This window comes from Leptinotarsa decemlineata, unplaced genomic scaffold (assembly GCF_025532065.1).
Source record: "Leptinotarsa decemlineata unplaced genomic scaffold, Ldec_3_MD MMD2_P_RNA_scaffold_2, whole genome shotgun sequence".
In the NCBI taxonomy this organism is placed as follows: Eukaryota; Metazoa; Arthropoda; class Insecta; order Coleoptera; family Chrysomelidae; genus Leptinotarsa; species Leptinotarsa decemlineata.
Genome location: NW_027412529.1, coordinates 21,878,835 through 22,122,983, shown reverse-complemented (window position 1 = coordinate 22,122,983; position 244,149 = coordinate 21,878,835). Strand labels below are relative to the sequence as shown.

The following is a 244,149-nucleotide window of genomic DNA, read 5'->3' as shown; positions in this document are numbered from 1 at the left end:
AGTTATAGCTTTTATTGAGGCATACCAACTAAAATCAAATCTATGGGATTCTAAAACCAAAAACTATAAGAACAGAAATTTGACACATGATGCCCTTATGGATATTGCTAAATAATTTAACGTCAAGAAACAAGCGGTAGAACAAAAAATTAGAAATCTTCAAAGTTAATTGGCAAGAGAAGTAAAGAAAATGAAGGACACCAAGAAATCTGGCTCTGGTACGGAGGATGTGTATGAAAGTAAATGGTTTGCTTTTGTAACCATGAATTTTTTTTAGACAAAAATAAGCCCAGGGAGATATTGGATTCAGAGGTACGTATATACTGCAAGAACTTTATTTTGTTATTTATCGTATCATATATGCATACAAATAACAAAAGGTTGTAAAGCAGATAATTTGGAAGTGAAACAAAGGATAAAATTCGTCATATTTTAAAAATTCAATTTGATTATTGTTAAAAATACTCGGAAAATCTACGACTTTTGGTGATATATACAATATATAGTTTTACGTGTAGTGTTAATAAGGGTTACGAAAAACTTTGATATTTTTTACTGCTTTATTGCGAACACTTTTTCTACAACTTGAGTTTGTGAAAGGTTTTTAATAATAAACGTTGAACAATTGCATGACAACTGAAAAGACTCATGAAATCGCAAAAAACAAAACTACTCCTCTTAACGAGTTATTTCTAAATCATGTTGTCAAACGATAAATTTCAACATATTTGGTATTGCCAAGAAACTTCTCCTTCAAGTGTCATAAAATAATTTCTTAATGTGTTTCTCATTTGTTGGGTCTGCACTGCACTTTTTCTAGGTATTCTGGGTAAATCTGTCAAGCCAGGCGGAGTTCCATTATCATTTCTCCAAGCTCCTGGAATAACGTCCCTTGAATCAGAGTAGTCAGAATCAAATGTTCCAGGGAGATTATAAATGTTCTCAGATGCACTTTTTCTAAGATACTTGTGCAAGTAACATCCTACTAACGTTACTTTGCAGGCGGTTTGAGGTCCCAATAGCAATGGTTTGCGGAATTTTCGAAATACGTTAGATATTGAGCCAAAGACATTTTCTGATATTCTTCGAGCCCTGCTGAGGCAATAGTTGAATACTCTTTCACTAGAAACTTTACTGTGATTTCCTGCATATGGTTTCATTATGTTTGTTGACAAAGGAAATGCGTCGTCTGCAACAAAAACATAGTTCACTATTTGGGAGTTGATTTTCTTCATGTAAATGCAATGTATTGTCCTGTAGAAGCTTATTAAATGTAGTTCTACGAAAAACGCCACCATCTGAAATGCGCCCTTGGCATCCCACATTAGCATAAATAAAATTGTAATTTGCGTCAACTACGGCGAATGAAACAATACTAAAAAAACCTTCGTAATTGGAAAATTCACTGCCGCTGTTTATCGGAGCCTGCAACGATATGTACCTATGTGTTTTCCATCCATAGCTCCGACGCAGTTTGGAAAGTTCCAACGATAATAGTCTTCGGCAACGGCTTTCCATTCTGCTTCGTTTTTAGGCATCTGAAATAAAGAAAGTTTTTTATTTTATTTTTGTAAAGGTCAAACTAGCAACAGTACCAGCAGAAGTGAAATGAAAAATCTTTATATTACAGATTTCACCGGTGGTGGATGCAGTGGAAGCTGCCAACTATATCGATAATATTGCTGATATGCAGGAGAATACTCAAGATGTCATTTTAAATAATGAAGAAGGTAACTCGCAACTCTACGAGGAGCCATGTGATTGCCAGTAATGTTGAAAAAGCAAAGGAAAATGTAACTACAAAAAAACAGTTCAAGTCGCCAACTCGTGGACACGTACCATCAAGGAAAAGGAGATGCGATGACTCATTGGCCAATGAAGCCTACGAGGCAATGACGCAAACATTAGCGACAAAAAGACAAAAGGATGTGTTTACCATATTTGGTGAAGAAGTGGCTGTTACATAGCGAAATTTGTCCACTACGTATGCTTAAGCTACGGTGCAACACAAAATAAGCACGCTTCTGTTTGAAACAAAATTGGGAAATTACAATTATCCCGTAGCACAACAACCACAGCAGCAGTATTTTTCTCATGCTCATCAAAAACACTATTATCATCATTCTCAGTAAAGGCAATATTTTCCCAGTCGAGCAAATTCTGATCGCTCACTAACAATTTTACCGGTGCAACAGTCCCTGGGATCACATTCCTCACGCTCTTCTTTTAGCAATACATTTAGATACATTAGTGAGTGGTACGAATCTTCAGTTGATAAAAATCGTAACGTTACAGCAAGACGCTCCGTTATGGGAATGACAGGTCTACAATTGGTGTCTTCTTTACAAATTGTTGGCCCGATTTTTTGTAATAAATATTCAAATTCACCTTCCGACATCCAAAAAAATCTAAAACCACCGTTAGACCTGTATTCAATGCTCAATATGTTGACGTCATCTTTTTATAAATCTTCTATCAAATTACTGGCGTTGTATCTAGTTCTACTTTGAAAGCATGGTCGAATCCAAAATCTTCTTTCTGTGGGTGCAATTTTTTTTTAGTCGCGATAATAAAATATGCGACACAAGCAACTATTACATCATCTTTGTCAGACATGTTGATTTCGACTGATCGACAAACATTTGGGTCGACTCTGTCGACTCAGTGAGGACGCAGCTTTATATCACGAGGTCACAGCAACAACTGACAGTTTTGATTTGCATCAATTCAACTGAATGATTTTTTTATTTATAGATATTTTACTAATTGAATATATCGACTAGATTTGTTTTGTATCCTCATTCTCAGAAATTGTGGCTTAGTTTGGAATTGTTATTATTTTTTAATATTAGATAACGTTCATATTCCCAAAACATCTGAATTGAAAATCTGATGAACTGAATGAAATTTTGAAAATCAATTCGCTCGTATGTATCTTATTGATTTGAAAGGGTTTCTCATTCGTAATGTTTTATTGTTGTCGAAATATCTGTAGATTATAAATATATTTATGGAGTTGTTTATTTTTTGTACTAACATAAAGATCAATCACTATTGTAAAATGATCAAATGAGAATCCTTTCATCTCATTTAATACTAGTACATAACTCTAACTCAATAATGCATCGAACTCTTTTCCTCAAAAGTTAGTTGAAGAGTAGATTCAACGGATACTTTTTTCCGTCAGCAGTACTGTATATTTGTGAACAAGTATTTTCTGTAGTTTATTTGATATTGATGAATAAATACGATTATCAATATTTTACAGAAAGTTACGCTGGTCGGGCCCTGTCCCCGAAACCTCGATACATTCGGGAAGGTGCACCAGTATCATAAAAAAATGACCACTACCCACACCGTGGGGTGAGTGATCAAAACGTTCGATAATCATCTTTCTTAAACAAATGCAATGAGACAAGAATGACAGCCTTCTGAATGTGTCCAGTCAAGATTTTTGCCTCAGTGCGGCAAGCCGGCATGACCTTGAAATTTGAGAGTAAGGAGTGTATCATTCCACCTAAGATTCCAATAATCAGACCAACCATCTCAACAGAGTGGCTTGGAAAAAATATGTGAGATTTATTATTACTAGATTTGAAAGGATTATATTTTTAGGAGTGATTAATTTTTTGGGAAAGAAAGTTTTTGGCTTTTTACTACTCCATCTTAAATCAAATAGGTGAATGAATGTCATTACGATGTCATCGATGACATAAGCAGATCAAGCTTATTCCGTGACATTCAAAATCGTAATTCATGAATGGAGTGTGTGTATTTTCTATAATGTTATCCAATTTGGTACTGAAGAGCCTTAAGGCAAGTATCTTAAGACGAAACACGTGTATACCAGTTAGGGTGACAGTGTTCCATGTGAGTACAATTTATTACCATTCATTCAAAGTAGAACTCATGGGAATGATATCTGATTCTTATTCCTTCACGAATGTTCGATATACAAACTGAATAGAGAAAAGTATCTTCTGTATAATTCAGTGTTCATATAGAAGTATTTGTTTCGAAAGAATTTTTTCTTTCGTGTAATTCAATGTTTATATGAAAGTAGCTGTTTCAGGAGGACTTTCTTTCAGTTTGTGTCTGAAAGTTACTTCTTTGCATGATCTACACATCCATGTATAGAGTTACTTATTTTCAAATTGATTAATCCTTCCTTTCTTTGGAAGATTCTCTCATCCATTTTTTTTGTATCAGATGGAGTAGTAGAAAGCCAAAAACTTTCTTCCCCAAAAAATTATTATTACTACTATTCTCCAACGAATGATAAGTTGGTCGGGCCCTATCCCCGAAGCTCCAACATATTCAGTGGAGCATACCGTCATTATTGACTAATGAATACTACCCACACCATGGGATGAGTGATCATTTTGTTCAAAAATCATGTGCGCTAAGTAGAAATAATGAGCCAAGAATAATAGACTTCTGCATCTTTTCGGCCAAGATTTGTGCCCTGATGCAACAAGCCAGCCTGATATTCAGATTGGAGTGTAGAAAAGGCACCACTCCAGGAAGAACTCCAATAATCAGAACAATCATCTTAACCGAATGGTCTGGTTAGAGTCTGTGGTATTTGAAGAGAAAATCTTAATAATTCATCTGTTTTCTACCTCTTTTTGTATGATATTCGTTTCACTGGAAGCCGAAAACCCCACGACAAATATTGTCAGGCTCTAATGGTCGAGAAGAATTACATCTTGTAGTTCTTTTCCACCATCTTGTATGAGGGTGGAAAATGAATAGTTCCAGTACATTCGGCACTTCTCATTTTCCACAACATATTTGATATCCCCGGGATCGTAGAGCAACACCGGTGTCTTGTCAATACCGTAAAAGTGACGTAGATGGTAATAAAGCACTTTCAGAACCGCGTAATTTTGATGGATATAGCCTGAGACCGCACATAGTGGACATGTTACCAGCAGGTGCAATAGGGTCTCGGGCTCCTCGCTACGGTTCCGATGACCAGGTCTCTCGGAGTCTGTACTGATACTTACTGCTGAGAGGGTTCTTCACTGCTGTTACGTTGTTCCACACCGAGGTAAATATACGCCTCTCTTTTACTACCAGATGATGGAGATGATCTTTTCAGATGGACCGTAGCACATTCGTCCATCCCTAATTTCATTTCGATAGCATGCGTGAACTCTGTCACTACCTTTGAGGACTGATGGAGGTCGTTTTTTCTGGAGGCAAGAAGTTCAAGATCACCCATATTGAACAAATATGAGTGATCTTTATACCTTTGATTTCCGGGGTTGCCACTGGTATAACTTTTAATATTTTGAACACAACTAATAATGAGAATAGTAAGATGCATAAAAGAAAGGGAAATTTGTCGGGTACCTCAAGGTATCTGAGCAAATGCAAGATGAGCTCTTGCGATGTTGTATCAATGCCTTGCGACAATCCATCCCGGCCATATATCTGTTCAAATACTCGGCTAACTGCGGTGAGTATTCATCTGTATAATATACTTGTAAACAACTCATCATACGAACTTGATAATGTTATTGGTTTGTTTTTCTTAGAAATCGACAACTATCTGGGTTAAGGAATGAGAATGGTCCGCCCCTCCACAAACCAATTTGGAATATGCTGCCATGAGTTGACAGTAAGTGTTTGATAATTTTTTCCACCAATAAGTGGAATGCCATCCGGAGTTATCAAAAGGTGCCGTTCATTGGTTTGGAATGAGCGAGAAGGTTTTTCGTGGAATTTAATATTTCCGTGTCAGTTTCCGCTCGCCTCACCAGTGACATTTCAGCGGTCACCAGAGCTGTTTGCTGTTTAGCAGAAAACCTTGACTCAAAGTGTGATGAATACGTCTCATTTTGGCGATTATTCGCCGCACTGCGGGCGTGAAAGGCCTGTTGACCGCTCTATTATCCATCACACATTATAAACGAAGCTCATGTTGCCTCGCCAAATTGATCTCAGCCTTCATCTTGTGTACCCGCCGTTCAATCTTCCCAACCGTCAGACCGGAATTCCTTTCTTCCTACATGGAAAGTGATTGAACGGCTGTATACACGACGGTGTTAATTTTCCAGTTCTTGTGGCTTCAGAGTCCTAATTTGGTACAGTGCCCTGTGTGTATTGACTCCACTGGTGTCATTCATTACCCAGCCTGTGGTTAATGGGACTCATAGCACCGTTGTTTCACCGTAAAAGTGCCTCAGGTAGTAATGAAACATTCTTAGGTCTGGGTTATATTAGTTGAGTCTGCATATGCTGGATATGCCGACAGCAAGTGTTTTGAAATCTCAGATACCTCGCTACATGCCCTACAACTGTTGTCAAGCACCTCTACATCCAACATGCGACTACAATAGAATAAGGCGTTGAAAACAATGTGTATCTTGACATGTGAACTCTTCAGTTTCCGACCTCAGCTTACTTGAACTGAGAAAAGCGAAGGTGTTTTTATGAAACGAAGATTTCAATGTTGCTGAAGAAGACCCCATGTATTGGATCATCCTTGTACAAACTTGAACGGACGATTCGGGATGCAAACTCCTACATCCTTCAGTTATTAGTTTCAAAGGTCAACTTATTACTGAACTTACAACTGAAATTACAAAATGCGAGCGGTCGAACATATGAAATACAGACTCATATTATTGACGGTGCCTACAGCACACCGTCTTGTCATTGGAAATCTCTAGCAACAAACAATCAGTTTTTATAGAACACAAGCAGTTGAAAATGTGATCACTGAAATTGCATCTTTGCTTCAACACATCAATTGGTTCTTCGCAATATGTTCCAGAACATTAATTTAAACAAAACTTCACTTCGTGACCATAATTGTGGTTGTGACAAAATGAATATAAAACAATAAGCGTTACTTTCGGTCGGTAGCTGGTCGGATCGGCGTGGGTGCTTTGTTCACTCACTCAAATCGACCGCCGTGTTGGTCGGTGTTTCAACGATCGATTTTCACTTGCTATCGTCCAACCCGTGTTAGGAATCACACGTTAAAAGGTAAGATCTCCTTAGTCCTTAGCTCGCATAAGTTTCGACTTATGAGAGTTGTCGTTCGTAGGAGTGCGACAGCTGGTTAACGAAAAAACAGATTTTATACAGATTTTTATATTTTTGTAACTGAGTGATTTTTTTCACTATTTCGAAATGAAAACAGGATATTGATTATTTCAAGTTTATTTACAAAAATGCATTATAATAATGTGACCCAAACGTAAATCCTAGTAACGTTTTTACAGTGGTATTTACATTGAAACACGAAATATATTTACAGGAAAGCAATACTCTTGTGAAGAGTATTAAGCCAATGCTAGCACCAGTCATCATCATCTGAATCAGAATGCCTTGATCCACTTGGTCTAGGCTTGAATCTGCAATAAATTGAGTAAGGTTAGTTTTGAGAATAGAAACCAAATATATTTTTATGTGTGGGATATGTCCATAGGAACACTATGGGAAAATCGAAAAATGTGAAAATCAAAATTGAACAGTATAGTCTATAGGAAGTCAATCAGAACAGCTAAATAAAAGACTAACGTACCGGGACTAACAAATTTACTAGTTAATACCATATAAACAACCCCACATAAAAATAAAGATTGGTGCATTAGAGTATTACACCACTGCCAACGTTCGGTAACTATTTACTTGTTATGCCATTCGAATTGACTTCTTATGAATATTATACTTATATGTAGTGAAATAAAAAATCAAAACTACGAACAATTTTTCTGTTCAAGTCGAACACGTAACAAATTGAATAATTGAGTTTTTCATAAAACAAAGTAATTATAATATATGATTTGGAAAAGGAATAGATCTGAGTATATTCCGAATATAACCAACTCACCCGTTTGGTACGGGGCTTGGTAAAATTCTTCCTCCTCTCCCCAGAGCTACACCTTGTTCGAAGCTCAGAGGGGTTTCGGTTGAGTCACGAGTTCCAGGATTAATATTAATGTTGTTTATATTTGCAGTTACAGTGGGAGTTATTTCCCTCAGAGGCTCCCTATCTCTTGGAAAACTATGCGGATGAGTCTGCGGTGTAGCATGAGCTGAATGCGATTGCAGCTGTTGCTGTAAAATGATTATCAAGTTAGAAACACGATATTCAAGATTGAAAAAAAATGAATATTTCGTAATATGTGAAAGAAATTATTTATATAAATACATTGACCTGCATTGGAACTAGCGAATGTGTCACAAGGCCTTTGAGGAAAATCAAGTAATGAAAAACTGAAAAGTAGAAATGAAACTTCTGGTTTCGAATGAATTCAGCTGTAGCAAAGAAATAGCATATTGATGGAAACATCTATTTGAAATCTAATCCTATCTAGTTTATATCTAGTAATATCTAGTAATGTAATTCCAGCTGTATAAGATTTTTAAAAGAGGAAGCGACCAAGAACCGACTTATCCACACATTTTGTGACTATTGTCGCCTTTTATGCAATACTTCCAGAAAGCAATAAGATTGATAGAAAACTTGTATTTTGAAACAACATAAAAATATAATAATTAGATTGAAACTCAAATTATTTTGGATATTTCTCCGAAATGTATTCAGGAAAACCATATAATTACTTTCAAGTATTATTGTTTATAATAACCTTTCCTATCTGTATTTGGTTGGGTTTTATATCACTTGCGAATATTATTAAAAGCAGCTGCATTCTGTTGAGTTGAGTCTCATTAATATTTGAAAATGTAACTGGTCGATCTTAATGATCTCCAAAAAAATAATAATGTTCAGTGTTTTTGTTAATTTACTCCAAAAATATTTTTGTTTGATCACGAGTATAACTTGACGTGAATTTTTCAGTATATAACCTAGAAAAGTCTATTACGTAATTCTCAAGAATGTAATGCTCTTCATTCATTTCAAATGAATAATAATAAAGGCTTCTCCTTCACCAAATGACCAAACGTCACTTCGTGACTAGTCGAAACAAAGGTTATGTTCTGTCGTAATTATAAGCATTTGAACTGGATGAAAAGTCATAGTGTAATAATAATAATAATAATAATCAAATAGAGAATAGATGTCTTTGTGAGTGGGATGAGTAATTCCGTTGAATTTGAACAGATAATCATCCCAAACATAGTGATTTGTGAATATGTTGCAAGAGTGACAGAGATGAAAGTTGTTGTTTTCATAACCCATATAGCACCAGAAATAAAATGGTCATTGAAATTACTGACTATAGTATAACAATTTTCAATTGAAGATAACTCATATACTAACTGAACTGAGAGCTAACGGCAACAATGTTAAATATTAGAACTAAATTCTTACCGGGGTCATTTTTATTGCCTATGTTGTTTTACAAAATACCTTATCATATATTTTTATCACATTCACACTTTATTGTAAGATAATTAGTTAACGTATTCCAAAAACACTTTATTGTGAGATTTTCACTAAATTGTTTTACAAAAACGCAACACGTGTTTCGCCATACAATGGCTTCATCTGGAGTTGAAAGACACGCCAGATGAAGCCATTGTATGGCGAAACACGTGTTGCGTTTTTGTAAAACAATTTAGTGAAAATCTCACAATAAAGTGTTTTTGGAATACGTTAGTTATGGATTTTCATCAAGTATCGGCCGATTCCATCATATAGATAATTAGTTGACTTAGTCATGAAACTCAGGTATAAATGTTCGTTAAACTCAGGTATAACTGTCATTAATTAGTTCCTAGAATATTATTAGTTTCTAGGTAAATAGTAATATTTCTGGAAGTATATATAAATCTCAAAAAAAACGGGGGATTATCACGAAGACATGGACTCCCAACGCTTTGAAGGGTGGTTTGAATCCCTTCTTTCACAAGTCGAGCCAAATTCGGTAATAGTAATAGATAACGCTCCTTATCACAGCCGATTAGTAGAACAACTGCCAGCTATGACCACCAGAAAAGTAGACATGCAGAGTTGGTTAGAACAAAAAAGAATTCTATTTTCCGAGGACATGGTTAAGGCCGAGCTTATGAGTGTCATTAAACAGCATCGTGACAGATATCCACAGCATGTGGTAGATACAATAGGTCGTGCTGAAGGCATCACCATTTTGAGACTTCCTCCTCACTATTGCGAGTTAAACCCGATAGAATCAATCTGGGCTCAACTTAAGCGTTACATAGCTCGTGAAAACGTGACATATAACATTTCTGATGTCCAACGTTTATTAGAACTCGCAATGGAACAGATACGGAAAGAAGATTGGGCCATCTGTATCTGTAGAGTAGGGAGGGTGGGTGTAAGCCCACGCACTTAGGCCACATGTGACCCATTGTGCATCCTCCCGAGGAGTTGTCCTCCTAGGTCATCGTCCATCCTGTCCTTTACATAAAGGTGGACAGGTCGCTGGGAGACATCTCCTTTATATCGGCAGGTGTAGGCCAAGACTCGCCGAACACACACTCTCTTATTGACGATAACTCCGGGCACTCGCACAGGACATACCTGACAGTCTCATCTTCCTGTTCACACATCCTGCTTAGAGGTGTGTTCACTAACCCCATATTATGTAGGTGTTTCCTTAGCTGACAGTGGCCAGTCAGAAATCCTACTGTAAGGCGTAGATTTTTTCTGGTCAAAGCCAGATATTTCTTCGGCGCCAGCTTCCCAGGGTCGCCCAAGGTGATCCTGGCAAGGTTACATCCTTTGATTTCATCCCATCTCTTTAAGGATTGAGCATGGGTGTAATATTTGACTAGTTCCGCAATAGTCGAAGTCATCAAGCCGTGGGTGCCACTGGTTCCCAAAATTCTTAATCCAGCCGCTTCCTTGGCTAAAGAGTCGGCAATGCGATTATCTTTACTCCTGTCGTGTCCTTTGGTCCACCTCAGGATAATGTTATTATCTACCGAGGCTTTGGCTAAATCTTGGTGGCACTCTAGTGCTAGCCCTGAAGTAACACGCTGTCTGTTCAAGGCTAATAGTGCTTGTCTGCTATCAGTGCAGATTGTTATTGTTATGTTATCGTGCAAATAAAAATGATATTTCCTATTATGGTACCACTTTATTGTATCTCCAATAACGGTAAGTACTCGACTGCGTTTTTAGAGCAAGTCTACATGAAAAACATTCGTGTACAAAAAGATCTTAATATACAGGACTGGAAACTAACAACTATGTTTTATCATTAATATATGACACCCCTTTACCTAAGTTGAAACATTACACTATACAGTAATAATTTGCAATAACTAACAAACAATAGGCTACCCAGGATTAATTTGCCATAATTAATCGCTCAGGTGCCCTAATTTTATCACGGGGTCTTAGAGATCTACCACTATTAGTTTCATCACCTTCCATATTACCATTTTTCGTATTCACTAACTGTTCACTACTGTGAATCCCCGTTTTTCCCTTCCAATCTACAATATTTTCTTTCAAAGCTGATCGTGGAGTGAAAGAAACATTATTTGTTTTAGATATTGTATTTGAATATTCTTTGTCTGAATAATCTTTTTTTAATTGATTCATATGTTTTTTCCATTTCAATCCACAATCGGTTTCTACCAGGAAAGTTTTTCTGCCCAATATTTCTTTAATTTTACCATGACACCACTTTTGAACATTTTCACGATAATCTCCTGCATATACCAAATCATTTATCTCATAGTTCACATATTTTTTATGTCCATAATATTTTGTTTGATAATTTTGTGTAGATTTCACTACGGCTTCCACAGAAGGTAACAGTAAATCAAATTTAGTTCTTGAACTTCTATCAAAAAGCAATTTAGAAGGTGTTTCTCCCATGGTCGAGTATGGGGTGTAACGATATTGAAATAAAAATCTATTGATTATTAAATGGGTGTCTAACCTTGGATCCTCAGTTTTACTTTTAATAATAGCATTTTTGATAATTTTCACCGCACTTTCTGCTTGTCCATTTGTAGATGGGTGGTAAGGTGCCCCTGTATGATGTTTGATACCGCTTTGCTTTAAAAAACGTTGGAATTCAAAACTTGTGAATGTTTTTGCATTATCCGTACAAATTTCTTTTGGTAATCCATATCTCGCAAATAATTCTCGAAACACCTTTATAGTATTCAAAGATGTGATATTTGACATTTCGAAGCCCTTGATTCACTTAGATGTAGCGTCTTCGCTGATTAAAAATTTTTTATTGAAACATGGCCCAAAAAAATCCGCATATAGCCTGGTCCACGGATTAGTTGGCCATTTCCATACAGACAAAGGTGTTTTTGTAACAGTAGGAGCTAATCTACAGCAAATTTCACAAGACTGGGCCATACTTTCAATTTGACTGTTCATCAAAGGCCACCACATATAAGCCCGAGCTAAAAGTTTCATCTTAACAATACCCATATGTGCAACGTGTGACTCATTTAGTATTGAATTCCAATATTTTTTTGGTACTATTATGCGATAACCCCACATGAGGCAATTCTGTTCTATTGTTATTTCATTTTTCTTTATAAAAAATGGTTTATAATTTTCCCCAGGACATTTTCTGGGCCAACCATTCCTGACAAATAACATTACTTTACTGAGGACTGGATCCACCGCTGTTTCTTTTCGAATTTTATTTACATCTATCGGCAATTCGGATTGCTCTACGTAATTTATATAAGAAAATTCGGTTACCTGTTTTGAATCAAATGGAAATTCTACCTGTGCACTCGTGATGGGTAACCTGGACAAACAATCGGCATAATTTTGATTTGAAGTAACAAATTTTATTTCATAATCAAAAGCTGAAAGAATATAGGCCCAACGTTGAAGGTGGCTAGCAGCAAACATCGGTAATCCCCGCTTGTCCCCAAAAATCGCTAGTAATGGTTTATGATCGGTGACAAGTAAAAATCGTTTACCAAACAAGTATCGATAAAATTTTTTAGGCCAAAAATTATGGCGTCAGCTTCTTTCTCGATTTGAGAATATTTTGTCTCTGCCAAACTCAATAGACGAGAGGCAAAAGCAATTGGTTTTTCAATATTGTTTTTATCAATATGAGAGATAGTTGCTCCTAACGCATATTGTGATGCATCTACCATGAGCTTAACTTTCTTTTCAGGGTCGAAATGGCTAAGAACCGAATTTTAAATTAATAATTTTTTTGAATTTTCGAAACTTATTTTACATTCTTGTGACCAGAACCATTTTGTTTCTTTTCTTAATAATTTGTACAATGGCTGCAAAACTTCTGACAGATTCGGTAAAAATTTACAATAAAAATTTATCATTCCCAAAAAAGATTTGAGTTCTGTCACTGTTTTTGGTACCGCCACTTCCGTTATTGCCTGAATTCTATCTTTTGATGTATGTAACCCTTCTTTATCTATAACATGTCCTAGGTACTTTATAGAATCTTTAAAAAATGAACATTTTTCCTTCTTAACCTTTAACCCATAAGTTTTTAAAATTTGAAAAGCCTTTTCTAGTTTTTTCAAATGTTCCTCATCATTTTTACCCGTTATTAATATGTCATCTAAAAAAACACACGATACCAGTACCTTGAAACATTTGTTCCATTATATTCTGGAATATCGCCGGAGCACATGTAATTCCGTATGGAAGGCGAGTGTAAGCAAATAACCCTTTATGGGTGGCAATAGTTAACATCTTTTGTGGCTCTTTTGTTAAAACTACCTGCTGATAAGCTTCCGAGAGGTCAATTTTAGAAAATTTTTGCCCCCCCCTGAAGTTGACTAAAAAGATACTCTATTCTAGGAAGCGGAAAGTGTTGAATTTCAAGATGGGGGCTAAGGGTAACTTTAAAGTCACCACAAAGCCTAATACCACCGTTAGGTTTTAGTATTGGGACAATGGGTGTGGCCCACTCTGAAAATTCTACTGGAATTAAAACTTTATTTTCAACCAATCTTTGTAACTCTGCTTCTATTTTCGGTTTAATTGCAAATGGTACTGGTCGGGGTTTACAAAATTTTGGCTTGGCATTTTCTTTCAATTTTAATGAAATATTGAATTTATTAAAAGTTCCTAATTTGTCTTCAAATATTTCTTTATATCTACGAACCAAAAAAGAAACTTGGTCAGAAAAACCTTCCTGACTCACATCGACTCGTTGACTAAAATTAATTTTGCAAATTCCGATTTTAAATAGTTTCATTTCGTTTCTTCCAATTAGCGGGGGCCCTCCATTTTGAATAACGTACAACTTCAAGGAGTACGTTTTATTCTCTAAAATGGCATTTAATATTAAATAACCCTTTGGTTGGAAACTTATACCTACATAATCTCGAAGATATAAATCGTTTTCATATAAATTGTAATTCATAAAATGTTTTTTGAATAACTTTTCTGAAATCGCTGAGTGTGCTAATCCTGAATCTATTTCGAAATTTACAGGTATATTCTCTACAGTCAATTCGATATAAGTAGGTTTCACATTATTAAATGAATCCATATTTCCTATATCTAGCTTAAAAATATCAAAATTTTTCGGTACTTGTTCATTTTCATTATTATCATCACGAATACAAAAAATTGAATTATCGGTTAGTGCATCACTAGAGACATCATCAGTTATGTAATGGTGCCCCCGACGTTGACACTGAGAGGCTAAGTGCCCTTTAATACCACATTTGTGGCATATGCACTCCTTATATGAACATTCCTTAGGTAAATGATTGAAGCGCCCACATACTGTGCACTTACTTGATTGGTTAGGATGGCTTACCCCTTGACGATAGTTCTTGTTCTGTTCTTTGGGTAGAACTGTGGCTCCCCAATTGGAATTCTCCTTGGTATAGGTTTTGTGAACTGAGTTCGATGGATTTTTCGGATTATATCGATGTCTATTAAAGTTGACTTCCACTTCTTGTTTTATTTCCTTCGCATCTTCCTCAAACAATCTATCCCTAATTTTTTCTTTATTGATGCCGATGACAAAAATATCACGCATAACTATTTGCAATTCGGATCCGAAACCACATTTTGAGGCCATATTTTTCACCCTGGCTTCCCACTCCGCGACACTTTCGTTTAAAACTCGTCGGGCTGAATAGAATTTCATACGTTGTGCAAAAAACGATTTCACTGGGGAGAAATGATTCTCAAGCAAAATTAACAAATCATCGTAGTTTTTAGAATTTGGTAAATCGGGAACACATAAGTTTCTCAGTAAAACATAACACTGTTCTGATAAAGAATTCAGAAGAATAGCCTTTTTTTGTCCTTCATCGTTCACTTTATTTGCAATGAAAAATTGACTCAATCTTTCACTAAATACTGTGAAGTCTGAATTGTTAGGATCAAAAGTGTTTATTGTTCCTAATAAACCCGAGCCTGATGCCATTTTACACTAACTTCGACACTTTCACTAGATTTTGCGCGGATTGCGAAATGTCCTCGTCGCCAATTATTATGTTATCGTGCAAATAAAAATGATATTTCCTATATGGTACCACTTTATTGTATCTCCAACAACGGTAAGTACTCGACTGCGTTTTTAGAGCAAGTCTACATGAAAAACATTCGTGTACAAAAAGATCTTAATATACAGGACTGGAAACTAACAACTATGTTTTATTATTAATATATGACAGTTATGTTTTTGTCAGAAATTCTTTTCTTGGTTATTTCTTTTGTGGCGATTGAGATACCAGCCAGTTCTGTTTGGACCACGCTGGTATTTCTTTAAATTCCCCACTTAATCCTTAGGCTTAAGAAGATTGGACTAATGCTGTAGCTCATGTGATCAAGGAAGAAGAAAAAATGTGGAGATTGGACGGGATGGTAGACACTGTTTTCGACCAAATAATAGATATAAGTGTGACTGTCAATGGAGTCAATGGATTCTGAAACTTCATAAGCATAACATAGGTAATTATTTCTTTGCTTTGATGTTATCTTTTTATATAAAATGAACATAATAATTATTTTGTGAATTTTTCTGTTTTTTTGAAGTAGTGTATTAGGCATAATAAGAAAATGTAATCAGTTTCACCATTGACACCAAGTGACGCCACTTACTATAACAATTTTTACGTAATTACCTATGTGTTTAAATAAATAAAAATATTATTTTGGTACGCCTCTGCAGAGTTGGTAAGAGGATTATCCGTTGGTCACTTCAAGTGCGACGTTGCTTCAATTGAAAATTGTTATAGTATATCATGTTAGTGGACTTGTCCAATTTTGTCGCTACTACTTGAAAATGATTAACCACATATCGATATATCTCATTGACGTTTCAACTCTGGTTTTCATTTCCTTCAACAGACATTTTAATGTCGATTGTCGAACCAGTACAATCACATATCACTCTGTATCCATCAAGAATCATGCATATACTATATCAAGACCATCCGAGTACACATTGAAATTTCTTTAAAAATGAGAAACATTCTTCTATGTTCATTGACTCAACATGTTGTACAAAAACTGTGGAACGATATCATCTACAGAAATATTTTGGAAATATTGTGAAGCTACATTATTAGTGAGTAAGATACGCTGTATTTGATTTTGAAGAAATCCAATATCCTTCTAGGAGTTGCAGTAATGTAACCCAGAATGAACATGAAATAATAGTTTTTATTTTTATTTTAATATCAAACCATAGAGGTTACTTTATTCGATGAATAATGAACTCAAATATATACGATACAATGGTGTAAATTAAAGTCGTTTTCATGTCGTAAAAAAACATATAACTTCACTTGATTATACAAAAAATGCATACTATCAAAACAAATTAATGAAACTTGATATAATTTGTAAAATATCAGTTTTTCGCATAGTATACCTTTGATAAAAAATGTAGTGAAATGTTGGAAACATTTCATACAAATGAAAAAATACAGGGTGTTCTGTTTGAAAAAGTTGAATTATGCACCCTACATATTATTCCCGAAAGTTGAGATTCCCGAAATTATCACAGTGATGTTGACTAACTATTCCTAAAAAATTGTCCTAATTGCTGTAGATACGCGAGTGGTGAATTAAAAAAAATATTGTCTGCAAAATCGGTTTTTCTGGAATAACTTGGCAATGCCGCAATGGAAATTCGAGAAAAAAAATTCTTTAGGGAGCTAAAAAATATGCAATTGAAAGAAGAATTCATATACTGAGTGTTTTAATAAAAAAAATATAGCTTTGGTTGGTCACGCTCGGCTGAATCACCCAGAATGCGAGAAAACAATTTTGAAAGATAGTATTTATCGATATGACTTCAAAATGAATTGAGCAGTTCAAAAAATTGTTTCCTCTGATAGCAATGGACCGATTAATTCTTGTTGACTCCCCCTGAATGCACTCAGAAAAACATAAAATCAGAGAGCATCACTCTGAATGTTATCAGATGGACCTTCACGGGTCGATTCTGGGTCCGCTTATTTTTTTTATTCATAAATGATCTACCTGACCATTATTTCATATCTTGTTGTTTTTTATGCAGATGACACTACATTGGCAATTGATTCAGATAGTTCTGAAAATTTATAAAAAAACGGAATAATTTAGCAGAGTAGTTTACGAATTGATGTGAAATACATTTCTTGATTGTGAATGCAGAGAAAATTGTATGCATTCCCATTTCAGGTGGAGATGGGTAACTGGTATGCAAGTGGTTGTCAGAAAATGTACAATTAATATGACTGAAGTACCGAAATATGATGGAATCGGCTGATACCTGATGAAAATCCATAACTAACGTATTAGTGAAAATCTCACAATAAAGTGTTTTTGGAATACGTGAAGTAACGAAATTTCTTGGAACGTATATAGATTGCAGATATTACTTTCACTACCCAATATCAAAAACTTTCAATCTATAATGATGTCGAACTTTTCACTGTCTTTTCATAACAATTATATGAAAAATTCATTTGGATTTACATTCAGAAAGATAATGGATTACGCATTCATCATTAAACATAAATATGCACATTTTAGGCCCGATAAAACATTCTAGTGAAAAATATTGGAGTGAAACATCGATTAGGGCATGCAGATATTGTATAAAATGTTTCTGGATTCAGAAAACACGTTCAATATTTTCATAACTTGAGGACAAACAATTTAATATTTTAATAATTTGATAATAAAATTTTTACTTGTGAATAGATGTTTTAAATATGTTTGACTCACGTGAGTGGGAGATGCATTCACTTTGGGAAAATTGATTGATCCCGGTCTCAGCTGCAGTGTTGATGGTTTACAAGGAGTGGGGGGCAATCTTCTACCTTGACCCTTCCTCCCTCCCAAGGATGGATGGCTATGCTGCATGTTACTCTGATGTACCGCCGATTGATGAACTGGAATACCAACTACAGCTCCAGCTGTTGTACCATAAAAAATAATTTGAAAACAAATATATTGAAATTTCTCATGAACTCATGATGTACTTACTGAGCTCTTATCTTGGTGAGTAACAGATCACAATACAGGCATTTCAATGTCTAGGTGAAAGTTACTCATTCAAGATAATTGAAATTTATTAATTATGTATGTCATACAACAAATTGTATATTAACATGGAATAAATAAATTTGAAATTTGAAAAAAATTCAATATCCTTTATGTATTCGGGCAGACTGTTGTAAATTGTTATTGCAGTATAGCATAATGAATTTTTACCAATCTTTATATTTATTTGGATAGTTTTGAATGGTTTGATTTTTTTTTGTGAAGTGGTTATGACAATAGGAATTGATAGTCTAAGACATGGGTTCCCAATTTTACTTGGCCATGGAACCCTAATACATCTTTTCTACTAAAATTGGGCTTTATGTCCGACAGTTGGATGCGAAAAACCGAATAAAAATCCAGTCTTGCATTGGTGAGTCGTCACAAATGGAAGCAGAACTGAAATAGCTCTTTCAACAATTGCAGGATATTTAGATCTCCGACAAAGCGTGCGGAACACCCGTGACCCTTCTACGGAACCCCAGGGTTCCGCGGACCACCATTTAGGAATACAGGGTATAAGAGATATTCGAATGTTCGTATTTAAAACTTGTCAAATGAATATTCCTATTTTTATAAGAAAATAAATATTCCGAAGTGAAACCTCGGCTGATAACACGCTTGACGTTGAATTATATCTGACAGACATTTGTGAAAGATATCTCACAGAGGTCACCTAATTCAACCTTATTGTAGATTTTTGTCCAAATAGACGTGCTCACGGATAATTATCTACGTCAAAATTTCTACCGGTTTGTCCCGTACGTATATACTGCAGAGCATTCCCCACACTCTATTCTATATATACCTGAATTAGTATTACTTATAAAAGCTGTTGTTATTTTGTATTTAGAAAAGTAATTTCGAATATTTTCTGAGAGTTTACCTGTGTGATGAATGCTAGTATGTTTACATGTATTGGGTTTTCTGATAGTTGGGTATAATTCTCTTATAAGCGTTTCATGAGTTTTATCCGATTTCATTTCTTTCTATTGAAGAAACTGGTACCTGATTGTTTACCGCAATTTATTCAATTATTTTTAATTCGTCCTGGAAGTTCTTTTCAGATAAAAAAATAGCGAAAGCTCTAAAGGCGGATAATTTATGTGAGATTGGACTGAAAGAATCAAATTGGACAGTCTTTGAAGGTGTTTTTCCGGTGGATATTAAATTGAAAACCATTGTTAACCTTTGAAATATTCAAATCTAAGAAGTTAAGCCCCTGGTTTTGTTCGATTTTTACTGTGAATTTTATTTTGTTATGCAGCCTATTGAGGACAAAAGACAAAAGTGTTTCCATCCTGATGAAAAGAGAAATGAAAATTTCTATGTTTTTTCTCAAACTAATACAATAGTTTATTGTATTACAAACTAATACAATAAACTATTGTATTAGTTTGAGAATGTCCATATAGGACGAAACTGCTGTAACCTTAGTTACAATTAAAAGTGGTAAAAAACATAGAAATTTTCATTTCTCTTTTCATTATGATCTCCTACCATGTAGTAACAGCTACATCCATCAATTTATTGTTTTCATCCATTTCATTAAAGTAACCCTAATTCAACCTTAATCACGATCTATTCATTTTGCTAGGTTGAATAGCATTTTTGATATAGAAACCCCATAAATTGATAACAATAATGGAATTGTGAAGAGGACGACTGCATTCTTATTCACCCCCTATGAACTGAAAATCCACGAGTTATACATATAACCATTAGTAGTTGGGCCGTGCTGATCGTACAAATAGAGTACCTACCTTCATTCCAGGCTTCATTCTATCATTTGAAACAGTGTACTAGGATTACACTTCAATTTTTATAAACTGAGGCGATTTTAAATCGCACCGATCTAAAGCAAAACTTTTTACAGGATTTGATCTAAAATTTTGCAACTCAGTTGCACCTACGTACTACAGTATGATTCAAGAGTTGTATAATAATGAAAAATATATGCAATGCAGAACCTGAAGAGAACAAAATTCCAGTAGATTTGCTGATGTCAGTGAACCTGAAGCAAGGGTTTTTTCCGAAAGTAGAGACTATCTAGAATTTCGAATTATGATTTTTATACAAAGGGTTTATTAATCGATCGAGAAGTTAAGCTGAGTAGGCGAATATTTTTCACCTTGGTGGTGATCCTTTAACTATAACTAGCTTTAAAATTATACTAGCGGTCCGCCCCAGCTCCGCACGGGTGCAATGCTGATAAATATACATAATATAAACGCGTGCAATCGATGCCAATCATGAATTGCTATAGAGCAAAGCGTGGTCTTCGAAGCGCTATTAATAGACATGCACCGCCGCCCCCGGCCGGTACCGCAACCGCTATGTCCGTACATATTAAATCTGTAATATCTTCATGAATATTCATTTGAATCACATGCTCTAAAGAGCCATATTGATCTATATGAAATGCTCAATGCATTGAAGGTATTTATTTGGATATGGATTAATGCTGTATTGCTTAAAATTGCTTTGTTAATGAGCGATTATTTCTTGAGGATGAAAACTAGTTATTGTGTGTTATACGTAGGAGATAGACATATACCATCGTAGACTGTTTTGTAGATCTTTTTAAGGTGTACAATATTGTGGTACATTGTTTCATCTATCTCGTAGGGTTCAGCCAGCGTTTTCAATGTGAGAGCAAAAAAAGTATTTATTTTCGACATCACATTAGAAACCTCTACCATTATCAGTGTTTCTCTACTATATTATGCATGTTTTATACATATAAACCGTTCTCTTGAATCACTTTAACTATCGAAAGTACCTGCATCAAAATCCGTTGCGTAGTTTTAAAGATCTAAGCATACATAGGGACAGACAGCTGGAAGCGACTATGTAGTGATAATGGACATATATTTGAATATTTCTGGAAATATATTGTGTGATAATTAATCCAAATGAGTTGATAATTAGCGCTATATAATGAGCGAATTAACGTATTGATGCGTGATCAAATCGAAAAAAAGCCACATAACATCAACTTTGCAAATACATCTATAAACAATTAACCTGATCACCCTGTTTAGTTATGTGCAATATAGAAGAGAAAATAAATGTATTGTAAATATTAACTGAGGTACATATCGATATCATGACGATGATTGTTTATACGAAATGAAGTTATAGATAATTTATTTCAACCAGAAATACCGACAGATATCTGACTTTGATACGTCGTTAAGGAAGCTGGAGAAATTGTGGACATATTTTTTATTCAAGATTTATTTTCAAATATATCCCTTTTGGAAGATGTATCATTTAACTTACAAAACTGTGAATATTTTTTGAACAGCAGAAGTCATATCCACTTTCATTTGGTTCATTCCGAATATAGGTACTTTCTCATTTCGGATTACCGTATGTGTTTGAAATAAATGAAATAAATACATGATGAATTTGAATCCCACTTCTACAGGCTGATTCACGGTGGATGGCACATTAGACGTTTCTGGTGAACCAGACAACGGATCACTTTGAAAATTTAATGGAGAGCATATTCGGACATTCTCTAGCCAACTAAAATATTTTCGACAATGCGGTGTTGCCGCTTCTATTAGAAAGCAGTAGCAACTTTGATTTTTCAAATAGAACACTCTGTATATAATATTATTTTTGGAATCTCCAAAAATTGCCCGACAACTTTCCTTGATATTTCCCTATACCTATCTGTTACCGTTTTCGAAATAAAAATTAATTTCAATTTTTTTTCTTCGAAAATCATGACTTCTAAAAATGCCGATATCTTTTAGTTAAGAAGTACTATGATATCGAAATTTGGTTTGGAGTTAGGTGATACTTGGACACTTCCCACAAGTCAGCCTAATCTCCGTTACTTCAATACAGGGTGGTAAAAAAATACAGTTTTTTCGTTTGCTTGAAAAAGTTGCTGAAATTTAATTATTTCAAATGGAACACCCTGTATATTATTGAAAATTCGGAAAGCTGCTGAAATTTGCTTTCTTTCTATGCATATCATACCTATACCTAACTAGTCAAGTTTCGGACTTATGAACATTTATTTGTGAAAATGTCCCTTCAGAATGGTATTTCCATTCGGTATTTGGTAAGCAGGCCATGATTACTATTTGATAGTAGCGTTGTGACATTCTCCTAATAATATCGACATTTTCGTCACTTCAGAAGTTGCAAATACCTTCAAAACGATGGAACAAAACTATTCAAACGAAGTTCTTATGAATTTGTTTATTATTTTTGGACAGTGTGACAAAATTATCAGCAGAACATGTAGAAAGTTCAATGAAATGTATCCGAATCTACCGCCAATGAACCTCAAGAAATTTATACGAATTCAGAACAATTTCAATACATTTGGATCAACTTTAAAAGCACCAAGAAACTTGCCTCGACCCGTAACTTTCGAAGACAACCAGATTAATGTCTTAGCATATTTTCACGCATTTCCCGAGTCATCGATAAGAAGTGCTGAAGAAGATTTGGGTATAAAATATTCATCGGTTCAAAGAATCTTGCGAAGACATAAAATGCATGATTATAAATTCACCAAAATTCAAGCAATGAAGCCTCAAGATCCTCAACAGAGAGAGTAGAATTTTGTGAAATGTTGTTGACACGCATTCAAGAAGATCCACTTTTTTTAAATAAAATTATTTGGACTGATGAATCGAAATTTTCGAGAGAAGGGATTTTCAATAGAAAAAATCGTCATTATTGGTTCAGTGAAAATCCTCAGGTCACAAAAGAAGCCGGATTTCAAGAAAAATTTAGTTTTAATGTCTTCTGCATGTTGATGGACAACAAATTGAGGTACGTGATATACGAGGAGTCATTAATATCCAGAAGCTACCTGAATATTTTGGAGAATACTGTAGACAGTTTTGTGGATAATCTGCCACTCGAAGATTATCGAAACTGATGGTACCAACTAGACGGAGCTCCTGCACATTGCACAAGAGAAGTGAGCGCAGAACTGGATAGACTATTTGACGATCGGTGGATGATGCGCTTGGGACCATGGAATTGGCCAGCGAGATCACCCGATCTTAATCCATTAGATTTTTATTTGTGGGGAATGTTTGTCACCTCACAAACCACAAGAGGGGACTAAATCATCTGTCGGTAACAAATAAGACAGATGGGTATCCGCGGCTAAGCTAAACAGTGGAGACGGGAGTGGGTTAAACAACTTAGCACATTTCAAATAGATCTTAATGGGCGCCAGGTAAATTTAATCCTCCAGATACCCTAAGTAACTCACAATATCAATAACTTACCAATTAATATTGGAAATAAAAGATAAAAATCCCCAATATGATTTATTCAGTAATCCTAACTTACATGGATTAACCAACAACGCTTCTAAGACAACAATGCAATATTCACACTACTACGCGATGTTCAAATGTCCATACAAGAGCGCGGTGTATCTAACCACGAATTCAATCAGCCATGAATTACGGTAGTAACGACGCTCAAAAAAAACTACAATACGTCGAGTAAAACTACCACGAAAATTGAGTAGGTGAAATCGTAAATACTAGTATCGGATGGTAAGACAAACTCGTTTGCGTCGCGTGAGCTCAGGCGTAGGCGCATCGGTGTCAATCAGCAATCGTGAAAGGAAGAATATACCTCAATTTCCGTTTCACAAATATCTATGTCAATCAGGTATCAATAACAAACTCTTAATCAATAAACGATAAACAAACACTATATCAACAGGTATCAATAAACATAAGGGCAACAATTATTCAAATATCTCAGTATATCACAAATATTCAATTAAATCAATTATAACTTGCGTGCTCCTTTTGGGCCACCCGGTATATGGTGTTAGGCTACCCTGTAGTATGGCGGAGATGGATCACCCTGTAGCACCGGAGATGGATCACCCTGTAGCACCACCAAGATAGATCACCCTGTAGCACCGGTGGATCACCCTGTAGTACGGCGGAGATGGATCACCCTGTAGCACCACCAAGATAGATCACCCTGTAGGGCACGACAAGCTGGACCAGTAATGGATCACCAAATAAGATCCAGAAAGAAAATAAAGGAAAACAGGAACCCTTGACGAAGACAAAAAAAAAGCAGGAAGAAAAGCAGGAAGAAAAACAGGAAGAAAAGCAGGAAGAAAAGCAGGAAGAAAAGCAGGAAGAAAAGCAGGAAGAAAAACAGGAAGAAAAGCAGGAAGAAAAGCAGGAAGAAAAGCAGGAAGAAAAGCAGGAAGAAAAACCCTACGGAAGAAAATTCTCAATCAGAATCAGATAAAAACAAGGTGAGATTCAACCCCCATTCAATAGGACTATTTGACTAATCAATACCCCTGGTATATTTTCATTTAAGCAAAGTAGCAAGATAACAAGAGTATATTTTTGGGTGCCCTGTATAACCATATGACCCGTAAAAATCAAGAAAATTGAATGAGTGTTGAAACCTCTCTTCAAAACTAATATTCACTTGAATGACAACGATGGAATCAGAAATTACTAAAATCATTTTAAACACATTTAATGGTAAAATTCTTACCCTGGCCAAGGGGTTTTCTATACGTTTCTTCGTGTGCGGTACTCTGCACGGAAGTCCTACTGGGACTTGATGAGTGACTGAGGGCCTTCTGTTTCTTATGAATCTAGAGACGAGAAACGAAGGTTGTAGAATTGAAGAAGTGATATCATAGCTAAGATCACATGAGAGATGCGACAGTGATTCAGACATACCTAATTTCGGAAATCCTTCCACCTGGCACGAGTTCGGTAACCACCACAAATCCTCAAAAGAGCTTAAGTTTCAGACTGCAAATATCCACACCAAAATGACCAATCAGTCTTCCACTATACAATCCTGACTTGTAGAAATAATCCCCGTGAAGGATGGCACAAATACAACCAAATATATCCTACAATCAGTCTGATGGTACCCTCTGAACTCCGAACCAAGCTCACCGAAGGCTAACTTCCAAATACTAAGACACTGCCACATCTGACAGCTAACCAGTTGTTGTCACAGTGCATCCAATCTACACTACAAGCACCAAGGGGGCGCTGTGCACAACATCATAAATCTATCAATTCCTCCACAGCCACTTGAGACAATATCAACAAGTCCATGACCCATCAAAACTCCTTCTCAAAGCAATGCAACCCTAAAACAACCCTTGACAACTTGAGTAACCGATAAATCCTCCACCCGTGAACAACTGTAGAACTAGTTCGGTGTAAGTCGACGGAACGACACTACGAAAGTTCGGCAGATGTCAACCAACAGCTGTCTTTTAACCTTGTTTACGAATATTTACAAAATATATTGTTCCAACCTATTTTCAACTATTTACCAATCCTTATTCATGCGATGGAATAGAAACATATAAGGTAAGTCGCCATAACCTTCCCTTTCAGTACAAATATTAGAGCATTCATATTATGCAGAATATTTACCGAAAATATCAAACAGTATTCAGAAACCCAGAGGTAACTAATATTGTTTTTCAGGCGATATGGCTCTAATATGTCAGTAAACCTTCTGGAAGTGATGAATAACAATCTATGCAAGAAATATTCTCGGAAAGGTATAGGGAATAAGGCAGACAACGGCTGAAAAAAATGATAGGTGAAGAAAACTGAGAAACAAACAATAACAACTATTTCAACCTAGCGAGGAATTTCGGATCTCCAACGTCGATTGGCAATAGGAGAATGCGTAAGTACTGGTCAAAGCAGTTAGTCAGGGAGCATACATTTATTCTTGTACATTTCAGGTATGGTTTTCTATGGAACGGAAGATTCCCATTACTATGATGTTAAATGAATAAAATGAACTTGTAACTGAATTACATTGTTAATATCCTCTGAATAAAGATCTTAAAAGGTAAGGTAGTGTTTTTGAAAGGTCACATAAGAGCAGTCTGTGACGAAAAGTTCGCCATCAATAAATGACAATTCTGTCGATTCCATAGTAAATAAACGAACAATATCTACAATATTTACAAGTAAATTTAGACCGTTACATGTTCAAAGAAAAAGTTTACAAAATACCCGTGCGTTCGAGAGATGAATTGTTAGAAAGGATTGCCCAAACATTTGAAGATTTGGATCCCAATGAAATCAGATCTGCCACCACGAAAGCAGTCAACACCCGCATTTTAAAGTGCTTGGAAGTGAACGGCCAGCGATTCGAACATATTTTGAAGTATTCCACATGATTGTTTTACTTTTTTATAATTATTCATATCAATATTTCCAATTTCAAGTTTCTTGGTGCTTTTTTAAAGTTTATCCAAACATATTGAAATTGTTCTGAATTCGTATAAATTTCTTGAGGTTCATTGGCGGTAGATTCGGATACATTTCATTGAACTTTCTACATGTTCTGCTGATAATTTTGTCACACTGTCCAAAAATAATAAACAAATTCATAAGAACTTCGTTTGAATAGTTTTGTTCCATCGTTTTGAAGGTATTTGCAACTTCTGAAGTGACGAAAATGTCGATATTATTAGGAGAATGTCACAACGCTACTGTCAAATAGTAATCATGGCCTGATTACCAAATACCGAATGGAAATACCATTCTGAAGGGACATTTTCACAAATAAATGTTCATAAGTCCGAAACTTGACTAGTTAGGTATAGGTATGATATACATAGAAAGAAAGAAAATTTCAGCGGCTTTCCGAATTTTCAATAATATACAGGGTGTTCCATTTAAAATAATCAAATTTCAGCAACTTTTTCAAGCAAACGAAAAAACTGTATTTTTTTACCACCCTGTATTGAAGTAACGGGGATTAGGCTGACGTGTGGAAAGTGTCCAAGTATCACCTAACTCCAAACCAAATTTCGATATCATAGTACTTCTTAACTGAAAGATATCGGCATTTTTAGAAGTCATGATTTTCGAAGAAAAAAAATTGAAATTAATTTTTATTTCGAAAACGGTAACAGATAGGTATAGGGAAATATCAAGGAAAGTTGTCGGGCAATTGTTGGAGATTCCAAAAATAATATTATATACAGAGTATTCCATTTGAAAAATCAAAGTTGCTACTGCTTTCTAATAGAAGCGGCAACACCGCATTGTCCAAAATATTTTAGTTGGCTAGAGAATGTCCGAATATGCCCTCCATTACATTTTCAAAGTGATCCGTTGTCTGATTCACCAGAAACGTCTAATGTGCCATCCACCGTGAATCAGCCTGTATATTTGTTGGAATAGAACATGGATAACTTTAAGTTCTGAAGATCAGCGGTATATGCTGAATATTATCCAAATCATTGATGATAATGATATAAGATATTTATATAATATAAATATGAATGGGTCAATTTTATTTTTCCCGATATGGAGGACAAGACCGCGAAAAGGAGAGAGAATTTTCGTCATATCTCACCTATCAAAGGTGGTCCTTGTTGATGTGGCACTGATTGATGTGTTGGACTGGGGGACCTCGATCTCTGACACAAGCTGGTTGTTCCATGATCCACTTTTCTGGAAGTAATTACAGAGCCGTACTTGGGAATATGACGTCCACCTGTAGGTGAAGGTGATCGTGCAGGGCTTGTTGAAGCAGACCAAGAACCTGTAGCGCAGAAAATATTTGTCACAGATATCAATATCATTTTGAACAAAACAATTCTTTTTCGGAGAATTTCCATTCCGTGAATTGGTTGGAGGAAACTGAGAAATTTCTCTTGAAATGAAGTTTTTCCAACATATCTGTCCTGAATATTTCGACCAATTCTGAAATATCAACCATTTAGAAACAGAGTAAGTAACTAGGTACATCAGTCATGGTTTATGTACAAAAAATACGAACAAAACTTGTAAGCTGTTTCAGTTTCAAGTTACTTGATTTTCTAGTGACGTCAATATGAGTAGGATGTTCAAAAATAACAGTGGTTCGGAATTGAAGATTTAAGCTCCATAAACATGACAAAACATGTTTTGTCAATCGTGTCTGCGGTTTGCATTTTTCAGAAATTTCTACATGAAGGTGGTGTTGAAAGGTGGTTGACAATGTTTAATAATGAATTTTATCAGTTTGGACTTCCTTTGTCTGATGTGATACGAAATGATTTGAAATCCCTGATAGAACCAATACAATTGAAAATTAGTTTAGTCATCAGCCGACGACGATTGTAGATACTAACAATTGAAACGTCGTTTGAATTTTTTCTTGTATTTAAGTTCATTGTTATTTCATTTCAAGGTTTTTTTTGCTTTCAGCTATTCATTTCAATTTTCACTAGTAAGTATTGTTTTTTTTTAAGGAATTTAAAATAATTTTATATCATATTAGACAATGGAAGTCCGAACTGAAACATGAAACATTATCAACCACCTTCAAACAAACGTTGAACACCCGGTATGGAATCAGCGACTTATTCCGAGGATATGAGAGGACTATGGTCAAGCTTACCAAGGAAAAAACTCACCTCAGTTTCTCGTGCAGAGCGAGACACAACAACATCATCCCCATAGATTTTGCTGGAATAACCATTTTGAGAGCCGAACGCATATTGGAATGCGCCAGCCGAGCACTGATAAGGTCTCAGATTAACTTCTACCGTTGGGAGAGGTTAACTTTGATGCAGGATGCCACAGAACGATTTAAAAAAAGAAGATAAAGCTTGCCAAGATTGAAGGCGCGTGCTTGAAAATCCGCCAAGACATGGTGAATACTCACAACAGGAAGTAGGGAAAATTGGCGAGGAAACAATGCCCACATTCAGACCAAAAACAGGACAACTATGAAGCCCCCAATGACTCTACGAACAGGAAATGGAAGAGGTTCTTCAGAAGGGACAATACACGAAGATCATAAGGGACCCTACTGCATAAATTGAAAAGAAGTTGTACCAGACTTTAACACCAAGTCTATTTTTCGGAAGATGAGAATTCATCGCTACTACGGAACCACAGTAGGACGAATTTTTTACGCAAGATCAGGGACTGCAAATCGGATGGCAACTTTCACCAGTTATAGCCAACATATATATGGTTCCATACTATGGAACCATGGGAATACAGAATTGGACGCCTTCCTGGGGCACATCAACAGCGCAAGACCGTCCATCACTTTCATAATGAAGAAGGAAGTCCACAACGAATTGTCATTCTTAGACATACTGGTGAAGAGGACCGACACTATAAGTGGAAAACATCTTTATACCGAAAACCCACTCATACGGAACAGTCCCTAAACCATGAATCCAACCACCATCAATCGACTAAAAGAGGAATCATCAATACTTCAGTAGACTGTGATTTCGGGCTCTGTAATACGAAGGAAAGTATTGAGAAGGAACTAGGCGTCATTAAAAAGATCTTAAACAAAATGGTGTTACCCAAACCAGAGAATTATCGGAGAGGACAAGAAGAATTGGGTTCAAGTACAATATCACAACTGGCTTCAGATCTGGAAACAATATCCGTAACAGCCTCAGGAAAACCAGGCCACCAAACGCGAACTGCCGATTCCAAGAATTGCATTTACCGGATACCCTGTGAGTGAGGCATTGAAAGTTCGCTTTGCCGAGAATAAGAAACACACACAGCAAAGAGAAACCAACAAATCGGGACTCACCAACATAACATCATGTGATCCCAAGCTGAGATTATCCACAGGGAGAAACCCTGTTTTAGAAATTTCAAACGAATACAAATTCGTTTGAAAATGTCCTTATAGGAGGAAAATGCAGTAACTTTAGTTATAAATACAAGTGGTATAAAAACGAAAGAAGTTTTATATCTCAATTTTCATGAGTTATTGAAACTCAAGAATTCCGATAGTCGGAATATGACAGTAAAATATTGAAATTCATTCAAAAGGGTACATTTCATAGAGAGTTTCAAAATACAAATAATAAAATTATGAAACAACAACAAAAATTAATTGGTGCTCCGGGGCGACTTCATTGATTCCAGTGGCGCATTTGCTTTTTCAGCTGCAAGAAAACCCGGAAAAACCTGCAGCACCACATCATCTGAAGATCTTGATTTGCCAATGTCCTCTCCCTCATAAAACAAAATGTAGGGTGTCTCTAGAGGCTCTAATAAATTCAATACATCGCCAGAACACTTAGATAATGGTATAATTTGATTGATATATTTTTCACTTCTAGAAATTTTTCATAGAAAAGTTCGAAAATTCGATAATGACCTTCTGCAGGTTAATGGAATCTCTTCAAAAATGTCCAAAGCCAGAATGAACATATTTCAATTATAAAAGGGGCTGATTCGGTTACTTCAAACGATTCATCATTCGAGTAGAATAGTACGAAACAAAATGTGAAAGTCATGAAAATTAATGGAAAGTTGAAGGTGTTGTAATCAACCACATGATTTCAATACTTATTGTATGAAATTAAATTGGAATATATGAGAATAGAACATATTTCAGTAGTATCAGAATTTCTTGAAAGTAGAATTGAAGATATGACAGACTTCATTGGGAATATACATACATAATTTGATAAACCTTGTGATTCAGAATATCGAAAATGGTAACTGAAGGTTAAACAGATATATTCGACAATTGAATTATCAAATGACATGTAAACATTGAATTTGTTGTTGTGTTGTTGAGGATGGTGAAGAAAAATTAGGACGTGACAGAACAGCATAAGATCTTACATTGCTCATGTTTGATTATCGAAATATAATAACAATGTTTTCAGAAATCAAAATTTAGTATTTCAGGGAGAGATACAATTGTTCCAAGTAAATAATTATTCCAAAATAGGATTTTCAACGTTCACCTCTTCCAACTTTCTCATAATGTATAGGATCTGGTCATTTCAGCGAGGACCTGCTATCTGTAGGGTAATTTGCATGAATGTCTGTCAGATATAATTCAATGTCCATAATAGTTATAACCGATGTAGTAGTTGTTTTCCGGTAGTAATTCACCAGATCATACACTGTAGAAACGATGGGAGACAAGACTGTCAAGGATTTCATTCAAAAAAATAATATGTTTTTTTAATACGTTTATATCCCTTCTCCACACAATTATCATATTAATGATGAGGTGCTTTTATCCTGCTTGAAACTTGGTTCATGAGTTGGAGGTGTTATTAGTTGACAAATTTTCCTTCATATGAAGGTGTATGCTGTTAAGGTCCGGATATTTCCTATTTTCTATACTGACGGGGGATAATACTCCGAAACCGGTCTGTAGACGATCTACTCGATTGATTTAAGCATGCTGTTGGACGAACGAGAAGCATCTGCAGCATCTGTAAGGTAATTTTTTCAAATGTCTATCGGACATAATTCAATGGTATTAGTCTGGAAAGCAGTTGTTTTCAGGCAGGCATTCACCAGTTCCTATAGTCTAGGAGTATTGTGAAAATTGAATTTTTCGGAATTCATTTCGGAATACTTATTTTCCCATTAACGTTTTCTTCATTTCATTCATACTGTCTTTTTCAGAATTTCATGTGAAAAGTGAAAACATTAAAAAATTCGTCAATGATTTTATGTTGGCCTTTTGAGTATACGGAGATCTTGATTGACTTAACCATATTTCAAAAACTCTATATAGCATATACTCTATTTTTTTATTGTATATTCTAATTATATGAACTCAACGGAACTCACCCCTAGGAAATCTATTTCTTTGTGATGCCCTCTGATGTTCATGTTTCACTATCTCAACAACATTTGATACAGTATCAGAAAATCCTATATCGTGGTGAAGTTGCTGTGGAGGGAATCGTCTTCGAGGAGAAGGACTTCTATGGAGCGATGGAGAATTTTGTCTGGAAAAAAAATTCATTCATAAATACTCATCCACCTGTAAATGAGAATGTAAAAATTTTGTGTACGTGATACTGGTAACCTTCCTGAATTATTGTCATGATATGAGGAAAACAAATATTTTTTGTTTTTTCAAATTTTCATTAGTACGTAACATTTAAACTTGTTTATATTTCACCTAATTCTCACACATATCATCTGTAGGGTACTTTAGTACAGGCATCGCTTTTAGAGTGCCTCAATGGTTTTCTTGTAGTGCTTGTATTCTGTCCTTTTTGATTCTACATTTTTTTCACTCAAAGTATAACTCACTCCGTTCATGATTCTTTTGCAACAAATTGAGAATTCATGAAAAGACATCTAATATTTCCTAACGTATAACTCAACTGTCAAATTTCATTGTCTGAATATTTCAAGGTTAACACTGGCTCATATTCTTGCCTAAATATTGAATGTTCAAAGTATTTTGTATAATTTTATTGGAGACATTTTTTCATCATCACTGACATGTTTTGAATCATTTATTATGGAACTTCTAACAAGGCAAACCTCAACGACAGAAAACTACTCAGTTACTAGTTGTTGAGACTTCAAGACAGTAGTTTAGTCCTCGCTTTCACTATTCAAGATGTATGCTGCAGTATTAGATAAAACTTCTGGTACTACATTTTTTTCGACCAAATGTAACAATTGTAATAATAGTAATGAAAAGTCAAGACAATATGTATCGTTGACTTTTCAGCTCTGGGTGTTGTAGATCAAGAGAGAGACCGGCAAATGTGATACTAAATGACTTTTATCTAAGGGTTCCAACTTAAAACATCAGTAGCAAGTATGAACTCGTCGTTGAATAATGTTTCGACTACCGATTATTCAATATTTCTCCTCAATATAATGATAACATATAGAAATCTATTATTGTACCATTTACACATCATTATAATAAAATGAATTTGTCCACATGTCCAATTGGAAATTTCAGAGGGATGAAATATTTATTCCTTGATTAGGTTAAATATTACATTTGAATATTTTTGTTAACCGAACTAACTACTTTTTATGGTGTATTCAAGTAATACTTCATTGCAAAATTTTCAAGCAAAATATGAACAAAGGAATGTAAGAGCTTCTACTCTTATTCCATACCTGCCATCAGTTTACACACCGAACGAGTCTGTGTTAAAACATATGAGCAAAAGCATTTGCTTTTGTTTTATTAATGAGAATCTTTGACTAAAAAGTTCACAAAAGCGCGTCACGTGTTTTACTATACAATAGCTTTTTCAGGTGTGTTCTCACTAAACTCAGTATGAAGAAGTTATTGTATAGTAAAACACGTATTAGGGTTTTGTTGAATGTTTGATGAAAATCTGAAAACGTTTGTTTGAAAGTGGTTCTGCTAGTTCGGACTTCTATTGTCTGATATGATTCCAATATAATTCGAAATCTATGGAAGAACAAATAACATTAGAATGAATATCAATTATGTATAGGCATTAAAACGTGACATTGAAATACAATGAAATGAATAAAGATAAAATAATCAAGATAAAAGATGAAAATAATCACAGAGTAAAGATACATTGAAAAAAATTTGAAATTCAAAAGCAAGCAAAAAATCAAAAAAATATATGAAAAAATTATGTAAAAACATATATAATTTTTTCTAAGATTTCAAACTGAGTTACTTCACGAAGTTTTTGATTGTGAGTATCCACAATCGTCTTCGAGTGATGACTAAACTATTCAATGACGTCTTCTTGATTTCAATCAGGCCAGCTCCCTTACCCTTTTGGCTGAGTATTGTCAAAGAAGGACAAATGTGTTCATGACTGAGAGGATGCCGGTATGAAGTCCTCAGACATCAGTACCGCCCTTCACGGGATACCCCTACCTGGCTGGGGAGGGATGGATGAAAAAGCTATTCATCCGTTAACGGGGGACATGAGGGCCTCATTCGACAGAGTGTCGGGGCCTTCTATATCGGGAGGGGTCGTCTACAGCATAATCTATAGCTTCCCTAACTAACGGATTTTCGTGAGTTTCCGCACCTTCAAAAACTCGCCGGTTCCTCGACTGAATGGACTGCCGAATGGAGGGCAGCTGCAAATCTCTCTTATTCCGCACGAACCAAGGAGCATTTACAATCATTCTCATTAATTTGTTTTGCAATACCTCCAGAATGGTGATATTGTATTTCGCCGCTTGTCCCCAGACGCCTGAAGCATACATGATGACAGACTTGAACATCGTATTGTAGATGGTAATTCAATTTTTCAAGCTCATTTTGGACTTTCTGTTTATCAGAGGGTACAGTCTGACTATTCGACCCTCGATCTTTGACTTGACGTTCATGATGTGCGGGTTCCAAGTGAGCCTACGGTGTATTAGAAGACCGAGGTACTTCACCCGCGCTTGCCATTCAATCTCCCTTTCAGAAATTCTCACTTTTCTGGCCGGAGAAGATTTTAGTCTTCCCTTGGTTATCGCCTGAGTCTTGTCTGGGTTCACTCGGATCTTCCAGTCAAGGTACCAGCGCTCGAGGTTGTCCAATGCACGTTGCATGTAGACGACGCCGAGCTCCCGACCCATGGAAGATGAGAGGAGAGCCGAGTCGTCGGCGTACAGGAATATTTTCACACGCTCGGGCCTTGGAAGGACGCTGGTGTAAAGGGAGTAAAACGTCGGAGAGAGCACGGCCCCCTGTGGCACTTCAGCTAGGATCTCTCTGTTGTCAGACAGAAAGCCCTCTACTCTAACCTGAAATGTCCTGTCTTTCAGGAAAGACCCAATCCACTGGATGAGGCCTCGAGGTAGGTCGAGCGCGTTTAATTTGTGCAGAAGGCCTTTGTGCCAGACACAGTCGAAGGCCTTCGAGATATCTAATAGCACAATATGTACTTTTTTGTTTGCGTTAAGCTCGCAGATGGTGTTTTGACCAGCCTTTGAGCCTGTAACTCAGTGGAGTGTTCTCTTCTGAAGCCAAATTGTTCATCAGGCAGAACATTTCGGTCCCCAACTTCTTCGTTGAGCCTTTGGAGAACAACTCTTTCAGCCAGCTTAGTCGCCGACGAGAGTAGACTGATCGGGCGATAGTTCTGTGGGAACAGCGGATTCTGACCCTGTTTTGGGATCATGACGACGATCGCATGTTTCCACCTTTTGGGGAAGTGTTTGACGGCCAACGAATTGTTGATTATATTCAAAAGAGATTCGACGCAGTTTTCCGGGAGCATCTTCAACAACTTGTTGGTTATTGAATCGACTCCCGGAGCTTTCTTGGGCTTTGCGGCCTTGATGTAACCCTTCAGTTCTTCCACAGAAGCTGGACGGATGTCGTCGTCGTCGTCATCTTCCTTGAGGAATCGGTGAACCCGGTCTTCCAACAGCATATCGCGGTCGATGTCGTCATCGTCGTCAACGTTAAGTTGAAACTGACGTTCCATCGTGTCTGCAAAGGGTAACGCATTTTCGGCGGGGGAGTAGTACACTCCGCGCTCTCTGTGAATGGGTGAGAGAGCAGTCCTCTTTCCCTTGAGCCTGCGAGTGACTCGTCACTCCCAGGTTCGAAGGATTCCAAAAGCTCTTCCCACCTTTCGTTTCGATGATCAATGATGGCCTGCTTGACTCGGTTGGCCATTCTGTTTGCCGCTGTTTTGTCCCCTGAGAGAAGGGTTCATTGATAGAGCCTTCTCAAGCGATTTCTCTCTCATATCAAGGCTTTGATACGAGGGGGAAACTCGTTATAGCTCTTCGGCAGACACTCCTTCCTGGAGGTGGCTGCTCGAAACGCATCATTCACAGACAGCTCGAAACATTCAACTGCCGCGTCGAGTTCGTCGGGAGAGTCAAGTACGTCAGGAGGGGCGCGCATCTCCTCGAGCTGGGCTGTGAAGACATATCAGTCCGTCTTGGATCTCATGCGATAATCAGGGGAAGGAAGATCATCGCCCAATACCAGGATTACTGGATTACGATCGGAATCCAGTTCCGACAGAACGTAAATTTCGCTTGTCAGAGGGACGTTTCTGAGAAGCGCGATGTCTAGTACATCAGGCCTAGTCTGCCCGCGATAGTACGTAGGCTCATCTGGTCTCAGCACTAGATATTCATGTCTGTCAACATGCGCATGGAGCGCTTGGCTGTTTAGATTCGTGGCTCTGCTCCAAGGTCTGTGCTTGGCATTGAAGTCGCCAGCAGCAATTGTCGGAATGTTGCTTCCCATCAGCAGTTCATCCAGAGATTCTGGGAGTAAACGATTGTTCGGAGGGTTGTGAACCGAGATTATTCTGTGACAACCCCTTCTCAGTTGAATTTCGACCCCCACGGCCTCAGTGCCGTGAAATCGATCACTGTCAATGCCGTACTGGACGTACTGTAGGGATCGTTCGACAAAAATACCAACTCCTCCTGCAGTACGTCCACCACGTTCTCTATGATAGAATATGTAATTTGGAATGACAATGGTTTCGTTCTTGGGATGTGTCCCTTGGACAAGTCCAATATTTTTGATAGAATGCCGTTGGCATCCCAAAAAACTATCTTCAGAGATCCAGGCAATGTTGGTTGTCTAGATATTGGCAGTTCCGGTTATCACGTTGATATTCACCGTGAACATTTTCTGAAGCACGGGGAATTTGACGAACAGCTTTTTCATCTGGTCCAGTGCGGCACAGATGTCTGAAACCCTCTGAGTCTGAGGTGAGGGTTCAGGTTGAGGGGAGGTGGGCTTTGCCGTACTGCTTGCACCCTTGGATGCAGCTCTAGCAAAGCTGACCCCCTCCTGGAAGCGTCCAGACCCCGCAGGTCTCCCTGAAGTGGCTGGCGTTTTAGGAGTTATCTGCCCTTCACGCTGTACTTTGGGGTACGCAGGGCAGCCGCGGTAATTAGCGGTATGGACCCCTTCACAGTTGTTTCACTTCTGGTGGTCAGTCCTGGCCTTTTTGCAGCTACTAGTTAGGTGCCTGCCAGCGCACTTGACGCAGATGGGCACTGCTAGACAATTGCGCTGGCAGTGACCAAAACGCTGACAACGGTGGCACTGACCCACTAAAGTTTTTGCGTGTTGGGGCTCGACATGAAACTTCACAATCAGGAGGTCTTTGACCTCAAATATATGCTTCTGGTTCCTGTTTATCAAAACAAGGATCAGAGGCATAGACTTGCCAGCGCGGTCAAAACCCTTTGCTTCGAGCTCCAAACGCACATCGTCGACTGCCAGGTGCTCTGGCACTCCCCTGAAAACGGCTTGAATTTGCCGTTCCTTGGGGAGCTAGTATGTATGGCCGTATTTGACCATGTGTTGCGTATCTCTACGCTAGCTTTGCTGAATGCTTTTTCGAACTTCTCCTTCGAATGATCTCAGCTTGGTATCACTTGATGTTATGTTGATGAGTTCAAACATGCTCTGCCACTTCCGATTTGCTGGTTTCTATTCGCTGTGTGTTTCTCTTTGGTGGCCTAATTTTTACGAGAATGGTACGAATGGTGTTTCCAAATCTGATGTTGTACTTGGAACCAATTCTTTTAATCCTTTCCAATCCTCTTGTACTGGTATAGCAAATAATGTGGAACAATAACAAATTGAGAAATAAACAATATTCTAATTAGAACACCTAATACGTGCCAGGACAGCTCTTTTCGATGTATGCCGATCTTATGTTATTAAAACATTATGTAACATTGAGATAGGGAAGGATTACGACGAGGATCATGTAATTGAAACAAGGTAGATCAATTTGAGTTATTCTGAATAGAGGAAGTTTTTCTACGAAGTCGTTTCATTCCGTTCCTTATAAATGAACCTGAAGTGAGTTTATTACATGGCGATCCTGCCAGGATGATTCCAGGATTACCACGTATGTTATTAACGGGTAGATACTGAGAAATAGAGACGAGTTGCATTTGACATCTTCCAACATGGGATCCACAGAGAGTAAAGAAGAAGTAATCATAAGCCAAGCCGGGAACAGTGGTGGAGTTTCAGCTAGCAATGGGTTCTCCGTTTCCGAAGTACTAGGCATAGTAGCTTTCGCCTGTTTTATTTTGGCACTCGGCGCATTTCTAATAAAGAGGTGCCAGAAATCATTAGAAAAGAAGATAAGAAGAGAGATAACGAGGAGTCAGGAGTTGGTATAGGCGTAAGGAGTGAGAAGAAAACGAATTTCATGGGTGGTTCACGCATTCCAAAGTGAAAACCAACAACAAGTAGAGTGGAAATTGGATGACACATGGAAAGACATTTTAAGGTCGTATTTATTTAGTATAAGTTTGTGTATCAATATATCGATTTATTTTCGTCTTTAGCGTAGCAAATGAGCATCATAGACTTATTTAGATACTCGTTTGAAGAACTCAAAGTTTTTAATAGGAATTTAAATAAAGATAGCAAAGAGAGGCGAGTCGATCTAAAAGCTATAAATCGCAAGTTTGAAGAATTAAATAGGATTGAATCAGAGTTAAATGAAGTGAAAAATAAATTCAATGCGGGCCCTAAAGATGCAGATATAATTCAAAAAGTTAAGTTATATGTTGAATCTTCAAACAAATTATTAGTCGATATTCGAAATACCTTAGAGACTAGATTAGCTAATATTACAGAAATTACTAGAAGTTTTACAATAATGGGTGAAAAATTTGATCTCAGAATAGCGTCAAGCTTATTGCCTATAACCGACAATTCGGAGGAATCTGTAAAACAGTTAATAGATGCCATTGAATTATACGATAGTCTTTTAGACGATAATGGAAAAATAACACTAACAAACTATGTCCTTAAAACTAGATTGTCACAAAGTGCAAAGATGAGATTAGAGTCGTCATATCCGTCTAATACTGATTTAATTAAAGACATCAAAACACACTTGTTGACAAAGCATTCTGCCGCAAGTTTATCAGTTGAATTACATAACGCAAAACAAAAACATAAATCAGTGAATGAATTTGGTAAATCAATCGAGGAATTACTGGTCGATTTGACAATAGCGCAAGCCGATGGAAATGTCGAGGCAATGAAAATTCTTAAAGTTGCGAACGAAAAACTGGCAATTCATGCTTTCGCGAACGGACTGCGAAGTCACGATCTGGGAACTGTCATAAAAGCTAGGAACTATAGCGCTTTGAAAGATGCTATAACGGGAGCTGTAGATGAGGAATGTACGGGAGGTGCAACCTCTTCTTCGCAGGTGTTTCACATGCGAGGGAACTCAAAACTTAATAATTTCAACCGTACGAGTCGAGGATTTCAGCAGAATTATAGGGGAAGACCAAATTTCAGTACCGGACAATTCAATAACTCACAATCGAATAAGATCAGAGGAAGTAGTTTGCATAGTAAAAATAATTTTAGGGGTCGAAACCAGGGACATTTTCGCGGAAATTTTAGAGGGCGTTGGAATAATCACAACAACCAAACTTTCAGTCCATCTCGAAGAGGGTTTTTTATGGAAAACGCTCAGGATGCTGAATTAAACAACCCTTCCCCGCAAGCTAATCAGTTTTTTCGGTCGAGTCAGTGAGAATGTAGGTGATTATAAGGTTTTAAGTATGAATGGTCTTAATTATGTATGTATGAAAAACGGAAAAAGTGAGTTGAAATTTTTATTGGATACGGGTGCTTCGGTAAGCGTAATTTTTACATCATGTATAAATAAAAATCAGTTTGTTGATACGACAAATAGAATCAAAATAAACGGCATAGCGGGTTTTGTCTTCACGCAAGGCTCGGCTAATATTACATTAGAACTATCTGACGTTAAGATAGGTCACGAATTTCATGTGGTGAATGACTTTGGTAGTGATATGAATGGTGTTATTGGGTCAGATTTCTTTGTCAAGCACTCTGCAATATTAAACTACGAATTATGCACATTCTCTATATATATAAACAATCGGAAACTGTCGATTCCACTGCAATCCAAGTATGAAAATTATATAACGATTCCACCAAGGTGCGAAATTATTAAATATTTGCAAGTACATAACTCAGATGATTGTATTATCATACCAGAAGAAATTTCAGAAGGTGTTTATACTGCGGGAATTATCGCAAAGCCTCACAACCACATTATACCTGTTAAAATTCTGAATATTACGGATAAAGAGGTACACTTGAAAAATTTTAGGCCCAAAACTGAAAATATTTCAGAATTTGATGTTCATACTTTTGGAAACACACACTTTTCAGTTGAGCGTATAGATAAGTTACTCAACTCCATAAATACCAAAGGTCTTAATAAGCAGGAAAAAATAGCTATTGATAAAATCTGTGCAAAATATGCGGACGTATTTCGCTTTGAAAATGACCCACTGACGGTGACAAATGTCTGTAAACAGACCATACATTTAAAAAAGGATGCCATTCCGGTATACGTAAAACCATACCGGTTACCGCATTCGCAGAAAGCGGAAATAAATAAACAAATTGACAACATGCTGTCAGAAGGAATTATAGAGGAAACAAGGTCCGAATGGTCGGCACCATTGTTAATAGTACCGAAAAAAGAGGATAGTAAGGGTAATAAACAATGGAGGATAGTTATCGATTACCGTCTGTTGAATAAACGCATTGAGGATGACAAATTTCCATTACCTTGCATAGATGAAATTTTAGACTCACTCTCCGGAGCGATGTACTTCTCACATCTTGACTTATCTCAGGGCTATTATCAGGTTGAATTGGATGCAACATCTAGAGCTTACACAAGTTTCACAACCGATAAAGGTCAGTATCAAATGACGAGATTACCGATGGGGTTGAAACTGAGTCCAAGTGCTTTCTCTCGAGCGATGACCATAGCAATGTCAGGGTTAAATTATGAGAGATGTTTCATTTATTTGGACGATTTGATAGTTTTCGGGAATAATTTGGAAGTTCATAATCGGAATTTGGTAAAAACTTTGCAGCGATTGAGACAGGTCAATTTAAAACTAAATCCTTACAAATGCGAATTCTTGAAAAAACAGATATTGTATCTGGGTCACGTGATTTCATCTGAAGGAATATCTCCAGATTTTGAAAAAATACGTGTTATACAGCAATTTCCGGTTCCAAAAGACTCGAATGAAACTAAACGGTTTGTAGCATTTGCGAACTATTATAGGAAGTTCATTCAGAATTTCGCGGATATCGCAGCACCGCTTAACAGATTGTCAAAAAAGGGTGTAGTATTCGCTTGGAGCGAAGAATGTCAAAAAGCATTCGAAACGCTAAAGCAGGCGCTGGTACAACCACCAATTCTCGCATATCCTGATTTTTCGGAATCAAACGTTTTTAAATTACGTACCGATGCCTCAAATTTGGCTATCGGAGCAGTTCTGTCAAATTCAGATGATAAGCCGGTGGCGTTCGCCAGCAGATCGCTGAATAAAGCTGAAGTCAACTATTGTGTGATAGAGAAAGAATTACTTGCTATTTGTTGGAGTGTGAAAAAATTTCGTCCTTATCTTTACGGGAAAAAGTTCATTATCCTTACAGACCATAAACCATTATTATATCTTTTCGGTATGACGAATCCTTCAAGTAGACTAACGAAATTTAGGTTAACACTAGAAGAATATGATTTTACAATAAGTTATGTTAAAGGAAAAGATAATGTAACGGCTGATGCATTAAGTCGTATAAAAATTGACTCCGACGAACTGAAAGAAATGTCAGTTAATTCCTGTCAAGTCATGAATGTCGTGACAAGGGCACAAACGAAGAAATTGGGCAACAATTCACGGGAAAAGTCCAATATCTCTTTCGATAACAGGCCTGATCATCCTGGTGTCGTAGAATTATTGAAACCACCTAAAGAATTTGTTCAGTTGTATCCTTTGTCGAAAGTTGAGTTTCAAAGAAAAAAACGTTCTGAGTGTAAAATAAAAGGGAATATATTATATGATGAAAAGGCAAATACTATTTATATGAATCAGGATGAATCTCGATCAGCGACTGCATTCGGTGCATCGTTGAGAGACCTGAAGGAAATTTGCCAAGAATATGGAATTCCAGAATTAGTTATAGTAAAAGAAGATAGATGCGCATCGTTATTAAAAAACATTTTGGAAATTCCCAATGAAATTCGAAAGGCAGGTATAAAAATAAATATAATAAAAGCTCAGCAACACATAACTAGGAAGGAAACCCAGCAATTAATTTTGAACGATTACCACATGTTACCAACGGGAGGGCATGCTGGAATTAATCGCATGTATAACAATATTAGAAAACTTTACTTTTGGTCTGGTCTCCGAAAGGATATCGAAAATTTTGTAAAACGTTGTGATGACTGTCAGAGATATAAGTACTCAAGACCGCATCGGCAACCAATGAAAATAACCACAACGGCTACCTCAGCGTTTCAGAAAGTTTTTCTTGACTTGGTGGGCCCTTTAGACCAAGACAGGGAAAATAACCGATACATTTTGACGTTGCAATGTGAGTTAACAAAATTCGTAGAAGGGTATCCATTAGAAAATAAAGAGGCAGTAACAGTCGCGAAATCATTCGTAGAAAATTTTATTTTACGATTTGGTATTCCAGAACAAGTTGTGACAGACAGAGGCACTGAATTTCTAGCGTCGACCTTCAAAGAGTCGTGCAAACTGCTAAAAATCGAACAGCTGAATTCAACGGCGTATCATCACGAAACCATTGGAGCATTGGAAAACACACATAAAAATCTAGGTGATTATTTACGCATACATGCATCAGAGCATCCAGACACCTGGAGCTCATGGATACCATATTGGTGTTTTGCATATAATAATACAGTGCATACGGAAACTCGGTATAGTCCATACGAATTGGTTTTCGGCAAAATGAGTCGAGTACCATCGAGCATTGCTACACAAGTCGACCCTGTATATAATTTCGATGATTACCCAATTCAGTTAAAATTTAGATTGCAAACAGCTTGGAATGACGCGAGAAATAATTTAATGGTATCAAAATCGTTACGAAAACAAAAACTAGATATTAAAATTAATCCTGTTAATGTTAGGATAGGTGATAAGATATTAGTAAGGAACACATCTTCAAATAAGTATGATCCTATCTTCAAAGGTCCTTATATTATAGTAGAAGATAAAGATCCAAATGTTGTAGTTAGAATAGATAATAAGCTGGTAGAAATACACAAAAATAGGACAAAATTGTTTATTGAATGAAAAAAAAATATTGTTTAAAATTTTTTTTTTCGTCATCGGGGGGAGATGTACTGGTATAGCAAATAATGTGGAACAATAACAAATTGAGAAATAAACAATATTCTAATTAGAACACCTAATACGTGCCAGGACAGCTCTTTTCGATGTATGCCGATCTTATGTTATTAAAACATTATGTAACATTGAGATAGGGAAGGATTACGACGAGGATCATGTAATTGAAACAAGGTAGATCAATTTGAGTTATTCTGAATAGAGGAAGTTTTTCTACGAAGTCGTTTCATTCCGTTCCTTATAAATGAACCTGAAGTGAGTTTATTACACTCTGAGACGTAGGGCCGGACTAATTGTGACGGCTTCTCTTCCTGCCTTCCAGCCAAAGTCTGTTCCACCATCCCTTTGGAGTAACCATTCCGTTGAAAATATTTTTTGGTGATGACTAGTTTCTTCTCCAAACCTTCTTTCATATTACAGGACTAGCAAGTACGATCCTATTTTGGTAGATTGATGGTGGTTGGATTCGTGATTCAGATACTGTCCCTTGTGACTGGGTTTTCGGTATACAGATGTTTTCCACTTAGTGTCGGTCCTCTTAAAGAATACGTATGAGAACGGCAATTTGTTGTGGACTTCTTTCTCCATTATGAAGGTGATGAAAGGTTTAACGCTGTTGATGTGCTTAAGAAAAGTATCTAGTTCTGTATTCCCATGGTTTCATGAAGGTATCGTCACGCATCTCAACCAGACTTGGAGCTTCTTGTGGGCTTCTTCAATGGCCAGAGTTTCAAACCACTCCATATATATGTTTGCTATAACTGATGAAAGTGGCGATCCCAATGGCAGTCCCTTATCTTGCGTAAAGATTTAGTCCTTCATTTGGAAATTGCAATTTCGTACACATTATCCTAGTAATTCCATGATTACTTCTATAGGTAAGTTTTTTTATCTTGCAGGTCCTCGACTTCGGATAGCTTTCTTTATATGATTTGCAGTGCTTTCTGGACAGGAACGTTGGTGTGAAGGTTTTCCACGTCGAAATTGATTAATTGATTTTGCCCTGTGACTTCGATTGCCTCTAGTAATTCGACAAAATGCCTTGAATTCTTCACAAAAGATGAAGTTTTTCTTTGTAGTAGTTGCATAATGGAAACTAGAAACCTGGACAAATTTTGAGTAGCTGAATCTCTGGAACTGATGTTCGGTCTGAGCGGAACCAACTTTTTGTGGATTTTGGGTAGTCTATGAAGGTGAGGGGGCTTACAGTGGTGCGGTGTTAACCAAGATCCCTCCTTTTCTGAAAAAAATTTTGGTGTTTTTTCAAAGTCAGGTACAACTTCCTTTCAATTGATACAGTGGGGTCCCGTACAATCTTCGTGTGTTATCCCTTCTGAAGAACATCTTTGATCTTTTGTTCGTAGAAATCAGTATCCATCACGATAGTAGCGTTTCCCTTATTTGCAGGTAGGATCTGCGATTTCGAGAATTGCATTCAGCGGATACTCTGTGAGTGCGTCAATTCATATATCAGTGAAAGTAAGAGGTCCATTGAAAGTCCGCATTGCCAAGCCCAAGAGAAACACACAGCGAGGGGAAACCAGCAAATCGACAATAGCAGACCATGTTTGGACTCATCAATATAACATCAAGTGAACCCAAGCTGAGATCATTCACAGGAATCAACACTGGTTCAAAAGAAAGTTCAAAGAAGCTGCACATATGCAAACCTGTAATCAAGCAAAAAACAGTCAACTTTTGCTGAACCGGTGAAACGGAGAGAGGTATGAGGGAATAGGTGAAAGCGTTCGAATGACCAATGGATAGTCATCTCTCGGAGGAATAGTCCAGTCACCACCCGAAGACGATTATGGATACTGACAGTCGAAATGTTCTGAAGTAACTTGTTTTAAAATCTTTATAGTTTCAGTATTTTTTTGACATATTTTCTATATTTTTTTTATTTTTTATGTTTTTTCAAAACTTTTGTTTGTTTTTTATTTTATTTTTTGCATACATCTTTACTCTGATTATTTTATTTTTTATCTTGATTATTTCATTTTCATTCATTTTGTTGCATTTTCATATCACGTTTTATTGCTTACACATAAGTGTAAGCTATACCACTCATCAGGTATAGGCCAATTCCATCACATAATTTTGATGAGTTCAATTTTGTTACTTGAAAAATATTTCTATATATACATACACTGTATTCAACTTAAATTAACACGTGGGCTGTAAAGTTCTGGGCCTAAGGAAAAACTCGTTTTTTTTTTGTTCATTCATCAACATAATCTCCATCAAGAACTACACAATCATTAAAACGCCGATCTAATATTTCAATACCACTTTTGTTATATTGAAATGTTAGATCGGCGCTTTAATTCGAGCAAAATTTCTTACCGGTGAGCATTATTTTGAGGTCTGCGAACAGCCAGTAGTTGCCGAATACAGTGAATGTGGGAGCAATTCGACGTTCATGGATCCATGTTTCATCCATTGTCACATATTAACGCACAAATTCCGGTTTTTAATGTTTAAACATGGCCAAACACTGCTCAGAATCGACAAGGCGTTCTTGTTTTTGAACAACAGTGAGCTCGCGCGGCATCCACTTTGAACAGAGCTTCCTCATAGTCAAATGCTCATGCAATATAAAGTCAACACGTTCTTTTGATATTTCACGTCACTTCACTTCTCGATCATTCAAAACGATTCTGTGGATTTTTTTATATTTTCTGGTGTTACTGCCTCATTTGGACGTCCACTGCATTCTGCATCGTCGATGTGTTTACGACCATGTTTGAAGTCAGCAAATCAACATTTACTTAATTGCTGTTTTTGATGAAGTGCAATCCTTATATCCTTATAACATTTTCAAGCCATTGCTTCGCTTGAACGGTATTTTTTTCCATCAAGAAGTAGTATAAAATCAAAACACTGAGTTGTTTTTGATTTATTGTTTTGAAAATAACGAAAGTAGTATCACTCTTAGCACAATAACTCACAAACTTTTGTGTTGAATACCATAAAATTTCAACCGCTTTCTTTTGAGGGTTAGTGCTAACTGTAAAATCGTTGTATGCAATAAGACTAGCGCCATCTATATGTTAGACCCGACACTTTTCAGCTCAGGGAGTATATGATAACATATAAAATGATATAGATAATTGATACTTGTTTTCGCACTCACCAACGTAGTTGAAAAAAAATGATCTATTTCAACCCAATTTGTCAAAAGTGGCACTACTCAAAAAATCACTATCCAAAGATTCGAATTATGTGCTGCAGTTTTATTAGCAGAATTACTTTCCTTCACTCTAAATATTTCAGTAGAAAATATCGACTTTGTGAAGATATGTATTTCGTCTGACTCGCAAATAGTCTTAAACTGTTAAAGGGCATGACAGGAGTGAAGGTAATCGCATTGCTGACTCTTTAGCCAAGGAAGCGGCTGGACTAAGAATTTCAGGATACAGTGGTACCTACGGCCTAATGACTTCGACAATTGCGAAACTAGCCAAATGTTACACCCATGCTCGATCCCTAAAGAGATGGGATGGAATCAAAGGATGCAATCTTGCCAGGATCACCTTGGGTGACCCTGGGAAGCTGGCGCCAAAGAAATATCTGGCGATGACCAGGAAAAATCTACGCCTTACAGTAGGATTTCTGACTGGCCACTGTCAGCTAAGGAAACACCTACATAATATGGGGCTAGTGGACACACCTCTATGCAGGATGTGTGAACAGGAAGATGAGACTGTCAGACATGTCCTTTACGGAGTTATCGTCAATAAGAGAGTGTGTGTTCGGCGAGTCTTGGCCTACACCTGTTGATATAAAGGAGATGTCTCCCAATGACCTGTCCACCTTCTTGGAAAGGACATGATGGACAATGGCCTAGGAGGAAAAGTTCTCGGGAAAACGTACAATGGGTCACATGTGGCCTAAGTGCTGTGGGCTTACACTCACCCTCCCTACTCTACAGGTACAGATACACATAGTCTTAAACTGGATAAAAAGTTTTCCACATTATCTGAAGGTATTTGTTGCAAATTGAATAGCCTAATATATCCCGACTCATTGTATTATGTTGAGTCTAGATACAATCTCGCAGATGTAGCTTCTCGCAGTATTTTACCATCTGATTTTTCCTCAACCCCCGATTGGTTTCGTGGTTCATATATACACCAGAAATTTGAAACTCTGTATCTTAATGTTCAAGATTCCTCTTTTTGTACCCCTACATCTCAAGAAGAAAAGCGAAAACTCGAATTTATAGTATTTCATCAGTTCGGACTTCCATTGTCTAATACAATATAAATTGTCAACACCTTGTCACACCACCTTCAAACAAACGTCGAATTTATAGCTCATACTGATGATTAATCTCTAGTTTACATTTCATGTAGAAAATGCTCATCTAATCGATTTTCCGAACCTTGGCAAATATTGCATGTTTTTATTGATTCAAAGTATCTACTTCCTCTTCGTCTCCTGATCCTATATTAATACCATGAAGGAGTTTTTCAATAAATTTCATATGAAGTGAAAGATTGATAATATAAAAAAATTATTTATTTCAGTTTGGCATTTTTATATATGTGCTATAGGCTACTCCGACCTCCGAGAAAAATGATCTAACAATGTTTCCATTGTCGCAGCAGAATCTCCTGATCCTATATTGATATCATGAAGGAGTTTTTCAATAAATTTCATATGAAGTGAAAGATTGATAATATAAAAAAATTATTTATTTCAGTTTGGCATTTTTATATATGTGCTATAGGCTACTCCGACTTCCGAGAAAAAAAATCTAACAATGTTTTCACTGTCGCAGCAAAATCTCCTGATCCTATATTGATACCATGAAGGAGTTTTTCAATAAATTTCATAGGAAGTGAAATATTGATAATATAAAAAAATTATTTATTTCAGTTTGGCATTTTTATATATGTGCTATAGGCTACTCCGACTTCCGAGAAAAAAAATCTAACAATGTTTTCACTGTCGCAGCAAAATCTCCTGATCCTATATTGATACCATGAAGGAGTTTTTCAATAAATTTCATATGAAGTGAAATATTGATAATATAAAAAAATTATTTATTTCAGTTTGGCATTTTTATATATGTGCTATAGGCTACTCCGACCTCCGAGAAAAATGATCTAACAATGTTTCCATTGCCGCAGCAAAATTTTCATGGAAAATAAAGTAATTGATTTCGTCACGACTTACCCATGAGTGGGGCTGCAGTGGCGATTGATGAAACCTACAGGCCTCAAGAGGCTTTGATCTCCTATACTATCACAAGATCCTCGACGAGATCCAATAATATCCTGTATATCCATCACCTAAAATGGGCCGTAAGAATATAAGGTCTGACGTAAATATAACTGAGAAATGATAATCATTTATTTTTCGAATATATTTTTTGTGAATTGTGCAGAATGTAAAAAACGTAAGTCATGCATAAATCATGCACTAGAAAAGCTAAAGTACTTCAATTCACTTCTAAACATTCTCCTACTTTTCGTTTGCAAATGTTTGAATCCTAGGTTCGATTCACACCATTTTTGTGATTGGATCAATTCCAATTCTCAATATACAAAGAGATTTTATCCCATATTTGTAACAGAAGTTATCTAATTTGTCGGTGTTAGTAAATCTAGTATTTTAAGAACTCCTTGCGAACTAGTTCATAATTACAGCATATAAAAAGATCTATTTGAAACAATAAAACGAAATTCACTATGAATTCCACAAAAAACTTCACAACTATTCTAAATACACCTTAGAAATTTCTAAGCTATGATATATTTCGGTATCTGTGAATATTCAGATAATTTTATAACTAAACTCTTCCATCTATATTCCAACACCCAGAAGACTATTTCTAAAATTATTATATTACCACCGAATTCAATTTTCATCACCTTTCTGCTCCTGAAACAAAAAAAAATATACTTGAATTTTTACCAGTAAGCATCAAGATCTGTTTTTGGATTAAAAAAAAATTAAAAGGTCTGATACACCTCTCAAACCAAGTTCTTTGCTTTGATTTTTTGTCCTCGTCAGACATGTTTCTATTTTTGTGAAGATAAATATTTCAATTTGGATTTTTAGGTTAGGTACAAAATTTCCAAATATCCGAAAACAATTGACTCTATCCCAAAAAGGAAAATCATACTATCCTAAAGAATTTATGAAATGTCTAAAATGTTGATGTTCAGTTATAGCTTACCTGAATGACCGGTTTCTTTTCGTGCTCCTTCTAGCCAAAGAAAAAAGGGACCCCTCTTCTGGTAAATTCAATAGTGCCTCATGTTCGCATTCTCCCATCAATGGAGCACCTTCTAAGCTCAGGGACCCCGCTCTACTTCCTCCAAGGTGACCAGCCATATCCATTAGGCAGTCAAAAAATGATGCTTTCTGTTTTATGGAAATAACTTAAACTTAAACATTTTCGAAAAAAAATATCTTCAAATGTAATCGAAAAGATTCCATTACTTTTCCGGGCAAAGTTATAAGCGGCTAACTCAGGAAATATCTTCATTTTATTCAATATTTTTTCAGAAACCCATCTCAAAACATAAATTGTATATGAAAGGATTCAAATATCCAAATTACATTTCCATGCAGTCACAAAATGATGAATATTCTAATTTCTACTCTACCTGATTTGCAACTTCTAGTGTATTTTTGCATGCTGTCCTCTAGAAATAGAATTTTCAATTGGTGATTGCTATTCAAAAAGATATTTACCCCAATTTGAATAATTCATATTTTTCGTGAGCGTGGAATATACAGGCTGATTGACAGCCTGTATATTCATTATATATGTATGTCATTTTAAAAATTAAAAAAAAATCAAGTATCTTCTTAACACTTGAATGAATCGAGTCCCGTAGAAAAAAACGTTTTATCACCATTTTTTAAGAAGTTATTCAATTGTTAACCAACAAATTTTTTCCCAATCTACGTTGACATAAATAATGGGATAATAGGTATAAATAATTGGCCTATAAATTTTAAACTTCGTGGAGCCCTTTTGATATATACACTTCATACAATCCTGCGATAAAAGTTCATAAAAATTTATTAAATTGTTAATTATGATTTTTTATAACTATTGCAAAATATCTAAAAATTTTTTTTCAATTGATATTCAGCTATGTCTGTTTTCACATTAAACAATGGCAGTTATTAACATAGTATATGCATTTTTTACGCAATTTGTTTATTTAATTGTCTTAAACAAATAGAGAAATATTTTTGGAAATTTTTTTTTGCTATTTTGTTGTCTAGAGATAATTATGGATTTTTTTTTTCTTAATTATAATTTTCAAATATCAAAAATCGATTTTTTTATATTTCGATGGTTTGAATGATTAGTAAAAAATAATTTTGCTTTTAAAAATCATAATTTACACTTTCAAATGGTTTGGCAAAAGAATTTTTTGAAATTTTTCATTCAATTGTTTATTAGTGTAACAAATATTGACCAATGTTATATTTTTGTCTGAAGCAGAAAAAAATTATAAAAACATAATAGATATTGGAAAGTATTATAATCAATAAAAAAATATGGCACTTTTTTATATATAGCTGTTTTCATAATTTTTTTCTGCTTCAGAAAAAAATTATGAAACAAATATTGACGTTGGTCAATATTTGTTTACAACAAATTGTTAAACTAATAAACAATTAAATAATGATTAAAAATTTTTTTCACCAAACTATTTAAAAGTGTAAATTATGATTTTTCAAAGCAAAATTATTTCTTAACTAATTATTTAAACAATCGAAATATAAAAAAATTGATTTTAAACAATTAAAAATTAAAATTAGAAAAAAACATTTTTTAATCATAATTATCTCTTGACAACAAACTAGCAAAAAAAAATTCAAAAATATTGAATTTCTCTATTTGTTTGAAACAATTTAATGAACAAATCACGTAATAAATTCATATCCTATGTTAATAACTGCCATTGTTCAATATGAAAACAGACATAGCTAAATATCAATTGAAAAAAAAATTTTATCAACAATTTTTAGATATTTCATTCTGCAATCATAATGAACAAAAATGAATTTTTATGAACTTTTATCGCAGGATCGTATGAAGTATATATATCAAAAGGGCTCCACGAAGTTTAAAATTTATAGGCCAATTATTTATTCCCTTTATCCCATTATTTATGCCAACGGAGATTGGGAAAAAATTTATTAGTTAATAATTGAATAACTTTTTGAAAAATGGTGATACGCGACTTCTACGGGACTCGATTCATTCAAGTGTTAAGAAGATACTAGATTTTCATCAAATTTTTAAAATGACATTTTATGTTATAAAAAAATTATTACTTTTGATAAACTCTCTTTAGCGGCAGCGCGCGCATGCCGTAACAGCCGCGCCGAACCCAATTTTCATCGTCAAATTAAAATTATAAATAATGGAGATAGAGTTTCGGGAGTCGGGACTTTTTTATCGGACATTTCCTCCTCTTGAGGAGCTTTTTTAAAAATTGCTTAAATATTGATCTTATTTTGTTAATAACAATTGCAATTTTTTACCTGTACCAGAATCCTTCAAAAACAATTTTCTAGAGGTGATACCGAATCGAATGAGCTACCGCTCATATTTTTAGGACCTTTATCTCTATTCTTCATTTTTTTGAACTTGTTGATTAGACTTTATGGATAGAAATGGACTTTGTTAAAATACACTGTTTCTTATGAGCTTACGCAGATTATTGAATACGCTCGCGTTCGAACCTTTGTCTTTGCTTATAAGAGACGATGTATTTCAACAACGTCTGTCTCAAAGCATTATTTGTGGCACGTTGTCTTAGAAGGTGGTGAGTATATCATCATCAATAATTAGGTAACAGTGTGCAGTGGAACACGTTTTTTGCAAACTGTTATTTGAACATTTCATTAATTCTGTATCATATCAGCTCAAAAATCTGAAATAATGGTTATGAAAGAACATCGATAGGTATTTGACAAATTCATATCGGTTCTACGCTGCATTTCGTTCTAAGAGTTACTACAACCGAATGGAAACGAATTTGAATGCATGGATAATCATTTAACATTCGATCGATATATTACACATATCCTTATTCTAGTTTGAAATGTTGGAGGATCGTCTGTCACTTCGAGGTAACTGAAATGAGGCGGGTCATTTTTATGTTGAAAACTGTCATTCGATCAATAAGAATTGACGTACTTTAGGATTTTCGTTGAAAATTAATCATGACACAATAACAATGATTCATTTGTTACTTTTAGACCGTGCATTGTATATACAATTTGATCCAAATTAAGTGCGCACCACTGGAACCTCTGTTCATCGTTGCTAATAGATATACAGCGCTATTCATGATGAGCGTTAATTAGCCGTTTCTGGCAAACTATTCAACGGATCAACCTGAAAATTCCACAGTATGCATAAGTCAATATGACCTACATGCCTAAAATTTGTCAACAAATTCGTATACTGTTTTCCTATAACCTATCTATTACCGTTTAGAAGATATAAATTAATTTCGACATTTTTTTACCAAACATGAACTTTTAAAAATTCTGATAATCTTGAACTCACTTTCACTAAAACGATCAAATTTGAAATGGAGTGGAGTGATACTATGAGGATCTTCACTCCGAGTCATATTTTAATTTGCCTCATACAGGGTCTTCAAAAAATGCAAATACTTTGATATCATGAAAAAATGAGTGGAACTCAATTTTTTCAAATGGAACACCCTGTATATTTCAACATTTTTGAGCTCTACATCCAATTTTAGATTAACTTTGTTCAGATAATACTATTTCTATTTTGAACCGTTTTCGAGATGAACTGTTTCAAACGGAAATTGACATGCATGATTTCCTTGTTCATCACTAATTTTTGTAAAACATATTTCGTTTGATGTTTCTCAATTAGTCACAGATAATACAATGAAAAGATAATTATTAAAATACTCTCCAACCATCGAATGAAACTTCTCTTCAAACAATAGTTTTATTAACGCTGAAACACGAACTGAAAATAATAAACCCATAAATTAATGAGTTAATTTAATCGTCAGTGTATTTCAGAATATGTTCAAACACATCTCCACCTCTACTTAAACAAACATGTAATCTCTTCAAAAGATTGTCATGTGTAGCGCTTCTGATCAAGTCTGGAGTAAAACTATTAAAAGCAGATAGTAATTCTCGATTTAATATCTTCCATTGTTGTTATGGGAATAGAGTAAACCATATTTTTAATGAAACCCCACACGAAATAATATAATGGATTGCCATCTGGGGTTCTAGGAGGCCAACGAAAAGGTCCATTATTACCAATCCATCTGTCTTCGAAGATTTCGGATAAAGCTTCGCAGACTGAATGAGAATTATGGGGTGGAGAACCATCCATTTGGTACCATACACGTTCTCTTCCTGGTCTATTATTTAAAATCATTTGAATTCCATTCCTCAGTAAATCTTCATATTTTGATGCATTCAAATTATCATCATAAAACTCGATATAAAAAATTGACTCATTCTTTATGGCACAAAATACATTGAATTGCCATCTTTCTTGAAAACCCCTTTGGCGGACAACATGAGGATTTTCTGGCGCCCAATAATGACTATTGTGTCTATCGAAAACTCCATTTTTTGTTAACTGGGCCTCATTTGTCCATATGATATTTTCAAGGAAATGTTCATCCACTTGAGTCTTGACAAGTAACCATTCAAAGAATTCCACTCTACGAGGTAAATCAGTCTCTTTCAAATGTTGGACACAGTAGAACTTATAGGGATGCCATTTATGATTATTAAGAATTCGACAAATTGTCACGTAGGGTATACCTATCTCCCTTTCAGCCTCGTGCAGAGAAGCATTTGAAAATGCATGAAAGTATCCCAAAACTGTTATACCATTGTCATCATCATCCACTTTAGTCTTCTTACGAATGATTTTTGGACGGAAGGTTCCATTCAACCTAAAGTTTTTCAGTAGTCGATTTATCACATTATTATTCGGCTTCGGAAGTTGTCGATATCTTTCAAGAAATACTCGGCATGTTCTACTTGCACTCACCATAAAGTATAATTAAATTCTAGAAATCTTCATTACTGTAACCTAATCTTGACATTATTCTATCATAATTGGTAGCTAACACAATCAGTCAAAACCACCAACGAAAGTCTGACGTTAAATAATTGGTTTATTTATTTTTCCAAAGCACACTATCAAAAAATATTAATGTGTACTGTTGTACGTTAGAGACCAATACCTCAATGTATACAAATTGTAACTTTTTCTAAGGTAGGTACATACCAATTTCGAATTGACTGATCTGAGTTTCTAGAAATTCTAGAAATCTTCATTACTGTAACCTAATCTTGACATTATTCTATTATAATTGGTAGCTAACACAATCAGTCAAAACCACCAACGAAAGTCTGACGTTAAATAATTGGTTTATTTATTTTTCCAAAGCACACTATTAAAAAATATTAATGTGTACTGTTGTACGTTAGAGACCAATACCTCAATGTATACAAATTGTAACTTTTTCTAAGGTAGGTACATACCAATTTCGAATTGACTGATCTGAGACAGTTGAAAAACTAGATCAAAAAGAAATATTACTAAGTATAAAAAAAATGTTGAATATCCAAAATAAGTGATGAATTCAAAAAAACGAGCAAGAAAACCACGTCAGTTTCCGTTTGAAACAGTTTATCTCGAAAACGGTTCAAAATAGAAATAGTATTATCTGAACAAAGTTAATCTAAAATTGGATGTAGAGCTTAAAAATGTTGAAATATACAGGGTGTTCCATTTGAAAAAATTGAGTTCCACTCATTTTTTGCATCTGCATTTTTTGAAGACCCTGTATGAGGCAAATGAAAATATGACTCGGAGTGAAGATCCTCATAGTATCACTCCACTCTATTTCAAATTTGATCGTTTTAGTGCAAGAGAGTTCAAGATTATCAGCATTTATAAAAGTTCATGTTTGGTAAAAAAAATATTGAAATTAATTCATATCTTCTGAACGTTAATAGATAGGAATAGGAAAATAGTATATGAATTTGTTGACAAAGGGATAATGAATCATAATATGATATTATCTACGGGGTGTTCCATTTGAAAAATCAAAGAAGCCGCTACTTTATAGTAAAAGCGACAACGCCGCTTCGTCTAAAATATTTTAGGCGTGTAGGTCATATTGATTTATGCATACTGTGAAATTTTCTGGTCGATCCGTTAAATAGTTTGTCAGAAACGGCTAATTAACGCTCATCATGAAAAGCCCTGTATACTTCAAAAAGCTCTATAGAAATGTCCAGAAGATTGGTGTCGGAAAACATAAAAGACCATGCATTCCTATGAATTTATAATTACAGTGGGTTATAGATATCAATTTGATTATTTTCTAACATCTTCCAATAGAAAGGAACGAAGAAGTGGCATTATATCGATGACAGGACCTACTGATAAGTATTGAAGCAGTTCGAAAATGGATCTGAAATGTATTGGCGTATCTTCCAACACCTTCCGAAAATACAATATTCAGAATATTGAAGGGAAAATTTTCTATTATATCAAAAATAATTTTTCCAGACCAGAAAATAATTCTGTCTTTGACGCATGTTTCGCTAACCAAGTTAACATCATCAGAAGATGACTGAAATATATCAGTTAACTTATGATGACGATAACTTGGTTAGCGAAACGCGCGTGTGTGAGTGTGAGTGTGATAAAAGTTATTCGTCCGTTTGTAGAAATCTTCACAAATATAATTATCGATCAAGCAAGTACCAACTATATCAACATCTTTACGATAACGATCACAACCGAAGAATGACTTATTGCAACTGGTTTTTGACTAAATACAGAGAAGATGTACATTTTCCATTTGAAATTATGTATTTAGATGAAACCGAATTCACCAACTATGTTCAATAGGAATAATAAAAGGTACTGATCTCAAACAAATTTACATCTGACGCAAGAAAGAAATTTTCAAGAGCGCTTTGGTTTCAATTGCTGGATGGGAATTTTCGGAGGAAAACTTTTGGGGCCAATAATTTTCGACGGACAACTGACTGCGGAAAGATATCTACAGTTCCTAAAAAATAAAATTAATGATCTTATTGAAGATTTGCCACTGTCTAACCAAGTTGATATCTAATTTCAACGAGATAGAGCGCCACCTCACAATTCTCAAGTCGTAACAGAACATCTGAATGACACCTTCCCAGAAAAGTGGAATGACACTTGTGGACTTATTCAGTGGCCTGCGAGGTACATTCTTGAGTTGTCATATTTTTACATAAATATATTATTTCTTTTTCATATTCTAAATCACCAGATCTAGATCTTACTCCGCTAGATTTTTTTCCTCTAGGGAACAATTAAAAATCAGGTTTTCAATACAACATCAGCTACTCTTGGAGAACTAGAGCATAAAGTAAGGGTGACATTCCGGAACATCACTGAGGAACAGCTATAATCAATGTGATGCGCGCAACAATTAAAAAACTTGAACTTTGCCGTGATCAAGGAGAAGGTCAGTTAGAAAATGTATAACCTTAATGGACTAATTTGCGGCTTACTTGCTATTATTCAGAAAAATAGAAAAATGAAGTGGAAGTGTGTGGCATCAAATTATTTGTAAGAAAATGATCTTTCACAAAAAGCCACAAGCCACCCGCTTTCCTTTTGAAAAAACCAAATTAACTGGAAAAATTCAAATTTGGGACTCTGAAATAATTCTTAAAACGACTGTGAAGTCACAAGCCTCAAAGTCGTAGTTTGTCCGTGTTACTTGATCAAGAATGAAGCAATTTACATGATCCATGGCATTCTGTATCAAAAAAATTGAAATAAAAATGATTTTATTTGTCAAATATCGACTAGTGAAGTATTGTTGGATTTAGAATGTCATTCTCGATCGAATTAAGTAAAAATATATAGGATGTTTTATTTAAAAATTGAAAGTTGTGGTCATTTCCGGCCAAACCGGAAGTGCGACGAAGCAAGTCAATATGTCAAAAAATGTAAATGGAACTATAATATATAATTCCCAAATTTCGTTTTTCTATCTCCATTAATAAACAAGTTATAGGGGTGAGCCACCGTAGAGAATCACCCGGTATATATTCACCATTTTAACTGTTTAGTAGGTTTAGTTTGTTGATGAGAGGCATACAATTCAGAAGTATTTTGGGTGTTTGGCGATCATCTGCTAAAAAAAATTGATCGCATCAAATTTTGTGTAAGAAATGGAATTGAGTGCTCAAAACACTCGAAATATTGACAGTAGCATACGGTCGACGAATCACTATCAGAGAAGTTGCTGAAGATGTCGGCATATCGGTTGGCTCATGACATGCAATTTTTTGGTAAATTTTAGGCATGGAACGTATGGCAGTGAAGTTCGCTTCAAACTTGCTGAACTTTGTTCAGAAAAACCGGCGCTTGAGCACTGCTGCTCAGAAATTGTTGAATGACGTCAATGGCAATCCAGGTGTGCTTAAATGGATCATAACTTGTGACGAATCATAGGTATATATGGTTATGACATCGATACCAAAGTACAATCATCCCAATGGAAGAGCCCAGGAAAGCCAAGACGCAAAATAGCACGCCAAGTTCGATCAAATGTCAGGGATTTGCTAACTGTTTTCTTCGATTAGCGTGGCGTAGTGTATCAGGAGTGTTCGCCATTTGGTCGTACGGTCAAACAGGAGTAAGTAGTATCTTATGTGCCGCTTGCGAGAAGCAATACGGAAAAAACATCCGGTATTGTGGAAAAATATTTCAATAATAATGTACCTACCCATTCATCCCTGCTTGTTCGTAATTTTTTGATCAGTCACCGTAATCACCAAATTTGAGACCCTGCGACTTTTTCGCAGGGGGTCAAACATTTGGCGTTCACAAGATTCAAGTGATCCATGAACGGACGGCGTTTTACGACGATTGATGAGATAAAAACGAAAATTGTATGTGAAGGGGACTGCTTTGAAAGAAACAATAGACATTGATGAATAAATAAATATTTTTTGAGAAAAATGAAAATTCGCCTTATTTTTTTAACAGTCCTCGTATATATCGATCAACAGGTTACTTAACTATTCGAACTCAGATTGTAATCTATTAGTTGTCTACCGACTACTATTCGGCTATCTATGGCGTTAACCTAGTTCGTTAATTCGACATGGAAGTAATACTTTCGTGCTAGGTATTTAGTAGAATATTACATTCAGAAAATTGCATTAAATAAGTTACATGCTTTTTATAGAAAGAGGACATGCAATGCAATGAGAAAAACTTTAAAGTTAGGTGGAACTCGTTTAAACACACGTCCAGCTCAAACGTATTCTGAGTTGAACGATGATTCGAAGCTAGTTAAAGCAAAAACTACGAATTGAAAACGGGAAATTATCACAGTGTTATTCGTTATAGTTTATATTCCAGTGTGGATATCAGAACAAATTCTTATTCTTGAAAATTCGTTATATTCCTCAAAACTTCTCTTTTGAATAGATATGACTGAATTTCAGCTATTTATATTTTGATGTAATATAGCTGTTTGCTTATCCCTGATTCTCGTATATCCAAACTGTAATATCAGAAAAAAATGTAGGGTAAAAAATACGAGTTTTAGTCTAATCTACATTCAGATCTGAAGTATATAAAAAATTGAATGGAATTTGTATGCAATGAATCTCAAAACGTGAGGAGTATTATGAAAAAATGATATACTACCGCGATATTGGCTGAAGGACTGTTTCCAAATCCCTGAAAATAATGTACAAAAAATTATTCATCTACTTTTTATTGCGTATTATTGTATGGATCCGTTTGAATAATCAAAATATTGAACAAATAGCTGAAATCATGATGGAAGTAGATGTATTCACGAAGAAAAACTTCCTGATAAACTTCCTGAATTCAGTAACTCAGGTATATATTTTTTTCAACTCATCTTGAGCTCCTTGAACGTTCCTAGAATCAAAAACTAGCTGAGAGGACTTTCTGTAACTTTCAGAAAAGTGAAAATATGAAAACAAATTACCTGTAAGAATGTTGCCATGAAAAATAATATTCGAAACAGGTCTTTGAGTATTTCTTTAAGAAGGAAAACCATTTTACTTATCCAGTACGTAAGACTGGAATATGCAATAAAAAGTTATCGACAGATTGATTTTGTGAAAATCAACAAATCACCATTTTCATCGGTGCTTTTAAAAAGTTCGTTAATGAAGTAAAGAAATTCAGGAAAAACGTTATGCTGAAAGCAACAAATTTTTTTTGGAAATTATCGCCTTTTGAACTTAGTATGATCTATCGTGAAAATTAAATCGATGATTCTTTTTGTTTATCTATATCATATAGTTGAAACATACAAATGATGTTCCTGAAGTTCATTCCTTCTCATTTTTTTCTCAACAATCCGGTGTCAAATTGAGTATTTCATGGAGAAACTGTCATACAAATATTTTGTTAAAAATAGACATACAGGGTGAGTCAACAATATTCCCTCGGTCCATTGCTATAAGAGGAAACCATTTTTCGAACTGCTCAATTTTTTTGCAGTCACATCGATAAATACGATCTTTGAAAATTATATTCCCGCATACTGGGTGATTCAATAGAGCGTGACCAATCAAAGTTATATTTTTTTTAAATAAAACACCCAGTACATGAATACGTCATTCGTTTCCATTTTTTTTTTCTCTCTGAGAAATTTTTGTTTTCGAATTTCCATTGCGGCATTGCCAACTCATTTCAGAAAAACCTATTTTGCAGACAATAATGTTTTAATTCACCATCCGCATATCAACAGCAATTAAGTGGATTTTTTCAGGAATAGTTAATCCACATCACAGATGATTTTTGGAACTTCAACTTTCGGAAACAATATATAGGATGCAGGGTAAAACCGGTCAAGTTTCATTCATTTTCAAACAGACATAATTCAACTTTTTCGAATGGACCACCCCGTATTTTTTCATTTGTATGAAATGTTTCAACATTTCACTACATTTTTTAACAGAGATATGCTATACGAAAAACTGATATCTCACAAATTATACAAAGTTTTAGTAATTGTTGTAACGACAAAAAAATATTTTTTTTACGTTCACTTACTCAAATTTGTTTTTCGAATGTTCAAGCTAATCGCTAGTATATGAGCATTTTTCATACCGTTTAGTGCTAGTGATATATAGTTATCAACGGTTTCAACGGAAGAATATTTATACTGCATTTTTCTTTAAAAACCCAGTCAATGACTGACATCAAAAAATGAATCTGGGAATTTGTCAATAACGCCAAGTGTTAAAAGTTCCTTTCGCATGTAGATTGAATCATGGTCTATGCTTTGGGGAAAAGTGACGGAAACTGCCTCCTTGCATCTATAATTTACAGATGGAAGAGCATTTCAGGTTCTAAAAATAAAATTTGAAAGAACTGGTAATGTCAATCACGAGAAGTTTGAATGTGTATGCCATGTAACAAATGAAAAAAATACATTTCAAATCGCTGAAACATTGTTGAAAATGCCCATGTGAGTACCCGAGACATGAGTAGGGAATTAGGATTTTCTCAAAACAGCATGTGTCGAATGATACGAGCAAGCAAATTTTATTCTTACCACAGCAATTGATGCAAGAGATTTTGAAAAACGTTTTCAATTTTGCTGATAGGGCTTACAAAAGATCAATCAGGAAAATGATGATGATTTTCGTAAAAAGAGTTACCGGTCCGTATTTTTTGGATGGGTATCTCATCTGGAAGATAATATGTAAGATTTCTTCACCATAAGTTTTAGACTTTCTTGGACGGGGTTCCGTATGGAACAAGACTTAGAATGTGGCTATAACAAGACGAGGCACTACCACATTGTGAAACTGAGATACGGGAATACCTCAACGATCATTTCAATCAAACATGGATAGGTAGGGGTGGGCCTATGACGTGGCCACCTAGATCACCTGACCTGACCAGAATGAATGGTTTATGAGGATATATCAAATGAATTGTCTATCAAACTCCTCCAACATCTATAGAAGACATGAAACGAAGAATCATTAGAGCTTTCGAGTAAATCTCAGAGGATATGCTGAAACGTGTACAGAATTCGTTTGAAAAAAGACTGACATTATGTGTTGCAGAAAATAGTCGCCATTTTGAACATTTTTTGGACTCCTACATTCAATAATAAATGTAGGCGTTATTTTTCATATTGAAAACATTTTGAGTCAGTGAACGTAAATAAATGAATTTTTTGTGGTTACAACAATTAATAAAACTGGGTATAATTTGTAAAATATCTGTTTTTCGTATGATATATCTTTGATAAAAAATGTAGTAAAATGTTTGAAAATTTCATACAAATGAAAAAATACAGGGTGTTCGATTTGAAAAAGGTGAATTATGTCTCTTTGAAAATAAATTTATGAAACCAAGCACCGTATATATTGTTTCCGGAAGTTGAGATTTCCAAAATTATCATAATTGCTGTAGACATGCGGGTGGTGAATTGAAAAACTATTATCTGCATAATAGGTCTTTCTGGAATAACTTGGCGAAGCCGCAATGAAAATTAAAAAAAAAACCTTAGAGAGCTAAGAAAATATGGAAACGAATGACGTATTCATATACTGGGTGTTTTATTTGAAAAAATATAACTTTGTTTGGCCACGCTCGGCTGAACCACCCAGTATGTGAGGAAATAATTTCAAGATAGTATTTATCGATATGACTGCGGAAAAAATTGAACAATTCGGAAAATTGTTTTCCTTGAATGCAATGGACCGAAGGAATTTTGTTGACTCACCCTGTATTATGTATTTCTGAGAAAACGCAATCAAGCTTGAATCAGTTGACTAAATTTAATTCATCTTTCTGAATTCCGTGTATTCATGAAATGAACTGAATAATTCATAGAGATGAGTCAAAAGGAATTAATCAATGAATCTAATAGGATACTGAATATCGAAGTCATCAATTATCTTGTCAGTGGGAAATCAGTCAAGTACTGAATATTACTGGAGAGTTTTTCCGACAGCAAACCGTTATTTTAATACTTCGACACGTGTTTCGATCACCAAGTGATCATCTTTAAGACTAATATCAGATTGATCTTCTTTTTGAAGATGATCACTTGGTGATCGAAACACGTAACATGATGTTGATATAACGGTTTGCTGTTGGGAAAAAACCCCAGTACCACAGCAAAGGTTCCAAACAGTGCATCACAAGTAGTTGAATACAAACCAAACAAACTCACAGATAAGTCCATAGGGAGATATTGAATACATTCTTGCAAATCCAATCATGATTCGTCAATTCAACTGAACCAGGTACGTTATCTGCCGGTCACAAAAATACTTTCAAGTGGAAATCTCACATTGAAGTGTGTTCTTTGAATACGTCATGTGAAAAATAATGATAATTTCAAAACTTCACTCTACACATCTTTTTATAGAAATATTTTGAAATTGATTGCTTCCTTCCTCTCTTTGGAAGACTACCAGATTTTTATATCAAGATGTAGTAGAAGGCCAAAAACTTTCTTTTCCATAATAATTAAAATTTATAACACTTACAAAATACAAATCATGAAATTATAAAACATCAACAAAAATTTATTGGCGTTCCGGGGCGACTTCATTGATTCCAGTGACGCATTTGCTTTTTCAGCTGCAGGAAAACCCGGAAAAACCTGCAGCACCACATCATCTGAAGATCTTGATATGTGGTTCATCAGTTGAGTACTGTCGCGAGTTTTCATCCAAATAGAAAAATACTGAGGTGCCTGATAGTAAAATTAATCCATTGATGAATACAGCACGCGGATCAGCTACAGAGTGGACAATAATTGAAGAGGGAACTTGAAGTAAATATGTAGGTTTGAAAGAGCATTCAAAGAGAAATTCTAGGGGTTGATGAGCAAGAATTTGTTTCCAGAAATAAATCCCAAGAAAGTGGAGAGAGTAGGCCTCCCTATCATTTTCTCAATTGTGTGATTCAGTCAGACTATTTGATGGAAAAAATACCGAATGGAAAGTTGGTGTAGATGATACCAAAACATTTTTCGATGAAAATACAGCTGAGTATTATTACACAAGTGTTGAAAAAGATTAAAGAGGTTGTTTGAAATTCATCTGAGGAAACTTGACGACACGTGACGAGTACAGGATGATTCAAAGGAAGGAAGTGGTAGAGATAATATGGGTGCCAGAATTAAAAATAATAGATTTTATATCAGGTGAGATGTTTTGAGATAGTAATGATAACAGTAATAATGCTGAAAAATGTATGAAGAAATAAGGGAAACGTACATGGAATTACTGCATTTTTGATTTCCCATCGAACTATTCGCACAGATTCGGAGTAGGAGGAGAGAGAGGGGGTGAAAATTCAGTAGAAAAATCAACTGCTATCGAAAAAACGATGGAGGAATACAAACTTGAGGGTGGAGGTGACATTTCAGCAATATCGCAAGACTGTTTTTATTGAATACCTAAGCATGTAGAAAATATTCCAATATCACCTGTAGATAATTTCAAATTTCAAAGAATACAACGACTAGTACTGTTGCGTTAGGAAGAGTCATTCGCGAAAGAGCGTGCTTGGTTTGCCAGGGTTGAACGATATCATTATTTTAGGTGTCGATTGGATTAAAAAGGTAAGGGCAAAACTGGACTTTGACTAGATGGTTCTGAATTTCGAAATTGTTGGTGGCAAATATCAAATTCAATTTTCTTGTAAAAAAACGGTTGTAGTTGTAGAAATGAGTCAGTTGAAGGTTTCAAAAAAGGGTATATTGCATGATCTTCTGAAAATTGAAAGACAGTAATTAATTTTGTTGTTCATCTTAGCCAGTTCCTTTTATATATAGGAAATAAGTACGAAGACAGATGAAAATAATGATGGATTGGATTATGATATCGTAAAACCAGCGCAAACTGAATTTACTTTTCCATTGTGAAGCAAGAGTCGATTAGAATTTGTCTCGATGCGACGTATTTGACCAACCATATGGACAACGATTTTGGAGTCGCATTTTGTACGGAATATTGGCATTCATCAATAGTTGGGGAACATCAGAATTCTTGTGGTATGTGAAGGGCCGTTAGAGATCATACGTCAGGCAGATCCCAACTCTTATATTGTAGGTAATGAGAAAGCGAAGGCAGTTTCAAAACAGAATGTTATAAATTCAAAGTGTTATAAGGAGTTCCACATTTCAGAAGTTTCAAACCGAATCCTTGAGTTATGTCATTTGTTTCCAGTGAAGAGTTCCAGTTTTTCTGTGCCTAAGTCGCCGTTTCCTTGTAATCTAATTGAAGTAGGCCAAGTAGGAGGTTGATAGGACGGAACGCTCGTGTGTCGAAAAATGAAACGTGGTAGCAGAGTGAGAGAACTACCGGGTATACTGAGTACTTCAAGAGAGAACGGACCTATTGCCGTATCGAAAAGTGGTATGTGACCAGTTGTATTCATCATAAATATCCTTGAGTCAGAACTATTTTGTAAATGAATACCAGTGAAGTATTGCTGGTGATTCACTGAACTCTGAGAATAAAAAAAGTTTCATCGCATTAGTTTTGACAAGTTTGTATGTATGTATGTGTGAAAAAGTACAAAAGTATCGATATATTCAAACAGTCTTAAGAAATTGCTCTGAAAGTCTACATATATCCCAAAATTACCCCAACTGTTCATCATCCATCATCTATTATTCTTTGAGTCTATTCACTTTCTGGGTAAAATATTATATTCATGATAACATTTTCATCGTAGAGTCTAATTACTTCAACACACACTCGCATGATTATTTAAATCGAATCAATTTAACTGAATATCTACGGAAAGCACAATGATCAACATCATGAGCATTATAATCTTAATCATCATCCAGCTCCGTTCAATTACTTTGAGCTGCTTACATTTCTTCTCTAAAATAATTTTCAATATTTCAGTTCTAAAAGGAATAATTGAAAAATGAACGTTTCAATTTGATCATTTTTTATAACTCTTATTAACACTGGAATACTTTTCGAAAAATCATGAAAATAAATTTCAAACTTTCAGTCACATAACTATGAAAAGAGGTATATTCTCATGAGAAACACATTACTCTTTCAATTCGAAATAAGACTCAAAAAATGTTTTTAGAGGGTAACATTTTGAAAAATACCCAAACGAAGCTTGCAGCAAACCTCCCGACCAAAAGATGAGTAACATTTGACATTCAGCTGATGGTGCAGTAGTTCTTCATCTCAATCTGATCAACTATTCATAAATCAATGAAGTATATGAAAATCGGCATACACATTTCATGGAATGAATTGATATGAACTACGGATTACTACAGAGAACTAGAGCTACCACTGATCACAACAAGAAACATTGACACGTACAACTTGCCCAATTTCACTTTAGGTGTTCATTTAAGGTGTTCATTAGATTATCATCTATTGTGAAAAGGGAGCTCACTAGTAAGTAAAATTACAATCGAAGGAAGTTTGTATATTATGATATTCAAACTAATAGTTTTACATGAATGAGAAGCAATTTTATTTCCTGACTTGTGTATGTCGCGACTAAAGTGAAATCTTTGCGAATTGTACCAGCATACTTAGAATACATAATATATGTGTGTATGGAATCAATTGGCTGTTGACTGAATGATGAATTGAAATTTCATAAATTTCATCTTTTCTTATCATGGAGAAGGATATATTTTTTGTATATTTTGTGGGTATTATAATCTTTCATATTTTCAAAATAAAATATAAATTAAAAGTTACTCAAGAGGTAGACTACTGAAAAGTTGACACACCGATACGTAAGGTTCCTTCTGAAAAGAAAACAACACATACCTAGACATCAACTGTTACATCAAATCTGCCTTCTAAATCAAAGAGTTATTACTTTGAACTGTTTTCTTTTCTACTTGCACAAATTTTCATTATTTTTCCACCATTTCTACTATTGTATTCTATGTTACATGATAGTGATTTTCCGGCGAAATTAAATCAAAGTGTATGACGTCCGAATGTTATGAGAAAAATTGAAAATGATTCAAAGGTATTCAGATGGAGTAGTAGAAAGCCAAAAAATTTATTTTAAAAAAAAGTTGAAAGACTTGTGTTAATGTACTAAAGAGTTGAACTTTCTGCCGTGTCATTGAAATCTTCAACATTAGAGCAATCTGAGGCTTGGATATCGTTTACGATGTCGGGATCACGAACAATCTCTATTCCTTCAGCATGAAGATTCCACGATATCGTTGCAGTTACATGCCTTAAAGGAAGATATGTTCGGCTTTTCGGATGGTTTCATCTTATGGCGCATGACAATGCACATACGATTTTGTCAGTGTTGTCTTATTTCATAGTTCTATATTTTATTTTATGCCCGATTGCTTCCTGTATCACTTAATTTATTGTCAACAGAAGCAATAACGTGACAATAAGAATTAGTGACGTGACGTTAAGAATTAGGTATCATTAGTAGGTATTATTGGTTGAAAAGCGTTTTGTTGATAGATTTGCTTGATGAGCAAATTCGTGTGCGCAAGCAATATTCTGTCGAATGCTTCTCAAGGAATACTCCAATCAAAGCGAATTATGGAAACTTTTGTGTCGTTCACCAACAAGTGCGAAGAATGTAACTGATCTGGATGAAGTACCCTCGGAGAGAAGCCTACAACGGGGCTAATGTTATCAGGTTCTTCCACATTCGCGAGAAAGTGTGAGAACTGAAAACATCTGCTTATATACGTTTGAAAGGCAATAAGTGTATGAGTAACTTTTAGACTATTGAAAATGACATTTGAACATTCGATTTTTTGACGTTCGTCAGAGGAAATAAGTATTTTTCTAAAAGAGGCGTTTTTCATAAAAACATTCAAAAAAAAGTTAATTAATTAATTTTTATATCGAATTTAATCATTTCATTTATGGGAAAGTTACTGACTATTTGGTATTTTCAAACGTTTGTAATGAGTAGAAACTTTTCAGAGGAAACTTTTCAATTTGCCCTCCATTATACTTGAAAACCGATTCTCTGTTAAATTATATTCATTCATTTTTTCAGATTGTGGACAGCCAAAAACCTAAAATACATCAAGGAATATAAAATATCAAATAATATAATAATTTTTTTGGTCATGCTTTTATTCGTTAATATATTCAATTCATCGAACAGTAACAAGCCAACACGAAAATTTGAGTTTTTGTTAAAGCTTCAGTTCATATTGAGGGTGCAGTCTCAAAAACTTTCAGAAAGATCCAGAAGATAGTAATTTAAGATGACCGAAGTACTTACTGGTAACCCTGTTGGCATCATTTGACCAAATCTAGTACTACGCCAGCTCTCCAAAATCAGAAGTCCACCATATATTTTTCCAACAGTAAGTTTGCCACTGTTGAGTAGCTCATTTGGTGGAACAAGAAGATCTACCATATTTTTGGCTTGAAGAGGCCAAATATTTCTGATCGTCACTTTCAGTTCTTCATCAGCTTGATCCATTTCTTCAGCTGAAATTTGATAAAAATAGTTATTTATAATTGGAAGTGAGTTATAAAAACCCATCCATCCCATTTCATGGTTGCCTCATCGACTAATAGTAGTTTTTTATTCGAGTATTGAAAATCTTCAGTATATGAAGCTCTTTTTCATGAGTACTCTTTCAATTATATCAGTTTCTTGTGATGAACTGTTTTAACTCATCATCATAAAAACCAAATGTCAAAAGGTAATCCAATATATTTGAAAACATGGAGTGTATTGAAGTGTTTGAAGCTTTTTACTGTTCCATCACAAACCAGTCAATAATTCAATCTCTAGTTGATATCAATAGTATTGAATCATTAAGATTCAACGATGACACCTATTGAAACTATCGGATGAATAAATTTCCATAGGTATACATAGAAAATGGGTGTCGATTGAAAACTGAATCGTCTGCTGACAAGTGTCTATATTGTGAAAATTCAAACCTCTACCAATCGACAAGAAATATTATCGACCATTTCGGAACCAATTATAAAGGTTTAGTGGTTTCTATTGTTTCTTGCTCCTCATAATGTATGTTGTAGAAAGTACTAAAATATTCAGAATAACATTAAGATTTTGACATCCGTTTTTAAAATCGCCGCCATTATCATCACGACTATATCAGATTTGCTATTAAATAGTGTAAAAATATGTAGGTAGGAGATAGGTACGGTGTGTGTGTGTGTGTTGTGTGCATTGCATTCCTTTCTACGACAGCCGTTCACCAGAATTCACGTTAGTTTTGTATAATTTGTATTCGGCATACCTGAAGTAGAAGTTATTGTTACGAACATACAATTTTAATTGGTTTTGTGGAAAATGCCATCTGTAAGTGTAAGTGTTCATAAGAAACACCTACAGCCTACAGTTGAATAAATCGACTACAATCCTTGTGAAACCTAGTATTGCTACTCGACGCTAGATGGCCACCCCCTTAGTCATAAGCTGGCGACACCCTTGTGACGAGCAACAATTTGTGTTCATTATCTGTATATGTATTTTTATCACAGTGTTACTTATTCTTATACTTAGGTATATTTCTTACGTTCGTAAATTTGAACCAAGTAACTAACTGATTCTTTACAAATTGTATTTGACAAAAAATTGAACAGAGTATCATTATTATTATTTTTATTATTTTTCATTTCAGCTCTGCAATTAACTGTCAATAGTCTATGCTTTGGGGAGTTTATAGCGGTTTCCATTTTGCTCATCTAACCATTACAACAATAAAGTGATAATATTCAAATTCTCAGTGGGTTTAGGTAACATATGATGAATTATGATAAACATATTGAAAATGTTTCATTGAGAAATTTTTATGGAGATAATTCACCAAACCGCAACAAGTATTTCTTTACAATGGCTCCTTCATGCATGACTATTATACTGCAGAGTGTCATTGACACCTGGAGAAGATTTTGCTGAAACAATTGTTACAGATTTTGAAATCATCTGTGTGATGATTTCACAATGAAATATTTTTGAAATGGATTTTTAAAGTTTGTTGGTTTGATCCTTCGTGTCCGATATACAGTGATCAAACAAATTATCCTGATACCTATCAGAAAACAACTACTCCCCTGGCTAATACCACGAAGGGCGTTGGATTATATCCAACAGGTGTCAGTGCAGGATTCTGCACTGAAATTATTCCTGCGTATGGTGTTTGGCAATACAACTGCCGAAATCGATTTTCAATTATTGGAACACACTTGCAGACCGGCTTCGTGCTGTTTAGCCACTCGTTAGTGCGAGGTACCGTCTATCATCAACATGAAGTCGATGATTTCCTATAACTGAAAATCGAATTTCTTTCAGAGAATCATTCCTCGAACTAGGCTGAAGCAAACGACAAACAACATGTTTATCAACGCCCCATCTGCCCATGAACGGGGTAACCAACTGCAAAACTGTGATCAAAAGTGATCAAAACTGAAGTACGGTTTCACGGGAGTAAATGCGAACTGAAACTTTTGAAATATTCTGATTTATGTGTCACGATCTTGAACTGAAATGTTAGCGTTGGTCACCGCGTATGAGCCCTTAAACACACCATTTGTAGTTTAGGTATTGATGATCCTATCAACTCAATTCGAATTCAAATTGGGTTTTGTCCATTCGAATGAACATTGCTTCACAAACAAAAAACTTTTTCGTAGTGCACTTGATATGGGTCAGTAAAACATACCTGCTCTCATTTTGATACTGAGATTTTCTCGAACGAGGGCAAAAAATGTTGTTGTAAAATTGACTCGTCCATCATCATCTACTGGCATATTCATTCTGATCAATTTTTTATAAGCCAGTCTATTAGGACACTTATTTCCAAACCCCAAAGGAGGATCCATATTTTTCAGCATGTCATACATTTCTGTGTAGTGAATCTTTCCTCTGAAACATAAATATTTTTGTCTAATGAGTGATAATGAAGGACAGTAATTATGATAACTTTTAACTGCCAAAGTGTTTTACCTTCATGACAATAAAAAAATTGACTAACAGTTTCGAATGTTCTCAGTTAACGGATAGATATATATTTTTATCGGCCCTTTGTGATCATGAAGTTGCATAAAATAGATCACAAAAATGTAAATCAGATAATCAAACAAATAAGTTTAACTTACCATAATACAGTATGAAATATAAATAATGAAATGGTCAGAATATATAAAATAAATAGGAAGAATGGAAAAATGGTAATCATATGCTGTTATTTTTTAAATTGATATACCTACTCGCTGAGTGATTTCGTGATTTTTTAGTTCTGTCATTGGTTTAGGTATCACGTTGAAAAATGCATACAACATTGTTGTTCACCACTAATTCTGATTTCATATTTTTTATGTCGTTACCATTGAAAAATTTATTGATATGAGATGGGTATTATAAAAATGAGTTTACATAAGATGCAAGTAATTACAATATTCGTTATTAAGATATTCCAACAGGATTCTGTTTGAGTAAACTTAAGCCAGTCTGCCAGGAAAAATACCGAAGGTTAAAAAACAGAGTCAGACGAGCACTGCGAAAGATTATATTTGTGTTATGTTGGATAATATACGTTGAACTAATGTCTACTCAGGAAACATTTTGCCAATCGAAAAAAAAATTGCAACACCGAAATAAATGTTATGTCATAAGGAAAAAGTATAACTCAGCAAATAGCTAGAGTTTAGGTTATTTCAGTTACTCGTTAAATTAATGTCTAAAATAATTTCTAAAGATACAGATAACAGTTGCTTATTTATTTTCACTGTCAACTAGATAATATTGTTAAAATATCTTTTATTAACTCTCAGACCAGTTCTCATTGCTTTTGTTGTTGTTTCTAGTATAATTGATATTCCTTATAGTTTTGTTATTCCTGTAGTTTCTGCTGTATTTTCATTCTCATTGCTTTCTTATTCATGTGTTCCAATTGTTTTTCGTTCGTGAGTTCCTGTTCATATTTGTATATTTCTGTAGTTCCCATGTTAACTGATGTCAGCTTATTTTGATTAGCAAAGTTCAACATGATCTCCAAATGTTTTTTGGCACTATATCAAGCGAAAACTGGATTTACGAAATACATTAAGATGGACTATACATCGCGAAATGAACAAATTGAGTACCTATGCATTGCAGAATAATCTTGACAGTTCTATTTTGTAAATGATGCAATATGGATGATGCGGAATGTTGTCGAATTTTAAAAAGAGTGGTCAAATTGTATCATTGAGGTTTTGTCATCAAATAATTTTAAACATACTGAAAGGGTAAAAATATGTCTTTTTTCAACGGAAAAGGAGATCCAATGCTATTGTTGTTAGGATCAAAGGAATGTACCTCATGTATAATTATTATAAAATGATGAAAAATGTGTACAACTATCAGTTAGATAAGAAAAATGATTTTCCAAAGGAAAGTATTTCAGTACGTGGTACTCAGCACCTCTCTGAATGGAATACTGAAATTTATAGGATTTCTTTATTATTTCCTCATCAAAAGTGCCGTAGGTCGAGAGTTTAAAAAAAAATATTTTACATGGGGAAGGATTCTGGATTCAAATTATACGAGTTTCGAATAGTAGAAAACCAGAAAACGAATCAATTTCAAATATAGTTTTTTGTATGAAAATTGTTGACTATTGAACTGAAAAATAATGATAAAGGTTCAATGAAAAGTGGATGTGATGCAATGTGTTTTTCTATATTTTTCATCGGTGGAGACGAGGCTGAAAAGTTGCAATTTTTTGGAACTCTAGAAGGCTATAACCCTCCTACACGGCAAAATTCGTAAGAAGATCCAAATTTTTTTCAATGAGCAACAGCAATCAATAAAATTGTCCTCCTCTTTTCCGAATGTCAAACTGCATTTGTAAATTTATTTCATATCAATCATTTGTAAAAAAAATAATAAACCTTCGGGGTAGGTACACATTAGAATACACTTGTAACATTGATTTTAATATTTCAACAATTTTTATTGTTATCACCAGGGATACTACAATAATGATACAATGTTAACATGTTTAATTTTGAAAATGTCTTCTATAGTATCCATGAGATCCGCAAAATAATGAAGTGAGAAAGGTGAAAATTTTTGTATCATCAGTATCAGAAAGCTACAGAATTAGTACTGAACAGTTTTGCAAACACAGTCGCAATAAACTGAAATCACAAAAATCGCCAGTTGTTTCAATACAAGTCAGAAATCAATTTCACAGAACATGATGTCCAAATGATACCAGTTGGAAAGTTTTATGTATAGTTCATGTAAATTTACATATACTTACGTTGCGTTCGGATCGTATTCCGCCCAAATTCTGACAAACTCATCCAAATGATGTGCACCTAAGATGGAAGAATCTCTCGTAAGGTAATCGAAATTGTCCATTATAACAGCAACAAACAAATTCAGCATCTGTAAAGTTCAAAATTTCAAAATTCAATTGAATATTCGAAATTTCACTGACCAAAAAACTACTTTCGATTGAATATTATTCGTTGGTGGTGATGAATTTTCATGAATTTTATTAATTTCAATTTATTGAATTTAGAAAAAATCGAACTACTTCTCCGTATTTTTTGCTATTTTTTACGATTCAAAAACGGATTCATAGCATTCCTAATGCAATCTTAAATGAAACTAAAAACATCGAAAGTCCTATGAATTATCGCTTTCGAATAACAACTCAACTCTTTCATAAACTATGCATTTATGATGATCACATTTTCAATACATAACAACATTCTAAGACAAACTGTAAAATATGACAAAATTAATTCTTAAATGTAAACCTAAAAAATTGAAAACAAGAAAGAAACTGAAATGCCATAAGAAGTTACCATGAGAGTCTGAAATTTGATATGTTCAGAAAAAAAAATACTTCCAGATATATTCACGACAGATATCACCATTGTCCACAATAAAGGTAGCTTTTATATAGACTTGTTACTCTTTCCTTAAGCAAACAAAAAAAGCATGATCCAGAACATGCAGCTTAAGCACAGGATATCTGTCTGTTGATTAATAAAGGAGAATATAGAGTTCCAGTGATCAGAATAGTAATAATTGAAAAATTAAAAAATCTAATACATAATATGAAGTCGCAAAATCGTGTTAGTTTCATCACTCATATCAAGATTAGCATGACTGATTTTCATGATTTGTATTTAGTTAAGTTTGTTTCCACCTGAAATAGCAGAATAACTATAGAAAATATTCAACGAAAGTCATTTTTTGTGTAGGAAAAAATCAGTTTTTCATCGACCTTTTTTTGGGTAATTGTTACCTTCCACAATCTGAAAAAATATAAAAATTATAATGGAGAACTTTATACAAGTGTAGAAGGGCAAACTTTTAGTTTACCCCGATAAGTTACTGCGTAAAAATCAAAGTATTTTTCGCAAAGAAAAATCTTCTATTTATCAGTAACTTGTCGTCACAATTTTGCCTATCAAAAAAATTATTAAGAAATTATACTTATCTTTTACGTTTCGGAGGCCAAAATCTGCCTCCGTCTTCAGAAATGGATAAAAATTCGAATATATACGCAGTTATTCCTTTTTTGAGAGCTTATTTCTTTACTTCTTTGACAGATGTCAAAGAAGGATTCTTTTAGCTTACGTCTCTTAGAATGAGGCTCATTGGTAATCTTTCTTGTCCTATTCCATTCCACCCGATGTTCACCGTCTGATTTTAAAATGTGTTCTGATAATTTATACACTTGTATAAAGTTCTCCATTATAATTTTTATATTTTTTCAGATTGCGGAAGGTAACAATTACCAAAAAAAGGTCGATAAAAAACTATAGAAACATTTGAAAAATGTGAAGGTCGAAAAAGTGGACGATTTTTGGTTTCTTATGTCATGACAGTTGTCTTGGTGCGCATCTGTGTTATTTACAATGTCGCGAACGCGAAGATTGAAACTATCACAAAGTAGACCTAACCCAATTAGACCAATTTAATAACTGGATGGTGAGAACCATGCAACATACGTCTTACTGTTTTTTGTATCAATATATTATTTTCTGACACAAAATGTACTACTGAGCATGAAAATGGACTTCTAACACTGGTCGTGTTGGTATGGCTTGACTTCGTGAATAGGGTGCTGAACCTTCCCCCACCTGTCGACTTTGACTTTGAATGACGTCACGGGACCTTGGGCGAGGTGCACGACATATGACCTTGAACGATTATACACTACCTTGACCTGTTCGCGTGCCAAAAGACTTTGATGTATATCTGAATATATCTGAATGAAATCACGTAGCTTCACCAAACTCTTATGGGAAGTGAGGTGTGAATATTTCAGCCATTTCAAATTCTCCTCATAATCGTCTGATACTATGAACAAGATAGATGAATACGTGTAGTGAATGTGGAGAGAGAATGCATTCATTTCATGAAAGAATATATCTCCTTATACTGTGAGAAAAGCGTTAGCAAATTTGTTTCTGAAATAACATCAGAGACGAATTTTTCATTCGGAGAATAAATGTCAGGCTGATTGAAGTGTCAGACAAATGAGTATTGTCAGATGATATTCATACCATTTAAGTTATTCGTCCGCTATATAATTGTAAAAAAATACCATTTGTCTAAACATTGTGTGTTTTCGAAAAGGTGTTTTCAATTTCAGAAGCAACATAATCTTCAGAACGGCATGATCTATACCCACTAATATCAATATACTAAAAACTCACCAGAAAAGAACAGAAGAAAATGAAAGACACAAAGTAGGCGTATGCAATATTGTGCCCGCATTGTTTTCCAGATTTCCCGGAATTTGGATCACAGTATCTTCCTTTGATGCATGACAACATTATGCTTGGCCAATTTTCGCCGGTAGCACACCTGTAATTGAAAAAGTATTTTTCATTCCATTATATTATTTCACCGCGAATCATGCTATGTATCAAATAATATGTGATTTTACCTTCATTCATGAAGCTAAGATTGTTCTGTTCACCTTCATTATACAAGGAATGTGAAACACGTTCAGAGGAAGGATGAAAAAAAAAACTTCATACAAAAACTCATACGAAAATGATCGAAACATGTCTACGTAGCCTCTGGTCCTGATGAAAACCCTATCTAGTTTTGGAAAAGTCCCACTACTACGAGTAGAAGACCTAGAGTTAAGCCCATACCCAAAATAGAGAAAAATAGTAAAATACTGTCAAAAAGAGAATTGAAACTTTCTATGATTTCACCACTTTTACTTGTAACTAACGTTACTGCAGTTTCATCTTATAATGCGGACATCCCGTATTGCCGACACCCAGTATTTCTATTACGACTCATCGGTGAACGTGAAGATGAGTAACGCAAGACAAAAACCTTATCGTCTTTTTAAGTTGGAATGTAAAATACGATAATGCGTATTATTCATTATTCGGAAATATATTGTATTGAGTGGACGTGGAGAGTTTTAATTATAAAATACCCTGCAGTCTACATCAGAAGTGGTTAAGAACGTATAGTTGTGTTTTGTGCCAGTGCCACTGAAGTTGGATTCTCAAATATGGGACGACACCGAAAGAAACCTCGTCATCGGCCACCATCGTCATCGTCTTCAGAGGATAGTTCGACATCAAGTGATGATGAGTATTATAGACGTAAAACCAATAGGAAATCGAAAATCCACCGAGAAAATGTAAGTTATACCCCACCAATTTACCAACCAAGAATGGAGGCATCTTCAGTACAAACAGGTACAAGTTTTAATATTTTCTCAATGATACCAGAGTTTGATCCAAAAACAACGGACATCAATGATTGGATAGAGATCATTCAATATAATGCTAACTTGTACAAGTGGCCAGATAATTTGATGATTTTTCAAGCTTTAAATAAACTAAAAGGTAATGCCAAGCTGTGGTTGGATAACTATATAGAAAGCGAGTTGGGTTGGTCACAGTTTACTTGGGAAAATTGGAAAAATATTTTCATATCAACTTTTCAGCCTAGCCGAAATGCATTCAAGCTATTAATGGACTTAGTAAATCATAGGCCAACTGAGGGTTGTTCGTTATATGATTTTTAATTTGAACATATAGCTAAAATCGACAAATTAAAAGTGAAATTTTCTGACGCTGATAAAGTTTCTTTGATTTGTGGAGCTATCAATGATAGTAATATAACGGCAGCTATTGAAGCTTCCAACATGGTAGATCCTAACATGCTGGGAGCATATTTGAAAAATAAAATTCACACTTTGCCAAATGCCCCGTCTATCTTTCAACAATTTATGAATGAAATATTCTCACCTTCACGTAATTATAATGTTATACCTTACCTTGATGACTTACTCATACCTCCAAAAACTATTTCAGATGGTCTAAATATTTTACAAATGGTTTTAGAAATAATAAAAGAATACGGTTTGACAATAAAACTAAACAAATCATCATTTATGCTGAAAAAAATTAAATATCTAGGTTATGAAATATCTTTGAATAAAATATCACCCTCTAGTTCAAAAATAGAGGCTGTCGAAAATTTTCCATACCCAAAGAATCAACATCAATTGCGCCAATTTTTGGGTTTAGTTGGCTACTTCCGGAAATTCATTAAAAATTTTGCTCGACTGTCTGCACCACTAACAAAACTTTTGAAAAAAGACTCTAGCTGGGAATGGAATGAAAACCATACAAAAATAATAGACTCTTTAAAAGTGAAAATATGTTCCAAACCAATACTGGCAATTTTCAACCCGAAATTGCCTGTACTTGTTTATACTGATGCTAGCCGTGATGGTTTTGCTGGAATTTTGACTCAAAAACAAGACAATTTAGAAAAACCTATTGCCTACTTCAGTAAACAAACTACTGGACCTGAAAAAAAATTATCATTCATTTGAGTTAGAATTGCTTGCAATTGTAAAAACCCTCGACAGATTCCGTTATTATTTGCTGGGACATATGTTTACTATTTTCACAGACTGCAATGCAGTGAAAAATGCGTGGAATAAGCAGACACTTGTTCCCCGCGTTGCTCGCTGGATTCTTTTTTTACAAGATTTCACGTTTCAACTCGAGCATAGGGCAGGTCATCAAATGCAGCACGTTGATGCATTAAGTCGAAATTTTCGTGACCTTGATCCCGAAAAAATGCAAATATCCGTAATAAGTGAAAACGATTATTTAAGAGAGGCTCAAAGCTTAGATGAACAAATCAATCAAATTAAAGAGATTTTATTAAGCGGCAATAGTATCGAACACAAATTCATTTTCAATGATTACGATCTTCGCGGAAATAAGGTTTATCGAATTACGCAACAAGGTAGAAGACTGTTTGTTCCAAAATTGTGTAGGTGGCAAATCACTAAAGCAAACCATGATGATATTGGTCATTTTGGTTACGACAAAACAATCGATAGGATAAAACGAGCCTACTGGTTTCCTAAAATGAACCGGTTCGTAAAAAAATATATTAATTCGTGTCTTTATTGCTTATATTACAAAGAACATGGTGGCAAAAAGCCTGGTTATTTGCATTCTATTCCCAAGTACGCTAGACCACACCATACGCTGCATGTGGACCATCTTAGGCATTAGAGATCGCCATCTTAGGCACTAAACTGATCGCCATCTTAGGCATTAGAGATCGCCATCTTAGGCACTAGAGATCGCCATCTTAGGCACTAAACTGATCGCCATCTTAGGCATTAGAGATCGCCATCTTAGGCACTAAACTGATCGCCATCTTAGGCATTAGAGATCGCCATCTTAGGCACTAGAGATCGCCATCTTAGGCACTGAAATGATCGCCATCTTAGGCATTAGAGATCGCCATCTTAGGCACTAAACTGATCGCCACCTTAGGCATTAGAGATCGCCATCTTAGGCACTAGAGATCGCCATCTTAGGCACTAGAGATCGCCATCTTAGGCACTAGAGATCGCCATCTTAGGCATTAGAGTTCGCCATCTCAGGCACTAAACTGATCGCCATCTTAGGCATTAGAGATTGCCATCTTGGGCATTAGAGATCGCCATCTTAGGCACTAGAGATCGCCATATTAGGCACCAAACCGATCGCCATCTTTGGCACTAGAGATCGCTATCTTGGCACTAATTGATCGCCATCATAGGGACTTCAATGATTGCCACCCGAGGCACCACATTATGGTAGAATAAAACATAATAAAAATCTCAATTGTTTCTTTTGTTTCAGACTATCCTTTCGAGGACGAAAGATTCACAGGATGGCCGTGCGGACATCCCGTATTGCCGACACCCAGTATTTCTATTACGACTCATCGGTGAACGCGAAGATGAGTAACGCAAGACAAAAACCTTATCGTCTTTTCAAGTTGGAATGTAAAATACGATAATGCGTATTATTCATTATTCGGAAATATATTGTATTGAGTGGACGTGGAGAGTTTTAATTATAAAATACCCTGCAGTCTACAATAAGGACATTTTCAAACTACATCCATCAATTTATCACAATACTGTCAGATACTTCACTATATTACTAAAAACTTCGACGTTTCAACATGGTGAAGAAAGAAGTACTTATGACTTTTTGGCTTTTTCAAAAATTTTTCCTCATGAATGGCCATCCATGGTTTTCTCTAATACCTTTACCATTAACACTGGAATGCCTAAGGAATCCACATACTTTGTCTATTGTACATCAACGACCCATTGAAAAAAAAAAAACAGAAACCCTCTATTGATTTATCGACAACATTACAGTTTCTATTTAATTTCAGATGATACTAGCGATTCGTCACGGCTCTGTGCAGGGGCAATGCTGATCTAAATAAACATATGAACGCGTGCGACTGCTGTTATAGGGTGCTGCATGAAGTATTATAGGGTAAAGCGCAGCCTTCGATGCGCTATTTATAGGCAAATGCCACCGGCCTTGCGGCCGGTATCACCACAACCGCTATGACCCTGCATTTTAAATCGTGGAAAATGTTCATTTGGATCACATGCTGTGAAGGGTCGTATTGATCTATATTGAATGCACGATGAATTTAAGGTGTGTTTATTCACGACATCACATTAGGAACCTGTAAATTTATCAGTGTTTCTCTACTATATTATGCATGTTATATACATGAATCACTCTTATCTATTAAAAAACCCGCATCAAAATCCGTTGAGTAGATCTAAGCATACATAGGGATAGACAGCGGGAAGCGACTTTGTTTTATACTATGTAGTGATTTCTATCGACACCAAAATAGAGACCAAAATAGACTTTTGTTGGGATATTGTCCGCATAAATTATCTACTATAGTTCGTTCAGTATTGTCTGAGAGTAAAAGAATTTCAAGAATGCAAACATGTCGCTACATCAAAGAAAGCAACTTAGTTGTCTCAAGCAAATAGCACTGCAATTCACCCACAAAATCAGTGAGATATGTCTACCCTCTACATTCCTTGAGGACGCCACTAACGAGCCATTAAAATAGGGATATGCGGCAAAGAACGCGAAAACACCGACAAAGAAATACCGACAAAAGAACTGCTCGATGTTTTTTCTGATATAATGTTTGAGATAATATTAATAGGCGTCGGACTGGGGGTATTAATATAAATTTTCCATTGATATATTCTATATGATGAGAAGATAATTAAAATATAGTGAAAACTAATTTTGTTTAAATATTTTATTTTGGGAAGGAAAATATATATTTGAAATAGTTTTTTATTATTTAGAATTGTTAACTTCTACAGATCTAAAAAAAAACAGAATATTAAATTTACAAATAAATACAAATGTAGAAAGGGCCAAAAGTTACTGCATTTGATAAATTAGCTTTTTGGAAAAAAAATTAAATTTGTCATTAACTTGAATTTAAAAAATTCTGCATATTAAAAGAAATATGTATCATCTGGTGACGTTTTAAGGACTCTATCCATTTTCTTTATCCAACCTATTTGAATCAGAGCATTATAATTTGTAGTTATGATTCGTCTATTGATGTAAATAAATTTGATATTATTATTATTATCATTGACACTGATAATATCAAATTAATCGTCGGTATGATAATGGAGATGGATAAACTATTCGAAACATCATCAGATAAGTATACAAATAGAATAGATTTTCGCGGTTAGAAATTTGAACATCTGATTTCGAGTTGAACCGCGTTGAAAATTTTGCGTTGTTCGACGTTTCGGCTTCGACTTTGACATTTTCAGGAAGTAGAGAAGTGTGGCTGCACTGAGAGATACACTTTATATATTCTTGGTGGTTTGGAAATGAAGATTCATATTCCTTATTGGATTTTATAGTCGATTCAGGAACAATTTTATAGATTTATTGAGAATACTCACTTCGAATAAGACATTGCGATAATTTTAATCTGAAAAAAGTCTACAAGGATTCGTTGAGTGATTCTGCACTGGATGAATCAGTTTCATCAGGATTGATGACAACTGGAATAATTTTTTCTGATAATGAGTCTATGCAATCATACAGATCCCACATATCTGCTTCGATTCTGATTATTTTGTGGACACATTTTTCCCAAGCTTTTTGGTCGACTGTTTCCAGAGCACTGTATAGGTATTTTTTTACTTCACACAGCTTGAAGGTCTTATTATTCCTTGGGATGAATCCTTCAACTTGAGCCCAAACCAACTCTATTGGATTCAATTCACAGTGATAAGGCGGCAACCGAAGAACCGACATTCCTTTAGTCTTCGCCATCTCATCGATGACATACCTGAAGAATTTTGACTTATGACGTTTAGCCAAGTTGAGGAGTTCCGCTTTTAACATGGTCGATTCAAAAGGAATAGCTTTCATTTGTAAGCATTCAGTAATATCTGCTTTCTTTCAACACGACGTCGGCAGCTTCTCGACTCGTCTACTGTGGTAACTTGCGTTATCCATTACTATTACGGATCCCTGCGGAAGTTTTACAAGTATGTTTTTGAACCATTCTTCGAATACTGTGGGATCCATTTCTTGATGATAATGCCCATTTTTTTTCGATTCAAACCCCATCAATCCATCTTTCACGAATCCTTCACTGTTGCCTATGTGAGTGATGATAAGACGACGACCTTTTCCAACTGGAATTTTCAAACCAGTGGACCAGCCTACCATAAAGGCTTGTCTTCCACTTTTGATGTTCTGATTTTGCCAAACCTTCGAGACGGTATGACCCTCATTGACCCATGTTTCATCCAAATAAAAAATAGATCTACCTAGTGCTCTGGCTTTTTTTATTTCTCTTGAATAGTTTTTTCTCCATTCTACAATCTCTGATTTTTCTATTAACATGCTCTTTCTATCTTGTTTTCCAAAAGTGAAATTCAGCTCATGTAATATCTTCCATGATCGAGTTCTTCTTATATCAGGAAAAAACTGTCTTTACGAATAACTGACAAAACTTTATTTATTGTAGGTATTTGGTTTTTTACGTAAAAAGAGTGTACTGTTCTCCTAATAGAATTCTTGACTTCTTCGTCGATAACCAAACACCAGTGGATACTTTCGGCTCGAAAGAGTTGTTGTTTTCCTTGAGTTCCTTGAGAATTCTAAAAATTGTCGATCTATTGACACCAGTCATACTCGCGCATTTTTGCACTACTTCCTCCTTACTTTTTATTTCGGTCGAATATTATATTCTTAAAGAATTATATACATTCATAACAATTGTTTTTTCATTTATATTCAATGTTGACTATTTAGGACGCTTCATGATTCCCGAACAACTAGCTTTCATTTTGTATAACTGTTTATTCAACGCGCTCTCGAAGTAAACTGAAGAATAACACGAATAACCCCGCTAAAATGCCAAATCGGTCTTATTGATAGGTGCGATGTGTCTGTTGACAGTATAATTCGAAGGAATATCTATTTATACCGCCTTCAAAAAAACAATGTTTTTTCAATCCCCTTCAACAAAATACCTATTTGTTAGAGAATGTCTTGGTTATTACTGGACATATTTTAACATTTGTCATAGTAGATTTGTTATTTTATTTGTTATGAATGATATTTTTCAAGAATAAATATTGTATTTTCCTCGTATAAATTCATTTATTCAATTCGTTGACAGTAAAAAATTTAAATGCAGTACGCCTAATATATATATATATATATATATATATATATATATATATATATATATATATATATATATATATATATAAAACGTTGCCCGTCACTTTGAATTTCAACTCGATATTCCAAGAAGAACTCAGTTGCCCTCCTAAAATAAACGTTCAGAGAACATTACCAAATGAATATAACCTTCAACGATTCAAATTGAATGTCGTGTCACCACTCAGAGCGTCTTGAAGATTTTCTTCAATTCATTGGAATATTGTTTCGGGAGCAAAAATCTACCTTTTGAAGCATTGAGAGAATTAAAAAATCATAGTAGTACAATGCCCTATATAATTTCTTCAGTCATATAATATCTACCTTTGCCTAAAATTTACGAGAAACAGAAACAGGACCTCATTTGGATTATTTTTAAAATATTGTTTTTTTCTTTTTGATGTTAGCTCATATCAATTTTTATTTTCATACTATTTATTGAGGAAATTGTGACATCATTTTCCCACAAAGCGAATCAGACATCGCTTTCGTTCAAATGTCCCCTGTGTGTATATGAGTAGTGTCGATTTCTGGAAATATCTAAAATATCAAATGAAAACCAAACCAAGTAAATATCTGCTATCGTTTTATAATTGAATATTATTCTTATATAACGTTACACTCACCTGAATAATAACATCAATCCCTGTATGAAATTTCGAAAATTATTGTGTCTGTCAATGGATTCGTTCGGTGCTTCCGCAATGTTTCCAAATACCTGTGAAGAGATGCAGAATTGGGTTCATGAATCAGTGAAATGATTTGTTTCTCAAATTAAATCGCTAATTGCAATTAATTATTTGATTGTTTCATCAATATCTCAAATGTCCCACCTATCCACCTATTCCGGCACAAAATAAAATTATAAAACAAGTTTTGGTACTTTGTTCAGTTTCACAAACATAACAGTTCAAGGTTTACAATTCTTGAGCCTTCGTCCATTGAAATTTTTCCTAACGTTTCGCCCGGGTGGCTGGAATTTCAGAGGTTTATGTTATTCAGTCCAGGGTTGGGGGTACACACTTTCGAAACGATAACATAGACCTAAGATGCCAGTCATCTGTACCGAGGAAAGACTAAGATAAAAATCCAACTGACGATATCCTAAACATCTGAAACCTCAAACAGTTTTGAAAAATAACCCAAGTTTTCATATTCGCGAATCAATCTAAAAGAGGTCATATCCGAATAAAAAGTTAATATAACGTAAGGTTCCGATTCCTTAAAGTATTTGAGCGATTTTGATTTCAATAAAAATATGTGTGTTTTTGGAAAAAACAAAAATTATTGTGAAAAAGTCGATGACATTTTAGCACACTTCTATTTGAAAGGGATTTCCTGATTTCCGATTTACCTGAATCCTGAAACGTAATTTTATTCTTTTATTTTTACGTTCATATTAACTATGACCCAAACCTGAAATATTACAGTATACAGATGAATTTCTCTTGGGGAAAACTACTACATTTTGTGATGATTCAGGTGAAACCTTATTCAATCAAATATTCGCACTAGTTCAGTATCTGTTCATTAAAATTTATTTTCATGCCCGAATTTGAAAAAAAATGGCAATATATAAGTTTCTCAATTCTCTCTTCATGAAAAAAAAAACCCCATAGGTATGTTAAAATTGTGTATGACTGCTAAACCTGTCATGATCTGATCTCAATTGGAGTTGAAAAACACAAAAAACTGAGAACCAACCCCTGGGCCTAACACCCCACTATATTTGTAATGCCTCGATCATATTCTAGCGTGTTGAGGATAGCCTCTTATGTGAAAACTGAAAAATGTAATATTTTTTAAATTTTTATCATTTTTATTATGAATAATTAATAATCAATGAAAAGTTAAACTTTTAAGAATTTTTCTAATAGTACGTCAAAGAAGATTTGAGTTTATAGTCCTCCACATCTTGTTCAAATATTTGCTATTTATTAAAATTTGTTTTTATCCCCGATATTGGGAAAAATTGCCAGAATATCAGTATTTTCAGTATCATCAGAATATGATTTAATTTTCATTACAATTATAGTGTTCGTTTCGGATGTTATTATTGCACATATAATATATTTTTGATTCAGATATGTTTCAAATAATCATGAAAGGTTTTCTTATTCGAAGTTCATTGTAGAAAACGCTCAGAGCAATGGAAAAATATGAATAGGTACCTAAAAATTAAAAAAAACTCTCGAAAAACTCTACGATACATAGGGAGACGTGAAAGTTGCTATTATGTTTTTATTCAACTCAAACAACCAATTTCTAGGGCCGTAATTTAAAAGGGAATAATTCACACAATTATAATCGAATATTACCGAGACTTCCCGAAATATAAAATTGAATTTAATTCCTCAGTATGAAGTGAACGTCTACGATCCAAAAAATACAACAAAAAATACAAGCCGTATTTAAAAATTCAAAGATGGGGGTGGCTCAAGTCAGATGACACCCTGTATAAAAGATTCATGGATATATTCTGAGTGCCCACATCAAGTGCCAATAGCAAAATGTGGACAGATTTTCAATTGAATAAAGAAGATGTAGGCAAAAAAATAATTTGGGATTTTTTTGTTTTTCCTGTATATCTCCAGAACCAAAAGAGCTATACTCGATTTCTTCACATCATTGAATAAGTCTCTAAAATACACAACTTTGCCATCATTCAACCGACACTATATCTCTTATGGTTTACAAGATCCCCATGTACAGAAACAAATTTGAATAGCCCTGTATATACAGAACTTTAGCCAAGTACAAAAACAAAACGTACTCGACTGATTTTCCACTATAATGAACCTCTATATTTTCATGGTTCACAAATAATACAAAACAAAATTGTCCTCTGACACCAATTGTCAGTTCAATCGGATCTCCTTGTCAAAAACTTGCGAAATATCTTTTACAAATTTTGAAACCTTTGTCTTCAAATAGAAACAGTTTCATGAAGAATACTTCAGATTTCATTGCAAAACTCAATGAACTACAAATCAGAAACAGAGATCTCGTGAGTTTCGATGTTGTGAGTTTGTTCACCAATGTTCCGGTTGATAAAACCCTAAGATGTTAAGATTTAAATCAGAAAATGAAAGTCCTCTGAAAAATAGAACAAAATTGCATGTAGAAGCTATTTTGGAGCTTCTGAAATTACGTATCGATAAAAAAAAATTCCAATTCAACGATGATTATCATCAATAATAATTTGAAATGGCAGTGGGCTCATCTTTGTCACCGATTCTGAGTAACATTTCCGTGAGGCATTTTGAGGAAACCTACTTCGAAACTGACCAGAATGGTCCAAAGATTTGCTGAAGATATGTTGATGAAGTATTCGTTATCTGGGTCAATACCCCAGATGTTATCAACGTTTTCTTAAATGATTTGAACTCAAGAGAACCCACGATAAAATCGATATAAAAAAAGTCTGTTTAAAAATATGTTTTGTCGATAACCAGCTGTCGCACCCCTACGAAGGACAACTCTCAGGAGTCTAAACGTGTGGGAGCTATGGATTAACGAGGTCTTACCTTTCAACGTGTGAAAGGGTTTCATGATCAACTTCCATTTCTCGATGTTATGATAAAAAAATCGATGATTAATCTTGATGAGAGTGTTTATCAAAGGAAAACTCATACTAATAGGTACCTCCACTATAAATCTAATCATCACACTAGCGTCAAAAAAAGTATAGTTATATATTTGTATGATAAGTCAAAGACAGTTTGCAATTCAGTTCGTAATAAGAACGAGGAAATAACTATCAGTGTAACAGTTTTGGAGCGAAACGCATATTTGGAGTAGTTTCTGGAAAGAGGTCTCAATGAAGTTGGTAAAAGCAATACACAACATATATACAGGTTCCACAATCATCACAAATCTAACAATAATACACATACCTCACAACCAACGTCATACCCCATGTTCCGGTTATAGGTATAATGTGAGAACAACTTTTAGAACTACCACCACATTGAGATCTGTTTCAACACATACTGAACCCTAAAATACGGTCGCAAAACGAAATATTGTATTTACAAAATACCTTGTTTCTGCGAAAGAAGTTATATAGGTGGAACCTCAAAATCTCTAGATGTGTGAGAGAAAAAATAAACTAAAAGAATACACATATTCTCTTTTAGCAGGAGTTATTTTGAATAACTCTGTGAAAATGAATCGTACCTGTTCGCCATTACCAAGAAGCAAGGTTGAAATCGAAAATATGAACCTTAACTGAATTCTCAAAAAAAATCCAGTTCATGTATTCATGTAGACTATTGCATATGAGATCTGGACATTTCATTATTTTGACGTACGTCAAAAGAATTAGAGCTATCATAATCTGAGATGAAGGTTTTATAGTAAGTTTCAGGTTTTGAAAACGAAAAAAGATTGTTTTCCAAAACGTCGACCACTGAAGAAAGTATGAAAATTAAAATTTTTTCAATTGATTTTTTCGAATTGTAGGCAAAATTCATGAATACGACAAGTGACTGGCTTATTAGAACCTTCAGTGGTTTATATAACCCAGTAATTATTACATAATACATAATATTACATATATTGGTATCACTGGCTGTATTGGTATTGGCGTCTGATGAAATTTCTTTCGAAGTTTTTTTTGTTTGGCTTGGACATTCATTCATTCAGTCAGTCGCTTAGTTGATACCAGTTAACATTAAAATAAAAATGGATAGATTGAATTGGTAATTAGCAATGTTGCAGTTCCGACGATGATAAAAGTATTGTGTTTGTTATAACAACCTGAGAGAGTATAATGAGGACATTTTTTAATGGTCGTGGATCATTTCATAGGTCTTTGATCATATTTCAGATTTTTGTTATCGTTTTGTATTATTCTTTGGTTATCCATACTGCCCAATCAAGCAGGTTATGAACTTTAAATATTAAATTTGATTCGCCAGTGCTTGCACATATGCAAATGGTAGATATGGTAGTGACGAAATACTTGCCTTCTCAAACTGCTCGTAACTGTTGTTCTGTGTATACCAGTATTTAGTGCTAAACTTTGTATTTTAGGTGAAGGATCTTCTCAAATCTGGTCAAAATCATGAATTTCAGGTCTTCCTGGGATGGTTCAATCTATTTGAGTGTGACGAAAACTATAGTTGAAGTGTATTTCTGCATACTTCAGCTGAATATGAGGCATTTCGATATTCTGAGAAACAACTCTCAACAAATCTCAAAAGGTAAACTGAACTTATCACCTGCATTTAATAACTTTCAATACCTTTACTAACAATAAGTTTGATATTTCTAGTTGTTGTTCTTTATGGTCGATCACAAACTAATACGAAGCAATTTCAATAGAATTTGCGGTTTTATCATTTAGCAGAAATTAAAGTAATGAACTGAAGTAATGCGAATTTTTTAACAAATGAGAACTTGCCTCAATCGGCATAAAATGTTTTAGTTTCCACCAGAAAGTATCATTTTTTTCATTGTACTGTTTGAAAATCGAGCATTTCAGTAAAGAAACTATTTCGGAAAGTAAAAATCAAGCTTCAAATTTCAGCTTTTGCACTTACTACTACTCTATTTTGAAAAAAGTTGCCGAGATCACCTCGATGTTTCCACAATAATTTTTGCTTTTTCCCAAAATACAGATTTTTGTAAAAATGTAAATTACTCGAAACTCGTGAAAATGTGAAACCTGGGGTTTTTTCTGAATTCTCTGTGAGACTCATTTTCGTAGATACGTGACATCTTACCTGCATCCCAATGATAGCGTAGATGAAAAAAAGCATGGCAATGAGTCCGCAAACATATGGAAGAGCTTTGAAACTTTGAACGAACGTCCATAGAAGGATCCGTATGGTATATCCTTGACGAAGTAATTTTATCAATCGAGCTGCTCGAAATAATCTCAGAAAACCAACGTTGATAAAATTCTCCTGAAAATTGAAGGCATATCAATTCACTATTGATTTTAAGGAAGACATTTTTGAGCATGAAAATAACGGAAAAAAAACTACGATTACTATTTACTTATGGCAACTAAGCTATTATTTCAGAGAAACACATAATTTTGATATTTTAATATGAAAGTAAGGAAACAAGTACGCATCATAGAACAATGTGTTCCATCATGCGTATACATATATGGAAATAACAGAAATGGGTTCGTGATCACTCGGTCTGAAGAAATTGAGGTTAAAGTACTTATTTAGTGCCACGGAATGAAATTATGCATTTCTCTAAGAAAGCCCTGTAATCTACAGCCTCTAACCTATAAACTTAGTTTGAATGATAAAATTAAATGAATAAAAATATATATTATATCATATTTATGACATTCTGAAGTCCGGATTGTACCGCGTATGGCATTTTTAGTTGTTCGACGTTTTGGATTCGACTTTGAAACCATTTTCAAGTAGCTATGACTACACTGAGGTCTCAATCTGCCGACTCCTCAGGTAGTGTCACACTGCAAGGGTTTTGTGACTGAAGGGTTTTATGACTTATCTACCTACTCTCTGCCTACTCTCAAGTGTCGACTATGGGTCCACAGGTTTTGGCCTAGTATTTATGTCCCTGGGCGAGTGGAGAGAAGGCCAGTAGTGGAAGCGATGGTGGAGTTGGTGGTGGAACAGGGTTGTGATTTGCAGAAGCGAGAAATGGAATATTGTGAAGTGTATGGCGTGACAGTAATTTATTTATAAAAAATCTAGTGGCGATGGTGTTTTCGAAATTTGTTGTGTGTCCTGTTTCACGATGATGTTTGAAAAGATGTGGGGCTGGATCTGATTTACGAACAGCAAGCTCATGTTCATAAGCTTTGTTGAAAATTCTTCTGTTGAAACAGGTGGAACATGGTATTTTGTATAGGAGATGTGCCTCATTAAGTATTGTGTGGTATTAGGTGTTAGCAGGAAAATGGAAATTTGATTATTGGCTGTGAATACTGTTCTTATATCGTGCCTCTTCAGAATTCGGCTGACTTTGTCGGCAACTTCATGAATTTAAGAAAGAAAAGTTTTTGAACGTCTGTTCATAGGGCTGTTTGAGAAACACATACTGTGGAGTACGGGTTCGCTGAAGTTGAACGGATCTTCGTATCTAAGATTCAGAATAGTCGTTTTGGCGAAGGGAGGAATTGGGTTCATCTAGTTCCTTGGATCTATTGTGTCTGTCAGTGAGTCTGATAGACCTGTGTATGAGAAAATTAAAAACGGAATTCAGTTGGGTAGGATGATGATAGGACTTAGCATTGACGTAGCAGTTTGTATGAGTTGGTTTTGGGTAAACAGTGTGTGAAAAGGAATTATTGGATTTTGTGATGAGAACGTTCAGGAACATCACAAATTCGTTTTCTGGGTATTCTGGTCGAAGTTATTCTTGCAATTCTTTTTATATACGTGAGTCTACTTGTATTCTTTCATCACGAATTATCTCACATAAATTAACTGTAGACTTGATAAAAGTCATGTGGATTTGAAGAGCATGTTATTTTGCAGCGTCGCGTAATGGAATATGATAATACAAAAAATGTTGGTTAATATAACATTAAAAGATTGTTGCTTGAAATGGTACATATCAGTAAAACACAAAATAGTTCGAATACAAAATTAAAGCAAATTTAACAGTTAGATTTCAATTTTTGAATAACTTGTCAAAAACGAAATTGGAATAAAAGAATAATTGATTAAAAGAATTAAAACGTAATATTCCTTCGATCATTATAAAATGTATACATATAAAACAACAATCAGAATCAGAAAGCTCGATTCATTTTCTCTGGTGATGTGATAAATCATTCTACTTTAGATTTTTTTTGGCATATTTCATTGGTCAGAATTTATGTTTTTATGTAAATTATTTTTCTATCTTTACTGAGTTTCTTTTGAAATTTTATTCATTCATAGTTTGCTTCCATTTTTATTGTTGTGGATATTCTTGAAAAATAAAATAAAATATTCAGAAACCTTGAATAACAAAAAATAGGGTTTCATATTCAGCCCTTGAGAAATTCTTCGACTACAATACCTAAGAAACGTAAAAACATATACAGGGTGTTCCTTAAACACATGCTAATATTTAAGGACGTAATTTTTAAACCCATTTTAAGAAAAAAACTTCCTATGAACGTATGTCCTAAACGCCTTAACTTTTGAGATACAGGGTGGCAAAGTTTTCAAAAATAATCAGTTTTTTAATAATAACTGAGATAATTTTGTAGACATATTTGGCATATTTGGTACACATGTTCCATGCCTCAAGGCGCATTTTCTGATGTACACAAATTTGTATGTTTTCAAACAGTGGCATCCCTACGGGTTCTCATTGAATATTTTTGGGGAAGAAGTACTACGCCAATGCTTTCTTTTCAAAATATAATCATTTTTTTTTCATTCAAAAAAATAAAAATCGACAAAAAGCAAATTAAGAAATTAGATCAATTCTAAAATGAATGAGAATCTAAAAATTGCTTCATAACGCATTACCAATTCCCTAATAATATTTGAAAACATAATCTGCAAAAAAATAAATTTTTCACAAAAACGAGTTTTATTTTATTTTGTGACAGTAAGTTAAACGAATAGCACAAATTTGTTAATTAGTAATAATACCAAAACTGATTATAAAAATTGTTGGAAGTGGCCACCTGCACTTAGTATGCATGCTTCCACCCTTTACGCATGGAATTACGCACCCGTTCAAATATTCCCGGCGTATTTCGTATAGTTTCACACGAAGCAACTATTCGCTCTCTTAAATCTTCTGAAGTATTAACGGGAGTTTTATACACAAGAGTTTTAAGGTGACCCCATAAAAAAAATCTAAACTGTTGAGATCGGGGGATCTTGATGGCCATTGCTGAGGTCCTCCGCGACCTATCCAACGATTAGTATAAAATGTATTTAAATGGTTTTGGACAATTACACTGAAATGAGCATGTACCATATTCGATTCCTTAACGCAAGTGGCACATCTTCCAATAACCCAGGTAAGTCTTCTTCGAGAAAGTGTAAATAAGAACGACCATCAAGGCGTCCTGGTAGAAAAAATGGGTGATCACCTATAATTCCTGCCCATACATTAACCGAAAATTGGTGTTGGAAATGGGTTTCGGTTATTGCATGGGGATTTTCTTCAGCCCACACATGATTGTTATGGAAATTTTGAATGGCATTCCGAGAAAAATTTGCTTCGTCTGTGAACAAAATTTGTGTCTCAAACTGCGGATTTAGTGCAATACTTTGTAGATACCACTGACTGAAGTTCACACGCTGTGGAAAATCTCTGGAGAGTAATGCCTGCACTCTTGAAATATGGTATGGGTATAACAAAAAATCAACCAAAATACGCCAAACAATTTGATGACAAATATCCAGAGTTCTAGCGATCTTCCTCGTACTCGTCTCAGGATGTTCCTCAATTTCTTGCAGCACCGCTTCCTCAATTTCAAGAGTTCTTACTACACGAGGTCTACCTTCCGGAGTCCCTTTCTTGAAACTACCAGTTTCCCCAAGTCGACGATGAATATTTGAAAAGGTTCGGCTATCTGGTAAGGCACGATTAGGATATCTTTCCTGATAAATGCGCCTGGCTTCTGTTGCATTACCATCGGCAAGGCCATATACGTAATGCATTTGCGCCATTTCCGCATTCGTATAATTTACCATATTTACTGATATTCAGAAAAACAGCGGACTACCAAAATAACTTCAATAACACTTCAAAATCAATCAAAACGCGCTGTGACAGTTTTTAACACCAACACCTTACTTTAAACCAACATCAATATTAGCTACTGACGTTTGTACATACAGAGAATTCGTTTTTTATTGTTATGGTGGGTACGCTGTTTGTTCTGCTTTTAATCTTTGAAAGAAATCACATATCGACAAACTCCATATTTCCAATAGGTGCAGTAAATAAATTCTGCTACACGTCATTTATTCCAGGATAACTAAATTTATGTTTTCAAAAATTATTAAGCGGTGCTGCGTTATGACGTAATTTTAATTGAGAACAGTGCATCTGACAACAAACAAATACCTTTTAGATCCTCAATTATTTTGCAACAAATCTGATCTCTTAGTTTGCTTTCAGTCGATGCACGATACCGCATCAGATTTTTAAGAAATTTATCCTTAAGTAAAGCGAGTATTAATTTTTTGAGCAAAAACCATGCGTCAGACAAAGAAAACCCAGCAAATCAAATGTGCTCAAAAATGTATGGAGATTTTAAAAATAATTTTAAATTCAAGATAAAGCAGTGGAGTAGTATTTTTTTCGCCAAAAATATACATTTCAAAACTCGTACATACGCCACTGGCAGTGAAAATTAAGAAAATTGTACAATAGAAAATGCGCCTTGAGGCATGGAACATATGTACCAAATATGCCAAAGATGTCTACAAAATTATCTCAGTTATTAAAAAACTGATTATTTTTGAAAACTTTGCCACCCTGTATCTCAAAAGTTAAGGCTTTTAGGACATACGTCCATAGGACGTTTTTTCCTTAAAATGGGTCTAAGAATTACCTCCTTGAATATTAGCATGTGTTCAAAAAACACCCTGTATATGTATACAGGGCGTTTTTCTAGCTGATTCCACTATTGCTATCCCGGAAACGGTAAGACCTAGAAGGTCATTCAAACTGAACAAAAATTTTCTATTTTGGGGAACTGAAATAGTGTCTTTTCTTATATATTTCGAAAAATTCGCCAAAAATTAGAATTGTCGAATTTCATTTCTTTACTTTACTGCCTCCATTTCGAATGATGTGAAGAGAGCGAAGGAACTTCAAATACTGTTTCATATTTGTTATAATCTGATATAAACCAATTTTCAAAGCGATTTTTTTTCATTAGATTTAATCATCAATTTTATTTTTTTAAATATGGACTCGTATTTTTTATCGATTTTTCTAGCCACTTCAATAACAAATTCAGCTATGAATAACAATTCATGTGTTTCAGGACGTTTGTCTCCAAAAAACATCATCAGTATTTGTGTAGTCTTCTACACAAATACTTTTCATTAGTCGTGGATAAAGTATAGTATTCTACTCGCATATAATGGCTATTATTGTATCGGTGATTTAGGCCACTCGCTTGCGGCTCGAGGCCGTAAACTTCACCTCGTGAATAATAGCCATCATTATACCCTCGTTAAATAATATACTATCAATGATTTAATAGAATATGTCGAATGCACTGCTAAGTACGTGAATAATCATTCGATTCGTGTAAATTTGTGAGGGGAAAACAATGAATTGTTCTAATGACATGAAAATTGATTCGTATACGCAAGATGTTCGAGAAATGCTACTGGATGTCTAGTTTTGTATGGGGAATTGTACAATAAGAGACTTCAGCCATCCAAAAGATATTTTCAACGCATTGAGAGGAGTTTACAGAATTATGGTTCATACAGTTAGCAATACTGGGATCAACAGAATAAAACGGCCTGTATATATATATATATATATATATATATATATATATATATCTACATCTATCTCTATCTATTTTGGTACCGAAGATGTACAGGAAGACTCAAAAATTTCGATTAATTTTATGGGAGGAAGCTTACACCTCACTTTTTTGTCAGAGTTCCAGTTTTGTCTGTCTTGGATTAGCACAGAGTTGGATAGGACTTCGTTGTCAGGCATCAGACAAAAACTCGTATGGAGGTCAATAGGATTCATTTAACATGTAACATTTTGCAATTTGAGCATGTCGATATTTCATTATCAAACTTCCATAATATATTTTCTGAATTATAGTATCAGCTATCATCTTTTTATGAAAATAAATGAATTTTCATCCACTGATAATATGAAACTAGATATTCACAACTTTCACACTTTCTCAATAATATTGACAATTATTTATTGAATGTTGGACTGAGTTTGATATTGAGGCACTTTGAATTATCTAAATTTGGAGTGTGAATGAGAAACCACCCTTCTACTTTGCTATTTCAGATGAATGTTAATATATGTAAATACTTGAACTTGGGAGATATAACCTCAATTCTTTCCTCTTGTCGCATGTCTTCCTCTCAAGTTCTCAGGTTCACCTAATTGAAAACCATATTGAAAGACTTGGTGGCGCTCTTTTCATTTGTCAAATTTGGTTCTGCCTTTGACTTAAATGCTTCCGAAGAACACCTGTCATTAGCTATGTAACGAAAGAAAAATATATTACAACATAAAGAGAGTAAAAATTGCTTCCATTGGAGAAATTATTGGAGACGTGAGGAAAAAACAGATTTGTTTGTTGACTATCGAACTACCGATATTCATAGAAACATCGAAAAATCTTCAATTCAATCCTATTATATAAATATAACAGATGAGAGTGCCTCAAGTCTTACGACACCCTCTACCAAATTCTATGATCATATCGATTCGATTCGATGAGAAAGTGTGAAGAAAATTTCACTATCTCTGCAAATGAAGAAATCTTTAGTTTTTCCCATTCATCTCTGGAACCAGAGTCAATTTTTCGTTATCATTCAACAGTACACAAAAATGAAAAGCTTGGCCAGAATTCAACCGACTCCCTGTCTCTGACCGTTCATGAAGTGTATATGGAATTGAAATAGTCCTGTATAATATATTATTATATTATACATATACTTCAGAGAGAGAGAGAGAGAGAGAGAGAGAGAGAGAGAGAGAGAGAGAGAGAGAGAGATACATAAAATTTCAAATTTCAAATAAAAACCCTTGCTTCCCATGTCAGACCTTCGATTTTGTAGGTATGTGTGGCAGATACTCGATGAAAAAACAACAACAAACCCAGCTAATGATGCGCAGAGTGTTGAAGTAAAACATCGTACACCTTTGCAACGTATTTTCTTTGGAAGATCCGTTGCAAGAGACCGGTTTCGGAGTAATAGCTCCTCGAGAGTGACGGGTTAGTCATTTTGCACGGAATGAACTGTCTGAGTATTCCGAATAAACAAAATTCATTTCAACAGTCAGAAGTACCGCTTATAGTTGATTCGGTAGGATGACCACCGCGTCTCCTGCAGACAAAGTCTGGAATCAACTCCACGAACACCTACTCCGGGATTGGAGTATGTGTTTGTGTTATTTTCATATGAAAATCGTCAAACTGATTAGAACACCGTATGTCAAACATGAAATGATGAAAATAGTATTGAAACGAGAATTTGCTAATTTAGAAATAACAATATCTCAAATCATAAAGGTGACTCATGACTGAGATGGTAAGTGGAAAAACTTGATCAGTCGTGGGTTTGAGAAAAAATATCTTCACTGACGAAAAAGTCCACTCTATCCAAAACAACTGTCATTATTTTGAACCACAGAATATCAAGTGTACTTGCTCTCTTACTCTGTTATTGGTCACATTAGTAACTTTCTTATGGAATGAATGAATATGATTTTTACATGAAGCTGTTTACTTTATCGCAAGAGGTATTTATTATTCATTACTAAGAATCAGGAAATGTGTGCTTCATTAATTTAGTGATCTTTTTCTGAATATATCAATAACAGAAGCAAAAGTTTAGAAAACGTCTCTCAAACCTAAACACATGAAAAGTATTTTGAAATTGAAGGTGACGAAACTATTTTCAAAGCTATGGAGTGATTATTAAAGCTTTCACAGGGATGTTTTTGTTTTTTCGTGAATCCATAATTAACGAAAATCCCTTCTGCAAACTCGATGAGGGATCACAATGTTTGTGTTAGATCACTATAGTTATCATCAATATAATAACAATCAAGATCAAGATATTAAAAATTAAATTTAAACTAAAACTATCACAGGGTTATAACATATTACCCGAAGTGATTCATTCCGCGTCCTTCCATATTTCGGAAAGTCACTTTTATATTATAAAAATTATGTGTGTTTGTGTATTGTGTTTTTTGTGTATGCTGTGTATTTTTCTACTCACCATTTACTCACCAAAGGTATATTTAAAAAAACTAATAATTAACTACTGTAAACATGCATATTATCTCTACTAATGTATTTTCAGATTTTTGAAAATTTATTGTCTACTGTTGAGCTGGAGAACAAATAATTTTGCTGATTTCACCCTCATTCATCGTTATATAATATCACTTTCTCTAATCACTTTCTCTCACATTTTCATCCATATAATTTACTGCAGCAACTACCACTTATTCGATTACAGCTCATTGAAAATCGATTGGTAAAAATTGAAATTGTCTCCAACATATTTTCGAAAATCTGAAAATACATACCTGCATCCACTTTCCAATGAGCGCAGGCAAATCAAGTTCCTTCATCTACAACAATATTATATATTAAGAATATGAAAATCTAGACAGTTGACAACTAAGTACATACATGCCAACTAACCTTGAATATACTATTTTGAGCTTACTGATTCTCCTGGCAAGTTTACTATACTAGGAAGATTTCTGTCGAAACTAATAGGTATAAAAAGATGTCCTATTTGTGAACATTTAGAAATATTTCTAGACTAAACGTAGAATGGACTATTGCAAGACGAATTGAAGGTTCTATTGATATTTACTATAATAACATATTTACTTCTAGTTAACTTTTTTCTAAAACTAGCTCTTATCAGGTGACGATGTTAAAAATAAAACGAAAAAAATTGATATCTTACCCGTTCCTTTGTCATTTGGGCAGCTCTCTCCTTGAATAAAATCAGATTTCAATTAAAATTTCAACATTCTCAGATGACAATAGTGCAAATAATTAAAATTTTCTATGTGCTCAAGAAACGTGCGATATACTCATTCCTATACCTTTTATATGGGACGTCGAAATCTATATAAAAGTGTGTTTAAGTGGTGAATATGTTTGAGGACAATGGAGATGACCTTCTTTTGAATATACTTACTCCAAACTCCACAACCATTGCATCCACTATGCTCCCTATGACCGTGACAAAGTCAAAGGTATTCCATGGATCCTTGAAGAAATTCTGTGAAAATTGAAATAATCAATGAGTAAGCACGCAGCAGTTTTTCGAAAGTTAGTTACTCGATTTTTCATTCTTTTGGTATAATACCTACTGAACTTCATTTGAATTGATGACATACTTCTGGTTATTATTAGTTTGGCAACCATTATTCGAATTCGACACCCATATTTGATAATGTTAGTTTCACACATACTATGAACCAATATTCTATATTAAAAACATTCTGAATCATTTTTACGCAATATCAATAGCCTGTTGGATGAGTTGAATACTTATTAAACTCTGTATGAGTATAATATACCGTTGTTCCGGGAAAACCGCAATCTTCTTATTTTTATGAACACTATGACCTACACATATGCAAATATAACAGTTTAGTATTCAACGGCACGCAAATGAGGAAAAATTATATTTTATAAAGGATCGTGTTTGTGAATATTCATTACGAAATAATATATCAGTTCCATTTTCGGTAGTGGTAGAAACAAATACGAGTACGAACATTATAACTGATGATAAACCACTGGAATCTACAAGTGTATATGATAAGGCTCATCTGAAAGCAGCAATGATTGAGGCATCGGGTGCTTGGCTGAATGCTTTACCTGTTACATCTCTTGAAACACTGTTAGACGATGAATCTTTCAGAATAGCAGTAGGACTTAGGATGGGTTCATCTATTTGTGTGCCTCATACTTGTGTTTGTGTTGATGAGAAAAGTACAAATGGTTTGAGTTGCAGGAGAAGTGCAGGGCGTACATCTCGACATCACCAGTTGAACGACATATTGAAACGAGCTATGTTGTCTGTTCTGGAACCCTTAGGTACCAGTCGAGATGATGGTAAAAGACCAGATGGTATGTCTCTCATACCATGGAAATACGGTAAACCTGTGGTATGGGACTTCACTAGCGTTGACACGGTCACGGCTTCCCATCTAGCCGAAAGTTCGAAGTCTGCTGGGACCGCAGCATTGTCTGGCGAAAAATTGAAACGAAAAAAAATACCAAAATCTTAGTAACAAATATCTGTTACATCCAGTAACGGTTGAAACGTTTGGTGTTTATGGCCCGGAGTCTCTGTTATTCGTTCATGAATTCGGAAGGAGAATAGGCCAAGCAACGAAAGATTACCGTTCTACCTCTTTTTTGATAGGAAGAATTAGTATTACTATTCAACGTGGTAATGCTGCTTCGGTCCTTGGAACTATTCCACCTTCACATAATTTTGATGAGATCATGCATTGCCCTCATTTCAGTACGGAACTAAAATCTCTTCGAAACAAGCCGAAATATGTGGATATTCATCAGTCTCCTATCAAGGTTAATTCGAAAGTCATTGATCCACCTTCTTCTGGTTCTGGTTCCCTTTCAGTGAAAGAGCTTCATGAAGCAAGAGCTCAATCGATCCCTCTACGTTACCCTTCATCTCTTGTAAGGATCGATCACAGCCTGAGAAATGGTTCTTATGTAAATTATATCAAACATGTTCTTCCTTACGAATTAGTAAGGAAGAACAAGAAAATCTTAAGAAGAAGATTGGATTAGATAATTTAGGAAACACGAGATTTTAATGATGAACGAGAACGAGAATGTTCCCTACTTATTCATCAAACTCAAACACCTGCTCATGCAGCTGCAGTTTCGTAAGAATGTTATCATCTTTCCCTCCAACCAATTTCCTGGAGTCTTTAAAGTCCACTAGATACTCGTTAGGACAACAGGAGGATTGTTTCGAATACTTGGAGTACTTGTTGAATACTCTTCGTGTGCAAAACAATAGCAGAATCAGTACTCCTGACCGCTCTGGATTGAATGATTCCGTTCAGTCTTGTGTTTATGAATCTTTTGCTGGAAAAATCCTCGCTTGTTTACTTTGTAGAAAATGTTCAAGAAGTACCGAAAACTTATGTGAATTTCTGGAACTTCAACTAGAGCTTCCTAATATGACTAATAACCAGTCCGTGCAAAGCTTATTGTTGAATAATCTGAAAATGTAACTGTCAACAAGTGATGGTCAACTGTATTGCCAAACATGCGCCAAACTAACTGACTATTATAAGAAAACAAGTATAGCTGAGGCACCAGTCAATCTAATAATACTGATCTTCAAACATGACTCAAACTCTGACGGAAGTACCAAACTCTTACGAAGTTTCGAAATAGATGAACACTTCAATCTAGCTGACCACTACTATAATATTCATGCAGTCATTGTTCACTGTAGTTCTGGCGTTGAATTTGGTCATTATTACGCCTTGGTCACAGACAAAACAAACTGGTTTAAGTTTGACGATAGTCGTGTCACTAAGTATTCTGGCGATGTAGTGAATTTATTGGAGTCTCTGGAGACACCCTACATTTTGTTTTATAAGATAGAAGACATTGGCAGATCAAGATCTTCAGATGATGTGGTGCTGTAGGTTTTTTTGGGTTCTCCTACAGCTGAAAAAGCTGCATGTTTCGCTTTGTCGTAGTAAATAATGTACTATAAGTTAATTATTAACTCTAATTTTCAATAATCACCAGTTAGATCTACCTACACAGGTACTTACTCGATGAAAATTACCTAAAGCATCTACTCAACTCTCGTATACCTAAAGCACATCCTCAATTACGAAAACCTTTAGGTTTAGCACATTATATCAATTCTACATCTTCTATACGAAGACTAGAATAACATCGGTTCATAAGAAAATAAATTCAGTAACGGTGATCTATTTATATACAGTTGGTCATTCAGTCAAATATTTGAATTTTTGAACTTACTAATTTTCATTGCTTTCAAATGATTCGGCTTCAAACCTAAATTTCTCTGTTAAAAATATGATTTTTTTCTAGAAGATAATTTGAATATGTTGAACTTGTTTTCTTATTTATATACCACATATGATGTTTCTGGGTGCGGTTCCTAAATGTCCTTAGGAAAAGTTTCACTATTGAATTTGTATAGGAACGATTCCTCGAATTTGGATGTTTTGAATATATTATTTTTAATTAACTTTGCCAGCATATTACCTGATCTATATGCAAATTTAATATTTTGTTTATTAAAAAATGATGCCACTTTTTCTGTTGTTCGTCCAAAATATGTTGAACCACTATAATTTTGGTTTCGATTATCTATCTTATCAATAATAAAAACGTCCAGAATCACATTTTTTGCTTGGACTTTTTTGTAAAGTAAGTTGTCTATGAATTCAGCTTTAAATCCATTTTTACTGCAATTTGTTCACTGAATTAGTGGTTTTTATGTATTTATTACATCCTGCCGATGATCATACGCTTGGGAGAGTTAAAAAACGCTGAGATGAGGTTTTTGTGACTAGCGTTGCTGACGCGAAGGATTGGGAGTTTTTTTGGGAGAGACACAAAAAAATTCAGTCACCGGAGTCCGTTGAGACGAGATCGGGGGTCTCTTCCCTCAGCGTTCGAAGCTGAGGGAGGTGGCCTAAATAGGGGAGTTATTCTGTTTGTAAGCGCGTGGTGCGAAATTTAAGAAAAATCGATACCTAGTGAAATCATAAACCAGTAATGGGTACAGGGGAGTTTAAAATAAAAGTGTTGGTGTTGAAGACACCCCGGGTCAACGGAACCTATGGTTGACCATGAACCACCCAAAGAGTTGTTGTGTGAGTGTTTGTTTTTTTTTACTAACCAGTTGATATTGAGAGAGAGTTCACATATTATTTTGTCAGAGTCTACTTCCTATTTGCAAAGAGGTTATATATTGTTGGGTTCCTTGTGCTGATTGTTCAGCTAGAGTCATATTACAATTACAAAAAAGGACGAAAATATAAAGTTATACACCACTCTCCCTAAAGAAAAGTAGAAACTGAAAGTATTTCATACCGAGTTGGTGCTTTTGTAGTTATTCAACAGGTTGAATGAATAACAAATAGCATGGTAAAATTGGCGGCATTTTCTTTGTTCTATTTTCTTTTATTTTATAGAATTCAATATTTTCCTTTTTGATATAAGATTTTACATGTTGCTTTTTTATTATTTTGTCCATGGAGTCGTTTCTCTACTAATAATACTTTATATTTGAAATCTTAGACTGAGAAAAACACCATCCTCGTAGAGTAAGATGAAGTCGAGAGAGCAAAAACAAATAAGAGATTTTTTGTCAATCTATCGAGAAGAGAATAGCGAATGAAAAGCATTTTGATTATATGAGATTAAAATTCAGTTTTGGAACCACATAATGAGAGAAAATATAAGTAGGTATACAAAAATAGAGACCTTCGTGCGATCGGCACGAACCCTACAGCCTTTTCGGCATTGCCTGTCATTCAAATTTTGATGTGGATAAATCTACATCTGGTGACAGCAATTACCAAATTTTATTTAAATAAAACAAACACGGCAATAGCGAGAGGTTCACCAAGGATTGATAGATAGTTAAGTATTATTTCACTGGTGATAAATATATATAAAAACCCTTAGATGTTACACTGTTGACAGAATAGGATCTACCGTAGTTATTACACTGCTGACAGCTGAGTGAGATTACACGGGTAATTCTCGGTAAAGAAATCTAATAATTCCACCAATCAGACCTTTTTAATTGTTGTACGTTATTACACTGTCGAAAGAAGAGGATAATACCGTAGTTATAAAAATCTATGGAAAGAGGAACATTGACTAATGTATGAATTACGCTATTATAAGATGCTGTTTTGTGTTGATACGGGTGGGTATAGAATCGTAATGAATAGTAATATCCGTATGGGAAGGTTTGTAACAAATTGAAAAATCATGTTTGTTGTTCATTCTACTGATTGTCGAGTCCAAGAAATCTTGTGTTTGAATTATCCGCTTCTACTTTTATTCTGAATGTAATGTTTTCATTACCTTTGTTAATATCCCTATGAAAAATAGCTAATTGTCTCTTAGTACCTGTGAAACATGGCTGTCCTTGTTCATCTTTCACTGCCTGAACCACTATGCATGCTGTTTGGCTTGGGATTGGGTTGGGATGTGGGGGTTGAGCAAACCGGCCATCGGATGCCTGCTTCCAACTAGCCCCGCTGGATACGGGAATGACAGAATCACTTGTGATTCTGTTATCCCTTAACTGAATGGCATCCCAACGATGGCTTTAAAGGTGTGTGTATCCGTGCTGAGAGGATGAATGACACTGAGCCTATCAGCTGTCTCTACGAAACCTTCGAGATACCGGGCGCCCTCTAGTCGTAGCCACGGTAATGCGGAGCTCTGAGTATATAGGGGAGATGAAGACCTCCCTGTATATTTAATTCAGGAGCGAGTCTCCAGAGGAGATGGATGTCGAGTTTACGACTCCAACTGATCTCCTGTAAATTTAGTTCAAGAGCGAGTATACAGAGGAGATGGATGTCGAGTTTACAACTCCAACGGACCTCTCTGTAAATTTAGTTCAGGAGCATGTCTACAGAGGAGATGGATGTCGAGTATACGACTCCAACTGATCTCCCTGCAAATTTAGTTCAGGAGCAAGTCTACAGAGGAGATGGATGTCGAGTTTACGACTCCAACGGACCTCCCTGTGAATTTAGTTCAGGAGCGAGTCTACAGAGGAGATGGATGTCGAGTTTACGACTCCAACTGATCTCCCTGTAAATTTAGTTCAGGAGCGAGTCTACAGAGGAGATGGATGTCGAGTTGACTACTCCAACTGACCTCCCCGTTAATTTAGTTCAGGAGCAAGAGCGGCGGCGTACGCAGAATCTGTCTCAGGTGGGGAAACAAACCCTCCATAAGCAGATTAGCAAACGTTTGCGCTCAAGTGATGATTCAACAAAACCAGAGGCGAAAAGGCCTTGCACAGCTAAATCTAAGGCATCGTCAGGTGTAGCTGACGTGCAAAAACCCTCATATGGTAAAGTTGTCGTGGGTATGAAGGTGGAAATCTTGCAACTTGACTATCCGACCACCTTATTAACAGAGCATATACTTTGTGCCTGCCCCGCTGGGGACCGAATCAGGTCTTTAGAGTTCGGCAGAGCCGTTCTCTTATCATCTGACCTGAAAGACCACTCACCATTCAAATTATTCGAATTCGTTAAGAAACTGGGTTTATTTGGCCGAGTGTGAATAGGTGTGAGCCACAATAAACCCTTGCGGATTGCGGTGGAAGGTCGAATAGACCCACTCACTTTGGACCTAACCTAACCTAACCTAACCTGTGAAACATACCGAAACGTCATACACATATCAATGCCAATACAACAAATACCCAGTGAAGGGATGCTTAAGAATCGACTTCTCTAGATTATCCATGAAAACTTTCGCAAGTAAGGGACTCAGCGGATATCTTATAATTAAACGTTTTGAAGAGGAACAAATATTGTTGTTGAATTTAAAATAACTTTGTTCGAGACATAACGACAAAAGGTCAATGTTTTGTTTTAACTGGGTTCACTCGATTTTCATTTAATAATTCTATAACTGAAGTAATAGTATGCTGGGAAAGAGATTCTGCACATCGAAAGATATTGGTTTTGCCTTGTCTGGAAGATTTATGTCCTGTATTTCATTTATTAAGTCATATGAATTCCGTGGACTGAATTAAAGTTGAAATTCACTATAGCTTTCTAATTTTGCTGATGGTGCAGTACTAAGAGACAATTAGATATTTTTCATAGGGATATTAACAAAATTAATGGAAACATTAAATTCACTATTGACGTAGAAGCAGACAATTCAAACACAATCGATTTCTTGGACTTGAAAGTCAGTAAAATGAACAACAAAAATTATTTTTCAATTCGTCACAAACCTTCCCATACGGATATTACTATTCATTACGATTCTATACCCACCCGTATCAACACAAAATAGCATCTTATGACAGCGTGATTCATAGATTAGTCAATGTATCTCATTCAATAGATTATTTCAATAAATCAGTGACCAAATTTCAGTAAACAAAACGGAATACAAGCTGAATTAATATGCAAAATACTTCCCAAAAAAGTCCACGCAAATGAGATTCGAGACGTGTTTCCTATTGATAAGATAGATATACAAACCAAAATCATAGAGCTTCAACATATTTTGGATAAACAACAGAAAAAGTAGCTTCATTTTTTAATAAACAACAAATTAAAATTGCATCAATATGGAACACGTAATACGTTGGGAAACTCAGTTAGAAATGATAAAGACTAAACATCGAGAAATCAGGAGTAAGTGAATTGAATTGTTGGTCAAACTGGTAAAACATTCAGAAATTGCGTCCAAGAACATCATATGAGCTATGTATATATAAGAAAACAAATTCAATATATTGAAATCATCTTCCAGAAGCAAATCATATCTATTACGGAGATTTCGAAATTTTACATATAAAAAATAAAAGTTTCAACCTGAATCATTTGAAAGCAATGAAAATTAATAAACTTAAATTTGATTGAATCAATATGTCATCAATCGAACAAGTTATGCAAATCACCTTGAATAATTCATAAACCTAACAACGAAGCTCTCTCTTTCTCACTCTTATATACACGAGAAGGGCGCTGGCAAGTATTGAAGAAAAAGGAGAAACAAACCTGTCAGGGTGACTTTAAAACTATTTCAGTCTCTTCATCAGTAAATAATACAATAGAATGGCATGTTTGAATACAATTCAATCAGATCATTGTTCAATATCAGCGCAAGTTATAAAAATAACTGGTTGCCCTCAGATTTCATGTAATGTTTCTGAGAATCTCATTCCAGAAGTATGTCATCTTACAAATTTATTCCACGGAGGGAAAGAAAGAAAACGACCATCAAAATCTAAAGAGTGTTAACGAGTGGATTGAAATTGATTGCGTACAGATTTTTGTCAATTTACGATTTGAAAGTACAGCACTGTATGCTTTCGATTCATGATGATTAATCAATGAATTTTTGAAATCGACAAAGCAACACATCCATGACTTTGTGACCATGAATAAATCAATTCTTTGATTACAAATAACTTTCGTAAGGAATACAAAACCTCAATATGTTTAATTTTCAAAATGAATTTCTCAAAATGAACTATGATCAGAAATTTTTGGCAGAAATATTGATGGTTGTGTATTCCGTTAACTAGAGATATACTAATCACTATGAAAACTCTTCAACTAGTGGAGTTAGTAGGTAGTTGAATAGTGTCCAAATATATCACCAGTATTATTTATTTCTTAAATCTAATGTACAGTTGAAGAACTTGCATTTTTCAGTAGACATATCACCACGAAAATTAAAAATAAGAAACATGTGCGGACAAATATGGTAGGTATGTAATAGTTTTACCTTGATACCATAAGCGATTAGCTTCAAAACAGTCTCACATAGGAAGAGAAATGTAAAAAGTATGTTCATAACGGCGAGGATGTCGGACAACAAAGGTGGCGAGTCGTGGTACTACAAACAACTCAAAGATGTAACTTAGTTTCAAAGACATAAAACAAATAATATTGATTTCTGGAAAAGTCGGCAGTACCAGTGTTTGATGAAGATTACCGTTTCAGTGCATAAGTACTTTCGATTATCGAAAATAACAAAAATTAACATTTGCTGTTGTTTCTGAAGTCGTCTCACATGGTCTGAATAAATAGAATATAATAATGGAGAGATTATAGTCCATTCTTGCAGAAAATCTTGTTTCAATCATCATTTTCAAGCATCATGAGTGTTAATACATATTCATTAAGCGACATGCAAATTCTAGCTATTGAAAACGAAAATGCTACAGGAATATGTACATGCAATGTTAATTGATATTGGGGAAGTAAATATGGGTTTATATATGTGCTGTTCAGAAAGTGTAATTACGACATCTGATGGCTTCACGAGTATGATGAGAATCGTTTTTTATGGGATATAACGTAAAAAAGAAACATGTCATTATTTTCCTGATCAGTATTTTATGTAAAGCTTCTTATGTGCAACACTTTACTGAGTGCACCCACATGCGAGATCTGAAGAAGTAAAATAATAATCATTATAATTATCGATTCGTAAATGTGTTCAAAATGATTTATTATCCGTTAACCAGATGCATGCCGAACGGCAATTCTGGAAAGTTGAAATTTGTGCAAGATAAAGATTAGAATGATATCATTTTCTGCAGAAGATAATTGTGGTACAGGTGAAAATTAAATCTATTATACCGTTAATTCAAATTGGCAGACATACGGAGTAACATTAGCGCAGTCCGTAACTGAAGGTTAAATTATTTTCTACGTAATTTGTGATTTTTAAGTGAAACCCTGAAATTTGTCAATTTTCAATTATGAAATATTGTTTTTGAAACATAATTTATAGTTAATTTGAAAGGAATTCCTTTATATATATATATACGGTTTTTCAATTCGTATATTCTCCATAAGATATATCACAATCAGATATATCATAAACTTTGCCTATGTGCCAGATATCTGACTTTTCGCAGACTTTCCGCAGACAATGATTTTTTATTACCTAGATAAAATCATATGTTTTATTTTTTTATCCACTGCACATTTCCAAAAATAAGATTATAGTTATTTGGAGTTGATTGTTCAGTTAATTATAATTTGAACATAATGTGGCGATAAAACATGATTGCAGAACAGATATTCCTTAATCAGGTAAGAAATGCATTTACTAGATGAAAATATTTTGTTATTTGGATAAAGTGTTATATATCCAATGTAATTCACGATTTGAAACCGAAAATGAAGAGAAACGTAGGTATTGTGTCTACTGAAGAACGGAAAATACCATTCATATACAATTATTTGATTCAAATACTTGACGACGATGCCCTGTATGCGGCCAGAAATTTTGAAAAACCAACATTTGTTTCAATGGAACAGTCAACAAACAGAACTGTATATGAGAGTACAGAAAATCTACATTGAATGATGTAGGTCAATACTTAATGTCAGCGAAATTGATATACTCGTAAATGATTGATATCAATGGGGCAGAGCTTCACCACATTTTGCATCGAAAATAAAAAAACAATTGAGTGCATGTACGAACATGGATTCAATTGTTTTTTATTTGCTCCACCATTTCATGAGTTTGTCTAATATCTGAATATCTGAAATCTACTGAAACAGATCGAATAACATAGAATTAGGCTAGAGCTCAATCGAATCACACTAGAAATGAAAGAAATTCAGCAACACTTTCATTATTTCCAAGTGAGAAATTTCAACCAGTTTGCATTTTTTTTGGATTCAAGATGTTTCATGTTTTTTTTTCACTAAATATCGGACTAGCGAATATAAAAATGTAAAAGAGTCATCAGGAGATAACTAGAATTGAGTCATCTCCTTATGATGCTAACTTGGTTAGCGAAACGTGCTTCGAGATAAAGCATTTTTGTTTCAGCGAGGAAGAAGTGTAAATTCATCTTGTCTAGAAAAAAAATGTACAAACCACATTGAGACGTGAGAAAATAATTGAAAAATCAGTTATTGAGTTTCCATAAACAGATAACAACAAGATAAAACATATTGGATGGGAAGGATTCATTGTAACGATATTTGAATTTTCAGTAAAGTCCAAGATATATAATACCCAATATTTTGTGAATGGATTTTTTTCGAATAATTTTTTGATTGTTCATTGAACATATTCAAATTCGAAAATGACTGATTTGCAGCTAATAGTCTGAAATATTCTAAACCATTCGTTCCTCAACAGCACATATCCTAAGTTCTAGAAGAAAAAAGTATAAACTTTTGTAACAATGACTAGAGAAGCTGTAATTTAATAAAAATTGAAAATGAAAATCTGTATATCGTACGATTGACAGATTTCCATAACGATATTCACAAGTATGTCAAGTGTGGATTACTCAAACTGTCCAAATATTCAACTGACTTTGTGTAGTTACTCTACTATTCGAGATTACTACGAAATAGTATTCTAACATGAAAAATAAAAAAATTACAGATTCTCAATTCAGCGTTGAATAACTATCGCTAGACTAATAATAATCCTACAATGACACTCAATTATTTAGTTCGTGGTAGTCTATTACTATCATTAGCTAGTTCTCACTACATTACATTGAAACAGAGCTCGACTTCTTTCATGGATAAAAAAACCGATTATTATTTATAGTTGAATGGTCGCATCATGTGAGAAGTTTTTGGTGATGGCTGCGAAGGTGACAGCGCTGTAGAAGTCATCAAATCCTTTTCTTTATTGGTATTTTTTTCTCCACAGATATGGGTAGTTGTGTATCATTTACAACTCAGTGATGACCGTTAAAAATGGGCTTGACATCTTCTGAGATTATATGAGTCATTTATTTCATTACTTTAATACTTCCCTGGTCAAAATTCCAATACATTCATGTGAATTTGATAAAAATTCACACTGAATTTGATTATATTTGTCTGTGAAATTCTGAAAAATCAAAGCAAATGAAACAAATCCCTTCAAAAAGTATCGATTTCATATTTATTATCAACATTGTCAAGCATCAGTGGAATAATTCTCAAAACTGTAATGCAGCAAATTGTATTGAAATTTGACATTGATGTCTATGATTAACACAATGACTATGAATATGATTTGAATAATCAAGTTCATTATGAAAACTTAACGAAACATTATTATTCCCAGTGCAAATAATTCCATGGATATGAGCACTGCATGAAATAGTAGTAGTAGTGAAATACTGAAAAAGTAAGAGGTGACAATAACAATATCCTTCACGAGAACATCAACTTTGGATTCGTCAGAAATCTCAAACCAAATATATCAAATAAAATCATAGGTGTAAAAAGGCCAGTCATTCTAAATAAAACTTTTTTTGGTATGAATGCATTGAAATTTCAAACTACCATCAGAAGAAAAAGAATATTAAAACGATACTTAGGTTGATTTTGCAACTAAATGTTCGATACTGTGAGTACTGAAAATCGAAAATTAAGAAATGTTGAGTGGAAGAACAAGCCTGTTCTGTCAATAGAAACGGTTATTATTATTAACAATTGCCACAAAAAATGTTCTGCAAACTGTAGAATTTGATAGAGATATATAGAAATCTACAATGAATTTCCACTGATGTACATGAAATAAAAATTTTCATTTTTCGAAAAATCGTAAAATCACAAAAAGAAATCCGAAAATTTGGCAATCTTGAAAAATAAATGACCCAAGGAAATGCTTTATTTCAAAACTTCTTGCATCAAAACTTATTCTCTTCTCAACATACGTTTCAAGTTCAAGAAAATTACAAAAGTTTTTTTATCATCAACTAAGGAAATTGATATTCTCATTCAGGTGCATTTTTACCGTAGACTGAATCGGAAAAATCTTAGGGAAGTATTAAATAAAAACAGTGTTCAAGTCCACCAGGAAAATACAACAAAGCTTTATATCTGCGAAAGGCAAAAGAGATTCATTATTAGCTGCGGGGTATGCCGTATACTATGCACCTGCGGAAATGTTTATAATAAGTCAGTTTGTACGGGAAGTCATAGAAATCCATAAACTACAACAGAAAAGAGGAGGTGGTAACACTTAACCGGATTTCGAATTCCATACTGAAAGATGCTAAAGTGGCAACAGCGCAATGCAATGTTACGTCATTATCATACATAAACTACAACAGAAAAGAGGAGGTGGTAACACTTAACCGGATTTCGAATTCCATACTGAAAGATGCTAAAGTGGCAACAGCGCAATGCAATGTTACGTCATTAACAGGTAATAACTTTTTGGCCAATAGCAATGCATACAAGGGAGGCGGACTATCTGAGTCAACATAAATCCAATTTAAAAACTAGAAATCACCAGAAAAGGTTAGGACTGACCCCCCGAAATGCAATAACTGCAAGGGGGCCCACACCGCCAACTACCGTGGCTGCTCGGCATATCCGAAGGTACAGCAGAAAGGGAAATCTTCCGCCAGGAAGTCAACCCCTTCAGGAAGACCTGTGGGATCTGGACGCGTCCAGGAGGGGGTCAGCTCTGCTAAGGCTGTATCCAAGGGTGCCAGCAGTACTGCAAAGCACACCTCTTCTCAACCTGAGCCCCCACCTCAGACGCAGGGGTTTCAGACATCTGTGCCGCATTGGACCAGATGAAAAAATTGTTCGTACAATTCTCCATGCTACAGAAAATGTTCACGGTGAATACCGACGTGATAACTGGAACTGCTAATGTCTAGACAACCAACATTGCCTAGATCTCTGAAGATAGTCTTTTGGAATGCTAATGGAATTCTTTCCATTATAACATCGATGTGGCTCTCGTTCAAGAGACGCATCTGAGAAACGAATCCATTATCATTCCAAATTACAGATTCTACCACAGAATTGTGGTAGAATCTGTTCAGACAGACTAGGCCTGACGTACTAGACATCGCGCTTCTCAGAAATATCTCTCTGTCTAGCAAAATTTACGTTGTGTCGGAAATGGATTCCGATCATAATCCTTCTCCTGATTACCGCATGATATCTAAAATATCTTCACAACCCAGCTCGGAGAAATGCGCGCCCTTCCTGAGGCACTTTGCTCTCCCAGCGAACTCGACGTGGAAGTTGAACGTTTCGAGCTTTCGAGAGGCCACCTCCAGGGAGAAGTGTCCGCTGAGGAGCTACAATGAGTTTCCCCCTCGTATCAAAACCATGATACGAGAGAGAAATCACCTGAGAAGGCTTTATCAGCGAACCCTCTTCCCAGGAGATAAAATTGCAGCAAGTAGGATGGCCAACTAAGTTAAACAGGCCATCATTGATCACCGAAACGAAAGGTGGGAGGAGCTCTTGGAATCCTTTGAACCTGGGAGTGACGAGCTTTGGCGAGTCATCCGTAGACTCAAGGGGAAGAAAACTGCTTTCTCACCCATTCACGGAGAGCGCGGAGTGTGCTACTCCCCCGCCGACAAAGCGTTGGCCTTTGCTGACACGATGGAACGTCAGTTTCAACTTAACGTTGACGACAATGACGACATCGATCGCCATATTCTGCTGAAAGATCGGGTTCACCGTATCCTCAGGAAAGATGACGATGATAACATCCGCCCGGCTCCTGTGGAGGAACTGAAGCGTTACATCAGGGCCGCAAAGGCCAAGAAAGCTCCGGGGGTCGAGTCAATAACCAACAAGTTGTTGAAGAGGCTTCCGGAAAATTGCGTTGAAAACCTGCTGTACATCATCAACAGCTCGTTGACCCTCAGATACTTCTCCAGAAGGTGGAAGCATGCGATCGTCGTCATGATCCCAAAACAGGGCCAGAACACCCTGTTCCCGCAGAACTATCGCCCGATCAGTCTGATCTCGTCGGCGGCTAAGCTGGCTGAAAGAGTTGTTCTCCAAAGGCTTAACGAAGAAGTTGAGGACCGAAATGTTCTGCCTGATGAACAATTTGGAGAACACTCCACTGAGTTACAGGCTCTAAGGCTGGTCGAAAACACCATTCACGAGTTAAACACTAATAAAAAAGTGCACTTTATACTATTAGACATCTCGAATGCTTTCGACCGTGTATGGCACGAAGGCCTGATCCGGTGGATTGGGTCTTTTCTGAAAGACAGAAAATTTCAGGTTAGAGTAGAGGGATCTCTGTCTGACAACAGAGAGACCCTCGTTGGAGTGCCACAGGGAGCCGTGCTCTACCCGACGCTGTATTCACTTTACACCAGTGACCTTCCGAGGACTGAGCGTATAAAGATATCACTATACGCCGATGACACAGCTTTTCTAACATCTTCCATGGGTCGAGTGCCCGGTTTCGTCTATATGCAACGTGCATTAGACGACTTCGAGCGCTGGTACCTCGATTGGAAAATCCGAGTGAACCCGGATAAGACTCAGGCGATAACCATGGGAAGATTGAAATCTTCTCCGGCCAGAAAAGTGAGAATCTCTGGAAGGGAGATTGACTGACAAGCGCGGGTAAAGTACCTCGGTTTTCTAATAGACATTTGGCTCACTTGGAACCCGCACATCATGTGCGTTAAAAAAAAGATCGAGGGTCGGATAGTTTGTACTCTCTGATCAACAGGTAATCCAAAATGAGCCTCAAAACTCAAAACCAAAATTACTATCTACAATACGATGTCATCATGTATGCTTCAGGCGTCTGGGGACAAGCGGCTACGTATATATCTCCACTTTGAAGATATTGCAAAACAAGTTAATGAGGATGATAGTGAATGCTCCTTAGTTTGTGCGGAATGAAGCAATCCGCAGAGATTTTCAGCTACCTTCCATTCGACAGTCCATTCAGTCGAGGAATCAGCGAGTTTTCGATTGCGCAGAAATTCATGAAAACCCATTAGTTAGAGAAGTTATGGATTATACTGTAGAAGACCCCTCTCAATATAGAAGGCCCCGACACTCTGTCGAATGAGGCCCATATGTCCCCCGTTAACGGACGAATAGCTTTTTCATCCATCCCACCCTGGCTGGGTGGGATGGATGAAGCTATACACCGCGAAAGGCCGCACTGATGTCTGTGGACATTCATGCCGTCATCCCATTATCACCTCTGTCAGTCATGACCCATTTGTCTCTGACAAACATCAGTCAAAAGTGTAAGGGAGCCAGGCTCCAACCTGTCCGAAATCAAGAAAGCTGTCACGAAATCACCAGTTACTGGTGAATTATCAAGATGAATAAACCTCTGAAGAAGCCAGCCACTTATGCTGGCGAAACGTTAGGATGCAGTTCCAAACTACGACGGCCTCCAAACCCGAATGAAGATAGTAACACTGAAAATCTTGGCCGTGAAAGCCACAACCAATTTATCTCATCCAAAGTTTTTCCAATAATTTGCAACCCCTCTTGCAACATAGAAATGAGTGGAAAATTGGAAAAAATGCATATTCCTACCTATAAAACTAAAAACTAAATGTATTAAGTAGTGATGATATCATTATTTCCTTCTGTAGGAAGTGACTTTATGATATTATTATATAAATTATTCGATGTCCCGTAGATAAAAGTTATGAAATATCTCACCATCGTAAACAGAAATATACCTTCGATACGAATCAATTTTTATTTACTGATATTGCATGTTTCTATAGCAAGCATTAGTTTCGTCGAAAAAAAAATCAAGAAGAATGCTTTCTGTATTACGACTCTCAGACGACAATATCCAAAATGTGAAGAATATTGTTTGTTTCTGATCGTACTTTGAATAGGGACCTAGAGTATTTGAAATCTCTTCTCAGAAATGAGTACATTTAAAGAATGTCATAGCTTCTAAAAGTTGAGGTGCCAACTCAAACACTTCTATGCCAATCTACAAGTCATTAATAAGAATATGCCCGACTCACGATCGAAAAGTCGTGAGTTCGATCCCAACCTCGACCAGATATTTTTCTCCAGAGAATTTATCTAGTTGAAGCTGGGATGATTCTGCAACGTTACATGGCTGACGGACTGCGAATAGCCATAATGCTCCCTAGGTGGCTCGGGGAGTTATTAACATTGCCTCTCCAGGACCCGAGGCTAATGACCAATGCAGTCCATGCCGATGACACCCAAGAAAAAAAAATAAGATTATGGACCAATAATTTACAGGGTTATTCAAATTGGAATCTATGCATGAGGATATCGTAAACGATAAAAGGCAGAGAGCAAATTCAATTACGACAAATTTGCTTATTTTCGGGTGCTATTGAACGATGTAGAGAACTTTTTTCGGTTTCGGAGATTATACTGTATCTTCTTTATTTGCTGAGGTAATGACAATTTCCCTTCACTTTGCCATTGAAGCGTTTGTTATGCTATCAGAGTATCAACATATAATTTAAATATAACGCGCACGTTGGGGCACCCTCAACTGTGCAATTTCGAAAACGGACCTATTTTTGACAAATTGGTTACCGTGGATTTTGAAATTTCTTCCTGACGTTTCGCTGGCGCGAGTGGCTAGTTACATAAGAGGTTTATACATCCTTGATTGATATCCGAAGACTGAATATTACGGTTTCGTAATGCGTATTTGTACTGTGTCAGATAGTTTGGAGTGCTACTACCTGTACCTTGATTAGGTAATTTGTCGGTAATATTCTTGGCTCTTTTCTACCTGCTGTCCAGCTGTTTGCTATCCTTGAACTTCTCAGAATGGGATTCCATATTCGATTGGGGTTCACCACTCCTTTTCTGTTGAAATTATTCGTGTGTTTGTGGATCCCTATTGCCTCCCGTACCAGTTGGCTATGGTATCCCTGGTTGGGGGCAATGATTTCTGTGTTTTCCTTCGCTGACTGCTTGTTCTGCCAAAGCCGACTTGTCCGTTTGACCCAGTCCGCAGATCATTTCATCCTCCCCAAGTCTTGTTCCCATGGATATTTTTGTGGTTCCGATATATATCTCCCCACAAGTGCACGGTATGCGATAGACCCCTGCTGCTGATAGTGGGTCCCTTCTGTCTTTGGCCGATCTGAGGCTTTGTTATATTTTCCTGGTTGAAAACTGTTTTAATGTCGTGTTTTCCCAATATTTCTCCAATTATGTCTGTGACTCTAGGGATATATGGTAGATACGCGCGTGCAACGATCTGTTCCTTTTCTCCGTTTTGAACCAGTTTCATGTCTTTGTTGATCTCGGGCGCACTGTATCCATTCGATCTCACGGTCACTCGAAGGTGTTTCAGTTCTTCCTAGATGCTTTGGTTCACATATTTTTCGAGCCCGTTCCATTGGAGTGGAGATGACTTCTCTCTTCTGGCTGGGACGGTGGTTTGATAGTGTTTGTAGTTAGGTACCTATCTGTGTGCGTGGGTTTTCGGTACACTTTGTAGGTTAGTCTAGCTCGTGTACCGGTATACTTTGTGGATTAGTCTAGATAGTGTATCGAAAACCCACGCACATGGATAGGTATCTACACACACTATCGAACCACAATCCTAGCCAAAAGAGGGGAGTCATCTACACTCTAACGGAACGGGCTCAAAGGATATGTGAACCAGAGATCGAATGGATACAGTGTACCCGAGATCAACAAAGTCATAAAATTGAAGAGTCAAACGGTTCAAAACAGGGAGAAAGATCAGATGGTTGCACGCGCGTATCTGACATATATCTCTAGAGTCACAGACAGAATTGGAAAACTATTGAGAAAACACGACATTGAAAAATTTTTCAAATCCATCAGGAAGATACAACAAAGCCTCAGATTAGCAAAAAACAGAAGGGACCCACTATCAGCAGCGGAGGTCTATTGTATAACGTGCACTTATGAGAAGGTATATATCGGAACAACCAAAAGATCCATGGGCACAAGGCTGAAGGAGCATGTAAGAAACTGCAGACTGGGTCAAATGGACAAGTCGGCTGTGGCAGAATATGCACTCAGTAAAGGAAACAGAACAGAAACTATGAAACTCAACCGAATGTGAAATTCCATTCTGAGAAGTTCAAAGATAGCAAACAGTAGGACAGCAGGTAGAAAAAAGTCAAGGAATGTTACCAACAAATTACCTAATCCAGGTACAGGTAGTAGCCATCCAAACTACCTGACACAGCATACATACACGTTACCAAACCGTAATATTCAGTCATCGAAAAATCTACGGCCTTCAAAACTGGAAAATAATAACAATGGCAATGTTTTATCCGTATATCATTATCGGTGTGGACCTTTATTTTTTATTTCGATTCTGATAACTACTCAAATGAAACTAATTTCGTCTTCCTGATTCTGAATAACTTCACTCAAAATATTCTCAGAAGTTCGAAAAAAATTGTAACTTTCATGTCCCGGCTCTATATTGGCATTCGCGGGAGTCGGTCAGCAATAAAAATACGAGTTTTCCTTCAAGAAACATGAGAGGAGTCGAAACCCTGTATAAAAAATTATGTATTCATATTATGTTAGTACAATAGGTGTTTCAGTAACAAATAGCAGATTTCTGAAATTTTTTGTTTTTTGCGTGTGCCTACGGAACCAAAATAGGCATGATTCAACCTACTTTCTCTCTCTCTCTGTCTCTCTTACCGTTTACGAGACCCCAGAAATACATTCTAATATGAATTGAACTGCATAACTCGCAGAGAAGACGCCATATCAAAACCAGTTTATTGAAAAAAAGCACTGTTTGGTATTATACATGGATGAAACGCTTTTGGACTATGATTTCATCTAGTTAGTATTTATAAATGAATGTAATTGATGGAAATGTTCCTTGTTCTTAAATTCTTTAATTCAACATTGAATTGAGTGTCTCTAATTTTGAATTATCAACAGTGGTAACATTACTTTCATCCTATGGTGTGAGGTAACCCACGTAGAATTGCAGAGATAGACATTATTATGACATAAAATGTATGTGAATGTTTCAACCCCGTTCACTGTTTTTGAGAGAGTGGTCACCGAAAAAATTATTTTCATACATATAGATATACAAATTAAGTCTCTTTCATTTCATTTTCATATAAACTGGTATCTAACAACAACCGATATTCCTACAGTAGGTATTTAATATTTGATCGGTATCAACGATTTTCGGCAGACGGAAAATGATTTTGAAAATATTAACTTTTTGATTTCAATAATTTCATAACTCCACATCACGAATAATTGAGTGTCAAGTTGAATGGCTACTATCCAACGAAGCCCGTTGTTCCTTACCCGTACGCCAAAGGCTAGAATCTTGAGAAAACACTCTACTGTGAACATTCCTGTAAATCCCCAGTTGAGGTACTTCAATGTTTTGGTGTAGGTGTCTCCCTGCTTGTCATACTGTTAACAAGATACGCATTTGGCATAAAGCCACTTTTTATCGTAACAATATTCATCTAAAGATAGAAATACTTCGTATCCCAATAAAATATGTTCACTCGAAGTAACAGAATAGTACGCACATTTTTCTTTTAATCAAATTCCCATTCTTTCGTTGTTTCAGTTTTGTTTCAGAAAAAGATTTATATGAGTTCAAAATACAATCATTTTCCGAAACAATTTGATTACGATCTGCGTTTCATTTCTGATATTTCAATTATGAATAGTGTGTACTTGAAGAAACATGTAAAATACGAAAAGGGATGCTCATAGTGCGGTAGTACCATAGTACTTCCTGTGAAAAGATACGAAATGAGACTAAAGTTCATCCAAATTACTATCGTATCAATATCGATGAAATCGTTTCATCTGTTTATTTTTCGTAGGTTTCATTTGACATGAGGAATTCTCAAAACTATCATCGTGCCTTCGTGCCTTAATTGGTTCATCACCAAGTGGACCGAACCTTTTCAACCTTTTTGTTGAAACAGTTAGTTTTTACAGGATACGTTACATCAATAATCTAGTAAGCATATGTTGAGCCTTTAACATCCTTATTGTAATTTCATTACCTTATTGTAATTTCATTACCTTATTGTAATTTCATTACCAGTGTACTGCCTTACTCTCATAGTCCAGTTCACTAAGTGTTATTTCAAAAAATTAGGGTTCGCCCTCATAGAAAATTATGATTGAGGTATCATCCGATTCATAATTTCATTTCCAGAAACTTACGATTTTAGCCAAGTTTCATTCTCAACTACAATAACTCACACGAGGATTCGAATAAAAGACTCACTCATGGCCAGGAGCATTTTCAATTTTATTTTTTCATATAAAATTCAGTTTCTGAAATATTTTTTTTTCATTAAATAGTGTTGAAAGTAATTTGGAATTCCTAATGAAGCTTGATGTGACACGTACTGTACGTGTAACTTTGACCTACGGGTTTTCTCTGGTATTCACCGGGTCCAAGTCGAAGTTAACTTCTTGTCGTCATCAGAAGGCATGATAATAATAATAGTGCCTTAGCGGCAGTTTTGCCGCACTGTGGGAGAAGGCTGTCATTCTTGCCTCACTGAGCTTGCTTAGGGCACATGATTTTCTTGGGGGATATGGCTCAACCAGCGCAGCCCTAGTTCGAAAATAATAATAATTATAATAGGAGTTTGTATCCCAAATCGTCCGTTCCGCGGTTGTACTTTCCCCGACAACAAGGAAGCCGTGAACTTTTGAGTTTTTAGTTTCTACATGACAGAATGTAGAGTCATTAGAAGTTTTCTGCATGGTCCGCCACCATGAGAGCAGGATCTTCAGGGCAGCTGCCCAAGCGACTGATGAACTCGGTTTAGTTTTCGACACTGAACGAGGTGATCACAGCTTTGTCACTGAGTCGGAACCCGTTTATTAAAATATCCATATAGAAGCCGCAACACAATAATAAGCCAATGCATGGGGATCTCAGCTTATCGAAGCGCCTAACTTTCGCTATCTTCGGGTCGAGTGAGCTGAAGTAGGAAACTGAGGGGCTCATCATGGCCTGACAGAAGTGGTGTTTCTAACACCTCAGTCTCAGAGTATATAAGTTCCAGACACAATTTGCAAGGTCTGTTGCGAGGCGCCTGAGATCTTGATGCACTTGCTGTCAGCATGTCCAGCTTAATACCGTCGTCGTGAGCGTTTCTCACTAACTTCGGCACTTTAACGGTAATGACGAGACATCGGTGTTGCTCTACGCTGAGGAAGATATTGAATCCCTTATGGGAACGGGAAGTGCCACATCTATTGAAACTATTCGTTCGCCACCCTCGGACGAATACAAGCTAATAAGCCTGAAGTAATTTTTCTCGACCATCGTGTAGTTTTTAACCCCTGGCGACAAGAATATCTTCCGAAAAGAAAAGGAAAAACGAATAAAATATCGAGATTTTTTCTTCAATTTCCGAAGACTATCCAGACCTCTCTATCAGGATAGTTGTTTTGATTATTGGAATCATTGGCGAAATGATGCCATTTCTACTTTCAAATCTCAATATAATGCTGGCTTAATCGAATAGAACTGGCCGATACTTGATGAGAATCCATATTGAAATTAATACACTTTAATTTTGTATGTAATTAATATTGTATGATTTTCACTTTATAGTGAATGATTTTCACTATAAAGTGAAAATCATACATCTCTACTTTCAAATCTCAAGATAATGCTGGCTTAATCGAATAGAACCGGCCGATACTTGATGAGAATCCATATTGAAACTAATACACTTTATTGTATGATTTTCACTATAAAGTGAAAATCATACATCACACGTGTCGCGTTTCTGTAAAAAACGCGACACGTGTTTCGCTATACAATAGCTTTTGTAAAACCCTTTATAGTGAAAATCATACAATAAAATGTATTTCTCAGTTTTGTACATGTTGGCTTGCCGCACTGAGGCCGAAATTTTAGCCGGAAAATGCAGAAAACTGCATTTTCCGGTGATACCGTAAGCTCACTGCTTGGTGGTCTCATGTCCCCACAATTATTATCAGTCTTTGACTGATAATGCTGGCGCACCCTTCTAAATGTATCGAGAATTCAGGGGATAGGCCGGTCCAGCATAAAAAATAATAATTGTATTGAGAATAATGATAATATTAGAGCATTTATTGCTCATTTATAGATAAAATGGGAAATACAATAAATTATAATTCATAAATTGAGAGTGCATGAAAACTCAAACTGAGTTACCGTTAACATTGAATATAGACTCTAGATTTATTTTTCAACCCACGTACAGGAGAGAATATCACATATATTGGAGCTTTAGGCATGATGTTAGTTTGTGCCCGTTTACAAATGAAAGTGCAGTTTAATCAAGATGATCGCCTGAACACAACTACGAGTATATTATTTTATGATAGTAACTCCCAAGAATCGATTGCATTGTTCAAAAATATTATGCAAATCTGTGCTCTGCGTTTCTGTATCTTTGTATTAGGTTGTTTCGAAAGCATTGTCCGTTTTATTGTCATGTATTTTTGTAGCTCCATATCTAGATAAATATTTATTCTACTGTGTCATGGTGTATACTGATCGATATACTGTAGACTGTTTTAATTTGTTGGCTCTTCTCGGCTCATTACTATATGATGTCGTTAAGCGATTTTCGGCAAATTGAACCAAAGCGCTACTGAAACATCTCAAAAAATTACTCAGGCATTCGGCAATGATAGTATTCGATCAATTACCAAGGTTTTGCTCACTGTTTTCTTCGATTACCTTGACGTAGTGAATCAGGAGTTTTTCCAGACACCGTATTCACCAGGTTTGGTCCCCTGTGATTTTTTCTGTTCCCAAGATTGGAAAGACCCATGAAAGGATGGCATTTTGAGACGATTTAGGAGATAAAAACTGAAACGCTGAGAGAGCTCAAGGACGTACCGAAAAGTGAATATGAGAACTGCTTTGAGGATTGGAAAACACGCTGGCACAAGTGAATTTCATATAAGGGTGACAACTTTGAAAGGGGCAATATAGGAATTGATGAATAAATAATTTTTGTTGAGAAAAATGAAAATTCACAAACAGCATAAAGTGGTAGGTACTTGAATACGGTGGAAGTGAATATCTCACACTTCCCTGGCCCGCCTCCGTACAGGGCTATCAAAATCTATAGTGGAAATAGGTGGGACTGATCGTTCATATAATAACATTTTTTATTGAATATTTAGGTAACCCGAAATTAATTTTTCAAGGATGTTGTGGTGAAGAAAGGGCGAACGGAGATTGATTTGTTCTCGGTCTCAACTCTCGACATTTCAAACAAGTATGAACACTCTGGAAAGTTGAAATCTATGGATGAAATAGGAACTGTCAATGCTTCCAATATGATTATCTTTTGAGTATTTCGAAACTCTATATCATGTAACAAATTCTCATTAAAGTCAAAATTATGAGTTCCCTTCCGAATATTCATAAGAAATCATGCTCAGTTTTCAATCCGATATTTCATTCTTGTTCGACACTTTCAACATGCCATTGAAACACAAAAATTATATTGATTTTTCGATTACAGATAGCATTTGCGTTATTCTATCTTTCACGTGGAAACTCTATACATACTACAATAAATATCAAATAGATATGACACACTTTTCTGTCACACAAATACCAAATAACTGAAAGTAAAATACCCCGAACTGTATATATTGGAACTGTATTAATTTGGAAAGTATCCACCCTGGATATTCTTGAAACTGATACGTATATTTTTTATTTTTTGGCTATATTTGGAATAATTATGGAGTTTCAACTCTTCGTATGAACATTTCTGTTGTTCTGATGTCTTAAGATGTTTTGTACGTTGTTTATTACGTAGATTACAACTCCTACTTCCTAATTGGACTATTTTGCAACCTGAATGGACGGACGGATTGTTAATGACTTTAACTGTCTTTTTTAACCTTTTTTTTCAGGTACTGTCCCTCGTTTGAGCAAGTCATCCCGCTTGTTGAGTGACCTTTGTTTTTCAATTAAAATGACTTCTTTAATTTGCCAGATTCAGGGATTGTTCATTTGGGTTATCCGTTCGGTAGACTCGAATTTTATTCTATCTCCTTTCTGGAGATAGCTTGAGAATGGAAACCAAAAAAAACTCAACAAGCGAGATGACTGGATGAATATTTCAGTGTGTTTGATTATATAGATCATATATTTTTTGAACACTCTGAATTTATGCGATTTGATTGATTGTCGGTTTTATGTCACTTGAAAAATTCGCTTACCCGGTGACTGAATACGTCGAATGTAGGACGAATATGGATGAGAAATACAGTAAAAGTACTAATTATATTCAAAGACTGTTATACAACTCAACTTCATTTTCAAGTGATATAAAACTGAATCAATTAAATCGCATAAACTCAGAGTGTTCAAAAAATATATGAACTATATAATCAAACACATACTCTCATTGAACTTAGGTTCAATAACTTAATTTACTCTAAGTAAAGTCTTTGAATACGTTCAACTTTTCGACCATATCTTGTAATCTGCAGAGAAGACCTCTCGTAAACGTCCTTTGTTGCATGTATATATTCAGTATCTTCGCTTATACTTTCTTCTAGATTTCTTTCTTCGTTTCAGCGTTCGAAGAACTGATCCCTTTGATATTTTTGATTTCACTAATCGTGTTTCATTGTCGCGACCAAGTATAAATTCTTCAACATAAGCTAATCGCCATTCCTGTCATTTCAGATTATCAGCTCCAATTAGTACATCACCAAGTTTGAATTCCCTCTAGAAGAACTTTTTTGACGATAATTTGAGTTGTCCCAAATATTCGATTCTGAATCTTTTCCGAAGGTGAGTTTCATTCTGTACCTTATTTGTCTTCTCAAATCTGCGACTATATCTGGAACTCCACATCCTGAAATTTCCTTAAGAAACATAGCGGAAGTGAATGGAACAAGATCTTTACTCTCTACATGCAAATAAGTGAGAGGCCTTGAATTCAGTATAGATTGACAATCACAAAGGATTGTGGGTAATTTCTCATAAGTTAGACTGGCTTCACCTAAGACTTTTTTGAGTAAATTTTTCATGATTTTCGCTGCAACAAAATTTGTACCCTTATCGCTATATAAAGTTGATGGTCGTTCTTTTCTGGCTACAAATCTTCTTAATGATTGTAAGAATACATCTGTAGGAAGTGACGATAGGAGTCCCAAGTGGACAGCTCTATAAATAGCACACGTATATAAACATAACCAAGCTTTTTCCTAACAAAATTTTCCAACTGAGAGTCGTTGACCCCTTCGGAGGCTTACTTCTGCAGAAATTTTATGATGCATTTTTCCGCCAACTCTATTTCTATCAGAGACAGTTTTCCATCAAAACGTTTTCCACTCATACGGCAGTTTACAACACATCTTCTGATCCAACCAAGAACTCGAATAATTTTAGTAAAATTCGAAATTCGTTCATAATACCAGGAAAAATCGACAATCGATGATAAATTAGTTGAAGTACTAATCACTTTCTCAGACTCGAGTGTCTTATCGTCTCTGATGTAGTGTTGACTGGGCCAGTGTTTTTGAGATTTCTTGAACCATCAATATCACCCCTCCCTCCATTCCACCACTCCAATAGAAAAGGTGATTACGAATTAAAGCCATCAACAACCGATTATTCAAGTAACATAATCGTCCAAATAGGAACCTTATTGCTATAGGTAATAGACGCAATAAAAATAATAAAAACATCTTCATACTTACATATCCAAACACCAGTTATGTTCATATAAAACACTAAAATATCTTAAAAAGGCCATCGGAGATGTTGACGTCCATTTTCGAAAAATACAGAACAGATATTTTTCATTCGATGAATTTATTATAAAATGTTTTTTTGATTTCTTAAATACCTACTCAGATGGAATACTTTCCAACAATGAAAATAAATAATGATTCATAACTTTAAAAACGTTTCTCAGTGGTATTTTACTTCCCGTGAACAAAAAAAAAGCTTTTTTGCTCATCTCATAGCATAATGTGCACGATGCGGTCACTAGCAAATTGTGTGTTCAGTGTGTGTGTGGGTGTATGACATTTTCCATATCCAGTTAGTAAAGATAGTTTCTGCCTGCCGACTTTCAGACTCATTTACAATTAATCCAAAACTCACAAGGAATGATAAACTAACATAATATTTCAAGATATTTGCGACACACTGATTTAGAAAATTGGAAATGTTCTTATGGATTTGAAGTGAAGAAAAACACAATTGGAATTCGTTTTCTCATCTATAACTTGATTCATTTAGTCCAGAATATTTTTTCAGATGCGAAAGACGAAAATGAGTATAGCATCACGTTGATTTACGTTGATTGGCGACCCTGCAAAGATAATTGAAAAAGTTATACTCCGTCACTTGACCGGTAGGTGGCGCTTTATGAGCAGTATGAGCCAAGCAAATTCAGTTCGAATGTTGAATAAAAAAGATCTGTCGTCACTAGTTTGTGAAATAGTACATTGAGCTTACAATTAAGTTATAACTAATACCTATGTGATTTTTCTTCAAAAATGGTGTCGTCGGAAATCATAATTCATGTATAGCGCGGTCCTAAAGTAATTGATAAATTCATTTTCTACGTGTTCATGAATGAGAATGAAGAATCCTGAAACAGGTCAGTTTTTTTATTCAAAAATACACTTTTCCGATAAAATTATTCAACTGTCCCATCAACCTTCTAGAAGCTATAGCTATCCTTATAAAAATTTTGAATAGAAAGGGTAACGTGTGATACTTCCTTTGAAAGTTTTTTTAATTCTCTATGCACCCACATGGTGTTTTTGATTTTTGAAATGAGATATTCGAGAAAAATTTATTTTATATAATACAAACAGAGATCTCCCTCGTGACAAATACCTGTCACGGTTTACTAGTCTATCAGTTATTTTGTTGACAGAAAAAGTAGCATCAGATGTTATTGTGACATTTGAATGTCACAAAAAGATTAGACGTATTTGATATTTAGTTAGTTCGCTAGACCTCTCCAATTATTTGTATTGTATTTTGTTATAAATATTTTCTTTGAGAGTTTATAAACGTAATCGTGAATTGTTTCGAAATGCGCCTATCTGAGACCCAAAGAATTGAAATATTGATATCACTTGGGGTGGGTGATAAAACAAGAAGACAATCTTAGGTATGTAGAATATTTAATGAGAAGTATCCTGACCATCACATTTTCCAGTCTACAGTGAGTAGAACAGAACAAAAATTTCGTGAATTTGGAACTATCAAAGATCTTTCCAAAGCTGGGAGATCAAAAATTAACAACAAAAAATTGGATGTTCTATTATCTTTTGAGAAAACCCCGCAGACACCTACAAGAGAAGTAGCTGGTGATAATGATATATGTAAAATTTCTGTATTGAGAATTTTGAAAACACAATAAATACCATCCATATGAAAATCAACTACATCAAGAACTGAATGAGGATGATCCTGATCATAGATTAGAATTTTGTTTACCTTACATTGAACGGTGAACGAGCAAAATTGTCGGTATTGGAGTACGCAAAATCCGCACTGGATGAGGGAAGGTCACACTCAGTATCCTACTGAAGTGAACGTTTGGGCTGGCATATTGAATAACAAAATAATTGCACCATATTTTTTTGAGGGGTCAAAAACTGGGGCTAGTTACTTGGATTTTTTACAGAATGTTTCAGTATCTAGCACAGTTTTCCTGATCGTGTTAACACCGCAGATAATAATAGAAATATATGTTTTCAACAGAATGGAGCTACACCACATCATGCAGTAGCCGTACGAGATTATCTGAATCAAGTTTCTTCCCGTCGATGGATCGGCAGATGTGACGAAATTGAATGGCCAGCCCGTTCTTATGATCTGACTCCACTTGATTTTTTTGTGTTGCTATTAAAAATAAAAAAAAGTACATGAGGAAATCAACTAATATTAATGAACCAAAACACCGCATCAAGTAAGAAATCTATTAAATCACCGCAGATATGTTGCAAAACATTGTCGAAGAATTTCTACACCGTCTGTTTTTTGTCAGGAGATGAACCGTTCCTATTTTGAGCGTATGCTTTGGACTGTTATATTTCAAATATTGTTGAAAGCGTTAAACTTTATTTCGTTCAAATTGAACAATTGAATTTTTTTTGTTACCAACGTCCAATCATGAAAATTACCTGATTACTGAACACCCTTTCTAATGAGGTATCATACGCTACCTCTGAAGGGTCGATGGGGCAGTTGAATGATTTTATTGAAAAAGTGTATTTTCAAATATAAAATTCATTAATTTCTTTCAGGACTTTTCATTTGCATTCATAATAACATAGAAAATGAATTCATCCGTTTCTTTAGGACCACACTGTATATGAATTCACGTGAAATTCGTTGAAAATTAAATGACATTGTAAGAATTATTGAAACTGCTTTAGATATTGATTGCATTTGAAAACATATTGCATGTTATTACCTTACATAGTTCAGTTCAATGAAACTCTTTGAAAAATATATAAGTATTGCTCTTTTATGTTCACTGGAATGAAAAGTATATTCTTGTGCCGGCATGCCTTATTTCAACTTCACAAAAAGTCTGTGTGAAGATTTGGCAACAAGTACATGTACCATGTTCTACGATGTTTGCGGAAAATATTCCTGCAATTTCTACTGAAGGACTAAGTAGCTCAAAATATCGTCTATTATATAATATTGGATAAATATAAGGATTGTATGGATTGATTACGATTATAAATTGATTTATTTTATATTCTCAGTGGTCGAAAATTAACAAGTTTGATAATTCCCATGAATTTTGGATACGAAAACATTTATGTATAATGACAGTATATAATAATGAAACTCACCTTCATCATCAGTAATAAAGTATTGAACACTATCAACATCATAATAAAATATTCGAATGGTGTCGACACGACGACCCTCCAAATCTTATACTTAAAGCTATTTCGCTTATTTGGCATATACCTCTCTAATGGACGAGCTTGTATGGTGAAGTCTATACAGGATTTCTGAAAAAAAATTGGTATCAATTTCTTCTGCATAGATTTTGGTTTCAAGAAAAATTCTATTCAGTTGAAGCGGAACACTGAAACACTCCCTTTATCAAAAATCAACCGTTTCTCGATATATTTCAGTTTTTTTTGTAAAAATAAATCATGTGCATGTCCAATATAAAACTTCGTGCTACGAAAGCTCTACTTCGGACAGTAACAGTAACTAATTATTCAACCGCTCCATCAAGATGACAGCAGTACATAAAGGGCCCTTGCATTATCCCTAAGGAGCAAATAAGTGAGTTTCAATGTAGCAATTCGGATAATTCATCATTTCCTAAATAGAGTCAACATATTTTTCTTGAAAAGTCTACCGCGAAAACAACAGGTGCTTGCAACAAAATTAACCCAGAAACATTTCATAATGTAAGAAATTAATATTCATTATTGTTGAGTAGTGAATGATATGAGCATTCAGTGGGTTTTGAATGCATTTTTTTTTGGAATGATGATTATTGTTTTGTTTGTTTTTCCTTTCTGTTGGAAGATTGCTCGCGTTGAGCATATTCTCAAAAAGGGCAAGAAAAATATTTTAAATAGATAACTATAGACCAGTCGCTTTGCTATCAGTGATATCAAAAAGCATAGAAGAAGTCGTCAACCACCATATCCTCAAATATTTGAAAGGCTTCAACATCTTGACCGATCATCAGATCATCAAAGATCAACAAGCGACCTTCTATCGTATGTCACCCATATTTGGAATAACGCAATCGAGAAACATGGAGAATCAAAAACTGTTGCGCTTGATATTTCTAAGGCTTTTGACCATGTGTGGCATGAGGGTTTGCTGGCTAAACTTCGATGCTATTGCTTGTCAGATCATTTTTGTGTATGGCTCTTCAGCTTCCTGAAAAAAAGTTCTCTGAAAGTGACCGTCGTTGAATATTTTTCGAATACATTCACCATCAACGCTGGTGTTCCCCAGAGATTCATATTGTTTCCAACCCTCTTTTTATTGTATATCAACGACTTATTGGAGAATACCACGAATCCAATATATTGCTTTGGTGACGACAGCACACTTGTCTCGTCATTCCATTTACATTCCAGGACGTCGGCTACGGCGAGACACATCTTCACCGGCAGGAGGAGGTTGCATATCTTAACAAGGATCTAGAAGTGATTTCGAATTGGGGTGAAGTAACCAGGTTCAATTCAGTGCCACAAAAACCCAGGAATTGGTTTTCTCCAAGAAGGTAAATGTCTCCGAACTGGATGTAATGATGTCAGGTCAGACAATTTCGCTTTCTGCATCGATAAGTTTATTCGAGGTTAAAATGGACACCAATGTCTTGACACAATCATGTCGCTGGAATTGCAAAGGCTGCTTCTCAAAAGCTGGGAATACTGTTGCGAACCAGAAAAATGTACACACCTCAGCAACTTTTGATTATTTGATGTTCTCATGTATGGAGCTCTGCCCCCAAATATACCCTGAAGTTGCTGGATTCCATCCAGAAAAGAGCCATTCACCTGACTGGAGACGCGAACATAACGTGCAACCTTGAAAGCCTGGAACATCGAAGAAAGGTTGGAGATTTTTTCCTCTTCTATAGATACTTTCGCGGAAAGTGTGCAAGTGACTTGGCACATTTGATTCCACCAAGAGCGGTACATATCAGAAATACGCGACAGAGTGGAGCTGCTCATCGTTTTGAAGTTCAACTCAGTACACCTCCAATTTCACTGTTAGAACTCTTCTATCTGGAGAACTGCGTTTGAGGGGAATGAATTTTTTGAGAACGTTCCAAATGGATTTAATCTCCAGCGATTCAAATCCAATGTGAATCGCTACTTTCGCACAGGCACCGCTCTGAGATCGTCTTAAGGATTTTCCTGTAGTGCTTGTGTTTTGTCCTGATTCTCAGAACTGATATCAAACTGACAGTTGAACTGGTTTTTGGATTTTTGGAAATACTCGTAAAGAAGTGTTGGACAAAATATTGAAATACCTATTGAACGAGGTAACATAGGATCTCCCTTACAATTCAAAAAAAAAAAGTTGGAATGATGCTACTGTCTTTTATATCACAATTGATACCTTTTCACGAAAATTTCTTCTGACTTTGATATCTTGTCCCATCCAAAAGTTGAGAGGGAGAAAGAACATTCATTTTTATACTGTATAGAAAAAACTATGTGATAATATCAAAAATTTTAACTTACTTGGTTCTTATCGATTTCGCCACTCTGTAACTCCGCTTCACCCTGTTCTTGAAATGTAATGATGATCAAGGCTACGAATATATTTACAAAAAAGAAAGGAAAAACTACAAAATATACAATATAGAAAATAGATATCTCTATTCGAAAATTCTGTATTGGGCCTTGATCTTCATAAGTGGCAGCCATGGAGTTCTGAAGTACCCTACAAAAAAAATAATAATGAATATTTCAACAATATGTTCTGCTTGATGTATAAATTCTGAGTTTTAGAATCCGTCTCATGTCCAATGAAGTACGTAAATTGTGTATTTCGACAACCTATATTTCATTGTCACATTTTGGAATACTTATAATCTATAAATCGAAATTCAATTTCATGAATGCCCGAATATTTTTTCCACAACCAGGATTGTGTTTATTAAATAAGGAGATATATGAACTTGAAAGTAAATAAAAAGTAATTTGAAGTTCAGATAATATTTCAGTAAACAATATTATCATGAACGACTTTTTCGAATATTTTTTTGTTTTTGAAAATGTAAGGTTAGCATCATTTGCTAATTTTTCATTGTCCCTATATGAAGTTTTCTCCCGATTTCGATGTGTGTTATCTAGGTTTGAGATAGTGCAGAACTTTTGTTTTTTATTGTGTAGTAAATATCGTGTAGACAAATATCGGTAATAAAAATGTTTTTTATTTGTAGGGAACACTTCCAGACACAATACAATATAACTAATGTCATGACTTTTATTCCAGGGAGTGTTTCTTTGTCAATTTAAGCCTTTTTTCGTCTGTCACGCCAGGTTCTCGTGAAGACACAATTTCATATCTCTAATTGCCTATGAGAATGGTGTTCTCTATACGTCCTATCACTTCTTATCAAATTTTTTTGAAAATCGATTGTTATCTAGCGAACCAGATCAGCTTACATCTACGCTGATGGCTCAAAGACATTTCTCCTTTGCGGTTTATGTATTTGTTTCTATCTTCATGTGCGAACAGTTTAGTATTTCAGTATCAGTCGAAAATCTAAAATGACTTGCCTACATTTCACAAGCTGCCATTACAGCATGTTGACCATATTTGAGTAAATGAAATCAATTGAATCGACTTTTTTGAATAATATTTTTTTGTATTTTGAAATTTACGGTTAACACAATTGCTAATTTTTCATTCTTCTTTTATGAGGACAGGTTTGAGATCGTGCAGAATTTCTGTCGAGGAGTAAACTTTTCTTACAAATCTTTGATGAACATTTTTAACTTTTAGGGAACAATTCGAGACACGGTAAGCGGTGTGTTTCATAATTGAAGGCTGATCGTGAAGGGCAATAATCCTTGAATGATATGGACATAGGTCCGCAACCGCTTAATTTCTGAGATACTCGGAGAGTCAAGCGGCGTTGGAAGCTCTTGCTTCATCAAGCAACTTTTAAATTAGTAGCTAATTGCCAAAAACGACTCTTCTCAATGAAAAGACTTAACAAATTGTCTCTGGTCTGGATTCCTGGCCGTACTGGCCTGAAAGGCAATGAGACTGCTTACTCCCTTATAAAGAAGGGTGCTGCAAGTAGCTTCATCAGATTAGAGTCTGACATCGCTTCAAGCGATGTCAATAAGGATGACAATAAGGTTTATGGACTTCTCGCAAAATCTTCCAGGATTGGCTCACTCCAACACGTTCATCTACCCATAGAAGCTTGAAACCAAACAGTTATTGGACTACAGTAGGGATGATTAACGATGTTCGACAAGTCTTCTCTCAGGTCACTGTTGTTGAATCACCACGTGCAGAGACGCGGACTATCGAAAGACAGTGTGTGTCGCCTCTGTTTGGAAAATGATGGAACAGCAAAGCACATACTTCGTTCCTGCCCCGCCGTTGACGTAATCAGGTTTTCAGAGTTTGGCAGAGCCGCACTCTTACCATCTGACCTGAAAGATCACTCACCACATGAACTAATCGGCTTCGTTAAGAAGCTGGGATTATTTGTCAGTTGGTGAAAAACGTATTAATGCTCATTTTTAACATGGAGACACAAAATCATAAAGTCAATAAACAATTGAAACTCACAATAAATTAATTTTTGCGAGTACTGTATTAACAATAATATTTGAAATTGAGATTTCGATTGTGGAATCATCTTCATTTTGAGATCAACATCTTCATCATTATATTTCAAAGTGAATATTGATTGAAAATTGTGCATAAATGACACCGATAGACATCTGTTTCAGCTTATTGGGCATCGTCAGTACCGGGAAGGTGGTCCTCAATTGAAGACAAATATGTGAATAACCAAGAAAAGTACTTGATGAAAATAACTGCGTAAACGCAAACGGGACATAAGTGGAATAACTTACAGGTGTGACACCCAAGTCAAATTGCCAAATTTTTATGTCAGTGTTGGTGGTTTGACCAATCAGCCGACAACTGCGATAGCAGAAATTTGGGGAACTATCCTGGAATGCCATCGGAAAATATGTTTGCTTGGAATATGTTTGAAAATCATGTTCAAAATATGTTTTCTTCCGTTAACCAGCTACCGCACCCCTATGAACGACAACCCTCAGAAGTCGAAACTTGTGCGAGCTGAGCACTAACGAGGTCTTACCTTACGAGTGATTCTTAACACGGGTTGGACGGTAGCAAGTAAAAATCGAGCGTTCAGCCTGCGGCTGGAACCATCGACTCACACATCGGCCGATTGACTGAGTGAACAAAGCACCCACGTCGAACCGTCCGGCTACCGAATTCACAAGTTTCTAAAAATGATATGAAATCGAGAAAGGTTATTTCAGTCAAGCTGCATTTCAGGAAAGTTTCCCAATTTTCTGCTACCGCAGATGTCGGTTGATAAAAACTTGTCAAGTTGATTTGGATGTCACACCTATAGGTGGTTTCACTTATGTCTCGCTTGCGTTTACGCAGTTATTTTCATCAACTACTTTTCTTGGTTATTTACATTTTGTCTTTAGTCGGGGAAGCTATGGATTATACTGTAGACGACCCCTCCCGATATAGAAGGCCCCGACACTCTGTCGAATGAAGCCCCTATGTTCTCCGTTAAAAGATGAACAATTTTTTCATCCATCACACCCCAGCCAGGTAGGGGTACACCATGAAGGGCGGCATTGATATCTGAGGACATTCATGTCGCCATCCCATCATCAGTCATGACCCATTTGTCCCTCTGACGAACATCAGTCAAAAGGGTAAGGGAGCCAGGCTCCAACCTGTCCGAAACCAAGATGGCTGTAGGTTACATTTTCTCTTCAATCGAGGACCGGCGGTCCGGGAGGCAGTAATCAAAATAGAATCGATATTCAAAGAAATACTTTACGTTCAGTTTAACACTTTCTTCAAATAATGACTGTGTAGGACATAAATGCGATTTGTTATACACCTAATCGGAGAAGATCTACAACTAAAAGAAAGAATCCAACTACTTTACTAAAATGAATGTATATACTGCGTTATTAGATGAATTGAAGAAAATTGACAAGATGAAATTCGAAAATATCTATATTTGAATTATTTGGAATATCACAATTATCATATCTTGCCGGAAAAATATTCTCGATGTATTATTTGTTCACGTCCATATCATTGTTAATCGGAATAAATCACTCTTCAATTATGTTTCTTGAGAAATGAACGGTTACTACCGAAGTCTAAAAATCCTATAAATATGTTGTCCCTACACGGTTATTAGGCAAATTAGGATTGAAATTTGGTTTCTTGAGGAATCGAAAAGTTCAACAACGAAATATTAGAGGCGGTTCGAACCCAACTTCCAAATTTTGAGTTTGTAACAGCAAATACTTTGAAAATGCTACTTACTGGGGCCAACCCTCGCCGGTTTGTACAGCAAACAGCGTCAACATTGCCATTGGCACATTATCGTAATGGAATTTTTGAGGTAACCATTCCCGTACGTCTACTTTAGGCACATCACTGTCTTCTTCATATACAAAATACTGCCCCCTGAAAATTATTTTCATGAAATAAATGCGTAGCTTTCGAATGAAAATTCATCAGTTGAAAAAAAATCAATTCTGTACCGAGAGCGTATGAAACATAAAAACTCTCAATCAGAGTATAATTGAATAGAACTGACCGATACTTGATGAAAATCCATATTAAAAAACTAATCAATCTAGTTTATTATATGATTTTTCAAGTTTATGCTCGAAGAAGTTGTTGTATAGAGAAACACGTGTTGCCGTTTTTGTAAAACCTTTTATAGTGGAAGTCATACAATAAACTGTATTGATTAGTTTTTTCAATCAGAATAGTTGAAACTTTCGTTTATGTATTTTTCCAGTTCAAAATCAAAGAGAAAAACTTGGAATTAGCGTATTTCATTTTTTCTAACATCAATATATTTTTTCAACTTGATGAAAATCGAGACAAAGAACTAGTGTCGCCTCCAGACTAGAGATAATAAAACAGTTGATTGTGGATATAATTCATTGGATGAAATTTCAAAGTCATTTTGAAAGTAATTGGAACAATTGCGGCAAGGAATAAAGTATAAAGTTGAAAACATTATGTTTTTCTCTTGATCAAAGGAATTGCAATATATAAACATGACTGTCCGTCCGTCAACCTGGCTCTCTATACTACGTTGTTATTAACCGATTAGGCATTCTAATTAATTTGTTATCGAAAAGAGGGACACCTGTGTTCAGAATTCTCTTCTATTGTTCTATTGGGCAATTTCCAAGCTCCTCATTATCATTAAAAACTTCAATTCTATCATGTGGTATGCTAAGGATTGACAACTTCACATATTTCTTCAAAAGGAATTTGAAAAGATTAGTGCAAAATTCCACCAGATCGTCCGTCACGTATTGTCATGCTCTGATGGCCAAGAATAACTTGATCAGGCCTATTAGCTTGTATGAACCTGAGGGTGGGGAATGAATAGTTTTTTATTCACTACATATATTCTTTATGTATAATATATAATGACGAATGGCGTATAAAAGACAATTGAAATTCATATCCACGGTCCGAACTTTTAAAAATAAGTAATGATTCACCCTGAACAAGCTTTGTTTTTCTGGAAATGAAAAGGAAAGTAAAAGTACCTAAATTGATATATAATATTTTACATAAATATAGTTATGTAAAATATATTACCAAAAAGTTTGCAGATGAATATTATGCAGACCGTGTTTTAGAAAGATGTTTGAATATAATTGATCTTAAAAGTGACCACTATGGAAGTTATCCATTTTTCAAATATGGTATGGTATGGGGTCGACGTACACGTTTCTAATGCCCCAACGAAAACATATTTCAAAAGCCATTGATATGCAATGTAGAAGTTTTACAAAAAACCAAACTATTGCCAATAGTATGGGAATTATATGAATTAATGCATAATATTCATTTATAATGAATCAACATTTGAAAATGATAAATATAAACATGCATGGATATTCTACTGAAATAGAAAACCGATTTCATTATTTCCCAACATAGGTTTAGAGAATAATGGCAGCAGTATGCAAGCAATAAATTATATAATCAAAAGAAATGAATTTGAAAAATGAGTATTTTATCTGCTTTGTGATATTGAACCTTATTTATTGGGGGCTTTTTATAATAAAATTTCTCCATAAAATGTCTCAAAATTCAAATTTTTTTCAATGTGCATTATATCTATTAAGTATGTTCATGTACGCATGTATTGCATCTACATTAGTAAGATATTTATGCCTGATATTTTACATATGAATTTTTTTTTTATTTTTGAACGTATTTCTTGATCAGAGCTCTCCAACTGTGTGAACTCTGAGCTCCAATGAAGTCCTACTATCTATATCAATATATATCTACTTAAAACTGCCTGGGTTTTTTATTCTATTTAATTGTATTTGAATATATTTCTTGATCTGAGCCCGGCAACTGTGTGAACTCTGAACTGTAATGAAGTCCAACTATCTATATCAATATCTATCTATTCAAAACCGCCTGGGTGTCCCTCATCAACACATTACGTATGTGCATTCCCTGAACAAACACTCTGTATATGATCATGGTATGTAGGCTTTCACTGCCGGTATGGTACTGCTGCGTTTTTACTTACAACAGGACTGGGTATCAGAGGGCTGACTGCTCTTTGATTGGTCCGACCCTTCTTCAATCATTGAGAGAACCTTTGTGTTATGAAATGCTGGTATTCATTTCTTGTTGATGAAGTGATAATATTTGAACAAGCACTCTAATCATCATTCGAGCCAGTAAAGAATGGTTATTAAGAATCTAACAATCTGGTAGAGAGGATAAGACGTATCTGCGAATCAGAAAGGCAACGAGAAGAAGTGTACCATCTGAAGAATGTGTTTATTTGTAACGGATATAACGAAGCTGAAATCAACCGAGCCTTATGACCCACACAGAAATATTCCACGGTGACATTTGAGCGAACAGCCAATGAAAGAGCGTTGCTGTACTGCATGAGCGGTTTGGCGGATGAAATTGGAAGCTTTCAGTTAGGGAAGGTACACGCTATGCTATAGACGATCCCTCCCGATATAGAAGGTCCCGACACTCTGTCGAATGAGGCTCTCATGTTTCCAGTTAACGAATGATAATTTCTTCATCCACTCACTCCAGCCAGGCAGGGGTTCACCGTGAAGGGCGGTACTGATGTCTGAGGACATTCATGCCGCCATCTCATGATCAATTATGAGGGAGCTAGGCTCCATCCCGTCTTGAACGAAGATGATTGAACAAATTGGAAGCATCCTCAAGAATGGAGTTGGAGACATTTTTAAGCCCACAAGAATGACAGAGAATAGTCTCAGGTCAGCTGAAGACTTCAAGGATCTGTTGAGTACTCCAGGAGTATACCGAATACCGTGTAGTTTTGGTTTGTTGTACATAGGAATCACATAAAAACGTGGTAAAACGCGCTTGACTGAGCATAAAAAATGTTGCCGCTATGACCAAACAGATAAATCGATGAAGAAATCAGTTTTTGAGCGAAACTGATATGGAATAATCATTCGAAGATGTAGCCGTTGAAACCATTATGATGATGATAGGAAGTACCTACTATGACAAACTAGTGGCATTTCAATTCACATGGCGGACCAATGAATACAGGAGTACAGAAGTAAATTACTAGTCTTAAAATTCAAACTTATTCGAATTCTTTCATAATCAATCATGTGCCAAATAGTTTTCTATTTACTTGCTCCTCAATCAACTCAATTAATCTAAATGAAAATACAACTGTCTTATTTTCATTTGGATACCTACGAGTTGATTGCACGGCTCTCTACGAAACTCATTGGACTATTTCAGTAAAAAAAAAATATCAAGATTGAATTCGATGGATTCGTTTACTTACTGACAGGTTACTTCCGTAAATTTACTAGCATCTGTACAATAGAAGAACTTCCCGTTGAACAGTTGAACGGCAATCACAGCAAATATGAATTGGAATAATATGTACACTATTAAAATATTTATCACATTTTTCAAGGAGTTCACCAAGCAGTCAAAGACTGCTTTCAATTTCGGCACTCTTTTAATTGTTTTTAATGGTCTAAGAACTCTCAACACTCTCAAAGATTTTATGGTAGATAGATTCGCAGCCGCCGGCCGTTTCCTGTAAAAAATAAACTCAGTTATACAAACATACATACATAGAGTTATACAAATTTGTACATATATTTGCACAGATACTTGCACAGACGTTGTACAGGTACTTGAAATAGTCCATATCACATGCACCTCTTCGGAATGTGTACCCGTTTCGCAACGGGTGTTGATAAAAGTAATATTTATTTTCACTATTGTCAAAAAACCTCGAATTTATTGCTTGACATATGTTTTGTTCTCGGGTATAACAAGATTTCAAAGAATATGTATATGAAAGATAAATTGAAGATTCTTCATTATTTTTCAATTGCTGATCTCTCAAAATAATTCGTATGTCCTTTATGAATCATCACTTCTCAATAATTTTGAGAAATTGACTATCAACAATTTCTCAAAACATTAAATATCATAGAAGAAAATGCTATATATCGAAAACGTAATATCACTTCGAAATAAATTCTCAGTGTTCTTGAAGTAATCCACTATCATTTGATATGAAACCTGATTTTTCGAATTTCTATACTTACGCGAAATCAAAACCCATGGAAACCAGAGCGCAAACCACGACTACTGCATCCATGATATTCCAAACTTCCCTGAGATAAGATCCGGGATGTAAAATAATCCCCAAATCGATAATTTTCAGAGCCATCTCCACCGCGAAAACACTCGTGAAAGCATAATCAAACTGATCCAAAATTCCGTTCCAAAAAGAATTTTCATCCACTGGATCCTCACATGCTAAGGCGATAGAGCTGAGACAAATAACAACCATAATGAAAAAATCGAAGTAACGTAAATTTACCACCCAATGAGCACCTCTTCTCACCCTATGAAGACAAGAAATGAAAATTATTCAAAAAGAAGATCATAATGAAGTTCGACAAAAATACTTACGGGTTTGTTGAAGAAAGTATGAACATACTAGAATATGGCAGCATTGGTTTTGGGCCAACGATTTCTTCTTCCTCCACTTTTTCTTCCTTCTTTTTCTTTCCTTTCGAGGGACTTGGTAAACAGATCTCGTTTCTGAGATTCGAACCTTCCATTTGCAAAGCCTCCATTTCTTTCTCTAGTTCTAAAGCTTGTTTCTCTTTATTCTCCTCCGCTTGTTCCTCTTCAGCGGCTGTTAGTTCTTGGGCATTAGCTAAGTTGTCGACGGCAATGGCCAAGAATACATTGAGCAATGTGTAGTTTCCAAATAACATAAGGACTATGAAATAAAGAGAGTAAATCATTCCGTTATTGGGCCCTCCTAGTGCATTGATGCCATTGTACATTACTTCATTCCAGTCTTCGCCTGTTAGAATCTGGAAAAAGAATTGATATTTTCAGTAATACTCATTGACATTGAATCCATGTGATGCACTGTTTGGGACCTTTGGTGTAGTAATGAATATTACTGGAGTTTTTTCCCAACACCAACCCGTTATTTTGACACCTCGACCCGTTTTTCGATCACCAATTGAATGTCATCGATGTCATTACGATGTCATCGATGACATAAGCAGATCAAGCTTATTCCGTGACATTCAAAATCGTAATTCATGAATGAAGTGTGTGTATTTTCTATAATGTTATCCAATTTGGTCCTGAAGAGCCTTAGGGCAAGTGTCTTAAGGCGAAACACCGGTGTATACCAGTTAGGGTGACAGTGTTCCATGTGAGTACAATTTATTACCGTTCATTCAAAGTAGAACTCATGTGAATGATATCTGATTCTTATTCCTCAACAAATGTTTGATATACAAACTGAATAGAGAAAAGTATCTTCTGTATAATTCAGTGTTCGTATAGAAGTATTTGTTTCGAAAGAATGTTTTCTTTCATGTAATTCAATGTTTATATGAAAGTAGCTGTTTCAGGAGGACTTTCTTTCAGTTTGTGTCTGAAAGTTACTTCTTTGCATGATCTACACATCCATGTATAGCGTTACTTATTTTCAAATTGATTACTTCCTTCCTTTCTTTGGAAGATTCTCTCATCCATTTTTTTGTATCAGATGGAGTAGTAGAAAGCCAAAAACTTTCTTTCCCAAAAATTAATCACTCCTAAAAATATAACCCTTTCAATTCAGGAAGTTTATGTTTCCTTCGTGCTAGGTTAATTTGAATTACTTGAAGCTTGAAGATATATCAAGTCTCATCTTTTCAAAGTTCAACTCTACACTCAACAATGCGGCAAAGATCAGCCTTACTGTATTGTTGAATGAAATTGCTAATTGGAAACAACAGCAAGGGGCAAGCAATGATATCTCAGATTCATCCATATCTGAAGGCTTTATTCATGTGTGACAATGACGTCTATCTTTACACATTCAATATACTTATATTGGCCCCCCTTCCAGTAAGCATCGCCACCGCAGAGAGGTATTTTCCACCCTCGGGCGCCTCAAGGACTGGATGAGAACAATCATAAGAGAAGACCGTCTGGCGTCGTTGGCACTCATAAACGTTCATCGAGAAATAGCAGACAAAATCGACCTAAACAAGATTGTTGATGAATTCACCAAAATGAAAAAAAGTTACACTTCGTTATCTGAGCAGATATTCCGTGAAAAATATGAACTCCTCAAAACTATTTTGAAACATAGTTTCATTATTTCCATTATGATATTCATTTATATCAGTGTTTCTATCATTTACTTTTTTCTATTCTTTGTTTTTCCATGTTATGATCATACAAAATAAAGATGTGTTCATGTACATAATAATAATTTTACTTACAAGCCCAACCCTTATACAGTGCATCTCTTTAATGCCCCCCTTCCTTTTATTTTCTGGACGGGTTAACTAAAAAAATTGAAATATGGGATAATGGAATTAATGCATGAATACTTTATTTTGAAGTGAAATTGACAGATGAAACTTTCAAGATGGAGACTGGGCGCTATCTGGGAAAAAAATTAAATGGAAAGGGGGCTCTTGTGACACATCATTTTGACGAATACTTCACAACCTTAGAATATGAAGTCAATATCTTCACCTACTACAAAACGGCTGAACATTTAATAATTTCCTGAAGACAAACAAATTAATATCCATATTTCTAGAAATATTTCTTTTTATCTACCATATAGCAATTCCAACAACCCGATAAGGTTTGTTGAGTTATTTTTCGTTTATGAAAACGACAAAAAAATGTCAGTACGACAATGAACATCATTGTTCAGTTAGAATATACTCATTTACTTTTCGGTTTTACTAGTAGAAAGGTACCACGTCAACAATCCCTAAAATGGTCCATTCTCGTCCATTGGAAGAAAAAATTGAAGCTACTTTTATTTACGGTGCGACGCGTGATTTTCACGAGACCGAAAGGATTTTCAATGAAGGTTTTTAGAATCGTCCTATTTGTAGAAAATATTTGAGGGAACTTGTATCCAAATTCACAACTATCGGTAGTGTACATAACGAAAAGCCCCCAGGTCATCCGTCCATTCCAGAAGAACAGCAACTGCAAATAATTGGTGAGAAAGTAGTAAATTCTGAACAGTCTACTTATTCCGTCGCGAATGTTTGTGAGGTGTCTCCTTCTACTGTGTGGAGACTTTTGAAGAGGAATAGGTATCATCCATACAAAATCAAAATGGTACACCAATTAACTGAAGATGACCCTGATCGAAGAACAGAATTCTGCGAAATCATGACGGAAAGCATTGCAAGGCATCCTACCTATCTCCACAATATTTGTTTTAGTGACGAATGTACTTTTTTTTAAACGGCAATGTTCATAGATAAAATTTCCGTTATTGGAGTGACAGCAACCCTCACGTTTTCCGGGAAACACATACCCATTATCAAGAAAAAATTAACGTTTAGGCAGGAATATTGGGAAACCATATTGTAGGACCTCTATTTATTGATCAAAATTTAACAGGGGAACTGTATTTGAATATGCTGGAAACTACTGTTGAGCCTCTCATCACTGAAATCGTCGAAGCGAATCCTAATGAAATCGATATGGATATTATATTCGAACAAGATATAGCACCACCACATTACTCCAGACAAGTAAGAAACTATTTGGATACTACTTTTCCCGTCGTTGGATTGGCCGTCGAGGACCTATAGAATGGCCAGTTTGCTCGCCAGATTTGACACCTTTGGACTTTTTTTATGGAGCTATTTGAAGCAAAAGGTGTACGGAACTGAACCTGCTTCAATATTGGATATACGACCGAGAATAATAAATATTTCTAGAGATATTGACGTTACTATGTTCGAAAATGTTCGGCGTAAAATATCGGATAGGCTGTTCATATGTTGAGAAGTTCAAGGCAACCATTTCGAGCATCTTCTGAACTGACCTCAAGCTCATGGCGCCCAGTCGCAATCTTGAAAGTTTCATCTAACAATGTCACTTCAAAATAGAGTATTCATGCATTAATTTCATTATCCCAAATTTCTATTTTTTTTTACCCATTCAAAAAATAAAATAGAGGGGGACCATTAAAGAAAAGCACTGTATGTGCTGAGTAATTACATACATTAACAAAAATATTTGGAAGTGATACCTAATTCACGCATGGAATTAAAACAATTTTTTAAGAGTCATTGATAAAGTTATCCTTTTGTCAGCCCTCCCCTTTAAAAAGGAACTAACTTGAAAATATATTGATGTAACAATGAAGATCCTCTAAAATAATATCAACTAATGAACTACTCAAATATTGGTATACAATTTATACATGTTAGTGAACATGAAAATTTATAGGAGTTCAAATTCAAAAACAATTCAACATTCAGCCAATATCAACAGGGTTACATCTTTCGAAACATTTTACATCAAAGTACACTATTAACTTACTTGGAAAACTGTTAGCAGCGCGATGGGAAAGGTGTTGAAGTTTGCGTTGGGGGTACCTCCATCGAAATTGAATTGTCCTCCAAAAAGCTGCATTCCGAGTAGCGCGAATATAAGAATGAATAGAAAAAGAAGAAATAATAACGATATTATAGATCTCATTGAGTTGAGCAGAGATATCACAAGGTTGCGCAATGAAGACCAGTATTTAGTCACTTTGAATATCCTTAGCAGTCTCAAAGCTCTTAACACTGATATTCCGAAAGAACCACCTTTCACTTCTGACCAAATGACTTCAAATATTGAGCCCGTTATCACTACGCAGTCGAAACGATTGAAGGCTGATTCGAAATAAATCCTTGGACCCAAAGCATACATTTTTATGAACATCTCTGCCATGAACAGACCCAAGAACACAAATTCCGCATAATCTGAAAAAAAAGGTATCTTGAAATTTTGAACATATTTCATTCAATCTGAAGATAAGTGAGCCTTCCGATTTCGATCAATGATGATATTTGTATAAGCTCGAGGAAATGCGTCTGAATTTATAAGTAGTTTTGCTTTGAAAGGTTCATTTGGTCAACTTGATTAATAATAATAATATAATATATAACAACGTCAGACACATTGTACGAACATTAAAAAGAAAAACCATCAGTATGCAGTAGAAATAAAAACATGTTAATATAAAATGGAGTTAACAGCAAACCAGATATTGCTGAATTAAATATGTTTTCAAGTCTATATGGAAATCTTTCACATCTTTTTAATTTTTTTAAGGCTCCCGCAGAATTTGATATTTTCTGTTAATTTATTGAAAAACTCGATTGATGCATATGACGGATGCTTTTCTGTTAGTGTTTTAGTCTATGAATAGGGAAACATATAACTGCATTCCGCAAAGGGTAAGTAAGATTTGATCCGGCTTTCAAGAACTTAATTTAATGTTTCAATAAATGCATTACACATTCATAAATGTACAATACGTGTACTGTCATTATATAATTATCTTTGAATTTGCCCCGACAAGATTGGCGGTACTTCAATTTGAACATAGTTCTTATCACCCTTTTTTAAATTCCAAATATATTCAAGATGCAACTACAAGATCTCCGGAATAAAATACCAAATTTTGCAAAAGACTCAAAATTTGTTGCATATATGGTTTTTAATGATTCTTTTGTTTAGATAAGTATTAATAATCCTTACACTATAGCAGACTTGATTCAAATTTTTTCCTAAATTGATAATGTAGGTACGCCACTGAAGATGATCATTGATGTGTATACCTAAAATTTTTGTTGAGATTTGTACTTTCATTTGATTATTTGCTAATTGAACAAACAGTTGTTGGTGACTCAATTCAATTCTAAATAGAATCACCTACTTAGGTTTTGACGGTGTTAAGAATAAGGCCATTTTTAGAAAATGCTGTGTTTTTTCGACTAAATGGGATGATTTAGTAATTGAATTTCGGTAGTTGATTCTAGAAGCCAGTAATTTTGTGTCATCGCCCTAATTAGTGGTAGTAGCCCCCTCGTTATTTAAAATATCTAAGATGTTGTTCATGAAAATAACAAATAGAATAGGACATATCCCTCTAATTCCATATTTTTCAAGTTTTTTCAATGGATACGTGTGATTAAGACAGTCATATGCTTCAGAAAGGTCTGAGAATATTCCAAGAAGTATTTCGTTATTTTCAAATGACTCGATAATGTTTCTTCAATATATCCGTGTTGAATTAGGTTTAAGAGATTACAATGTTTCATGAAGTTAATCAATCTTTCTATCACCCATCGCCATTTCAAAAATTTTAGAAAACGATGGCAAGATACTTATAGACCTATACATTTCAAACAATTCACAATCTCCTTTTTTGTATATTGGTGTTATGAGAGCTAGTTTTCGTTGTTGAGGAAAAATAAATTCCATATTTGAATGAGTTACTCATTATATAGCCAATTATTTTGGAAATATTATCTATGCATATTTTTATCAGAGTTACTGGTATTTCGTCACCTCCACATGTGTGTTTGTTTTTTATTTTCCGTAGCAGAACATTGATTGTGAATTATTTGAAATGTTACATGAAAATTGGGACTTATCAATTTTTCCAAGTATTTTTGGAATGATATTCAACAGAAATTCATTGTACTGATTGTGTGTTTGTGTTGGATTTCCTTCAAATATTGAATCTGTGGTGTTATTTCTGCCTACGATCTCTTTATATATGCTCCACATACACTTCATTTTATTATCATAATTTCTGATTTTTTCTTGGTAACACTCACTTTCAAGTTATACGAGTATGATCACGGTTTCTTGGAAAGTCCTTCAATTTTGTACAAGAATAACGTTGTTTCGGATGAAAAATACAATTATACAAATTTTAATTTTTTTTGTTGGTATTGAAAATATTTCATATCACATGAAATCTACTGATTGTTTTTATGATGTTATATGAACTTTAATTTTTTTGGTTCATTTCATCGTTTTTATTAGTATGAAATACTTTAGTATCGTACTCTACGGAGATATCTTCACACGATGTCAATAATATATTACCTAATTTCTCAATCAATATCAAGAATAGTATATTATTTAACGAGCGAGAAATATTGCCATTACTTGCGAGAATACAGTTCATTGACAAGATCTGAAGGCGAGAGTGGCGAGTGAAATACTATATATTGCGATTCAAATACTATACATACTATACTATACGTTAAAAAACATTTTTTGTGAAGGAGTCAATGTTTAATACTGTTTCTTAGGTTTATAATTTTTCACAATCGCTAACCAAGTTAGCGTCCTCAGAAGATCTTTATGACTAAATTTTACTACTATGTTAGTTTTTTATACGCTAGTGGACTAACTACGAGCACTACCAGGTATATCCCTGACAACTTCCATCATTGACCACAAAAAATGGCGAGACCACAATTTTTCGTTCATAAAATACTCACGTTTCCGTTGAGCAAAGTAAGGTATGATATTGAGAAAAAAGTTGTTAGGACGGTGGCTGAAAGCAACGAGTATCCATTAAACATAGTGAATAAATTGAAAAGAAAACAGATTTTCAGAGTATTTTCGAAGAAAGGAAGATTCAAAATTCATAGTGCCTATATATGAATCCAAATACACCAAAGGGTTAGTCTGAAAAATTGAATATAAAAGTGTCTTTCAAAACTGCGCGTAGACTTTCACAAATGTTGGGCAGTCCGAAAAAGAAGACAAGAAAAAATATTAGAGAAAAAATGTAGGGGATAGTCACTAACATAGAGGAAATATATAACAAATTAGAGGTATTGATAAAACAGGTAGTTTATAACCGGAACCGTAACAAGTAGACTTAGGTAATACTAACCGGTAGTAGTAAGGTACTACTATCAGGTATTAGTTAGGCCACTAGCATATAAAAACACTAACACATAAGTGAAATTTAGTCATAATGATCTTCTGATGACGCTAACTTGGTTAGCGAAACGCGCGTCGAGATACCGTAATTCTCTATGGATTAAAATGTTTTGATGTTTCAGATTGCGGAAAGTTATTCACCCAAAAACCAGTTATGAACACAAATTTTTCAGTAATATGCTCTCTAAAAATCTATTTTATTTTATAGGACAATATTCGACAATGCTCTCCTAGAAAGAAATGGAAACATTAAAAAAATGAAAATGAAAAATTGAATTTCTAACTCAATTCGCCCATTTGAAAAAATATACGAGCCAGTTATATTCAAGAGTACATATTTATCATTTATTCTCCTATTATTCTTAACTCATTTCATGCAAGACGGGATTCAATAAACTGAACACACGTTTCATAAATATAATAATCAGTTAATGTTGTATATTTTCTGGATGAATAAATTGAATTGATCCAGAAATCAGTACTCAAGTGTATAATAATATCACATCATCTTAACGAACACTAGATTGTTTTCATCTTCGCCATTCAGTGAGACCTCATATATCCAACTGCAACACGAAAATACTTGAAGGTCACAAAACTACATTCCAGTTTAAAAAAAACGGGTGAAATATCATTCTGAAATTAAGTAGATATGTGCTTTTCAATTCATAGATCTGAATGTTCAAATCTCATTCTGAAAGTAATACTCACATAAAAAATCAGTAAGCCACTGTGGTTGTCCATGGTACTCTACTGCAACGCATATGGTATTGAAAAGAACCAGTATAATAACAGACCAATAAAACCATTGTGTCTTGATTACGTGCCGAATACAAAACCTAAATCTTTTTTCAGCTCTCCAAAATCTTGCACATCCACTTTGACCTCTCACCCTGGTTTTCAGATACGACGACTTTCCAAAACCTGTCAATAATACTTCAACTTCAATATTGGAATTTGTTGTATTCAGAATAACTAAGTGGGTACCCTTACTAATGGATTGTATTTCAATGAAAAAGTATTTTGAATCCAAAAAAAACTGAATGCTCATAAGTAAAAGATGGAGAAACGATTCGTTAAAAAAACTATATTGAGTTTCCAGAACCGCCAGAACTTACTTCTTCACTAATAAACCAAAATTCTGGGAGCTAGCCTCTAGCTAGCGTTTTCGCTAGCTAGAGGCGACCACCTTAGGAAAGTAAAGTATGGTTCACTTCACCTAAATTTCGAATGCCAATATTTGTATAGTTTCATAAAATATTGCTTGAAATCGAGAATGAATACTGCTGACCCATTCCTAACAGTTCAAATAATAATGATGACAATAATAATAATAATAACAGGGCACATGATTCTCAGACCCAATGATCACTTACCCCACGGTGTGAGAAGTGGTTGTTGATTGATAATTCTGACGCGCCTTCCAAATGTATCAAGGTTTTGGGGGATAGGGCCTGACCAGCGAAAACTTCGGTGAAAAACAGTAATGATGATAATTTCAATAAATAAGTAGGGATGGTAATTAACTCTTGAGGCCTCAGCTTATCAGAGCGCCTGACTTTCGCTCTCTTCAGGTCGAGTAGGGTGAAGCCTACCAGAATGGTGTCTTCAACACCTTAGTCTACTGCAGTCGCATGATGGGTACAAAGGTTGCTGCGTCCGAGATCCTAGTGCACTTGCTTTCGGCATGTCCAACATTTCCGTCTTGACCTATATCCATTGTTGCCCTAAGGGTTCTTTATTACAACACCGGTGTTGACCTACTCTCTAGGGGATATTGAATCCGTTGTACGGACCGAGAAATGCCGAATTTATTGGAACAATTCGTTCCCCACCTTCAGAGCAAGACGATATTTGTCGTGGAGTTTTCAGCTTCTGACTAGGCAAATATCGTCCAAAAAGAGGAGAAAAAAACGAATGAAACATCGAGATTTGCTCTTCGAACTCCGCAGACTCTAACCAGACCACTGTGTCAAGATTATTGTTCTAATTATTGGAGTCCTTGTTGGAATGATGCCCTATCTACTCTCAAATCTCAAAATCATATCGACTCATCGCACTGAGGCAGAACTCTTAGCCGGACAAATGCAGAAAGCTGTCATTCTTGGCTCACTGCTCTTGCTCAGGGCACATAATTCTTGGACCTGAAGGTCACTTACCCCACGGTGTGGAGAGTGGTCGTTGGTTGATAATGATGTCGCGCCCTCCTGAATGTATCGGGGTTTCAAGGGGATAAGGCCTGACCACCGGAAACCTTGGTGAAAAATAATAATAATAGTGATGATAATATTAGTAATAATAATTTTAATGATAGTAAAAGTGCCCTCTGTAGTCACGAATCCCAACATCATGTCGGCTTGTAGCATAAAGCAGAAATCTTGGACACGAAAATGTCATTCTTAGCCCATTGTCTTTGTCTAACATCCTCGAACCCAATGATAACCTACCTCACGATGTGAGAAGGGCTGGTTTAATGATATTGTTACGCCGATATGCTTCGGAAACATAACTCGACCAGCTTAGGATTTTTCTCAACAACAGTGAAAACATTGGGTTATCAAAGTGTCTAACCTAGGTTTTCCTCAGGTCAAGTGTGGTGAAATCGGAAACCGAGGGATCCATCGTGGCCTGTCAGAATGGCGTCTTCGACACCTCAAACTACCGCAGTGACGTGATGGATATGAAGGTTGCTGGCACAGGATGCAGGGCCTCTCAAATTTACTGGAACTATTCATTTCCCACCGTCAGGCTCATATAAACTATAAGCCTGATGTAGTCCTTCTCGACCACCAGAGCAAGTCGATATTTGCTATGGAGTTTTCAGCTCCTGCCAAACAATTATCGGCCGATGAAAGGAGAAAAAACGGATAAAATATTGAGATTTTCTCTTGAAACTCTACAGACTCAGGCGCACCCATGAGGGGAACACTACTCTCTCTACAATGCCAGCCATGGATCTACAGAGCTAACAACTCGATGCATTCCTACGGGAGTAGTTCACCCGCGCAAAGAAGGTGCATGGACAGAATGCTATGTGGTATTCCGCCTTTTTCCCCAAAACTTTAGAAATTACGTATCTTATCTTTGGCGGCCCCTGAAGTCACTAGAACTGATTTGTTTTGATGTAGAGGTTTGGTGTTTTCACGAAAAACGCTCATATCTGGCAAATTAATACCACTGTATACAGCGCCATTCAATAGCTTTCCGAATCGAAAGGACGAACTTCCGGCCTTGCAGTTCGAAAGATTGAATGGTACGTACACCAAATAGAAGCTAGGATTACGTTGGCGAGACAACACGCCACTCGTTTTCAATGTGTGATGGATTACATGGTAACCAACCAGCCATTCACGAACGAAGAGCGGCAAATATTCACCAAATTACAACTTAACCATCACACTTTAGGTCAAGACGTAATGCCGACTACCAGACAGTGCTGCCTTGATAGGATACGAATGCTAGTGACTGCTAAGAAGTCACTAATTAGGAGAGCTAGAAGTATCGAGAAAAACCTCATTCTCGGACATTTATAAGCACCCGCAGTCATTCAACCTGAACACTCCAGACCTAGCGCAGATCGGAACTTTCAGCAGAGAGCTTCGACAGCATGAGATCAATGAACTGCACAATCCGATAACTTCGGATGACGTTCGAAGAGCCCGTGTGGTGTAACGTTTATTTTTTTGGCTCATTCAATTTTGGATTTTTTATGTGTATTTGATAGCGCAACGTTCACATTCTATTTATTCCTTCCTTTCTAACTGAACTGAGGTCTGTGAACATGTGTGTAAAATGAAAAGAGGATAGGTCAAAACACCTGTCAGTTCACCGTCGATCGTTTAATAGGGAACGTTGAATAGAGTTTTTTCAGTTCATTAATCACTTGGTATTCACTGATTTTTTTATTCAATATGAATTGAAATTTGTATTCCCCACTGAGTGCACTTGATACTATTTTCTGCAATTCACGACAAATATTCCTAACTCAGTGCAAGTACTTGGTGTCAGTTTTCCACAATCTGGGGCAAATATTCTTAACTCAGTGCGTGTCTAAAACTTAACAAAGAAACTTTCATCCACATGACTTCGACGGTAATAACACTTTTAGACTTATCAATGATGAAGATATGTTAATTGGCTGTCAAATATTCACTTGATTTTACTTTTTTCATATGGTGGAAAATATAATCGTTTCACTTAGGGTTCTAAATGGTTCTATAGGAACTCCTAAATCACTTTCAAACGATTCTAAAGAATTCTTAAGGAATGTTTCGATGCGTTATCAATTTCAGCTGTGACTTTTGAGAAAATTTCATATACTTAGTGTCTTTGGATTATTTTTCATCTATGGTAGCTTTATTAATCCCACTTCTCAAGGAAGATTTTTGTGGATACATCTTAGGAAGAATTTCACTGGGGCTTTTGTGATTGTGGTGACTGGAACAATAGAATAAACCATCCGAGTGGCATTCCATTATCATTCCTGGCTGGATCTATGGAGTCCCCACTATTGCCTCAAAATTTTGTGATTTTTATTGTGTTCTGTAACAACAACGCCACCTTTTGGCGACAGAACTCAAAAACAGAAAAGTGCCTTTTTTAAATAGATTATAAACTTTCGGTGAAAATAAATTTTAATAATATAACAATAAATATAATAAGAATATAATTGCTATTTAGACACTTGCTTCCGGCATGCTCAGCATATGCGGTCTCAGCCTATATCCATTGATATAACGCAACCCTAAGCGAGCTTCATCACCATCCACAGCGCGTTTACGGTATTGATGAAATAGCGATAATACTCTAAGCGCCAGGAAACATTGAAATCGTCGTGTGAGAGGATAAGTGCCAAATTTATCGAAATTATTTATTTCTCAGCATCAGGCTCATAGAAGCTAATACGCTTGAGGAAGCTATTTCATAGTGAACCAGGTATTGCGGTTTTGTCAACTGTTCAGTGTAGATATAGTGACGTGTTACTTGAATAAGGTTATGGATTTCCATCAAGTATTGGCCAATTCCATCACAAAAAAAATTAAACACTGAGAAATTATACACTTTGAAGTGTCTGGCAGAAATAACCATCGCGTCGTGTCGTGAAGTAATAGATATTGTATTTATTATAATACTTATTCTACGTACACAATAAAAATTTAGCACTCAAACTCAAGAAAGTGGTAACTATAATATTATTACTTACCTTTAGCAATCGCTATCTGTATCTGAAACTTTGCCGTAGCATGTACAAGTGTGTATAAATAAGATATGGTGGCTCTGAAATCTTGGGCTAATCGAAATTAACTATAAAATTGGAATACCCTCTGAACCTTTGATGACGCGCCAGCATTATCAATCAACGACCACTCCCCACGCCGTGAGCTAAGTGATCATTGGGTCAGAGAATCATATGCCCTGACCAAGCCTCAGTGAGCCAGGAATGATAGTCTTTTGCATCTATCCGGCTAAGATTTCTGTCTTACTGCGGCGAGCCGGTATGATTCTAAGATTCGAGAGTAGAGAGGGCATCATTCCACCAACGACTCCAATAATCAGAACAACCATCTTGAGAGAGTGGTCTGGATAGAGTCTGCGGAGTTCGAAAAAAAAATCTCGATACTTCATCCGTTTTTTTCCCTCTTTTCGGACGATATTCGTCTCGCCAAGAGCTGAAAACTCCACGACAAATATCGTCTTGCTCTGGCGGTCGAGAAGGACAACATCAGGTTTATTAGTTTGTATGAGCCTGAGGGTGGGGAACGAATGGTTTCAAAAAATTCGGCACTTATTATCATTATTATTATCATTTTTCACCGTAGTATGCGATGGTCAGGCCCTATCCTCCGAAGCCCCGATACATTCGGGAAGGCGCGCCAGCATTATCTACCAACGACCACTCCCCACACCGTGGGGTAAGTGATCATTGGGTCCGAAAATAATAATAATAACAATCATTATTATTATTATTAGCATCATTATTATTAGAATTTTTTTTCTCGAAGTATGCGCTGATCAGGCCCTATCCCCCAAAGGCCCGATATATTCGGGAGGGCGCGCCAGCATTATCAACCAACGACCACACCCCACACTGTGGGTTAAGTAATCATTGGGTCCAAGAATCATGTGCCCTGACCAAGCGCGGTGAGCCAAGAATAACAGCCTTCTGCATCTGTCCGGCTAAGATTTCTGCCTTAGTGCGGCAGGCCGGTATGATTTCAAGATTCGAGAGTAGAGATGGCATCATTCCACCAACGACTCCAATAATCAGAACAATCATCTTGAGAGAGTGGTATGGATAGAGTCTACGGAGTTCGAAAAGAAAATCTCGATACTTTATCCGTTTTTTCTTCTCTTTTCGGACGATATTCGTCTCACCAAGAACTGAAAACTCCATTATAAATACCGACTTGCTGTGGCGGTCGAGAAGGACTACATCAGGCTTATTAGCTTGTATGAGCCTAAGGGTGGGGAACGAATAGTTCCAATAAATTTGGCACTTCTCGTTCCCCACAACGGACTTAATATCCCCGGAGCATAGGTCAACACCAGTGTCTCGTCAATACCGTAAGAGTTAGCATTATTATTATTATCATTATTATTATTATAATAATAATTTGTATCTTTTGAAATTTTCAAAATGGTTAGTGCGGTAAATCATGGAGTTGTATGTAGTCGTAAGCACATACAGCGATAAGTAATTTATTCAGAAAAATCACTCATATAGAAATAATGTAGGTCCCAAGATAGATCTTTTGGTTAATCTTAACACCATTTGGCAATAAATCAGAACCGAAAACATTTTATTTGACTTAATTCGACTTGTTGGTACCGATGCTAATCGTGGAATTAAAGTAATAATTACCATCATCAGCAATATCTTCATCTTCTTGTTCTTCTTCAGTGTCGGTACTCTTACTTCTACCTAAATTTTTCAGTTTCTTCTTTCTTGCTGCTCTTCTTCTGGCCTCCATTATATGCAGTTTCTCCTCCTCAGTTGTCCTTTCTTCAGCTAGTATAACTTCCTCTGCAAAATCCAAATGTTACATAAATCCATATATAAAAACTAAACTTTTCGCTCGAAAATGCTAATAAAATCAACAAAGTAGAAAAAACACCTCAATATTTCTGTTTTCATGATTCTAGCTCAGTATGAAGTTGATATATAAAATTTATTTGGTATAGAGAGGGTTTTTTTTTATTAGCGACTACAAGATGTATCGGTATTTACAATAAGAAAATAGTTGTGAATGCGATTATTGCCATGATTTTCTCATCTACATAAAAGTTTAGAAACAATTTCATTTCTCTAAACTAAACATTTTTATTAGCTTATTCAAAAATGATTTTTGCTGATATAATAAGTGATTACCATGATGACAAGGTTTCCACCATTACATTGTATAATGAACAGCGGCGTTCAGTTTTCCTTCAACTGAAGTCAAATGAAAACTTTCAATTAATATAAAAAAACTGCATCTGGGGAACAAAAAAAATATGGAAAACAAGATATGTGAATGATGAAGAATAGTTATTTATTATACAAGGGAAAAAAGTATTAGATTTTAGCACGAGATTGTGTTGTCTCCTGACGCGAAGCAGAGGGAGACAAAAAACCGAGAGCTAAAATCTAATATTTTTCCCGGGGACCGGGGAAAGAAGTAATTTCATGAAAAGTGACAATTTGTTACCTGTCATCAGAGATAAAATGTCAAACCTTTTTCCCGTCACAGAAAAAATATATTTGAATGAGGTATGATTATTGCAGCAAAACTATAACTATTATTGGTAAACAGATTTCGATAAAAATCCGAAGAGTGATAGAATAATCAGAATTTTGATGAAAGTAATAAAATTAAATTGATGGGACGTTTCAAGGTTTTGTTTTGAGAGATTCTGAACCGTGAATAATACTATGATGATATAATAATATATATAATAATATTTATTTACCAAGATTTCAAATCAATTTTACAATATATATATATATATATATATATATATATATATATATATATGAAGCGATGGGTAGTCTTGACTGACTAGTTAAGGAGAAATACGGAATAATGTTGGGGATGCACTCAAAATTGCTGGGTATTCTTTAAACAACAGCCCAGCAATTTTGACTGCATCCCCAACATTATTCCGTATTTCTGTATATGTATATATATATATATATATATATATATATATATATATATATATATATATATATATATATATATATATATATATAACAATGGTGAGTAAATAAAAGAAAGGAAGACCCACAAAAGTAAAACTTGTGCAAGGACATAATATTAAAATGTGTAAAGTAAAACAATAATAATGATGATGTATATAGAGAACACTCCTAAATTGGACAATGGTATATTAACAATGTAATAGTACTAATACTTATTGTTGTGAATATAAGTTTCTGTATCATTCTAAGTACAATAATGGATATCAGTTTCTTCGATGATTTCCATGAATAAACAGGGAGACCCACAGAAACCTAGGTTGTGCGTGGGGTTTTTTCCTGTTTATTCATAAATTTTGTTGTTTAATGTAGAGGTATTTTATAATTTTTTTCAATATTGTAGTCAACATAGGGGAAATAACCCTTTAATTTTCAACTACTTGTTCTGTACTCTTAATATATCGTGAATGATTTTTCTGTCTAGATTAAATGTGTACGATTTTAGTTTTTTTCTGATTGAAGTGATAGAGTTGATGTGAGTGATGAGATCCTTTAAATTGTTATGTAAGAAGTTGAAAACCCGAGGTGTGAGGTAAGTATAACATCATTGTCCTACCGTTTTTTTTGAGGATTTCGTACGAATATCAGAATTGCTTTTTTGTCTTGTTGTGTATTTATGTTCTAGTGTTTTCAGTTCGTGTTTGTTTCTGTATAGGTTGAATAAAATGCTAAAAAAAAATGATTGGTTCAAATCGAAGCATTTCGATTTTTTATATAATTCGTCTGTAGGATACCTATATGGTCTCTTGAATATTATTTTTAGGAATCTTTTTTGCAAAATTTCAATTTTTTTTAGGTGGATATCTGCTATGCCTCCCCACCCTAATATCCCATATTGTAATCTTGATTCTATTAATGCGTGGTACAGAACCTTCATATGGTGAGTATTTAATATTTTCACCAAATATTTGAATTTTGGGAGCATGTACCTTAGAGTATTAACGATATTCTGAGCGTGTATATCCCATCTCAAGTGTCGATCTAATGTTATTCCCAAATATTTAAAACTAATTGTGGAATATATAAGTTCGATTGTATCACTTCTTTGAATTGAAATCGTTTCATACTGAGGTAAATTGTTTTTGTAGATGGCAAATGGCATGAACTTGGTCTTGTCATAGTTTACTGTGAGGTAATTCTGGTCAAACCATTTCAACACACTTTCAAAATCTAACTCGATTTTGCGTTTCAGGTTGTTCCATGAATCATCTTTGTATAACACAACCGTGTCGTCAGCAAAGCTGTAGATTTCCCCTCCACACTTCAGGGTAAATAGTTTATTCACATAAATAGTGAAGAGAATGGGTCCTAAGACGGTACCTTGTGATACTCCACATGTGATTATCTGTTGAGTGCTTATTTTGTCTTTAATTTGTACTGACTGTTTCCTATTTGATAAGTAATTTCTGAATAATTTGAGCAAGATACCCCTAAATCCTAATTCCTCCAAGGCACCTAGAAGCAGTTCATGATTGACTGTATCGAATGCCTTGGAGAGATCGAGAAATATACCAATTGTCATTAATCCGTCTTCCATACCTTCGTATATTTTTGATGTGATTTTCGCTATTGCATCCTGGGTGGCTTTTCCCTGTCTGAACCCATACTGTCTATCTGAGATCATTTGATTTTTATCCAGATATTGTGTCATTCGACCTTTTATTATTTTTTCAAAAATTTTTGTTATATTCGTTATGAGTGACACGTCTCTATACTTCTCCGGTTTTGTCTTTTCTCCTTTTTTGAAGAGAGGTTTTACAATGCTCAGTTTGAAGTGTGAAGGACAAATTCCAGTAGAGAATATTATATTGATCAGATGTGCCAATGGAGTTGAGACTTCTTCTGATATTCTTTTGAGCGTTTCGACGGTGATCGAATCGTACCCGGGAGTTTTTCCATTTTTTAGTGAATCAATTGTTGTCTTGATTTCTTGTTCCGTAGTGGGTGTCAGAAAGAACAAATTTGGGACTGGTTCTCTTTCAGGTGTGGGTTCAAATGAGGTTGTTATATTTTCTGATAGAGTTTTCCCTACATTTATGAAATAGTTGTTGAAGATTTCAGTCATCTCCTGTTCATCTTCGACTATATTTTTATTTTTTGATTCAATTTTTGATATCTCTTGTTTTGGATGGGAGTTGTGTAGAGTTTTCACAGTGTTCCATAATTTTTTCCTGTTATTTTTATTTTTTTCTATCTTTTTGACATAGTAGTTTTTTTTTGTAGTTTCTATCAGCCTGTTCAGTTGATTTTTGTATGTTAACATATTTTTTTTGTACTGTTCGGGATTTTTAATATATTTTTTATATAATTTTTCTTTGGTATTTATAGATTTTACTAGGCCCTCTGTTATCCAAATTTTCCTTTTGATTAATTTTCTCTCGATTTTTATTTTTTTTGTGTGTTTTTCTATTGTTCGAGTTAATTTTTCTGTAAAAAGTGTCATTGCTTCTTCAATTCTTGTTTCATTATATACGGTTAACCAGTTTGTTTCTCTCAGTTCCGATTTCAGTTCAGGATAGTTTATGTATTTCTTACAATCCACGCTTTGCTTTTTTCAGTTATTTTCAAAGTCATTACTAACAATGTGCTAAAATGGTCGGTGATTCCTGATTTGATTATAATTGGTAGGCTTTCTTTTAGTACGCATTCTGATTTTGTATTCAATAAAATATGATCTAAACAACTTGATGAATTATTTTGTACTCTTGTGGGTTTGTTTATCATTGAGACGTAGTTATATTCAGATAGTACATTCAGATAATCGCTAGATATCTCTTGATCTTCCACAAGAATGTCGATGTTGAAGTCACCTATTAAAATATGATGCTGGAATTCATTATTTTCAATTTTTTCTAGGTATCCCGACCAGTTCTGGACGAATGATTCCAAGGAAGTTGATGGGGGTCTGTATACTGCTGTTATCAGGATATTTTTATTTTTTGACATTTTTATGTCTATCTCTATTATGTTCCATACTCCTAAAGACACTATATTCGATTTATATTCAAGATTGTTCCTGAGGAATACAACAACACCATCGTTTTTGTTAATTCCACCATTATTATATATTAAATCATATCCATTCCTGCAGAACAATCCTGGATCATTTATGTGGAATGTTTCTGTCGAAACTATACATTCAAAAAGCATGTTGACATGACTGAGATATACATCCATTTCATCAATATTTTTTAAAATACTTGCTGACTTTGCTCAATTCAAGCGCGCCTAAACACAAATGGCATAACTCCTTTCTTTGCGACATCTCTTATAACCTGACAACCCGAATGCCGTCAATTTGTTGAAATTTGATTTTTCTGGTGATTTTTCATATTATTTAGTAGCCACTCATTCTTTCTGTACTGAATCCATCGATAAAAAATTTTGAAAAGGGTTAAATAAGTTTTTCGGTTATAAAACGGTTTTGATACTTTTTGTTATTTTAATAAAGGGCGTAACGGTATTTTCAGTTGAAAACCCTATTGAAAAACTCTAGACAAATTATTACGCCTTGTCTCCGAGTAGAGAATTTCATTTCTTTTATTCATTTATTCAATACATATTCAATACTTCAAATAATATATGACTTCAGAGTTATCTTGTTGAATATATGGGTTACATTTCATTAGATCGGACTTCCATTGTCTAATATGATATAAATTGATTCCAAACCCCTGAAAGAATATGTAAAAAATTAAAAAGATTAGGTGAGAACTTACAATTATATTAGTCAAAAAAACTGAAATTACAATGAAATAAAATGCAAGCAACAATCAAAAAATAAAAAATTGAACTATTAACCCGAGATGAAAATTAAAAATTATCAACAAGTAATGGAAATTAAAAATTTAAAGATTCCAAGCCAAGCTATTTCACGATGTTTCGATTGTTAGTATCCACAATCGTCTTCGGGTGATAACTGAACTTATTTCTCCGAGATCTGACTAATTATAGGTCATTCGAGTGCTCTCACCTCTCCCCTCTCTCCGCTTCATCGGCTTTAGCGGGAACTGACCGTTTGACGGGAGTATTCTGCTTGATTATAAGTTGCGTATCTCTACGCTAGCTTGGGTAAATGCGTTGTTAGACAACATATATGCGGCTTCTTTGAATTTTCTCCTAAACCAGTGTTCCTCCTTGTGGATGATTTCAGCTTGAGACAATTTGAAGTTACGTTGATGAGTGCCAACATGCTCTGTTATTCCTGATTTGCTGGTTTCTCCTCACTGTATGTGTTTCTTGTGCTCGGCGAGGCGAATTTTCAATGGCCTCTGCGTTTCACCGATGTATGATTCTCCGCACTCGGAGGGTATCCGGTAACTGCAATTCTTGGAATCGCAGTCCGCGTTTGATGACCTGGTTTTCGTGAGGCTGCTACGGATAGTGTTCCCAGATCTGAAGCAGCTTGTGATGTTATACTTGGACCCAATTCTTCTCATCTCTTCCGACAATCATCTGATGTAGCAAAGTACAAGTACTGGTTGTGGCGGCTTTTCTTCCTTGTGGAGCTCTTGCTGTTCCACCTGTTCCACCATCACTTCAGAGTAACCATTCCGTTGAAGGTGATTTTTGATGATTTCTAGTTCCTTTTCGAGACCTTCCTTTTCATTGCAGAGCCCGAAAGCAGGGTCTACTAGAGTCTTGATGATTCCTCTCTTAGTCGATTGATGGTAGTTGGATTCCTGGTTCAGATACTGTCCTGTGTGAGTGGGTTTTCGGTATACAGATGTTTCCCATTTAGTATCTTCACCAAAACGTCTTAGAAAGGCAATTCGTTGTGGACTTTCTTCTTCATTGTGAAAGTGATGGAAGGACTTACGTTGTTGATGTACTTCAGAAAGGTGTCTAGTGTCTAGTTCTGTATTCCCATGGTTTCATAAATGATTTTAATTTTCATCTCGAGTTGATAGTTTTTTTTGATTGTTGCTTATATTTTATTTCTTTGTAATTTCAGTTTTTTTGCTTGATATAATTGTTATTTTTCAGCTAATCTTTTCAATTTTCTATAGATTCTATAGATTCTATAGATATCAAATCAATTTAAATCATAGTAGTGCTTTCCCATTCATTCAGCAGGATTATAAATCATGTAGGTACATTTCAAATACATAAAATAGATATGCCTGATAAATACAATGAGTGAAATCGAGAAACTAAACAATTCTAGTGGTTTTACTGAGTTGGCAGTGATAGGCGAATGATGCAAAGGTGAACAGTATTCATTTTATGAACGGATTGGGTTTCTTTGTATTGAACGTTTCAAAGCAGTTTTGAATTTTCTTATAATAGTTCTCAAGAGGAAGGTTGAAAAATTTTGGGTCAAGATGAAAAAAACTCTTTTGGGAATAAGTTTTCATGAAAAGTGGAATTTGTAATTTTGCGACTATAATTGACCTTGTTATTTCATTTTCTATTTTTTTGGATTTACTGATGTTTAAATAGACCCAGATGATGCTTCTGCAAATATATAAGAAATTTATTTTCATTGTAGGTGTATTGTTGTAGAGTGACGTGCTAGAATTTTTTTTTTTGTAAATAATTTTCAATAAAGAATTTTGAACAATTTTTAGAGGGTCGAGAATATTATTGAAGTCGCTACCCATGCTGTAATGCAGTAACTTAGGACAGATTCAGCCAAACTATAATACAGGGTTATTAAATTAATTGTGGATACGATCTTCCTCAGATTGTGAAATTTATTCATTAGCAAACGTATCCTTATGATCAAGTTAATAACATGTTCGTCACGCCTCATGTGCTCGTCGAGAAAAATTCCTAAGTATTTAATCGACGATGTCTTTGTTATTTCAGGGTATTAGCACTGTAGATTTGGGCAATCAGGGTCATGAATTTCAATTCTTTTGTGTTAGGTTTGTCGTTAGATATATAAGAAATAGAGATAAATTTTATTTTTTGTATATTTATACTCAATTGGTTGTTATTTAGCCATCATCCAATTTTCCACAAATCTTGCTCAGCTGTGTGAATAGTTCAATACTTTCATAGTTGTTGAGTTTGAAAATTAATGTAGTATCATCGGCATAACATATGATGTGACCTAGAAAATTCTTAATGTACAAATATTGTTTATGTATACAAGGAGCAGTTTTGGACCCAATCCTGTACCTTGAGGCACACCAATAGATAGGTTTGAGGGTGAACTTTAGGTTTTATCGATTTCAACTTGTTGGGTTTTACCACAGAGATAGATTTGAAAAAGTTGTACCGATATTCCACTAATACCATATTTTCCCAGTTTTTTCAATAGTGCATCATGAGACAATGTTAAATGGTTTGGCCGAGAGAAGCTATGATTTCTTTTGTAAGATCTAAGATAGTATTTTCATTATTCTGTATAAAGCCATATTGATATTCTATAACGTGATGCTTTCTGAAAAACGTTAAGTCTTCTTTTGATGCAATCTTCAAAGATTTTAGCTGAATTTGATATAACAGAGTTATATCAAATTCAGAGAATTACCGTTTTTGGGAGAGAATTACCGTTTTTGAATATAGGTGTAACTATAGAGTCTTTCCACTGAAATGGAATACTACCATATTTAAGCATAAATTTAGAATATGAATATATGAAGAATGCTTAGTTGAATGAGATTGAAACTTTTTCAAATGAATTATTATATGAAAATGTTCACAAAACTTTAACAATAATCTCAGTGGTAAAATCTGACATTCGTAATGTCATGTCTTGCCTATAATGACAAGAGTGATACTGAAAGTGAAAAATGATCTGATGAATTATTTATACAGCCTGTTACTCATTCGGTATCAAGTTATTTCCTGAAATTTGTTCTGGTTGATTTTGCATTTTTTTCTATATCATTACATCTCTTCAATATTCCATTTTCACTTACACTTTGGAAAATTGTTATTTCATCAAAATTTTATTTGAATTTGCTTATTTCATTAACGAAAAATATATACCAATAGAATACCTTGCACTTATTATGATTCGAATTATTTGTCACGCTTATCATAATAGTTGGCTTTGGACGAAACATTACGAATGTAATATATTCGAAAGTTTGTCGCCTCTAATCTATAATCAAAGTCTGAGTTTTCTTAATTTTTATTATAGTTACTTCTGAGTATTATAAATTTTTGAGGCTTTTTTTTATTGTATTTTATTTCTATTGTATTTAGTGTCCTAGAGAAATATCTGTTCGGAGACGGAGGTTTAATGAATTTTGTAAATAGACTATTTTTTAAACGCACCATTTACAATCTACATTCACATCATAACCCATCGACATTCGACATTTGGATCAGCCTTTAGCATTGTTTCTTCAATTTTTCAAATAATTTGATATTTGTCATGTATTCAGTCAAAGCGGCAACACCGCAGCGAATTCAGTTGTCAATTAGCCATCACGATGGTGTGCAGCTATTGTATAAAATCATTGTTGTTAACCTTCATTGACAAATAAAGTTCATCAGAGAAGTGATTTAGTGAGTTGTCAATGATGCCCTTATTTGAAACAATCAAGATATCACATGGTGACAGCGTTGGTTTCCAAAATACAGAGCCCACTGATGAAAGTGAGAAAAAAAAAGAATAGAGGTAGTATAACTTGTAGATGTTGTGGCCAACAACATGAACAGGGTAAGTGCTTGGCGGCAAACCATTTCTGCAATGTTTGCCTAAAAAAGGACACTATCGCAAGTATTGCCCTCGTAATAAAAACCAAGTTTATGAAATTGTATAGAGTGGAGGTGATTAAATTCTTGTGCAAAATGATGTAAACTATCGTGGGTAAATTTTCGTTATGTGGACACCCGGCGATTTTGAAAAAATTTTTGACTGTACTTACGTATTTTGATGCGTTGATTACGAATCCGAAAGAAAAAAGCGGCGCTCTCCCTTATTTAGTAAGTTACGGCCCTTCAAAGTTCAGAAAAGGGCAACTTTTCAGCCTTCTTTTTCACTAAATAAACTATTTAAAAACACAAGCATTTATTCACTAGGTCACCTTTACACCTTATTCCTCCTTCTTTAACACTTTTCACTTCAATAGTCAACATTTTTCTTATAAAAAACTTAATTTAAAAACGAATGCTTCTCCTGGTGACATTATTCTATTTTTAGGTTAGTTACTAGTGACATTTCAGAAAAAAGCGGTTGGTATTTGCCGTCGCCTACTATTTCAAATTCGTAATACACCACCAAAAACTAATTTACGATCTAAAGAATGAAGGTAAAAAACATTTGAATTTCTTCAGAAATATGGACTGCATCAGTCGTACCAACCATATCATTAATCTTAAAAACGTAAAATACAGTGATATGTAACCAAAAAGCAGCTCCGTACATTTTTTAACATTTTTATAAGAAAAATGTTGATTATTGAAGTAAAAAGTGTTAAAGAAGGAGGAATAAGATGTAAAGGTGACCTAGTGAATAAATGCTTGTGTTTTTAAATAGTTTATTTAGTGAAAAAGAAGGCTGAAAAGTTGCCCTTTTCTGAACTTTGTAGGGCCGTAACTTTTTAAATAAGGGAGAGCGCCGCTTTTTTCTTTCGTTTTCGTAATCAACGCATCAAAATACGTAAGTACAGTCAAAAATTTTTTCAAAATCGCCGGGTGTCCACATAACGAAAATTTACCAAAATAATTTAGTATGCGGTGTCAAAACTAGAGTTAAAATTGATAATGGTAGTATGGTTAAAACCCTCAATAAAAATGACCTTTGTGCTTTGAACATTCCGTTAAAAAAATTTCAGATCCTTCAACTCTGTCCTCTTATTCAGGACACAAAATTGATGTATTAGGACAAATTTATCTTGATTGTCAATATGGTGGAAAAATGGGAAATATTTCATTCCATGTATTGAATTCTAAAATTCAAAGTTCAATTTTGGGACTTTCTGCCTGTCAACTTCTTGGAATTCTTCTAGAAAAATCCCATAGTATGTCATCCATAACTAATAATGAAAATGTTGAAGTTTTATTGAGTTCATACAGTGCAGTATTTTTGGGTATAGGGAAAGTTAAAAAACATTATGATATAGTTTTGTCAGAAAATGCCATACCACATATAAGCGCCCCTAGAAAAATTCCTTCAGCTTTAAAAGAGAAAGTTCAGCTGAAATTGGACAAAATGGTAGCTCAAAATATTACTTCACCTGTCACTGAACCAAGTGACTGGATACATCCAATTGTTGTTCCAAAACCCAACGGCGATATTAGAATTTGCATGGACCCAAGAAAACTCAACCAGTACATCAAACGAGAAACTTCTGAAATTCCCACACAGGACGTGTTATGTTCCCAATTAGTTGGTGCTAAATATTTCAGTCTTTTAGATGCCTCATCAGCCTTTCTTCAGGTGCCATTAACTTTAGAAAGCACATTTCTGTGTACAATTACTACCTGTTTTGGTAGATATCGATACCTCAGACTTCCATATGGAATATCTTCAGTCCCAGAGATTTTTCAAAGATGTATCTATGAAATTCTAGATGGCACTCCAGGACAGGTAGCATATTTTGACGACATTCTGGTATACATATCATCAGTGACAAGGGAAAATCTCCTGATGATAATAAGACCCATGCTATCCGTGAGATGAATCCGCCAAAGTGCGAAAAAGATTTGCAACGTTTCTTAGGAATGATAGTATACCTTTCAAAATTCATTCCTAATCTCTCAAATGAAACAAATACTTTAAGAAAACTCTTGAGTGACAAAAATGAGTGGGTCTGTTCTTTGAACGAACAAAAATGTTTCGATCATTTGAAACAATTGATTTCTAATGCGACAACATTATCGTATTTTGATCCTTCGAAAGATGTAGTACTTTCCGTTGATGCTGGACTATACGGTCTCGGTGTTTTCATTAGTCAAGATAATCAGCCTATCGAGTTCGCAAGTATTTCGTTAACTCCATTCCAGCAACGATACAATCATATCGAAAAAGAGCTCTTGATCATTGTTTTTGGTTGTGAGCGATTCAGATACTATTTATTTGGCTCGAGTGGATTTAAAATTGAAAGCGATCATAGACCACTACTGGGACTTCTGAAAAAACCTTTCGATGACATGACACCACGAATTCAAAGACTTGCTATGAAACTACTGCAATATAGATTCACACCTACGTTTGTTGGAAGAAAAAATATGCAAATTACTGATACATTGAGTCGTGACCCAACCGACGAAACTATAAATACGGACTATCTAGAAACATATTTGAAGGTATTTTCTGTAATAGCAACCAGACCAGAGAATGAAAAAAAATTACAAGAAGCAATCAATGATGATCTTGAACTTCAAAAAGTTAAATATTATGTCTTGAACGGGTGGCCAAAACACAAAACTAATGTTCAGTGTGAAATAAAAAAGTACTGGGATATCAAAGATATCACACAAAGATGTGCTTTTTTATAAAAAGCGACTTATCATTCCACGTAGCCTCAGACAAGAGTTTTTGAACTTGATGCATCAATCTCATCAGGGTGTAGTTGCCTGTAAAAAACGAGCGGGGGAGGCCATTCATTACCCTTGCTAGTGTAGAGATATTGAAAAGCTTGTTCTTTCTTGTCCATTATGTCAATCATATATTGAATCTAACCCTAGAGAACCTTTAATACCACACGATATTCCTAGCCTCCCATGGCAAAAAATTGGCATAAATTTTAAACATATTGGTACCCAAGATTTTGTTGTCAGCAAATTTATTGTTGTAGATAGAATTACTAATAAAACAGGAGAAACCGTGAATTATAATTTGAAAAATATATTCTCAGCAAACGGACTACCTCAAAAAAATTTTTCAGACTGTGGACCTCCTTTCACGTCATATGAATTTCAACAATTTGGTAGAAAATTTGATATCATATTGTCAACATCTAGTCCATACTACCCATAATCTAACGGAATGGTTGAAAGAGCCATGCAAACTGTCAAGAGCTTACTTAATAAAACCGTTCAAGATAGAGGGGATCCATTTTTGGCGCCACGCCAAAACAACATTTACCTGCCCCTTGTGATCTTATCATGGGACGTAAACTGATAACAACATTGCCAGTGAGCCAACAAGTTCTTGCGCCAAAATATTTAATTCAGGGTATAAGAGAAAAACTAAAGTGTCTTCGAAAAAGCCAAAAGAGTTACTATAATGTTGGCACAAAAAAACTGAACGATTTTCAGTACAATCAGCCAGTATTAGTTCAAGAAAAATGTCGGAAATGGAAACAGGGAACTATTTCGAATAAAACGGGCCCCAGTGATTATAATGTTGAAGTTGATAATGCTCATTATCGTCGAAATAGGCAACACCTTAGACCATTACGAAAATCGACATCTCCTACTGAAAATCCCCATAAACAATGAAGAAGTTTCCGAACCGAAATGTGAAATTGGTATCCAAAATACTGAGTCGACTAATAAAAGTGAAATCACAACTAGAAGTGGTTGAATAGTTAGAGCTCCTGATAAATTAATCTCATGATTTTTTTTCTTTCCTTTTCTTTCTTGCCACACATGCTACCGATATATATATATATATATATATATATATATATATATATATATATATATATATATATATATATATATATATATATATATATATATATATAATTCAATAATAAATTCTACAAAAAGGATTTGAAGCTTTATATCTTCTATTAATTATCTGCGAGCGCTTTCGACAGTTGGTAGTACTGTCATCTTCTGGCACTCCTCAGTACTACCAACAGTACTACCAACTGTCGAAAGCGCTCGCAGATAATTAATAGAAGATATAAAGCTTCAAATCCTTTTTGTAGAATTTAATATTGAAATACTCAAAATAAAGGAAAATTAGTTGCATCAATCAAAAAATAAATAAATAAATATATATACAGGGTGTTTGGTAGCTGGGTGCAAACCTTTAAGGGGGTGATACACTAGCCCATGTAGAACATATTCATACAAACATTTTTATTTTCGAGCGCGTTTTTGATTTTTAAGGGAACTTTTACGATTTTTAGTACAAAAACCCAAAATTGGTCGATTAAATGCTAATAACTTCGAATCTCAACAGAAATGTCCGGTTTTTTAAATTTATTTTAGTAGTCATATGTGTCTCCAATCGTACTAAAGTAGTTTGAAGCACCATTGTCTCCAAAAAAGTTATGTACAGAGCATTTAAACTTTACAAAAAAAGAAAGAAAATAAAAAATCTGACCTTTGATGCCAATTAAAAAAATAAATAAAATACATACAGGTGTTCAGACACCTTTAAAAACATGCTTAGTTATTGCTCTTTCGTTTGAGGTATCATTTACCTAGCTAAGTCTTGAACTTTTTCAATTAGGGTACCTGAACCAGTTAAAAGTCGTAAATATGGATATTTGAAAAATTTTAAAAAAAGTAATTTAAATGAATTTCAGCTCAAAAACCTAAAGCAATATGCGATATTATTTTTAGACTTACATGGAATAATGAGAAACTTAGCCCAACTTGAAAGAAGAGAAAACTGAACAAAGGCCGGTGCCGGTGGCATTTTACAACAAAGAATTTTACCTGAAGCTAGTCATTAATTGAAATGCATTCTGTTGTTATGATTTAGACCTTATACTAGGGCCATAAACTTGCTTTTGAGTTTATCAATTTTTAGGTACCTGAGTTGAGTAATCATCTTGGACCCCTCGCCGGGTCGGTTTGGTTGGCCAAACAAGTTCTCTAGCCCTTTCGAGTTGCGAGTAGACGTTGGTTTTGTGTTCCCCATTTTTGTAATTCACCGTGTTCAGTTGTAGCCTTTCGCTCCTGCAGGTGTTGTTTATTTTGAACTATCGAACTTTTTGTTGTGTGTGCTGCCATGGCTGAGTTTACGAGTCATGAACAAGCCGATATCATTTTTATGTATGGCAGAGCTGATGGTAACGCATCTCTGGCACGACGTTTGTACCAAGAACGTTACCCGAACCGCAGGTAAATTAATTTCTAATTGTAGCGGTAGTTGAATTTTGCCATTTTCACCTTCAAAAGACGTTAAAAATGATTTATTTTATTGCAGGGTGCCTAACGTCCGTGTGTTTTCCAACACATATCGTAGGCTGTCTGAATCTGGTATTCATCATGCTGAACATGCAGTAAATCCAGGAAGACATAATGTCAATGTTGAGGAGCAAATTCTCGCAGCCTTCGAAGCGGATCCTACCACCAGCATCAGAGTTGTAGCGAGAGATTTAAACCTTTCGATATGGAAAGTGTGGAGTACGATGCACAACGAAAAGAAATATCCGTTTCACGGCACGGGTGTGCAAGGCTTGGAGGAAACGGATCCGGCGAGACGGATACGGTTCTGCCGTTTTTTGCTAAACGCAGATATTGACGACGCGTGGTTCTTAAAGTCCATCCTCTGGACTGACGAATCGAAGTTCTCCAGGGAAGGAATTACTAATTTCCACAACCTTCATGAATGGGCTGATAAGGACAGCAATCCAAATTGGAAAAAACAGGTAAATAAATGATTTTTATTATTATTATTTTATTACCCATGTTCAACAAGTGTTTAATTACCTAAATTAACTAATTTTATTGCATTTTTGTTTCAGATTTCTTTCCAAAGACAATTTTTAATAAATGTGTGGGCTGGGGTCATCGGACGCACATTGGTTGGCTCACACATTTTGCCTGACAATTTGAATGGACAAAATTACCTCGAATTCATGATAAACGACTTGCCAATGTTACTCTATGATGCCGAAGTGCCAATATTGGACACGGACAGGCCGATCACATTTCAGCAAGATGGATGCCCAGCACATTTGGCTGTAAGCGTCCGCGAACACCTGAACCGCTGTTTTCCTGGCAACTGGATCGGGAGAGACGGACCCATCCCCTGGCCTGCCAGATCGCCCGACCTGACTCCGTTGGATTTTTCTGTGTGGATTCGGGTGAAAGAACTCGTATACACAACAGAAATCACCACGAGAGAAGAATTACTTCAGCGAATAGAGGCAGCGTTTGAAATTATGAAACAGGAAATGCAAATGAAAGTAACCACAACTGAAGTACGAAATCGTTGTAAAAAGTGTATACGCAATGATGAAGGACATTTTGAACACCAACAATAAATTTTTACAGTACAAAACATTTTTACGACCTTTAACTGGTTCAAGTACCCTAATTAAAAACGTTTAAGACTTAGCTAGGTAAATGATACCTCAAACGAAAGAGCAATAATTAAGCATGTTTTAAAAGGTGTCTGAACACCTGTATGTATTTTATTTATTTTTTTAATTGGCATCAAAGGTCAGATTTTTTATTTTCTTTTTTTTTTGTAAAGTTTAAATGCTCTGTACATAACTTTTTTGGACACAATGGTGCTTCAAACTACTTTAGTACGATTGGGGACACATAAGACTACTAAAATAAATTTAAAAAACCGGACATTTCTGTTAAGATTCGAAGTTATTAGCATTTAATTGACCAATTTTGGGTTTTTGTACTAAAAATCGTAAAAGTTCCCTTAAAAATCAAAAACGCGCTCGAAAATAAAAATGTTTGTATGAATATGTTCTACATGGGCTAGTGTATCACCCCCTTGAAGGTTTGCACCCAGCTACCAAACACCCTGTATATATATTTATATGTGTATGTGGGTATTCATCCATTTATGATCTAATTTTATTTATGAATTTTATAGACATTCATTTATGGGATAATTAGAATTTTGCTTTCATTTTTTTATTTTTATGAAAAGGGGCATGTCATGTATTCAGTCGAAGCGACAACACCGCAGCGAATTCAGTTGTCAATTAGCCATCACGATGGTGTGCAGCTATTGTATAAAATCATTGTTGATAGCCGTCATAGATAAATAAAGTTCATCAAAGAAGTGATTTAGCGAGATGTCATTGGTGCCCTTATTTGAAACAATCAAGATATCACAGTATTTATTCTGTTTTTTCTGGCGGAGACAAATCAAATAAATCATCGTTCTTGAGTCATTAATGGTGTTAATTACATGATGTTGGTGTTCATATATTAGATTCTTTTCTTACATTTTCAAATATCATTCTACAACGTATTTTGGATGGAGATGAATATAACAAATCATGACAAATGGTATAATGATGTAATTAAGATGATTTTGAGACTTTGTTTCATATATAAGATTACATTTTGTTTCATTCTGGTTTTTTCAATTACATTTATAGAAAAAAAACGACGGTACTTGAAAAGTGTCTTCACACTTGTTCCGAGATAGATATAAAAGTAAAGATGAAGTACACACATACAATGACTCATAGATTAAATAATCTAATCTTGAAATCTTCTCTATATATACAGGGTGTTTTAAATTCGATCCTCACCATTGGGATCTCCAAAACTATGGGAAATACGAAGATGGTTTAATTGGGGCAAAATTGCACATTTATCTGACCAACAATATGCCGTTGAGAAAGTTCTGAAATTCCGAGTATATACGGAGATACGCGTATCCGGAAAAAAACACTGGCTTTTCGAACAAACCAAACTCGGTGAAATTTTGATCCAATAACTTAACATAGTTCGATGTGGTTGTTGTCGTTCGGGATACAAGTTTGAATACATTTCCGATGTCCTAACACTGTTTCTATCGTATTTGTAATGAATGTGTATCATATCTCTCTTTTCTTCATTCGTGAAAGCTATTTTTCGCCAAAAAATAAATGACTCGTACAATAACAAATTGTAAGTCAAATTTGGAAACATCAAAGTCAAAGCCTATTATGATAAGAAATAATTTTTTTCAATATCTCCAATTTTTCGAAAAAGAATGACGACTTATGATACATCATTGAAAAGGTAAAGTCTGGTTCTATTAAAAACAGAAAGATTCCAATGTAACGCCCATAAGAAAAAATAAAGTTGATGATGCTGGCCGGAAGACGAAACGTCGGATAGCAAATCTGAAAACATCATTATGTAGCAGGGAAAAAGTGGCGATATGGAAGTGCAATTTATTATCGAATCCTTCGAAAAATAAAGCCAGAAAAAAATGAAAACCATTTTCCGAAATTTCTTTTTTTTTCCGGATATCTCCGGATATACTCGGAATTTCAGAATATATATATATATATATATATATATATATATATATATATATATATATATATATATATATATATGGACATATGTCATGGACATCGGTCGAGTTGTCCCTGGATAACTCTGACTTACTATTATGTATGAGAATAGGTATTAGGTATAATTTTTGTCATGTTTTTTCAAATGTTTCAATAGTGGTATATTTTTGGGAGAGAATAATTTTTGGAAAAGAAAGGTTGTGGCTTCCTACTTCTCCATCTTCATACACAAAAATGTTTCAAGAAGAGTTTTCTTCTAGTTTGTGTCTGGAAGTTAATTGTCTGCAAGATCTTCACATCTAAGTAAAAAGTTTATTCTGAAATTAACTACTTTATTAATTTCTTTGGAAGATTTCTCCATTTTTTCGGTAGTTATTCTGCAAAACACATGTGATGTTCACATGTGTTCACTTCTTTTGTAAGAAATAGAGTAATGTTACGAAAAATGAGAAATGATTCAATACCACTCGTATGAATTGTTATAAAGACATAGGAAGTTTAACTTCTCATTTTTCAGGATGATCTTCTATCACGTGGTAACGACTACATCTATAAATTAATCGAAAGAAGCAAGTACAGCTAGACAAGCCACATACTACTTCAAACTGAAAATAAAATAGCATCAAGCATTTCAGAAATTCTATACAAGTGTTATAAAAAATAGGAAGTTTTATTTCTAATTTTTCATGATGATCTCCTACCACGTAGTAACGGCTACATCCATAAATTCATTGAAAGAATCAAGTACAGCTAGATTGGCCACATACTACTTCAAACTGAAAATAAAGTACCATCAAGCACCGTAGAAATTTTAAAAGTGTTATAAATACATTGGAAGTCTAATTTTTCATAATGATTTCCTACTACGTAGTAACGGCTACATCTACCAATTTATCAATTCATGATACTCTCAGATAAGGTGGTTATCAAACTATAATCATAGTTTTGATCATTTGGGACTCGACGAAGAAGTTTGTTGACGATGGATGGATCTGTCAATTTGATGGTCTGTGAATCCATTTTGAAGGAGAGCTGATTTGAGTTGAGCTAGCTCTTGTGATTTGTTGTGGTGATCCGCGAGGTTGATAGATCTATGGATGAGAGAATTCAAGACGGAGTTGGTTTGTGTTGGATGATGGTGGTAGTTTGCTTTGAGGTATCTGTTTGTGTGTGTTGGTTTCCTGTACACCGTGTGGGTGAAGGAGTTATTGGATTTTGTGATGAGGACATCTAGGAATGGAGGGGAGTTATTGATTTTAATTTCCGTTGTGAATTTTATATTTGGGTTGTCGTTGAGCTAATAAAGGAAATTATGGAGAGTTTCGGAGCCGTGGGGCCATATGACAAAAACGTCATCTACGTATCTGAACCAGCAAGAAGGTTTGTGGTCTAACCTGTCAATAGCCTTGGTTTCGAAATCTTTCATGAAAAGGTTTGCAAGGACTGGTGAAAGAGAATCCATGGGGGCGCCCTTTACTTGTTTGTAGAAAGTATCTTGAAAGAGGAAGTATGTGCAGGACATACAGTGACTGATGAGGTTGAGGGTGCTTTCAGAAATTTTTCGAATTTCACTTCATTGAAATCCTCAAAATCCTCAACATCCAACGGACTGACATCCTTGTGAGTTTCGACGTAGTGTCTTTATTCACTAATATTCCCGTATCAGACACATTGAACATGTTAGATGACATACACATCATACACACTCGATAAAATATCTCTCTGTATTTATATCCTGGACCCGGATGTCACGCAGGTAGCTATAGCTGCCTACGTGGTCATGTTCGATGTAGCCTGGGAAATCTAGGTCATCTAACTGGAAACACAAATGTGCTGTTGGCTCCTACTGTTGACTCCGTACGTATGTGTTGTTTTCTTGCTTTCGGCAAACAATTGTTGACCATCTTTACACTTGGCTGCACCGCGCTGATGAGACCAATTGCCAGAAACACGTGTCCGCGGTTTCCCCCCTTTTGGAGTGTTGTGTCCACTGATTGTGTCATTTGTAGATATATATATATATATATATATATATATATATATATATATATATATATTGTTGTGTTGACTTGGGTGTCACACCAATAGGTGGTTCCACTTATGTTTCGCTTGCGTTTATGCAGCTATTTTTATCTAGTACTTTCTTGGTTTTTTCTCATTTTGACTTCAATCGAGGACCGCCTGCCCGGTACTGACGATGCCCAATAGTCTGAAACAGCTGTATACCGGTGGCTCTTGAATTGAAATCAATATGGGAATGATCAAAAAGTACTAATCTATTCATCTTTTGATTTTCATGGAATTATTTTCCAGCAGCTTGACTGCATTAACCTTTCTCGATTATATATATATATATATATATATATATATATATATATATATATATATATATATATATATATATATATATATATCATCTACAGGGATGCTACAATATGGATAAAAAACAGTCATATTTATAAAATAATAATTCAAGCCAACTCACAGTGTATGTGAGGTTATGTGGCAGTTTGAAAGAAGTATGGACGTAACATATATGAAAAATTACTAAGATGTCACTTAGGGCGTTACAGACAAACAATATATAGTAGATTTAATGATATATCATTATATTATCAAATTTAAAAAACCACCTGTTCCTTGAAGAGGAAACCACGTGCATGATTCAAAAAAATGGGATATGACATGTAATCCAAATTAGCATGCGCTGTATACGCCAATTACGGGGCTCAAAACGAATTGACATTCGACATCAAACAAATTGTTTGATCTGTGGCATAAAACCTTAACATTGTTGCAAATTGATTTTCGGGCAATGTCTGGCTGTAGACATCGCATGTTTAGATTCCATTACATTTTAAAACCAAGTAATTTTGTATTTGAACAATATCTGGAACAATTTTTGAGTAAAACTTATCCTAATGGATTTTATATTAAACAGTAATAATGAGAAAGGATGATGATGTATTGTATATGGAAGATTCAATCTGTGAGAAGAATACCATTTAATGAGATTTGATGATTTCTTGTTTTGTGATTATCCATACAAATTAAATAAGAGTAAATTTCACTTAGGTGATTTAAATCAGTTTTTTTATTCATGGAGTTTTGTGAGTGTGCTATATGTACCATTTCTAGGAAAAGCCTCTTGGTAGTGTTTTTTTCGGTTGATAAAATTTTAATTGAATTATAATCCATACAGTATCCTTGTTTAGAGACATGTTCACTCAAAGCACATCTTTCCGGATGTAACCCTGGATTATCCAGAATCCTGAAGTCTGCCAATAATAATATCAAAATTGCAAACAAAAATGTTTTAACAATCGATAGGATTTTTTCAAAATTAAAAGGCAAAACTCCCTATAACAACTGTTCGGATGTAGTTTACTGTATACCATGTAGAAACTGTGACAAAGAATATATAGGACAGACATCTAGATTATTAAAAGATCGGATCACAGCACACAAAAGTGACAGTAGGTTACACCCGGAAAGATGTGCTTTGAGTGAACATGTCTCTAAACAAGGACACTGTATGGATTATAATTCAATTAAAATTTTATCAACCGAAAAAAACACTACCAAGAGGCTTTTCCTAGAAATGGTACATATAGCACACTCACAAAACTCCATGAATAAAAAAACTGATTTAAATCACCTAAGTGAAATTTACTCTTATTTAATTTGTATGGATAATCACAAAACAAGAAATCATCTAAACCTCATCTAATGGTATTCTTCTCACAGATTGAATCTTCCATATACAATACATCATCATCCTTTCTCATTATTACTGTTTAATATAAAATCCATTAGGATAAGTTTTACTCAAAAATTGTTCCATATATTGTTTAAATACAAAATTACTTGGTTTTAAAATGTAATGGAATCTAAACATGCGATGTCTACAGCCAGACATTGCCCGAAAATCAATTTGCAACAATGTTAAGGTTTTATGCCACAGATCAAACAATTTGTTTGATGTCGAATGTCAATTCGTTTTGAGCCCCGTAATTGGGGTATACAGCGCATGCTAATTTGGATTACATGTCATATCCCATTTTTTTGAATCATGCACGTGGTTTCCTCTTCAAGGAACAGGTGGTTTTTTAAATTTGATAATATAATGATATATCATTAAATCTACTATATATTGTTTGTCTGTAACGCCCTAAGTGACATCTTAGTAATTTTTCATATATGTTACGTCCATACTTCTTTCAACCTGCCACATAACCTCACATACACTGTAAGTTGGCTTGAATTATTATTTTATAAATATGACTGTTTTTTATCCTCATTGTAGCATCCCTGATGATGATAATAAAGATTATCGAAAGCTTGTACACTAAATTTTTGGCCTGCTGCATACCCAAATATTGTTTCACTTATTATATATATATATATATATATATATATATATATATATATATATATATATATATATATATATATATACATATATATATTTGAGTGATGCAACTAATTTTCCTTCATTTTCAGTATTTTAATATTAATATAAGTTACAAAAAGGATCTGAAGCTTCATAACTCCTATTTAATTATAAGCGAGCGCTTTCGACAGCTGGTCGTACTGTCATCATCAAGATTCTACTCAAACTGCTGCAGTTTGAGTAGATAGATATACATTTTCAAACGATTTGATATTTATACAATACATTAATAATATGGGAAGTATTTAGGATTTTCATCATTGCTAATTGGTTGAAGAAGATCCTTCTTTCTCCACACGGTATATAAGGAAAAACAGTTGAAATTTGAAATATTAACTAGTCGTGAAGGGTAGCACTTCGAATAACTAATTTAGAATTTAGAGATTTTTTTTTCACGTGGCAGAATTTTTTCAGAATTTATCTATTGAATTTCATTCCATAATAAGTGAAATATTATCAGAGAACTTCAAAATTCATTGATGTACTGCCAGAACTCAAAAAAAGAGAAGAAGACAAATAAATTATCATTGTGGTAATATGGTCCGTTGAAATATTATACCACTGTGAATTTTCAGAAAAACATCCTTACTTCGTCGGAATTTTCGAAGATCCCTTTGAATTCAAGGGGTTATATTTTTAGGAGTAATAATTTTTGGGAAAGAAAGTTTTTGGCTTTCTTTTATGGTGTGTGTATTTTCTATAATGTTATCCAATTTGGTACTGAAGAGCCTTGGGACAAGTGTCTTAAGGCGAAACATCGGTGTATACCAGCGAGGGTGACAGTGTTCCATGTAAGTGCAATTTATTACCATTCATTTAAAATAGAACTCATGTGAATGATATCTGATTTTTATTCCACAACGAATGTTTGAAATACAAACTGAGTAGAGAAAAGTATCTTCTGTATAATTCAGTGTTCATATAGAAGTATTTTTTTCGAAAGAATTTTTTTCTTTCGTGTAATTCAATGTTTATATGAAAGTAGCTGTTTCAGGAGGACTTTCTCTCAGTTTGTGTCTGAAAGTTACTTCTTTGTATGATCTATACATCCATGTATAGAGTTACTTATTTTAAAATTGATTATTTCCTTCTTTTCCTTGGAAGATTCCCTCATCCTTGTTTTTTTTATCAAGATGGAGTAGCAGAAAGCCAAAAACTTTCTTTCTCAAAGATCCCTTTATAATTCAGATTGTGTTCTTGTATCTAAATGCAATATATACCGAATTGGATTGTAATGTTTTCTGAAAAATAGACTACTGGGTCACATAGCACCGTAAGGCAACCTTGCAACCTTGCTTTGATATGTGGAACAAAATCTTGGTCGATTTGAGTCTTGTGCAAATTCCACTTGGCATAATCACAAATATAGGTGTTTGAACTAAACTAATTTCAACTAAGTAACTAACCATTGAAATTAACAAAAATTCACAATGCGTACTCGTCGATAATATACTCTTTTAGAAAACCAGGTTTTAAGCAACGAACCATTAGTGCAGCATGTAGCCAGTGATCAATTCAAGTACTTGATATCTAGATAGGCTGAAGCGAACCCAAATCGACCAAAATTCATCAAGACAGTAATTAGAAAAGAATAAAACTTTTTGACTGAAATCGATTACGCTGCATCGTAATTTTAATGAATTGAATAAAAATTAAGGCATTCTTACTAGAATTATCTTCTTAACATACCTGCTTTACATATCCATTGAACGTAACCATTCAGTTCTCTTTCTAATTGTGCCGCTCTCCGTAATTTTAAAAATTCTTGACGGTTCTCTACTTTCTCTCTCTCTTTGGCAAATTCTCTAAATAAAAAAGCAAACTATTAGTGCGAAAATACATACTCTAGGCCTATAAGTAAATACATTACAAATGAAACAGACAATTGATCCTGTGGTGCATGAAGAATAACTAAAAATTTCTATCTAGCAGCGACTCAATCAGAGACATAGGCTACAAGAAGAAAAATAAAAATGTTTCAAGCAATATTCTGTAGGTTAACCTTCACAAAACATGACGAGCTGTATTCTCAATAGTGGAGCATTTACTTTAATGCATTTGTATTCATAAAAGTGACCTACTACTGTAAGTGAAAAATAAAAGTAAAAGGTAGAAGGAAAATATTTTGCTTCATCTGGTACCCATAAATTTCATTATTTTCCTGCAAGTAGTGCCCTAAGAGAAGAGTATCTGAAAGGAACTTGGTTTCAACTTTCTTGAACTCATTTTCCATTTCCAAATACTCAGATCATTGAAAACTGTCATGCATACAGCTGAAAATTGTATTGATTTTTCAGAATTTTTGGTTCCTCCAAATTATTTCAGGTAATTGCATTAGGTTTAGAATCAAGGTCAGAGTTGCTCCAGTTTTGCCATATCATGCCATTTTCTGGAAACTGTTTCTATTTCCGGATTTTTTCCAAAAATTCCTCCAACTACTGTTTTTGTAAACAGAGACTGTACATAATTCAATGGAATGCGATGTATACAAATCCTTCATGAATTTCATGTTGTTTTTTCATGAAAAAATCCATGTCTAAGAGATGAATGAAAAAAATTTGAATTGGCTCATCAAAATATAATGTAGTATTGAGGGTTTACATAATATAATAATAATGATAATAATAATACGCCATTCACTAGAGGCAACAGCACTGAAGAACCCTCTTCGCAGCAAGTATCAGCACAAACATTTCTTCAATACCTTAATGTACTGCAGTCGAATGATGGGTATTGAGGTTCCTGACCCAAGGTGCAGGGGCTCCGCAAGGCATCTGAGACCCTAATGCACTTCCTGTCAGCATATCGAGCATTTGTGGTCTCAGCCAATATCCAACAACATAACGCAGCCCCAAGAGTGCTTTATTACAACTTACGGTACTTTTACGGTATTGACGAGATACCAGTTTTGTCCTACGCTCCGGGGGATATTTGATTCCTTGTGTGGAAAGAGACCTGTCGAATTTCTCAAAACTATTCATTTGCCATTTTCAAGCTCATACAAGCTAATATGCCTGATGTAATTCTCGAGTATCAGATCAAGATGATATTCGTCCTAAAGTTTTCAGCTCCTGACGAGACGAATATTGTCCGAAAAGAGTAGAAAAAACGGATAAAATACCGTGATTTTCTCTTCAAACTCCACAAACTCTATCCAGACCCTGTCAAGGCGATTGTTTTGTTAATTGGATTCCTTGTTGGAGAATGATGCCCTACCTAATATCTGATATTGAGATCATGCAGGCTTGTCGCACTAAGACACTACTCTTAGCTGGACAAATGAAGAGCTGAGGGGTGGGAAGTTGAGTAATACTGAACAATAAAATTTTAACCAAGGAATCTACGGAAAATTTTGAGATAGAATTCTTTCATTTCATAGTAGACAGTTGGCGTTGACAAAGTGGAACTAATGCAACTGGAATTCCTGGATTCTTGAAGTTTGAACTCGCTTGAAAATGCTCTCAGTGTTCATGTGGATTGAGCAGATACTAATCCTCATTTCCAGTGCATGTCAACAATTGACTGATTGACAATTATATTAGAAAGAAATATTAGTTCGTCCCGGTGCGATGCGCTAAATGATAATAAACCACCCTTGGGTGTTATATATTCTTTAGCAGGAGTTACCAGGGCATTTTTTCCTAAAAAGTTCCCTCTTTTCATTTTGCCAAGATATCCATTGCATGAATGATTACGAGGTCTGAATGTCAAATGCCCTCTATAGACAAAAAACACTCAAAAAAGTGGTCCCAAAATTTTGAAAGTGAATCTGGGTGCAAGGGTCGAATTAACCTACCTCTTCTATAGTATTAAAAAAGATTAATGCATGGGCTCATCCTTGTGACACGCAAGAGTGAAGTGATATATGTAGCTTTTTGCTATGTTTTTCTTTCTGAACCATTTTCAACTGGGTGACCTCATTCAGTGTCAAGGACACTGCAGAAAAAAAGATATGAATCCCTGACAGAGATGCATCATTTTTCGGTTCTTCATGTCAAATTGTTACAGCTTCTACCGACTTTACTACTCCAAAGAAATATAGTAAGATTAGAACGACAAGTATGATTGTAGCAACAACTTCTTTCTAGGCAGTTCCCATCGCCACTTTTTTCGGAGTTTGAAATGAAAATATTTGCCGCAGAGCTAATTCTTCATTGAGGTTATCTCTTGTGAGAGTGTTGTTTTACTTCCGAGTAAGTATACATTCCTCTGGCATCTGAATGTTACAGGATGCTGACGTCTGCGAGGTGTACAATATCCGTAATTTTCGCATGGACCATTGCATATTTATTTATCCCGAATTCCATACCAACAGCATGAGTATATTCTTTCACCACCCCTAAAGACTGATAGAGATTCTATTCTCCTGAGACATAAGGCTCAGAATCATGGGCCACATGGCTAACCACCTGGTAGATTCAAAACACGGTTTCTGGTAGTCAGGAAAGAGGCCTACACAATCTATCCACTCAGAGGTGTCAGGTGGTAAGGCCCATAACGATGAGATATGAAACCTTCATGCACTAATGCCCGGCATATGCAGTCCCAGCCTATATTCGATATAACGCGTGCCTAAGAGTGCTTTATTAACACCCACGGCACTTTCCCAGTATTGACTAAACACCGGTGTTGCCTACACTCCGGGAGATATTGAGGCCGTTGTGAGAAAGATAACTGCCGAGTTTATTGATACTATTCATTCACCACACCCAGGCTCATGCAAGCTAATAATTCCTGATGTAGTTTTTGACCATTAGAGCAAGACGATATTTGTCATAGTTTTCAACTCCTGTCGAGACGAATATCGTCCGAAAAAAGTGGAAAAAACGGATGAATCAAAATGCAGAATCAGGTAATTTAAAAAAAATCATTATTGTATTGATCACACTGACGGCTTGGACAAAATTTTCGTTTCAATCTTCATATTTCTACGTATAGTAATCTACCGTATAGTGGTCGAGATTGTTTTCGATATTCATTGGCTATCAGTATTGGTTATTAGAATTTTCAAGATATTATCTTCAATTAGACAATTGTCCACACATACGTCATGCATTTCAACAGAAAATAAACAAGAAATGATCTCTTTCCTTTTTCGTAGTGAATAATAAAAAATCACCGTATGAACAGCGGGCATAATAATAATAATAAATCTTTATTTCTCAGTTAAAAAGCATAAATGTATGAATACATTCCAGCAGTAACTGACAAAAAAGTCATTATTAATATAGAAATGAATTTAAATGATATGAATACAGTCATAAGTTATTTATATAAAAGAAGTAAAAATATATAATTATATAGAAACATAAAAAATTCATAGAACCTATCGACTTAATTAAAAAAAAAAACAAGAACATATTAAAATAAAGTTAAAAGTGTCATAGTACAAATGACAACTGTCAGTTGGAAAACAACAGCACAAATATAATATTTGAATTGTCAACAAGAAAACATCTTCATAAAATATACTATTATACTATTATGTCATAAATTCACTAATACTGTAACAGTTCTTCTCAATAAGAAATGCTTCAAGTCTGGATTTGAAAATATTAATATTTGAAGTTTGCATCCCAAATATAAGTGACTTTTTTGGTATAGGTTAGTTCTGTGCACAACAGACACAAGAAGATTTCTGAATCTATTGTCATATTGATGATCTGTTCTATTGAAGAATTTATCTTTATGTTTGTATACATATATACACAGTTCATACAGATACAAGCCTGTCAAAGTTAATATCTTTAGTCGCTTAAAAGACTCTCTACATGACTGCCTTCAATTTAGTCCTGCAACAATTCTCACAGCAAATTTTTGCAGAGCGAAAACACGTGACCAAGAGGTACATGTACTCCAGTCAAGAATACCATATCGCAGATGACAGTTGATGTTTGCATAATAAACGATTAGTAGTATGTTTTCGTGACAATGATTTGATAAGAACTTTAACGCATAACAATTTTTTCTTAACTTTTCACAAAGTATATCAACGTGTGGTTCCCAGCACAATTTATAGTCGATTGTTAGTCCATGCTATTTAGTCGTTTCACTAGCATATACATTCATGTCATTGTCTTTAAAAATTTAAAACTGTTCCATAGTTCCCCTCAAAGTAAATTTCATCAAAGAGTTTTAAATACATTTACCATTAGATGATTCATTTCGGACCACTCCATTACTTTATTGTATACCATTTCTGATGTTATCACAAGTTCAGTAGTATCTTTGCCAGTTACGAGTAGATTTGTATCATCAGCATATGATATTACTTCGACTTTAGAGATGTCAAGGAGGAAATTAATGAGATCATTAGCATAGATGAAAAATAACAAATGTCCAAGAATTGAGCCTTGGGGAACTCCCTGTTCAACAATGAGAGATTGGCTCTGAGTTATGTTGATGATTACACTCTGGGATCGATCAGTTAAGTATGATTTCATTAAATTCAATGCTACACCCCTTATACCATATCGCTCGAGCTTAATTAATAAGAGGTCATGATTAACACAATCAAAGGCCTGAGAAAAGTCAATAAATAGTCCACAAATCTGGACTTTTCCACCCAAGGCTGTTATTACATTTTCTTGAAAATTATATAAAGCAGTTTCAGTACTTCTGCCATTTGTGAAACCATGCTGACTTGAAGATAGCAACTTATTCATAGTTAAGAATGAAAGCAGTTGATTTTTTACTATTCAACTCATAAAGCTTGCTGAAACTTGATAGAAGACTTATTCCTCTGTAGTTTTCAGTGAAGTGGGGGTCACCTTTTTTATAAACTGGGTTTATGAGCCCAGACTTGAGTTTTTTTGGAAAAATCCCCATTTTCTACTGACAAATTTATTAGAAAAGCCAGGGGAAAACACAGTTCCTGACAACATTTATTAAAAAGATTATTAGATATCCCATCATGCCCATATGAATACGTGTTTTTCAGGTTATGAATCAAATCTAATACCTCAAATTCAGAAATTGGGGAAAAAATAGTGAAGTTGAACAAATAGGTATAAATTTTTGCGTAAATTTAAGATCAATTCTGACTTTTCCTGGAGTGGGTGTGAAATAAATATTGAAGTTCTCGACCATTTCTCTAGTGGATAATTCTGTTTGATTGATTTTTTTTCTATTTTCTTGCAACTGTTGCCTGTATCTTTTTGTTAACTGCTGGCTGATATCTCTATATGTCAACGATAGATAATTGAGAATATAATGTAACGAACTCTTTTAGTTTGATAATTTCATCCGGTACTACGATTTTGTTAAAAATTGACCCCGATTTAATGCGTCTCATAGGAAAAGATAATTCAACTTAGTACAAGATAGTTCTGTAAAATTATCGTATGCTGCATTGGGACATGTTTCAGTTAAAAGATCGTGCCAATCTTCATTTTTAAAGTTGGAGATATTGTCTTCTGAAAAATCTCTCTGGTATTTGAAATTATCAATCTTGTTCTTGCGAGCATGATATTTACCGATCTGAATTGGTATCTCAATGAACTGTGCGTAATGATCTGACAAACCTAAATTTATTACAAACAAACATAACTTTTCGTTTATAATCTCGAGTAATAACGTATGCCGTAGATCATAAACATCTCAATTATGCCTTGGAATTCTGAATACATATGAAGAATATGGTCTCCCAAAAGGTCTCCCAAACAGGTGGCGACTTCATAGGATTCAAATTGTTTTTATGTTAAAAAAATATCGACAAAAAATTGGTGGCAGCATTGCTCCGTGCAAGACCGCTGCGCTCCCCGACGAAGCTCCTGTCAACCGACAGGAGGAATATTGGTCATATGCGCCTGAAGATAGGAAGCAACGACCATCCAAATTAGAAAGAGAGGGAGAGGTTGTTTCAGAAATTTTGTCAGTTTTTATGAGTCGACTTTAAAATGTAATGTATCGGTGATTACTTATTCAATTCAGTCAAAATAAGCGCCATTTGAATCAGTTCACTTTTGCCAACGTAACACAAGTCTAATCATGAAAATTGGCTGCCTAGGATTCGATGTAGCCAACGAATGCCATTTTTGCTGATTGCCAAAGGTTCTACCGGCGTAAAAGTTATCGAAGTGCTTGAAAATATGTTAGTTGGATGGCGAGAATTCTGGGGTGTGTAGAAGTTGAGGAGGAACTTTGACACTCAATTAATTTGATTATCAGATGGTGATTTCTGAAACGTGCAGGCGGGTGTTATCATGGAGTTGACCAATACCGGCATTTTTCCGTACATTTCGTCGATTTTGTAACAATAGGACTCTTCTGTGATGATTTGGCCCGTTTGCAGAAAGTTATGATGAATTACACCAGCAGCTGATCACCATACAGTAACCGTGCTCTTTTTTTTTTTGATGTCCAACCACTATCTTCTGTTGTCGTAGGGGATCCACTTTCCATCACACGTGACGATCCGATCGCAAGAGCGAAGAAGAACAAACTTCGAAACATTAGAATTTCTGTCGATAGTTCAAATCGTGAGTCATCCACTTTCCGAGCTTTTTGACCTTTCCAATACGTTTCAAACCATCAAAAACCGCATGGTAGCTGATGGCTACCGTTCTTTCGTCATTCCTCGTACCGTTTGTGATGAGTCAGTCTCCACAAGGGTACTCAAATCCCCGTCCTGGGGGCTCATTTTCAAGGCTAAAATCTTCGGAACGAAATTTCGCTAATCAACGGCAACGTCGAACAGTGCATTCATAATACCACAATATATAAATAAGCACCAGTAAGTTCACTCTCCGCCATATTTGGGTCAAGATTCCCCACCTCAAATTTTATGCGCGGCAGAACTACAGCGCAACTGACTGAATCTGAGGCGTTTTCCAAGCGATCCAAATTGAGGCATGGAATATTATTACAGAGTGCGTCGTTGTGAGTTGTGGTTTTGTATTTGTGAAATATGTGTGTCTAGTTTCAAATTGAGCAAGTGTCAAGCTGTGGGTTGCTGTAATTTGCAGGGTGATGTCGGCATTAATTTTTTTTTATTTCCAATTGACGAAAAAAGGGATGTTTCTCTATTATTTATTATGTAAGATTGAAGTACATATGAACATGAACATATAACGAAAATCATAAAATGAATTGTTATAGACCATATATAGTGAAGTCATTAATATGCAGGCTTTTTATTATGAATTTGAACTTTACGAATAGTATATGCCTTCAGTTGCACTGGAAATCCACAGAGGAAAATAATTGTTGAACCACATCAAGTTTTGATTTGTATCTGTAGGAAAACAATTACTTCCACTGACATAAATAGAGTGAAGATTCTTGTTGAAGTTCAAAAAAATCCTTATAAACCTTTGAGAGTAGAGATAAATGATTATAGAACTCTAGCCACTCCAGAAGGCAACAGCTTGGGCTATGTTTGTGAATATCTTTTGAGAAAATGTTTAAGAAAACATTCATGAGAAGTATGTACAAATTTTGCTACGGCGGCTAGTACGATACTGAATGAAACAAATGTAGGTATATAGTAATTTCAAGGCATACGGTAATACAGTAGTTGTATTACTATTTGAAAGTTTGGAAGTTTATATATGCCTCCAGAATAATGTTTACAATGTATCATTTATGTAGAGACAGAATTTCATAATCATTTCAACAATTTATGTGCCACTGATTGTGATAATTTTCCTTTGGATTATTTATTTTCTCTTTTCACAAGGGTAAAAATTTATTATACTTTGAAATTGCCAATAGAAATTTGAAAACAAATGTTAAAAAAAATTAAAAACTCATCATTCTGAAAAACCTTTAAAATATATTTGCATAAGTTTTTGACCTAAATTACATAATCTTACTACATAAAATATACGTTTATTTCACCACCTTGTCTTTTTTTATGAATTCCTAAACAGTTCACAATCATATGAGACATTTATTGGGAGCTCCCCGTAGCAATGATGAAGTCAGATCATGGTCACATATTTTTTGATCGAACCTCGTGCAGAGGTGCACAATACCTCTTAGTCGACACCCTCCTGCTCCGCCACATGCCAGAAAAAAATAAAATCTTGACCCGAAACATCAAAGACACCGACGGGAGTGAATTTACTTCTGTTTACTCATGGACGGTAATAATACTGTCATTTCCAAATGTCTGACTAATTTTTCGGGCTGTTTCGGTAGCGCTTTGGTTCAATTTGAATTCGAAGAGAAAAATTAGCTGAGAATCGCCTAAATCATATAGTAATAAGCTGGTGAAAAGCAAAAATTTAATGTATGGGAAAAAAGTTAACAACATTAATATATATAGAGTATAAAATTCTCTATTTAACGGTATACACCACGACACAGTAGAATAAATATTCATTGAGATATGGAGCTACAAAAACACATGGCATTAAAACGGTTAATAATTTTTGAAACAATCCTGATACTAGCACGTAAGAGAATTTTGTGAATCACAAATGATGTAACTAATATTTTACTGTACATAATATCTATAGAAAATGAATAAACCAGAAAAAGTGAAAGTTCAGCAGTCGTAATTTATATTTGCACATAATGCACATATCTTTTCCATAAGGTTATATGCGCCGTGAAAGATGAGAAAATATGTGCCATTCTATCACTTTGTACAGCTTTCTTGACAGTAATGACTTATAATCCTGTTGAAAACTTGTCGAACCAATTGATGTAAATATGAATACTCAGATAATGACAAATTTGGTGAAATTACCCAGTAACATATAGCGTGACAAACTTCACGAATTACTAAACATTAAATGCAAATACAATAATGAATTATAATCAATGATAACGATATTTCGGAAATGAGTGAGTTTAATTCATTTTCACCACGAACAATTCTCTTCTTCAAGCAAAGTTTATTCTACTTGAATGTCATTAGTACGTTCTTCCATTGTCTAATATGTTATGAAATTATTTAAAATCCCTGAAAGAACTATCAAAATTGAAAATTAAAATGAATACCTGAAAATAACAATTATATAAAGCAAAAAAAATAGAAATGAAGTTACAATGAAATAAAATACAAGCAAAAATGGAAAATTGAACAAACAATCATCTTCGGGTGATGGCAATCATCTCCTAATATAATTGTTATTTTCAGCTATATATCCATTTCAATTTTCAATTGTATTGGTTATTTCAGATATTTCAAATCATTTTATATCATATTAGACAATGGAAGTCAACCACCTTCAAAGAAACAAACTTGTTAAAGTACATTAGCTAAGAACGCTTTAATAAAAGATTGCTCATCGAATATTTTCAATACCATTATTTTATTCAATTTATGAAGCTATGAGAACTACCATAGATTTGTGAAGAACACGATTTTCAATATAATCTGAAGGGTTTTTTGAGAAATCTCAATATAAAAAATAATTTACAACTAATATGTTTTACAGGGTGTCCCATATAAAACTCTGCGGGCAAATATCTGAAAAATGAGAGAGAGTATCCATATTTCGTGAAGGCAGATGATTTTGATGTCAAAGAGTCCTCTTATTTGCGAAGAGATCCAGCAATAGGCGTCATCCATTGGGGCGTCGCGACACCGACGAGAATTTTTTTAAATGTTAACCTAGATTTTCCGATCCATTCTTGGATTCTGCATTCAAATCTGAATTCAGCCATATAGCACACTTGTAGTTTTGCTTGAATACTGATAAAAAAATTCAATTTTATTGCATATTATAAAGAGGGCCATGAATTAGTCAAAATGAATGCAATAATACGAATTTAATAAAATGAATCCATCAGGTATGATTTCATTGTCTGTTCAATTATATCTAGTTGCGATTTCTGTACAAATTAAAATAAATGTTCCAAATTACCAAAAAATATGTCTTTGACCATAACTCGACTAACATGATGTTAACGAAATCAATTAGCGATAACAAGAATCATTTTAGTAAGTGTTCGAACTGCCTCCCTTCACGTAGAATACACATATTGCATCTTTTTAGTAATTCCCGATTCGTGACAGCTAAAAGCGTCTCTCGCGTTATGGAAGCACAAACATTTGTGATACTATTTTTCCAATCCTCTACATTTTGTGGACGTCGCATATAAACTAAGTCTCTGATATATTCTCACAGAAAGAAAGCTAGTGGATTAATATCTGGACTTCGAGCTGGCCATGGTATTGGACCATTATTTTCAATCCATTTCTCATTGAAAGTATCATCCAAATATTGGGTAACTATTCTATTGTTATGTGGAGGTGCCCCATCTTGTTGAAACCACATATTCAGTCGAGTTTGTATCGGTAAATTCTCCAAGAGATTCGGTAACACATGTTGTAGAAAAACCAAGTACCTCTCCCCATTGGAAATCCCTTCGGAAAGAATGAGGTCCTATCAAATAACCATCAATGATTCCGCACCAAACATTAACCCTCCACACAGACTGAAATCTCGTTTCTTGCATCCAATGAGGGTTCACGTCTGACCAATAGTGACAATTATGTTTGTTTATTATACCGTTGTTATGGAAACGGCTTTCATCACTCCTTAATATTTTTTTCAGAAACTGATCATCATCATGATTACGGGTGGACAATAATGCAATGAAGTTTAATCTTCTATCAGCATCTCCTGAATATGGGAATATATTTAAGTTATTAAAAATGAAACATGAAGATTATCAACTGGATGTAGTCCTTGAACCAAATGTTTTTGTATGGATGGAATTTGTTTTTTGACAAAATACGTTGTATTGACGATTTCGAAATGTTACAATGCATTGCTACTTGTCTGGTAGAACTATATAGTTCCAACACCATTTGACTTAGCACTGCACTATGATTCTCATCAGTAGCCGTTTTTGGCTTTTTTCGCTTCCATTCATCAAAACATCCATTTCGTGCCAAATATTTGGCTAAGCCAGCGAATGTTTTGTGTGACGGTAGTTTTCTGTCAGGATACCGATTAGCGTATATTCTCACTGCTTCTTTTGAATTCCTTCTTGCTTCGTCATAAATACATATCATATCCAACTTTTCTGCATTTAAAAATTGAATCATTTTTCAATTTTACGAAAAACCAACACAAAACTGAATACACTTTCGTCAAATCATTATTGCATTTATTTTGACCTATTCATGGCCCTCTTTATAATACGCACTAAACTTGCCTTTTTCATCAGTATTCAAGGAAAACTACAAGTGTGCTTAATGGCTAAATTCAGAATTTAATGCAGAATTCAAAAACCAATTGAAAATACTGGCTTACCATTCAAAAAAATTGGCGTCGGTGTCGCGACGCCCTAACGGATGACGCCTAGTGCTGTATCTCTACGTAAATAAGAGGACCCTTTGACACCAAAATTATTTGCTTTCACGAAATATAGATATTCTTTTTCATTTTTTAGATATTTGCCCCCGGAGTTTTATATGGGACACCCTGTAAATTTTCAACGAATGAGCTTCATGTTCGATGATAAAACATCATTTGGACGTGATGTTATTAACAAATGACAAATGCATTATAAGTGTGGGTACAGTGGAAGAGGGAGGTACAGAAAGAAGATCTATATTTCATATTGCAACGGTATAACTTCCAGTTTAAAATCATTCAATCTAGAAATCGCACGGTGAGAAATCTGTTTGAGGAAAAATTAGTTTTTGACAGATGACAAATGACAATAAAGAATATCTAATGTGAATAACTGGAAATTCAGTTTCATATTTATAAGGTTTGATTTGTTTCATGGGTTCAGTTCTATGTCATTTGATACCTGATTTATTTATCTGAATGATAAATCATTATTAATAATTTGACATCAGTCTGAGGAACAGAAAAAGGATATTTGTAGTTTTCTATCATTGATGAAGCATATTCAAATGATTTTTTTCGAATGTTCAATCGTAATAAGAACCGATGATTGAGACAACTGGATTGTTTAATGAGGGGTAGACCTGAAATTTTTGGAGTAGAATGAATTCAACATAAACACTTCTCCAAAATACCAAGTTTGTTTCACCAAACATATTTGTGAAACACTCCGTGAGAAGTGTTGCAGATGTGGTATGTGAGAAAAGGGTCTGTGTTCGACAGGATGATTGTAAGCTTTTCTTTTGAATTACTGTTATAAGTAACAAACTAATTAAACTAGCCGTAGTACACCTGGCTAAAGATAGCTGACTATTTCAAATTATTCATCTAGAATTTCATTTCCCTTCAATTACATTTTATTATCAGTTTCACTCTTCTGACGAATATTTTTTGCATGACTATAATTCTCATAATTTCCGACAACCAAACGTTTGAAAGTTCATAATATAATTCGATTCTACTTATTATGAGAACGATGGTCCGATCCCAAATGTAGAATGATCGATTTATACGGAGGGTTGTTATTTGTAAGAGGGCCTGATTAACGAATGAAGTATTTCTCAACATTTCAGTATATTAACAAAGTACCGATTGCACATTTCAGTCATTACAGGAATTAGTGCGTATCCGACACTCGCAATCAACTCGACACAAATGACAATCAATTAGTTGATCCTACGACATTTGATTTACAGCACGATATAAATTTTTCCTTGGGGAGAAATCTCAAAAAGACACATTCAAATAATGGACTGCGGAATTACAGAGTATGATTTCAGTATGAGCAATTCCCTCAATTCATTCTTATTTCATGATACTAATGCCTCTTTATGCAGAAATTTGGAGTTTATTGAGCACAATGTCTCACAATTTGCGTTGCAACCACACCGTTTGATGTGAAAGAGCTCCATCACTAAATTAAATGTTCTGAAGAGGTCTATCATTTGAAAATCCGCCTAGAAACCAATAACAAGAATCTAGACAAATCTGGACAAAAATTCCCTATCTTGGACAACTGAAATGATCTCTTTTGAGTTCAAGGATGTTAATGGTTGTTTTTGAAATATTCGCCAAAAAGTAGAGTTATCGAATTTCGAATTTTTCGCACCATCATTGTATATACCAAGTAACAAACTGAAAAATATTATTGGCAAAATACTCTTAACTATCTACGTCGTTCACGATATCTTATTAAATGTTTTAATTACCGTCCATTGTTTCTTAAATACATAATCGCTTCCGCAATGGTATTTTCATGGTAATTTTCCAGCATTTCTAGAGTTATTCCCATGCAAGCCCTCCTTATTGTTTTTTCAATTCGTCAATATTTCCAAAAATTGAGCCGAATAACTTGTCATTAATGAAGACCCACAATGAAAAGTCCAGAAGGGACAGGTTAGGTGAGCGTGGTTTCCATTAAATAGGATTATTGTTTCCCATGCATCGTCCTGTCATAGTCGTATTGAGAAAATCTCTACAAACGCGGTACCTCAAAATCGCGGTCTGCAGGTGATATTTTCGAGTAATTCCAGCATGATCCTGCTGGATGAACGAGAAACATCTGCGAGACTGACTTCTGAGAGGTATCTTGCATAAATGTTCGTTAGATAGAATTCAATATCCGATGTGAGATTAGCCTGGGGACTAATTGTTTTTCAGCAGTCATTCACTTGTTACTTGTTTACAATATTTCTTTTAGACAAAGGTTTGATGCATGCATTTGAGTCGCGTTGAAATTGATCGAGTTCCAGGTACTTAGCTGTTTGGGTCGGATCTTTCCTGCACCGAGGTGATACCACAAAACCGGGCGAAGTCCAAAGTTACGCCAATAAAACAACAGATATCCATCCCTAGACTAGAACTTCAAGCTGCAGTTTTAGGAAGCAGACTCGCAGTGACCATTAAAGAACATCACAGCATCAAAATCAACAAAATTTTCCATTGGACACTCTAAAACTGGATCAAATCCGGCTCGAAGGACCACTTATGTTTCTGACTCCGGTTAGTTTTGGTTTTGAAATTGCCTTTGGTTTTAATGGTTATTTGAATGAAAATACTTTTAATGACAAGACGTGGTTTTTATGTTTGACAAGTATTCAAATTCTGTTTATTTTTGCCAACTATTCAAAAATGCTGTAATAAATTGATAGTACCTGAGCAAAATAAATAAAACAAACATTTCAGATAAATAATCCGTAGGAACAGCGGATACTTTCAATAAGATAACTTATCATGTCAAAAAATTCAAACCTTCAAACGATCCGCATTGGGTGCAGTTGGTAGCGTTTTTGGCACAAAGTGAATTATTTTAGCATTATAATTACTAAACTCGAATTCTTATGAATAGTTCGGCTCCACATTCAGGATGAATATTATTTCAGACACATTTATACGCGAAACTATTTTCTGAGATTATTTATTGCCTTATTCGTTATATTAAGATCTATTTCACGTTGAAATTTCTAGATGAATAATTTTCAGAGTCCTACACAAACATGTTATCTAATTTCCACCTGCTTGCGTAATCCATTTTATGTAACGGCCAAATGTTTCATTGACCATATTGTTAGTCTTGGTGCGGTAATAGTCTGCTCTGCGTTCCACTCTCAATCTTTCGTTGGAAAATTCACTATTCACAGATTGATGAGCAAAATATTGATTTTCACAAAAAAAATAACTCACCCGCTTAGCACTCCAAGAACTAAATTCAACATGAAAAATGATCCTAATACTATAAGTGGGACGAAGTACATCCAGTTGAAGTAGCTTCCCATGGCATCATTCATCTGAAAAAATCAATTACATTCAATTTAGAGACAACTAATATGTCCAGTCTGCATATTACATGAAACGTCAATATCAGTAAAGTAGTTACAGTCTAGGCAGCTTGTGTTTCTTTGCGGAAAGTTTTGCAAGAGTTTTGAAAATTGGTTCTAAATAGTATTTTGGGCTGCTGAACATGAATCTGAGGTTTGTCAACAGGATTTTTTACGGGAAATATGTTTTTTTTTGCAAAGAATTGTGAAAAAATTCGACTCATTTTGGTTTGTTGCGAATAACATTTATATCAAAAAAGTTTTTTTTACGGTCAACCGTTAAGCCACGGGAGAACGTTAAAAGTGGGGGAAAACCCCAAAATTCCTAAAATCGGGATTTTTGGCGATTAGGACCCAATATTATATATATATTTATATATATATATATATATATATATATATATATATATATATATATATATATATATATATATATATATATAAATCCAACAGTATATAAATGAAACCTTGCAACACACGCCATACAAAACAAACATAATATCCCCCCACCAGAGAACATAAAACTAATAAAACAAATCAACAAGGGAAACCGCATGGACATTTGGGAAAACTTGAACATCCATAAATTCAACAGTCATAAATCACTTATCGAGGAACAAGTACAAAACACAACAAGATCTCACATTCAATATATTAAACAAAACGATACACATTCCTAGAGAAGATCTAACACGAAGAAAAGTACCTGATGCAGAACAAATACAGGCAAATTTACCTAAAGTACCTGAAATACCTGAGTTAAGACGCTTTGACCGTATAAAGAGACAGACAACAGGATGACCAGTTCAGTTTGAGGAGTGCCAGAAGATGACAGTACTACCAACTTCCGAAAGCGCTCGCAGATAATTAATAGAAGATTGTAGAATTTATTATATATATATATATATATATATATATATATATATATATATATATATATAGCAACTTTTTTAATGGAACACCCCGTTAATACATTTTTGAAATCGCACCGGTATTTTAATACTTTTTTATTAATAATGTCCTATACCTATCTCTATCTGTTTTCGAGATGAAAAATAAATTGTGCTAAATATGGTCCAAAACATAGCCTTAATTGAAATTAAGTACATCAGTACTCTCAATTCATGAAAAGTTGATACTTTGATGATAGTTTGGACAAACTCGAAATATTCAAATAACACCCAAGAAATCGACTCCATATCATACAGGGCGTGCTAAAACTACTATTATTTCCATTGTGCATAAAAGTAGTCAAAAGTTCATGTTTTCCAATATATATTACTCGGTAAATTGAAAGATGATATATCATGTCCCTATACCTAAATCGTCAAGTTTTCTCAATAAAGTCACTTCTTCTAGAAACATTTTTCTTTTAGAATTTGGATTTAGGTAGCTGTGGAATCATCAAGCTTATAGCAGTTCGGTTACTTTTATAAGTAATTTACAAAGAGTTATCGACGGTGTTTCGAATCATCTTCCAAAATGAATGCAAATATCGATTATTCAAACGAAGTTCTTATGAAATTATTTATTATACACATGAACAAAGTGATCAAATCATTGTCAGAACGTGTAAAAAATTCAACCAAATGTATCCTGAATTAACACCAATGAACGAGAGGAAGTTTGTAAGGTTACAAAATAATTTTCTCAACTATGGCTCAAAGTTTCCAGGGAACAACTTTACCAAAAATCAGTCATTTCTAGGTAAAAAGTAAGATTTTGTGGGCTGAAACATGTGAAAGTACAGACAATAACAGAATAGGATGATTCAAAATAACAAAATTGTAAACAAAATATCACATTTTCACAATAAATGCTGAAAATGTTGTCCATTCCATTCTAAACACTTTAAAATGTTTTTTTGTACGCGACTTGTGGTTGCTTTTTCAATTTCCTGGGAAACCAGATCTTCAATAGTCCGCACTATTCGCCGTCGCAATTCTTCTTTGGTAGGCACTGGAGTACTGTATACCCTTTCTTTCAAAACACCTCATGAAAAAAAGTCAAGTGGCGTGAGATTTGGTGATCTCGGTGGCCAATCCCACGGCCCTAAACGCCTAAACCAATGATCGTCGAAGAGTTCGTCAAGTTTTCTGGAAACTTCCTGGGTGGAATGAGCTGGCGCTCCGTCCAGTTGAAACCACGAATTCCTATATTCCTCTAATAGCAAATTTTCAAGAAAATCGGTTACAGTCGTCCTTAATATTTGGAGATATCTCTCTGCATTCAGTGTGTCTTCATGAATATAAAAAGCTAATTTTATTGTTCTTCAGAATACATACAAACATTTCTTTTGTAACATGTTGATTATGATCAGCCCAAAAATTTTTATTCCTTCTATTGAAAATACCATCCCTCGTAAATTTCGATTCGTCGCTCCAAATTATTTTTGACAAAAATTCCAGATCTTCCTGTGTATGAATCAAAAGTAATTCACAAAAATGCATTCTACGTTCGAAGTCTTCTGCTTTTAGAGCTTGAACTTTGGTAAATTCATACGGATGCATTCCGTGATTTTTCAAAATTCGTTGTACTGAAGCATGTGATACACCTAAATCTTTTTCTGCACTGCGAATGGAAGCTTCTGGATATGCATAAAAATATGCCAAAACTTCAACAGTATTGTCCTCATTTGAAGTAACAGATTTTGGTAATGTTGAAGGCGCTTTTAACATGGAGCCATAGTTAAGAAAATTATTTTGTAATTTTACAAACTTCCTCTCGTTCATTGGTGTTAATTCAGGATACATTTGTTTGAATTTTCTACAAGTTCTGGCAATGAATTGATTACACTGTCCGTGTATAATAAATAATTTCATAAAAACTTCGTTTGAATAATCAATATTTGCATTCATTTTTGGCGATTTTTTGAAACACCGTCAATAACCATTTATCAATTACTTATAAAAGTCACCAAACTGTCATAAGCTTGATATTTCATCAGATATTTCAATCAGAACACCTACTAAAAAATCATTTAGAAAAGTTCACACATGCAGTTCGTGCTATTGGTAATATTAAATCCCTGTAAAGTTACTGACGATGACGAAGTAGTATTCAGTCCAACTGTAGAAAGTCCTTCATGACTAAACAATAATCCTCCTTAAAATAACGTGAGTTGGCGTATGTAGTTGTAACATATGCCTTGTGATCCAAAGATCGTGTGTTCAAATCCCATGGACCCTATAATTTTTTTTATTATCAGTAGTAACGTTATACAAAAAAAAATGTATGATACATTTGTTGAAAGTGATTTTATTTTGCTCATGAGTTTGCTCAACTTGCTAACGCTCGTTTTGCTATAATCCCCACTCACAAAATAAAATGCCACTTTCAACACTTGTAGGTAAAAAGTGAATAACTATTTTTCCACAAAAACGGCTTTATTGAGAATACTTGACGATTTAGGTATAGGGACATGTATATCATCTTTCAATTTACCGAGTAATATACATTGGAAAACATGAACTTTTGACTACTTTTATGCACAATGGAAATAATAGTAGTTTTAGCACGCCCTGTATGATATGGAGTCGATTTCTTGGTGTTATTTGAATATTTCGAGTTTGTGCAAACTATCATCAAAGTATCAACTTTTCATGAATTGAGAGTACTGATGTACTTAATTTCAATTAAGGCTATGTTTTGGACCATATTTAGCACAATTTATTTTTCATCTCGAAAACAGATAGAGATAGGTATAGGACATTATTGACAAACAAGTATTAAAATACTAGAGCGATTCGAAAAATGTATTATTATACGGGGTGTTCCATTTAAAAAAATATTATTTCTAGGACTTTTTGATAAAAGTGGCAACGCCGCAATGCTGAAAATATTTTAGATCGATAGAACAGGTAAGGAAATGTGAGAGGTGAAATTTCCAGAAAAATCATGCTTTGCGTTTTCCAGAAACGTCTAAGTAGTAGGTAGACATAATATCGAAAAAAAAGGTGAAAAACAGTAAACTGCAAAAATTGGAATTTCGGTGGTTTGACGCGGGAGTCATCATCCCTATCCAGCCAACGTAATTATTTGAAGTTGAAAGACACTCGTACCTATGTGTACTTCTGTAAATTATAGCCATACATAAATATATGTGAAAGTGTTTCAAAAAAGAATGAAAAAGTTAGTATAAAGAAAAAACTTCAATTCAGTTCCAAATAATATATTGATTATAAAAACATGGAATCGTTTATATGTACGAATTGAAATTTGTGTATATTAGTAGTAATATGAACGTTGAAATTGTCATCATCTTCATTCTTCAATCTTCGAATTCTTCGTCGAACGAGTTAGTGAGGACTGTGAAAACTCTAGAAAGTTTAGAAAGTTGTGACTGTCAAAATACTGTTTCTCTGCGATCCTCAAATGATTGTACCTTCGATTTTCCCTACGTTCTCAATCTTTTCGAGGGCCGTTCAATGGATCTGGATCAGTGGAGGAAGTTGAATTTAAATAACGGATTGAATAGTATTAAGATATTGCAAGCTTTCTTTTTTTGAGTTTTCTCCTTGTGGAATATCCAACGGCAACAAATCGTTCATCTCAGCCTCGGTTTCCTCCTCGTCCTGCTGCTCCTCTTACATCATTTCAATGTTATCGCAGGTGTCCTCACAATTTACGCATAAGGAGGAGCAGGATAGACCTGCCTTCCTGCACCCATAATTTCGCTGGCAATTTGTGGTGCACTTGCACAAAATCAGCTTTACAAGCGCAGGTGGAGCTGGGGGAGAAAACGTGATTACTGGCTCTAAGCCTGAGATCGCTTTTTTCCAACCCCACTCCTCAGGGTTTTCTTCCACACCAAGCTAGTGCTGAACCTGGTGGTAGACCGTGAGAGAGTGCTCCCTCGCTGCAGCAGCACTAGGTGGTGAAGCTGCTACGTTTCAGTTGAGCGTGAACACTGCCTTGATGAAAGAGATGAACCTCAGGTGGTTGAGTGTGGGTGTGGTTTTCCCTGAGTAACCGTACAGAAAACGTTCTACTGCTTCTTGGGAGGCGTTGGAGTTTTTGAAAATGTTGATCACCTTGCCGAGGCTGGGGTTCTTCACAAGCGTATTTAAAAATTTCGTCTTTCCTTGCCTCAAGAGGGCAGATGTCGTATCGCACCCGCTTTGAAAACTTATCATTCCATTGAGGAATTTCCCGTTAGCTTTTACTGCTTTCACCATAAAACTATTCAGTAAAGGTCATTTGCCTACTGGATGAATTAGCAGATTGTTGCATAGAAAAGGGTTTCAGTTCTTGGTTTCAAATTATACCTGTAAAAGGTAACCGAACTTTAAGTGGGGAAATCCTTTAAAATGTATTAAATTTCACTTAAACAGTTACCGACAGTTGTGATAGGAATCAAGAATTTTTCTACAAGACAACTTAGTGTGAATTTAACGAATAATTTCTTCAATATTGCATTCCCGTGTCAATTCGTCAAAAATTCCGATTTTTGGAGTTTTGGGGGTTTTCCCTCACTTTTAGCGTTCTTCCATGGTTCAATGATTGACCGTAGAAAAAAACTTCAAGAACATAAAATGTAGGAAATTTTATTTTCTTTCTTTTTGTATAGGTGATCTGTCTACACAAAATGCGTAGTTTTCGAGTTATTCGACAAAAACCAAAACGAAGTCGATTTTTTTCAGTTTTTGCAAAAAAAACATATTTTCCGTGAAAATTTTTGTTGGCAAACCTCATATTCGTATTCAGCAGCCCAAAATACCATATAGAACCAAATTTCAAAACTCTTGCAAAACTTTCCGCAACTGCCTTTTTTTTGACACAAGCTGCCCAGAGTATTATGGTGGTTCATTAGATTTATGGAAATGTTTCAATAGTTTCTTCATATAATATTCAATTTTGGACTACCATTTCGAAAATTAAGGTGGTTGTAGGTTAATGAATAACATATTAGCTTTTTCTTATTCTAATGCAGTCTTTCAAGTAATTGAATGAATCAACTACCTGATTGGACCGTAGGTAATATTGTTACATTTTTACCCGTGGGTTGACCAATAATTGTCTACACTGAATAATCAAACTAGACTTCTTTCACTTTGAATACAACAAACACTTCAACAAAAGCTTCAACTATTATTTGAATGTCTATCGCCTTATTAGATCTCTTCGCGTATCGCACTGTAACGTCCACTTGACTGTCTCGATATCCTCGCAGCTAGCCTTTAAATACCGTAATCGAATGTTGTAGAAATTTCGCCCAAGTTCTGTCGAAGTCGGTAGCATTATTCTCGCTGCTTCTCGAGTGGCGGGGAATCATCGTACATTCGTGCGGTCTTCGCTACATTTGGTTTATGGTTAACAGTGGCGGCCGGCGTTATTTTTTTTCGGGGATGATTTACAACAATATCTTATATCTCAGAGTATTGAATATTAGCGTTGAGCTTGAAGGAGAAGCAAGTTAGATGATTGAAGTAGTCATTGTAATACGTACACTAGGAAATTTGAATAACCTGATTGGACCAGTAATTCCGGACTCGTACATAACATAAGTAGATGTAAGAAGTCTAGAAAATTTCTTGCTGTATGAACATTAGTCACCAACAGAAAAAAATCAAATGGGATCCAAACTTAGATATATTTTGCTTCAACTGAATTTTTTCAAGGAATTCAACACTAATAAAAATTTCAACAAAACATTATCACCTGCTGGTTACTCATTCAGAAGTTAGTAATATTTAGTAATTAGGGTCGATATTTTGTATATATTCCACTATAAAGTAGTATGTATCCAACTGAAGATACTTTCATGTAGTGAAAAAGGTATTTGAAATGAAATATATATTAGCAAAATTTATAAGCATTATCATGAATAGTGTTATTTATTGTCATCAAGTAACGTGTTAGTGTATTCAAGACCTTGTTTCCGCTTGCTATTTCATAGATACATTATCGAGGAATAATAATGAACTGAGTTGTATAATTTAACCCACCTAATATACATCTTCTACACTCCCTACATAAATTCAACTATATGAAGGGTAATGATTATATCTATTGAATCATCAACGAATTGAAGTTTTCGTTTTCAAGTGTATCAAAAAAGTCTAACAAAGTGATGTAGTAGGCCATTCCATGATACCTCTCCTGTCTACTGACAATTCACCACACAAGAAACTCTACGTTCAAGAATTGACAAATAGCATATCATTCTGATAAAACAAGCATTGAATTAGAAACAAATATTGAATATCAGATTCAATTTATGAGTTGCCACATCGCTGAAATATTCATAGAATCAAAGGCGGCCGTCGAAGTCATCTTCGTTAGTTTCATCCATTAGTTTCATACGCATGGTATACTTTTGAGTTGCTTCAAAATTCCAAGGGCAGTACTTCTACTGTCACAATATATGGTAGCTACTGTTTTCACAAAAGTTTCACACTCCATCTCAACATGACCCGAAATCGCAATTAGTATCACTTCAGTTCTCATTTCGAGCCTAACTCCTTAGTAGTTGGCTACTGATGCCACACTGTATCCAGAAACATACTTTTTCATTATATCTATCAACAAAAGACCAAGAGACTGAACAACCAGTTCGAGTCCATCCCCACCTTGGAGAAACGCAATGTGCACGCGGTGACAGACCATCAAAAATCTCAGTTATTTGGGGAATAATTCGCCAGTGTTCACCAGGTTAAATCCGATGACTGTGACCACCATAGAGAAATGTCTAACTTTTCTAATGGCATAATAAGTAGACCGGCTCCAACAATACCGGAGCCCAATCTACTCAAGTGGATCACAGACGTCGAGGAGGTGATTGCGACTATCAAGCGCCTGGGGAAGAACAAAGCCCCAGGTATTGATGAGATTGAGGCAGTTCTACTGCGTAACCTGCCGCGAAAGGGTCTCGTACAGCTAGTACACATCATAAACGCGATTATCAGACACAAACATTATCCAGATTGTCTGAAGCATGCGGTTTCCCATCCATAAGACTGGAAAACCTAAATCTCTTATGAATAGTTGTCGTCTGATCTCACTAATCAGGTCGATGGTGAAGGTCATCGATAAAATTCTCTTGAGTAGACTTTTCCAACTGGAAGACAGGATGAAGCTCACTTCCGAGGAGCAATTCGGGTTCTCAACTGATCCGGGTTATCCACGTGGTGAAAAAATTCTTCAACCAGGGGAATAATTCGATTAAGGTCCTGCTGGACATCCGGAAAGCCTTCGGTAGAGTTTGGATAGAGATATTTGTCGCCAAAATGTGGTTGGCAGGCATGCCCTCATTTGTAATTAGGATTATTTTATCCTATCTGAGCTATCGAACTTTTCGCGTACAAGTGGATCAAACCACATCTGCGAATTATTCAATCAAAGCAGGTGTCCTGCCAAAAGATTTGAAATTAAAATTGACTATGACCGTATGAACATCTGGCATATTAAAAAATGCAGTTTCCAAAAAAAATTGTTTTCTATGATTTTTTTTGGAACCAGCTATGTCCTCCCCCATATATGCGAACTACAATCCCTAAAATACGGAACGTGTGCAAGCGAAGGATCAACGTGATTCCCATCACGAATCGGATGCTCTGCAGTGAAAACCTATTCACCCAGAGTGGAGATGGATATTGCGTTCACGTTAGTAGTTTTTAGAATTGGGGAAACTTACTATTTACGCAAATTATCTTAACATCACCTAAATATATAAATTGTTAGATTACTCACCCAGTACAAAATGGCTGTCCATCCCTCCATAGTAATACACTGAAAAACAGTGAGCATTGCGAACCCAATATTATCGAATGATGTAATACCATTATTTGGACCCTGCCATCTCTCCAAGCATACCGAATTCCCATCTCGACACCAGTTACTTCCTTGGTTTTTTGCTTGTGTTTCATTGTCCGTATTGCACGGTACTGCTTCTTCGCCTTCTTTCACTATTTCATCTGAAAACGGTATATTTTTCTCATTCTGGCAATAGCAACAAATATTTTACAGCAAAACCGATAGAATTGGAGAACAATGAATATAAAACAACCTTACAATCGATCTCCAATCCAGTTGAATACGCCGGAAAAACTTATTAAAATTCAACTTGGTTTCATGTTTCACTAATCTCTTGACTGAATTTTCAGAATACCTACGTTCTGACTCGTCCTTAATTAGAACTACAGAAGAGTTAGTTATTTGTGGATCTATCTTTTATTCAACTGATAAAAATCAGAAGAAAATTTAAATTTTCTCGTCAAGATTTCATTGAAATCCATCATCACTTTTTTTGATAATGACCTGTATATTTTTTATACATTTTGGTAGTCACTGTAATTACAAATTCATTGATATGTTACAACATATGTATTTCTCGAATTTTTTCCCGAAAACTCATCATTAATATTCCACAATTTTTTATAAGGGCTCGAATTTTCGAATGTTACTGATATCCAAATAGAGCGCTCTCGTCGGTGATGTCGTTCATTGAGATCCTAAATATTGTATTCACTGAAATCCAAATATCAGGGTTGAGGTATGTTTTCCTAGCGACGTGTTTTTCGCACAGCAGGAACTGGGTTCGTCCTAATCGCGTCGGCAGGGTCGTGAAACTTATCACGCGGCGTTTTAATGTTTTCCTAAAGGTAGGTTTTCCTAGCGATGTGTTTTTTACGCATCAGGAACCGGGTTCATCCCAATTGCGTCGGCAGGGGCGTGAAACTTATCACGCGGCGTTTTAATGTTTTCCTAGCAAAGCGTGCTTATCTGTTCAGTATCTCGGGTGTGTCATTATGAAACGAATCCAAAGAAGAAATAAAATTATTGTAATGAAAAATGATGAAGAAATTTAGAAAAGAAAAAAATCACTTTTATAAAAATCGGGAAAACAAGGGGTTTGAAACCCCTCGATAGTAATCTCATTGATGGAGAAAAACAGTTCAGAAGGTATTTTAGGCTGTCCCGCATACGTTTTGAACCTTGTAGAAGAGGAACTGAGAATTACACCTGCAGAAAAATTGGCTTTGACTCTGAGGTAAGTGGACAGATCAATAACATTGAGAAAGAGACCATAACATTTATTTTCGTGAGTTTCAGTCAAATCACAAACACTACACACAACAAAATAAACGTTCCGAGACAGACAAAACCTGACTATTGCGCTGCGTGAAACCGAATAGACTCCTCTCCAAGCAGTCGGTCTAACACGTTGAGCGCATCACGTCGGCGTGGAAGGTATTGCGCTATTTAGGAAAACAGTCCTATTGAATCTCTATGGCGGAGTAGGTGACGTATTAAGCTAAGCGTCGCACGCGACGCGAAAAATGCGTCGCTAGGAAAACAGGGATGTTTCTCAGTTCATTTGACGTACTAACGAACAACAGACAGTGTATCGGTGTGTCATTATGAAACGAATCCAAAGAATAAAACAACAGATTGCAATGATTATTTTTGAACATATGAAAAAAGATGGAGAGGAAGACCATATTTTCTGGATACATGCGAAATTTGAAAAAGAAATAAGTGAATTTTATAAAAATCTTGTAATACACAGAACAAGACTCTGAAAACCACAAAAAAATAGCATAATTATATAAAATGTATTAGTTGAATGATGGTTCAAACTCCATTTGAACACGACTGATGCCAATGATAGGTTCTGGTCCGATGCTTGCAGTGCTTGCAGCACCCTCCTTTGCAAGAGAGTCAACAGCCTCATTGCCTTCCAGGCCAGTATGGCCAGGAATCCAGACCAGAGACAATCCGTTAAGTCTTCCTATCGAGGAGGGTCGTTTTTGGTAATTTTCTACCAATTTGGACGTCGCTCGGTAGGAGCCAAAAGCTTCCAACGCCGCTTGACTATCCGAGAATATTTTTATTGACTTGTGTATGAGGTTGGATTCTTCCAATCTCTACGCACACAATTCAATAGCGTATATTTCCGATTGAAATACAGTCGCATAAGTTCCTAGGCAGGTTGATATCTCTGTCCTGGGTCCAGAACCCGAAGGTGTTTTTGAATTATCTGTGAACCAACAACTATCTGCTCCTAATATTTCCTTCCGGAGGATCCAATCCTCTCTACTCGGGAGCAATACATTATAAGGCAATTCGTAGTTGATAGTTGGAGGCATAAGGTCAGAGGTCATTTCCAGAATGCTGTGACTTCCAGTGTCAAGCAACAGTCTGTTGCACTCTGCATTAAATTGGTTTGTACAATTGGCAATGTGCACAAGTCTATATTCAGTCTATCTAGACTCTCTCTCTCTAGTAAAATGTGGAGAGGAGGTAGATCTGGAAGTATCTCCATGGCCGCTGACGCTGCTAAAAGCACGATAGTACCTAAGGTGTTGGCTGTCCTCCAAAAAAAGTTTATGTCTATTTCTGTCCCCTGCTAACTGCATAGAATGGGAACAGAAAGCCAAGGAGTTTTGGGAGCGTTGGGTTTTTCCCATTGATAGGAAGCACAGCTCTGGCGAGTCATCCTAATTTCATTCAGGTTTGGAGACCAGCTCCCCTACCCTTTTGGCTGGTCATTGGCCTTGAGAGGGACCAATGGGTACATGACTGATGGATGACGGCATGAAGTCCTTAGACATCAGTGCCGCCCTTCACGGGATACCCCTACCTGGCTGGGGTGGGATGGATGAAAAAGTTATTCATCCTTTAACGGGGGACATGAGGGCCTCATTCGACAGAGTGTCGGGGCCTTCTATATCGGGAGGGGTCGTCTACAGCATAATCTGTGGCTTCCCTAACTAACGGGTACACAGCTCTGGCCTCATCAGAAAGTCACTAATAAGTCTCAGACAAAACCTGGCAGTCGGTCTAGCACGTTGAGCGCATCACGACGGCGTGGAACGCGTTGCGCTCTTAAGGAAAACAGTCCTATTGGATTCCTATGTAGGAGTAGGCGACGTATTGAGCTGGGCGTAACACGTCGCACGCGACGCGAAAAATGTGTCGCTAGAAAAAAAAAACAGGGCTTTATCTTTAAAAAAAAAAAAAAAGAGTGACCAATAATCTTTGTGTCAATACCAAACCATTCATAATTTCCAAATGTCTCTTGAAAATTTGTAACAACCCAAATATCTCTGTTCAGAAAATGAGTAGGTATATCAAGAAGAATTAACTGGAGGGACATGAAATACATGAGCATGAATATCAAGTTAATTGCCAAACACTACATAAAATAGTTATTCAATTTGGTGAGCGATTTTGAGAAAAAAACATGAATTTTTCCAGTAACGAAAAAGTAGATATGCGCTTTTTGTTTATTCGAGATGTTTGAGAAATGCTTCCATATCTCTGGCAATACAGAGCCGCAGTATAATAGACTTTCCCTGCCCACAACAACGATGGTAAATGATTCATTAATATACAATATAAGGAATCCTGAACGACGACAACCTAATCATAGATATTTTTAACGCATCGAAAATAATTTCATGAGCTACACCTTATGATCACAAACTTTATTTTCCAAAGATATATCTTGACATATTTCGCTATCATAGTAGTTTTTTGCAGTGAATGACAATACTACAAGCTAATTCCATTACCTATATACTCTGATTTTTATATCCTCCTCATAATTATAAGTCAGAGATACCTACTCAGGACTGTCCCAACTAAATTACTACTGGATTACGATAAGCTCCTTGCCCGCAAGTGTCGTACCTATTATTTATTAGTTTCAAATGGAGTAGCAAATGGCACATGACTTCTTTGTATTTTTTTATTGTTCATTTAGTATTATAGGTAGTAGTATAATAGTTCATTATAGTTCATTAAAATATTATATAATGATACACTTATTCAAAAATAAACAACAATGCCAAACGCCAAGAGCATTGGAGGACAAGTAATGATACGCCTCTGTACAGAGCATTTATATGTCTTCCAAGAGCTGTAGTAGGGGTTACATTGAAAATGAGTTTGTGCGCATATGAGCGGGTTCGTCATAACGTTTTGTGCTTGCTGTACCTAACTTTAATAGAGCTGAGGTACATCCCCAAATTATAATTATCTAAAGCATATTATATTAATTCTACATCAATTTTTAAGAAAACAAATTCAGTAATGGTGATCTTTTCAAATCCAATTGGTCATTCAGTAAAATGTTTGAATTTTTTAGTTCAATAATTCTCATTACTTCCAAATAATCGAGCTTCAAACCTTTATTTTCAATTCGTGGACTTTTAAAATCTCCGTTGAAGATATGATTTTCTTTTAAGAGATAATTTGAATATGTTGAACTTGTTTTCTCATTTACGTAGCTCATATGTTCTTGAATGCGATTCCCAAATGTTCTGCCATTTTGACCACTACATAGCTTAGAACAAGTTCCACAATTCAATTTATATAATCCTGATTTCTCGAATTTGGATGTTTTGTCTTTTTTATTTTCAAGTAACGATCCCAACGTATCACCTGTTCTATATGCAATTTCAATATTTTGTTTAATATCACTTTTTCTGTTGTTTGACCAAAATATGTTGGAATTTTATATTTTTGATTATGTTCCTCACCAGTTGGAAAGACCTACCGAGATTACTCATAATTCGGCCATATTCATTACGTATGTACGTAAATTTTAAAGAAAAATGAATTTGAGCCTTATCGAGTCAGAAAAGTCCATTTGCCTTTGACGGACTTCAATAGGAGAAAAGTGTTTTGTAGATGGCTCATTAGAAGATTTCGTCAAAATAATGAAATTTGCAAAAAAAAATTGTGGTGTGATGAAAGTAGATTTACCAATAATGTTTACAATAACATTATAACAGGCGACAAGAAAATGAACAGTTACATAGTCACCAATTTTCAAGAGAAATACAGTGTTGACGTTTGGCTTGGTGTTTTCGATAATGAAATTATTGACCTCCACTTTTTTTTAAACATCTCTGACCGAAGAATTTTATTTGAATTCTAATTGATTCTAATTGAGTTTAGAATATTTGCCACTTAGCCTAATAAGAAAATATGAGTATTTCCAACATGACGGAGCTCCACCACATCGCAGTAGGATGTGCAGAGATTTCCTCAATACAACTATGCCAAAAAGATGGATAGGAAATAATGGTCTTATTGAAAGACCACCACGTTCACCGGACCCCTTTTAGATCTTTCGTTGTGGGATTTCTTAAAAGATGAAGTTTTCAGAACAAATTTTGTAAATATTGAGGAATTGGAAGATTCAATCAGGAGAGCCTGCATGGCTATCGCTCCACATATTTATGTTAGAGAACTGCCACAAGTACACAGATGGATCCAAAATACCTTCCGGTTATGGTGCAGGTGTTTTCAGTCGCAGACCCAGGACAGAGGTATCAACCTGCCTAGGAACCTATTCGACGGTATTTCAAGCGAAAACTTATGCTATTGAATTGTGTGCGGAGAGATTGGAAGAATCCAACCTCATAAACAAGTCAATAAAAATATTCTCGAACAGTCAAGCGGCGTTGGAAGCTCTTGGCTCCTACCGAGCAACGTCTAAATTGGTAGGAAATTGCCAAAAACGATTCTCCTCGATAGAAAGACTTAACAGATTGTCTCTGGTCTGGATTCCTGGCCATAGAGTCATGTGGGGCAAGTGCGCGCACTTAAGTTTTGTGTTGCTATAAAATCGAAAATTATGAGTAAAATAAAACAAAAAAAGGCTAATCAGTTCAGGTTTTTATTAATCTACAAAATTATGAACAGAACAAACTTTGTCTGTCACACAAATAAACAAAAAAAATCAAAACAAAGATAATCAAAATGCGTACACATAACCCAAAGTGCGGGTAACTGTGCGCTTTCCTGAGGGTATGTGTGCGCAAATTAAAATTGAGGTAATTATGAATTACTTTCTCTAGTATGAAAAGGAAATAATGTTATAGAAAGACTACAACAATAAAAAAAGTATAAATGAGAATGAGATCAATCAACAAAAACTAAAATTACTTATTGCAATGGTCACATACAAAATTGCCTTCCTCAAAGCTGGTACATTCTTCATGCCACCAAATTTCACAGACGCTGCATTGAATCCAGTCTTCATTCGGAGGATAAATATATTTTTTGCCACACAGGGGACATAAGTAATCATTTTTTTTATTCTCAGTTTTCTTAGTCTTAGTTTCATTAATTGCAGTATTTTTGTTGTTAGCTTCTGCATTACTAGTTTTAAATATAATCGTACTTTCTTTCTGGCTAATTTCTCTTCTTTTTCCTTTTTCTTTTTTTCCAGCGCCAACTTGTAAGGGCTTTCAGTAGCATTTATAAACTTCGTGCCTTTTTTTCCTCTGTTTTGTAAAGTAGCCTTAGGCAATGGTTGGATAGTCAACAATGGTACTTGTGCCTTGCTGGTTGAAGATGCCAAATATATTGCAGGCGATAAACGGGGTGGAATGACCATTATTATGTCAGTGCATGCTTCCAATAATTGAGCTATTTCTGTTATCCCAATTACACGGCCTGGGTGGTGACTAAGCCATTTGTCAGATTCATAGGCGAATTTGATTTTCAAGGGTCCAAAAAAGTCACGATCTAAGGGTTGCATCTTGTGCGAAGTGTGTGGCGGTAGAGTCAAAAAGTGAATGCCATCACCACAGGAGAAATTGACTGCAGTCAATAGATGTAACTTGAGTGGTTGTCCGAAATAAGCAATACAGGATTATCTTTTGTTGGCTGAACATTATCTTTGAAATAGCGCAGGTAGTCTATAAACAGGTCGGTATTTATAAACCCAGAATCAGAAACCATTCCAATACTTTTCTCAGGTGCATTGTTTAATAGAAATCCTTGCATTCTCTTTCTAGGAAAGGTGGTAAGAAATTTCAGTTGCACTTATAGCACATACAAGAGTAATTGTTTGGCCTCTTTCTGCAGAAACGATTTTTCCTACTAGCTTCTTGCCATTTACTGATATCACCTTGGGGATTTTTTTGGTAATGTGCTGATACCGCTTTCATCCATATTGTATATACGACTGGGTGCGAAATTATGTTTCTTGTAAACGTCTTGTAGGTTGTCATGGAAAATGTTTACTTGGATCTTATTAAACCCCATCGCTCTGGCATTACTAGTCGGAGTCGGTTGTCGCAATTTCAATCCACTATATCTTTTAAGAAACCCGTACACCCATTCAAGTCCAGCTAATTTTGGTGACGTATTGAACCGATGAGGTACTTTATTCAATTATGCATACTCATAAACTAATTTTCGAAGGCTTATCATAGTCAAACCATAATATAGATCATCACTTCGTTTCATATATTGATAAATTTCATCCTCCTGTGTCTTCGTAAATGTCGTAGAAAATCTTCCCATACTATCCGCTGTCCCAGCTTTCAAACGTTTTCGAAGGGTGCTTTCCGTTAGTCCAACTTGTTTTGCTGCTTTCAGCTTACTGGTACCCTTCGAAATTGATAATCTAGCAGCTTCAAGCTGATCATTTGTAACGACAGTTGTATCTGGAGCTTTCCTTTGGTAAATTCGAGGCATTTTTAATATTAAGACAAACCCTGAAACAAAATATTACTTCATCAACACAGTCCATGTCAAAGCTAAAAGATGAGGAGTAAGTGTGCGCATGCGCACACATACACGACAAGCGTCTGCGTACACTTAACCCAAACTGTCATATCGGGATACGACCAAAATGTTTCATGATTACGTCATCTGGGCAATCAAAACATTGGCTCTAATCAAACTACATAAAACGTGGTAATCAAAGATAGTATGGAATTTTTCAAGAATAATGTCGACATTTAAAAGATTACATGATAAACTTCACAAAATTACGTAATAATTTATGCAAAAATCTTCACTTACCTTGAATTCAAAATGGCGGGACGAGCGTCCGCCGTCACACATGCGTATCATGCCGAATCGTGCGGACTACTGAGGGGAGGAGATCGCGTTCTGTTGTTATACCACATTTACTCGCTGCTCGCTTACACTTGCCCCACATGACTCTAGTATCCTGCAAAGCCCTTGCAAAGGAAGGTGCTGCAAGCAGCTTCATCGAACCAGAACCTGTCATTGGCATCGCTTTAGGCTTTGCCAAACAAAGATTGAACACATGGATGGCAAGAAGATTTACGAACTTCTGGCGGAATTTTTCAGGATTGGCTCACTCCAAGGCGTTATTAACCCTTTGAAGCTTGATACCAAACAGTTGTTGGACAGTAGGGATGAACTACGATGTCTAACAAGCCTTCTTCGCATGGGAATTTAATACGAGTTATTATTCCGTTACATTATCTTTCGTAACTGTTTCCTCTTCAATGTGGTGTATTACTATGTTCTGGCAACGATATTTAGAAATTTGATTTCTTATTGAAAAAAAGTTGAGTGATGGAAGTTTGATGGAGTATTTTCTCAAAGAAACGTCAAGAATTACATGTGTTGTAATATGTCAATAAATTTGTAATTACAATGACTACCAAAATGTATAAAAAACATACAGGTTCATATCAAATAAATATATTTATAATGGATTTCAATGAACGAAACGTCGCATTGAAAAATGGGTTGAAACAGATTTTGAAAAACATGAAATAAAGCAGAACGGTCTTTTATCATTTTTCGATATTATTGAAAATGGAGGCGGTAGAGCACAAAAATAAAATCTGCCATTTTCAGTTTTTTGCAAATATTTCAGGATCGGTTGGTAATTTTGTCGACCTATGTTGCATTCCTAAAAAGGCAACATCTGTTCTATTCAACCGTTCTTGTAGGACCTACCGTTTCCAATATAGCAATAGTGGTATCAGCTGAAAAAAACTATGACTATAGGGCTTCATTTCACTCCAAACTATTCAAATAACTTCAAATAACATGAATACCATTAATACTCACCTATATTATAAAGGCTATAACAAGTTCTATGTAAGGCACCAGAGTAGAATTCCAACCCTATGATTGCAAATATAACGATGGCGAATAAAACCAGTAATCCTATCTGAAGCAGAGGCGCCATGGCTTTGATGATGGATTTCAAAACAACTTGTAGACCTATACAAATAATCATCTTTCATCAATATATTCATATTGTAGTAAAAGTAAAGCAGTTTGATCGATATTTAACGAATTTTCATTTGATGGTTCATACCACTATAGTCATCAGTATATTAGTCACTTCTTCTGAAGTAGCAGAGAAAAATACCCGAAAAAAAATGTTTTCAAAGTAGTTGGTTGATGCGATTAGACATAGTGACGATAAAATCTCCTAACTGAAATGACACTCCAAATTATAACAATTTGTTCTTTGTCAAAATTGTCAACCTGGTTATTGATTTCAATATATTCATTTATAAATATTCGAATATATCACTATGTAAGATATTCATTTGCCAGGGGGATAGTATAAAAAAATGTTCATTTATAATTAGAAAAATTAGAATATTGAAGGTTATAGAAAATACTAAAAATAGATGTTACTCATTAAAGTACTTGGGAGTGATCTAATAGTTGATTAATAACCAATGTAGACATTATGTTGCAATATACTTATACAGTGCATTCCATTTAAAACGATCTACCCTGAATGACTTTTGGTACAATGATTTTCAGGAAAAATAAAAAATCACGTCGACAATAGTATACAGGGGGACACATTTTGACATATTCACATTTGATGTTACTTCCCCTATCGCACCCCCCAAGCATGTCACCATTTTTTTTCAATGAATCACCCTATATTGTTTGGCATTATCAGATGCTCCATGATAAACATATTTCAACAAATTATTAAACATATGATCTGAAGCTTATGGTTCGGGAGCTATAAATTATTTTAGGAGAAAACGAGCCACCCGGAATAACTTTTGCGACAATAATTCGCAGGAAAAATGAAAAATCAGCTCAACAATTATACAGAAGGCCTCACTTTGAAACATTCGTTCTAGAGACAAAGCTATAAATCAGAAAAAGAGATTTTTATTAATCCTTAAATCGAATTCTGATGACTGGACAATGAGAAGTAAAAATATTATAGTCAATGTTCAAAAACGTTTTTACCAACTTCCATACAATGGTACAAACGAGCCATGGCGGCCCTCACATGGTTGAGAATCTCGGGAGTAATTTCTCTGCAATGCCTCATGATATTCTCTCTCAAATCTTCTAATGCTGTTGATTCTAGACTTCAAATGTCCTCATAGAAAGAAATCTACAGGAGTGAGATCCGGGGACCTTGGTGGCCATTCTGTAGGACCTCTTCAGCCAATCCAGCAACCAGGAAAATGATCATCCAAAAATTATCGCACTGGAGCTGCATAATGAGGAGGTGCACCATACTGCTGAAAAACTATTTCGTTTTCGAATAAATTTATATCCTTCTCAATTGCCCTATTGATTGATGCACAGTATTATTCGATTCTCCAACATATCCAAATATTTATCACTAGTCGAATTATCATCGATAAAAAAGGTCCTATGATGTAGTCACCTGAAATTCCTGCCCAAACATTCAGTTTGTGAGGTCATTGGGTATGAACTTGACGGTGTAAATGAGGATTCGTATCACTCCAATATTGACAGTTTTGCCGATTCACCTCTCAATTCAAACTAAATACATGCATCCGAAAAACAAATTTTGTACAAGAAATTCTGATGCAAGTTGATCCGTTCAGTGAGACTTTAACAAAACTCAATACGTCTATCGAAATCATCTTCGTTCAATTCATGAACTAGTCTAATATTATATGGATGAAATATGTACTCATGAAGGATCCTGAAAACATTTTACGACTGATTCCTGATTCTCGAGATAACTTAGTAAGAGCTTGCGAATTTTCCATTAGTACAACGTGCCCTGAAACTGCAGTACAAATAGCTTCATCGTTGACAACTCCTCAATGGTTATGCTTTTTATTGTTAAAAGATCCAGTTTCCATAAATTTGTTCAATAATTTCGAAACGTATTTGTGTCGTACATTTTTTTCTGAATGATTATCATTAAACATACGGGAGCAGCTCTAGCTACCATTCTACCATACTACCATTCTGATAGTACAAACTATTTCAATCCGTTCTCGAATCGTATAAACCATTGCTTCTCAAAAATTCACAAAAACAGAAACACCAATTGTAACTTCACCGCAAATACAAAATGAAGAGAATATCGAATTCAAACTTAACTAGGCAAAATAAGACTTTTTTGAAGTATACTTCACAAAAACACCTATGAAACCTAGGTAACAGATTGTAAGGAAGTTCATTCAGGGTGGCTCGTTTTCAATTCTATGAATTGAGCTTTAGACCATAATGTATTCTACTTTATTTTATTGAGATCTGTTCATCATGGAACATCTGGCATTGCTGAAAATCATTGTTCCAAAAGTAATTCAGGATGGCTCGTTTTCAACTCAAATAGTTTGTAGCTCCCGAACCAATTTCAAACTATTGACTATAAATTTTTCTGAAACAAAATATTTAGCCTTTTCAGTGAATAACAAAAACTTACGCAGTCTTCAACCTCTTGAAATCAGAGGTGAAAACAGCATCGTGAAAATCACACAAGCTACAGAAATAGAGTATCTCGGTATAATGATAGACAATCATTTAAAATGGAACTTACACATTAGGAAGGAAGCCTATTGTATAAATTCAAATATTTCAGTAACATTCTTGAAGAAATACATCTCTTAATGCTGTATTGCGCATTAGTGGAATCCCACCTGAGATATGGCATACTAGCTTGGGGAGGGGCATATAATAACATTATAAAAAAATGTTGAAATCATTCAAAAATGGATTTTGAAAATAATATTCAGAAAACCAATAACCTACCCATCAGATGACCTTTACAAGCTTGGCAATATCTTAGATGTAAAACAAATATTTCATTTGACACTTGTTGTTGACTAGAAAAAAAAACCGGAGCAAAATATTTCTAGATTATTCCTACTCCACAAGGTCAAAAAAATTTATCATTTTAGTTCCACATGTGACTAAAACTATATCCCAGAGATCTAGCATGTTTCTTGGGCCAAAGATATATAACGATCTACCAAATGGATTGAAACAACTAAACTCTTTATCTCTGTTCAAGAAGAAGCTGAAGTTATGGCTGATTTCAAGATCAAGAATTTCAACACATCGATTAGTCGATATAAAAAATACATACTATGATTGATATTAAAGTTAAGGCTATTTAAAATGATTTCTTTCACACACTCGTTCTGTCAGATTTTTCTGTGGAAATCTGAGGCATACCATCATCACATCAACACAAGTTATACTTTCCTGATTTTGATGATTGCGCTTGCCCCATATTTCATGATCAATTTATGACGTTAATATAACGTTTGAAACGATTCTTTTGTACTAATTATCCTTACTTCACAACAAATTATAGTTACAATTCGTATATTCTGCTGAATACTCTCAATCTTATCGTTATGATAACCTGAATAGTAATTTTATTTTTATGGAATTTTTGGTATTATTATTTCCTTGGAAAAAAATTATATTGTTTACACTTTTCTTAAGCCATTTCTGTTCCAACTTTGGTCTACTGCTCTTTTTATAATTAAGCTATATCTGAAACTCTCAAGCTAGTTGAAAACACATTCTCCTGGTTAACCTGTAATCTTATTTTTACCCTTGTTTTCTTTTCCAATAATTTGACAGTATTTCATTTAATTCGTCATCATCACACCACACACAAGCTGATAATATCAGCTTCGGTGGATTTTTTGTTTATTCCAAGCCTCATATTACTAAGTTTTTTTTAAATCATTTTATTTTCTAACAAAAGAAGGTTTGTATTTTTTTCGCTATTTATGAATAAACATTATTATTATATGTTTTATACTTTGTTGAAATCTGCTAATCATGGAACATCTGATAATATGAAACAATATAGGGTGATCCATTAAAAAAGATTGGTGACATGGTGAATATGCCAAAATGTATTCCCCTGTATGATATGGTTGACGTGTTTTTTATTTTTCCTGCAGATCATTCTACCAAAAGTTAATCATGGTAGCTCGTTTTGAATGGAATCCACTGTATAATTATATGACGTAAAACAATATTTCCAGCTTTCAATTCCATATTTTCATTTTCCACAACTGTAATGGTGTTAAATGGAAACTTATACTTCAGATGTTCATTTCATTTATTTGTTTTGTTGACTTTGATTTGATGACTCTGAAACTCTACACCCCTTTGGAATTTAAAGTTTAATTTTTTCTTGAATTTTTATGAATCAATCGATCAAATTACTATACTCCTAATATTTCATAATTATTATTGTTCAAAGCGGAAATATCATGAAAAACTATATCTGTAAAGTTGATTTGAATTACTTCAATACATTTGAATTGGACATCAAATATGAAACAATTTCAGTCACTCATGGGATTCATCAACATTTTGTATATTCACTTCTATCATTTTGATATATAAATTCAAATCAGGTCATTTTCACTTTGAGAATAGAACTTTTTTACCAATTTATCTTCCTCAATGAATGATAAAATTGATATTGCATGTTGATGAATGCCTTAATTTTTCAAAAAGTAGATTATATCAAAATATTATGAAAATATCCAAAAGGCATATCTATAAATCATAGTATCAGATGTACACATGTGAGTAAATGAAGCTTGAGGAAAGGAGTGGAAGTTTTTCTACATTCAATCTACTTACTAGGTATGCCAGAGACTAGCTTCAGAGGTCTTAGCACTCGAATAGCCCGCAACGCGCGGGGATCCATCACAATGTAATCTTGAGGAAACATCGTGAGGAACCTGCAAAAATCTAGCCTCTAGCGAATGCACTATACTAGACTAATCATCTAAACTACTTTATTTAACTCTATTTCTAAAAATCTAAATATGCACACCCTAAATTCAACAGTAATATTCAAACAAGTTGTTCAGAAAAAAACTCAAAATTGGATTCCATAAGTATCAATCAACTGGATATAGAAATTCAACTACATCAATCAAACTGTTCAAAAAATAGTTTCATTGATCAGAATTCGATTGGTAAACAATCAACAACAATTTCAACAAACCAATTTCAAGAGGGGAAATCATTTTGGTTCGATAAATATATCATCGTTTACTCCCTCATGTATAGAAATCAGTTGAAGTTTCCTTGATATGAATGAAAGTAAAACCAGAATCGAACGTGATGGTTTTTATGATAATTTCTTCTCAGAAGATTCATTATAATTATGATAACCTTAAAATACGGAGGGGTCGTCAGCATCATTTTTATTCACCGGAAGGACGAAGATTGAAGGATGCAATATCCATCAAATCTTTTAACACATCAAAATGAGCGCATGCCACATATAAAACATCATGTTTATCAAATTATTCACATAGATCAGCAGAAAGATCTAACAATGTGTCCAGAATGATTCAATCAGGCACATTCATTTTGATTTCCATTGAGACCATTCGCATCTTTTGTCATTAGAGATCTATAATTTGGCACCAGCTAGGATGGTAATCATCTGTTCGAAATCATCATTCATATTTGATACTAAGCTCATTAGGAAAAAAAATAGATATCGATATGTCGCTGTAATATCATTAATCTTTTAGAGTTTCTTCATTCAATTGGAAGTACATTTTCTCCTATGATTTGTGAAGCTACAATAAAAAGTAAATTAGTATTATCTTGAAATTTTTCTAGAAAAGTTCAAATCCCCAAACATGAGATGTGAACCGTTATTCAGTTATTCATTCTATCTACCTAATATACATAACTACTCTTCAAGACTAATCTAGTCTGCGCTACATGATCAGCGGTTGGGTAAAACTCTAAACATCAAGAAATCATGGTAGCTGTAGATATAAAGGTGTCGATCATGTTGGCCCTTACTTGGGATCCTGGAGACTAATTTGAGAGGCCTCAATACGCGAAAAGACCGCAGCATCCGAAGATCTACATCGACATTCGCCTCCGCAAAAACCGTCATCGACCTTATATATCAAAATCAAATAACAAATATACAATTCAACTGAGGTTTTGGTATGGAATATCATATTTCACTAAGGAAAGAAATTGGTATATACCTGTGATGTACTCGAGAAAATATTCATAATACATACTGATGAAATTTTCAAATGAGAGAACAGCTATTTCTCAAACATTCCAGACCTGACCCCTATCCACTCATTCATATTGTCTACTGATAACGCCTCCTACTCGCTACGTATTAGGTGAATTTATATTATTTGATCATGAGATTTTTTTTATTTATTATAAATAATGGTTAAACATTTTTTACTCATGATTTCTATGACTTCCATCTAGATTAGTTGCTGAGGTTTCATCCAAATAACAGAAAAATTTTGAGCTGTTTTTTTTTACTCAAAAATTTTCATTTTATTGTGCATTTTCTCATAGTATGTGTCTTGTGCGATAGGCAAAATTACAATGTTATATCATCGGAGGAGAAAAATCCACTTATGTCACGATGACATTACATTACATATAGATATTCATACGGTTATTTAATCGTATGAAAGTATATACGTTATGTCCTCTGTATCTGTATCTGTAGAGTAGGGAGGGTGAGTGTAGGCCCACAGCACTTAGGCCACATGCGATCCATTGTACATCCTCCCAAGGAGTTGTCCTCCTAGGCCATTGTCCATCCTATCCTTTCCAGAAAGATGGACAGGTCTCTGGGAGACATCTCCTTCATATCGGCAGGTGTAGGCCAAGACTTGCCGAACACACACTCTCTTATTGACGATAACTCCGGACATTCGCATAGGATATGCCTGACAGTTTCATCTTCCTGTTCACACATCCTGAATGGAGGTGTATCCATTAGCCCCATATTATGGAGGTGTTTCCTAAGTTGACAGCGGCTAGTCAGAAATCCTACTGTTAAGCGTAGATTATCCCTGGTCATCGCCAGATATTTCTTCGGCGCCAGCTTCCCAGGGTCGCTTAGGGTGATCCTGAAGATTGCATTCTTTGATCTCATCCCATCCCTTCAGGAATTGATCATGGGGGTGACGTTTGGCTAGTTCCGCTATTGTCGAAGTCATCAGGCCGTAAGTACCACTGGATCCTAAAATTCTTTGTCCAGCTGCTTCCTTGGCTAAAGAGTCGGCAATGCGATTACCTTCACTCCTATCGTGCCCTTCAAATCACCTCAGGATAATGTTATTATCTAACGAGGCTTTGGTTAAATCTTGGTGGCACACTAGTACTAGCCCTGAGTTAACACGTTGTCTGTTTAAGGCTCATAAGGCTTGTCTGCTATCAGTGCAGATTGTTATGTTTTTGCCAGAAATTCCTTTCCTGGTTATTTCTTTTGTGGCGATTGATATACCGGCCAGGTATGTTTGAACCACGCTGGTATTTTTTCCCATTCCCTGAGCCTTCTTTGGTTTTTGAGCCATCTGTATATATGCGTATTGCATTTTTTGTAGCATCTGACTCTGTGTTCTGTTTTATTTGTATTTTGTAGGATTTATTAAACATGAACCTGGATTCAATTGCATCACTGTGGTTGCCTGCAGCAGAGGTTGCGCAGTAAGCGATTCTCGCCATAGGCTCGTAACATGGCCATTAATGCAACCTCCTTAACGTACAGGTCCAGAGGGATCAGAACAGTAATTACTTCCATTGCCGCGGTTGGTGTTTTTCTCATGGCTCCTGTGAAGCCAATCGCTGTATTCGATATAATTTTTGGATGGCCGTTGCTTGTAGAACTTTCGGTCCCCATGCAATGGCTCCATACGTTAACATAGGTCTTATTATTGCATTGTAGATCCAGGTAATCACACGGGGTGAAAGACCCCGTGCGCGTCCCACTGTCCTCCGACATTGCCATATACGTTAAAAAACGTGATTTAAGATTTGTCTCGTCTGAAGATTCGAAGTCGTAATCTTGCGTGAGAAGCGATGCGTGTGTTTTCGTTTTCAAAAGTTAAAAAATATCTTGAGGCTTTGAAAGCAAGTGTTTAAACACCCAAAATATCGTAAAGTTCACCTTATGGATGATAAATTTATATGCAAGTGAAATTTCATTTCTCTTCCATATATTCAAAGATTCGGTCTGTCTTCCTTGGACCAACGTAGAGTTTCATCAAGTGTTGTTATGTTATACAAAATTTTGCATTGTTCCATTGATGCACCCTCGTTACTAGAACAAATCAACTTCAACGTATCTCAACCTACTACACGTAGACAGATCACTTTCTATACCCCTTTTACTAGATCCAACCTTGGACAAGTGTCTTCTATAGATTAGATGTGTGAAAATTATAATACCCACTGCAGTCAATGCGATATTAATTTCGATCTACTGAAGACCACATTATCCAAAATTGAACAAACCATCATCCAGCTTACTGTCTTTATTTCATACTATTTACAAATAATAATTAATAATATATCATCTTTTTTTCTTAATTCGATCATATATATGAATTTATTTCTTAATTTGTCAAATCCTTACTATGTCAATCTTTTATTATAAATTTAGTTTGAGTAGCCTTTATTTATACTGCATTATTATATTGTCCGGAAATTTTGTTTTTCTTCTTTCTTTGTTTTTCATATATTACCTTATCTAGTGTTACTGTGAATGAAATCGGTTTTAATTCCATAACAAATATTTTTAGTGATTTCTTTTTAATTCAATGTTCAATGGAAGCAATTTTTTTGAAAAGGCTTTTTCTTTCGTGTAATCATTTCGAAAGAGGTTTTCCTATCGATTTGTAGGTGAAAGAAACTTTTATGTGTCGGAGTTAGAGTTTATTTTGAATTTTATTGCTTTTTTCAAAATTTTCCACATTTCTGTATAAAGATGGGCGAGTAGAAAGCCGAAAAGTTTTTTTTCCAGAAGTCTGTCTCTCCAGAATAAATATCCTCTATTCTCTATTCCATTCATATATTGAAACTGGAAATATCTTCTATCCACGTATTTCATGTCATTCACTTCATAAAAAAGTCGATCAGATAATCTAGATTTTCCACTATGAAACTAAACCAACAGATTGGTTCATATTTTTGGAAAATTGAATATGAAAGTTGTCTTCATATACTGCTCATATACACTTCAGCAAATATTGGGCAACTCGAAAGACAAGACTTTGTAAAAAAAACTTATATTTACGAAATAAACTGTGATGATTGCGATGGAAAATATTTCGATTTCATAGACTATAGAAGTCCAATGTTACTCAATATGCTATAGAATACTATAGATAATGGCCACAGAATAAACGAGAAATGCCTGAAATTGATGATGAAGATTCCTATCATAGCAGGGGAATGTTCACACTCTTACATAATTACAAGTTCGCGGTTTGCCTACATTTTTGGAGTGTTTTGTGCACTTATGTGATTTTCATCCTTCACACTACATTCCAACAACCATTAGTTTTGCGAGGACAACCTGGAGTTGGTTTCAAATTAACTTCCGATGAAAACTTTGATGTGGAAAACTAACGCTAGTAGAAGTTAAAGAAGATACGGATTGTGCTACTCAAAGAAAAAGTAGTAGATTATAATTCTGATGGAATGGATTTGACATAAAATGAGGTAAGAAAATATTTCGCATCAGAACATCAATGTATTGGGGATGGAATTAGTAGAATTTTTGAGAAAAAATGAGCAATTCGAAAAGGATAGCATATCGATTCAATCTGATTTGAAACACACATCATCATTAATAACCATAAGAAAGGTTGAGCAAGAACAATGGTGAGTGACATTGAATATCAGATTCCTGAGGAACGATCAAGCCTGCGGGCTAACAGTACTTCGACAAAATCACAAATAATGGTTCAGAATGATCACCTCATTAATTTAAGCGTCAAAAAAGCGTCGAGTCCGGCTGGACTCGCGTTTAGAAATTCGAGTCCAGAATTCGAGTCTGATATTATTCGTTATCAGATTCAATGCAAGCAACACCAGACGCAAGAGTCAAAGAATTTATTCTTTTGTACATACTTAAATTTAATTTGACCTAGAGCGATCTAATATCGTTTGTATTATAATGACGTAACATAACCTTGAAGTAAGAGTTAAATTGCGTAGGGAACCCCGGTATCATCAATAAGCTATGGAGTTCCGAAAATATTTCATGCGTTCTTAAAAATACGGAAAAAAGGTATAAAGCTCGTTCAAGTTCAAAAATGGTTGGATGAGTGCATTATATCGACAAATAAAATCAATCGGATTTTTTTTCTCATTCAATTCTAATATTTGAAAAGATCGTAGGTATATTTTGCGTACTATTAGGAATATACGATCGTACGGTAGGCAGCCCATCAAGTTACCACAAACTGTCAAATTTTCCCAAACGGAAACCAACCTTATTATTTCGCTATGAAGTTCAAAATCGATTACAGAAATTTGACAGATTTGTATAGCTTGACGTGCTAGCGACTGTACATCGAACCAAAGTCAAAAAGGTCGTATAAATACGATTTAAATAGTACGGTTGGCAACGCTTGTACGAGCGAGTTAACCACATTCGAATACGAAGACTCGAGTCAGTTGTACTCGCATAAATAGAATCGAGTTAGCGAGTACGAATCGATTCTTCCTGAATCGAGTCTGGCGTACACGAATCAAAATAAATTGATATTCGAGTAGGCGAGTACTAAAGCAGAAATCGAGTCCGACTCGAGTCAAACCGTACTCGGCACATCGCTAGTTGCGACATAAAAAAGACTTATGTTATGCTACCATCACCTCAAATGATAAACTGGAGGTGTTTGAGGAGCCCATGTTTGACCATTGCCTCATTGGCCTCCATAAGCATACATTTAAGCCGTATGGTTCATCATATTACAAGAATTCAGATGAGATCAGAAAAAAATTCAGAAGTCTATGAACCTTGAAAAATAAAAAGATGATAGTAAAGTATTATTATATAAAAATTATTACATGATGAAAGTAACTTGCCATTTTTTTATTTCTAATGAATAGTTTTAATTCAAACATTTCATATTGAAAGTCGTTTGATAATCAATTCAGATGGAAATTCATATTTTGGAATAATTCTTATGCCAATTAAGTTTCTCGAGTGTCAATATCGAATGAGTATAATTGAAGGTAAGGTCTGTGATGGAAAGAAACTGCTTTTATTATCGTCCAATTGAGCTATTCGAATGTACTTTTTAGGTGTTGATGTATATTCCAGATATGAACCTAAGTGTTCTATTTATTATTTCCACATGAGATTAAACGAAAGTATATACCATTTCAAATTTTTTAATATACTTTTCACATTTGGCAGGATGAAATGAAAATAAATCACATATATTTCCATCAAATTTCTCAAAAACTACAACAGAAGGCAGTTTTCAATACAATGTAACAATGCAACAACTTGGAGTTGAAATTGTTACTTGCCAGCGGATAACTGAAGAAATAATTTCCAAAATTACATTCAAAACTTCCGCAATGAATTTCGAAAATTCACTTGATCGACGTATTCCTACAAGGCCCAAATATTGTTCTCAAATATATAAAAAATATCTTGCCCATCTATTGTTTTCAAAGCCTCGGTTGACGCTGGGCTACCGAATGTATGATAATCTAAGCATACAGCTGTTTGCATGAGCATGTCGTTCTTTATATTATTATTATACAAAGATACTATCATCATCCCAGATTTGATTTAAGATAGCTGAAGCGTCAATAGACGAAGTAAGAATTGTAGCGTTCAAAACTGTTCGAATTATTTCAACTTTCACAGCTTTTTTAAAATTGGTTACATGATCAGCAGCCAGTATATGAATTCCAGAAAACATTTTCCCATTCATCAAGTCGCAAAATTTGATTAGATCTGACTTGAATGCGGCTGAATTTTTTTGAAACATGGGCGGAAGATCTTTAGTGGCAACACTTCTGAATTTTAGGTTTTTTTTCGGAAGCATATCATTTTTCCACATTTGAATGCCAATTTGAATGCCATTTGAATGTCAATTCGTTTACATGCGATATAACAGACTAGAAATAATCAGCTGATAACTACATGCCAACTGCCGTTGCCTCCGAGGGTAATACTGTATATGTTTTTATTGTTGTGCTACTCGTGAAATGATGATAATAACCCAAGGGAAATAAATTAATAGCAGGATTTATCCTATGGGGTTCAAAAGATGAAATTATTTCAAATGAAGTGTTAGTTTCCTGTTTAAACACTGGGAACATTATTGGAACATGGAAAACATTTTCGGGTATAGGGAAGAAATGGAATGAGCTTTAGCTTGAAATAATTTTTGTAACCACATTTGTTACTCACACAATCATTAATTTTTTTGCATAACCAATATCCCAGATGTTATTTTTTTACGAGGTATGCCAGGTCACAGCCGCTATACCCACCCCTGTGCCTCAACCGTCTCAACGTTCACCGTTTGAAATCGTATTTTTTCAAAAAAATTATGGCATCATGAAGATCAAGTATATCACTAGTTCGGTCCTCAATGTTAATAGATGAAGGAGTGAAAAACAAACGATAATAACTTAATTCTGTTTTTTGCGAGCTCTGTAAATATGCTGGTAGCAAGTCAATATTTAGAAAGTTACAAGCAAAAAACACGCACTTGAAACAACATAATTTTTGGGCGCCATTTTGGCGGTAAGAAATAGATAAGTCAATGTTGTGTTTTTAAAGTCGAGACATTTAGGTTTTGACGAGAAAAATTAACTTATATGAATCCCCCTAGGTTGAGTCCAGGCCGTCAATGTCAACGATTCATTTTGATCGTTATTTGCGAGCATTCGCAATATTTCAAAATAAATCAAAGTAAATCAAATAAATAAATCATGAAATAAGAACGATAAAAGACATTCATGGAAAATTTCTGCCTTACAGGTGTAAATTTGGCGAAATGAAAAATATTTCGAATTTCCCCCATTTTGAATTTATCATATCTGACCAAGATGAGATCGAATTCAGATTTAAAATCCAGCAAAATGGTTGTCTTGGGAAGACAAGTTCTGTGAAATCATTCAAAAATGAGCCGAAACAACAGTTTTTTTCGTATTATCTGAACATGTTTTCGAAGTTCACAAAATAGAAAATTTTTCAACACGTCACAGCAAGCACCAAACGTGATGGCGAGCCCGCCCCCATGCGCACAAACTCATTTTCCAATTAAACCCCCACTACAGCTTTTGCAAGACACACAATCGCTTTGTACAGAGACGTATCATTACTTGTCTTTCAATGATTTTGGCGTTTGGTATTATCTGAAAATTTGTGGTGTTTCTGAAAAAATGTCATCGCCTAACAAAAAACCAGTCATCAAAAAAAATAAAATATCTCTCGCTACAGGTAACAATAAATGAAATCAAAAAATAATTTTTGGAAAAACAAGTTTTTGGCTTTCTACTGCTTTCTTTCCCAAAAATTAGTCACTCCTAAAAATATAGCCCTTTCAAATAAAAAAATAACTATTTTTATTTCAATATTTCAATAAGAACCATTGAAAGAGTGGTTGAAGAAGGGGAGCAATTAATTTCTGCAAATAACGAAGAAATAAAATTTTCCACCCCAAGAGAGAAGCGGCCTAGAAGAGCACCAGTAACTGATATTCCCGAGTATGAGTATTCCAATATTAGATGGATTATTTACGACTTTCATGAGATAGAAGGGTGATGTATTACGGCAAAAAAGTTCCTACACAAATTGAATGACGTTTTGGGAATAGTTGCTTCCGAAACATCTCTTCGTAGAATTTCAACGAAAATTGGTTTTGAATGGAGAAGTACTGAAAATAATAGAAGAATTTCAAAAGAGAAAATGGACATCAGAGCATTGAGAATCAAATATTTACAAAAAATCAATTATTTTCATAGCCAACAGCGACCAATTGTGTTTCTTGATGAAACATATCTTTATAGTATGCATACATCTTCCAAGAACTGGACAAATGAATGAACTAAAGGGTTATATAAACATATTGCCAAGGGATCAAGTCTCACTATTGTCCATGCAGGGGGTGACATGGGTTTTATACCTAAATGTCGGCTTATATTTAAATCAGGCACAACATCAGGGGATTATTATTCAGAAATTCGTTTTGACAATCATAGTAAATGGTTACAAGAAAAGTTAATCCCAATTTCACTTGTGAATTCGGTAGTCGTGACTGATAATGATAATGAAAGTGGCTGCACGAAAAAAGGATTATGTTCACCCCTAACATGCTCACACCAGAATTATACGAGTTGATCAAGGTGGATAAAAAGCATCATATTAAATACAAATTTGATGAGGCTCTGCTTGAACACGAACATAACGTTTTGCGACTTTCACCTCACCATCCGGATTTGAAACCATTGAATTCATTCGGGCTGCTGTCAAAAACAACTCATCCGAAAATAATGTAACTTTCAAGTTGGAAGATGTGAGGAAACTGGCGCAGCACGAGTTTGATTAAAACACTTTCGAGGAATGGCAAAAGCGTTGCCGACTAGACGTTCAAACAGAGATAAATTCAGTGATTATAAATTTAAATGACGATAGCAACACAACCAGAGTGGAGACGAAGAACATTTTTATTTATTTTTGGATAAGTGTTTATTTTTGGATAAGTGTATCAATATACTACATTTTGATGAACTGCACTACTACCTATGATACTGAATAAAATATGAGAACAAATTACAAAGACGTCATGTTCCATTTGTTACCCTAATTAAAACTAGGCACTAGACACTGGCCGGCAAAAGGCTTTTCATAATCCAACAGTAATTTATTTGGGAGAGCCTATACCTGAGCGATCGCTTGCCATCAGCCGTGGCGAGTGCTGTATTTGTAATGATTTCATCTACCGACCCTCATAGGTAATATCCTGCTGTGATCTATGATTATAAAATAGGCCTCTTCTTGAATGAGTTGCCTGGGTTGAAACCTTACTTGAAAACAAAATATCTGTGATTCTTGCCCGTGGAGCTGTCACTTCGTGTGATCAGATTATGTTAACAGTGCAGGAAATTATCATGATCATATTTTGAAATTTATAGTAGCTGTAATTTCAAATGTTCAATGTTCCATGTATCAGGAGCTTTCCTAGTTTGATTGAAATAATTAATGAAGTAATAATATTATTATTGTCCTGCAAAATATGAATGACTCAATATAAATATGTAGGAATCTACTCACCCAGTAACAACGACGAAAAAATCCATGATATTCCAAATATTCCTTAAATATGATCCTCTATGTAATACAAAACCCAGGGCCAAAATCTTAAGTGAAGCTTCAACACAAAATATTGCTAAGAAATAAACTTCGGTTTTTTCCTAAAAAAAAATACACTTCATTAATGACCATGAACAAACAAATTTAATTCCAGTATTTTTCAAATATTCATGTAAAAATTATTTAACATCAAAAACTTGAAAATACACGGATCAATATGAATAATTCAAAAACTGAGTATTGCCAATTTTTACGGGAATTGAGAGTTATCGAGAGGACGAAATGATTTCTATTTTTTATATCACACTCTTGTGACTGGATCTTCTTAGGATACGTACATAGTGCAAGCTGGATGGGCTAACTCGCAGGACGATCCTAGCAAAAGGCGGTCATAAACCGCATACATTTCTTCTGTTTAGGTAATTTCTTTTATGAATTTTCCAAAATAAAATGTATAATGAGTCCAGTTGTTATGCTGAGTTTCAAATAATTATTGAAAAAGGAAATTTATCATTGATTTACTTTTTAATTTCTTACAGATAGATGGGTTTGCAAATGAAGTGGTTTTAGTAAAATATGTTTACTCTTTCAAAATATAACAAGTATATAACTACAGGACACCATGTATATGCTACTACGTGATAACACACAATTACAAAAAACACATTTGATTATAGTCAAAATTACATTTTTTCATAACGTTACGTACCAACAGAAATACAAGCACAGGGAATATCAGTTGGATATTATGAACCTTAGAAACCAATAGCAATTTCAATAGTTTCATGTTCAAGTTTTGGTTTGATGGATACCTACATACAGGGTGACAATTTGAAAACTCACAAAGGCTTTATCTGAGCAATCAAATAAAATATAAGAAATCGCTTAAACTCTCGCCCCCACCCATCCCAACTTTATAGTCTCGAATGGCAACCCCCTATTTGTGTTAGCTCATCTAAAAGCTCTCGAGAAATGCTCTCCAAATGCTCTCTACATTCGTTGTAACAGTTTTTGGTTCATCAAATTGAACATTATTCAGTTGAATTAAAATTTTATCTTCTTTTATCAATTGATTTCAAAAATTTTGACGTACATCGTGAAATGTTTCTCTGTGAATAGCTCGGCATTCTTGGATTATTCTTTTCTCCAGTTCCTCTACTGAGTCAGGTTGCTTCTTTGAAAAAACAGATTTTAGGTGGCCCCAGAAAGAAAGTGGAGATAGGTCCGGGGATCTAAAAGGCCATTAAATAGGCCCTCTCATTCCAATCCATTGATTAAAATAATAATTATATTACCATTGTCTAACTGGAACTTCATAATGAGGAGGTGCCCGTTAAAAATGTAATACATTTTCATCTAAAGATGAACTGCCGTGTATGTCTCTCTGATTCTCTAATTCATGAACTATCTGAGGTTCGATATATGTTTCTAGCATGGTAACATACATTTTGCCATTTGAATGTTCATCTATCTCCTCTCCTCTCCCAATACACGAACAGCTGATTAACGAGAAAACAGTTTTTAAATAGATTTTTTTAAACCAGCCCAAACATGAATTTTTTCGGGGTATTGCGTATGCCCTACTCTGAATAGTCATGACTTCTCGTCACTCCAGTAACAACAGTTTTGTTTATTTGCGTGCCCATTTGAATGAAAAGTGCACTCGTCACTAAAGCAAATATTTTGATGAGTCGCGGTTCTGCGATAATTCTAGGTGTCAAAATTTCACAAATTCAAATTTTTCTGTAGGGGTCATCATTTCCAAGTTCTTAAATAATTTGCATTTTATATGCATATGTAATATAAGGACTTTTTCCACATAATCGCGGGATAATCTGATTGCTGTAGCTGCCTGACAGGCCGAAAAAGTAAGATTCATTGCAAACTGTCCGAGTACTTCAATTTGCGTTACTTCGTCCAATAATCTTGGTTGTTTCTTTTTTTTCATTTGTGACAATACCACTTTTGACAAAATGGTTTAGACTTTCACGGCTGAGGTTTTCAGTGTCATTGCTTTTCGAGTTTGAAAGCCGTGGATTTTTGGAATTTCTTCCTGACGTTTCGCTAGCGCGAGTTGCTAGCTTCTTCAGAGGTTTAACCATCATAGATTGCTGTCCGATGACTACCTTTTAGACTTCGTAAAGCATATGTATGCCTTGTCAGGTGTATTCGTACCTGCACTTGAACCTGGAACATTAACAATCTTGCTGCCTCTTGTCCTGTTCGTTTCCTTAAAATGGGGTTCCATATTTGATTAAGGTTCACCGCTTCTTTTCTTTTCAGAAAAGAAGAAGCGGTGAACCGCTTTACTTGAACTATACCATTGAAGAACATTTCTTAATAGCTTTCAGATAAGGTATCGCAAGTAGAGGGTTGCCTTCAAGAATATAGAGTTGGGGTGGCTGCGGGTGAAGGGGTGAGTAAAAACAAGTTAGCTATTACATCATTTTGTTTCTCTCTCCTTATTATGAAAGTTGTTCTCGGCAGTTTCTTATATTTTATTTGATTGCTCAGATATATGCCATAGTAAATTTTCATATTGTTACCATGTATATATTTCCAATAATGTTTTGAATGGAGGATTTCCGAGGTGAACGAATCTTCTCGCTGATATATGAAAAGATCGTTTTTACCAGTTCCCGGTTTTTGTAAGGTACTAGTGAATAAGAACAAACAGAAAACAAGTTCAACGTCAGCAAACTCATTATGATTTTATTCCGACCCTCCTCTCTAAGTCACTATATGATTTAGAAACATTCATTCTGTATCAACTTTTGGAATCAAATCCCTTCATCCCTTGTATACCAAATTTTAAGGTGACCGGCGTGGAACACTTTCCGTTCCACGTTTTTGTTAGTTTTCCTCGTTTGGTTGAGGTAACATAACACGTACGTGTCCTGGGACATTCTTTTTTTAATTCGATATGGAGCTTCGAATAGGATTAATGAATTTTTTTGTACCGATTTCTTGAATGATGACTAGTCATTGACTTTCAACAAGATCATTTGGTATATATTTCACATACGGACGGCTCGGATATAACAACACGCCTTGCAACTTGCAACCTTTGGTTTCAAATTTGCTTTCGTTCGAACTCATTTTGCTAGATGTGATAATCCATTAATTATATTCTCATCATGACGAGTCTCTTTTGGTAATAATTTTCTTTATGTCTCACCGATTTATGGTCACCGAACTCAATTCGTGGGTGATAATATTCAATAGTTCCTGGAACAAGCGTATATTGCATGCTCATTTGAAGTGCTGTTCGTGACTGTAAAAACACACAATTCTCCGATATGAGCTCCGATCACAAAATTCATGCATACACTGTTCGAGTGGATTTGCCATAGAATTGGCGCACTGAAATATGCGAAAGTTTCACTCGTCCAAATTTTGGAACAGTATTGAGTCGTATCAACTTGAAGAATGTGCTTAGGTACCCCGTGTTCTGGGAAATAATTTTTTAACAAACAGTTGACAATGCTGTTTTTAAACTGAGTATAAAGTCACGAATTTTGTGACAAGAGGGCCAAGAGTATCTACATCAAGCTTATCGTTCTTTGATTCGGAAAATATTTGAAACTGAGGTTGCTTAGGTGAGGTAAGGTTGATTATCACACGTTTTAATGGAATTTTTTACGAGGCATTGCATATTTCTCAAATATACATTTTCTCTTGAAGACACCCAAATTTTTGATACTCCAAAATGACCCATCATGGTGTATTGAATTAAATGTTTGTTATCAACGTAGGACAATCGACACGTTCATTGAATAATTTGTACAGCATTAATATATCTGACATTTTTCTTATATCTGTAAGAGACAACAACGAAACAACGATTATAGAAATGTCAATTTTACGGGCCAATTGTTTGACGAATCTATTATGAACACTTTCAATTCTCTGTTAGTAAATCGAATATTATGGACTCCAAACGACAGATGCAAAGTTCAAACGACTATATACATAAGAGTAATATAGATTAAGAAGAGAGTTTTTGCATTTCTGAAATGTCCCGTATTTCTTATAACGAAACCCAAAAACCGATTACACATATTAACGGTCTTCTCAATGTGGAATCCATTATCACTCCCAAATCACGTACTTCATTAACTGTTTTGATTTTGTGATTTCCTATTTGATATTGAAAATCAATGGGATTTCTATTTCTGGTGAAAGTTATTTTGTGACATTTATCGAGATTTAAGTATAGGCTACTATTGCCACAGATTTCTGCAAATGCTTCAAGATCATTTTGCAATCTCTGACAGTGCTGGATTTCTTTGATGGTTCGATACATTTTGAGATCATCAGCATATAACAAAAAGTTGGAATGTTGAAATACTTCAACAATATTGTTAATATAAATTATAAAAAGTAATGGTCCCACGTGACTCCCCTGTAGTACACCTGATGTAACCACAGAAGGTTCCGACTGGGTAACCACAGAAGGTTCCGACTGGTAACCGTAACATCCACAACTTAAGGCCTTCCTGTAGTGTATAACGATATCCACACCAGAAGATGCTGATCTATCCTGATCTCCACGAGTCTTTCAATCTTTCAAGTTGTGACTTATTTCATCGAAAGCATTGCTGAAATCTGTATACGTCACATCCACTTGCATCTGATCATCCATACTCTCTAACACATAATCTGTAAACTCGATTAAATTAGTATCAATGGATCTACAGGGAAAAAACCATGTCGTTGTACTATTACATATTGTATTATATACATACTATATATGTTGTACTATTGACATATTTTTTCAGTTACTGTATTTTTATAGTAAAAATATAAATTACTCACTATTGCCCATGGATCTGCCTGCGTAAAATTTGGTTTCACATTAAGTTTCGTGACAGACCATTCCAAACAAATAGTTACAATATTTTTAACAATCCAAAACTTCAGGTTTCCAACTTCTGAATTGACGAAATTCAGTACAATCTTTGAACCCCTATTTTCCCCCTTGGGGGTGGAAATTCCTGATAGCCTTTCTTGATGCTCATTCACGCTATACAAAAAACCTACCTGCATATTTCAAGATTTTAGGTCCAGTAGCTCCAGTTGTACGTTGATATAAAAGTGTCAGTCAATCAATATGTAACCACTTATACAATACTAGCTGTACCCCGATGTTTTACCCGCGTTACCGTGGGAACCTACCTTATGTGTTGTTCCAGGTCATGATCTATCTTTATACCAATCTACATTTGAATCCGTTGAGCTCTTTGGGCGTGAAAAAGTAAAAAAAGTAAATACATACATCACATTCATCCATTCTCACAAACTGTTTCGCATTTATAATATTAGTAGGAGTACCTATGATCAATAGGATTACCAATGTATTTCATTCTAATACTTTCAGTTTTTTGCTGATGCCATTCAATATTGTATAAGTGGGTACCTATTGATTGACTGACACTCTTATATTAACCTACATCCGAAGCTACTAACCTAAAATCTTGAAATTGCGGGTGGGGTCGTTGTATAGCGTAAATAAGCAGTAAGAAAGGGAATCAGGAATTTCCACCCGCAAGGGAAGGAATAAGGGTTTTAAAAATTGTATTGAATTTCTCTGTTTTGAAGTTGGAAACATAAAGGTTTTTGTTGATAAAAAAATATTGTAACTATTTATATGAAATGGTCTGTCACGAAACTTAATGTAACAAACCAAATTCTATGCGAGCGAAGCCGCGGCTAACAACTAGTTTAAAATATGTTTTTTCCGTTAACAAGCTATCGCACCCCTATGAACGACAACCCTCAGAAGTCGAAACTTGTGTGAGCTAAGGACTAACGAGGTCTTACCTTTTAACGTGTGATTCCTAACACACACGCCGAACCGCCCGGCTACCGACCGACCGTAGTGGTAATATATAATTTTCTACCGGTGCGGTGAATGAAACATGACTATGGTTATAATATGTAGTTGACTGGTAATACTCCCCAGTTTATAAATTGAATTTTGGTTCAGTTAATTCAATCTATTTCTCAAACACACGAATGGTTCAAATCATATATGAAGTAACCCATTACTCACTAGTTTTTGTGCTAACATGGTCTTGTCATGGAACGGCAGGTGCTCCTCCAATGCTAATACAACGCAGTTGGCTATGATTGTCAGAAGTACGGCATATTCGAAAGGAGTAGACATAACGTTAAGGAAAATTGAAAATATAGATAATGTATAGCAATATCGATTTTTATCTGAAATATGGCAGATCAAGATCTTTAGATGATGTGGTGCTGCAGGTTTTACCGGGTTTTGCTGCAGCTGAAAAAGCAAATGCGTTACTCCATTCAATGAAGTCACCCCGATTATATATATATATATATATATATATATATATATATATATATATATATATATATATATATATATATATATATATTTATATAAATATATATATAAATAAAAAAACTCCTTCATATATATATATATATATATATATACATATATATATATATATATATATATAATATATAATATAATATATATAATATATAATATAATATATATAATATAATATATATATATATATATATAATAATATAATATAATATATATACATATATATATATATATATATATATATATTTTTATATATATATATATATATATATATATATATATATATATATATATATATATATAATGCAGTCAAGCTGCTGGAAAATAATTCCATGAAAATCTAAAGATAAATAGATAAGTATCTTCTTGATCATTCCCACATTGATTGATTTCAATTTAAGAGCCACCGGTAGACAACTGTTTTAACCTATTGGGCATCGTCAGTACCGGACAGGCGGTTCTCGATTGAAGACAAAATGAGAAAAACCAAGAAAGTATTTGATAAAAATAACTGCGTAAACGCAAGCGAAACATAAGTGGAACCACCTATTGGTGTGACACCCAAGTCAACTTGCCAAGTTTTTATGTCAGTGTTGGTGGTTTGACCAATCAACCGCAGTTGTCGGTATTGATGAAGTACGATTGATGAAGTATTATCAATGAATCCATCTGAGTAGTTCATTTCATTAGAAAATTTTCCCTTCATTATTTGCATTAATAAATATGAATGAAAATTTTGTTACGAGTAGAACGATTGACCTGAATGGAATCACATAAACAGTATGTAGCATTCTATCAGAACTACTTCTGAAAAAAAATAATTATTTCAAAAGGATATGGCCACTCGATGATGAAGCGCGTATATCTGCGAATGGGGTTTTCCTCTGAGAATAAAAATAGTGAGGAGGGCCCCTGTCCAGATCCAGCCGCGCTTGCACCACCCATATTATCAGCTGGTCCGTTGCCTACCACGGCCTGCTGCTACTTTGCTGCCTCCACCGCCTTCACCTTCTGGGCTTCGGCCAACCTGTAATAAATGGAAAATCTCATAACTTTCTAGAACATAAAACATGCAATTTTGCGAAAGGAGTATTCATGTATAATAATATCGATCAAATATGTCTGCATAAATCTGAATGTTGAATAAAATTATTTGCCTTCTCTTAATCCAAAACTTTTGGGAATGGGACAATTTTCCGTTGATTGCATTCATTAAAATATTCCTCACTTCTGTCCGCTTCAAATGTTGATATGAAAGAAATTTAAGTGAGCATTCATACAAATAGAAATTCTTAATTTCGTATGTTTCCGTACTGAAGTTAAAGAAAAAATCAATTAAGATGGTTTTCTAAAGTCAGTGGGCTATGCTTGAAGACTGGCAGTCAACAAATCTAAAGAAATGAACTTTAAACGTTCAAGCCAGTCTCTAATATACCTACACAGTAGGTTAAATGGACTGACGCGTATCAGAAAACAACTATTTCCCTGGCTAATACCACAAAGGGCGTTGGATTATATCCGACAGGCGTCAGTGCAGGAATCTTCACAGAAAATTTCCTGCATATGCAATTGGCAATACAACTGAAAGAGTCGACCTTTAATTTTGTAACGAGCACACTAGCAGACTGGTTTCGGGCTCATTAGCCACTCATCAGTGCAAGATAGTGACCATCATCGACCTAAAGTCAATGAGCCCGAAACCGGTCTGCTAGTGTGCCCGTTCCAAAATTAAAGGTCGATTCTTTCAGTTGTATTGCCAATTGCATATGCAGGAAATTGTCTGTGAAGATGCCTGCATTGACGCCTGTCGGATATACTCCAACGCCCTTCGTGGTATTAGCCATGGGAGTAGTTGTTTTCTGATAGGCGTCAGTCCATTTAACCTACTGTGTAGGTATATTAGAGACTGGCTTGAACGTTAAAAGTTCATTTCTTTAGATTTGTTGACTGCCAGTCTTCAAGCATAGCCCACTGACTGATAAGTAAGCTGGTTTTGCCAAAATAGAATTCCATTTAATTTTCGATTGACAGTTCACCACTTAATATTTTGAAAAATTGTGATGAATGTTAATCCAACGACTCCAGCCACAGATCGAATCGGTCACTATGTGTTTTCATTAGGAAAAAAAAGACGAAAAGTGTTCACAGTGCGTAGCTCAGAAAAGATCGATGTCATGAGCAAAGGTGTTTTGTCTTCCAAAATTTGGAATGGGTTTTGTGATACGGAAATGAAAAGCTGGGATTCATCCTGCGATGTCATTGGTTTGAAATTCGCTGTTATTGTAGGTTGTTTATAGAGAAGTTTAATTAGAATGAGTTCTGCCGTAACCAGATACGTCATATGAACAATAATTCACTAGTTTACAACCAATTCACGACTGTAATGCCAAATGCAGTTCTTTGTTAATTTTTGGTCCCTAAACGCGAAAATGATAGTGAAAATTTCCTAACACGTAAGATTTTTGGGTTATGATTTCTTTCACAAAACTTTAATGAACACGACATTTCAAATTTGTTTTTCCCTAAATTGGGGAAATTGCTTAAAATCTGGCAACATAGCGGCTCTGCCTAGTATTCGAATCTGCTTCCGCCGTATATGAGAATTATGACACCACTTTTTGAACTTCCGATACTGGAAGTTTCCAGAAAATATCAGAGATACGGAACCGCTATAAAAGTAGCAGGTTGACAATCAGATCATCAATATTGGTTTAATGCGAGTAGTGGTGAGTTAGTATTACTGAAGCGAGGTGAGCAAACACGCGAATATTAAGAGTATTATATTAGTGTTATCTTTGTGACTCCTGTAAACGCAGTATCACATATTACGCAACAGTACAAAAATGCCCAAAGAACAGAAACGTGGCTGCATTAATCCCGCAGATAATTCCTATATACGTGGTCAGTTTACTCCTGAATCACAGAAACAGCCAATCAATCAAATGGCCAATGTAGCTTACCATAAGTATTATGGATGTGTTGTTGGTGATCAAGATCGGGTTTGGGCTCCTCAAGTATATTGCCAAACCTGTGCAGCAAATCTAAGTAACTGGTTAAATAGCGTGTCAGAAAAAGACGGTCCTAACTTTCCCGAGATTGAAGAAAGAACACCCCATTTAATCGAACAACCTGAATTAAATGACCTAGCTCGGGACCTCCACTTTTCCAAAGAGAATGTTGAACTTTTAGGGTCTAGATTACAACAATGGAATGGAACCAAAGTTACAATATTTGGGAAACGTAACCATGAGCTATCCCGTTTTTTATTATGCAGGATAAAATGTGTGTTTGTGTAAACCCAAATGATGTAATGGAAAAATTAGGATTTGCACATAACCCGGACGAATGACGTTTATTTATAGATTCGTCTAAAACAAGTTTAAAAGCCGTTTTGCTCTATAATAGTAACAAAAGACCACCCATTCATCTTGCACATGCAGTTGACATAAAGGAAACACGAAAGTATGTCACTTATTGTATCAAAATGCAATAAGTAAGTGGCAAATATGTGGTGACCTAGGAGTCATAGGACTATTACTAGGTCTTCAGGGCATATTTACGAAGTTTTGCTGTTATCTTTGCCTTTACAACAGTAGGGCAACACAGAGCCATTATCAAGTAAAAGAATGGCCTTCAAGAGATAAATATATTCCAAGTCAAGCTAACGTGAAGAATATGCCTCTTGGTGATCTCAAATACGTTTTGTTACCTCCATTACACATTTAACTGGGGTTAATTAAAACTGTTATTAAAGCATTAGACAAAAAAGGTGATGCGTTTAAATATCTTAAATACGTTTTTCCAAAATTAAGTGATGCAAAGCTCTAGGAAGGTATATTTGTTGAACCACAAATTAGAAAACTATTAAGTGATCAACAGTTTGATCAAAAATTAAGTAATGTTGAATTAACTGCGTGGAGTTCTTTTAAAAGAATTGTTTCGGAGTTTTTAGGGAACAAGAAAGTAGAAAATTACGAAACACTTGTAGAAGAACTACTTGAAAACTACTGCAGAATGGGATGTCGCATGTCTCTCAAAATCCATATTTTGCACTCCCATTTGAATTTTTTCTCAGAAAATTTGGGTGCTGTCAGTGACAAACAAGGGGAAAGTTTCCACCAAGACATACTGACAATGGAGCAACGTTACCAAGGCAGATGGGATGCAACAATGATGGGGAACTGTTGTTAGTTCCTTATGAGGGAAAACGATGAAACATATAAACGAAAGTCAATATTTGCAAACAGATTTTGCACAAAAGACTTCATTTGAATATTTTTTCATATGTATTGTGAATAAAGTCTGTTATCCTCGAAATATATTGTTTTTTTATTGTTTTGATCTTATATTTCCCTATAATATGTGAAAAATTTTGTATAAAATAAAAATAACTAAAACTCAAAATCTTTACGTGATGGAAATTTTTAATGTTGAAGTTGCAGTTAGAATGCTTTCAACTCTCATGTATAGTCATCATAATATTAGTTGCATTTTTTTTTTTGTTGGCTAGTGATAACCGTTAAAATGCGAAAGTCCTACCTAGCAACCTTAGATTCTCAAAATAACCAAGGATGTGGGACCGCAAGTTCACTGAAGAATCGATCTTTCATAAGTTATGAACCCGAATTCGCTGATCAAGGTTAGCCCAGGAGAATAGAATTTACAATAGTTATTCCAAACAAGTTATGCGTTGAATCGACAAAACAAATATTATAAATATAAGTCAAATGCTGATATCGAAATGATTTTTTGTTAGTATCTTCATATATTGAAACTCGACAGTTCACTCCTCAATCATCTTCTGCAAACTCATTTCCCAAACAACCAATCAATATTCAGTCACGACTCGTCCACATAAATTTCACACTAGATAGACAATTATTTGCTCCTCCTCCCAATGTTTTCATACCAACAGGAAGGACACCTACAAATCAAACCGAACCAATAGCTATTGCACCAGAAACACATTCCATAGGCAGTCAAGTAACCCCCATGAAAAAGTTATACCATCTGATCCTCGAAATTTCACTTCTCAGAAATTCTATCAAATTGACGGATACCTCTCTGAACTCCTAAAGACTACCAATAGCTCAAACGATTTTGATAATATCCCCGACAGCAATATTTGGAAATTCACAATTACTCAGATGAACCAATTTCGATAACTTTCAACGGACCCGTAAAAGCTCATCCTTTTTTCAAATAATCACAAAACAAAACTCCAATCTATTCCATTCCAATAATTTTAGAACAGACTCTGTTCCGGAAAAATTATAATAAAATGTAGTAGCTGCGATGACTTGAATAGCAATGCAAGTCTTGAAGAACATATATTCAACTTAAAACTCATCTTCAGAAAATTGCCTGATTTTCAATTGAAACTTCAAATCGATGAATGCGAATTTCGTAAAAAAAAGTTGAGTTCTTTGGCCACGTCATAACCCCTGAAGAAGTGAGACCCAATCTTCGAAAAATTGAACCATTTAAAAAATTCCCAATCGCCCGATGTGCTGAAGATATAAAAAACATTGTAAAAAAACCCTTACATAACTAGAAAAATCTAAAAATTATCTGGTCTTTCATTGGACAATGAACCTGATGATGCCATTGCTTCGTCTAGTCATACTCCTAATGATGTTCAGCATAGCGAACATTTTGTCGAAATTTTCTCAATTTTCAATCAACTGAAAACTTCACGATTCTTTCATATTGAGATAGCTGATCATGTTGATGGTTATCAAATGGTCAAGTACAACCTTCGACACTAACAATCTTAAGACAGCTCCGGCTCATTTCTGGAAGGAAGACGCTGAAATTCACCTCCCTCAGACACTTCTATCAAATCTACTCAAATAAGCTGAATACCTCATTTCAGAAGTAGAAAACAAAATCGATAATATTGAACCCCAAACACGGTTTAAACATTGTTTGTTAAATTTGGTGGGAAATATTTCCGAATGGCTATTCCAGACCTCTAGCGGAACCTAAACTATACTTTTGAGGAAATTACCACACAGATATTACTCTCAAAAAAGTACAATAACCATAATGATAATAACTTTATTCACTACAATTTTTAAACCGATGATGAGTACATGGTGGAAGTGAATAAGGAAAACGTTTTTGGCTTTCTACTACTCCATCTTGATACAAAATATGTCGGAATCTTCCAAAGAAAGGAAGGAAGTAATCAATTTTAAAATAAGTAACTCTATACATGGATGTGTGATTACTTCCTTCCTTTCTTTGGAAGACTCCCACATTTTTTTTGTATCAAGATGGAGTAGTAGAAAGCCAAAAACTTTCTTTCCCAAAAATTAGTCCCTGTGCGATAAGTGCAAGCTCTTGTTTCCTGGAGAAGAGTATAACATTTGAGAAAAATGAACTATAAGATATAAAATGTTAGATGTTAAAAGTAAGAATTTGACGTAAATATATATGTATGTGAATATGTAAGATATTGAATATACAATGTGAAATTTAGAATATAAGAATATTAACTATAGTAAATAATAATACAAATATATGAACGATGAACAATGCCATAATGCAATACAATGAAAATGACAATAGACATCATACGATATGATACAGTGTGTATAAAATAGCTGAAAAAAATAGCTGCCGAGCTTTCGCTCGAAACAAATCTTTAACATGAGAATAACAACTTTTTGACATTGGACAATATGGAACACTTTTTTTATTTTTTTAATGTCATGGTGATTCATATTGTTTCAATATTACAGGATGTATTCAGATTTTTTTGTTAGTAAAAATTAATAAATTTTGCTAGGGCAGTCGATGTCTGTTTTTTTTATATTGTTTTCTTCAATTTTCATTTCAGCCATCTCCAGAAATTGACTTTTATTTGAATCTAGTTCGAAATGGAGAATTTCGATGGAGAAGTTCTAGAACATGTTGTGTTAGAGCACAAGAATTTCATTTTGAATTTTTACAATTACTTTTATGAAGAGCTATGCGGGTTTTCAAATTGTTTAATATTATAGAAAATACACACAATTCCTTCATGAATTACGATTTTTAATGTCACGGAATGTTTGATCTACTTATGTCATCGATGACATCGTAATGACATTCATTCACCTATTTGATTTAATCCCAGCCAAGAGGAATCTTATTTGAATTGAAGGGGTTATATTTTTAGGAGTGAGCAGATATTGATGCCAAAATTTTTAATATGGCTGTTCATAAAAAAATATTTTATGATGCAGATTCTAGAGGTCACACTGTATAAAAAATATACAAATCTTTCAGGTACTTATCTAATCGAGAGCGCAAACTCTTCAAAGAAAATTGGTCTACTTGCTGAAACTCCACCTTAGCAAAATTTATTATTTCGATATCTGCTGCATCTCCCCAACAACAATTAGGATAAAAAGCTCATCATCTATTAATCGAAACTGTGTTCATAGAATTTGTAATGTAGAGATGGGTATCTTCGAGATACTCATCTCTATTGACGCAGAAGCCAAATTCGAGTTATATCAATTCGTTGAAAATGGTATGCTCATCAAAATATCAATTCGAAGTCGGGAGGCAGCAAATTCTGAATAATCCAGGAAAAATATTTAACAGTATCATTGGAAAATATATACAAACATTGAGATCTTTTCCAAGTATATTAATATGTATTCGATTTTTCAATGAGTATATGTTCATATTCATGTGTGATGGTCTTATGACTTATCTGGAAATTTGTAAGGAACAGATTGTTCGAACAAGAAGTATCAGAATATCAATTTCATTAATTTTTCACAATTTTAAAACACAAACAATTTTTGACATTCATAATAATTTGGATTTCACATTCGACTAATGGCTGTATAGTTTTTTGACAACAGTTATCACTAAAAACTAGAAATATCTCTGAGAGATATGTGGAGAAATAGATCAGTTGCAGGATAATCGACTTCCATACAAATAATTGATAACGAAATAATGCGAAAGGGTACTTGTAAATTCATGGAGAAATATTGTTATTCGAGAAAGTTCTTCCGCAGAAATTTTCAAAATGAAACCACTCCCACTGACTTCCATCGTTGGTATAATAAAACCATTTTTCTCACCAGCTAAAATTCTGTCGTGATTCATATTTGACTTGAAAAAGTAATTTTTGAAAATATTTAATTTATCATACCTTCACTCTCAATGTATCTTCACGAAAACATGCCTCCATTTTGGTTTTATGTGAAGAATCTCGTTGTTCGATTTGATCCATAACGCCAAACATGAGGCTCCATAACTTACTGTCTAGTTGAATATTACACAAGAAACTAAAACAAAAATCGTGCCATCGAACATCTTTTTGCCATAATTTACCCCGACACCAGCTAACCCATAACGCCCGCACCCGTTCACCACACTTTTCACATGACCTGAAATTCAGATTCGTAGAAAATCGTTCGTATTCGTGATCCAGTATTCCTGCAGAGAGACGCCGCAGGAGTTGGCTGAATGTTTCATGTTACCAGGAATTTCGTCCTGAAATGACCATACTAGACATTGCCGAATGCGCAGAGTTGATAATATTCAATAATGCTAGAGTATGTACGAATTTAATATAACGTTTTTTTTAACTGATACCACTATTACTATCTCGGAAAGGGTAGGTCCCACAAGAACGGTTAAATGAAACAAATGTTGTCTTTTTAGGGATGCATAGATATTTGCAAAAAACTGAAAATGACAGATTTTGTTTTCTGCTCTACCGACTCCATTTTCAATTTTTTGCTTTATTTCATGTTTTTCATAATATGGTTCAATCCATTTTTCAATGCGACTTTTCATTCATTGAAATCCATCATCAATAATTTTTTTCAAACGTAATCATTGTAATTACGAATTCATTCAAGAAATACTTCATCAAAATTCCATCATTTGAGTCTTTTCAAATGGGAAATCAAATTTCTAATATCTAATGTTCTAACCACATTGAAAAAGAAACCGTTGCGACAAATATAAATCGTAGAAAATGAACATCATAACGGAATGCGCCACGTTACATTTTATAAATTACCGTCTCACGCGATATCGCATTGAATGTTCAAATTGTCTTCCATTATTTATTGAACAAATACTTGCACTAAAAATAGTGTACCGGTGGCAGTTCTCTAACATTTGTCAATTGATAGCCATACAGGCTCTCCAGATTGAATCTTTCAATTCCTTAATATTTGCAAACGTTTTTCTGAATACTTCACACCGCCACAACGAAAAATCTAGTAGAGAAAGGTCCGGTGAACGTGGTGGCCATTCAATAGGACTACTATATTATATCCATCTTCCTGGTATAGGTGTCTTGAGGAAATCTCTGCACATTCTCCTGCGATGTGGTGAAGCTCCGTCGTGTTGAAAATACTCATATTTTATTATTAGGCTAAGAGGCAAATCTTCTAGAAACTCAATTGTAGTCCCTGATAAGAAGTCCAAGTATAATTCTCCGGTCAGAGATATTTCAAAAAAGTGATAAGGCTTGGATTTATATTTATTTAAAATGTTCGGTACAGACGTAGTGGATATGGTCGAATTATGAGCAATCTTCTTCAGGGATACTTCTTTGTTCTCAATTTTTTTAAACATTTTCTTGGAGGGTTCTTCAAAAGATCCCGAATATCTTAAACTATTTTCGATGCTTTGAAAATATCTACGATTAGGTTGTCTTCGTTCAGGATACAATTTCTGCTTCATTACCAGAGATTTGGTAGCATTTCTCAAACATCTCGAATGAATAAAAACCGTATCCACTTTTTCGTCATTGGAAAAATTCATGTTTTTTCCTTAAAATCGGTTACTGAATTGAATAACTGTTTTATTTTGTGTTTGACAATTAATTTTATATTCACATTCATGTATTTCGTGGCTTACTTCAAAAAAAAAGAAACTACCGCTTTTGTTTCTCCTGAACTATGACTTTATGATACACTATTTTTCATTAGTTAATTATTGTATATATATATATATACAATCAAAGAGTACTTATCTATTTATTTTATATATATATATATATATATATATATATATATATATATATATATATATATATATATATATATATATATATATACAGGCCGTTTCTTTTATCATGTAGTAACATTGTTATATTCTAAACCGTAACAGATAGGAAGACGATTAAACGGGAAAAATGGTAACTGTCATCGGAAACAATACAATGGTCGAAGAAAATTTACGGGGACTCTCGCCCTTCTCGAGTTATACGGGGAAAACCAAAAATGCTGTTTTTAGTTTTTATCGAATGGAACTGTTATTTCGGAGAATATCAAAAAATGGAAAAAAATGTTATTGTATTCGAAGTCTATGATGATGTAATAGAAAATATTCGATATACCGTTTCGTGTCAACATGACCACAATCAACTTTTTTTAATACGGATCTGTCTTTTTTATTACAGATATTGATAAAGCAATTCATTCACAAGCCAAGGGTATATCACATTTGCTATTTTTATAACGTTTCGTTTGAAATAACTACCATCATCAGTCACAATAATTTTATATTACGGTCCTGTCGTTACTTCTCATGTAAATTGTTTCGATTTCTTATAAATTTCAAACAACCCAGTAAATTCTACAAGTAGGTACCCTAACATAATGAAAATTCGTACTTTCTTGTTTGGTAAATTTTTGTATTGCCTTAATCCTTCTTTCAAGGCTTATTTCTCCCTAATCTATTAAAATTCGTGATATTTTTATAAGTATCAATCCTAGCCATATTCCTTGCCAAAAGAGGATTTCTATTTGGTTTTGCATAACTAAATAGCATATCAGTCCTTTCATCATTTGATTACATCTTTGATATATTCATGAACGTCCTTCAGTTCTCTACAGATATCAACAACGCATTCATTTTTCCTGGCATAGAAACCAAGCAAAACCTACGCGTTTAAGATGGTAAATGAATTGGAATGCTATTTGATCATACCAAATTATACAACAATCGAATTTTGACTAAAAACTGATATTTTCGTTAGTTATAACTCGAGAAGGGCGAGAGTCCCCGTAAATTTTCTTCGACTATTATATTGTTCCCGATGACAGTTACCTTTTTTTCCATTTAATCGTCCTAATTTTATGAATAGAAACATTTGGGTAACTACAAATTTTCAAGGGACATTTGGAAATTATGTCTTGGTATAAATACAAAGATTATTCGTCTCTTTTTTTAAAGACAACCCCGATAGAAAACTATTTGAATTTTAGTGAATAGAAATATTTAGGATCACCGATAGAAGAACTCTGTTTGGATTTCAGTAACATTCGAAAATTCGAGCTCTTAATAAAAAAATTATAGAATATTGATGATGTGTTTTTGGAAAAAACGTCGAGGAATACATATGTTGTGATATATCAATGAATTTGTAGTTGCAATGACTATCAAAATGTATAAAAATTATACAGGTCCAAATTTAAAAAAATATATTAATGATGGATTTCATTAAACGAAACGTTTATCTATTATCAATTTCCACTTGGATGAAGTAGGTAAGCTGGATTTCGTTCTCGGAATATTCAGTATGACATTTCATTTTGATGTCGAACTCAAGAAAATACCAGATTTTCAGCCTAAAGTACCATATGGCTTTCTGTGGCTTCTTCTATACAGGGTGTAACTGAATAAGTGTAAAACATTTAAGGAGGTGATTCCTCATCGAAAAAAAGATAGGATATTTCATATAAAGAAACTTCATTGGAGTATTCCTTGTTAAGATACAGCCCTTTAAAGGGGGTACGTAAAATTTGTATAACAATTTTTTTCACAAGCACTGAAAAAGTTACAATATTGAAATCAACCTGACGTTTTGTACTACCAAAAAGACACTTAGCCAGTGATTTTTTTGGTTTACCCCATGGTTGTAAGGGGTGGAAAACGCAACCCCTAAAATTTATTTCCAATGTAACTTTTTGTCTTATTATTTGTTTACCATTTAAAAATTTATTTCCGATAGCCTGTTTCATTCTTAACAAAAAATGTATCTTGGGTTTTTTGCCCAAAATAAACCAGTTCGCAGCAAAAAATTATTTTACGAACAACTTCAGAGATACATCATCATAAATGCGAACTGGATTTATTGTTATTTTGTAGTTAGTACCTGCATTAAACGATTGAAGGGTAATAAACAAAACTAATTCATTAATAACAAAACACACAATCATAGTAAATGTTCAATATGTCTACCTTCAGACATTACGCATGCGTCTAGACGTCGGCGCATTGAGCCACGTATTTGCTCAAATATTCCTGGAGTCTCTCTGATTACCATGCACGCATCGATGATGCGGTTTCTTAAGTCCTCTACATCGCGAACAGGAGTATGATAAACCAAATGCTATAAATGGCCCCAAATAGAGAAATCGAGAGGATTGAGATCCAGGGATCGAACGGGCCGGTTCTGTGGTCCTCCTCGACCTATCCACTGATTTGCATATGTTTCAGTTAAATGCTGACGTGCTACTTAACTGAAATGGGCGGGAGCCCCATCATGCCCCATCATGCATAAAAAACATATCCCTTCTGACGCCCAAAGGAACTTCCTCCAGCAGTACTGGATGCACTTCTCTTAAAAATTGAACGTATGCCTCACCATTTAATCGAGGAGGTAGAAAATGAGGGCCAATTAAATCATCCCCAATAACTCCGAGCCACACGTTAAGAGAAAACTGTTCTTGATGATTAGTTTCGACAATAGCGTGAGGGTTTTCATCAGCCCATATGTGGTAATTATGAACATTAATAATCTTGTCCCGAGAAAAACTACATTCGTCTGTGAATTCTATCGTCTTCAGAAAGTCACAATTTCTTCTAATCATTTCCAGCATCCAGTTGCAAAATTCAAGACGGTTCGGAAAGTCTCGCGGTAACAGTGTCTGTACTCGTTGCAGATGGTAAGGGTATAAGAGTTGTTCCTTTAAAATTCGAAATACCGTCATATGATCAACATTTAGCTGGAAAGCAATCTTTCTAGTACTGATAGTAGGTTGTTCTTAGATCAAATTAAGTACTGCTTCCTCAAGCTGAGATGTTCGTACTTTTCGATGGCGACCATAATCCTGCGTTTTTTTGTCGAATGAACCATATTCTCGTAATCGTTGATGAAGTCGAACAAAAATTTTATGTGACGGATGCTGCCGTTGAGGATACATTTCAGCATATCTTGTAGAAGCTTCTAACCCATTCCCCTGCGACAGACCGTTTCCTCATTTGTGTATGCCATTTCAATAACAAGTGAATTATTAAAGTAATAAATCAAGAACAGAACAACAACACACAATTAGTATTAATTCAATTTCGAAAATTCACAAACTGACAGCGTCATACCAATTTAATTGTCACTATCGCTAATAGCGACCTACTAGATAGATTAGTTTTGTATTTTCGCATTTATGACGATTTATCTCTGTAGTTGTTCGTAAAATAATTTTTTGCTGCGAACTGGTTTATTTTGGGCAAAAAAACCCAGTAGACATTTTTTGTTTAGAATGAAACAGGCTATCGAAAATAAGTTTTTAAATGGTAAACGAATAATAAAACAAAAAGTTACATTGGAAATAAATATTAGGGGTTGCGTTTTCCACTCCTCACAACCATGGGGTAAACCAAATAAATTTCTGGCTGAGTATCTTTTTGATAGTACAAAACGTCAGGTTAATTTCAATATTGTAACTTTTTAGTGCTTGTGAAAAAAATTGTTGTACAAATTTTATGTACCCCCTTTAAGGGGATGTATCTTAACAAGGGATGCTCCAGTGAAATTTCTTTATATAAAACATCCTATCTTTTTTTCGATGAGGAATCACCTCCTCAAATTTTTTACACTTATTTAGTTACACCCTGCATGAATCATCTAATTTCATATGATGTTAAAGAGAAGAAATATTAGTGTGATTGAATTGATTCGAATTTAAGATATGTACAAAAATTTTCAAAAATTGTAAAATGAATGTAATGTTACCTTCATGGAATAATTGCAAACCGTTTCAATATAGACTTTTGCAGAATTTTTTTTCTAGTTTGCCATTGGGTTTCAAATAGTGTCGGCTAGAAAGAAAATATCAGTGCATTATCTGTCAATTCGTTATGATTATTATGATTATCCATTAGTTTCTGCCTGCACCGCTCACATTGTTTCAAAAAATCGATCGCAGTAAATCTAATGACCTACTTAATACCTCCAAATAAGTATAAAGATAATGTTTTGTCTGTTCAGGCGATATGGGAAACAGGGCACTGCAAGCCTGTTATTAGAATTCAATGATTTTTCTCAACTACCAAGAAATCTGAATAATTATCGGAAACTACTATTGGAAAGAGTATAAAGAACTGTAATCATGACGGAATAATTTGCTTATTCAAAAGTCGCTGAGAATGATGAAAAGGATTAAATAGAGTGTAGTATTTGGAATTATTGTTACCTATATTCCATACCATCTGAAAGTAGATTGTTCAGCAGAAAAAATACCAC

At 34.9% G+C, this 244,149-nt stretch overlaps 2 protein-coding genes and 1 long non-coding RNA gene across 25 annotated transcripts; 1 reads left to right on the top strand and 2 right to left on the bottom strand.

The window, feature by feature from the left end:
* Positions 1-7,160: 7,160 nt before the first annotated feature.
* Positions 7,161-238,051, bottom strand: LOC111511127 (calcium voltage-gated channel subunit cacophony). Of its 23 annotated transcripts, none has more exons than XM_074185558.1 (37): positions 237,811-238,051; positions 230,492-230,679; positions 229,341-229,447; positions 223,247-223,386; positions 213,973-214,073; positions 207,985-208,140; positions 198,874-199,097; positions 190,049-190,152; positions 175,236-175,351; positions 151,638-151,799; positions 145,487-145,711; positions 141,356-141,783; positions 137,444-137,856; positions 137,074-137,376; positions 136,293-136,553; positions 132,767-132,910; positions 128,923-129,124; positions 126,544-126,708; positions 116,995-117,105; positions 97,356-97,439; positions 97,119-97,148; positions 96,727-96,771; positions 88,236-88,418; positions 83,133-83,224; positions 75,124-75,274; positions 72,705-72,832; positions 70,119-70,321; positions 67,697-67,908; positions 59,117-59,149; positions 49,568-49,755; positions 49,260-49,269; positions 48,562-48,677; positions 32,014-32,174; positions 27,800-27,988; positions 18,098-18,288; positions 7,850-8,076; positions 7,161-7,370 (listed from the first exon to the last, which is right to left on the bottom strand). In XM_074185558.1, the coding sequence occupies exons 2-37, from the start codon at positions 230,595-230,597 to the stop codon at positions 7,310-7,312; spliced, it is 5,772 nt and encodes a 1,923-aa protein (XP_074041659.1). In that variant the 5' UTR covers positions 230,598-230,679; positions 237,811-238,051; the 3' UTR covers positions 7,161-7,309. The 23 variants fall into 23 exon arrangements, with proteins under 23 accessions (XP_074041659.1, XP_074041672.1, XP_074041648.1 ...); XM_074185571.1 differs by having other exon boundaries at positions 145,487-145,699; XM_074185547.1 differs by lacking the exon at positions 213,973-214,073 and adding an exon at positions 212,785-212,885.
* Positions 18,514-25,043, bottom strand: LOC141487006 (uncharacterized). Its single transcript, XR_012468160.1, has 2 exons — positions 24,941-25,043; positions 18,514-24,648 (listed from the first exon to the last, which is right to left on the bottom strand). It is a non-coding gene; the product is annotated as an uncharacterized lncRNA (long non-coding RNA).
* LOC141487472 (uncharacterized) lies at positions 165,712-167,095 on the top strand. Its single transcript, XM_074186557.1, has 3 exons — positions 165,712-165,947; positions 166,033-166,477; positions 166,574-167,095. The coding sequence occupies exons 1-3, from the start codon at positions 165,835-165,837 to the stop codon at positions 167,093-167,095; spliced, it is 1,080 nt and encodes a 359-aa protein (XP_074042658.1). The 5' UTR covers positions 165,712-165,834.
* Positions 238,052-244,149: the final 6,098 nt, after the last annotated feature.

Coding starts and splice junctions, on each gene's coding strand:
- LOC141487472 (XM_074186557.1), top strand. CDS start 165,835: ATGGCTGAGTTTACGAGTCATGAACAAGCCGATATCATTTTTATGTAT. Junction 165,948..166,032: donor GAACGTTACCCGAACCGCAG/GTAAATTAATTT, acceptor ATTTTATTGCAG/GGTGCCTAACGTCCGTGTGT. Junction 166,478..166,573: donor ATCCAAATTGGAAAAAACAG/GTAAATAAATGA, acceptor TTTTTGTTTCAG/ATTTCTTTCCAAAGACAATT.
- LOC111511127 (XM_074185558.1), bottom strand. CDS start 230,597: ATGGGTGGTGCAAGCGCGGCTGGATCTGGACAGGGGCCCTCCTCACTA. Junction 175,352..190,048: donor GTTCTTGGAGTGCTAAGCGG/GTGAGTTATTTT, acceptor TTTTTTATTTAG/AGAATTTGCCAAAGAGAGAG. Junction 96,772..97,118: donor CCCAAATGACAAAGGAACGG/GTAAGATATCAA, acceptor ATATTGTTGTAG/ATGAAGGAACTTGATTTGCC.